This window comes from Myxine glutinosa, chromosome 1, assembly GCF_964187855.1.
Source record: "Myxine glutinosa chromosome 1, kmMyxGlut1.1, whole genome shotgun sequence".
NCBI classification, from domain to species: domain Eukaryota; kingdom Metazoa; phylum Chordata; class Myxini; order Myxiniformes; family Myxinidae; genus Myxine; species Myxine glutinosa.
The window spans coordinates 168,906,347-169,149,812 of record NC_136261.1 but is presented as its reverse complement, the minus strand read 5'-3'; the positions used below and the strand labels follow the sequence as shown (position 1 = coordinate 169,149,812).

General features: G+C 45.3%; 2 protein-coding genes across 9 annotated transcripts in view; one reads left to right on the top strand and one right to left on the bottom strand.

The window, feature by feature from the left end:
• Positions 1 to 3,145: 3,145 nt before the first annotated feature.
• Positions 3,146 to 183,281, top strand: LOC137430964 (trafficking kinesin-binding protein 1). Of its 7 annotated transcripts, none has more exons than XM_068121815.2 (18): positions 3,146 to 3,331; positions 10,671 to 10,747; positions 12,751 to 13,362; positions 19,471 to 19,665; positions 83,277 to 83,353; positions 96,951 to 97,067; positions 99,334 to 99,434; positions 108,453 to 108,561; positions 109,164 to 109,242; positions 132,833 to 132,963; positions 138,048 to 138,122; positions 152,134 to 152,268; positions 166,124 to 166,200; positions 170,143 to 170,304; positions 173,257 to 173,501; positions 173,667 to 173,999; positions 180,590 to 180,692; positions 180,836 to 183,281. In XM_068121815.2, the coding sequence occupies exons 3-18, from the start codon at positions 13,293 to 13,295 to the stop codon at positions 180,984 to 180,986; spliced, it is 2,160 nt and encodes a 719-aa protein (XP_067977916.1). In that variant the 5' UTR covers positions 3,146 to 3,331; positions 10,671 to 10,747; positions 12,751 to 13,292; the 3' UTR covers positions 180,987 to 183,281. The 7 variants fall into 7 exon arrangements, with proteins under 7 accessions (XP_067977916.1, XP_067977885.1, XP_067977867.1 ...); XM_068121784.2 differs by having other exon boundaries at positions 3,152 to 3,331; positions 96,954 to 97,067; positions 180,832 to 183,281; XM_068121766.2 differs by having other exon boundaries at positions 3,153 to 3,331; positions 180,832 to 183,281.
• A 12,180-nt stretch (positions 183,282 to 195,461) lies between these two features.
• Positions 195,462 to 243,466, bottom strand: part of HIBCH (3-hydroxyisobutyryl-CoA hydrolase) — a 150,668-nt gene continuing 102,663 nt past the window's right edge. For both annotated transcript variants that reach the window (XM_068121836.2, XM_078779670.1), the window contains 9 exons: positions 214,699 to 214,751; positions 214,100 to 214,178; positions 212,499 to 212,644; positions 211,118 to 211,204; positions 210,952 to 211,010; positions 209,702 to 209,783; positions 209,392 to 209,511; positions 206,070 to 206,103; positions 195,462 to 196,143 (listed from right to left, as the gene is read on the bottom strand). In XM_068121836.2, the coding sequence (XP_067977937.2) occupies positions 196,028 to 196,143; positions 206,070 to 206,103; positions 209,392 to 209,511; positions 209,702 to 209,783; positions 210,952 to 211,010; positions 211,118 to 211,204; positions 212,499 to 212,644; positions 214,100 to 214,178; positions 214,699 to 214,751 (776 nt within the window). In that variant the 3' untranslated portion in view covers positions 195,462 to 196,027. The remainder of the gene's footprint in view (positions 196,144 to 206,069; positions 206,104 to 209,391; positions 209,512 to 209,701; positions 209,784 to 210,951; positions 211,011 to 211,117; positions 211,205 to 212,498; positions 212,645 to 214,099; positions 214,179 to 214,698; positions 214,752 to 243,466) is intronic.

Below are 243,466 nucleotides of genomic sequence, written 5' to 3'. Positions count from 1 at the left end.
AGGCACACTTGCCTCCATGATGGGCAGTGTGGTCCAGAGGTAGGCACGAGATGTCGTCTCCATGATGGGCAGTGTGGTACAGAGGTAGGCATATTTTCCTCCATGATGGGCAGTGTGGTACAGAGGTAGGCACACTCCCCTCCATGATGGGCAATGTGGTACAGAGGTAGGCACACTCGCCTCCATGATGGGCAGTGTGGTCCAGAGGTAGGCACACTCACCTCCATGATGGGTAGTGTGGTACAGAGGTTGGCACACTCGCCTCCATGATGGGCAGTGTGGTCTAGAGGTAGGCACACTCGCCTCCATGATGGGTAGTGTGGTACAGAGGTAGGCACACTCGCCTCCACGATGGGCAGTGTGGTCCAGAGGTAGGCACACTCGCCTCCATGATGGGAAGTGTGGTACAGAGGTAGGCACACTCGCCTCCATGATGGGCAGTGTGGTCCAGAGGTAGGCACACTCGCCTCCATGATGGTTAGTGTGGTACAGAGGTAGGCACACTCGCCTTCATGATGCACAGTGCGGTACAGAGATAGGCACACTCGCCTCCACGATGGGCAGTGTGGTCCAGAGGTAGGCACACTCGCCTCCATGATGGGCAGTGTGGTCCAGAGGTAGGCACACTCGCCTCCATGATGGGCAGTGTGGTCCAGAGGTAGGCACACTCGCCTCCATGATGGGCAGTGTGGTCCAGAGGTAGGCACACTCGCCTCCACGATGGGCAGTGTGGTCCAGAGGTAGGCACACTCGCCTCCATGATGGGCAGTGTGGTCCAGAGGTAGGCACACTCGCCTCCACGATGGGCAGTGTGGTCCAGAGGTAGGCACACTCGACTCCATGATGGGAAGTGTGGTACAGAGGTAGGCACACTCGCCTCCATGATGGGCAGTGTGGTCCAGAGGTAGGCACACTCGCCTCCATGATGGGAAGTGTGGTACAGAGGTAGGCACACTCGCCTTCATGATGCGCAGTGCGGTACAGAGATAGGCACACTCGCCTCCACGATGGGCAGTGTGGTCCAGAGGTAGGCACACTCGCCTCCATGATGGGCAGTGTGGTCCAGAGGTAGGCACACTCGCCTCCATGATGGGTAGTGTGGTACAGAGGTAGGCACACTCGCCTCCACGATGGGCAGTGTGGTCCAGAGGTAGGCACACTCGCCTCCATGATGGGAAGTGTGGTACAGAGGTAGGCACACTCGCCTCCATGATGGGCAGTGTGGTCCAGAGGTAGGCACACTCGCCTCCATGATGGGAAGTGTGGTACAGAGGTAGGCACACTCGCCTTCATGATGCGCAGTGCGGTACAGAGATAGGCACACTCGCCTCCACGATGGGCAGTGTGGTCCAGAGGTAGGCACACTCGCCTCCATGATGGGCAGTGTGGTCCAGAGGTAGGCACACTCGCCTCCATGATGGGCAGTGTGGTCCAGAGGTAGGCACACTCGCCTCCATGATGGGCAGTGTGGTCCAGAGGTAGGCACACTCGCCTCCACGATGGGCAGTGTGGTCCAGAGGTAGGCACACTCGCCTCCATGATGGGCAGTGTGGTCCAGAGGTAGGCACACTCGCCTCCATGATGGGCAGTGTGGTCCAGAGGTAGGCACACTCGACTCCATGATGGGCAGTGTGGTCCAGAGGTTGGCACACTCGCCACCATGATGGGCAGTGTGGTCCAGAGGTAGGCACACTCGCCTCCATGATGGGCAGTGTGGTCCAGAGGTAGGCACACTCGCCTCCATGATGGGCAGTGTGGTCCAGAGGTAGGCACACTCGCCTCCATGATGTGTAGCCTGGGTTCGAATCCCGACCCAGCTATAAAATCTCATCTCGGTGTTTCACGGGTAGGATGATTCATCAATGTGTGTGCCGTCCCTCAGATGGACGCTAAGCTGGCCATCCCATCTGCCTGCATTAGTTGGTGGATGTTAAAGACCCGACGGTGTCCTTCGAGAACAGTAGGCGAGTTATCGCCGGCACCCTGAGGCTGAATAAAGTACAAATTCCTGCTCTGACTTCCTGAGTCGGAATGACGACCCGTCGAGGATTGTAACCTTGGTAATTGCTTCGGCAGCACCGATGCTCTGCATAGAGATTGGTACATGATGATGATGAAATGATGATGATGATATCCTACCTAGTGACGACAGAAATGGTTCACTCCTATTTTGATGGTTTAACTCCAGCAATACAAACTACAATCCCGCATCTCGTATGTACCACAGCCAATCTACCATGATATTGATACCATCCCCCTGCTTCCACTTTTTACATGACAACAGCGTTTCTTCCTCTTCCTCCTACTCTTACTCATTCTCATATCCTCTCTCTCCCATATCCTTATCCTCGTTTCTCCTCTCCTCCTCCTCTTCTTCTCCCTCGTTTCTCCTCCTCTTCCTCATCGTTTATCCTCTGCCTCCTCGTTTATCCTCTTCCTCCTCGTTTATGCTCCTCCCTCACCTTGTTTATCCTCTTCCTCCTCGTTTATCCTCCTCCCCTACCTTGTTTATCCTCCCCCCACCTCGTTTCTCCACCTCGTTTCTCCTCCTCTTGCTCATTCTCCCAATCCTCTCTTCTCCTCCTCTCCCTCCTCGTTTCACCTCCCCCCCCACCTCGTTTCTCCTCCTCCTCTTACTCATTCTCCAATCCTCGCTTCCTCTCCTCCTCCTGGTTCTTCTTATTCCTCCTCCTCCTCGTTCTCATTCCCTCTCCTCCTCGTTTCTCCTACTCCTCGTTCTTCTTATCCCCCCTCCTCCTCGTTCTCCTTATTCCCTCTCCTCCTCGTTTCCCCTCCTCCTCGTTCTCCTTATTCCCCCTGCTCCTCGTTTCTCCTCCTCCTCGTTCTCCTTATCCCCCGTTCCTCCTCGTTTCTCCTCCTCCTCGTTCTCCTTATTCCTCCTCCTCGTTTCTCCTCCGCCTCGTCCTCCTCTTCCTCATTTGTCCTCCTCCTTCTTCTTCCCCTCCCCCACCTCTTTTCTCATCGTCCCCTCCCCCACCTCTTTTCTCATCGTCCACCTCCTTCTCCTTTTTCTCCTCACCCTCCTCTCCTTCTTTCTCTTCTTCCGCAATCTACCCCCTGGTACATTTACTTCATGTGCCATTCCTTTCTACCCATCCACAAAACCTCCTTTGAAGTTCAGTCGACTCCACCTCCTTTCCCGTCAAGCCCTACCCTCCTCACAGACCACGCCGCTCGATACCGGGCACGGTTTCAAAGCGCGGGAGGTCAGTTATCTCTCGGCTGTGCGTCTTCCCATTAAATATCGAGCTCAGTCGTACATTCGCCATGTACAACGGAGAAGCTCGACTACGACGACGACGACAATGAGGTTTTTATTTATTATATTTTATTAAACGTGTTTGTCGACCCTTTAATATAATAATGACCCGTCAGTGCGGGTACAGTTCCCCAGTGATACGTACAGTAGTGGACGTGAGAAGGCCTTTAAAGTGCCCTCGTTATGATTATCCTAATAATAATAGGAATATCTATCTATCTGCGATTGTTACACCTATCCTGATGTTTTGGACTGTTATTCGGTCCATGGCGGATAATAAACGGCAGCCTCGGGCGATAACGGTATTCCGCTTTCAATATCATATTCACATCATGTATTTTTTAAATGTTTTATACAAATATGGGATGACTGTCCAGCCCTGTGTTGGTGATAGATATGGGGTTATCCGTTAATACGTTATGTCATGGCTCGTAGTTGTGATTGTAGTGTCGTGGTGTGTCTGGAGCAGCGAGATGTGTTGTGAATTCGGGAAGGATCTCACCGAGACGATCGTCTTGCAGTTCAGTAGTTGTGGTTGCAGTGAAAGTCACGTGATGTTTAGTGCTCTTTCCACCTTGTCATGACTGGTTGGTGGGGAATGTGGATAATGCAAAATGGCGTTTAAAATGTTCTCGGAAAGAAACTGTACAAGAAACGACAAGTTAATTTTAATTATTTTAATAAAGTGTATTTCTTGCTAATTATAACGACGTACTTAAAAAAAAAAAAAAAAAAAAAAAAAAAATTTTTTTATAGAAATATATATAGAAATATATATAGAAATATCTCTATATATTCAGCAAAAGTTGCTTCAACTTAATCCAAGCTATGGGAATTTTTTTTTTCCCAATCAGACCAAATATTCAACATAGGAGGTGTATAGGGCAACGGACTGCTGCTTGATCACTCCTAAATATTTTACATTTGCTGCTAAGAAATATGCTGCAATATTGATGATTTTGGAATTTCACAATACTCTATACAGTATATTTAATAGGCTAATTCTGTCTGTTTGTCTCACCCACCCGCCACCTCACGAAACATGGAAATGCTCCTCGGAGACAATAAATAACATAACAGTTGCTTCAAATTAATCCAAAACCTACAGGAAAATTACAATACTGACTCTCAATTTATCTCTTTCAACCAGCACAAGAATAAAAGGCTTCCTTTTATTTTAATTTTTTTTTCGTGGTATTTTTGACAAATAAAATTTTAAACTATTGTACCTCTCTCCTCTTCTTTGTTTCACCTCTCTCCTCTTGCCGTCCATTGTGGATGGCAAGTCTCGTGCTCTTTTCAGGATAATTTAACCTCCTACAAGGCCTTCACCCACAGCTTGATGGAGTACTGCTCTCCCCTCTGGGGTGGTGCTCCTGCCTCACATCTTGCTCAGCTTGATGCCTTGGAAACCAAGGCCTTCAGAATTATTGGAATCTCCCACAATGAAGCTGAGGCTATGGGTCTATCACTTCACCATCACAGACATCTTGGTAGTCTCTCTGTCTTCTACCGCGTCCTTTCTGATCTTTCACAACCTCCCCTTTCCGTGCCTGCCTGCCCCTCTGCCCCCGTATTTCTACGGGCACGCACAGTCCGCCAGTAACCCACTTCTGGTCAAACTACCTAAATCCAGAACCATTCCACTCAATCATTCCTCTTTTTCCCACCTGTAAAACCAACTTTCTCAGTCTCTTCAATCTCATTCTTCCCTCCAGGGCTTCAAGACAGCTGTTCATCACCATCTCAGATTGTCCCCCATTCAAAACCATGATCTTTTGTACTCCCATTAACCCTCCCCCAGACCACCTCTTTCCAGGTTTCCAATTTTCCTTCCAAGAGTTTGTTTCCGTATCCATCTTTTGTTCACGCCGTGTCCTCCCCCAGCTCTCATTCTTCCACACATCCCTTATTCCTCCAGGTCTCTCTGTTTTGTTCCTCTTCCCTGCTGTTGATGTGTCCCCCCTCTCTTGCTATTGTTCCCCTTTTCTGTTATATCTTGATCTGTTCAATGTTCCAGCTTCTTCATGAGCCTCCACATTGTATACAAAACAAAAAATCTTGTCCAGACGGATCCTAAAAGATTGAGTCAAAATTTCCCCACAAGATGGTGGGATTCATTTGGGCCATAAAATAGTAGTAGTAGTAGTAGTAGCAGTAATAATAAAAAGTACCTTGACATTTCTTGGACTACTGTATCTCTTTCTGAGACCGTTTGAAACACCCCATGTAATTGGATCTGTCATGGTGTTGGTGGTGGTGGTGGCGGTTGTGTTGCTTTGATGTCATTCTATGTACTGTTTGTGAGATCTGGATCTTTGCATGCCGATGTGAGGTGGTTGGACACAGCAGGTGGAGTCAAATATCCTTTCAGTTCTGAGTGCATCTGTCCATGCAATAAGTGCTTGAGTAAAACGACTGCGCTGGTTGCAGTTAAATAGGCTGAGGTGGATAAGATAATGGACAAACTTGTATGAATGGCCTTGACATTGGCCTTTTAATTTTGCCAGGTTGGAAGGACGCATATTGATCTGGATGATCTACAACAACAACAACACTACATGCATTTTAAGGCCATTTTCCCTGCTAGAGCGGGGGTTAGCCTTGCAGTCCCCATGACAATCTTCTCCATTTTGCCCTATTTTCTGCATCTCTCCTTGTTAACCCCCTTGCCCGCATTTCTTCTTCGACCATCTTTAGCCAAGTCTTTCTCGGTCTTCCCCGTCCTCTACTTCCTTCTACATTCATTTCCATCACTCTTTTCAACCAGTCACTTTCATCCTTCCTCAACACATGACCAAACCATCTCAACCTGTTCCTCTTCACAGCATCAATCACAGGCAATATTCCCATCATCTTTCGCAATTCATCATTTGTCTTCCTCTCTCTCAACGATACTCCGCACATCCATCGAACCATTCGCATTTCCACCCTTTCCAGCCTTCGTTGGTGCTCTACGTTCATTACCCATGTCTCGCTCCCATAAATCATAACACTTCTCACACATGCAGCATACACCTTTCCCTTCAGCTTCAGCTTCAGCGACACTCCCCTCCTCATCAGCACGCCACTCAGTTCCCGAAACTTCTTCCGTGCACATCTCACTCGAGCAACCGTTGCCGAGTCTGATCCACCTTCTCCATTCAGCATGTCTCCGATCCACCATCTGGATGATCTACAAGCCAAATCAAAATGGTAAAAATACCATAAAAACTCGAGGCTTTATGATTGCTAATGTGCAGTGAACATGGTATTACGTGTCTTGCAAAATCGAAGATTTTTCAAGTATATTGGTCGGTTGCGTTTGTGGTTCTGTCTGTCTGTCTGTCTGATGTTTGTTTGTCACCGGCCTATGGGTCACAATTCCAAACCGATCGTCACAAAACTTCACCAAGTTGTATAGGTCGTCCCAATTGAGAAGCCTATTTTGGGGGTCAAAAGGTCAACATAGGCCAAAGGTCACCAACTTTGCCAAATTTCTAAAATGCTCAATTTTCATCCGATTGACTTGAAATTTGAAGAGGACTTGCATATCTGGTCACTGAATTCAACCTCCAAGTATATTTGAGGTCAATATAGGCCAAAAGGTCAACATAGGCCAAATTTCTAAAATCCTCAATTTTCATCAGATTGACTTGAAATTTGAAGAGGACTTGCATATCTGGTCAATGAATTTAACCACCCAGTACATTTGAGGTCAATATAGGCCAAAAGGTCAACATTGGCCGAATTTCTAAAATCACCAATTTTCATTTGATTGACTTGAAAATTGAACAGCATTTGCACATTGAGTCACTAAATAGGGAAACTAACTATTTTTGAGGTCAAAAGGTCAAAGGTCAACTCAAGGTCAACCTTACAAAATCATCATTTTTCATCTGATAAATCGTCACTTTTCTTCCTGTTGACCCGAGCTTTGATCAAGATTGTCAATTTTAATCTTGATGAAATGGACAATTTGCTGTATCAATGGAGTTTTTTTCTTGCCTGGTGTTACCCTGGTGTTGGGCTAGCGGCTAGGGTGCCGGCTTAGGATCCTAGGATCCTGGAGTTCGAATCCCGGTCGATCGCTGAATTAACGCCAGGGGGGTTGACTCAGCCTGTCATCCTTCCGAGGTCGGCTAATTGAGTACCAGTTCACTGATAATTCCCTGTTTGTCGTTAAAGGCGGCAAAAAGGGTTGGCGTCAGGAAGGGCATCCGGCGTAAAACATTGCTTCAAAAAGGGGACCGAAAAACAACAACAACCACGGTTCCCGAAAAAGGCCAACCCCCGCTTTGCGGGGAAAAATGGCCTCTAAAGGTGGTTATTATATATTATATATATATAATGGAGTTTTTTTCTTGAGGGTGGGGGCGGATTTTGCAAGTATCGTGCTCCGCATGACGTCTTCTTGTATTTATTTATAATGCATAATTAACTGTTAATACTGTAATGGGTAGGATTGGGTTAGTCGCAAATACCTTGCAATGATGTTCTCGACCAGTGGCGTGCAACCTGCAGCCCAAGGGCTGCGTGCAGCACGTCAGGCTTCTGAGTGTGCCCCACGAGACATTTTGTTGACCGTTGCCAACACGTGATGAAACAACCTTGCCGAAGTCAGCAGGTGTCTGTACTTAGGCAGGTGAAGTCAGCAGGGCCCGTTTCATCAGTTGTCTGGACTTAGCAATGGGGAAATCTTCCTTTTTGGCGCTCAATATATCATTTACAACATGGGGTCATGGTTTTTGTTGCACATGCCCAATTTCAATTGTGCGGCCCATTCATGAGCCTAGGTTGCCCATCACTGTCCGAGACTCATTTCTTCCCCATCCTTTCCAAAGGCAATAAATGTGGAAATGATATATTGCATCATTCTGCTTGGTTTGTGCTCTCGGCTCCTTTTCCCAACTTGTTGTAATGTACCCAAAACTTTGTTCCACTGTTGTTTGGCAACTGCTGGCTCTGTTTACATAAACAATGTATTTCAAACAAAGACAGACAAAACATTGGGATACAACAGATTAGGAGAGGATGGAAACGAGGAAGTGTTTGTGGAGAAGCAAACTGGGGATGGTGGTTGGTGGGGATGTTGGTGTTATTTTTTGGTTGTTTCGGCACAAATTATTACTATATTTAGAAAGCATTCTCTGTGGTCTTTGGCCTGTGAACTCTGGACAGTTCCCATTGGCGGACCTCAAAAGGAAGACTATTTTAAGAATTTTTTTTTGTTATTTCTAGGAGTGTAGATGTCGATGGGAATGTGTGCTAAGGTTGATTTGAATGTTGTCTGAAAATAGATTTACAAAGGTTATTGAGGAAATGCTGACATTGATGGATAATGTGCGTCTTTATTGAATCTGTTTTTAATGATTTATACGTAATATTGCTCCTTTACTCCAGAAATCTGTCCATGGTTTGAATAATCATAGTGTGATCCGTCAAATGAACGCTTCACTATATAGCAAAGTGTGCTGGCGATGTTTTTACTCGGCTGGATATCGAGCAGACTGTATGCCGCATTGACTGTAATAGCTTAGTGAGAGGTTACAAGAGTTCTTGCCAACTTAAAGAAAAGGTAAAAGTTGTAGAAACTTCGAAATCCATAAAGGGTGGCCAACATTGTCATTATTACCCTGCGCTCGCGAAGCGGAAAGTGGGGCTAAGCAATCGCTTGAGTATGTACGTACGTATGTCTTGCGTGCATGTCTGCATTTGATAAATTAATTTTCTTGGCAACCGTTTGTCCGATTCACATGGAATTTTCATCATAGTGTGCGTCTACTCATGTAGATTTTTTTTTTAGTGATGATCATGACGTCATAAGTTACGTGGAATGGGTGTCACTCATCTTGTTTTTTATTTTAAATCCATTTAATCAGCCCCCCCCCCCACCCCTTTCCTCTTCCGTTTCCCTTCCCCATTTGTTTCCCTTCCCCATCCAGTTCCCTTCCCCATCTGTTTCCACTCCCCATCTGTTCCCCTTCCCCATCCACTCCCATCCCTATCCACTCCCATCCCTATCGACTCCCATCCCTATCCACTCCCATCCCTATCCACTCCCATCCCTATCCACTCCCATCCCTATCCACTCCCATCCCTATCCATCCCATCCCTATCCACTCCCATCCCTATCCACTCCCATCCCTATCCACTCCCATCCCTATCCATTCCCATCCCTATCCATTCCCATCCCTATCCACTCCCATCCCTATCCACTCCCATCCCTATCCACTCCTCCTCCCTATCCACTCCTTATCCACTCCTCCTCCATATCCACTCCACTCCCTATCCACTCCACTCCCTATCCACTCCACTCCCTATCCACTCCCATCCCTATCCACTCATCCTCCCTATCCACTCCTCCTTATCCACTCCGCCTCCATATCCAATCCACTCCTCCTCCCTATCCACTCCTCCTCCCTATCCACTCCTCCTCCCTATCCACTCCTCCTCCATATCCACTCCACTCCCATCCCTATCCACTCCTCCTCCCTATCCACTCCTCTTCCCTATCCACTCCTTCTCCCTATCCACTCCTCCTCCCTATCCACTCCTCCTCCCTATCCACTCCTCCTCCCTATCCACTCCTAATACTTTCGAATAGTTTGTACTTTATTGACATACTCACATTGTAATCGTACATACGTTTTTGAGGTACTCGGTTGGAAAAGACGTGGAATAGTGTCTATCACCAGGTGACGTTTGTGGCCTACTGACCTACGTTGGTACATTATGTGCAAACAAACAAACAGACAGACAGACAAACTAACAAACTGACCCAAATGCAATACAATACTCTCAGGCGAGGGTAAAAATGGTTAAAGCGAAAATAAGCAATTGTGTTTTTTGTCTCATTTAAAATTTTTTTTGATGCTGTACCTTTGAATACTATCCTCTCAAAAATATTACCAGCAACATATTAATATTTGCACCTCATAAAGCTGTCCTTTTTACCTGTGTACATGATGAAAGACATGAATGTATGTGCCATTGTTTGTGTACTTGTCTGGCATTCCATAAAAAATGGGTTTAAATCCATCCATCCATTATCGGTTTTTTGTTACCACGATAACCTGTGAACCATTGAAGTGATTTCAACCAATCTTGACACAGGTTTGGACTGAACCAATCCATTGGCACATCAGGACTGAACAGGTCTTGCACCCTTGAACATCATTTTGTGGACCATAACTTGAGTTAGAAGCATCTGATGTTACAAGTCTCTCTTCCAATAAATCTCTTTTCTCTCTCATGTTCTCTTTCATGTGACCTTTGATTTAGATCAAAGATGACTATGGGATAACTATGGTTTGCTGGCTGAGGTGTATCCAGCGACGATGCATTCACATCTGCAAATTGTATTTTCTAATTTTATTTTGAACTTAACTGGTTCTTCAATGTCTTTCAGGGAGCAAAATCAATCACGCCGACTTGGTTTAGCCTGTACGTGACACCAGAACTAGTTCATGTGGTTTCTTCGGAAGAGTAAGTTGAGCAGGGTGTTTTTCGTCTGATTTATGGATTGCTAAATATGGATATTTATGGATACTAGCAGGTACCCGTTGAAATTCTGTGGAAATTTCTGTGGAAATGTAAAATATTACTTCAACAATATCATGCAAATAATAGTTAAATATCATACCATTAAATATTCGGGCATTATGCTTACTTACAATAGGCACTCTAGAGTCTATATGGCATCAACTATGCACCGGCAGAGAAGAGGGCACCTTCAGACCTGCAGTCAAACCGACCACTACTTTGCACTACCCAGCAACCTCTGGGCAGCCCAACTCTCGCCACGTGAAGGCTGTGGTCTTAGGCTTTGTCTCTGTCCCAATTCACAGTCACTAGTTTGTCAGAAATAGCATCCAAAACAGGTTACAAGTCATACACTAGTCAGTCGATCAAATGGTAAAGAGACCTAGAGAGTCCTTACATGAATGGTACTATGTGATATATGGCACTGGTTATCAAAATGTACTTCATTTTGTTGAGGTCTTATATCAATGTGATGTTGCATCTCTGCATACTCAATGGATGAGAATCAGGGACATGGGATCCTCCAGAATGCTCAACATCAGGCATAAAATATTTGTACAAATCATACAATTTGCTGAAACCTCGGAGACATGCTGAATGGAGAAGGTGGATTAGACTCGGCAACGGTTGCTAGAGTGAGATGTGCATGGAAGAAGTTTCGGGAACTGAGTGGCGTGCTGATGAGGAGGGGAGTGTCGTTGAAGCTGAAGGGAAAGGTGTATGCTGCATGTGTGAGAAGTGTTATGATTTATGGGAGCGAGACATGGGTAATGAATGTAGAGCAGCAACGAAGGCTGGAAAGGGTGGAAATGCGAATGGTTCGATGGATGTGCGGAGTATCGTTGAGAGAGAGGAAGACAAATGATGAATTGCGTAAGATGATGGGAATAGAGCCTGTGATTGCTGTGAAGAGGAACAGGTTGAGATGGTTTGGTCATGTGTTGAGGAAGGATGAAAGTGACTGGTTGAGAAGAGTGATGGAAATGAATGTAGAAGGAAGGAGAGGACGGGGAAGACCGAGAAAGACTTGGCTGAGGATGGTGGAAGAAGAAATGCGGGCAAGGGGGTTAACAAGGAGAGATGCAGAAAATAGGGCAAAATGGAGAAGATTGTCATGGGGCCCGCAAGGCTAACCCCCGCTCTAGCAGGGAAAATGGCCTTAAAATGCATGTTGTTGTTGTTGTATACAATTTGCTGAAAAGTGGTTTATTTAACTATATTGGTAAAAAAAAATTCTGAACGATCCCATATAACCACCCCACACCCAAGTACTCAACCCCAAATCTAAACCTATGTCCTCACCCCTCTTCCCCCACCCACCCTCAAGTCCTCAAACCCCACCCACCTCAAGTCCTCCTTATCCACTCTGAAGTCCTAAACCCCCCTCCACCCACCCTAAAGTTTACAAACTCCCTCCTCCCCCACGAACCCCCAAGTCCTCAATCCTCCGCATCCAACCCGCAAGTTATTAACCCCTTCCCCCACCCAACCCAAAGTTCTCAACCCCCAAAGTTTTAACCCCCCTGGCCCATCCCCAAGTTTTCAACCCCTTCCTCCCCACCCCTTAGTTCTTAACCAATCCATCCACCACCAAGTTCTCAAAGTCCTCAAACACAAGTCCTCAACCTCTCCACATCCACCTCCAAGTCCTCAACTCTCCTCCCAACCGCTCCCCCCCCCCCCCCCCCGCATTCCCCCTGCCCCGCCCACTCCCAGGGTGTGATGGATCTAACCTAACATACTTTCCTGTCTAAGTTTCCCACCATCTCATTAAAATTTAATGTGGACTTGACACGGATTTGACTTGAGAAATTTGATGATCCAATTTGCTGCTTTTCTTGAAGGGATTGCTATCATCTGTTTGTGATGCTTTAAGAGCTTTAAGAGAAGAATGTACTTTTGTCTGTGATGGTAATTCTTCACTTTTTTCTGTTGTACCTTTCTAGGATGTTTTGCTGCTTTGACTACTATTGGAACCCTCTGAGCTGAAGATCCAAGTTGCATGAACGTCCTACTTCATATTTTCTTCTAGAAAGTCGGTGTTTTTTGGTTACACACACTTGGAAGTGCTTTCTTCTCCAGAACATATAAGCATATACTGTACTACCCTGCCAGTGAATAAGAAAACAGGAAAGGATACTGATCTGCAACACTGCCTCGGGTGGTTTCTGTGTTATCTACCAATCACCCGGCTCCATCGAGACGTAGTAACGGCGAGTTTCAGGCATTGCGGCCCGTGGGCCTCTCAACAGGCATTCTGGCATCGGAGCCCAGAGGAGATGCCTTGGATGAATCTCTATTATCACCGAGAACCCTTCTGACATCACAACTCGATGCTGGTGTCATCAATACAATTTCTTCATCTTCTGCGTTTGTAACAAAGACACAAAGCCCAGCCTCTAGCCCACCTGCAATAAGTTGCGTCTCTTCAGCTGTTTTACGCCTGCCGGTGTTCACGTGTACACAAGACACCGTGGAATTCTGCTACATGCGTGATGGGCCAAGTCCCAAAGAAGTGGATGCTTCACGGGTGTACACTGATACTGGTACCATTACAGGTATACACTTCACACATGCTGTGGAGAGAGGATATTTTGAAAAATTCTTAAAGTTAACCGATAGACCCGTTTCTCCATTGTACCAAATTGTCATTGGTCTTCATGGCCTTGCAGCATACCTGCATGCTGTACTGCTTTAGCATTCGTTTGCCTTTCATGCTACTATTATTATTGTTGTGACTATTATTAGTGTCAATTAATACTTTATCGTAGAAGTTAAATTTATAGTAGAAGTTAAAGAGAATGTAGTTACTTCCTGGAAATTCAAAGTGTTCTTTAATTGTCATGTTACTCTTGCTTCTTAAATTTTAAAGTGCAGATGACATGGATTCTAGTTTTTAAATAATGTGCATTTGTATTATGTACTGCTCAACTACCCATGCATGCATAAGGATGCACTTTCCAGGGTTTGCACTGATTAATCAGTCACTTGGCAGATAATACACTGTGTTATTGTTTCTCGCAGTAGTCAGGGCAGGGTACAGGCACACTTACCTACTCTTTTTTTCTCTTCTTGTTCTTCTTCTTTTTCAAAAGTTATTGTGGGATTTTTGAAGTCCACCAGCGAATGCCAGCAAATGGTACATTTGGCTTAACATACATACCCCCCAAAGAATGGCATTCTTCTTTAATGGCACTCTGTCTACAAAGTACCAGGGTGACAGCTTATAGTTCAGTTGGGAATGAAACCGAGGTTAGACAGCTTAAAGGTACGCATACTATCTCTCAATTATCCAGCCAGCCTTCTGTATAAGTTCACCCAATAATGTTTGTGGTAGACAAACTTTTCATTGTTTTCATGAACAAAGAGTAATTCCTCATAAAAAAACCTGTTTCTTCTCCATACAGTCTGTCCAGGGGCATCACAAGCCATGATTTCACTTTAAAGAGAAGCAGGCTGGCATTTACCCAGGAAAGGAAGCATGCCAAACCAATGTGAAGTTTAGCATAGTAGAACAACACCATTCCTATTATAACACTCCCAGGGCATGGGACCATCACATTGTGCACGGGGTGACGAGGGAGGCCAACAATAAGCATAAATCTATACTATATGAGAGCCGTTTGCCTGTGTCTCTGTCTGTGTGTTGCCATTTTTCTCAGAGATGGCTGAACGGATCTTCGTCAAACTTTCAGGGGGTTGTCAGTGAGTGAGTGCCAGGGAGTGTTTTAGACAAATTTTTTATTATTATTTTTAATATGTGTTAAATTTGGGGGATTAAAAAAAATCGCTCTATAGTGCCTAAACCTTTTTGATTAATGACATCAAATAAATCAGATTCAATCAAACAATTCCGGAAGTGGTCGAAGTTAGTTGTAAGTTGTCTTTTTGTCCCCCGTCGCACAGCGGAGCGAAAGGGGGACTATGGTTTTCCCCTCCGTCCGTCCGTCCGTGCGTGCGTGCGGGCGTGCGTGTTTGCGTGCGTGCGTGCGTGCATAAGTGAAGAACCGCATTCGAATTTGGTGTGAGGGTGCAACCCACGTCAAAATCCAAGATGGCCGCCGCCATGTATGTCTGATGCCATGTATGTCTGAACCTTGTGAGATGAATATCTTGAAAAATAAGCGAAGTACCAACTTCTAATTTGGTGTGGCGGTGTACCTCGGCATAAGGAAGAACGCTATTGAAAATTGGGGCGCCACGTCAAAATCCAAGATGGCCGCCACCATATATATGTCTGAACCTTGTGAGCGAAATATCTTGAAAAATAAGCGAAGTACCAACTTCTAATCTGGTGTGTGGGTGCATATAGGCACAAGCAAGAACGCTGTTTAAAATTGGGTCGCCACGTCCAAATCCAAGATGGCCGCCGCCATGTATGTCACAAGGTTCAAGGTCTGAACCTTGTGAGATGAATATCTTGAAAAATAAGCGAAGTACCAACTTTTAATTTGGTGTGTGGGTGTATCTCGGCATCAGGAAGACCGCTGTTTAAAATTGGGTCGCCACGTCAAAATCCAAGATGGCCGCCACCATATATATGTCTGAACCTTGTGAGCGAAATATCTTGAAAAATAAGCAAAGTACCAACTTCTAATCTGGTGTGTGGGTGTATCTAGGCACAAGCAAGAACGCTGTTTAAAATTGGGTCGCCACGTAAAAATCCAAGATGGCCGCCGCCATGTATGTCTGAACCTTGTGAGCGAAATATCATATCATAGCATGTTTTCTGCGTCTTCCACTTTGTCAACTCACATCACTTCACCGACGGGGGACCTAGGCGTAACGCTTGTTCTTCCTGAATGTCATCAAACTTAACTCAGGAATGTGATCAATGGCACATTCACCAGCACATGTTCAATGAAAAGGTAAAATGATGATTTGACATTTGTGATGGATTCTGATTTGGATGCAAATTGCTTTCCATTATATTTGCCCTCATTTCAAATATGTTAATGTTTTTTTTTTGCTTGAGCAACGCCGGGTACTCCAGCTATAAACACTTCTGTGATTTACTCGGGATACAAATACAACGTTATGTGGGGGTGGGGAAGGGGGTGGGGGGTAACATAGGCTATGTGGCCACGGTCTCATGCGGGGGTATGGGGGACCAGGAGAGGGGCGAAATTCTCTATGTAAATGTAGCGCCACCTGGTGGTGGTGGCAAACGGTATTACAATTTCCTTTTTTACCTGGGCAACACTGAGGTTAAAGCCCTCTTCACATGGGGTAAATTTTTCCTCCTTCCCTTCCCTCCATCCCCAAAAACGGAGGGGCCTGTAAAAGCCCCCCAAAATATATATATGTCATATATCTTTCCCCTCCTTCTCCCCTCACCTCACCTCCCCCTCCCCTCCCTCTTCCACTCCACCCACTCCCTTCCTCACCCCTCCCCCTCCTGCCTCCCACCCCGGCAATGCCGGATACTTCGGCTAGTGTACAATATACACCACAAATTAATAGTAAAGGTTGTTGTATAGAGAAGCAGTGAAGTGGGAAATTATGAGAATTAATGATGTGCAAGCTCCAATATCTGAAATATAACCATTGAAAGAAGTGTAATATTATACACCAGGGCTGTATTTGATTCGTTTTATCAGGATGGAGGTGAGTGAGCAGTGTGAGAGAGTGAAACTTTCAAACACAATTTTAAGGAATGCATTTACCATCTACTGGTGAAGGAGGTTAGCTTTTTGCAACTTTTGTGGGTAAAAATAAATCAGTCAGAATGTTGCTCTTTCAGTGCTATTGATTATTATAACCATTTTTTTACTCTGCCAATTTAAATTTATTGAGGTATTTTAATTACAAGGTTTTGAAAACCCAGGAGGTTAATCGAGAGGGGAAGGTACCCCCCCCCCCCCCCAATTGTCCCTCTGTTCAAACACCGATGTATATTATTGTTATGACGTGGTGAGCTTCATGTATTATTTGTCACCGTCCCCAGTGATGGGAAAACCTAAGTCAATCCATCAGTTTCCATTATTTAAAGGTTAATTGTGTTGCTGACTTAGAGTTGCTTGTTGTTGCTTGTGTTGCTGTTTCTGAATTTAAAAGGTTAATTGTGTTGCACTCTTTGTTTCACTCGGCGCCAAATCTCTGAGGTGCTTATTCCACCCACTGTGGAATGGTGAGCGATAGGGCAAAAGACAAAATATAGCACGATATTTCAAGAAAAGTTGTGGACGCGTATTGAAAAAACTATGTGGATACAAGTTGGGTAGGTGACAAGAACAAGTCGATTCGATTTTGGTTCAGGTTCGGATCCAGATCTGCCCTGTCAGTGGAATACAACACAACAACATGCATTTTAAGGCCATTTTCCCTGCTAGAGCGGGGGTTAGCCTTGCGGGCCCCATGACAATCTTCTCCATTTTGCCCTATTTTCTGCATCTCCCCTTGTTAAGCCCCTTGCCCGCATTTCTTCTTCCACCACCTTCAGCCAAGTCTTTCTCGGTCTTCCCCATCCTCTACTTTCTTCTACATTCATTTCCATCACTCTTCTCAACCAGTCACTTTCATCCTTCCTCAACACATGACCAAACCATCTCAACCTGTTCCTCTTCACAGCATCAATCACAGGCTCTATTCCCATCATCTTTCGCAATTCATCATTTGTCTTCCTCTCTCTCAACGATACTCCGCACATCCATCGAACCATTCGCATTTCCACCCTTTCCAGCCTTCGTTGCTGCTCTACATTCATTACCCATGTCTCGCTCCCATAAATCATAACACTTCTCACACATGCAGCATACACCTCTCCCTTCAGCTTCAACGACACTCCCCTTCTCATCAGCACGCCACTCAATTCCCGAAACTTCTTCCATGCACATCTCACTCTAGCAACCGTTGCCGAGGCTGATACACCTTCTCCATTCAGCATGTCTCCTAGGTAGCAAAATGTTTTCACAATATAAAACGTAAACTAAGTGGAATACAAAACGTAAACTGTTCAACCTAGTGGAGGTATGCTCTCCACCGAGTGTCGTTATAGTGTGCTTGTGGGTTTGTTCATTTGACTTATATTCACTCCTGAATTGCTGGACAGAATGAGTTGAAAGCTGGCAGTTGTACTGAGGGGTGGGGGAGTATGAAAATGTTTTGGTCAGTAAAAAGAAAATTCATAGCCTCTTGGTTGTAAGGTTGGGGGTTTGGGAGTGTAACTTCCCTATATAAGTGTATAATATGGGGGGATGTTTCATTGTTACTTGAGACGTTTTGATAAGTCACATGGTTTGGCCGCAATAAATAAAATGGAAGGAAAATCCAAAAAAGCTTTTAACTCTTGAACCACTGCATTGATCGACTAGAATTTTTAATGCGTTCTACACCTCATCAAGCCGAACAAGTGTGCAAAATTTCAAGATGATTGGATGTACGGTCTGGAAGCTCGAAGTTGTTATTGCATGAAGAAGAAGAACCGCAACACTTTTTCTCACCAGGCCATGTGACATAACCACCTCTTCGGATTTGACAGTCGCTAGAGGGTGTTAACATTTGAATCAACAAATCTGGGAAATTCTGATGAATTTTCCTAAAACTACGCTATATTGTCATTTACATTGGAAAATAACATTGTAAAACTCTCCGCCGCCTCGGCTTTATTCTAGCTCTGAAGTTCATTCTGTCTTCACTTTTAGAGAGAAAGAGAGGTATCTGCAAGCAATGGTAACCTTTATTTGGTGGAAATCCAATGAAAAATGACGGAAGTTATTCGAAATCTAACATTTTAAATTGATCGCATTTTCAAAGTGAATTCTTACTGATGTAAAATATCCATGTGTGCAGGCACGTGTGTGTGTGTGTGTGTGTGTGTGTGTGTTTATGGGGATGTGTGTGTGTGGGGATGTGTGTGTGTGGGGATGTGTGTGTGTGGGGATGTGTGTGTGTGGGTATGGGGGTTTGTGTGTGTGGGGGTGTGTGGGGGTGTGTGTGTTTGGAGGTGTGTGTGTGGGGGTGTGTGTGTGTGGGGGTGTGTGTGTGGGGGTGTGCATGGGTGTGTGTGTGTGGGTGTGTGTGTGGGGGTGTGTGTGTGGGGGTGTGTGTGTGTGCGGGTGTGTGTGTGTGGGGGGTGTGTGTGGGGGTGTGTGTGTGGGGGTGTGTGTGTGGGGGTGTGTGTGTGGGGGTGTGTGTGTGGGGGTGTGTGTGTGGGGTGCGTGTGTGGGGGTGCGTGTGTGGGGGTGCGTGTGTGGGGGTGCGTGTGTGGGGGTGCGTGTGTGGGGGTGCGTGTGTGGGGGTGCGTGTGTGTGGGGGTGCGTGTGTGGGGGTGTGTGTGTGTGGGGGTGTGTGTGTGTGTGTGGGGGGGTGTGTGTGTGTGGGTGTGTGTGTGTGTGGGGGTGTGTGTGTATCGGGGTTGTATCGAAGGGGGGTTGTATCAAAGCATGTCCGATGAAAGTGGGCTTGTATCAAAAGTGGGTGCGAGTAAACCGTTCAACACTGCCCGCAGTTTTAATTATTATTTTCTCTGACATCCTGGAACAATTTTCAAATTCCTGCTTTAACCTACAGGGGGCATTGCGTCAGTGGCACAGCTGCTCCCCCAGGAATGATGCAAATCAGTGGCCACATGCTGTGTACGAAATGATGATTGTGACCTGGATGAACTCCCCTTACCCACCACTCAAGGATTAATGTTGGATCTTCCTCTGCTGTCCTGCGTTCAGATGTGTGCAGCGCAGCAGACCTTCCCGAGGTAGAAATTTTGAGCTTGATTGAGGAGCGCCTCCCTCAATATACGCTGCGGGCTGACTCGGTGTACAGCTACAGACACACAGACTGGCTGCAGACTCCAGCTCTCTCTTCAGACTCTGGTTCAGATCTCTCACCTGAGCAGGCTGAAGAGACACTCAAGTACATGAGTGAGTCATCACGGCTGCTTTCTTGGTCTTTCTTTAACCTATTGCTCTGCTTCTCAAATGTGATGATAAAATAACATGATGAGTTGTTTTAAATGACTATATTTAAAATATCTTTGCTCATTTTCTTGTTCGCAGGTGTGTATGTGATTTAATATTTATGTGTACAGTATAATCCCACTGGATGGTTTATATATATATATATATATATATATATATATATATATATATATATATATTAATACTTGGGCTAAGGCTCGTAATAGAGCTGACACACACACACACACAAACATACCTGACGAGACAAACAATTAACACAGCCACTGTGCTTAGGGGAAGTGCTGTCGCTACCGTCACTTCCCGGGATACTCTGTGTACCAGCGACACTGACGCTTTTCAATGGTGACACTTTTCTCATCGTAATGAGTGGGTCATTTCCTCATCCCCATGGATATCAACCGATGGGGATTGTCCGTGCTCTATCCTTTTCAAACAAGGAAGCAACACGTACCATTTTAAAGTCTTTGGTATGACTTGAACCGGTCCAAACTGGATGGGTGTTTTTCAGGAGACACCATCTCCTTACCGGATGGCCATTGGCTCCCGAAGGGAGCTCATCCGCCCTTTGCCAGGTGCTGTTTTTGGTCCTGGCAGGGTGGCACAGTCGCCCTCAACACTAGCAAAGCCAGTGAGGGATGTTTTAATCACCGACAAGCCGACCATGCGGCAGGTAGCACTGGGTTACATGTTACCAGTGGCAGTCCCAAAAAACTGACCTGACCAAATGGCCGGCAACCTGAACAAAATCAATATTTCTGCCTGAGATGGCTCCAGTCAAACATCAAGCCTGGCAAACCGTTTTATTAAAGACTTCTGCCAAAATCTTTCCCCAGCTGACCGCACAAAGGAGGTGGGAGTAATTGGGGCTATTAAAGAAAAACTAGAACGATGCTCTTCGATGTTACGACGTTGACCGATTTTCCTCCGCCCACATCATTACATCATTACTTGTACCAAGTACTTGTACCAAGTTGGCTTTAAATCCATACAGCTGTTCTCAAGTTATCACATTTTTACCTGAAATGACCACTGACCTTTGACCTCTGGACTCCAAAATCGAATCGGTTAATCTTTACATCATTATACATATCTGTACCAAGTTTTAATTGGATCACTTCAGCCGTTCTCAAGTTATAGACCCATTACAGACTTTGAACTTTGACCTTTGACCTCCTGACTCCAAATTCTAATCAGTTAACCTTTACATCATTATACATACCTGTACCAAGTTTGTATTAGATCACTTCAGCAGTTCTCAAGTTATAGACCTATTACAGACTTTGAACTTTGACGTTTGACCTCCTGACTCCAAATTCTAATCAGTATACCTGTACCAAGTACCAAGACCTATTATGGACTTTGACCTTTGACCTTAGCCCCCAAAATCTAATCGGTTAATCTTTACATCATTATACATACCTGTACCAAGTTTTAATTAGATCACTTCAGCTGTTCTCAAGTTTTGGACATATTACAGACTTTGGCCTTTGACCTCGTGAACCCAAAATCTAATCAGTTGATCTTTACTTCATTATACATACCTGCACCAAGTTTGACTAAGATCTCTTCAGCCATTCTCAAGTTATTGCGGTAACGAAAACCTATGACGGACGGACAGCTGGACGGACAACCTGAAAACATAATGCCTCCGGCGACTTCGTCAACGGAGGCATAATAAGAAATACTAGTAGTAGTATTCGTTGTATCATTGTGGCTGTGTAAGAAGATGAAGAAGAGGGTGTAGTGGTAGTAGTAGAATATATATTACAAGCTGAAGTACCCAGCGTTGCTGGGGAAATATGTATTGAAATATCAAGTCAGAATCGAAAATATCTTGGTTGCCCAGAAGTAAATCACTTACAAGCAAAGTTCATTTATATGACATGGGAATGCAAAATAAAGTAAAATAAATAAAAACAGAGTAATTAACATCAGTGGTTGAGCCTGTGTAATTTCCATGCAACAGACAGAGAAGATTGACTACTATAATTCAACTCGTCTTTTAATTGTGAAATGGGCCCAGCCCGGCCTCGCTACCGAGCCTATAACCTTCCCGGGACTCGGCCTGACATTTTTGGTTCTTTTTGAATGAATTTACTACTATAATTCAGCTTTTGGAAGTGGAAAAGCGGGAGGGCCGCCGGGAGTTGTGGGAGATATGTTGAAGGCAGCAGGAAGTTGGGGTGTGAAGAGAATGACAGAGATCTGTAATCTGGTGGTGAAAGAAGGCCGCATTCCAGTGGATTGGGAACTGAGTACCCTCGTCCCTCTATACAAGGGGAAAGGTGACCCTCTGGAGTGTGGCTCGTACTGAGCGATAAAGTTATTGGAGCATGGAATGAAGGTATTGGAAAGGGTGTTGGAAAGGAGGATAAGGAAGAAAGTGAAGATCGACGAAATGCAGTTTGGATTCATGCCAGGAAGAGGAACAACAGACGTGCTTTTCATTGTGAGGCAGTTGCAGGAGAAGTACATGGATAAGAGGAAGAAGTTGTTTTTTGGGTTTGTTGATCTGGAGAAAGCATTCGATAGGGTTCCACGCAAAGTATTGACATGGGCATTGAGGAAGTTAGGAGTGGAGGAATGGTTGATCATAGTAGTGATGGCAATGTACAAAAGAGCGCGCACAGCTGTAAGGACGAAGGATGGGAACAGTGGTGAGTTTGAGGTGAAGGTGGGAGTGCATCAGGGGTCGGTACTAAGTCCACTACTATTTGTAGCTGTGATGGAGGTGCTGGCTCAGAACGTAAAGGAGGGTTTACCGTGGGAGTTGTTGTATGCAGATGATCTGGTGTTGATTGTGGAAAGTATGGATGGACTGAAGGAAAAGATGAACACGTGGAAGTAATGTATGGAGACAAAAGGTCTGAAGGTGAATATCGGAAAGACAAAGGTGATGGCAAGTGGTAAAGCATGTGGTGAGGTGGAAAGAACTGGGAAGTGGCCATGTGCTGTGTGCAGGAAGGGTGTCGGAGTGAACTCCATTCAGTGTACAATGTGCGCTGAGTGGGTTCATCAAAAATGTAGTGGTCTGAGAGGGTCATTAACCAGTGTGGCAGCTACATTCAAATGTAAGGTGTGCGCAGAGGGAGCTGCAGATGGAGGAAATGTTGAGTTGGATCTTGGAGATGGCGTGAAGCTGGAAGGTGTGAAAACATTTTGCTACCTCGGAGACATGCTGAATGGAGAAGGTGGATCAGACTCGGCAACGGTTGCTCGAGTGAGATGTGCATGGAAGAAGTTTCGGGAACTGAGTGGCGTGCTGATGTGGAGGGGATTGTCGTTGAAGGTGAAAGGAAAGGTGTCTGCTGCATGTGTGAGAAGTGTTAGGATTTATGGGAGCGAGACATGGGTAATGAACGTAGAGCAGCAACGAAGGCTGGAAAGGGTGGAAATGCGAATGGTTCGATGGATGTGCGGAGTATCGTTGAGAGAGAGGAGGACAAATGATGAATTGCGAAAGATGATGGGAATATTGCCTGTGATTGATGCTGTGAAGAGGAACAGGTTGAGATGGTTTGGTCATGTGTTGAGGAAGGATGAAAGTGACTGGTTGAGAAGAGTGATGGAAATGAATGTAGAAGGAAGTAGAGGACGGGGAAGACCGAGAAAGCCTTGGCTAAAGATGGTGGAAGAAGAAATGCGGGCAAGGGGGTAACAAGGAGAGATGCAGAAAATAGGGCAAAATGGAGAAGATTGTCATGGGGACCGCAAGGCTAACCCCCGCTCTAGCAGGGAAAATGGCCTTTAAAATGCATGTTGTTGTTTCACCACCAGATTACAGATCTCTGTCATTCTCTTAACACCCCAACTTCCTGCTGCCTTCAACATTTGTCCCACAACTCCCGTCGGCCCTCCCGCTTTTCTACCCTTCATTGCTTTTATCGCTTCCTCAACTTCCTTCTCAGTTATCCTCTCTGCCGGTCCTAAAACTGGGTTACTCTCTATGTTGCCATCCCATTCATTCTCTGTATTCAACAGCATTTCCATATATCTTTTCCATCTTCCTTTAATTCCATCTGGGTCGACAACGATTTGTCCCACTTCATCCTTCAAGCAACTCACCCCCATCACATCACACCTCTCTTTCGCTATCTGCTTTGCAATCCTGAATACTGCTTTCTGACCCTCTTCTGAATCCAAGCGTTCTCCGAACATTTTCCTACATGCCTCCTGCGCCTTTGCTACCTCTTTCTTTGCAGCCTTCCTGGCTGCCTTATAACTTTCATGCTCTGCTGTTTCTGCTCCCGTACCCTTCGCCTTCTGCCACTCCTTGAACTTCTTCCTCTTCTCGTCAGTCCTCTTTCCAACTTCATCATCCCACCACCATGTTTCCAAGTGCCTCGGTGGTCCTTTTGTCCATCCACATACCTCACCAACGGCTCCCAACAGACTAGCTTTCATTGACATCCAACCACTTTCAAGCTCAACCACATCATCCTCGACCCTACTCAGCCTCTCTTTTAATGCCTCCCTTACTGTCACCTCTTTCAACCTCCACACCTTCATTCTCGGTTGGTATTTCACCCGCCGAGCTCTCCTCGCACCTTTCACCCTTACGTCGCAGACAACCAAGTGGTGCTGTGAAACAGCCTCCTCCCCCGGGATCACCTTTGTGTCCCGGAGGTGCCCCCTATCTCGCCTACGCACCATCAGGTAGTCAACGGTTGTCGTCGACCCACCTGACGTGTATGTAACAAGCTTATTATCCTCTTTCTGGAACTGAGTATTACAAATCAACAAATCAGCTCCATCAGCAAACTCCAAAATCCTTTCACCTTCTCCAATTCTCACACCATATGCGTAACCCCCATGAACTCCGTCAAAACCATCCATACTCCTTCCCACATGTCCATTTAGGTCTCCTCCGACCACAACAACGTCCTCATCTTTCACGTTTTCCATCAGCTTCTCTATCGCACACCAGAACTTGTCCTTCTCTTCATCGCTTCGACCAACCTGCGGAGCATATCCCGAGATGACGTTCATCAAGAGCTTTCCAATCATCATTTTCACCATCATCAACCTATCACTCACTCTAGTCACACTCACCACACTGTCTACAAACTCCTCAGAAAACAGGACACCAACACCATTCACGCCCTCCAGGCACCCTTGCCACACAAACTTGTATTTCTGTCCCTGCCTACCCTTCACCATTCTCACACCACTTCCCTTCCATCTCGTCTCTTGCACACAACATATGTCCACTCTTCTTCTGACCAATACTTCCACCACTTCTCCTGATCTCCCTGTCATTGTCCCTACATTCCATGTCCCAAACCTCAGAAACCGATCTCCACTTCGGGCTGTACCCTGCCCACATGTAGTTGTAATTGTCATGGTTCTCTTTTTGAGGCAATGTTTTTATGGCCGGATGCCCTTCCTGACGCCAACCCTCTTAGTCGCCTCTTACGACACGCAGTGATATGGCGTACCTATTCTTATCCAGGGTACACACTGGGAAACGTTTAAAACATGGAAATTCTGGGGGGTGGGGGGGGGGGGGGCGGCGTCAGCATCAGCATCACGGCTGCGGTTTAAACATATTTAAATAAATATTTAAACAAAACCATGAAAAACAATCTGGGAAAAGTCTCTAAGTGAGAACGTAGATTTGAGAAAGCAGGAGCAGAGGTGAAAGAAAAACGAGATATAGGGGGCGGGGCACAAGTCGAGACGAGGAGGCCGCACAAGACACCAGGCCGCACGAGGCGCACGAGGCGCGAACAAAGAAACGACTAATTACACACAAATTTGCAACAACTACAAAACCAAAAGCAAATAGAAACACACAATAACACATACACAACAAAATACGCAGCGGAAATTTGACAAAGAAACGAATGGGAAAACACTCAAACTTTGATGCCGTGGAGAGATCGAAGCAAGCCCCGTCGCTCGAGGGACCGGAATTCCAATAAAGGTGTGATAAAGGGACGCAAATTTCCAGATGTACATCTCACGGTCTTACCTGCATTATGTGCTGATATTTTGTTAGGACATGATTTTATTAAGCGACATGGACGTTTGGAAATGGAATTTGGTGGTACTGATATGCTTGCTGTGTGTGCACTCGCAGGGATGGAAATTGAGCCTCTGTCACTGTTCCCCAATATGACAACGGACTGCACACCTGTAGCGGTAAAATAACGGCGCTACTCACGAGCTGACGCGCAATTCATTGCGGAGGAAACGGCCCAGCTCTTAAAGGAAGGTATCATAGAACCTAGCCGGTCGCCGTGGCGGGCCCAGGTCTTCGTGGTACGAAGTGAAGCGCATCGCAAACGCATGGTAATCGACTATTCGCAGACGATTAATCGATTTACACAGCTGGACGCCTACCCTCTACCGGGGATGGACGTACTGGTTCGACAGGTGGCTCAGTACTCGGTCTATAGCACTCTCGATCTGCGTAGTGCGTATCATCAGATCCCCATCTCCAGGGCCGATCGCATCTATACCGCCTTTGAATCGGGTCAAAGGTTATACCAGTTCACCCGACTACATTTTGGGGTGACGAACGGGGTTCCTTGTTTTCAGAGGGCTATGGACGACCTTATCGCTAAGGAGAACTTGACAGATGTCTTTGTATATCTGGACAATCTTACGGTTTGCGGGCATGACCAGGGGCATCATGATGCTAATCTGAAGCACTTCCTCGAGGTCGCGCAGAGGTATCGCATAACCATGAATGAGGCTAAGTGTCGTTACTCCATGCGCACGATAGATCTTCTGGGGTACACCGTGACCCATGGCTCTGTTGCTCCAGATAAGGAGCGTCTGCGACCCTTGCTCGATATGGCCCCGCCCTGCGATCGAGCTTCGCTGAAGCGTGCTCTCGGGCTGTTCGCCCATTATTCTAAGTGGGTGCAAAATTTCTCCGCGAAACTCCGCCCACTTGTGGCCTGCGAAGCGTTCCCCATGAGCCCTGCCGCCATGGCTGCTTTTCGGGGCCTTAAGTCTGACATCGCTGGCGCCGCTGTGGCAATGATCGACGAGCGCAAATCTTTCGTCTTGGAAAGTGATGCCTCGGATCATGCGATAGCGGCGACTCTCTCCCAGGGGGGGCGCCCTGTGGCTTTCTTTTCGCGGACTCTCACCTCCGCTGAGCGGAGGCATTCGTCTGTCGAAAAGGAAGCGTACGCGATCGTCGAGTCGATTCGGCGTTGGCGTCCGTACTTGCTCAGACGATGCTTCCAAATCATCACGGACCAACAGAGCGTTGCGTTTATGTATGACACCTTACATGCTCAACGCATTAAGAATGAGAAAATCACTCGCTGGCATATCAAACTCGCCGACTTCTGCTACACCATCAAATATCGCCCGGGGAGGGATAACCTGGTCGCCGACGCCTTATCGAGGCCGGCTACGTGTGCGGGTCTCATATCTTTGGAGGGTCTGCGCGCTTTGCACGACACTATGTGTCATCCTGGGGTGACGCGTTTCGCTCATTTTGTGCGTCGTGGCAACCTGCCGTACTCGGTTGAGGACGTCCGCCGGGTCTGTCGCGACTGCGCTGTATGTGCGGAACTCAAACCGCGTTTTTACAACCCTCCCATGGGGACGCTGGTCAGGGCTACTAGACCGTGGGAGAGATTGGCGATGGATTTCAAAGGGCCGCTGCCGGTGTCGAGTAACTCCCGTTATCTGCTCAGTATCGTTGATGAGTACTCGCGATTCCCTTTTGCTTTCACATGCGCAGATATGACGGCCGCCACAGTCATACGGTGCCTGCAGAACTTGTTTTCTATGTTTGGGTATCCGGCCTACGAGTACGTGCATACAGATCGGGGTGCGGTGTTCCTGTCCCAGGAAGTGAGGAGCTTCTTGCTCCAGAATAATGTCGCTTCTAGCTATACCACCCCGTACAGACCACAGGCGAATGGGCAGGTCGAATGCTTCAATGGGATTATATGGAGGGCCGTGACGCTAAGCCTCAGGACCCTCAGCCGAGGCCTAGATAAATGGGCTTGGTCACTACCTGCGGCGCTGAACTCGATCAGGACTCTACTATGTACGGCCACCAACCAGACTCCTCACGAACGGCTGTTCCACCACCCAAGAAGCTCGGGTAGTATCCGATCTTTACCTAGTTGGTTCGCTGAGCCGGGGCCGGCCTACCTCAAACGTGCGGTTCGCACGAGCAAGTACGATCCCTTAGTGGATAAGGTGCAGGTACTCCAGGCTAATCCCGAGCATGCTCGCGTGATGATGGCAGATGGACGTGAGTCCACTGTCTCCGTGCGCCATCTCGCCCCTTGTGGGGTCGTCGACCCTTACGGGGACATCGACGAACCAATTTACGAGTCTATGGACTCTCCCGATGCTCCACCTATGGAGCATCTGCCGTCCCTCCCATCACCAGATACACCCCTGCCTGAAGGCACCGTGGTGCCCCCTCCGACGCCTGCCTCCAGCAGCTACTCCGATGCAGGGGACTCCGGGCTTGGGGATGTCGTACCCGGTAGTTTCCGGACCCGTGCTGGCAGGGCAATTCGCCGACCTGACCGCTACGGATGGACCGACTGACATGGACTGACATCACTAATCAATTAATGCTGTCGCATGCTTGATTCCTGCCTGGCGGCAGTGTAGTTCTAACGGCAGGGAGAATGTAGTGAAAATTTATCAAAGTTGAACCCAGGTGTGATGCTCACTTAAACCACTGAGAGGCGTCTATAAGACCTCAGACGTCAAGGGGGTTAACAAGGAGAGATGCAGAAAATAGGGCAAAATGGAGAAGATTGTCATGGGGACCGCAAGGCTAACCCCCGCTCTAGCAGGGAAAATTGCCTTTAAAATGCATGTTGTTGTGTTGTATCACAAGCTTCAATCGACATTCCCCTTTTGTGCTGAGCCTAAGCCCTTGGGAGGCCATACAGATCCGACGTCCTGTCCCAAGGATCGGCCATCCATCTTTTTGCACCAGTCGATGATCGACATAACTATCTGTGGACCCTGTGTCGATTAAAGCCCGAGCAAAAATGCCTTCGATCATAAGTGGGATAATGGCCTGAGCCAGGCCGGGTGGACCGACAGGTATCGAGCCATCCGAGCAAGACGATCGCGCCTTGCGTGTAGATCCAACGCCAGCTACAGTTCTCCAGTCGTTCGAGCAGCCTCCGGATGGCGCTCGTGTCAAGCGCGTAGTTTCAAAACCGACTGCAGTTTGCCGTGCCAAAGCAGGAGCTTGTAGTTCGTACGAGCAGCCAGCGGATGGCGCTCGTGTCACGCGAGAAGGGTCGAAGCCAACTGCAGTTTCCCGTGCCGAAGCAGGAGCTTGTAGGTCGTACGAGCAGCCTTCGGATGGCGCTAGAGTCACGCGTGGAGTCTCAAAGCCATCATGAGACGTTCGGATACCAGCCAAGGACAGTCGCTCCGCGTTCGGTCGTGTTTGCGCCATTTGTTTTGGCGGCCCGATGAATCTCACCAAGGTCGAGCGCGCAGCCAGGGGCCCACGAGGAGGTGCGCAGCTCATCAAAGTCGGGTGAGGCGCCCCGCTCTGTGCTCAGCCCTTTTGCTCGGCGATAAGCCCATTCAATGTCGTGCGAGTTCGTTTGCCCCGCGCAGCTTTTCGGCAAACTTTTGCAAAGTGCCCTTTTGTCGAACACAAATGACATATCGCTTCCCGAGCCGGACACACCGACCTGGGATGTTGTCGATTCCCGCAGAAATAGCACGTAGCGTTTCGTCCAGGCTTTGGTCCTGCAGCTGCGGCTGCCGCCAAGCCGGAATCTGGGTCCTCCTCGGGAGAGGCCAGGGGTTCCGGCAGTGAAGTCGGGTCCGCTCCTGCGTCCTCGGCGGTAGCTCTCTCCGGTCGGGCTAGTCGAGAAGTCCCCGCAGTGACACGTGTGTGGTCATAGGCGTCAGATTGTTCCCGAGCCTCAGTGTATACGTGCGCCAGCCGTAAAGCTTCCGTGAACGTCAAGTCCGCAGTTTCCAAAAGTCTTTGTCTGATGGTTGAAGAGCTGATCCCTGAGACAAAAGAATCGCGTACAAGATCCTCTTGTACTTGCTCATGTGTGCGTACCTCCGGAGCACTATCTGCAAGCAGACGTCGCAGCTCTTGTGCGAAATGGTCCAGCGTCTCAGTAGGCTGTTGACTCCGCATTGCGAGCAGATGCCTGGAATAAACCACACTTCGTTTCTTAATGTAAATTCGTTTTAGCTCTGTCACAGCTGCATTGAATGTAGTACACTGTTCGATTCCCCTGTAGACGCTATGGTGTACTTTAGTCTGAAGTACTTCTAGTTTCGTTTCGAGCCTCGATTCAGTATACAAAAAAAAAAAAAAATCAATAAAAAAAATCAGTGACAGCGGCGTCCTGGGCTTTGAACTGATTGTCCAGAGTCTTGAGCCAATGCGTCAGCTCCGAGCCAGAATCCGCTGCTTGTGGGTCGGCGGCAAATTGCGGCACCTGGATCATCCTGTGTCCCGCCATGTCGTTCGCCTCTCGTTCTCACGTGGACGGCGAGACTGATTGTTATTAAGTGTTGTAGAAATCAATCAAGTCCACAACTTTGTCCCATAGGTAGGTTTAATAACAATCAGATCTCTGGCATCATCCTGTGGAATACAATCATGCAATATATATCAGGATCTTGGCATCATATAGAAAGGATCGATAATATTAGTCAATGCAAGCAAGCCTAGAATATCTGCATGTACGTACCATCCGAGTCTACATGTCATAGAGTAAATGTCGCAGGAGTGGCCCGGAGTCGCGGACGTCCGAGGTCTTATAGACGCCTCTCAGTGGTTTAAGTGAGCATCACACCTGGTTCAACTTTGATACATTTTCACTACAGACATCATCACATCTACCTTCACCAAGGCCTTTGTCCACACTGGATCACACGTTTTTGTGTTTCATCAACCATCACTATAATCACTATGTCACTATGAATCGCGACAGCCATTTTGAATCGGTTCAATTTCTCGAGCTGACTCGACTCCAGGGTACCGAACGCATGCAAACCACCACTTACCATCCAGCAGCAAATGGTATGGTGGAGCATTTTCACGGCCAACTCAAGTCTTCCCTGAAAGCGCATGACAAATCCACGCACTGGACGGACCTCATACCAATGGTCCTGTTTGGTACGTGAACTGCTCTAAAAGACGACCTTGGATGCTCCACTGCAGAGCTAGTGTACGTTGCAACACTTCCTCTCCCAAGAGAATTATTCTCTGCGTCAGATGACACCATGCCCGATGCCAGCAACTATGCCAACCAACTTCACCCGGCCATGTAGGGCCTCCGGGTGACACCAACATGTACGCTTTCATCATGCCCAGTTTTTATTCCCCAGGAATGTTCTACATGCACTAGCGTATTCGGGCGGCATGCATCTATCCGGAAACCCTTGCAGCAACCATAGAACGGACCTTACAAAGTTCTACAACGCTCTGAGAAGACTTTTATACTTAGTCATGTCATCAGTGACTTTTATTTTTACATGGACAGTCAACATCTATTCTACAACATTATGCATTATGTACCTTCCGTTCGATGAACGCACTCTGAGGGGGAGTACTTACTATAGCAGCATAATTTTGTCTTTCATGTTATAATATGTAAATATGCTTGAGCTTGGGTTGATTGAGGGTTTTCTGGGACTAAGTGCAACCAGAAGTGAGACCAGTGGGTTTGGTTGGTAGCAGTGGGAATACAGGATTGACTTGGAGTCCGAACATCTAGGACATCTTTTTTCACCCAGCAGGGAGGGAGAGCCTCCTTCTCTCTCCCTCTCACGCAAATGTCGAATGGTCCGGCGTTCATGTTCCTAGTACTTGGCGTGTTTGAGAAGCGCTTTCCTGTGGGATGAATGTAAGATGCAGGGAAGGAAGAATGTGGGAAGGACGGACGGATAAATGAACAGACGGCTGAATGTGAGTGATTCAAAAATAAGGGATCCAAATGGTGGAAGAATAATTGAGTGAGGTGTATGGATTTACGGATGGACAGAAGGACAATAATACACCGATCGCTGGGTTGAAGGAAAGACTGATCGGGTGAAGGATGGGTATTCGGTAGAATTGAGGTTTGGTGAAGCAGATTATTGGTGGATTGAGGAAATGAAAAGCAGCAAATGGGGAAACATCACACCGGGAATACACAGACTAACATCACAACGTAACCTCCCCTACCCCCAATCCCCTGGGTAATGGGCAATGGTCTACCTACCACATAAACTATAGATATAACTGTCTGGGGATTCTTACTTATACATGAATGGTCTCCCCCAGGTTACATTTCCAAAACCTTAACAATACATAACAGCAGGTGCATAATTATGAGCTGTGGGCTTAGATACAAAAGCCAAACAGGCAAACAAAATATTTTTTTGCCTTTGCCGACAAAGTCCCCGGAGGCATTATGTTTTCAGGTTGTCCGTCCGTCCATCCGACTGTCTGTCCATCCGTTTGTCAGTGCGTGCGTCTGTCTGTCCGTCCATGATAGGTTTTCATTACCACAGTAACTTCAGAACGGCTGAAGAGATCGAAGTCAAGCTTGGTACAAGTATGTAGAATGATGTAAAGATGAACTGATTAGAGTTTGGGGTCAAGAGGTCAAAGGTCAGAGGTCCCGTTAAGTAAAAATTCTGTTACTGCACTAACTTGTGAACCAATGATATAATTTTCACCAAACTTCCAATATGTATACATTATGATGCACAAATGAACTGATTATATTTTGGGGTCAAGAGGTCAAAGGTCAGAGTCTGTAATAGGTTTTAATTACTATGATAACTTAATAACGGCTGAAGGGAACCAAGTAAAACTTGATCCAAGTATATATAATGATGTAAAGATAAACGGATAAAATTATGGTGTCGAGAGGTCAAAGGTCAGAGGTCCCATTAGGTAACAATTCTGTTACTGCATTAACTTGTGAACCAGTGATGGGAGTTTGACCAAACTTGCTATAAATCTATCTATAATTCCAGTAATCTCTGTACGTTTGTACGTCTGTACGTTTGTACGTCTGTTTGTCTGTGACCGCTGTTTCTCGACAACCACGGGTCCGATATACTTTTAACTTGCCAGGTATATTGCTGGGGACCCGAGGATGTGCCTTTTCAAGGTTTCATATTAATCGGACAATTACTTACCGAGCTATGTCCAAAAAACGATTCAACCAATCAGAGAGCAGCGAACGATCGCGTGTGCCGAACGTGGAGGACACACTCTGCCTCGGATGGCACATTTGAGAGCGTATTCATTTATTTCACGTTTGCAAACTATGTTGGCGTTAAACTATGTTTTAAAACTAATAAAACCGAATTTGCGATTCATTCGCTTTCCTGCGCGTTTGTGCACGCGATGGCGATTTCTTTACCAAACTCCGGAAGCCGTTCGCTTTGGACCAAACCATTGCATGTAAATAGAGGGGGGGGATTGTCACCGTACTCGCAAGCCGTTCGCTTTGGACCAAACCATTTCATGTAAATAGAGGGGGGGGATATAATTTTAGATATAGATATAGTACGGGCAATGCCCTAGTATATATAATGATGCAAAGATGAACTGATTAGATTTTGGCGTCAAAGGTCAGAAGTCATGTCAGGTAAAAATGTGATACTTGAGAACAGCTGAATGGATTTAAATCAAACTTTGTACAAGTATGTATAATGATGTAATAATGTGGGAAGGGGCATTTCAGTCGACGTCGTGACATTGAAGAGTGTCGTTGTAGTTGTATATATCATGTCATAGTTTGATTAAATTTCCTTTGAAGTCACTAATACCAATACTAATACCAAGGTGGGTGGAGGTTTTCTTTTCACCCTTGTCTATTTGTCTGTGTTGTTGTTTTTTTTTCTTTTCTGTAAACAGGATATCTCAAAAAGTTGTGGATGGATTCGGACGAAATTTTATGGACAGGTTGGGTGTGTGTGTCAAGGATGAAATGATTAGATTTTAGTGAAGATCTGGATCCGGATACTATAATTTTTCAAGTGACTTCACAATTAAGTGATAGGGTTAAAAACGATATATAACACAATGTCTCAAAAGGTTATGGACTGATTCCGACGAAACTTGGTGGACAGGATTGGGTATATGACAAGTACAATTCGATTCAAATGTGGAGAAAATTCGGATCCGGATATGTATCCAATAATTTTTAAGTGAATCTTCACTTGAGAGAGAGAGAATAATAAACGATATACAGTATAGCATGATTCGGATGAAACTTGGTGAATAAGTTGGTTAGCTGATAAGAACAAGCTGTTAGATTTTGGAGGTCTGGGTCCAGATCCAGCATTTCAGTGGGTCACACAAAACGTAAACTGTTCAGCCTGCCGGGGGTATGCACTCTTCCAAGTGCCATTCTAGTATTTCTCTTGCACTTTTCCTCCATGTTTTCGACTTTATTTTTGTCCTTGTACTCTCCACTTCATTCGCCCCCTCTGGATTGTTCATGCAGTTCTTACCCTCTTTCTTTGCAGGGACATTCAGATAATAATTCCACAAACACGCCACAGCTGTGCTCCCCTACTCTTTCTGCAGGCAGCTAAATGATTATAGCTTGTTATTGGTATCATGTCATGGCAAAACATCACCACCTGGCACATTCCGATAATTTAACCCCTGGATAAGAGCTATACTGTGGTTAAAATTCTTATCCAAAGGTTAACTAATTGAATGATTAACTGCGGTTGTTCAAAGGGTGGATAAGGGTAGGATAGCTATCCATCAGATAAGGGCTGGATAATGTGTGGATAAATATTTGATACGTACATTGTATCCCGCAATTGCACTGTTGCTCTGTCATACATTGCACTGTCGTCTGCCGGCAAAACAATTGTGGGTGCAGAAGACAATCAACCTAGAAAGAGGCAGTCAAACTTTACACCAAGCGAACAGGATATGCTGTGTCGGGCGACAAGAAGATGTAAAGGTCATCAGCAGTACATCTTCCAACACGAATGAATGATGAGAAGAGGAAGGCATCGTTGGTGATTGCAAACATGCCTTTCATGCCTTTTGAACCACGCCTTTTGAATTAGACAAACCACATGTGCCTTAGCAACCATGGATAAGGCGTTATCTGGACCAATGAGATTCGGATAATCATATCATACTTTATACAATATATATATATACACACACACACACACACTACATGACCAAAAGTATGTGGACACCTGAACATCGAACATCTCATTCCAATATCATGGACATTAATATGGAGTTGGTCCCCCCCTTTGCTGCTATAATCTTCTGGGAAGGTTTTCCACAAGATGTTGGAACATTGCTGTGGGGATTTGCTTCCATTCAGCCATAAGAGCATTAGTGAGGTCGGGCACTGATGTTGGGCGATAAGGCGTGGCTCACAGACGGCATTCCAATTCATCCCAAAGTTTGATGGCGTTGAGGTCAAGTCTCTGTGCAGGCCAGTCAAGTTCTTCCACACCGATCTCAACAAACCATTTCTGTATGGACCTTGCTTTGTCACGGGGGCATTGTCATGCTGAAACAGGAAAGGATCTTCCCCAAACTGTTGCCACAACGTGGGAAGCATACAATTGTCTAGAATGTCATTGTGTGCTGTAGCGTTAAGATTTCCCTTCACTGGAACTAAGGGGCCTAACCCGAACCATGAAAAACAGCCCCAGACCATTATTCCTCCTCCACCAAACTTTACAGTTGTCACTATGCATTTGGGCATTTACTGTTCTCCTGGCATCCGCCAAACCCAGATTCGTCCGTCGGACTGCCAGATGGTGAAGCGTGATTCATCACTCCTGAGAACGCGTTTCCACTGCTCCACAGTCCAATGGCAGCAAGCTTTACACCACTCCAGCCGATGCTTGGCATTGCGCATGGTTGTCTTAGGCTTCTGTGCAGCTGCTCTGCCATGAAAACCCATTTCATGAAGCTCCCGACGAACAGTTGTTGTGCTGACGTTGCTTCCAGAGGTAGTTTGGAACTAGGTAGTGAGTGTTGCAACCGAGGACAGCCAATTTGTATGCGCTATACGCTTCAGCACTCAGCGGTCCCGTTTTGTGAGCTTGTGTGGCCTACCACCTCGCGGCTGAGCTGTCGTTGCTCCTAAACGTTTCCACTTCACAATAACAGCACTTATAATTGACCGGGGCAGAAATTTGACGAACTGACTTGTTGGAAAGGTTGCATACTATGACTGTGCCACGTTGAAAGTCACTGAGCTCTTCAGTACAGGCCATTCTACTGCCAATGTTTGTCTATGGAGATTGCATGGCTGTGTGCTTGATTATATATACCTGTCAGCAATGAGTATGGCTGAAACAGCCGAATCCACTAATTAGAAGGGGTGTCCGCATACTTTTGGTCATGTAGTGTGTATGTATATATATATATATATATATATATATATATATATATATATATATATATATATATATATATATATATATATATATATATATATATATGTATTATACTGTGTATATACTGTATATACACTAGTATTCTGATGTACCATACTCTGTTACAGAACGACGGTGCTGCCGAATATGTTTCTTGGCAGTGGTTATACTGGGTGGTTTGCCATTGCCTTCCCAGCAGTAATTATGGCACAAATTTGTCATTTATTGAGGGTTCCTGTGATAGCTCGCCTACTATTTGCGAAGGACACCATGCGAAGGACTCCGTGGGATCTTTAAGGTCCACCAACTAATGTCGGCAGTTAACGTTTCGAGGCACACACATTGATGAATCACCCTGCCGGTGAAACCCCGGGATGACAGTTTATTGCTGTGTCGGGATTCAAACCCAGGCTATGCAGCTTACAAACGAGCATGCGTACCTCTCGGTAATCCTGCCAGCACATGCTGCTTCTGCTTTCTCAACAATGGATGGAGGTCCTCAATGCCAAACAGGAAATTAGAGCTGTCTCCCTTGACATATCACGTGCTTTCGATACGGTCTGGCACCCCGCTCTGCTCACCAAACTCTCCTCTTTTGGTATCCATGGAAATCTCCACGCATGGCTGGTGGACTTCCTCTCTAGTCGTAGTCAACGTGTGGCCCTGAATGGGTTTCTCTCATCTCCTCTTCCTGTTCAGGCTGGAGTTCCCCAAGGCAGTGTTCTGGGCCCTGTGCTTTTTCTGGTCTTCATCAATGATCTCTCTGACTCTCTTGAAAATCCTCTCTATCTCTTTGCTGATGACTCGACTCTCTGTCGCTCCATTCTTCATCCCTCAGATCGGCAGTCTGCAGCCTCCTCACTCTCTGCAGACCTGGACAAAATCACAGACTGGGCAAACAAGTGGAACATGTCTTTCAAACCTGACAAATCTCACACTCTTACGATGTCTCTCCGAAAAGACCGACTGGACAACCCTCCCATCCACTTTCTGAATAATCCTCTCCAAGAAGTTCTGTCACTCAAGCTTTTGGGTCTCACTATCTGCCATGATCTTTCCTGGGAAAACCACATTTCAAATCTGGCCTCCAAAGCCAGTTGCTGACTGGGCATCCTCCGTCGTGCGAAGTCCTTCCTTGGCACACCTGAGCTCCTCACCACATACGAGGCTTTCATCCGCAGCTCAATGGAATACTGCTCTCCCCTCTGGGCTGGTGCTCCTGCCTCACACCGAGCTCGTCTTCACGCTGTTGAAACCAAAGCGTTCAGAATCATTGGAATCTCCCGCGATGAAGCTAACTCCAAGGGCCTCTCACTCACTCACCACAGGCAGGTTGGTGGTCTTTCCGTCTTCTACCGACTCCTCTCTGGCCTTTCCCCCCCAGCTCTCTCTGGGCTCTGTCCCCCAAATATTCCTACAGGTCGCACAAGATCTGCCTGCAACCCTCTTATGGTTAAACTGCCAAAATCAAGACTCTCTGCTCACCTTCACTCCTTCATTCCTCTTTTCTCCCGCCTCTGGAACAAACTCCCTCACTCTCTTCAATCCCACTCCACCCTCCAGGTCTTTAAAACAGCTGTTCACTACCATCTCTTATCTTCCCCCATCCAAAACCTTGATCTTTTCTACCCCCGCTAATTTCACCCCAATTCCACTTTTTTGAAATACCAACTTCTGTCCTGGAAGTCCTTGGTGTCCTTGTGTTTTATACTTCTCCCACCCCCCCCCCCCCCCGCCCCTTCCCACGCCTCCTTCCCCCAAGCCCTCTCCCTCACACATCTCCCTGCTCTCAAATGTTGTGTTTGTGTGCTTCCCCTTCTCTCCCCATCTTGTCTTACGCTCCCTCTTTTTATATATTTTGTTTGTCTGGTTGATTTGTTTGTGAAGTAAATGTTAGCTCTTTCACGAGCCTCGATTCAGTATACAAAAAAAAAAGAAAAAGAAGAAGCCTGGACAAAGGTTGAGGACTTCAAGAAGAAAGGTGGAGTGGAGGATAGAGAGTTGGAGCGGGGCAGAGAAGGGACAGAGTTGGGAGGGGGGGGAGTTGTGGCTTTGGCTGGGAGGCGGTGAGAACTTAAAGATGAAAGGGGAAAGAGAGTTGGGGTGGGGGCCGACAGAGAGGTTAGAGAGGGGATTTGAGGACTTGAGGCTGGTTGTGGGAGAGGGGAGGGGGTTTGAGGGGAGAAGAAAGGGGTTGAGGACTTGCAGTCATATCTTTATTACGTGGAGTTTCCACGGGTCCCTGCTGTTATGCTGTCAAACGACATTTCCAATAAACTCCATAAATATTCCATACTCTATTGGGAACAAATTCCCTTGCAACAGCCCAGTGGAACTGGGTTATCTGCAAGTTTGTTTATAAAATCAGGTTATGCTGTGTTTGTCAAACACTTGCCATGCCTGTGTTGCTTGTTTTTGAACGTTGACTGCAAGATAATATTGGCACTGCCAGATAACCAAAGATACAAATTGACTTGTGATGGAGGAGTAGCCTTAAAAATTTTCATCAAATGAAGAGTCCAAGTTTACCCTCGTCTCAAGCCAACGTTTTGTACATTGTAGCATGTCACTTTGAATCAAACTATGGTTACTCCCACATTTATCAATACATAGGTGATCCATTAAGAACACACAGTGGAATTCAGTCATTTGCATTGTACAACATACAGTACGGGGAGGAAAGTGTAAACATTAATCTCACGCCTACTAGGAAAGTGCAGGAACTTTTACCCTGAGGACGGATGTCCAAGTAGCCTTAACTCTCTGCACAATCCACCAAGTTCAGACAGACTATCGACACTGCTGTCACAGATGGGCAAAAGCTGATGTAGCATCTGAAGAAATTTTGCAACAGAAGGGATGCTTAATACGGTAATACCTAAATATTATTGCTGAGAAAATGATTGCTGTTTATATTATTGCTCTAACATCTGTACACGAAGGCTAAGTGTGGAGAAATTCAAAGAGGAGAGCATTTCTGCCAGGTGGGAAACTATTACCTCTTGGTAAAAATGCCCTTCGTGTTTGAAGGGTTGGCATCATCGATTTGATTTGATTTTTTTTTTTGGTAGAAACATTATAAATACTGTAACAGTTTTCATTCCCTCTTGTCTTTTTATTTTGTTTTAAATCTAATTGATTCGTGTTCTTCAGTTTTCAAGCCTAGTTTGAAACTTCAAGGCTCACTGTTGAAAATTATTAGATACATGGTACATAATGGTGTCTTTGTCTTTTACTCACACTGTCTTTTTGTACAGGTATCAACAATGTAACAATTTTGTTCGCTTTTTGCCAACAATTTAACCTGTTTGTACTTTTTGTAGAACAATCACTGACCTGACGGTTATTACCCCACAGTTTCTCAGAAGATTAAAAAATATATTATCTGAATTTGAGGTGAAACCTTTTTGGCCTATTTTAGGGGGTGGATCTGGTTGGGGAGCACAATCCATGAGACCTTAATGTTCTGATGTATCGTACCAAATTTGGTCCATATCAGTAATGTAGTTTATGAGGAAAATATGTTTTCGTGAATATGGGGGATTAGGGGAGGGAGCCTGTGGCCCTCTTTCCATGGGATATACGGCCATGGGGAGCTCAACTTAAAGTTAGGGGACCAGTTTGATCTGGATCCGATTGTCGGTTTCTGAGAACAGGTGTCATGCGCACGGCTGGTGGGAGATGTTTTTTATTTAGGCTCGTGAAAAAACACGAATATGCGAAGCACAGGGCCGCGAATGTAGAAGCAGGTCATATTTTATTAACCGTGAATGTTGGGACCACGAATGTCGAGGTCCGACAGTATTGACTTTGGTATTAAACGCATTGAAATGATCTCATTTGACACTGTACGATACCGAAAGGAACAAAATATTGTTATGTCTGGGGGTCGAGCAAAATCTACAGCCAGGTAGATCTGTATAGGTAGGTATTCGACTGTCGCGATAGGGAATTTACCTGTAATATGTTCTGTGTTTTATTCCGGTTTGTCAGGTTAAGATGTATACCTGTGAACACACCAGGATGTTCGAGTGTTAGATAGTTAGGGATTAAAGATAAACCCCTGTGCGTCACGCCTGGTAATCAAACCTTTGTCCCTTATAGCAATGCATACTCATATAGACACTTAGACAGGCCCTTGGTACAACATTAAATAATTCCCTTCCCTGACAAGGACTTCGGAAGAGAACAGGCAAGAGGCCAGTTCGGGGCACCGCCGCATGGGCCGCAGCCAGCTACACCTCCGGCAGGCCTAGCCACATCGAGTAGCACGAGCTATGACCACGCCACAGGGGAACGTGTGATTCGGTGGAGGCCACTGATTGGGTGGCGCGCCAAGGCTGACGTCACCGCTGCAAGGTTATATCAGGGCGCGCCAAATGACATTTGCGCTCTCGCACATCCAGCACATCTCTCTTGCGCAGCACGTCCCTCTGGCCCTCTTGCACGTCCAGCTCGAACCCTTGTGCTTTCTGGCTGTCTTGGTGTGTTTGAAGCTCTTGCGGTCCTTCTTGGTCTTGAGAGGTCCTGGTGGCCGTTGGCTCGCCATCTGCGTGGTGCTTGGAGCGGTGCTCGGTGCTTCTGGAGCCCAGAGTGGTGCACGGACCTCGTGGGCGGTCGATGAGGGGCCTGGGGTGGACGTTGGCTCGGGTCTTCGCGGTGCTGTGGTGCTGGAGCGAGGGACCTTGTGGTGTGCAGCGGAGCTTGGAGACGCAAGACGACAGGACAGATAAGGACGCACCACATTCACAATTACATAACGAACGTTTTTCTTTTGGTAATTCCTTCCTGTGTCTCATTTCTGAAGTGAGGAGTGTGGGATCCCAATTTAAGCCCTTTATTTGATTACCGTCGCGTTTCATTGTTTCGGGTTCCGTGAAATAAACGTGTTTATTTTTGTACATTCAATCTTGTGGTTGTTCGGTTCATTAATTTCCCTGCAGCTGCCGTCGGTTCGCTGAAGATGAGCACTTTTACCGCAGCTGCCACTTTCCTTCCTCCCGCATTTTATAGCCGAATCCGTGTTTGGTCGTCGCCTCACGTAAATCCGTTCTGGTCCATCCACGAGCCCTGGTATTAACCGAAGGGTTCCGCGCGACAATATTGTTTGGCCATTTCATGGGAAACATTTTCTAAAGTCTATTTTGAATTTTATTACATTGATATGCAACATTTTAATTATTCGTATATAAATAATTACAATATTATATAGTTCCAATAACTTGATCTTCTGTTATTGTTTGTAGGGCAACCAGATGCACAATAAAAATCTTGAATTTACTTCCTCTTTTAAAAGACAGTCCCTTCGGTAGAATGTAATTACCCATCTGTTTAGAATGAACACCTCAAAAATTGAGCATCAATAATATTTTACCTCTGCCATTGAAGGTGGATGGAGGTTATGTTTTCACCCCATCTGTCTGTCTTTGTTACTTGCCGGAAAAGATTCCGGCAAGTATGTTGATCAGTTGGTTTGTTTGTTTGTCTGTCTGTTTGTCTGTTCGCAGTACTACGTCTACACCGTTGCACGTAGAATCGCCAAACTTTACACACACATTTGCCTTGCCCTGTAATAGACTGGGCCCAATTTTTAACTCTCTCGGCCCAAGGCCTCCATTATAATATATAAAATAACCACCTTTAGAGGCCATTTTTCCCCGCAAGGCGGGGGTTGGCCTTTTTCGGGTACCGTGGTTGTTGTTGTTTTTCGGTCCCCTTTTTGAAGCAATGTTTTACGGCCGGATGCCCTTCCTAACGCCAACCCTTTTTGCCGCCTTTAACGACAAACAGGGAATTACCAGTGAACTGGTACTGTGTTTGCCTTCCTGACGCCAACCCTTTTTGCCGCCTTTAACGACAAACAGGGAATTACCAGTGAACTGGTACTGTGTTTGCCCTTCCTGATGCCAACCCTTTTTGCCGCCTTTAACGACAAACAGGGAATTACCAGTGAACTGGTACTGTGTTTGCCCTTCCTGATGCCAACCCTTTTTGCCGCCTTTAACGACAAACAGGGAATTACCAGTGAACTGGTACTGTGTTTGTCCCCCCTCCCCCTCCCCTCCATTATGACGTCATAATTTGATAATTCGACAAGTACAAAACTTCATCCAATCAAGATGCAATTTCTTGAGCGACATAACGGCATAAACTGGTAGAGAAAAAAAAAAAAGATGACGTCATCGGTCACGTGGTTCGGCCGCCATCTTGGAAAAACCGAAAATGTTTGCACCTCTATATCTTCGAAAGTGCTGAATAGGAAAAATTTAGACATGACTCATTGTAAAGAACTCTCCATGGGGAATAAAATATGTTAATGATGACATCATCGGTCATGTGGTTCGGCCGCTATCTTGGAAAAACCGAAAAACTTTGCACCTCGATATCTCCGAAAGTGCTGAATAGAAAAAATTGAGACATGGCTCATTGTAAAGAACTCTCCATGGGGAATAATGTTAATGATGATGTCATCGGTCACGTGGTTCGGCCGCCATCTTGGAAAAACCGAAAAACTTTGCACCTCTATATCTCCGAAAGTGCTGAATAGAAAATATTGAGACATGGCTCATTGTAAAGAACTCTCCATGGGGAATAAAATATGTTATTAATTATGATGTCATAGGTGCCTCCATTATGATGTCATAATTCGACAAGTACAAAACTTCATCCGATCAAGATGAAATTTCTTGAGAATCATCAAAGAATAAATTAGTTTAGAAAACAAATAATGATGACATCATCGGTCACGTGGTTCGGCCACCATATTTGTCCAAAATGGCCGATAAAAAGTACATTCCGGCATGTCCTCGGTCTCTGACCGATTTTTCATCTGTCTGTTTATCTGTTTGCAGCACTACGTCTACACCGTTGCACGTAGAATCGCCAAACTTTGCAAACATATTTGTCTTGCCCTGGAATAGACTGTGCCCAATTGATGATGTCATCAGTGCGCTCTGACCGATTTTTCATTTGTTTGTCTGTCTGTCTGTCTGTGAACAAGATATCTCAAAAAGTTGTGGACATATTTGGACGAAATTAGGTGGACAGGTTGGGAGTGTGACAAGGACAAAAGGATTAGATTTTGGTGAAGATTCGGATCCGGCTGGTATAATCTTTCAAGTGATTCTTCACGATTGGGAGATAGAGTCAAAAAGTATTGTATATACAGCAGGATATCTCAAAAAATTGTGGACGGATTCGGACAAAATTTGATGGAGAGGTTGCGTATTTGACAAGGACGACTTTATTAAACTTTGATGAAGATTCGAATCTGCATCCGGATCAGATAATTTTATTAAGTGATTCTTCACAATTGAATGGTCGGGCTAAAACCGACATATAACACGATATCTCAAAAAGTTATTGATGGATTTAGATGAAACTTGGTGGACAGGTTGCGTCGATTTTGGTGAAGATCCGGATATGGATTCGGATACGCTAGTTATTTAATTTTTAAGTGATTCTTGACCATTGAGAGATTGGGCGAAAAGCGATATATAACATGATATTTTATAATGTTGTGGACGAGTTATGACTAAACTTGGTGGACGAGTTGGTTAGGTGACGAGAACAAGTCGATTAGATTTTGGTTCAGGTCCGAATCTAGATCTGGCCTATCAGTGAGATACAAAACATAAACTGTTCAGCCTGGCAAAGCGTATGCGCTCTACCGAGTGCTGTTCTAGTTAGGCTTGTATTGTTTGCATGGTACTTTCAAGCATGCTAATATTCTGGTTGAAGTGGATTAGCACATTTCTCTGTACGCTCCATTTAAACAAATGTTATGTCAGTGGAAGCCAAATTGAAGTTGTTATCCAAAATTGATACGGCTGTCTGAAATGAGTGTGCAAATTTGCAACAACGCCAGTCAATAAATGGTCCAACAGAATGATGCAGATATAGAGCACTTACCTCTGCACTGTCTAGTCTAGCTTCATTTCTCTGCACAGCTATATACTGCTAAATTGGTGCTTTGCAGGCAGGGGATTGCCTCACAAATTTACCATCCCGAGGCTGGACCGTGAGCTGGGGACCCATCTGCTCGCATTAGTTAGTGGATGTTAAAGATTTAGTGGAAAGTTATTTTTTGAAGAGTAGGCAGCCCGCCCAAATTCGAAATTCCCACCAAGTCACCTCCAGTTGAATGTCAGGCCTGGTCAGCCTGTTTGTGAAAGACTTGGGGAAAAATTCACCCCGCTCCCCCCTTGAAAAAGTCCGATAAATTGGGACCATTAAAAAAATAGCAGTAATAGTAGATGCCAGTCTACAAATGATCATGGACATACTTACGTAGATAGAAATGGCTTTAATAATGTATTGACGTGTGACTGCTCTCAGTTAACACCGGGAGAATCAAGGAAGGCAATCGAGCGTTACTCCGAGGCGTTCAGTTCAAATGCGGACTTTATACACGCGGGGGAAGAAAGGGAAAGGAAACGTTGAAGGGTCTTACCTGTGGTCCGCCGGCAGTTCCCAAACCTGCAGAAAATAAACTCAAACAAAAACCGGATTTAAAATGTACAAAAAGAAACAGGTTTATTAAAACGGATGCCGATACCAAGAAAATGCGACAGTAAACTAAATTTCTAAACGGGACGTCCCCCACACCAGACTTAAACACAGACAAAGGGATAAAAGAACGTTGGAAAGGAATAGTGTGATTATTTATTGCACTTATCTGTGAGTGGCTTGAGCCTCGTCAGGAATCGTCAAGGCTCCGTGTGCGCAGTCTGGACCCGGCGGCGTTCTTGGCGGGAAGAAGGTCGCAGTCCACTCATTCGTGCTCTGCTAGGCCTCGCCGGGCGTCTCGCTCACCCCAGCCTCGTCACGCTGCAGCGGCAAGCCGCGCCGTCCATGCATCGTCCGCACGGAGAACTGCAGTTCCCGGCCCACGGTTCTTCCTGTTGCCTCTGCACATCTCCCGATGGTGTCTTGGATACGGTCGGTCCAAGCACAATTGTTCCCGAGGTCCAGAACGAGAAAGCCAAAAGGGAGAAGAGAGACAGGAGGGCAAGAGCGACAATGGAACCAGAGGGAAAATGGAGCCAGAGCGTTTTTACGTCCTCCCCTCTCACGTCATTGGCACTTCTTTTCCAATCAGCGTAGGCCAACACCACAGGCTCAGCTCTCCACCACTCATACTGAGTCTTGGCTCTGACATCGTCGGTCGTACTTTGCCAATCAGCATGTCCCTTCTTACCCCGGCCTTCCTGTTGGCTCACTCTCGCCCAATCACTGTCCTGGGCGTGTCTTTGGCCTGCTCGGCCTTTGTGGTGATGTAGATGGTGGTGTCCCATCGGCAATGCTCAGAACTGGCTTCTGGTTGGATTCCATTGTTATTTAGTGCAGTTAATGGGCATTTCCTGCGCTACTGTCTATGGTGCTGTGCCAAAAGAGATAAAGGATAAATCACATAGGGAACAACATACAAGGGATAATTTATCCTTATTCCCTAAGCTAAATAACATGCCCCACCCCATCGTGACGGGGACAAAAATACAACTTCATCCGACATTTGGGCTAAACAGGGCCTCTACTTATTACATAGTGGCGGTTCTTCTTCTTCTTCACGACAGTCGGAGCATGCTTCCTACACAAATCTACCTGGTCTAAAGTATCCCTACCCCCACAAACGTAACAGTATCTTCTCATTGAAAAATTCAGAGGTTCCAGCTCTCGTTGTGGCATATGTTATGCCAGGCTCACCAGAACCATTTCCAGTTGATCAAGAGATTGGAGTTCACCTTGATGACCTCACATGTTCAATTGGATTCAAGTCCAGAGGTTGTGTGGTCCTGAAGTGTAACCGGATGTTGTCATCCATAAAGATGAATTTGGGACCTTACTCTGCGACGAGAGGGGGGACTGCAGGTGTAATGATTTCATCCTTCTATGACCTCACCAAACTGATCATGCTGCCTAATGACACGATTAGTAAATCTTTCCACAGTTCATCTTCAGACTCTAGCTCGTTTATCATCGAAGCTTAGACAGATTCTAGATCTGTTGATGAAGAAAATATGGTGCCAACAATTTACCTGTAGTTGTGATGTTAGGCTAACCCCTGCTCCAGCGGGGAAAATGGCCTTAAAACGATCATTCATTCATTCATTCATTCATTGTGATGTATGGCTCAACACATGCAGGGCAGTAGTGGCCTTTTCGACCTCTTGTCAATGGGATTAAGCCTGTTCCTAATTAGCCATTTTGAAATTTAACAATTGATTGTTTTATTTCCTGATCATGCTGGAGAGATTATGCTGTTGAAAATCGATTCCTTCTGGCAAGGTTATCAAGACAACGATCTTCCCATGTGATTGTGTAATGCTTGCACAACCCGAACTCAGTCTCTACAAACTGTCCAGTCTAACTATACCTTGATAGTGTCCCAGGAAAAAAAAAATACACTCGCTAAACATCGTACTGGGAAGCAACTGCAGTCTGAATCATCACTTATTGGACCAAACAGATAACATGAGCCAACTTATTTAATGTTAAATGACACCAAGCCATTCCTTAACCGACTTAAAGAATGGCTTGGGTGTTCAATCTATAGGATTCCTTCAGTCATTTACTCATGAGTGTTCAATATATGGAGTTCCTTCAGTCATTTACTCATGGGTGTTCAATCCATAGAGTTCCTTCAGTCATTTACTCATGGGTGTTCAATATATGGAGTTCCTTCATTCATTTACTCATGAGTGTTCAATATATGGAGTTCCTTCAGTCATTTACTCATGAGTGTTCAATATATGGAGTTCCTTCAGTCATTTACTCATGGGTGTTCAATCTATGGAGTTCCTTCAGTCATTTACTCATGAGTGTTCAATATATGGAGTTCCTTCAGTCATTTACTCATGGGTGTTCAATCTATGGAGTTCCTTCAGTCATTTACTCATGAGTGTCCAATATATGGAGTTCCTTCAGTCATTTACTCATGAGTGTCCAATATATGGAGTTCCTTCATTCATTTACTCATGGGTGTTCAATCTATGGAGTTCCTTCATTCATTTACTCATGAGTGTTCAATATATGGAGTTCCTTCATTCATTTACTCATGAGTGTTCAATATATGGAGTTCCTTCATTCATTTACTCATGGGTGTTCAATCTATGGAGTTCCTTCATTCATTTACTCATGAGTGTTCAATATATGGAGTTCCTTCATTCATTTACTCATGGGTGTTCAATATATGGAGTTCCTTCATTCATTTACTCATGGGTGTTCAATCTATGGAGTTCCTTCATTCATTTACTCATGAGTGTTCAATATATGGAGTTCCTTCATTCATTTACTCATGAGTGTTCAATATATGGAGTTCCTTCATTCATTTACTCATGGGTGTTCAATCTATGGAGTTCCTTCATTCATTTACTCATGAGTGTTCAATATATGGAGTTCCTTCATTCATTTACTCATGAGTGTTCAATATATGGAGCTCCTTCATTCATTTACTCATGGGTGTTCAATATATGGAGTTCCTTCATTCATTTACTCATGGGTTTTTTTTTTTTTTTTTTTTTTTTTTTTTTTTTTTGTATACTGAATCGAGGCTCGTGAAAGAGCTAACATTTACTTCACAAACAAATCAACCAGACAAACAAAATATATAAAAGCGGGAGCGGAAAACAAGAAGGGGAGAGAAGGTGAAGCACACAAACACAACATTTGAGAGCAGGGAGATGTGTGGAAGGGAGAGGGCTTGGGGGGAGGAGGCATGGGAAGGGGGGGGGGGGGGGGTGGAGGGAGAAGTATAAAACACAAGGACACCAATGACTTCCAGGACAGAAGTTGGTATTTCAAAAAAGTGGAATTGGGGTGAAATTAGCGGGGGTAGAAAAGATCAAGGTTTTGGATGGGGGAAGATAAGAGATGGTGGTGAACAGCTGTTTTAAAGACCTGGAGGGTGGAGTGGGATTGAAGAGAGTGAGGGAGTTTGTTCCAGAGGCGGGAGAAAAGAGGAATGAAGGAGTGAAGGTGAGCAGAGAGTCTTGATTTTGGCAGTTTGACCATAAGAGGGTTGCAGGCAGATCTTGTGCGACCTGTAGGAATATTTGCGGGACAGAGCCCAGAGAGAGCTGGGGGGGCAAGGCCAGAGAGGAGTCGGTAGAAGATGGAAAGACCACCAACCTGCCTGCGGTGAGTGAGTGAGAGGCCCTTGGAGTTAGCTTCATCGCGGGAGATTCCAATGATTCTGAAATATATGGTGTTCAATAATTCTATGTTAATAGATCTATGTTAATGATTCTATGTTAATGATTCTATGTTAGGGATTCTATGTATTTCAGAATATATTTCAGAATATATTTCACCATATTTTCATATCATTAACATAGAATCCCTTTCTATGTTCAATATATGGAGTTCCTTCATTCATTTACTCATGGGTGTTCAATCTATGGAGTTCCTTCATTCATTTACTCATGAGTGTTCAATATATGGAGTTCCTTCATTCATTTACTCATGGGTGTTCAATCCATAGTGTTCCTTCAGTCATTTACTCATGGGTGTTCAATCTATAGAGGTTTTTGATATAAGTGCTATGCAGACATGTGCAGGATCACTTAATTCAGGTGAGGATAATTGCATAATTACACGTTGCACTTTCAATTCCCTGATTGTGTTTCTTTCAATAGTCATTGATTGCAATCACGTGATTAAGACATTTCTGCACTATGAATCCAGAGTTTACCTGGCACTTAAAGTTATTGCTTAATTCATTGAAGAACATAGTAACTTTTTGCTGTTTTAAAAAGTCTTGCGTCATGCATTCTTGTTAGAAAATTTGCTATTTTTAAACTTTAGGTGAAACTCACTTAGTGAAAATTTTTCATTGACATATCAATAAAGATACCATTTCAGATCATCCCCATCCTAAACCACAATAGGTCTGGTGTTGGCTTAGCGGTTAGGGTGCCGGTTTGGGATCCTAGGATCCTGGGTTCGAATCCCGGTCGATTGCTGAATCAACACCAGGGGGGTTTGACTCAGCCTGTCATCCTTCCGAGGTCGGCAAATTGAGTACCAGGTCACTGGTAATTCCTTGTGTGTCGCAAGAGGCGACTAACAGGGTGGTTGGCAGGAAGGGCATCCGGCCATAAAACATTGCTTCAAAAAGGGGACCACGGTGCCCGAAGAAAAGGACCAACCCTTGCTCTGTGGGGAAAATGGTCTCTAAAGGTGGTTCCTTTGGTTGTTTCCCATCCTAAACCACAATGTCCTCAACCCCTATAAACCTCCCCTACCGCCAACTTCCTTCCAAATTTCCAGTTTTTCCTTTCTGAGAGTTTGCACTGCACCTGTATCCATTTGGTCCACCCCCTTTCATCCTTCCCTACCACTCATTTTTCCCCACAATCATTATTTCACCAAGTCTCCCTCTGTTCTCCTTCAACCTTGCTGTCGGTGTTTCCACCCTCTCTTTCTACTTTTCTTGTTGTTCTGTTGGGTCCTGTTCCAATCTATATTCGAGCTCTTCCATGAGCCTCGACTTTGTATACAACAAAAAACAATACACAATTAAAGTTTGAGAGGAGTAGCCTTTTTTAGTGGGTTTAAATAACACTAGGACGTGCCCGTACGTGGGTGCCCGTTCCTTGCAAAAAAAAAAAAACTGCAAAAAAAAAAAAAACTGCAAAAAAAAACAATGGTTTGGTCCATTCGCAACGACCACAGAACGCCCCCCCCTCTATTTACATGAATGGTTTGGTCCATTCGCAAAGCCAAAGCGAACGACCACAGAACCCCCCCCTCTATTTACATGAATGGTTTGGTCCATTCGCAAAGCCAAAGCGAACGACCACAGAACCCCCCCCCCTCTATTTACATGAATGGTTTGGTCCATTCGCAACGGCAAAGCGAACGGCGAACGGCTAAATCGCCATAGCTCGGTAAGTACTTGTCCGATTAATTTCAAACCTTGAAAAGGCACATCCTCGGGTCCCCAGCAATATACCTGGCAAGTTTCAAGTATATCGGACCGGTAGTTGTCGAGAAACAGCGGTCACAGACAAACGTACAGACGTACAGACGTACAGACGTACAAACGTACAAACGTACAGAGATTACTGGAATTATAGATAGATAACCTGTTGCAGCAAATGAAGTGTTTTTGTGTTTTCCCTTAGGCTTGTGATCTATTAACAGACTATATTGTGGCATTAAGAATCATACTATGGTCAGTACCACACTTATTAACACATCAGTGATCCATTAAAAACAGTGGAATTTCGCTATTTGCATTGTCACAACATCCAGACAGGAAAGTGGGAACTTTAATGTCATGCCTACCAGGAAACTGTACAGAACTTTTACCCTGAGAACGGATGGTATTTAACTCCCCCTGCAATACACCGCGACTGTCAACACTGCTAAAGCAGGTGGGAAAAACACATTGTAAAATCTGAAGAACATTTTACATTAGAAGGCATGTTTATTACCTTCACCACCGAAGTTGGATGGAGGTTATGTTTCCACCCATCTGTTTTGTTTGTCTGTGAACATGATGTATCAAAAGGTTGTTGAGGGATTTGAATGAAACTTAGTGGATAAGTTGGGTGTGTGACAAAGAAGAAGTGATTCAATTTCGGTGATCAGAATCTGGATACGAGATTTTTTTTTAAGTTTGAAAGGGATTCTTCACCATTGAGTGATGGGGCCAAAAACGTTATATAACATGATATTTAAAAAAGTTGTGGATGGATGATGAGAAAACTGGGTGAATGAGTTGGTTAGGCGACGAGAACAAGCCGATTTGGCTTTGGTTCAGGTCTGGATCCAGATATGCTCTACCAGTGGGATACAAAACATGAACTGTTCAGCCTGGTGGAGGTTTGCATGCTCTACCGAGTGCCGTTCTAGTTGCTCATATAATTGTGCTGAGAGAATGGTTGCTGTTCGTAATATTGCTGCAATGTCTGCACATAAAGGCTAAGTGTGGAAAATATATAAAGAATAAAACATTGCTCAAAATCGTTTGATTCAAAGAAGCTGCCGGCTCCAAAGAAATTTGTGCATGTGTGGTTATGTGTAGAGCGAAGGTGCACCCTCATATTCTACAGTCTCCAAGTTGCTTGCGTGAGTCCTTTGAAGATGACCACAGGTCCGCATTTTGTTGGCAGATGCAACTGATCCACAAACTTGCCCAAGTTGAGGCATTAATCATGGAGGATTGCCCCGCTTAGGTTGCCAAAATAGCCACAGAACTTGGAATTTCACAAGGCAATGTTTTCGCGATTATCCATGAACACTTCCAGGGTACATCCAAGATTTTAACAATGTTAAACCTCAAAGACCGCAGTACTTTTGCTTGACTACAATGTTAATTAATCCTCTAAGGAGGTCCTAAATGCAGATTTTATCCTCTGAAAATTACCTCCAGATTTGAACAACTCGTTTGAAGGCATTAGGACCAGGCCCGGATCTAAAGCTGTGCTCCACATAAGCACGGGATCCCGCAAAATGGGCAGTTGTGGGGTCTGCCTCCTGATCCACTATTTTCACTTGAAACATATTCTGCATAACTACGAGCCAGAATTTAAGCAAATTTGACAGGATTCATCAGGGCGGCAGGGTCTTACAGAATTGTACTTCTCATGTGGATCTGCTAGCCCCCACGATGCCAAATTCAGTTACAGCATTCGAAACTGCACTTTGGCAAAATCATATCAGGACCCCATTAACCAAAGTCGTTTCTGTTCACAGTCCCTAACAGATGCCACTTAATCAGTCCCGTCTCTGGTCACTCCACCTGTTGGGTAAATAACCATCAGTCCCCCACTGTGCTATTTTTAAATACTGAGCTAGGCAAACCATGTCCCCACAAGGTCTCTTTGTAAAGGTGATCATTATCCATTTTGGTAAATTTTATCCATCATTAATCGTTATGTTTGTGCTGCTGGGTTCATGGTTTGCATGTGCGTGACTGACTTTGGCTAATATAATTAATATGCTTATTTAAAATGAGCTTTTGGGTGAATTTGCAATAAAAAAACTTTACCACATTGAAATTTTATTCTTAAGCCTGAAACCTTGAGTATATCCTAAGCATGAGACTTGAAAAAATATTTCGAGAAACCGAGACGAAGCAAAAGTCTTAATAATGACAAATACAGTATGACCACCTCAAGAGGCCATTTTCCCCACAGAGCAGGGGTTGTATGTATATATATATATTGTTATGTGCTCCTCCCCAAACCCCGGTCACGGTGTACCTCCGAGCCCCAAAAGGAGTCACGGCAGAAAGATGTGTTATTCTGTGTGTCAATGACCAATGGTGAAACCACACCAATTGTTACCAATAAAAACAAGAATTGCATTAAGGTCACACAAGAATAACAGCACAACAACAACAACAACATGCATTTTAAAAGGCCATTTTCCCTGCTAGAGCGGGGGTTAGCCTTGCGGTCCCCATGACAATCTTCTCTATTTTGCCCTATTTTCTGCATCTCTCCTTGTTAACCCCCTTGCCCGCATTTCTTCTTCCACCATCTTTAGCCAAGTCTTTCTCGGTCTTCCCCGTCTTCTACTTCCTTCTACATTCATTTCCATCACTCTTCTCAACCAGTCACTTTCATCCTTCCTCAACACATGACCAAACCATCTCAACCTGTTCCTCTTCAGAGCATCAATCACAGGCTCTATTCCCATCATCTTTCGCAATTCATCATTTGTCTTCCTCTCTCTCAACGATACTGCGCACATCCGTCGAACCATTCGCATTTCCACCCTTTCCAACCTTCGTTGCTGCTCTACGTTCATTACCCATGTCTCGCTCCCATAAATCATAACACTTCTCACACATGCAGCATACAGCTTTCCCTTCAGCTTCAACGACACTCCCCTCATCATCAGCACGCCACTCAATTCCCGAAACTTCTTCTATGCACATCTCACTCGAGCAACCGTTGCCGAGTCTGATCCACCTTCTCCATTCAGCATGTCTCCGAGGTAGCAAAATGTTTTCACACCTTCCAGCTTCACGCCGTCTCCAAGATCCAACTCAACATTTCCTCCATCTGCAGCTCCCTCTGTGCACACCTTACATTTTAATGTAGCTGCCACTGGTTAATGACCCTTTCAGACCACTACATTTTTGATGAACCCACTCAGCACACATTGTACACTGAATGGAGTTCACTCCGACACCCTTCCTACACACAGCACAGGGCCACCTCCCAGTTCTTTCCACCTCACCACATGCTTTACCACTTGCCATCACCTTCGTCTTTCCGATATTCACCTTCAGACCTTTTGTCTCCATACATTCCTTCCACGTGTTCATCTTTTCCTTCAGTCCATCCATACTTTCCGCAATCAACACCAGATCATCTGCATACAACAACTCCCACGGTAAACCCTCCTTTACGTTCTGAGCCAGCACCTCCATCACAGCTACAAATAGTAGTGGACTTAGTACCGACCCCTGATGCACTCCCAACTTCACCTCAAACTCACCACTGTTCCCGTCCTTCGTCCTTACAGCTGTGCGCGCTCTTTTGTACATTGCCATCACTACTCTGATCAACCTTTCCTCCACTCCTAACTTCCTCAATGCCCATGTCAATACTTTGTGTGGAACACGATCGAATGCTTTCTCCAGATCAACAAACCCAAGAAACAACCTCTTCCTCTTCTCCATGTACTTCTCCTGCAACTGCCTCACAATGAAAAGCGCGTCTGTAGTTCCTCTTCCTGGCATGAATCCAAACTGCATTTCGTCGATCTTCACTTTCTTCCTTATCCTCCTCTCCAACACCCTTTCCAATACCTTCATTCCATGCTCCAATAACTTTATCACTCGGTACGAGCCACACTCCAGAGGGTCACCTTTCCCCTTGTATAGAGGGACGAGGGTACTCAGTTCCCAATCCACTGGAATGCGGCCTTCTTTCACCACCAGATTACAGATCTCTGTCATTCTCTTCACACCCCAACTTCCTGCTGCCTTCAACATATCTCCCACAACTCCCGTCGGCCCTCCCGCTTTTCTACCCTTCATTGCTTTTATCGCTTCCTCAACTTCCTTCTCAGTTATCTTCTCTGCCGGTCCTAAAACTGGGTTACTCTCTATGTTGCCATCCCATTCATTCTCTGTATTCAACAGCATTTCCATATATCTTTTCCATCTTCCTTTAATTCCATCTGGGTCGACAACGATTTGTCCCACTTCATCCTTCAAGCAACTCACCCCCATCACATCACACCTCTCTTTCGCTATCTGCTTTGCAATCCTGAATACTGCTTTCTGACCCTCTTCCGAATCCAAGCGTTCTCCGAACATTTTCCTACATGCCTCCTGCGCCTTTGCTACCTCTTTCTTTGCAGCCTTCGTGGCTGCCTTATAACTTTCATGCTCTGCTGTTTCTGCTCCCGTACCCTTCGCCTTCTGACACTCCTTGAAATTCTTCCTCTTCTCGTCAATCCTCTTTCCAACTTCATCATCCCACCACCATGTTTCCGAGTGCCTCGGTGGTCCTTTTGTCCATCCACATACCTCACCAACGGCTCCCAACAGACTAGCTTTCATTGACATCCAACCACATCCAACCACTCCAACCAACCATCCAAGAATAACAGCACAAGAACAATATTAATCAATTGTACAACAAATATTATATCATTCCTATGATGGTGCCATCAGTTTCTCTCAATATAACTCACTGTGCTCCAAGTGAGCGAAAAGAACATTCCCAAAGTCTCTGTCCCGGCACCAAGCCAAAGTCGATCCACGCTCCGGTGATCACAAGAAAAATGTCGTATCGAGACCAGAAGCCAGTTCGGCTGACAGTCACGCTGCCAAAGAGGCGCAAAGGTGCCCTCAAAAGGCGACTGGGAAATCACACCTTCGGGTATGAACGTTCAACGGCTCCCAAACGGAGAACCACAAATTCCCAATCGAAATCCACGTTACACACGCAAACCCAGCTAACGGCTGGGTGCGGTGAAATGGCTGGAGCGAGGTGAAAAGGCTGGAGCGATGCGAAATGGCGGGAGCGAGGCAAAATGGCCGACGGGCCCCGTACTGGAGGCGTACCTGCACTCCAACAACGATTCTCTTCGGAATCAACCGCAAAACCTGTCACGCAGGTTTATCTGTCACAGCGATCACAAGTCTGTCGCAGGAATCCCTTTCCCAGGAAACCCAAAGTTCGCTCGTGACCCCCGTTCGCCAGCGTCTCGTCGAGACATCAAATCAGCTCGGCTTTTCTTCCCGACCTCGCTTGCTCTGCCTTTTTATTGCTCTTCTTCTTCCTCCGGTTCCGCCCGATCCGGTTTCCGGTTTCTTTTAAAACACTAATTTTTTTACCTTTTGAAAACAGTTATCTCCATTTCACTGAAACGATAACAATAATAGTACATGGAACCAAAAATGTTTGCAGTGGATGAAAACCACAACGACGGAAGTGACAAATCCGTAACAATATATATATATATATATATATATATATATATATATATATATATATATATATATATATATAATATATATATATATATATATATATATATATGTATATATATATGTATATATATATATATATATATATATATATATATATATATATATATATATATATATACGTATATATATATATACATATATATATATATATGTATATATATATATATATATATATATATATATATATATATATATATATATATATATATATATATATATATATATATATATATATATACGTATATATATATATACATATATATATATATATGTATATATATATATATATATATATATATATATATATATGTATATATATATATATATATTATATATATATATATATATATATATATATATATATATATATATATATATATATATATATATATATATATATATATATATATATATATACAGACTTGGCATTTAATATGGAATATATTTTTTTTTCTTGACTTGGGTTTACTTTCTTAACCCAGTATATCAATCTGATGAGTTTCTTTTACACTTTGGTGATTTATTTGTTAAAAGAACCATGTCACTGATTGTCTGTCGCAGCAAGAGGTCAACAACAGGATTATATCACAGGTGGCATGGCAAAATGTACGGACAGGTGCATTTGATGATTGGCTTCACAGTCGGGTATACAAGGGTTGTTGCGTTCTGTATTAGTGGAAAACAACTGCTGCACGTCTTCAAAAGTTATTGCCGCTTCCTCTGGAGATGGTCCGTCAACTCGACAATGCTGTTTGTCATGGAGTGGTGGCTTATACGAAATTACGGCATGAAACAGCGTGCTATTGCTCGGCAGTATGGCATCACTCAAGGTCAGGTGTCAAAGATCCTGAAACGAAATGCTCAGAGGGGTGTCCCTACTCCAATACCGAGGCCAGGACGTCCCCGCAGAAACACAAGGAGGGATGATCGCCAGCTGCACCGGTTAGTCCGCAATGGCCGTACCAAGTCAGCTAATCGGCTTCGGGCTGAGTAGCAGCAACTGACAAATGTGCCTGTATCCAGAAGGCTAGTCAACCAACGACTGGTTCAAGCAGGCTATCGTGCCAGGCGTCCCCTGAGAAAGCCACGCCTGACCAGACAATACCGCCAGCGCCGATTGCAGTGGGCCAGAGAGCACCGTCTATGGCAGCCAGGACACTGGAATCACGTGATTTTCAGTGACGAGTCTAGATTTCTGGTCTATCGTCAAGATGGCCGCGTCCGAGTGCGCAGACAAGTGCATGAAGCCTACAACAAAGATTGTATAGTGCCAAGAGTCCAAGCTTGAGGTGGTGGGGTGACCGTTTGGGCTGCTTTTCATGCAGGGGGCAAAACTGACCTAGTTGTTCTGAATGGAAACCTGAACCAGTTCAAGTACGGGGCCATTCTGGAAGAAACATTGCTTCCATTTGCTCGTGCAGCCTGTCGAGGAAACTTTGTCTTCCAAGATGACAATGCACGGCCTCATCGTGCTCGCATGATCCAACACTTTCTTGCTGACCGTGGTGTAGAGCATATGGAGTGGCCTGCCATGTCTCCGGATATGAATCCGATAGAGAACTTGTGGGCAGAATTAACGCATCAAATCGACCACTTGGACCAGCAGCCGACCTCTGTGCGTGAATTGCAGCAGGCTATTGTCACTGCATGGCAAGCGATTCCTGTCCAAACCTTGGAAAATCTCGTGAAGAGCATGCCTCAACGTGTACGTGCTCTCCTGAATGCTCATGGGGGTTACACGAAGTACTGAACTGTAATTTTACTGTCCGTAATCCCAGTCGTAATTTAACTTTTGTTTTTGTTAAAAAAAAATTTGGCTAATGTGCAAAATAAAGAGATACTTCTGGAAAACGTACAGAAGTTTAACACAGTACTGTCCATGAATTGAGTTCGATATCAGTTTACATCACTTTCAAGGATCAATTTATTTGTTTTGAAATGTCAAATGTGGTTTTTGTTTCTTTTAAAGGTCACATTAACAAAATCTAGAATAATTTCAACATAATTCCAATGAACTTTTGGTTCTAAGACATCTTGAAAGGTAAGTTCACCCCCACAAAAAAAAAATTCCATATTAAATGCCAAGTCTGTATATATATATATATATATATATATATATATATATATATATATACTATATATATATATATACATATATATATATATATATATATATATACATAGGAGAAGTTTCCAAAAGGAATCGTTATTAAAGTGAACAAGAAAGGGTGGATGAATGAAACGCTAATGAAGACGTGGCTCACTGAGTGCTACGGCAAGCGACCGGGAGGGTTCTTCCACCGAAACAAGGCCATGTTGGTTTTGGACAGCATGAGGGCCCACATTACTGATACCGTAAAAGAAGCAATCAGATCGACTAACTCCATCCCAGCAGTGATCCCAGGCGGCACGACCAAATATCTTCAACCTCTTGATATCAGTGTTAATCGTGCTTTCAAAGTAGCACTGCATGTCGAATGGGAAACATGGATGACCAGTGGCGAAAAATCTTTCACCAAAACTGGACGTATGCGACGAGCAAGCTTCGCGGAGGTCTGTCAATGGATTTTGACAGCGTGGGGAAAAGTAAAAAATCTACGATCGTCAACAGCTTTCGCAAAGCTGAACTCTTGTATGTAGCAGACGACAGAGCCACCAGCTCCAGCCAGCAAGACTCGGATTAATCCGACAGCGAAAAAGAGGCCGGGGTCAGCGATGCAGCGATAGCAGAAGAAGCTGTGCCTCTGTTGTTCAACTCCGACACTGAAGACGAAGCTTTCAGTGGCTTCAGTGGAAATGATGACGACGACGAATAAATGTGACTACCGGTATTTTTTGATTGTGTGTATTATTGTGTATCTTTGGTGTAGCTGTATTTTTATTTTTGTATTGCTTTGTCACTGAATTTGTGATTGAATTTGTGCTTTGCGTGCGTCTGACAAGTTTCTGTGGCTGTCGAGTTTCTCACTTTTTGTGGTTAATAAACGGTTGCGGCTTATAAACCAGTGCGGCTTGTGTGTGTTTAAATTCCCAGATTTTTTTTAAAATTTAGGGGATGCGGCTTATATAACGATGCGCTCAATGGTCCGAAATTTACGATATATATACTGTATATATATATCTATATATATATATATATATATATATATATATATATATATATATATATATATCTATATATATATATATATATATATATATATATATATATATATATATATATATATATATATATATATATAATTATATATATAATTATATATATATATATATATAATTATATATATATATATATATAATTATATATATATATATATATACGTACAGTATATATATATACGTATATATATACGTATATATATATATATATATATATATATATATATACACACAGTCACGTGATAAAGTAAGTACCCCCCATGTAAAGTTTTGCCTTTTTCAACATATTTCAACATACAGCTATTTGATCTTCATTTCAACAATATTGATAGATAAAGGTGATATAATATAACAAAAATAATGAAACATTTACATTTTGTAGTCCATTGTATAATTTAAATAAACATAAATGCAAATTTCGCATGTGGAAAAAGTAAGTACACCCTTGGCTCCAATCGGTGGTATTGCCCCCTTTGGCAGAAACAACCTCAAGTAGGCGTTTCTTATAACACCCTCATCGGGGGCACCTCCGGGACACAAAGGTGATCCCGGGGGAGGAGGCTGTTTCACAGCACCACTTGGTTGTCTGCGACATAAGGTTGAAAGGTGCGAGGAGAGCTCGGCGGGTGAAGTACCAACCGAGAATGAAGGTGTGGAGGTTGAAAGAGGTGACAGTGAGGGAGGCATAAAAAGAGAGGCTGAGTATGGTAGAGGATGATGTGGTTGAGCTTGAAAGTGGTTGGATGTCAATGAAAGAAAGTCTGTTGGGAGCCGTTGGTGAGGTATGTGGATGGACAAAAGGACCACCGAGGCACCGGGAAACATGGTGGTGGGATGATGAAGTTGGAAAGAAGATTGACGAGAAGAGGAAGAAGTTCAAGGAGTGGCAGAAGGCGAAGGGTACGGGGGCAGAAAAGGAAGAGCATGAAAGTTATAAGGCAGCCAAGAAGGCTGCAAAGAAAGAGGTAGCAAAGGCGCAGGAGGCATGTCGGAAAATGTTCGGAGAACGCTTGGATTTGGAAGAGGGTCAGAGAGCGGTATTCAGGATGGCAAAGCAGATAGCGAAAGAGAGGTGTGATGTGATGGGGGTGAGTTGCTTGAAGGATGAAGTGGGACAAATCGTTGTGGACCCAGATGGAATTAAAGGAAGATGGAAGAGATATATGGAAATACTGTTGAATGCAGAGAATGAATGGGATGGCAACATAGAGAGTAACCCAGTTTTAGGACCGGCAGAGAAGACAACCGAGAAGGAAGTTGAGGAAGCGATTAAAGCAATGAAGAGTAGAAAAGCGGGAGGGCCGACGGGAGTTGTGGGAGATATGTTGAAGGCAGCGGGAAATTGGGGTGTGAAGAGAATGACAGAGATCTGCAATCTGGTGGGGAAAGAAGGCCGCATTCCAGTGGATTGGGAACTGAGTACCCTCGTCCCTCTATACAAGGGGAAAGGTGACCCTCTGGACTGTGGCTCGTATCGAGCGATAAAGTTATTGGAGCATGGAATGAAGGTATTGGAAAGGGTGTTGGAGAGGAGGATAAGGAAGAAAGTGAAGATTGACGAAATGCAGTTTGGATTTATGCCAGGAAGAGGAACGACAGACGCGCTTTTTATTGTGAGGCAGTTGCAGGAGAAGTACATGGAGAAGAGGAAGAAGTTGTTTCTTGGGTCTGTTGATCTGGAGAAAGCATTCGATAGGGTTCCACGTGAAGTAGTGACATGGGCATTGAGGAAGTTTAGGAGTGGAGGAATGGTTGATCAGAGTAGTGATAGCAATGTACAAAAGAGCGCGCACAGCTGTAAGGACGAAGGGCGGGAACAGTGGTGAGTTTGAGGTGAAGGTGGGAGTGCATCAGGGGTCGGTACTAAGTCCACTACTATTTGTAGCTGTGATGGAGGTGCTGGCTCGGAACGTAAAGGAGGGTTTACCGTGGGAGTTGTTGTATGCAGATGATCTGGTGTTGATTGCAGAAAGTATGGATGGATTGAAGGAGAAGATGAACAAGTGGAAGGAATGTATGGAGATGAAAGGTCTGAAGGTGAATATCGGAAAAACAAAGGTGATGGCAAGTGGTAAAGCATGTGGTGAGGTGGAAAGAACTGGGAAGTGGCCATGTGCTATGTGCAGGAAGGGTGTCGGAGTGAACTCAATTCAATGTACAATGTGCGCTGAGTGGGTTCATCAAAAATGTAGTGGTTTGAGAGGGTCATTAACCAGTGTGGCAGCTACATTCAAGTGTAAGGTGTGCACAGAGGGAGCGGCAGATGGAGGAAATGTTGAGTTGGATCTTGGAGACGGCGTGAAGCTGCAAGGTGTGAAAACATTTTGTTACCTAGGAGACATGCTGAATGGAGAAGGTGGATCAGACTCGGCAACGGTTGCTGGAGTGAGATGTGCATGGAAGAAGTTTCGGGAACTGAGTGGCGTGCTGACGAGGAGGGGAGTGTCGTTGAAGCTGAAGGGAAAGGTGTATGCTGCATGTGTGAGAAGTGTTATGATTTATGGGAGCGAGACATGGGTAATGAACGTAGAGCAACAACGAAGGCTGGAAAGGGTGGAAATGCGAATGGTTCGGTGGATGTGTGGAGTATCGTTGAGAGAGAGGAAGCCAAATGATGAATTGCGAAAGATGATGGGAATAGAGCCAGTGATGGATGCTGTGAAGAGAAACGGTTTGAGATGGTTTGGTCATGTGTTGAGGAAGGATGAAAGTGACTGGTTGAGAAGAGTGATGGAAATGAATGTGGAAGGAAGTAGAGGACGGGGAAGACCGAGAAAGACTTGGCTAAAGATGGTCGAAGAAGAAATGCGGGCCAGGGGGTTAACAAGGGGAGATGCAGAAAATAGGGCAAAATGGAGAACATTGTCATGGGGACCGCAAGGCTAACCCCGCTCTTGCAGGGAAAATGGCCTTTTAAAATGCCTGTTGTTGTTGTTGTTGTTGTTGTTGTTGTTGTTGTTGTTGTAGTCTCTGACATCGACTGGGAGAATTTTTTGCCCACTCCTCCATGCAGAATCCTTTCAGCTGTGCGATGTTTGAGGGGTTTCTTGCATGCACAGCTCGTTTCAAATCCCCCCACAACATCTCGATGGGATTTAGGTCCGGGCTTTGACTTGGCCATTCCAGAACCCCCCATTTCTTTCTTTTCAGCCATTCCTTGGTGGATTTACTGGTATGTTTAGGGTCATTGTCATGTTGCAAGGTCCACCTGCGGTTGAGCTTCATCTTTCTGACAGATGGCCTCACATTATCCTCAAGCACCCTCTGGTACAATGAAGAATTCATAGTGGATTATATGATGGTGAGCTGCCGAGGCACTGATGCAGAAAAGCTGCCCCAAACCATAATATTTCCACCACCATGCTTTACAGTTGGTATCAAATTCTTATGGTCAAATGCTGTCTTTGGTTTTCGCCAAACATGTCTTCTGGTACTGTGGCCAAATAGCTCTACCTTTGACTCATCTGTCCAGAGCACATTGTTCCAGAAGTGCTGGTCGTTGCCTAGGTGTTCATTGGCAAACTTTAGTCTTGCCCTGATGTTCTTTCTGGACAGCAAAGGTTTCCTCCTGGCACACCTCCCATGTAGATCAAATTTATGCAGCCTCTTTCTAATGGTATACTCGTGCACTTTGACATCAACAGTGGCAAGAGCTACCTGTAGGTCCCGTGATGACATTCTGGGGTTCTTAGAGACTTCTTTCAGCATCTTGCGGTCTGCTCTCGGGCTGAACTTGCTGGGGCGGCCTGGCCTGAACAAGTTGGCAGTTGTTTGGAATCTTCTCCACTTGTAGATGATCTTCCGGACAGTCGAATGATTGATTTGAAATTGTTTGGAGATCTTTTTAAATCCATTCCCAGACTCGTTGGCATCTATAACCTTCTTTCTGAAGGCCTCAGAGAGCTCTTTTGATCTAGGCATGGTGACGCCACACACTTCAACAACAAAGAGCAAACCAAACGAAATGTCTGAGGTTTAAATAAGACAGGTTCCTCCAAGATCCTCTCTAACGATGTTCTAATGATTTGCACCTGAGCTGGTGCACCTGATTCTAATTTTAGGTATTTGAAGTCGTGATAAATGTAGGGGTGTACTTACTTTTTCCGCATGCGAAATTTGCATTTATGTTTATTTAAGTTATACAATGGACTACAAAATGTAAATGTTTCATGATATTTGTTATATTATATCACCATTATCTATCAATATTGTTGAAATGAAGATCAAATAGCTGTTTGTTGAAATATGTTGAAAAAGTCAAAACTTTACATGGGGTGTACTTACTTTTTCACGTGACTATATATATACACAAAGAATTAAGTTAAGCACCCCTACACAACGAATTAAGGTAAGCACCCCCTAATATATATTCTTTGTGTATATGTATACATTGGCATATATTCTAAGGTATGTGAGATCAAATAATGATTGGTATGACATTAGCAATTATCCATTGATGAAATTGAGTGATCAAAGTGAAAAAATGTGATTGGTTGAGTCAGTGATCCGATCACGTGGGTCCTACACACGTTATTGACGCAAAGATCGCTAGAGGTCTTCTCAGAACAATGACTGTACGTTAGAAAACATAAACGTCATCCACACTGTCCGTGATGGACCTATAGCTCCATACTTAAATTGAGGTGAAAATATGCCTAAAATTCCCAAAAATTTTCACCTTAAATTATTCAGAATAAAATATTGAAAACGGCATGATTGTTATGTTTTTATGTGACCATAATATCACTTCTCCAGAAAATATAGCAATATCATGGGTATATTACACTGTTTTGACGACAACAAACTTGTAATGTGCGAGGTTGTAAAAAAACGGGGGGGGTGCTTAACTTAATTCTTTGTGTATATATATACCGTATGTATATATATATATATATATATATATATATATATATATATATATATATATATATATATATATATATATATATATACGTATATATATATATATATATATATATATATATATATATATATTGTTACGGATTCATCACTTCCGTTGTGGTGGTTTGCATCCACTGTAAATATTTCTGATTCCATGTACTATTATTGTGTTCAACAGGTTTATTGTTCATGAACTGTTTTCAAAAGGTAAAAAAGTTAATGTTAAAAGAAACAGGAAACTGGATCGGGAACCGGACAACGAAGAGGAAGAATAGAAAAAAAAAGGCGGAGCGAATGAGTCGGACAAGAAAGCCGAGTTGTTCCGGGTTCTGAAGCGAACGTTGGGGAGCCAGAGTCACTAGCGAACTTTCGGGTTTCCGGGAAAGGGATTCCTACGACAGAGTTGTCATCGCTGTGACCGGTCAACCTGCATGTCAGGTTTTGCGATCGATTCAGGAGAGAATCATCGCCGTGCCGTGCGCCACGAGACTGGGTCGTCGGCCATTTTGACTCGTGCAGGACTTGTGCTTCGCTCGCGGTTTCGTCTCTTTTCGACCATCTCCACCGCATTCAGACGTCGATCTGGGGCATGTGTGTGACGTGGCTTTTTGAAGGTTAATTCGTCCATACCCGAGGGTGTGATCTCTCAGTCGCCTGCAGGGCGCCTTTGGATTTCCCAGGCGCCTTGAGGGTGCCTTTGTGCAGCTTCGGCTGTGTGACTGTATTTGCCATCCGCACGGGATTCTGGTCTCGATTGGACCTCGTTCTGGCGATCGCTGGAGCGAATCAATTTCGTCTCGAAGCCGGGAATAAGAGATTGGGGAATGTTCGTGTTTCACTCACTTGGAGCACAGTGAGTTAAATATTACCAAACTGATGGTCCCATCATGGGACATATGTTATCTTAATACGATATTTGTTTGTGAGTAACAATTGGGGTGGCTTCTCCCTTGATCTTTGACATACAGAATAACACATTTTTTCTGCCGTGACTCCTCTCGGGGCTCGGAGGTACACCGTGACCAGGGGGTCGGGGAGGAGCACGTAACAGAAATTGGGGGCTCGTCCAATTGACTCGGGGGCTCGAAATTGGGATCCTCTTCCGGGATTAAATTCCTTAATAACATTCGTCTGGGATAGAATTTCCTAACATTCCCCAAATTCCCAAATTTGGATTTTTTTTTTCTCACATTCCCAAAGTTTTCAAAAAATTTGGAAATTCTTGTGTAAACGTTAACAGGTGCTGACTGATAGTTACCATAGTGTTTGACGCAGAACAGTTTGCGGCGTCCCCTAATGAGGCACAGTTCCAAGCGTTAAAAAAATCAGAACTCTTGATATTGGCCAGACATTTTAACTTGGAGGTCCGAGTTAATATGAAGAAAGCAGAGATGCAGACATTGGTGGTAGAATCTCTGGTGGGACAAGGAACATGGACAGAGGTAGGCTTGGATTGGGTACCCGAGGAAAAAGAAAATGTGGAGCCCTGGAAAATGGAGATGCAACTGCAGAGCCAGGAAAGGGTAAAAACAGAGGAAAGGAAAGCAGAGGAGAGAAGAGCAGAGGAAAGGAGAGCTGAAGAAGAAAGAAGAGCAGGGGAAAGAGCAGAGGAAAGGAGAGCTGAAAGGGAGTTAAAGGAACGGGACATGGATTATCAGAGGGAACTTAAACTCAAGGAGTTGGAATTAATGGGAGAACGGGGAGAGGTAGCATCCATGCTGGCTGGTTCGACAACTAGTCAGAACACCTGGGATGTTGGTAGACATGTGAGGCTGGTTCCACCCTTCAATGAAAAGGAGGTAGCCAAGTTTTTTTTTTACACTTTGAGAAAGTGGCTCAAATGCTAAAATGGCCTGTGTGGTCCTGGACTATGTTAGTGCAAAGTGTTCTGGTGGGTAAAGCTCAAGATATATTTTCGGCTTTACCAATTGACAAATGTACAGATTAATTATGAGGAAGTGAAGAAAGCCATTCTCAAAGCCTATGAATTGGTCCCTGAAGCTTACCGGCAAAAATTCCGGAATGCCAGGAAGAGGGAGAGTGAGACCCATGTGGAGTTTGCCAGAATGAAGGAAACCATGTTTGATCGGTGGTGTGATTCGAAAGGGGTTGGTAAAGACTTCAAACTGTTGCGACAATTGATCTTGGTGGAGGAATTCCAACAGTGTGTCCACGAGGACATTAAAGTACATCTGGAGGAAAAGAAGGTACCAGAGTTGTATGAGGCAGCAACCGTGGCAGATGACTATGCCTTGACACATAGGATGGCATTCCACAAACCTAACTTCCTGCCTAGAGTTCGCCAGGGGAGTTATGGTACATCCAGTGCGGAGAACGAATATTCATGGGGGCGGCCTGGAGATGACTATGAGGACAACTCTGATACCGCGACTTTTAGGGATCAGAAGACTACAGTTCCAAGACAGACTTATCTTCCGGGGGGCTCGAGGCAGACCACGAGTTTTCCCGCCGGGCCTACTTGCGCTTTTTGCGAGAAACCTGGACATTTGATGTCCCAATGTTATGCCCTGGAAAGGAAAAATCAGGAGCGGAGTCAGATTAGTACAACTCCGAATGCATTGGGAAATGCGAGAAATCGTCCTTGGAGGACAGTGCCTTGTGAAGGTTCCCATGCCAAAGTTACGGCAGCACAGAATGACCTTGCTCAAGAGGGTTACAAACCTTTTATTTCAGAGGGGTTTGTGTCACGGGGTGGAGACTTGAATAACCAGAGACCTGTTAGGGTATTGAGGGACACAGGAGCACATCAATCTTTAATGATGGCAGGCATTTTGCCATTGTCAGAGAAGATGGCAACTGGTGTTAGTGTTCTTTTACAGGGGGTTGGTGGCTGTGTTAAAGCTCCACTTCATGTCATCCATTTAAAGTCTGATTTGGTGTCAGGACCGGTCACCGTAGGGTTACAAGCCACTCTACCTGTAGAGGGAATATCTTTTGTTATCGGGAATGATTTGGCCGGTGGTCAAGTTTCTGGTAACCCGATGTTTGTTGAAAAGCCTAGTATGGAAAATAACACTGCACAGTTAGAGCCGGAGATTCCGGGTATCTTTCCATCCTGTGCCACGACTCGTGCTATGGGTAGGAAGCGCTCTGAAGAGAAGAGGAAGGTACTGACGTCACGCTTTGCACAGGCACGTCTTGTCAGGTACCGAAAAACTAAGTGTCAGCACACACAAGTCAGGGATGGAGGCAATGTTGGCAAGCTCTTTGTAGGTGGACTGAACTTCAAAACAAGGGAAGATGTTCTGGACTCTGTCTTTGGCAAATATGGACCGCTCTTGGAAGTGCGGCTGATAAAGGACAGGGAGACGCAAAAGTCAAGAGGGTTTGGCTTTGTCACGTTTGAAAACACAAAGGATGCCAAAGATGCAGAAAAGGATTTGAAGGGCAAGGATTTGGATGGTCGGACCATAACAGTAGAGAAGGCAGGCCATGGGCGTCGAAGGGGCTACAGAGGAGGAAAACGTGGCAGTAGTTTCGGGGTGGCTATGGCTCCCGGGTGGGAGTAGTAGTTTTGGTGGTGGTCGCAGTCGAGATTACTATGGAGGCTCCCAGAGTTACGGCAGCTCCCGAAGGGACAATTATCAGGGTAGTGGCCGAGAAGGAGACCGCTATTCACGTGACTACAGCGACAAGAGCTCCAACCGTGATTATTATGAAAGTTAGGAAGAGTTTGAAGCACTGAATGCTGCAGAGCAGCCGAGCCAAGATTCCAACACGGATTAACCGTGAACTCCACGCTCCTAAAGGCGTCCATGTAGTGAATACTTCCAGGCCTCACCACCCAACCACCATGAAACCTGGCTCTCAGCTCGTTCTCCCTAAAAAAGTGCTATCGATTTGCTTTGTTTTGGATTTTTGATCACAACCCCTTAACCTTCATTCAAAAAATGTTTTTGCCTGCAAAGAAAGTTTTCACTATGTTCAAACTTTCTTTCTTGAGGGGGGGAAGTGTTACGGATTCGTCACTTCCGTTGTGGTGGTTTACATCCACTGTAAATATTTCTGATTCCATGTACTATTATTGTGTTCAACAGGTTTATTGTTCATGAACTGTTTTCAAAAGGTAAAAAAGTTAATGTTAAAAGAAACAGGAAACCGGATCGGGAATCGGACAACGAAGAGGAAGAAGAGGAAGAAAAAGGCGGAGCGAATGAGTCGGACAAGAAAGCCGAGTTGCTCCGGTTTCTGAAGCGAACGTTGGCGAGCCAGAGTCACTAGCGAACTTTTGGGTTTCCGGGAAAGGGATTCCTACGACAGAGTTGTCATTGCTGTGACTGGTCAACCTGCGTGTCAGGTTTTGCGATCGATTCAGGAGAGAATCATCGCCGTGCCGTGCGCCACGAGACCGGGTCGTCGGCCATTTTGACTCGTGCAGGACTTGTGCTTCGCTCGCGGTTTCGTCTCTTTTCGACCATCTCCACCGCATTCAGACGTCAATCTGGGGCGTGTGTGTGACGTGGCTTTTTGAAGGTTAATTTGTCCATACCTGAGGGTGTGATCTCTCAGTCGCCTGTAGGGCGCCTTTGGATTTCCCAGGCACCTTGAGGGCGCCTTTGTGCAGCTTCAACTGTGTGACTGTATTTGCCATCCGCACGGGATTCTGGTCTCGATTGGACCTCGTTCTGGCGATCGCTGGAGCGAATCAATTTCGTCTCGAAGCCGGGAATAAGAGACATTGGGGAATGTTCGTGTTTCACTTAATTGGAGCACAGTGAGTTAAATATTACAAAACTTATGGTACCATCATAGGACATGTTGATTGTACTTGTGAATACTATTATTGTTGTACCGTTATTCTTGTGTGATCTTAATACAATATTTGTTTGTGAGTAACAATTGGGGTGGCTTCTCCCTTGATCTTTGACATATAGAATAACACTTTTTTTTTCTGCCGTGACTCCTCTCGGGGCTCGGAGGTACACCATGACCAGGGGGTCGGGGAGGAGCACGTAACAATATATGTATATATATTGTTACGGATCTCGGATGTCGGCTCTCCCCTTATCAAGGAGGGGTTAATCCCCTTGTCCTTTTATCTGGCCGACTCCGAGTCCTGGGAGTTATACCGTCCTTCCCGGCGCGGCGTTAGGTAGGGTTTGTTAGGGCTAGGGGTTCACTACTACCTAATTACTAACGCCGACCGGAAACGAGGGAATAACTCCCGCTCGAACCACGGATATGATGGAAAATGCCGAGCGGATAGCAATTCGCGATCCGAGCTGTTAACAAATGACTAAACCCGATTATGGCGGTTCCGTTCGTGCCATGTTTACCCAATTGAGAAAAGACTAATGCGATCGGATGGAGAGGAAACCAAGAAGATAGTAAGAACAAATGGGTTTATTAATTATGTACAAAGAAAAGAGGAAACGAAAGAAGTATACAGGATAGGAAGAGGAAGAAGCAGTTACACAGGGCAGCCTTAGACAGTCTTATTCTTAATACCCCAGACAAACGGGCCCTTCTCAGACACTCACACGGGGACTGTAGATGGTGGATGGTCACCGGCGCGTCCAGGCTCCAGTCGGCTCCAGTCCAGGCCCCGGTTCGGCGGACGAAACCCGGCAGGCAGCTCCGCATGTAGTTGGAATGCGAGCGGACAATTATATAACGGGGGGAAGGCTGGTGTGCTGCGTATGTAATATGCATACTATTCGCGCCAAATGCCCCCTCTCCAATATCCTCTTAATCAGCGCGCTTCCTTGCAGTCCTCACAGCCCTGTATGCGCCGTCTTGGACAGTTCTCTCATCAGGCGCGCCATATATCTCTCCTGTCACAATCAGCGCCAGCGAGTAAGTCCTCCTTTAATAAGGTCCTCCTTTAATAAGCGCCACTGCATCAGTCTTCACAAAGGTGCGCTCTCCTGATAAGTCCCCAAATGTGCGCTCTCTCAATAGTCCTGTAATGTGCGCTCTCTCAATAGTCCTGTGTAAGGGCTTTCTCAATGCGCTCTCTCCCATAAGTCCTCCTTTAATAAGGTCCTCCTTTAATAAGCGCCACTGCATCAGTCTTCACAAAGGTGCGCTCTCTCAATAGTCCTGTGAAAGGGCTTTTCGTTCGCGCTTATATAAGTCAAGCAGCGATCGCTAGGCGAGCCCAAAAGCCACGCCTATCAGGCGATCCTACCTCAGCCCTGGTTGGCTGGGCATCGCTTACCGGCCACGCCCCGATGGTGGGTTGACGTGGCCACACCTTCTTCCTGGCGTTCCGCCCCCTTTCTCGGGCCTCACCTCGTGGCTTATGGCGGCGTTTGGGCGGAATCCCAGCGAGGCTGCGAACGCTGCTGGCAAGGCGCGTAACAATTTGGGAGGGGCCATGGGCAGACTGGTGGGCACGTAATGGCGTCACTTGGAGAGGGTGGCTTGCGAAATGAACGGAATGGGCCTACTTCTTATTTGATTGACACAACGCAGATTCAACTATTGGAAACACGGCCTTATCTAAACACATACTAATGAAATAACTGAAGTCCTATGGTGGCCTATGTGTTGCTTGTGGCCTAACTATGGGGTGCAACCTTTAACCCTTTAATAATGTCATATTTACAAGAATGATATCATATTTACAAGTGTGGGTTCTCAAAACCGCAACACTGCACCCCCCCTTTTTCCAGGCTCGGCCCGAGCCGAAACAATAGGACTATTTTTTTAAATTAGTGTGACACTTAGGTGTGGTTACCCCCTACTTTTAACCTACTACCCTGAGTGCGACAGTTTTATCACTAGATATGTCCCCCCTGCTGCGTTACGTCCTATCTAACTGAATCACGCCCACAATTAACCGAATTACGGAATTATTTTCAAACTAAACATTTAAGCTGGTGGGGAGCATTATTTACAAGACTACTACCATTTAATTATTTACAAAACTAGAACCCAGGACCTGTCTTTTGTGGGAAAAAGCAGAAAGATTTTGAAAAGAGGAAATGCCATTGCAATGCACTGCACCCATACACCATACCCATATGCACCAAAATGCACCAATAAAAAAAAATAAGCACAAAAAGCACCAGCATGAAAATGCACCAAAACATTCCAAAATAATTAATGAATGATGTCTTCTTCTTCTCTGCTGGGCCGATGTATCTTGGCTTGTCTTCTTGCTTGATGTTTCTTTAATAAAAAGGGCACACACTCCGTCCGCTTTTTTATTTATGGCCAGCAGGGCCAACTTAGGTGGTCCACCTGCATGGCATCGATGCCACTTTAAAACACAGTGGTCCACAAGCCAGATACGGCTGGCAGCAAAGGTCTGTCCCAGCAGAGATGCCAGGCCACAGAACATGTGGTCCATAAGTGCCAGGCCACAGAACGTGTGGTCCATAAGTGCCAGGCCACAGAACGTGTGGTCCATATGTGCCAGGCCACAGAACGTGTGGTCCATAAGGTGTACCGGTGCAGGCAGGCATGCAGGCAGCAAGAGTGCGGGCGCACAATTCAGGGCACCTGCACACTCCCCTCGGACACAAAAGACCATGGTCCATGAGTGGGGAAGGAAGACAAAGCAGAGTCAGCGGGGGCAAGGGCGCAAGGGTACACATCAAAACAAGGCAATGCGACATGAAGGGCGTGGGAGAGCGAGCCGAGAAAGCTCGTCCCTACTCGTACGTCACCCCCCATGTCACCTACTCTACCCTTGCCCTTCCCCGTATTTACACCATTTACAACTTTACTAATACGTCTCTACCCGTCTTGTCCCCCATATCTCCCCGAAACCAAATTAGTCACCAATCCCCCCCAAGAAGGAAGGGATGGAATCACAAACAATGTCTCACCCACGTCAGGATGCGTCTTACATTCCAAATACTTGCAAAAACCTGGTGTGGAGTCCTATCACCTTGGTGAGGATGCGGATGGTGTGAAGAGATTTTCTCCTAACTATCTTCTAATTGACATTAACACAGTTACACTACCCGGGGTCTCGCCCTGCCAATCCATTGGCCACTTTACACTATGCGGTTCTAAAAACCAATTCCCATTGACCATCCCTGTGGTGCTCTACCAATTTTGGGTCTCACTCCCCCGATTTTTCTCTACTGTGCCCTCGCACAATTTCGGGGCTGGGTCGTGTGGCTCTCCTAGCATGTCCTACTTACCTGCGCACCTCCGCCACTGAACGTCGCCACCCGAGCTTGCCTAGCTCCTTCACACTACCCTAACCTGGGGAAGGCCCTCCTGGCGCTCTCACCCCGCCACTGCCCTCCATGGCACTGGCCTACCCGAGTCCTTCCTCTTGATCCTCGGGCCCCACTGAACTCTAACCTGGCTCCCAGAGCCTACCTGCGGCCTCACCTGGCCGACAGACTACCAGTGGCGGAGTGCTCCAATAACCACACGTACTAACAGGCTCACACGCCCAGCCATTCCCTACACGTATGCACCCATCCAAGCAGTACTCTGCTACTATCCGCACCACAGATGTCAATATCCAACCAAATTTACCTACTCCCTCTACCTAACTTTAAACTACCCTCCCCGGGTATTCGTGAAGGGGTCCATCCTTCCCCCATTCACTCCTTCGCACCTTGCACTCCACACTACTCATTCCACACTCCACTCACTCCACACCATTTATTCCACACAACCATTCTCCACTTGCCCACCATGCAAGTCAATCACTCAACACAATGACACACATCCTCAATACTCCATTCATACACTTTTACACACACACATCGTTCTCGAGCATTGCCTCATTCGATCAGATTTTCCCACGCTCCAATTCCTCATTTCATCCTAAACTTCAAGCTCATACACACAGCATCATTTAATCTAACTATTTCCCCTAATACTGGTGCTTCCCCTGTCATCCCTTATACTATGCACATCCCTCGTCGTTATCATCAATCTACTCTACTCTACATCCCCACTACTTGTACAATGTCACTACTTAACTCTCAAGTCACCTATGGTCATCTCTCTAGACCTCTATCAATATCCTAGCCCTCCCTGGCTAGTTTACACAGCCAAACCCCATAAGACTATAGCTCCTTCGCCCCAAAGAAAATGATGTGAGGGATGGTAGATCTACCATCCCTCTACACCGGATACCATTTGCCATCCTATCACCATTAGTCCACTGTACCTGAGCCTCTCAGGGGTGGAACTACATTCTCGCAGCTCGGTCTCGCAAAGCCGAGCAATGTATACGGGTGGTTGGTCTACTGTTGGTTGGGTCCGTCCTGCATTTTCGATTCTGGGGAAGAGGCACACTCGGGCCGAGGTTCCAAGGTCCATCCCGGCGCAGACCCTTTCCGTCTCCGGCCCGATGACCCAACCTCCCCCGGTCGGAACACCGCGCCCGCCAGGGGGCGGAGGTACGACCTGGCCTACCTCCCCCGGAATTGTGCCGGTCGCCGCTACGACGCGGCACCGACCATACAGGGCGGGACCCGGCCCGAATCGTGCACGGCGCTCCTTGCGAGAGCGCCGCGGCAACGATCCCCGCCGGCCCGTGCAGCACACAAAACGCACCACGCCCCGAGAGCTCGCGCCGGCTATCCGTCAGCCTAATCGCTGCCCCAGTCAGCGTCGATGCTCGAATCGCATGCTCACACCACGCGTTCCTTTTCTCACTCACAAAACCTGGCGCTCCAACGCCTCCCCTACATCCCACACATTCTTCTACTGCACTCTCTCTCCGTGCATACCACCCAGGCGCACTCACGCACTCCGTTACACACCTCTCTCGCGCACACCCTGGCGCACTCTCCTCCGTTAAGTACTCCGTAACACTCGTGGGTGTGCACTCTTGCATCCACCCACTCAGCGCACACCTACCCACGGGTGGGCAATCTCTCATCGCACACCCAATCACGTGCTCTAATGTGCATCCCCGCACACGCTCCTCATCCATCCCAGGTGTGCATTCTCGCACACTCTCTCCATCCATCTCACACTCTGTGTCGCCCTCACTCTCACTATCACACTCGGTTTCACACTCACACCTCTCCACGGTGCACATTGTTTTCTCACACGCGCGCCATTCTCTTTCATACACCTCTCCATGGACCTTCCACAAGCGCCCGGGTGACGTCTGGATCCCAAGCGTGCGAAAAATCCTTTCGCACCAAACACTTTCGCACCATATACAGCCTGGCTTACCTTTTGGGATCCTCTTCTCCACACGCATCTGCAAATCTTTATCGGGATTAGCAAGTACGGCATCATGATGCGAACACGGACTTTGCACACATTCCAACTTTTCCTGCCGCGATTGCTCTTCTAAGTCCGCCGTCTCTTCAAACCCAATTTCCACTATTTCTTTGATTGCAATTTCTTTTTCCTTGTTAAGCTCGACGACCGCTGGTACTAATAAAATAAAATTTTCTAATTCTGCGGTCATCGGCTTTCCCATACCCCGGGTCACGATTTCTATCCCGGTCCACCCGGCTGTGCTTTGCTCACCCTCGCTTAACCCGCGCTCCTCTAGTCGCGCTACCTCGTCGCGTACCCCCGCAACCTTTCCGCCTGACCTGCGGTCTCTGTCTTTCCCCATCTGTTTTATCTCATACTTGGCTTTCTCCCTCGCTAACCCCTCATTTATTTCCCGAGCTTGGCCACCCACGTCCTTCAGTTTGCCCCCTAATTTGTTTTCTAATCCTCCCAATTTGCTTTCTAGCCCCCCAATTTGACTTCCCATATCATTTCTCAATCCCCCAATTTGGTTTTCCATATTACTTAATCCGTCTTTCAATCCCCCAATTTGGTTTCCCAATTCATTTCTCATTCCCTCAATTTGGTTTCCCAACCCCATTTGCATGGCTGCCTGCAGCTGCGCAATGAGGACCTGCATGTCCATCCCTCCCACTTGCGCAGCGGGCGCGGCCCTCGTCGCCATTTGCGAGGCGCCGCCATTTTGTGCGTCTGCAACTCCCACTGCCTCACCTTCATTACTTTCCTCCTCCATCTCTCCCAATTGTTCCTCCCTGGGGTCCTGGGTTAATTCTAATTCCTCCTCATCTACCCCCACCGGCATCCGATCGCCTTGGCTATCCATGGCACGATTTAATTTAGATGTTGCAATAAAATTTCGGCCGCTCGAAATTTTGACCAAATTTTTTCACAGATAAGAAAATTTGGTTCGGGTCCAAATCCCACTCCTGACACCAATTGTTACGGATCTCGGACGTCGGCTCTCCCCTTATCAAGGGGGGGGGGGTTAATCCCCTTGTCCTTTTATCTGGCTGACGCCGAGTCCTGGGAGTTATACCGTCCTTCCCGGCACGGCGTTAGGTAGGGGTTGTTAGGCCTAGGGGTTCACTACTACCTAATTACTAACGCCGATCGGAAACGAGGGAATAACTCCCGCTCGAACCATGGATATGATGGAAAATGCCGAGCTGATAGCAATCCGCGATCCGAGCCGTTAACAAATGACTAAACCCGATTATGGCGGTTCCGTTCGTGCCACGTTTACCCAATTGAGAAAAGACCAATGCGATCGGATGGAGAGGAAACCAAGAAGATAGGAAGAACAAATGGGTTTATTAATTATGTACAAAGAAAAGAGGAAACGAAAGAAATATACAGGATAGGAAGAGGAAGAAGCAGTTACACAGGGCAGCCTTAGACAGTCTTATTCTTAATTTCCCAGACAAACGGGCCCGTCTCAGACACTCACACGGGGATTGTAGATGGTGGATGGTCACCGGCGCGTCTAGGCTCGAGTCGGCTCCAGTCCAGGCCCCAGTCCGGCGGACGAAACCCGGCAGGCAGCTCCGCGTGTAGTTGGAACGCGAGCGGACAATTATATAATGGGGGGAAGGCTGGTGTGCTGCGTATGTAATATGCATACTATTCGTGCCAAACGCCCCCTCTCCAATGTCCTCTTAATCAGCGCGCTTCCTTGCAGTCCTCACAGCCCTGTATGCGCCGTCTTGGACAGTTCTCTCATCAGGCGCGCCATATATCTCTCCTGTCACAATCAGCGCCAGCGAGTAAGTCCTCCTTTAATAAGGTCCTCCTTTAATAAGCGCCACTGCATCAGTCTTCACAAAGGTGCGCTCTCCCGATAAGTCCCCAAATGTGCGCTCTCTCAATAGTCCTGCAATGTGCGCTCTCTCAATAGTCCTGTGTAAGGGCTTTCTCAATGCGCTCTCTCCCATAAGTCCTCCTTTAATAAGGTCCTCCTTTAATAAGTGCCACTGCATCAGTCTTCACAAAGGTGCGCTCTCTCAATAGTCCTGTGAAAGGGCTTTTCGTTCGCGCTTATATCAGTCAAGCAGCGATCGCTACACGAGCCCAAAAGCCACGCCTATCAGGCGATCCTACCTCAGCCCTGGTTGGCTGGGCATCGCTTACCGGCCACGCCCTGATGGTGGGTTGACGTGGCCACACCTTCTTCCTGGCGTTCCGCCCCCATTCTCAGGCCTCACCTCGTGGCTTATGGCGGCGTTTGGGCGGAAGCCCAGCGAGGCTGCGAACGCTGCTGGCAAGGCGCGTAACAATTTGGGTGGGCCGATGGGGTATAGACTGGGGAGCGCTTAATGGCGTCGCTTGGAGGGCGGCTGCCAAAATGAACGGATGGGGACCTACTCTTATTTGTTTGACACAACGCAGATGCAAATCCTGGGAATGGCCTTACCTAAACACATACTAAGAAATAACTGACGTCCTATGGTGACCTACGTGTTGCTTGTGGCCTATCTATGGGGTGCTACCTTTAACCTTTAATGATGTGATATTTACAACAAGTGTGGGTTCTCAAAACCACAACAATATATATATATATATATATATATATATATATATATATATATATATATATACTATATATACATATATATATATATATATATATATATATATATATATATATATATATATATATATATATATATATATGTATATATATATATATATATATATATATGTATATATATATATATATATATATATATATATATATATATATATATATATATATAGTATATATATATACACACACACATATATGTATATACAGTCACGTGAAAAAGTAAGTACACCCCATGTAAAGTTTTGACTTTTTCAACATATTTCAACATACAGCAATTTGATCTTCATTTCAACAATATTGATAGATAAAGGTGATATAACATAACAAATATCATGAAACATTTACATTTTGTAGTCCATTGTATAATTTAAATAAACATAAATGCAAATTTCGCATGTGGAAAAAGTAAGTACACCCCTACATTTATCACTACTTCAAATACCTAAAATTAGAATCAGGTGCACCAGCTCAGGTGCAAATGATTAGAACATCGTTAGAGAGGATCTTGGAGGAACCTGTCTTATTTAAACCTCAAGACATTTAGTTTGGTTTGCTCTTTGTTGTTGAAGTGTGCGGCGTCACCATGCCTCGATCAAAAGAGCTCTCTGAGGCCTTCAGGAAGAAGGTTATAGATGCCTACAAATCTGGGAAGGGATTTAAAAAGATCTCCAAACAATTTGAAATCAATCATTCGACTGTCCGGAAGATCATCTAAAAGTTGAGAAGATTCCAAACAACTGCCAACTCGTTCAGGCCAGGCCGCCCCAGCAAGTTCAACCCGAGAGCAGACCACAAGATGCTGAAAGAAGTCTCTAAGAACCCCAGAATGTCATCACGGGACCTACAGGTAGCTCTTGCCACTGTTGATGTCAAAGTGCACGAGTCTACCATTAGAAAGAGGCTGCGCAAATTTGATCGACATGGGAGGTGTGCCAGGAGGAAACCTTTGCTGTCCAGAAAGAACATCAGGGCAAGACTAAAGTTTGCCAATGAACACCTAGGCAAAGACCAGCACTTCTGGAACAATGTGCTCTGGACAGATGAGTCAAAGGTAGAGCTATTTGGCCACAGTACCAGAAGACATGTTTGGCGAAAACCAAAGACAGCATTTGACCACAAGAACCTGATACCAACTGTAAAGCATGGTGGTGGAAATATTATGGTTTGGGGCATCTTTGCTGCATCAGGGCCTGGGCAGCTCACCATCATAGAATCCACTATGACTTCTTCATTGTGCCTGAGGGTGCTTGAGGATAATGTCAGGCCATCTGTTGGAAAGTTGAAGCTCAACCGAAGGTGGACCTGGCAACATGACAATGACCCTAAACATACCAGTAAATCCACCAAGAAATGGGTGAAAAGAAAGAAATGGAGGGTTCTGGAATGGCCAAGTCAAAGCCGGGTCTAAATCCCATCGAGATGTTGTGGGGGGATTTGAAACGAGCTGTGCATGCAAGAAACCCCTCAAACATCGCACAGCTGTAAGGATTCTGCATGGAGGAGTAGGCAAAAATTTCTCCCAGTCGATGTCAGAGACTGGTAGACAGTTATAAGAAACGCCTACTTGAGGTTGTTTCTGCCAAAGGGGGCAATACCACCTATTAGAGCCAAGGGTGTACTTACTTTTTCCACATGCGAAATTTGCATTTATGTTTATTTAAATTATACAATGGACTACAAAATGTAAATGTTTCATGATATTTGTTATATTATATCACCTTTATCTGTCAATATTGTTGAAATGAAGATCAAATAGCTGTATGTTGAAATATGTTGAAAAAGTCAAAACTCTACATGGGGTGTACTTACTTTTTCATGTGACTGTATATATGTATATATATATATATATGTATGTATGTACAGTCATGTCCCTGTATATATGTACAGGGACACCACACTCCACCAGACCCCCCGTGGGGCCCAGGTCGTACCTCGACACCCCAGGCTGGACCCCACGTCCAAATCTCGCCAGCACAGCCCCCCAGCTGGCTGGCATCACCAAATTTACAATGGGGCAACTTTTGCCCGAGGCCATCACCAATGACCTCCCCATTACATGTCCAAATTCCGCAGCCCGGGGACCAACTCCAACCACGGCTGCTCCAAATCACATTCCCATTTAAATGTAATTTTCTTTTTTCTTTTAAAATTTCTCACCACCTGTGCCAAACCACAGCTGCAGATAACAACTTCTACCACCGGTTGTTCTGCCCCTCCCTGCAGCTGGTCCACATTTCCTACGGGGACCAACTCTTCGGATGCTCTATCTCCCGATCCTCCAAGATCCAAATTCAGCCCGGAGCCAACACACTCCCCCAACTGGTTGTCCAATTTTGGAGCCTCCGTTGCCAAATCGTTGTGTATGGTGAGAGTCCCCTTGGTCATTCGAACCACCTCCTCGGACCAACTCACCTCCTCCCCCAAACTCCTTTGGGCCTGAACAAACTCTACCTCCTTGGGACTGTCCCAGGTCCCCAGCCGCTGGATCAAATCATCCTCATCATCATCATCATCATAACAAATCATTTCTGGCCCCGCCAGGCTTTCATCAATATCCCCAATAAATACCCAGTCCGGCTCCATTGCACGGACCCCCTCTTGCTCCGCACCACCGCCCTGGTGCTGCAAGGATTCCAATTCGTCCCCCGGTTGGGGTATTGTGACATCTACCCGGTCCCGACAAACAACCAGGCCAGAATGTGGGAAACATTCCCCATTACAATTCTCACATTCCAAATTTCCTTCCCCATTCACCTGTGGGCACTCCCCACTCACCTGTGTACACTCCACGTTTACTTGCAGGCATTCCCCATCTACCTGTTCACATTCCCCATCCAACTGTGGGCATTCCCCATCCACCTGTACACATTCCCCATCCACCTGTGCACCTGCAGTCTCCCCATTTACTTCAATTGCCATTCCCGGTGCAATTCCCAATTTTGTCATTCCCGGTTCCTGAGCCCCATGCATATCTGCATGGGCCGTACTCTCTCCCATTCCCAATTTAGCTTCCCCCCGTTCAGATTCAATTTTTGCCACCTTTGGCTTCTCCTGTGCCCTGACGGCACCATTCGTTCGTCCTTCCTTCAATTCATTCGTCCGTTTGTCAATTATATTTCCCACTCCTCCAATTTTTCCCTCCAATCGATCACTCATTCCCTTCATTCCTTCCCGACATTCATTCCCCTGGGACTCAATTTCGTTTTTCATTTCTCCCATCTCTTTACTCATTTTGTTTTCCAATCGCTCACCCTGTGCGTTCATGTCTCCCTTTAATTCATTTTTCATGTCTTCCATCTGCCTTCCAAATCACTCCATAATTTGCATTAAGGCCTGGGTGTCTATGGGGGCCGTCCCTGCGGCGGGGGAAGTTCCAACGCTATCCTCCATTTCCCCCATTTCCGGCTCACTCCCTACACTGACGGAGGCCTCGCTGCGTACCTCCATCTCGTCAATCTCCGACATCCGCTTTCCGGAAGATCGTTTCCCGCGCGCGTATTTATTTTAATTCCAAAAAAACACAATTTAAATTTGTCGAAGACGCGATATCGCGCTCCGTATGTCCAATCGACTATTCAAATTTCTCCGCCTCGACTATAAAACTTTTGCGTTCGAACGTCGGGCGCGATGTACGCCCGACCGTGTCGATGTCTCGCCGCGGACAATAAGATTTGTCCAGCGGGTTCGAATCCCACACTCCTGACACCAAATGTCGCGCAACCGCCAAAATTAATATCTGGCGATCGCGGATGCCGATCACGAAGGCTTTAACTCCGAGGCGGAAGCTCAATAGTGGATTCCAAAATCTAAAACCCCTAAGCGCGTGGAATGGAGGGAAGCAGCCCAAGTCCCCGCAGCCTTATCTATCAAATCAATCACCCGGTAAACTGCGTTCAGGTATTATATACAAAAAGTAATGCAAGGGTTTATTGGGAAAAGCAAAGACAGTGAAAAGCACACGCCAATAATAAAATAAGGTAGCTAAATTGGGATCCCACACACAACAGATATCAAATACAAAACGAGGGAATATGAATTAACAAAAAGAACATGCCACGTCATGTACAGTGTACGCGTAGCTCGGGCTTATCTGTCTCGTCGTCTTGTCCGTCCAACGCGGCTCCAAACTCCGGCCCCGATGTACCCACGAGGCCTCGCTCCAAGCTCCGATCCTCTCGCCGCCAACGAGGTCCGTGCACCAAGCTCCAAAAGCACCAGCACCGCTCCACTCGGGCTACACCTCAGCCCAACTCGGGTCGGGATCTCTGCACGACTCAACCGGGCTGCTGAAGGCAACTCCTCGTATCGACTCGACTGCCCAATGGCGTTCGGCAACTGGCGTTCAGCAACTCCCTATGGCTCAACTGCCAACTCTGCGAACTGCGAACTGCCAACGCAACTCGGGCCCTCTCTCTGCACTGCCAGGAATCCAACTGCTCTGGATCAGATCTTCTCAACTGCGCAATGGCCACTGTGCACACAAACTCTGGACTCAGATCTCACGCCTCACTCTGGTCTCCTCAGGTCGGGGCTCTGATCTCATCTCCCCGAAATGGCGTCCGGCCCTCGTTAATATCTCTGGCCGGTGACGTCAGCATTGGCGCACTGCTCTGCCAATCAGAGCCTCCACCGACTCACCCCAGTGCACGCCCACTGCGTCACTCCAACTCTCGTCCCCTACTCCGTGGTCCTTGTGTTATAGCACGTGCTATGCGAGGTGGGTAGGCCTCTCGGAGGTGTAAATGGTGGTGGCCAATTGTGGCGGTGCTCTAGCCTGATTTCTTCCTAAGTCATGTCAGGGGGGAAGGCGTCATTTAGTGTTGTACTAAAGGTCCTAACTAATGTTTAAGTGGTGTGCAGTGCCAAAATGGACAAAGGTTTGGCTACCAGGTGAGACATACAAGGGCTCTACTCATTATTCCCTACACTAACTAACACACGAATCTCCTGGTAGATTCACAATCGTACATCTTAACCCGACAAATGCCTACACATGACTTATTACAGGTAGATTCCCTATCGCGACATCTCGAAGCATGTTACCTACTCAGATATACTCTGCTCTACATATTGCTCTACCAAATTCGTAACAATCTATATATATAAAGCAGTAAAGTATGTTTGTTTGTCCTCTTATAACTCGAGAACTACTCATCGCAGAGAAAAACCAAAGGCATATTCAGAATCAGTACGTCTCAGAGCAACTACAGCACACCTTAAATTTTAAAAAACTTAGGGTTTTAAAATTAGCGTATTAGCGCAGAAACGCTAGCAGAAGAGGGAGGGAATCGAAGGGAGGGAGCGCAGCGCTCCCTCTAGCGCTTCGCAGCGCCAGCGCTTCTGTTAGCGTAATTAGCGTATTTCGGAACGTTAATTTTTCAACTTCATTATTCGGAATCAGTACGTCCCAGAGAAACTTCGTAATGTTAATTTTTCAACTTCATCCGATTGACATGGGACCAACGGCATGTGACAGAGAGTGAAACATACATGCTACATTTATTTGACGACAATGAGTTCCGACTTCCGGGTTCGTGCCGCCAACCCTGTTAGGCGCCTCTTGCGGCACACAGGGAATTACCAGTGAAGTGGTACTCAATTTGCCGACCTCGGCAGGATGACAGGCTGAGTCAACCCCCCTGGTGTTAAAGGGGAGGAGGAGGGGAGGGGGAAGAGGAGGGGAGGGGAACGGGGGGGGAGGGGGGATGGGGGGGGGGGGGGTAGGGGGAGGGGGAGGTGAAGGGGGGAGGGGTAGGGGAGGGGGGGAGGGGCCCTTCTTCCCCCGGGCACCCCCACACCCTCCCCCTCCCCCCTTCCCCTCCCCCTCCCCCTCCCCCCTGTTCCCCTCCCCCTCCTCTTCCCCCTCCCCTCCTCCTCCCCCCCATTCCCCCCTCCCCCTCCCCCCCTTCCCCCTCCCCCCTCCCCCTCCCGTTCGCCTCCCCACCTCGTCCCCCTCCCCTCCTCCTCCCCCGCCCGGCAATGCCGGGTACTTTTGCTAGTACATATATATAGTGCATATCAAAAAAAAGGTAATCTGAATTCAAGGGGTTAATATGCAAAGGGTGAGCCCGAAATATGGTTATTTTTAACACTCGTGTAAAGGTAATAAAAGGTTGTATTTCAAAACAAATTTTTACAAGAAAGTGAAATACATAACATGCCATTTATTTGTGGAAAAGAACAGCTAGGAGATGCACACCATTTATATATACATACATACATACATATATATCGCAAAGATATATTGTAAGGACAAAATATCTTTGAGATATTTTCTTCTTTCTTGCGAAACAATAAATATTTTACGTTTTAGTATTTATCTTTTCAAAATTAGTCTTGAGAAGAGTCTACATTAGTGGCTACTTCCATTTTTAAATAAAATTACCTTTTGAGAATATTTTTTTAAATTGGTGTTTTTCCATTGAATGCAAGGTGTAATGATTGAATTGAACTGTCAATTCAGACAATCGACACAATCTGGCGTTCTGCTTTGCTTGCACTTGTTCTTAAATATTATCAGAAATAATAAATTTGACATGGCATGTAATATTTTCATTGTTTTGGGGATTTTCTTCTTTCAAATTGGCTTTCACACTTTTAACCCGTAGTGTATGTCAGACAGCATAAAAATCAGCACAGATCGATGGACATGTCCATATCAAGAAAATGAATGAATTTTGGACAGTTAAAATGAGAATATTTAATTGTCAGTTTCCTTATTTCATTTATTGCACTGTTTCATGAAAGGTTTAAACTGGAGTTCATGATTTTTCAGCTGTCATTGTGCCTTCCTTAAAGTGTTCCCATTTCAAGGATGTTACTCTTTCTTTGGGGATTAATGTGTTGTTTAGTTTCTGATTACTGTGCTTTATTGCCATGCAGTTCTTTGTGCTGAGCGTGCTGGCCAGATGAACAGAACCTACAATGATATTGAAGCAGTATATCACCTTCTGGAAGAGGTAAAGCTGAAAACTAGTCTTGTTAACCAAATTAGGCGATATCGGTTGAAGTAAATTGCCTTATCAATCAAGGTGTTATTTGTAATCTGCTGGAATTTTATTGTGATGTTATAAATATCAGTTTTTGTTTATTGGGTGTATGTTTCAGGTAAAGCTGAATTTTTCCTTGAATTCGTGAAAAAAATGGAGCAAGTAAGACGATCCGGCCTTAGGGCCCATATACATACTGCAATATACAAAAAGAGCAAAATTTGTGAATCGAAATCCACCCTCTTGCCCCTGCTCCATCCTCTTGGAGCTAGGAAGCCATCTTGCATTTGTCATATTTATATTGTCGCTTATCTCCTTAAGCAAGTTCATGAGAACAGTTAGTTGGACACCGCTCCCTCACTATTCGATCTCCAGGCATTGTATGACGCCAGGGCCCGGCGATGACATGTTCTCAAAGGGAGTACTCAGTTTTCACTCAGTTTGTTGTTTTCTTGTTTGATATCTCAGATATACTCAGGCTGATATCTCAGCCATCCTTTGAGCTAGGAAGCTGAAATTTTGGCATAATAGTGAGACAATTTGGGCACTTGCTTTGGCAAAAATGTTGTTTTTTATTTTTTGATTAATCAATTTATTTATTAATTATTTAATTATTATCGATTTATTAATCACTTATTTATTTTCTTTCTCATCTGGGCAATATCTCAGGCACCTTTTGAGCTAGGAGGCTGGTATTTGGACATGACAGTGACCAAGTGATTTGAGTATTTTTGATTTATTGATTAATCAATTAATTATTTAATTTTTTTGATTAACAAATTAATAAATTTTCAAAAAGTTACAGATTTGGCTGAAACAATGGTGGTTTAGGTATGCCATTAGCCAATTGATGAAGAAATTTATTATTTTCTGATTATTATTTATTTATTTAATTTATTAATTACTTATTTATTTTCTTTCTCAAGTGGGCAATATTTCAGGCACCTTTTGAGCAACAACAACAACAACATGCATTTTAAGGCCATTTTCCCTGCTAGAGCAGGGGTTAGCCTTGCGGTCCCAATGACAATCTTCTCCATTTTGCCCTATTTTCTGCATCTCTCCTTGTTAACCCCCTTGCCCGCATTTCTTCTTCCACCATCTTTAGCCAAGTCTTTCTCGGTCTTCCCTGTCCTCTACTTCCTTCTACATTCATTTCCATCACTCTTCTCAACCAGTCAGTTTCGTCCTTCCTCAACACATGACCAAACCATCTCAACCTGTTCCTCTTCACAGCATCAATCACAGGCTCTATTCCCATCATCTTTCGCAAATCATCATTTGTCTTCCTCTCTCTCAACGATACTCCACACATCCACCGAACCATTCGCATTTCCACCCTTTCCAGCCTTCGTTGCTGCTCTACATTCATGACCCATGTCTCGCTCCCATAAATCATAACACTTCTCACACATGCAGCATACCCCTTTCCCTTCAGCTTCAACGACACTCCCCTCCTCATCAGCACGCCACTCAGTTCCCGAAACTTCTTCCATGCACATCTCACTCTAGCAACCGTTGCCGAGTCTGATCCACCTTCTCCATTCAGCATGTCTCCGAGGTAGCAAAATGTTTTCACACCTTCCAGCTTCACGCCGTCTCCAAGATCCAACTCATCATTTCCTCCATCTGCAGTTCCCTCTGTGCACACCTTACATTTGAATGTAGCTGCCACACTGGTTAGTGGTTAATGACCCTCTCAGACCACTACATTTTTGATGAACCCACTCAGCGCACATTGTACATTGAATGGAGTTCACTCCGACACCCTTCCTGCACACAGCACATGGCCACTTACCAGTTCTTTCCACCTCACCACATGCTTTACCACTTGCCATCACCTTCGTCTTTCCTATATTCACCTTCAGACCTTTTGTCTCCATACATTCCTTCCACTTGTTCATCTTTTCCTTCAGTCCATCCATACTTTCTGCAATCAACACCAGATCATCTGTGTTGTGGAAAACCATTCAGGTCCGCACAACTTTTAGTCCAACGGTTTGGTTTAATTGCATTTAGATCATCACATCATTCCTGTAAGTAGAAATACACAATAAGCATACGATGCGACATCTCATAAAGCCATTCATATCAGTCAATGCAAGCAAGCTAGATATTCTATAAAGGCGTACCATTAACGAGGCTACCGATGTAACATGTCACAAGGGAGAAGTCTCGGAGCACTGACACGGCAACGGGTCTTATAGTCACGCCCCTAGTGGGGACAACAATGACAGCGAGCAGCGAGCATCCCCACCCGGGTTCAGTACGGATACGATTTCACTACATTCACCCCCCCGTCAGAATTATACGGCCGCGTGGCTAAAAGCGAGTGAGCGTCAGCATGGGCGCGGAGTATTAGTCGGCCCAACCGTAGCGGGCCGGGCGGCGAATTTCTCTGCCAGCACGCGTTCGAAATTCCCCGGGTACGGCGTCTCGTAACCCTGTATCCCCGGTGTCAGAGGCGTCAACAGGGTCGGGTGATGAAGGGGGTAACGCCAAGTCGTCGGACCCGGGCAGTCTCGACGGGGGGAGGGTCGGTGGACTGTCGGCGATGGGAGCGTCGGGAGAGGTCATAGTCTCATAGACGGGTTCGACTGGTTCGTCCGATTCCCTACTAAGGTCGTCGACCCCGCAAGGGGCAAGATGACGAACGGAGACAGTAGTCTCACGACCATCAGACGTCATCACACGAGCATGCTCAGGATTAGCCTGGAGAATCTGCACTTTGTCCACAAGGGGGTCGTACTTGCTCGCGCGAACTGCCCGTTTAAGGTAGGCCGGCCCGGGCCCAGCGAGCCAACTGGGCAAAGACCGTATACACCCCGAGCTCCTGGGGTGGTGGAAAAGACGCTCGTGGGGAGTTTGGTTAGTTGCCGTACTCAGGAGTGCCCGGATTGAGTTCAACGCCGCAGGTAGCGACCAAGCCCATTTATCGAGGCCCCGGCCGTGGGTCCGGAGATGGAGCATGACGGCCCTCCAGATAATCCCGTTGAAGCGTTCGATCTGCCCATTAGCCTGGGGTCTATACGGCGTGGTGTAACTAGACGCAACGTTGTTTTGGAGCAGATAGCCGCGCACCTCCTGAGACAAGAAGACTGCACCCCGGTCGGTATGGACATAGGCCGGGTAACCGAACATTGAGAACAAGTTCTGTAAGCAACGCATCACCGTGGCAGCAGTCATGTCCGCGCACATATAAGCAAAGGGGAATCGTGAGTACTCATCAACGATAGTGAGCAGATAGCGAGAGCCGCTCGACACCGGCAAAGGGCCCTTGAAATCCATCGCCAAGCGTTCCCACGGGCGTGTAGCCTTCACCAGAGTCCCCATAGGGGGGTTATAGAAACGCGGTTTGATTTCCGCGCAGATAGCGCAGTCGCGACAGATACGGCGGATATCGTCAATCGAGTAAGGGAGATTCCCACTCCGCACGAAATGAGCGAAACGCGTTACGCCGGGATGGCCCGCAGTAGCATGCAGCACCCGTAGGCCCTCCAACGAGGTGATACCAGCACATGTAGTGGGGCGCGATAAGGCATCGGCGGCCTGGTTATCCTTCCCTGGGCGATATTTGATGGTGTAACAGAAGTCGGCGAGTTCGATACGCCAGCGAGTGATTTTCTCGTTCTTAATGCGCTGGGCGTGTAAGGTGTCGTACATGAACGCAACGCTTTGCTGGTCCGTGATGATTTGGAAGCTCCGCCCGAGTAGGTACGGGCGCCATCGCCGAATAGACTCGACGATCGCATACGCTTCCTTTTCAACGGACGAGTGCCGCCGCTCAGCGGAGGTAAGAGTCCGTGAAAAGAAAGCCACGGGACGTCCCCCTTGGGAGAGGGTCGCCGCGATGGCCTGATCCGAGGCGTCACTTTCGAGGACGAACGAGCCGCTCTCGTCAATGGTTGCTACGGCGGCTCGGGCGATGTCGGTCTTAAGTCCTTCAAAGGCCGTCAATGCGGCCGAACTCAGGGGAAAGGTGTCGCAGGCCACAAGGGGGCGAAGTTTCGCGGAGAAATTTTGCACCCATTTGGAGTAATGGGCGAACAGCCCAAGGGCGCGTTTCAGGGAAGCCCGATCGCAGGGAGGGGCCATGTCGAGCAAAGGTCGCAGACGTTCCTTATCCGGAGAGACAGAGCCATGGGTCACGGTGTACCCCAGAAGATCTATGGTGCGTAGGGAGTATCGGCACTTATCCTCGTTCATAGTTAAGTGATACCGTTGCGCGACCTCAAGGAAGCGCTTCAGATTAGCGTCATGGTGCCCTTGGTCATATCCACAAACCGTAAGGTTATCGAGGTAGACGAAAACATCGGTTAAGTGCTCCCGCGCAACGAGGTCATCCATGGCCCTCTGGAAACAAGCGACCCCGTTCGTCACCCCAAAGGGCAATCGTGTAAATTGGTACAACCGCTGCCCCGACTCGAAAGCGGTATAGATACGATCCGCCCTAGAGATAGGGATCTGGTGGTACGCACTACGGAGATCGAGAGTACTATAGACCGAATACTGGGACACCTGTTGCACTAGCGCGTCCATCCCCGGAAGGGGGTAGGCATCCAGCTGTGTAAAGCGGTTAATCGTTTGGGAATAGTCGATTACCATGCGTTTGCGGTGGGCCTCACTGCGCACCACTAAGACCTGAGCACGCCACGGTGACCTACTAGGTTCTATGATGCCGTCTTTCAAGAGCTGTGTCGTTTCGTCCGCAATGAATTGCATGTCCGCGCGGGAGTAGCGTCTCGATTTTACCGCGACAGGGGTACAGTCGGAGGTTAGATTGGGGAACAGCGAAAGCGGACGGACGTCCATTTGCGCTAGGGCGCACACCGTTAGCGCGTCGTCCGCCCCCACAACAAGAGTGTCAGGCCCACCGAACTCCATTACCAGACGTCCATGCAGCTTAAGAAAATCGTGTCCTAGCAGAATATCAGCACATAATGCGGGTAAAACCATAAGGTGTACATCAGGGAAAACCCGTCCCTTTAGCACTAGTTTCAATCGGCATTCCCCTTTTGTGCTAAGCCGGAGTCCCTGGGATGCCATGAAGATCCGTCGTGTAGACCGCCCGATCCGCCATCCATGCCTGAGCACAAGTCGCTGGTCGATAAAACTATCCGTAGATCCGGTGTCCACCAAGGCCTGAACACAATGGCCCTCAACCATAAGGGGAATAAGGGCTTGAGCCAGGCCAGACGAGGCAGCTGGGAGCGGGACTGAGCCCCCCGAATGGGTCGGACCAGCCTCGCGGGTGGATCCTACACCAGCTGCAGTTTTGCGATCGTGGCCGGAGTCTGCGTTGACCATGGGAAATCCATTATCGTCATCAGAGGACTTTCCCCAGCATTCCGGTGTTTCGCGATTCAAAATCCGATGAGAAAAGGCCTCAGTAGTATTTGACATCGCCTTTTGACACTCCTGGCAGATAAAGGCTTCCGTTGTAGCCGAAATCGCCTTTTTCGTTTGGTCGCTTTGACAAAAGGCTTCCGTAGTATTCGAAATCGCCTTTTTCGTTTGGTCGCGTTGACAAAAGGCGTCCGTAGTAGTATTCGAAATCGCCTTTTTCGTTTGGTCGCTTTGACAAGAGGCTTCCGTAGTATTCGAAAGCTGTTTCTTCCCTTGCGTGGCTCGAGGTTTGGCCAAGGACGCGGCCTTTGTCCCCGATGGAGAATGAGACGGTGGTGGCTTTCCGGTGGCGCCAGTCAAGGTTGTCTGAGCGCCCAGCGGGCCGCAGCGAGGGGCCCTCCCCTTCGAAGACGGGTAAGGCGCTGGGCTCGTGGGTTCTGCTACAAGCCCGTTCAAGGTTGCCGCGCCTGCGCGACCGCGGCTGCGCGTGTCGAAGGGCCGCGAGCCGCGTGCCGATTTCTTGCAAACTTTCGCGTAATGTCCCTTTAGCGAGCACAAATGGCAAATAGCGTCACGTGCCGGACACACGACTCGGGCATGACGAGGCCCTCCACAAAAAAAACATGCGGCCCCGCGCAAGGCCTTGGGTCTGCTGGTCGTAACGGCAGCTGTCAGGGTAGGGTCATCCTCCGGAGCATCCCGGAGTTCAGCAGGCGGATCCACGTCCTCGTCAGTGGTCCTCTCCGGCCGGGCGTGTAGTGAGGTGCCCGCCAAAAGGCGCGTGCGATCATAGGCGTTCGATTGCATCCGCGCTTCAGTATACACCGTCGCTTGCTCAACCGCCGTAGCGAAGGTCAGGTCGGTCTTCTCCAAGAGTTTGAGACGTAGTTCCTGAGAGGAGACCCCTGCTATGAAGGCATCTAAAAGTCGATCATCTTTAGCCTGCTCGGGAGTCCGTGGCTGGGCGCTGTCCAGCATGAGCTGCCGGAGCTCCTGGGCGTAATGATCCATAGGCTCGTTGGGTTGCTGCCGTCGCGTCTGCAGCAAATAACGCGCATACACAGGGCTTTTTTCTTTTATATAAAGCCGCTTGAGCTCCGCGACGGTAAGATCATACGTCGTGCATTGAGCGACCGAGTGGTAGACCCGGTAGTCGATTTTTGAGTGTAATATTGCTAGCTTCGCGGCAGGCGTCGGAGCGGTATCAGGCTCATTAAAGAGATGCTCCAGCTGCTTGAGCCAGTGCTTGAGTTGCAAGCCTCCGTCCGTGGCTTGTGGGTCGGCGCTGAAAATGGACACCGTCAACGTCTTGTTGCCAGCCATGTCAGCAGATCATAAATGCAATTAAGTGTTGTGGAAAACCATTCAGGTCCGCACAACTTTTAGTCCAACGGTTTGGTTTAATTGCATTTAGATCATCACATCATTCCTGTAAGTAGAAATACACAATAAGCATACGATGCGACATCTCATAAAGCCATTCATATCAGTCAATGCAAGCAAGCTAGATATTCTATAAAGGCGTACCATTAACGAGGCTACCGATGTAACATGTCACAAGGGAGAAGTCTCGGAGCACTGACACGGCAACGGGTCTTATAGTCACGCCCCTAGTGGGGACAACAATGACAGCGAGCAGCGAGCATCCCCACCCGGGTTCAGTACGGATACGATTTCACTACAATCTGCATACAATAACTCCCACGGTAAACCCTCCTTTACGTTCTGAGCCAGCACCTCCATCACAGCTACAAATAGTAGTGGACTTAGTACCGACCCCTGATGCACTCCCACCTTCACTTCAAACTCACCACTGTTCCCGTACTTCGTCCTTACAGCTGTGTGCGCTCTTTTGTACATTGCCATCACTACTCTGATCAACCATTCCTCTACTTCTAACTTCCTCAATGCCCATGTCAATACTTCGCGTGGAACCCTATCGAATGCTTTCTCCAGATCAACAAACCCAAGAAACAACTTCCTCTTCTCCATGTACTTCTCCTGCAACTGCCTCACAATAAAGAGCGCGTCTGTCATTCCTCTTCCTGGCATAAATCCAAACTGCATTTCGTCGTTCTTCACCTTCTTCCTTATCCTCCTCTCCAACACCCTTTCCAATACCTTCATTCCATGCTCCAATAACTTTATCGCTCAGTACGAGCCACATTCCAGAGGGTCACCTTTCCCCTTGTATAGAGGGACGAGGGTACTCAGTTCCCAATCCACTGGAATGCGGCCTTCTTTCACCACCAGATTACAGATCTCTGTCATTCTCTTCACACCCCAATTTCCTGCTGCCTTCAACATATCTCCCACAACTCCCGTCGGCCCTCCCGCTTTTCTACTCTTCATTGCTTTTATCGCTTCCTCAACTTCCTTCTCAGTTATCTTCTCTGCCGGTCCTAAAACTGGGTTACTCTCTATGTTGCCATCCCATTCATTGTCTGTATTCAACAGCATTTCCATATATCTTTTCCATCTTCCTTTAATTCCATCTGGGTCCACAACGATTTGTCCCACTTCATCCTTCAAGCAACTCACCCCCATCACATCACACCTCTCTTTCGCTATCTGCTTTGCAATCCTGAATACCGCTCTCTGACCCTCTTCCAAATCCAAGCGTTCTCTGAACATTTTCCTACATGCCTCCTGCGCCTTTGCCAACTCTTTCTTTGCAGCCTTCTTGGCTGCCTTATAACTTTCATGCTCTGCTTTTTCTGCTCCCGTACCCTTCGCCTTCTGCCACCCCTTGAACTTCTTCCTCTTCTCGTCAATCCTCTTTCCAACTTCATCATCCCACCATCATGTTTCCGAGTGCCTCGGTGGTCCTTTTGCCATCCACATACCTCACCAACGGCTCCCAACAGACTATCTTTCATTGACATCCAACCAAGTTCAAGCTCAACCACATCCCTACCCTACTCAGCCTCTCTTTTAATGCCTCCCTTACTGTCACCTCTTTCAACCTCCACACCTTCATTCTCAGTTGGTACTTCACCCGCCGAGCTCTCCTCGCACCTTTCACCCTTATGTTGCAGACAACCAAGTGGTGCTGTGAAACAGCCTCCTCCCCCGGGATCACCTTTGTGTCCCGGAGGTGCCCCCTATCTCGCCTACGCACCATCAGGTAGTCAACGGTTGTCGTCGACCCACCTGACGTGTATGTAACAAGCTTATTATCCCCTTTCTGGAACTGAGTATTACAAATCAAAAAATCAGCTCCATCAGCAAACTCCAAAATCCTTTCACCTTCTCCATTTCTCACACCATATCCATAACCCCCATGAACTCCCTCAAAACCGTCCACACTCCTTCCCACATGTCCATTTAGGTCTCCTCCTACCACAACAACTTCCTCATCTTTCATGTTTTCCATCAGCTTCTCTATCGCACACCAGAACTTGTCCTTCTCTTCATCGCTCCGACCAACCTGCGGAGCATATCCCGAGATGACGTTCACCAAGAGCTTTCCAATCATCATTTTCACCATCATCAACCTATCACTCACTCTAGTCACACTCACCACACTGTCAACAAACTCCTCAGAAAACAGGACACCAACACCATTCACGCCCTCCGGGCAGCCTCGCCACACAAACTTGTATTTCTGTCCCTGCCTACCCTTCACCATTATTCTCACACCACTTCCCTTCCATCTCGTCTCTTGCACACAACATATGTCCACTCTTCATCTGACCAATACTTCCACCACTTCTCCTCATCTCCCTGTCATTGTCCCTACATTCCATGTCCCAAACCTCAGAAACCGATCTCCACTTCGGTCTGTACTCTGCCCATATGTAGTTGTAATTGTCATGGTTCTCTTTTTGAGGCAATGTTTTTATGGCCGGATGCCCTTCCTGATGCCAACCCTCTTTGTCGCCTCTTACGACACGCAGGGATACGGTGTACCTATTCTAACAAGGGTACACACCGGGGTACATACCTATTCTAACCAGGGTACGCACACCTTTTGAGCAAGGAAGCTGATATATGGACAAGACAGTGACCAAGTGATTTGGGTCTAAAGGTTATTTTTGATTTATTGATTAATCAATTAATTATTTAATTTTTCGATTAATTAGTTCATTTTCAAAAAGTTACAGATTCATATGAAACACTGGTGGTTTAGGTATGCGATAAACCAATTGATTAAGAAATTAATTATTTTACGATTATCATTTATTTATTTTAATTACACAATTAATCAATCAATTAATTATTGTACACTGCTCCCCCCAATTCTGTCTCAATGTGCTGCAAGGTGGAATCGCCGGGGTGTCATTTTATTTTCTTAGTTTTTTTATTTAAAAATAAAAATAACGGATATGGTATTTATTTATTTGGCATGGGGGGCGATGTACTTTGAATGTTGCTCAACTTGTTACAGGTTCTCCCAAGAAAGATAACCCAAGCTCTAAAATTGTTTCTGCAATTGGGGAAAAACAATAAAAGCACAATGTTCAGCATTGCAAAACATAGTTGGGGTTATGAGCAAATCAAAGAAATGACTTGATTGTTTGTTTTTACATGAAAATAAATTGCATTTTTACATCCTGAGGCCATGTTGAATTGAATCGCGAGAGGTAAAAACAAAGACATTAGTTAAGCAAAAATGCTGCTCCTCTTTCAGGAAAGCCTGGAGGCCCTGGAATGAAGAGGTCAAACATCGTCTCCTTGGACATTATCAGACAATCGACAAAATCTGGCATTCTGCTTTGCTTGCTAAGCTCTCTGCTTGTGGCATAGAAGCTCACCTTCATTCCTGGATTTCTGACTTCCTCAACTCACGGAGTCATTGTGTTGCCATAAATGCAACCCTCTTCTTCCCTCTCCTATTGGAAGCTGGAGCTCCCCAAGGCAGTGTTGAGCTCAGTCTTGTTCTTCATCTATGTTGATAACCTATTCGATGCTCTGGAAAGCTCTCTTCCTTTTGCAGATGACTTCACATTGTGTCATCCAGTACCCCATCCCACTTCCAGTCAGATAGCAGCTGCACCACTCTCTGCTAATCTGGAATTGATGAGATACTAGTCTGTTAAATGGGATATGTCCTTCAATGCTGGAAATTCTCACTGTCTCACTGTCACTCCAAAAGGATTGTCAAACTAACCCACCTGTCTATTTTCATGGTCATCCACTTGAAGATGTTCAATATCTTTAACTTCTCTGCCTCACCATCAGCCAGACCTTTCCTGGGCCATGGGCCAACCACATAGCAATTCTGGTGTCCAAAGCCAGCCACAGCTATGGCATCCTCCGTCCATCTGCAGTGGCCTGCAAAAGTATTCATCTCCTACCAATAATGCCACATTTATATGAATTATGTAGAAACAATTTTTCCAAATTAACTTTTAAATTCATAATTGAAGAAATCAAACTAAACACTGTTATAGTTGAAGGAGGTTACATGTCAGGAATACCTGCAGAAAACATGTACATTCAAAAAACATGTACAAAAAACATTTACTTTCTTCTTATTCAGCCACTCCAGTGTGGATTTAGCTTTGTGCTTCGAATCATTGTCCTGCTGAAATGTGAATCTTTTGTTCTGCTACCCAGTTTCACATTCATTACTGACACAAGCAGGTTTTCATCAAGGATCACACAAGCTTATTTTGTAACCTTTCAAAAAAAATATTTGTTCCTGAAGTGATGTCCAGTTATTTAGGAAAAATGTTGAATAATTATTCAACTGAGAATCATCTGATTTTCTCTGTTACTCTAACTTATTCACATTTTATCTGCATTTTCACCACTGGAGGAGGTTGCGAAGACTCTATATCTTGCATCTAATTTGAAAGCATCATGAAATAAGCTCAGATGCCATCGAAATGTGAAAACTTTGGAGGGGTGTGAAATTTTTTGCAGGCCACTAACTTTCTTCAGATAATCAGAGTTACTCACAGTAAAAAAAAAACAACCTGGTGTTGGCTTTGCGGTTAAGGTGCCGGCTTGGGATCCTAGGATCCTGGGTTCGAATCCCGATCGATCGCTAAATTAACACCAGGGGGGTTGACTCAGCCTGTCATCCTTCCGAGGTCGGCAAATTGAGTACCAGCTTGCTGGGATGAATGATCCCGGTGTGTACCCCGGTTTAGAATAGGTACACCGTATCCCTGCACATCGTAAGAGGCGACTAAGGGTTGGCGCCAGGAAGGGCATCCGGCTATAAAAACATTGCCTCAAACAGGGAACCATGATTGTCATGAGGCCCGCAAGGCTACCCCCTGCTCTAGCGGGGAAAATGGCCTTAAAACGATCATTCATTCATTCGTTCACTCACAGTCGAAAATAACTTTGTCCATAGCTCAATTGAGTACTGTTCCCCTCTATGGACGAGTGACCCATGTCTCCTGGATCCTGTGGAATCTAAAGCTCTCAATAGTATTGGAATCCCCAATGACGAAGCTGAAGTACAAGATCTGTTGCTTTCACATCGCAGACAGGTCGGTGGTCTCTTTGTATTCTACTGCCTCTTCTCCAATATTGTTCCCTCTGCTCTCTCAGTCCTCATACGCTCCCCAGAAACTCCAGGATTTACATGTTCCTCCAGTAACCCTTTTCTGGTTAAACTTGAAAACTCCAGATTGAACTGCACATTTCAACTCTTTTGTTCCTCACTTCTCACATTTATGGAACCACCTTCCAGAGGTAGTTCTTTCCCACTCTTCCATCTTGGGCTTCAAATATGTGGTGCACAGCCACCTCATGTTATTCCCATCCTGACCCAGGATCTTTATAAGCCCATTAACCCCTCCTAACCCAACCCCCTTGCTTGCTGTTTTCAGTGTTTGTTTGTCTGTGACCAGGATATCTCAAAAAGTTGTCATCTACAATTTTTTGAGATATCCTGCTTAGCAGTGCTTACAGGCAAACAAACTGCCAAATGCACAAACAAATATATAAACAAGAAAGAGCAATCAGAGATTGCAGACCTTCGCCAGGATGTGATTTCAGTGGTTTTTAAGGCTTTTGTGTTAAAACAAATATGGCGGCCGAATCACGTGACCGATGACGTCATCATTATTATTTTTCTCCACCAATGTTTGCCTACATGACGCTCAAATTTCATCTTGATCGGATGAGGTTTTGTACTTGTCGAATTATGATGTCATAATGGAGGCACCTATTACATCATTAACATATTTTATTCCCCATGGAGAGTTCTTTACAATGAGCCATGTCTCAATTTTTTCTATTCAGTGCTTTTGGAGATAGAGGTGCAAAATTTTTCGTTTTTTCCAAGATGGCGGTCGCACCACGTGACCGGTGAAGTCATAATTATCATTACAAATTATACAGGTGGAGATGCATCCATGGTGAAACTTTCCTATCAATTGGACCAACGGTTGGAGAGAAAATCATATTTATTCTGTGCGGACAAACAAAAAGACAGACAAACAAACAAACGGACTCAAATGCAATACCCTCTCCTCAGGTGAGGGTAATTATCAGATCCGGATCCGGATCTTCACCCAAATCTAATCAGTTAGTCCCTGTCACACACCTAACCTGTCCAGCAAGTTTTGTCCGAACCAGTCGATAACTGTTTGAGATATCCTGTGATATATCGTTTTTGTCCTTATCTCTCATTAGATGATGGATGTTAAAAACCCCACCTTCTTTTGCTCTTCCTTTCCTGTTTGTTATTCCCTTGCTCATCGTGCCCAGTTGTTGTCCTGCTATCTCACTGTCAATTTCACTTTACTTTTCCATTAGCCTTGCTCTTGTGGAGAGGGAAAAAGCAGCAAATGTTAAAAAATTGTTGAAGGCTAATTTTGTGTTGTCGGTTGAAATATTTTCCAATTCTTCACTATAAGTCACTTTTTCCCTTCCCGTTCCTCTTCGTTGATGTGGGGAATGCAACATCGAGAGATTTACTGCTTCTTGTTGCACCAGATTTAATCACATCGCAAGCATACAAATCAGGCTCGCTAAACATCACCGCCTTACTTTTAAGTGTATCGGGCCTGATATATTACAACACTTTGGGATAAACCTTGACATTTGAAACAAGAAAACCATAACTTATGTTTCTTGGAAATTTTTTGCAAAACTAATTTTGCATTATATTGCTTGGCTAAATTGTTATTTGTCACATGTGAGTTTCTAACATTCAGGGCATTACAAAATATCTCACATTTGGTGCAACCTTCTTTGACTGAATGATGAGGCTTGATCACATGCTCTAAAGTCCCCCAAACCATGTGCCTGGCAGAAGGAGCGGGACCTGGAGTTGGCTGCCCGGATTGGGCAGACTCTGCTTGATAAAAACCGCAGATTAGAGGAGCGTGTGGAAAACCAGGATGAAGAATTGGAGCATTCTGTTGAGCAGGTAATCTAAAATATGGCGTCAAGCACAATATTGAGTGATCCGATAAATCAGCATCACCCTTTGCCTTCAGCGAATCGGCGCCTAATTTATCACTTGATATCCGAGCAAGAAGGACCTTCCATTGACTTTAAAAAAATAGGAACTGGCTTTCTGATGAATGTTAAACTGGGTGTCTCATCTGCCGACATTAGTTGGTGGATGTTAAACATCCCACAGTGTCCTTCGTGAAGAGTAGGCGAGCTATCGCCGCCCCCATGAACAATTCCAATTCCTGCACACTCACTCGAATATCCTGCGTCGGTGTGGCAACACGTCCAGGATTGTAACATTCGTCAAGAAACTGTGTCAGCAGAACAGACACTGTTTGGAGAATGGTACATTGGTACATGATGATCATGATGACTGGCTCTCTGGATGTAGTTCTTCATTTTTACTGAAGTCGGGGTAAAAGCCGGGGTATGCTTTTAAAAGTCGGGGTAAAACCAAGGGGAGATGTTGCCCAGCCAGTGTTGGACTGCTGATAACTTCCATTCTGTCCCTATTTCACGATTTTTTTTATTGTGGTTACACCATTATTAAAATATCATGAAAGTTAATTGCCTCTTTTCTTGGTTACTCTTCTCAGTCACCAAAATGATTTCTCACACTTGTACTGTTTACCTGGTTTTTGAGCTTTGCCTTACGTGACGTCCGGCTCAGGCAGAAGCTCATACACAAAAATCACAAGATAAAGATATTGACTAGGTCACTGGGTGTGGGGGGAGACTGGGGATGGGAGGGGGGGGGGGGGGGGGTAGAAATGTACAGCTTCAAAGTGATCAACTAATTCTGAATAAAACCCTCACAATCGATCTTGCATTTCTATCACCACAAAAACATTTTACACACACCTGAAAGACTATTTTGTGTAATCCCCTTCTGGTTAATGAAATACTAGTTACCTCTGCCACCAAAGGTGGATGGAGGTTATCTTTTCACCCCTGTCTGTCTGTTTGTCTGTGAACAAGATATCTCAAAAAGTTGTGGACGGATTCGGACGGAATTTGGCAGAGATGTAGTGTATGTGACAAGGACGAAATGATTAGATTTTGGTGAGGATTCGGATCCGGCTAGCAGAATTTTAAAAGTGATTATTCACTATTGGGAGATAGGGCCAAAAACGATACATAGCAGGATATCTCAAGAAGTTACAGACGGATTTGGACAAAACTTGGTGGGGAGGTTGGTGTGTGACAAGGACAAATCGATTCGATTTTGGTGAAGATCTGAATATGGATTTGGATACGAGAATTATTTAATTCTTAAGTTATTTTTCACCATTGAGAAATGGGGCGAAAATCAATATATAACATGATATTTAAAAAGGTTATGGACAAGTTTTGACTAAATTTGCTGGACGAGTTGGTTAGGTGACAAGAACAAGCCGATTAGAGTTTTGGTTCAGGTCCGAATCCAGATCCGGCCTGTCGGTGAGATACAAAACATAAACTGTTCAGCCTGGTGAAGGTATGGTATGTGCTCTACCGAGTGCGGTTCTACTTAAACAGTGTTATCAGCATTATGGTGTGCATACATGTTCATTCCTTGCACCATGTTCCTCAAAATATGCACCTGAAACATTGCTGTAAGGGCCCAAGTATTTCAACTTCTCCAAAAGTTTCCTTTATAGTCCTTGGTTGGATAGATCTTTCCCAGTGTGACTCTCTACTCCAGCTCTGGTTCATTGTCGGCTTGCAACGAGCCACACTATCTTTGCCTCTGCCTGGCTCTGTTTTCCTCATAGAATGTGGTTCATTGGAGGTCACTGTCTTACCGCTGGATGAACGGATCTCAAATTTACGTTGTGGAACAGTTGAACGTCCTGGAATTTATACCACCAACTGGCAGATCTTCAGTTTCCTACTGCCAGGTAGCTGCCAGGTACCTAATCTGCAGGTTCTTCACAACAGACTAGTTCATTGTCACTTCCCTGCCCAGTTGTCAAATTGTGAGGCAAAGTGTACGAATAATAAAGCAGAGCTATTTACATTTGAGCCTGCATCCTTGTATTCTCCACATTGTCCCCTGCTCCACTCAGACTCTCAAAGAGCTGGTCCTATTTGGTTTGCCGCTTATATCAGTTTTTCCTCCTTACTTAAACGTCAGTTTTAAAATGCACTCCTTATTCCTGAAAGAGCAGAGCTGGCTAGAGTGCTTTGATACATGTATTTTGAGCTCTGAAGTGTGCACTCAATGCAGCGTTTTCCCTTTTCTTCTCCTCAACCAGGTGAACCAGCTAAAACACGAACTGTCCATGAAGGATGACCTTCTGCAGTTCTATACCAGCACAGTGGATGACAGTGAGACTGACTCCAACTCCTCAACTCCGTATGAGCTTTTCATTCTTTGCATATTTTTCTATCGATGTCTTGTTATGTTTGTTTCATTTTCATGTACAAGTTCAGTCCAGAATATATTTTAAATGGCTAAAGCCGGACACACACTGCGGCGACTTGTCTGTGCAAAGCCCGGGCAATTTGCTTCATTGTCAATGCTGTGTCACACAAAAACCTTCGGGTATGCCTCACGGTCGAGCACATGTTGCATGGGATTTATCAACAAATAACGTTTGCCAAAGATTCACATGTGACCGGTGCCAGATAGGACATGGTCTTCTCTTTTAATGAACCGTTGGTAATTTAGCAAAGCCAGTGGTGCCAGATCTGGGTTTCTCACAATATCCACACAGGATTTCCACACGTTTGAGTGCCTATCAAGTCAGGATGAGTTGAATGGTTTGATAGTTATATATTAAGCCTGGTGTTGGCTTAACATTTACAATTGCTGGCTTAAAATATTAGGGTCTTGAGTTTGAGTCCCTGCCGATCTGTTGAAATAACACCAGGTGGGTTGTTTTTTTTGTATGCAAGATCGAGGCTCGTGAAAGAGCTCACATTAATCACACAAAAAGTCAAACCGACACACAAAACACAAAAAATAAGGGGAGCGGCAGACAAGATGGGGAGAGAGGGGGAAGGACACAAACACAACATTTGAGAGCAGGGACATCGGGAGAAATGTGGGAGGGGGAGGGCTTTGGGGGAGGTGGGAGAGGTATAAAACATATGAACTTCCAAGGACTTCCAAGGAAGGAAACAAGGACTTCCAGGAAAGAAGTTGGAATTTCAAAAAAAAGTGTATCTGGGGTGAATTAGTGGGGGTAGAAAATATCAAGGTTTTGGATGGGGGAAGATAAGAGATGGTGGTGAACAGCTGTTTTAAAGACCTGGAGGGAGGGGTGGGATTGAAGGGAGTTGGGGGGAGTTTGTTCCAGAGGCGGGAGAAAAGGGGAATGAAAGAGTGAAGGTGAGCAGAGAGCCTAGATTTTGGCAGTTTAACCATAAGAGGGTTGCAGGCAGATCTTGTGCAACCTGAAGGAATATTGGGGGGACAGAGCACAGAGAGAGCTGGGGGAGCAAGGGCGGAGAGGAGTCTGTAGAAGACAGAAAGACCACCAACCTGCCTGCGGTGAGTGAGTGAAAGGCCCTCGGAGTTAACTTCAATCGCAGGAGATTCCAATAATTCTGAAAGCTTTGGTTTCAACAGCGTGAAGCCGAGCTAGGTGTGAGGCAGGAGCACCAGCCCAGAGGGGGGAACATTATTCCATTGAGCTGTGGATGAAAGCCTTGTATGTGGTGAGGAGCTCAGGTGTGCCAAGGAAGGACTTCGCACGACGGAGGATGCCCAGTCGGCGACTGGCTTTGGAGGCCAGCTTGGAAATGTGGTTTTCCCAAGAAAGATCATGGCAGATAGTGAGACCCAAAAGCTTGAGCGACAGAACTTCTTGGAGAGGATTGTTGAGAAAGTAGATGGGAGGGTTTTCCAGTCGGTCCTTTTGGAGAGTCATTGTAAGAGTGTGAGATTTGTCAGGATTGAAAGACATGTTCCACTTGTTTGACCAGTCTGTGATTTTTTCCAGGTCTGCAGAGAGTGAGGAGGCTGCAGACTGCCGATCTGAGGGATGAGGAATGGAGCGACAGAGAGTAGAGTCGTCAGCAAAGAGATAGAGAGGATTTTCCAGAGAGTCGGAGAGATCATTGATGAAGACCAGAAATAGCACAGGGCCCAGAACACTACCTTGGGGAACTCCAGCCAGAACAGGAAGGGGAGATGAGAGAAATCCATTCAGGGCCACACGTTGCCTTCGACCAGAGAGGAAGTCCGCAAGCCATGAGTGGAGATTTCCATGGATACCATAGGAGGAGAGTTTGGTGAGCAGAGCTGGGTGCCAGACCGTATTGAAGGCACGTGATATGTCAAGTGAGACAGCTCTGTTTTCCTGTTTGGCATTGAGGACCTCCATCCATTGTTGAGACAGCAGAAGCAACATGTCCAGAGTAGAATGACCTGGTCTGAATCCAAATTGATGATCAGAGATCAAGCCATTGGAGAAGAGGAAGGATTTTATATCCGAAGCAATGACGGATTCCATGACTTTGCTGATTATTGGAAGCAGGCTGATTGGTCTGTAGTTGCAAGGATCTGTTTTTGCACCTTTTTTGTGTAAAGCGGTAATGTTTGCTGATTTCCAAGAAGCTGGCAGATGACCTTGAGCAAAAGAGAGAGTGAAAAGAACAGAGAGAGGGTGAGATAGAGCGGCAGAGCAGGATTTTAGGCCCCGTGGGCTGATACCGTCTGGTCCAGTTGCAGAATCAGAGTCGAGGTTTGACAAAAACTTCTCCACCTTGTCAGGAGAGAAGGACACAGAGTCCAGGAGCAGTTGGGTTCGACTGGGAAAAGTGGGAACAGAGAGAGATGGGTTTGGGACACAAGATTTTGAGGCAAACACAGAGTTGAGGCATTCGGCTTTGTCACGTGCGGTGTCAACTGTGTAGCCATTTGAGGTAAGGGAGGGGATGGAGGGAGAACAAACACCAGAAACGGATTTGACCAGACGCCACCAGGATTTGGAGGAAGGAGACAGGTTTGAGAGTTCATATTTGAGTGTGGAGAGATAGTGCTTCCTGGCACTCCTGAGGGTAGACACACACTTGTTCCGAGCTTGGTGGAAGGAAATGAGATTGCCTTCAGTTGGATTTGCCTTCCAAGAGGCAAAGGCAAGTTGTTTCAGGGCAACTGCCTCACCACAAGATTCAGTGTACCATGGACGGGAGGAAGGGTAAGACAACTGAAGACGAGATGGGATAAATCTTTGCATGAGAGAGAGCAGTTTGCTTTGGAAGAATTCCCAGGAAGAATTTATGTCAGAGGCAGTAGAGATGGGAGACCAGTCCAGATGATTGATGGCTGCTTGCAGACCGTGCCAGTCAGCCTGAGTGAAATGCCAGACTCGTCGGCGCTGAGGAGGCTCTCTGAGAATGGCCAGAGAGATGTCCACTTTAACAAGCACGTGATCAGAAGAACCGATTGGAGCAGAAGAAGAGCAGCACGCATTTGCAGGGAAGTTAGTCATAACCAAGTCCAGAAGAGAAGATACTCCATTGACTGAGATCCGGGTCGGGAAATTGACAGATTGTGTCAGTCCCAATGAGTCGCAGAAGTCCTTTGCTGAGGTGCCATGGCTGGTGAGAGAGGAACCCACACCCAGCCAGCTGGCATGATGACAGTTGAAGTCGCCACATATGAGGAAGAGAGAGTTTGGATGAGTTGATAGAAGTTGGTCCATGTTGTCCGACACCGAAATGTAAATGGAGTCGTCACTGTTTGCAGGACGGTACAGAACACATATGAACAAAAGGTGGGAGCGGAGAGGAAGCCGTAGCCAGAGGTACTCCTGGTTGACCCAGCTTGTCAACCTTCCGAGGTCTGCAAAATGAGTACCGGCTTAATATTAATAGTAACAGGGCCACTGCATCAGCAGCACAGCCGCGCTTCCAGAAAATGATGCAATCAGCAACCACAGGCTGCATACAGAACAACAACAACAGCAGCAAGTTATATATTCAAAACAGAGTGGGTTTCATCCTATTATATTTAATCATATAAATGCAGGAAATGTCAATGATTTTGAAATGTCTGGAAAACACTTCACACCAGTGTATATTGTGTCCCTGCCAAACATCACACAAATGTGCTAACTGCTCTTGAACAATTACCTGGAATTTGCATGCACAAATCACCCACAGTGTGTGGTCAGCTATAGGACCATAGAGGAACTTTACATAAACGGTAGTACATATAGGACAGATACCCCCGCAGACAACAGAGAAATTAACAGTATATGGGTGTGGTGAAAATGAAGAAGAAGAGCCTTCGCAGGTGAGGGGCATATTGTATGCCTATTTCGGGGCAAGTGCTCGGTGAGCAAGGGGGTCAGGATGTTGTCTGCTGAATGCATTATGCAGAGATGAGCACTAGATCTTCTTGGTAAGAAGTGACTGGGATTGATGACTAATGTGTAGAATGCTTGACTTTGCTTTATAATGCTTTATTAGCTTTGTATGACTTCATTAGCATTACACGCCACCAGGTCTCTCCTATGTATCGCGACTAACGCAACTCCTCATGAGCGACTGTTCAATTACCAACGTCGCAGCTCCAGCGGGCAGCCTCTACCCTCGTGGCTAGCTGAGCCGGGTCCGGCTTTCCTGAAGCGAGCGGTCCGTCAGAGGAAATACGAACCACTCGTGGACCGGACCGGGTGGAAATATTGGAAGGAAATCCGGAATACGTGCATGCCCGTTTGGCCAACGGTAGAGAGACAACCGTGTCGGTCCGGCATCTCGCGTCTTGTGGAGAGGTTAACGGGCAGCCTGTCCTGAGTGTACCGGCCGAGGCCGACGCGACTACCCCCGCCCGGTTGGATTAGTTCCCGGACGATGCTGAGACCGGTGCCGCCCCTTCGGACCCCAGGAGCTTGTCACCTGTGTCGCCTGCACCAGGAAGCATTCCGAGCCGTTTGAGTAAATCGCCGATACCTAGCGTTGGGGGCCCGGGCGTTGACGGCGTTTATCGCTCTCAAATTGGTCGGCTTTGTCAGCCTCCGACACGTTTTGGCTGGTAGCTTATTCATTCTGATTTATTCCTTTACACCTGTTGCTTTAGCCTTTACACCTGTTAGCCGTTTTCTTAAGGGAGGGTAATTGTGATGAAAATAAAGTAGAAGAAGAAGAAGAGCCTTCGTAGGCATGAGGCATATTTGATGCCTATTTATGGGCGAGCGCTCGGTGAGCGAGGGGGGTCAGGATCTTGTCTGCTCAATGAGTTATGCAGAGATGAGCACTGGATCCTCTTGGTAAGAAGTGACTGGGATTGATGACTTATGTTTAGAATGCTTGACTTTACTTAATAATGCTTTATTAGCTTTGTAGGACTGATTAAATTATTGCCTGTTGTGTAGGATGCCAAAGATCGATTTGAATAAAGCCTCGGATCTTGAAGTGAGGTCTGGAAGCTTTTTCAATGCAATAGTCAGGTTCGCTATGTTTTTTCGTTCAAAATCATGGTAGATTAGCAAACCTATACATTTTTGGAAACATTATTACATGGAAAATCTGAAAATCAATGTTTACATTTGCCAATTCCGACCAATTCGATTCGACCAATTCGACCAATCGACCAATTCCATTCGACCAATTCTACCATTCGACCATTCGACCAATCGCTTCGATCGACCATTCGACCAATTCGACCGATTCGATTTGCCAATCAATTTGACCGACCTTTGCTTGTGTGGAACGGACTGTGAAAACGATGCGGACTATATTGTCGGATACGACACACAGGACAGTGATGACGAACTCTAAATGGCATATTCTGTAATCGTGTATGTTTGATGCCATTGACTGCCTGTGTAGATGTGAAGTTATACTGACTGCATGTGTATATATGATTTTGCTGACTGCCTGTGTATGTTTGGTGATATGAATTATTGTGACACATTTTGATGTTATTAACTGCCTGTACAAAATGATAACATGTATTTGATTATGCAACTTATTGCGAATATAAAGACAGTATTTTGCAATTCAAAACCTTTGATTCGTGTCTTACCATTCCCCATAGCACTAATTTGATACTTTCATTGGATTCCTTGTCCCTGAAAATATAGGTTTAGTATATTTAAAAAAGTTTTTAGGGTAATTAGAGGCAGAAATAGAACAAAATATGTATTTTACAATGGCCATTTTGAAAATCCAAAATGGCCGCCATACAGGTATCTCTGCAAATGTAAACATTGATTTTTAGTTTCCTTATGCTATAACCTTTCCAAAAATGTATAGGTTTGCTAATCTACCATGATTTTGAACGAAATATAATTTATTGACATAGTGAACCTGACTACAATGGGATTCAACCCAGAATCACATCACACAAAATGAGTTATATGTTAGTTATATGCAAAATGAGTCACACAAAATGAGTTATATGTTAGTTATATGCAAAATGAGTCACACAAAATGAGTTATATGTTATATGCAAAATGAGTTATATGTAAAAAAAGTTCACAAAGAATCATGAGTTATATGCTCAGTTATATAATAATTGGTCCAAGTGCTGCAACGTAACTATTTTTGAAATCATATATACACACACACTAGCTGAAGTAGCTACCTGGCGTTGGCCTGGGGAAATTCAATGCAATAGGTACTGAACTATTAAGTCAGAATGGAAAATATCTTTGTAGCCCAGAGGCAGATCACTTGCACGCAGAGTTCATTTTCATGATTTAGGGAATGCAAAGTAAAATAAATAAAGACCAAGTAATTAACATCAGTAGTTGAGCCCGTGTAATTTCTGTGAGAGGATTACAGGTGTGGGAGCATTAACACTGTGGTGTTGTAATAAATCTGGAGGCCAATGCGCCCTAAATGGTTCTTTCCAGAGCTATCTCTATTAGCATGAGTGAAGCCACCGGAAGTGCGACTGCGGGCATATTACCATGCCGATATTCGTGACGTGGAAGATTATAGTTAAAAAAGCAACAGGCGGATCATACCGTGCCTTTTTGTGACGTGGTAGATCAACCCTCTGGAGTCTACCAGCCGATTCTATCGGCTTCACGCATGCGCCAAAATGTCTATAAGCCGAATTTATCGGCTCCAACCACGTTCAAATTTACCGCGCAATTACCGCCTATAGTAGACTCCAGAGGGTTAAAGTTAAAAATCAACAGAAGGATCATACCGAGACAGGGAGGATTAAAGGTAGGGGAGAAACGTACCAGGGGAATACACAGTTTCCGTTTTTAGCTTGCATATATATAACCCATTTGTGGCAGTGTGTAAACAACATACTCACTCGAGGCCTGAATACGGAAGTTTGATAATACACTTGTGTAAAGCAGTATTTTAAACAAGCATTCTGAGTATTGCGCTGCAATACATGTCCCCTACCGGCAGTCTGTCGTCCGGAAAACTGTTGGGGAAATTACCAAAGTTCAAAGTGCCATAACTTTGTCAAATATGATCGAAACGTCGTGAAGTTCGAACTTGATCTGTAACTTATCATTAAGTCCTGCTTAGGAGGACATCATTAGGGAACCATGTACCAAGTTTGAAATCATTGGCATTAAGAGTTTCGAAAAAAAGTCCGGAAAACTGTTCTTTGCGTGACGGACTGACAGATGGACAGACGGACATACTGACAGACGGAGGGACGCAGTGCAAACCTATAGTCCCCTCCGGTGTACACCGGTAGGGGACTAATAACAGATGCATGTGTAAACATAGTACTAATTAAATTTGTGTTGTTGACAACAAATCACAAAATACAACCTCAACAAAACATATTGCTCGACCGCTCCCAGGAAAAAGAGGCAGCCAGTGTATAAGCACAAGACCTAATCGAGGCCTGAATGTCAATTATCCGATTTTCATTTTTTTTCCTGATTTTTCAATTTCTTTCTATTCAAACATAGCCCTTGATCTTCATCTGGATGAATGAGGAGGCCTTGCAAAGCCACCCTTCCCTCCCCAGCTCTCTCCCTTCCACAGATCTACCAATGTCCCTGTTCCCTACTGTTGTTGTGCTTGTGTACTTCCCTCTCTCTCCCCCTCTTGTCTCCCGCTCCCTTTGTTATATGTTTTATGTGTCCATTTATCTTATTTTTGTGTTTAATGTGTTGGCTCTTACACGAGCTTCGATTTTTATATACAAAAAAAAAAAAATGTTTGGTTGCATTGGTTCCTGCAGGGTCCGAATGCATAAACGAACACACCCAAACAAACAAACCTCTTTATATCCAAACAAACAAACTTCTTTATATCCAAACAAACAAACTTCTTTATATATACAGTATATCTATATATCTATATATATCTATATATGTATCTATATCTATATATATATATATATATATATATATATATATATATATATATATATATATATATACACACACACACATGTCACAATTAGGCCGTAAGGGTGTTAGGGGAAATATTGCATGTCACACATGAACCCATGGCCAGGAGAAATGACGTATGAGGTCCCAAGATATACGTTATAAACAATCTATGTACACGTACAGTCCACAAATCTTATGGCTAGAAAAATTGTACAGGCAATGGGATACATCATTCATCCCTAAAGACTCATTTGAGCACTTTACCAAGAAGCCTAGTAAGTTGAGACGGCTCGGATCCGTTTGTCTGTGGGGAACACCCTGGTTTGCTCCAAATTTCTTTCCGTAGCTACTGTTTAAAAAAACTAACAGTAGTGACTGTTTCAAAAGGTAATCATATGTTGGAAAGAATTGACAACACCATAGTTTGTGATTATAAAAAATTTTTTCTCTCCCACGAAACGCTATGCTGAGCTATTTATATACCTTAACACATGGAGTTCGTTCAAGGTGGAATTCCCCCTTGGGGAGGGGGCCAAGTTAAGTGACAATGACCTCCGTCGTGAAACCCATAGTCCCCTTGGCAGATTTAGTTGAGATTGGATAAATAACGACCGAATGTATCACAGTCAGACAGACAGACAGACAGACAGACAGACACCAAATTGCATATTTTAATATGGTTGGTCATCACATTCATTATTAGGAGTATTCCTATTTATGTAAATTTGTTTGTGCTCATTTGTAGACTTATGTCGTTGCTAATTTGCATGCTCATTTCAGACTTTTTTATTTCATATTTTTGCATAATTTAACTTTGACTTGCATTGGCATCATGTTTCTTTTTTATGTGTACAGATGAATGTGCTGCTCTACTGTAACCAGAATATAGACATGTTTAAATATGCCATAAAAACACTACAAGCATAAAAACTTTTGTTGCTTTAATTTTTGAGAGCATTATATATATGCCCTGGTGGATGAGATTGCCCATGCTAAGTCAATGGAATATCAAATCAAAAGACCTTGCAGCCTTGACATTGAGCTCCTGGTTGGTAATTGTGCGCATCCTGAGTGTTTTCTTCTACTTCACCTGCTAGACTCGAAAGGAGTGGAGCCATTCCTGTTAACCTGCACCAGGTGAACCTGGATAACATATACAGACGGATAAAGGACCTTGAAGAGGAAAACGTCAACCTTCAATCCACGGTTGGATTTAAATATGGAATTATTATTTTTTGTTCTGTCATCATATCACGAGTAATCTGGTCTCACATGATAGCTCAAAACAAGTACTACATCGTGAAGCTGTCTTGTCAAGGTTCAAACTCCAGCCTGAATGCAAACTCCTCCTGGTGCTTCGCAAGCAGGGCATTGCATCATTGAGCATGCCAACCTTTGGAGGGGACATTAAATATGCTCATTCTTGGCTGGTGGACATTAAAGATCACACTATTTTTGGAAAAGAGCAGGACATTGTTTGCTGATACCCTGGCCAAATTCTAAATTCCGGCCCTAATTTACATGGTCACTTCATTACCTGCAGAGCCACATCTCAGTGATGATGGAACCAACAGATGGAATAAATTTTTTTGTATCTGTCACATATGCATTCACATGGTAGAGAGATTGATGTTGATTTTATTTTGTCTCATGTACAGATTGATATATCCAACCGTTGCAGTAAATGATTTATGAAACAATGTTGCAAAAGAGATTTGAGTCGTACAATTTGTGGATTTTTTTAATTTTCATTTCATTATGTTTATTTGATGAGCTGAGCTATCTTTTTCTCATGTTTTATTACATAGGCATGTCTTCTGAAAACTGAAACAATTGACTTTGAGGAGAAGGAGCATCAACTTGTGAGCAACTGTGTCTCTGAACTAAGTACGATCTGTCGCATGATTTTTTCACGAGATCATCTGCCACATTTGTTATATTGCTTCAAATATGATCAACAGGCTTAATGCCAGAATAGTAGTACAAAAATGCTGATTTTCATGCATAACAGGCAGCCAATTTGTGTCGTAGCAATGGGGGAATTCCATTTGCCATCAGGTTAAACAGTGACTGATTAAATGGGATGATACCTATGAATGAGAGAGAGGAATTTTTTTTGTGAAAGCACTTCCAAGCAGTGTCGGTTCCGGATGTAGAGGAGATTGAAGACCAAGGGAAGATTGTAGTTTCTGACAGTCGGCCTGTGTGAGTTGTGGGCGATGGATTTGGGGGAGAAAGAAGGGTGGAGGGGTGTCTGTTTGACTTGAATACACTCATAAACTGCTGGATAGAAGGAGTTGAAAACTGATGGTTGTACTCGTTGTGAACATGGTAAGGCTTAAGACGGTAAAAAAAAGATCGCACTCCTGGAAGTGGGAACATTACGAGAACTGAACCGCTGGAACATTCATGAGTTGAAATCTGGTGAAAATAGAATGAGTCACAGGGTGCATGGGAAGGTTTTATGGGGTAAAAAAAACAATAGTTTATGGGTTCAGGAATGGGGGGAGGACCCCAATTGTCTCTATGTAATTTATATGTATTGTATACACCACCTGGTGGATGCCGGTATTATAAGGCACAATAAAATATGCCATAGGCATCATAGTAGTGGGGGAATGAACTTGTCCATGAGGATGGGTTATTTGCTAGTTATATTGTAATTTCAAGAAGTGTCTGTTTCTGAGTTTGTTTGTTTGTGTGCTTGTTAGCCTGTCCGCCCACACAGTGGGAGAAGGGGGTTTTGTAATCCCTTTGGTGTCTGCTCATCTGTTGAGAGCATTCATAACCTTTTTAGTTTTTACTATTCGAGGTTTTGTCTTCAAATTTTCAACAAACCCTTATGACGAGAAAGTAGAGAAGACGAATGAATATTTGTGTCAAAATGTGAAGTCACATGTGAATGGGTGAAGTCAGAGAGAGTAGAAATAGGCTTTTCAGTCCGTCTGCCCACCGCGCAGTGTGAGACCACTGAGTTTTTTGATCGCTTCCATGTTTATTTATTAAATGTATTTACCATTGAGCTTCAGTGTGTCTGTCCATGCCATAATTTTTTTTTACCATTTGAGCTTTTGTCATCAAATGTTCAACAAACCTTTATTACAAGAAAAACAATTTATAAAATTTACAATTTTTTTAGCTGTTGTTTTCATCAAGTTTAGTTTGAATACAAAGCAGACACAGATGGGCTTTGCATTTTGAGATGCTTTCCAGCTTGTTTGACTTCTGTGTACTTCTAAGCTACTAGATGGAATGAGATGAAAACTGGAGATTGTACTCGAGGTGTGCATGTGTACGTTTTAGGCGGTTAAACAATAGTTAGAGCTCCTGAGGTTCAGGGTGCGGGGAGGACCCCAATCCTCTTTAGGTAAATGTGTATGGCACAGCGCTACTCCTGGTGGAAGCGGATATTATAAATCAGCGCGTATTATATATAACTCGCAATAAAATATGTCAATTCTGTGGTGATTAACCCATCTGAATTGTGTGAATTATCCCATCCGAAAGGACAGGTTCTTCGCAAGTGTAATAAAAGTCAACCTCATTTCAAGTTTGATAAACTTATATGTCACAGCCAACTGTAATCTGCACATCTTGCACCATTATAACTGCAATGAATATTACAATGAAATACCCCTACAAATTTCCTGACATGATAGGAAACATCTGTCAGCTCATTTAAATGATAAGAACTGCTTTATTGTTGTTTTTTAAAAATTTGAATTCAACTCAGGCTCATGGGAAGAACTTGTATGTGTCTATATCTATCTATATACAGACTTGGCATTTAATATGGAATATTTTTTTTGTGGGGGTGAACTTACTTTTCAAGATGATGTAGAACCAAAAGTTCATTGGAATTATGTTGAAATTATTCTAGATTTTGTTAATGTGACCTTTAAAAGAAACAAAAACCACATTTGACATTTCGAAGCAAATAAATTGATCCTTGAAAGTGATGTAAACTGATATCGAACTCAATTCACGGACAGTACTGTGTTAAACTTCTGTACATTTTCCAGAAGTATCTCTTTATTTTGCACATTAGCCAAAAATTTTTTCAACAAAAACAAAAGCTAAATTATGACTGGGATTATGGACAGTAAAATTACAGTTCAGTACTTCGTGTAATCCCCACGAGCATTCAGGAGAGCACGTACACGTCGAGGCATGCTGTTCACGAGATTTGCCAAGGTTTGGACAGGAATCGCTTGCCATGCAGTGACAATAGCCTGCTGTAATTCACGCACAGAGGTGGGCTGCTGGTCCAAGTTGTCGATTTGATGCATTAATTCTGCCCACAAGTTGTCTATCGGATTCATATCCGGGGACATGGCAGGCCACTCCATATGCTCTACACCACGGTCAGCAAGAAAGTGTTGGATCATGCGAGCACGATGAGGCCATGCATTGTCATCTTGGAAGACAAAGTTTCCTCGAAAGGCTGCACGAGCAAATGGAAGCAATGTTTCTTCCAGAATGATCCTGTACTTGAACTGGTTCAGGTTTCCATTCAGAACAACCACGTCAGTTTTGCCCCCTGCATGAAAAGCAGCCCAAACGGTCACCCCACCACCTCCAGCTTGGACTCTTGGCACTATACAATCTTCGTTGTGGGCTTCATGCACTTGTCTGCGCACTCGGACGCGGCCATCTTGACGATAGACCAGAAATCTAGACTAGTCACTGAAGGTCACGTGATTCCAGTTTCCTGGCTGCCGTTGACGGTGCTCTCTGGACCACTGCAATCGGCGCTGGCTGTGTTGTCTGGTCAGGCATGGCTTTCTCAGGGGACGCCTGGCACGATAGCCTGCTTGAACCAGTCGTTGGTTGACTAGCCTTCTGGATACAGGCACATTTGTCAGTTGCTGCCACTCAGCCCTAAGCCGATTAGCTGACTTGGTACAGCCATTGCAGACTAACCGGTGCAGCTGGCGATCATCTCTCCTTGTGGTTCTGCATGGACGTCCTGGCCTCGGTATTGGAGTAGGGACACCCCTCTGAGCATTTCGTTTCAGGATCTTGACACCTGACCTTGAGTGATGCCATACTGCCGAGCAATAGCACGCTGTTTCATGCCAGAATTTCGTAAAGCCACCACTCCATGACAAACAGCATTGTCAAGTTGACGGACCATCTCCAGAGGAAGCGGCAATAACTTTTGTAGACGTGCAGCAGTTGTTTTCCACTAATACAGAACGCAACAACCCTTATATACCCGATTGTGAAACCAATCGTGAAATGTACCTGTCCTTACATTTTGTCACGCCACCTGTGATATAATCCTGTTATTGACTTCTTGCTGCGAAAGACAATCAGTGACATGGTTCTTTCAACAAAGACATCACCGAAACATAAAATAAACTCACCAGATTGATATACTGAGTTCAGAAAGTAAACCCAAGTCAAGAAAAAAAAAAAATTCCATATTAAATGCCAAGTCTGTATATCTATCTATATATATATATATGTCGGGCAGGGGCATAGGGGGCATGGGGGGCACCACGTGACCCAGGGCACCTGAGAAATACATATATAATTGTCTTTCCTTTGCTTGCTTCAAAAAAGCTAGATTCAATGCAAAACATGTTGTTCCACGGCTCGGTCAGATCCAGCCTTGGAGACGTTTTTCAACATCTTCCAAAGGGAGAAAGTTATGGGAATAGTTGCCATTTAATTCTTGTTTTGCCTTCAGTTAACCTCGAGCAGAGTATGATGTAATATGTATCCTTTGATTTGTATGTGCCTGGCTCAATATGTTTTACTGCCAAATGTAACACAAGGGATCTTGTTTATGAGAACGCATCGCTGGGCCTTGTAAGCCAGCTTGTTTGGAATAAGAGCTTGAGAAATATCTTACTTTCACACACATCTGTGCCTTCAAACTCAGCCCTCTCTTGTCTGAGGTCATTTCTTCAGCGGAGAGTTTTTTAGACTGTTCGATTAGATAAGGAATCTTGTTTCAGAGTATTTTCAGTGCGGCTCGGACTTCCACTGCCTTGTGTGGCAAGGCTCTGGGGGTCCGAGACGGGCTCCATAATTGTGTTTTGTTCGTTTCATTAAACCGCTCTTGCTGCTTCAAACGTGCCTCTTCTTGAGTTCGAGAGGTAGCCCGACATATATATATATGTATATATATATATATATATATATATATATATATATATATATATATATATATATATATATATATATGTATATCTATCTATAATTCCAGTAATCTCTGTGTGTGTGTGTGTGTGTGTGTGTGTGTGTGTGTATGTGTGTATGTCTGTGTGTTTGTCTGTGACCGCTGTTTCTCGACAACCACGGGTCCGATATACTTGAAACTTGCCAGGTATATTGCTGGGGACCTGAGGATGTGCCTTTTCAAGGTTTCATATTAATCGGACAAGTAGTTACCGAGCTATGGCGATTTCTTTACCAAACTCCGCAAGCCGTTCGCTTTGGACCAAACCATTTCATGTATATAGAGGGGGGGGATTGTCACCGTACTCGCAAGCCGTTCGCTTTGGACCAAACCATTTCATGTAAATAGAGGGGGGGGATTGTCACCGTACTCGCAAGCCGTTCGCTTTGGACCAAACCATTTCATGTAAATAGAGGGGGGGGGGGGGGGGGGGATTGTCACCGTACTCGCAAGCCGTTCGCTTTGGACCAAACCATTTCATGTAAATAGAGGGGGGGGATATAATTTTAGATATATATATAGTACGGGCATGCCCTAGTATATATAACTGTAAGAAATAGTAGAAACTCCAAAGTACGAGCAGGGCGTCTCATTTGTATTGAATAAATAATCGTTAGATTAAATAAGACGCGGACGTAGCTTCAGGACGTCGATCTTTAATTGTCGACAAGCTTTCGACCAACAAAGATCTTCTTCTGAGTCGGCCCCAAGTTCAACGTATATATATTGTTGCGGATATGGGATTTGGATCCATCCATATCCGCTTGTAAATATTCCCCTATTTCCCCAATACTTCCCAACTATCCCCAATCCCCCATTCCCTAGTCCCATTGTCTGTAAACAACATTCTGTAGCCCCGATCTTCCCCTATTTCCCCCATTAAATGTCGCATCCAGGTTCACCGCATCTCACGTAGACAACTATAGGACATCTTGCTAGTTATTCCTAGTCTATGTCAGTTAAGGACTCGTTTCCATTAATTCTGACTCTTCGTTGCACCAGAATGTGATTGTATGGCACCGTTAGAAAGTTTAGGACCTCCCAATACCTCCCCGCAGCTCTTCCTCATGGTACAACAACAACTACAACAACAGCGGCGGCGGCGCGGGGAGTGTGCGTCCTCACTCCGGCTTGGTTAGCCGCCATTGAACATGTGCTCCGACGGGGTTACCACGCAGGGGCTCGCTGTCAGCTCCTCGTCAAGGGCGGAGCCCGGTAACTCCCCCGCACCCAATAGAAGCGGCGGACCGATTCCATCTGGGGCGGAGCTAACGAGCCGAGGGCGTGTCACTCCCCGCTGAACATGCGCAGAAAGAGGGAGGTGACGTCAGATGCGCCTGAGCTTGAAGGAAGAGAGACGCCACCAACCAAGCGCTGAATACCTCCCCGCATCTCTGGACTGGACCGAGCTGTATCCTGTCCCTGAGCCAAGGTGCACTTTGAGCTATCGACTGCCTGCCCTTCCTTGCCATCAATCCCTGTGTAAGTCAGTCTTGTCCCGTTTGTCTGTGGTCTGTCGGGGATAAGATAAGACTGTGTCTAAGTGCCCATCTTTTCTGTGCTTTACCTCTTACCGTGTAATCTACCCGTTTCTGCATCACCAATATTATATCCTCCTCCGGAGGTCTTGAGAACTGTACCCCTTGTGTCGTTGCATTTATCCCAGCCGTTGTGTCCTTTCCTTCATTGATTTAGCATAGCGCGACTTGGTCAAAGTCGAGTGTAATCGGGTAAACTGTGCGAACACGGCGGCCATTCCGCTCGGTCAAGCAACATCTAAGTCGTGTCCGCAACAATTGGTGTCGGGGAGTGAGATCGGACCCGAAGCACGTTTCACGCGCTCGAAATTATTTACGGCGAAATTTGATTGTGTTTTACAAAAATAAAAACCCGAATTTTGAAAGTCGCGCTATGGCAGATCAAGACGGCTGGGTTCCGGTAGAGGAGAGTGAGGCAGGTTCGATCCAGGACCAAATTGAGGGACAAGAGGAGAGCGAAGCAGTGAGGGTGGCAGGTTCGCAAAATAGCGTCGTCGCGCACGAGGTTACGGGCGCGCAAAATGGCGCCTCGCACATGGCCATGGCGACCGCGCCCGCGACCGTAGTAGCGCCACCGGTGGATTTGAACCTTTTTTTTATACAAATGAAGGCCCTTATGGACAAGAATAGCGAAGAAATGGAAAGCAGAATGATGGGGGTAATGGGGAATCGGATGGATGCTCAGAGTGAGCAAATGAGGGCTCAGAGTGAGCAATTGGGGGTAATGAGGGACGAAGCGAGGGGTACCGGTGAGGGGTTAGAACAAAGGATGGGGGCCCAGATCGGAGGGTTAGGGAGTAGAATAGAGGGATTAGACAATAGATTAGGGGAAATACAGGAGGGGTTAATGGGGGTAGAAAACAGAATGGCCGCTCAAGAGAATCAAATGGAAGGGGTTAGAGGGGTTAGAAAACAGTATGGAAGGCAAATTGAGGGACATGAGGGACCAAGCGGAAAGGGAAGTTTAAAAAATGGGGCAGCAGATAGAGGGGGTCAGAATGGGGGTAGAAACTAAATTGGATGCTCACAGGGAGGAAATGGAGCAGATGAGGGTGGCATCTGGGCAGGAGATGCAAGTGATGGGAGAAGAGATCAGAAGAGGTGTGAGTGAGGAGGTCGGAGGAGTGCGCGAGGAGGTGAGGCACTGTAAGGAGCGCATGGAGAAGGAGGTGAGAAAGGGGACTGTAAAATTGCAAGGTGGTATAGAGGAGTTGACGCTGGGAGTAGAACAACTGACAGTGGGACAAAAGGAGTTGGGGGCCAGGTAAAGAAGAACACAGCGGTAATAGAGGGTTTAAAATCGACACAGAAGGAGATGAAAAAGGACGTAGGGGTAATTAAAAAAGAGTGTCAGACGGTACATGAGGACCTGACGAGGAAAATGGACAAGGTGGTAGAGGTGATGGAGGTTAAAGAGCGGGAGGTGCGGGAGCACATAGAAAAAAATAAAGTGGAGTTAGAGGAAGAACTTAAAGGGGCGCACGAGGAGATGAAGGAGGTGAAGCAGAAATTAGAAGAAGTGGAAGAAGGGGTGAGCGAAATTAAGAAGCGACGGAGAGAGGATAAGAAAGAGATAAAGGAGGAAGTAAAAGAATTGGTCCAAAGTCTGTGTTCGGATCGTGATGATGTGCTCATTAACCGGATGAGGGATTCGCAGGTGATGGAGGAGAAGCGAAGAGAAAGAGGACCCGGTGTAAGTGGTGACCAATATGGTCGTGCGTATGATGCGCCAGGTGATTTAATAAGCTTGGGGGTCGAGATAGACCCGGATGTTCGTGAGAGGCCAAGAGTGAGGTGTATGGCTGGTCCGGAGGGTATGGAACGAGAGGTGCGAGGTGTGGGTGAGCAAGGTTGTGGTGGTATGGAATGGGTAGCGGGTTGCGGAAGTGTGACCCATGCATCGACACCAACAGGGGTAGTTGTTAGAGGGACAGGGGAGGCACGAGAGCCCCTTGGGGGTAATGTACTGTGGGGGCCCGGCCGGTTCGGCCCCGCGCTGACCCCGCAAGGGGCGACGCACGGGGTCCGGCAGGCGGGCAACGACTCGCATACGAGGTGGTCCCACAAGGTCCCACTCGCGCCGTATGACGGCAAGAGTGATCTACGCGCGTACCTGGCGCAGTTTGACTGTGTGTGTAAGGGCAACGGTTGGGGTGAGGACGAAGGTGGAGTACACCTGGTGGCCGCATTGCGCGGCGCGGCAGCGGAGGTGCTGACGGCATTACCAGCGGGTGCTCTCACCCTGCCAGCCCTCCGCGACGCCCTAATTAATCGATTTGGCATTGAACAGCAGAGCGAGCTTGTTAAAGCTCAGCTCGCGCTGCGAAAACGCAAGCCCCAGGAAGCCATCGGGGAACTTGCCCACGACATTCGCTGCGCAGTGGGGATCACACATGCTAGCATGGCAGCGGATTCCCGGGAAAGCCTGGCGCTGGACCATTTTATCCAGGCCCTCCCGGATATTGAGCTCCGGTAACAGCTCGCCATGTGGCGCCCGCAGACTCTGAGCCAGGCGGCTGACGCTGCGGCCCGTTGGGAAGCAGCGAGGCCCCTGGCCCGGGGGAGCGAGCGTCACGCAATGGCGGTCCGCCAGGTGGGACCTCCGATGGAGGGAGGACCCCTTAGGGGGCCCGCCCCCGACGTGAGTCCTGACCTGGCGGGCATGGTCCGGAGGCTGGTGGACCAGCGCCTGGCGGGACCTGGACCATGGCAGGCGGCCCCGGAGGTGGCCCGCGGTGGACCACGAGCGGGTAATCCAATTCGGACCTTCAGGGGGGGAAATTTGGAATTCCGGAGACAAGCACCTTATCAGGTGAGGTGCTATACTTGCAACCGTCTGGGTCACCTGGCGGGGCACTGTCGAGCCACGCGCCGGGATGATCCCCGGCGGTTGAGGTCCTCAACTCCGCCCAGGGGGGAGCGGGTTAGCCGACCCCAGACACCCCCCCGCCAGACCCCGGGAAATTAGAAGGTGTCGGGCACGTAGGGCGGTGTTCGGCAGAAGAGGATGGAGGAGAGCCCTCATTGACGCGACAGGTCATTTATTGTGGCCAAATTGGAACCGGTAGCCTGACAATCAGATGCAAAATTGCCGGCGTGGGGGTAGACGCCGTAGTGGACACAGGAGCTAGCGCCACGATCATCAGCCCTGTGGTCCTTGATTCGAGCGCAGGTGGCTGGGATAAGATCCAGCGCCTGCAAAATTATAGTTTGCAACTTGCTACCGGGGTAACGGCCCCGATCATAGGGCGTGGTTCTGTGACCCTCAAGTTAGGGTCGGTAAGGAGGGAGATAGATGTTTGGGTGGCGGAGGTGTGCGACCCATGTTTAATAGGGTTGGATTTGTTGACTGCCAGCGGTTGAAAATCGACTTGTGCCGGGGGATCCTGCAGGTGGGAGTAGAAGAGCTGCCGTTAGGGGGAGTGAGCACGGCCGAGAGAGCGGAGCTGGAGGCTTCCGAGGCTGTGACCATTCCCCCAAGGGCCGAGGCGATAGTGCCGGCCCGGTGGGCAGCTCGCCCAACATGGCAGGAGTCCTGCGGCCTGGTCGAACCGGTGGCAGCGCAGTCCATACCGGGTTTAATCGTGGGCCGCACCCTTGTAAAAACGGACGGACCGGTAGTGGCCGTCCGAGTAATAAATATAAGTACAGAACCACGCACTATAGTAAGGGGCACGAGGGTAGCTGGCTGCACCCCAGTTGAGGAAGTCGCGACAGTGAGGGGCGAGAACGTCCAGCCGAGCCGGCCCCGGGGGGAGCCTTCAATAAGAAGTAGGAATTGGCCCGATCCCATTTGCGAGATGGTAAATCGTAGTAGCGTAGAGTTGGGAGGTACCCAGAGGGAGGCCTTACACAAACTGGTTGGGTCCCATTTGGACCTCTTCTCCCTGTCCACCGAGGATATTGGACGTACGGGCCTGGTGAAACATCAGATCCACACCGGTGAGGCCCGGCCTATTCGTCAGGCCGCCCGACGGCTCCCTTGGAGCAAGAGGGCGGAAGCTGACGAGCAGGTTGAAAAAATGCTCGACGCAGGCGTGTTCGAGCCCTCGGGAAGGCCTTGGATGTCACCTGTTGTGCTGGTCAAAAAGAAGGATGGGACCACGCGGTTCTGCGTGGACTATCGCCAGCTAAACAACGTGACACTCAAGGACTCATATCCCCTGCTAAGGATTGATGACACCCTCAATGCCGTTGCGGGCTCAAATTGGTTCTCAACTTTGGACCTCAAGAGTGGGTATTGGCAGGTGGAGATGGATAGGGCAGGGAAGGAGAAAACGGCATTCTCCACAGGTAAGGGACTGTATCAGTTTACTGTGATGCCGTTTGGTTTGTGTAACGCCCCCGCCACCTTTGAAAGATTGATGGAACATGTACTAGGCGGCATGCCATGGCAATCATGCCTGGTGTACCTGGATGACGTCCTAGTACATGCCAAAACGTTCCCCCAGGCAGTAGCTAATTTGGACCAGGTGTTCGGGTGCCTCAGACAGGCAGGGTTGAAGCTGAACCCGAGTAAGTGCACCTTGTTTGCCAAGGAGGTGGCCTATTTAGGCCACGTCATCGGTTGCGAGGGGGTAAAAACGGACCCAGACAAAATTAAAGCGGTAGAGGAGTGGCCCGCACCACGTACCATCAAAGAGGTGCGGCGATTTTTGGGACTCTGCTCCTACTACCGGCGCTTTGTGGCGAAATTTGCGGAGTTGGCCCGTCCCCTCCACCGGCTTACGGAGAAGGGGACGCGATTTAATTGGACACGGGAGTGCCACGAGGCCTTCCAAAAATTGAAGGGGTGTCTAACATCCGCATCCCTTCTAGCTTACCCCACTAGCAACGGGGCATTTACCCTGGACACGGATGCGAGCCAGGAAGGATTGGGCGCAGTTTTGTCTCAGACACAGGAGGGCGTGGAGAGAGTGATTGGTTACTATAGTCGGGCCTTAAGTAGGCCCGAGCGAAATTATTGCGTCACTCGCAAAGAGTTATTGGCTATGCTGGCTGCCATGAACCATTTCCACCCGTACTTGTACGGGCGGAAATTTTTGGTTAGAACTGACCATTCCTCCTTGCAATGGCTCCTTCGGTTCAAGGAACCAGAGGGCCAAATTGCAAGGTGGTTGGAAAAGTTGCAGCAGTACGATTTTGATGTGGCCCATAGGGCCGGGAAGGCCCATGGTAATGCGGACGCACTCTCTCGGCGTCCTTGTCTGGGAGAAAACTGCAAATTTTGTGCGAGACACGAGGAGAGGGAACAATTGGGCGATTCGGACCCGACCCTCGTTGTCCGGGCAACCCGGGTGAGAGGGCCCATTTTGCCACTAACCGCAGATGAGGAATTCAGAACTTTGGCATGGAGCACGGCCCAGCAGGAGGATCCTGTCCTGGGGCCAGTGTTCAATTGGGTCAAATTGGGGCAAAGACCAAAGGGGGAAGAGGTCACCCCCCTCGGGGCGCAGACCAAGGCATATTGGGCTCAGTGGAAAACCCTGGAATTGAAGGATAACATCTTGTATCGCAAGTGGGTGGAGGTTCCCTCTGATAAAACTTCCTGGCTGGTGGTAGTCCCAAATAAATTTAAGACCGATATATTGCAACAGGTGCATGGTACCCGCCCCGGCGGCCATTTGGGCAGGACAAAGACGACATCGCAGGTACGCCGGAGGTTTTATTGGGTGAATATGGGGCGCGACATACAGGACTGGTGTCGGAGATGCGACGCCTGTACTGCCAAAAAGGGACCAGCACGGAGGATGAGGGCCCCCCTTCAATTACACCAGGTGGGGGCCCCCCTAGAGCGGGTGGCCATGGATATCCTAGGCCCACTACCCCGCACCCGCCTAGGTAATAAGTACATCCTCGTTGTGATGGACTACTTCACCAAGTGGCCGGAGGCCTACGCCCTCCCCAACCAAGAAGCAGGGGTGGTAGCGCAGGCCTTCGTGGAAGGATTTGTGTGCTGGCATGGGATTCCACAGGAGTTGCACACCGACCAGGGACGAAATTTTGAGAGCAAATTGCTAAAAGATGTGTGCAGTCTCCTGTCAATTCGGAAAACCAGAACAACGCCTTTAAGACCTCAATCTGACGGGATGGTGGAAAGATTCAACCGAACTTTAATCCAACAACTGGCACTGTTCACCGCCACCCGTCAGGATGACTGGGACGAACATCTCCCTTATTTGCTCATGGCCTACCGAACCAGCCAGCACGGGGCCACCGCATGCAGTCCAGCGTTGCTTATGTATGGGCGGGAGTTACGGGCTCCCGCCGACTTGCTATGCGGTCCCGTGCCAGACACAGTGGTTAACCCGCCGAGGGAGGGGTACGCACGTCACCTAGAGGAAGGCATGGAGCTAGTCCATGCCTTCGCCCGCCGCCAACTCCATCTGGCGGGGGAAAAGATGAAGCGCAGGTACGACCACCGGAGCCAGGGGAGTCGGTACACTCCGGGGATGAAGATTTGGTTCTTCAATCCCCGGAGGAGGAAGGGTAGGTGCCCGAAACTCACCTCTCCCTGGCAAGGCCCGGGGGTCGTCCTGTCGCAAGTCTGTGACGTGGTAGTAAAAATCAAAATGGGGCCACGAGCCCTCCCTCGGATCGTCCACGCCGACCGGATACGGCCTTACACCGGCGAGCAGGCGCCCCCGTGGATTGCCTCGGCTTTAGATGCCGAGGCGGGACCCAGTACCTCTGAATAAGGGGGGCTTATTAGTGCCAGAGGACTGGGGGATTGATGAGCGATGGGCCCGGTGGGTAAGGGTGGCATCCCTGCCACCCTTCCCATGGGGGGGCAAAGGAGCTATAGATTATGGGGTGATGGCAGTGAAAACTAGCCCGGGTGGGTTAGGATATATCGTGTGTAGGGATCTAGCGAAGATGACATTAGGTAACGTTAAGGTTTAGTTAGTGACTGATACCTGTAGTGGGGACGCAGGTAGTTTAGTGTGGATGATAATGACAAGGGAGCGCAATAGTTTAAAGGGACGACTGGGAAGCGCAAGTTTCAGAGGGGAGTAGTTAGATGAGATGATGCTGTGTGAGAACTGGACAGGTGTGTGGAGCAGTGAGGGAGTAGTGAGTGTTGTGGATCAGCGCGAATGCGCTTGGGGAGAGAAGGGTGCAGGTGGCACCAGGTGTGAGAGCACAGGTGTGCAAGTACAGGTGTGTGGAATACATGGAGTATTGGAATGAGTGGTGTGGAGAGAGTTGGAGTAAGTGGTACGGAGTGGTGTGCATGGTGCGAAGGTGTGGATGGGGGAAGAGTGGACCCCCATCACGAATACCCGGGGCGGGTAGTGTAAGTGTTAGGTAGAGGGTATAGGTAAATTGTGGTTGGATATTGGCATTTGTGGTGCGGTTGCAGAATGGTATTGTGGATGGGTGCATTAGTGTTGTGGAAATGGCTGGGCGTGTAGCCTGTTAGTGTGTGTAGTTGGTTTGGGCACTCCACCACTGTGAGGATGTCGGCCAGGTGAGGCCGCAGGTGGGCTCTGGGAGCCGATAGTGTCAGTGGGTGCCTGAGGATCCCGGGTGTGGATCGGGCAGCCCGTGCCAGAGAGGGCACTGAGGGGGTGAGAGTGCGAGAGGGCCTTCCCCAGTTAGTTAGGTTAGGGTGAGGAGCAGGTAAGCTCGGGTGGCAACTACAGTGGTGGAGGTGTGCAGGTGGGTAGATGAATCGGGGGAGTGAGACCCCAAATTGAGAAGCACCACAGTTTGGTCAATGGGAATTGGTTTTTAGAACCCATAGTGTAAGTTGGCCAATGGATTGGCAGGGAAAGACCCCGGGTAATGTAAAGTTGTTAAAGTCATTTAGGAAATAGTTAGGATTGATGAACCTGTCGCACCATACGCAGCCACTTACCTGAGGTGATGATGACTCCACACCTGTGTTTCCTTGTTTTGAGTTGCAGGAAATGAGAATTGCTGGTTGGATTGGTGAGACGCATCACGACGTGGATGAGACATTGGGGTGATTCCATCTCTCCCTCCTTAGGAGGGACTGATGATGAATTGGTGATGGCAAATTTTGATGTTGAGTTGGAGATGGCAAATTTTGATGAGTTGGAAATGGCAAATTTGATTGGTTAGGAGGGAGAGAAGACGAATTTGGTTTATGGGAGGAACGGGGAAGACAGTAGGGACGTTGTTGATGTGTAAAGTAGATGTTTATGGGTAGTGTTGTGTTTTGTGGATACAGTAAGGGGTAAGGGAGGGGCAATGTAGGTTACCTGGTGGGGGGGGGGGGGGGGGGGCGTACGGTAGGAACGTACCTGTCTCACCTGGTTCCCATATGCCCCTAGTGTGCATTACCTAATATTGCGTGCACTTTTGCGCCCTTACCACCTTACTCACTTGTCTTCTTTATTTGTCTCCCACCTCCGAGGATCTGGCTTTGGGGCAGAGAGAGAGGAGAGAGAGGTGCTGGCTCCGCAGTTGTGGGCCTGTACTTTCGCTGCTTGCTGCCTGGATCGATACACCATATGGACCGCAATTGTTGTGGCCGCCCACCATTGACCGCAGTTCTTTTGCGGGCAAGCACCACCCGTTGATGGACCTCTGGGTCAACATGGCACCTATGCCATAGAGGTGAACCACTATAGTTGGCCCCCTGACGGCCACAATTTAGAAATGGACGTGGTTGGCGCCTTTCTTTATTTCTAGGGAAGCCAGAACACCAAGTGGGCTCCAAGGCAAGACCAGCGGCAGAACATCGGCCGGCTGCGACACCACCGGTGATCATTGAACACTTTATTGGTGCACCGGATGGTGCTGACTGTACATGATGGGGTGGTGCTTTTGGTGCTTGGATGGGGTGCTCTGCACATTATTAAAGGCCGTAGGGCCACAGAGCACTCGTGGGTTGGTGTATCGATGCTGGCATGCGTGCTCTCTCTATGCATAACATCTGCATGTGTTCCTCCAAAAACAGGTCCTGGATCTTAGTGTAAATATCAGTGTAGTCTTGTGTAAATAATGCTCCCTACCGGCTGTATGTTTAGTTTGAGGATTCTTTCCGCGATTCGGTTATCCTGTGGGTGTGTTTCTGTGAGGAGAAGGGTGCAACGTCGCAGGGGGACATATTTACTCATTTGTGAACATCTGTAAAACTGTCGCACTCAGGGTTGAGTTAATAGTAGAGGGAACTACATCTGAGTGCCACACTAAAGTAGGTAAAAATTTATCGGGTCGGGACGCCCCGAGGTAGAGAAGGGTGCAATGTTGCGGATATGGGATTTGGATCCATCCATATCCGCTTGTAAATATTCCCCTATTTCCCCAATACTTCCCAACTATCCCCAATCCCCCATTCCCTATTCCCATTGTCTGTAAACAACATTCTGTAGCCCCGATCTTCCCCTATTTCCCCCATTAAATGTCGCATCCAGGTTCACCGCATCTCACGTAGACAACTATAGGACAGCTTGCTAGTTATTCCTCGTCTATGTCAGTTAAGGACTCGTTTCCATTAATTCTGACTCTTCGTTGCACCAGAATGTGATTGTATGGCACCGTTAGAAAGTTTAGGACCTCCCAATACCTCCCCGCAGCTCTTCCTCATGGTACAACAACAACTACAACAACAGCGGCGGCGGCGCGGGGAGTGTGCGTCCTCACTCCGGCTTGGTTAGCCGCCATTGAACATGTGCTCCGACGGGGTTACCACGCAGGGGCTCGCTGTCAGCTCCTCGTCAAGGGCGGAGCCCGGTAACCCCCCCGCACCCAATAGAAGCGGCGGACCGATTCCATCTGGGGCGGAGCTAACGAGCCGAAGGCGTGTCACTCCCCGCTGAACATGCGCAGAAAGAGGGAGGTGACGTCAGATGCGCCTGAGCTTGAAGGAAGAGAGACGCCACCAACCAAGCGCTGAATACCTCCCCGCATCTCTGGACTGGACCGAGCTGTATCCTGTCCCTGAGCCAAGGTGCACCTTGAGCTATCGACTGCCTGCCCTTCCTTGCCATCAATCCCTGTGTAAGTCGGTCTTGTCCCGTTTGTCTGTGGTCTGTCGGGGATAAGATAAGACTGTGTCTAAGTGCCCATCTTTTCTGTGCTTTACCTCTTACCGTGTAATCTACCCGTTTCTGCATCACCAATATTATATCCTCCTCCGGAGGTCTTGAGAACTGTACCCCTTGTGTCGTTGCATTTATCCCAGCCGTTGTGTCCTTTCCTTCATTGATTTAGCATAGCGCGACTTGGTCAAAGTCGAGTGTAATCGGGTAAACTGTGCGAACACGGCGGCCATTCCGCTCGGTCAAGCAACATCTAAGTCGTGTACCAATATATATATATATATACATACATACATACATACATACATACATACATACATACATACATACATACATATATATATATATATATGTATATATATATATATACATACATACATATATATATATATATATATATATATATATATATATATATATATATATATATATATATATTGTCGCGTGACTACCCTTGGTGAAAATACCTTAGGGTAGCACGGATGACCAAACAAGCTGTTACTCCGAGGCGGTCAGTTCAAATGGCGGAGAATACGCATGGGAAAACAAGAGGGAGAGGGAGAAACCGGAGCGCTTACCTTCACGGATCCCACCGGCAGTCCTCAAACCTGCAATAAATCAACTCAAACCGAGATGAGTTTAAAATGTACAAGTAAATGCCGGCTTTATTAAGAAATGCCGGAAACAAAATAAAACACGATCAAATAATAATAAATTCCTAAATTGGAGCGCTCCCAAACAGACCCGAACACAGACAAAGGATAAAATAACTGCAAATAAATAGCGCCTGTGTGCACTTAACTCTGATTGCTGGTGGGGTCTCGTCAGTAATCGTCGAAATCGTCCGGGGCCTTGGCGGGAACCGCACGCTCGTCGGTGGGAACCGCTCGTTCGTTGGCGGGAACCGCTCGTTTGTTGGCGGGAACCCAGGCCTTGCTGTGTGTCGCACTGCAGTGAGCCAGCAGTGCTCACCCGCCCATCGCTCTTGCTTGGCATATTGGCATACAAGATGTGCTCGGCTCTTCCATGTGCTCTTCCTCCTCACGACTACCAGCAAGATCTCCAAATAAGGCCGTTCACGATCGCTCCCTTGAGCCCGAGAAAAAATGCCACTACACGTACGAGGTCCAGGTGAGAAAAAGCGCAAGAGGGAATTTGGTCAGAGTGAGGAGCCAAGGAGAAGAGAACAAAATGTCCGCAAGAGCGAAAATCCAAGAAGAAGAACCAGAAATGTCCACTAGCATGTTCTTTTATCACCCAGCCTCTGACGTCATCTGGGGTGCTTCGCCAATCAGCGAGTCTCTTCCTACCAGCCCTTCCCTGCTCCTATCAGCAAGTCCCATCTTACCCCGGTCTGATGCCGATCAAAATCATGACCAATCATCGTCCTTCTGGGCGTGGCCCTCGGCCCGCCTGTCCTGTGCGCCTCCCAACTTGGGGTTGTCAGCGGTAGGGCTCGATGCATGACTTCCGGTTAGCTTTTTAATTAGGGTGTTTAAATGCGCGATTTCTGCTCATGTCTATGGTGTGGTGCCAAAAGGGACATAAGAAATAAATTACAGAGGTAACGACATACAAGGGATAAATTACCCATAATCCCTGAGCTAATTCACATACCCCACTCCTCTTAATGGGAACGAAGATACACCTTACACAACATCCAGGCTAATACAAATTACCTACTTATTACATGGTGGTTCTTCTTCTTCATAGTGACATACGTAGCATTCTAATTTATGCACTTTACCTGATCTATGGTATTCCTACCCCCTACAAACGTAACAAAACAATATATATATAACCTAACCCTAACCCTAACACTCACACCCCCTCCCCCCCACCCCCCGCCCCCCTTTGCCGCAATAACAGCCTCCACTCTTCTGGAAAGGCTTTCCACTAGATGTTGGAACATTGCTGCTGGGATTTTGCAGGCCAGTCTAGTTCTCCCACACCGATCTCGACAAACCATTTCTATATGGACCTCTCTTTGTGCACGGGGCCATTTTCATGCTGAAGCAGGAAAGGGCCTTCCCCAAACTGTTGCCACCAAGTTGAAAGCACACAATCGTCTAGAATGCCATTTTATGTTGCAGCGTTAAGATTTCCCTTCACTGAAACTAAGTGGCCTAGCCCGAACCATGAAAAACAACCCAGACCATAATTCCTCCTCCACCAAACTTTACAGTTGGCACTATGCATTTGGGCAGGTAGCGTTCTCCTGGCATCAGCCAAACCCAGATTCGTCCGTCGGACTACCAGATGATGAAGCGTGATTCATCACTCCAGAGAACGCGTTTCCACTGCTCCAGAGTCCAATGGCCACAAGCTTTACACCACTCCAGCCAATGCTTGGCATTGCTCATGGTGATCTTAGGCTTGTGTGCGGCTGTTCAGCCATGGAAACCCATTTCATGAAGCTCCAGACGAACAGTTGTTGTGCTGACGTTGCTTCCAGAGGCAGTTTGGAACTCGGTAGTGAGTGTTGCAACCGAGGACAGACAGTTTTTGTGAGCTTCAGCACTTGGTGGTCCCGTTCTGTGAGCTTGTGTGGCCTAACACTTCGCTGCTGAGCTGTTGTTGCTCCTAGACGTTTCCACTTCACAATAACAGCACTTACAGTTGACTGGGGCAGATCTAGCAGGGCAGAAATTTGACGAACTAACTTGTTAGAAAGGTGGCATCCCATGACGGTGCCACGTTGAAAGTCACTGAGCTCTTCAGTATGGCCCATTCTACTTCCAATGTTTGTCTATGGAGATTGCATGGCTGTGTGCTTGATTATATATATCTGTCAGCAATGGGTGTGGCTGAAACAGCCGAATCCACTAATTAGAAGGGGTGACCGTATCTAATATAATATATATATATTATATGGAATATATTTTTTTTCTTGACTTGGGTTTACTTTCTTAACTCAGTATATCAATCTGGTGAGTTTCTTTTACACTTTGGTGATTTATTTGTTAAAAGAACCATGTCACTGATTGTCTGTCGCAGCAAGAAGTCAACAACAGGATTATATCACAGGTGGCGTGGCAAAATGTACGGACAGCTGCATTTGATGATTGGCTTCACAGTCGGGTATACAAGGGTTGTTGCGTTCTGTATTAGTGGAAAACAACTGCTGCACGTCTCCAAAAGTTATTGCTGCTTCCTCTGGAGATGGTCCGTCAACTCGACAATGCTGTTTGTCATGGAGTGGTGGCTTTATGAAATTACGGCATGAAACAGCGTGCTATTGCTCGGCAGTATGGCATCACTCAAGGTCAGGTGTCAAAGATCTTGAAACGAAATGCTCAGAGGGGTGTCCCTACTCCAATACCGAGGCCAGGACGTCCCCGCAGAACCACAAGGAGGGATGATCGCCAGCTGCACTGGTTAGTCCGCAATGGCCGTACCAAGTCAGCTAATCGGCTTAGGGCTGAGTGGCAGCAACTGACAAATGTGCCTGAATCCAGAAGGGTAGTCAACCAATGACTGGTTCAAGCAGGCTATCGTGCCAGGCGTCCCCTGAGAAAGCCATGCCTGACCAGACAACACCGCCAGCGCCGATTGTAGTGGGCCAGAGAGCACCGTCAATGGCAGCCAGGACACTGGAATCACGTGACCTTCAGTGACCAGTCTAGATTTCTGGTCTATCGTCAAGATGGCCGCGTCCCAGTGCGCAGACAAGTGCATGAAGCCGACAACAAAGATTGTATAGTGCCAAGAGTCCAAGCTGGAGGTGGTAGGGTGACCGTTTGGGCTGCTTTTCATGCAGGGGGCAAAACTGACCTGGTTGTTCTGAATGGAAACCTGAACCAGTTCAAGTACAGGGCCATTCTGGAAGAAACATTGCTTCCATTTGCTCGTGCAGCCTTTCGAGGAAACTTTGTCTTCCAAGATGACAATGCACGGCCTCATCGTGCTCGCATGATCCAACACTTTCTTGCTGACCGTGGTGTAAAGCATATGGAGTGGCCTGCCATGTCCCCGGATATGAATCCGATAGAGAACTTGTGGGCAGAATTAACGCGTCAAATCGACCACTTGGACCAGCAGCCGACCTCTCTGTGCGTGAATTGCAGCAGGCTATTGTCACTGCATGGCAAGCGATTCCTGTCCAAACCTTGTCAAATCTCGTGAACAGCATGCCTCAACATGTACGTGCTCTCCTGAATGCTCGTGGGGGTTACACGAAGTACTGAACTGTAATTTTACTGTCCGTAATCCCAGTCGTAATTTAACTTTTGTTTTGTTAAAAAAAAATTTGGCTAAGGTGCAAAATAAAGAGAACTTCTGGAAAACGTACAGAAGTTTAACACAGCACTGTCCATGAATTGAGTTCGATATCAGTTTACATCACTTTCAAGGATCAATTTATTTGTTTTGAAATGTCAAATGTGGTTTTTGTTTCTTTTAAAGGTCACATGAACAAAATCTAGAATAATTTAAACATAATTCCAATGAACTTTTGGTAATAAGACATCTTGAAAAGTAAGTTCACCCCCACAAAAAAAATATTCCATATTAAATGCCAAGTCTGTATGTATATATATATATATATATATATATATATATATATATATATATATATATATATATATATATATATATATATATATATATATATATATATATATATATATATATGACGGGATCCGTTGACTTGGGACTCAAGACTCATGACAGACAGAAAGGAACAACTGATACATATTTATTTGATTCGTCAAACACACAAGCTTGTGGAAAGCAAAATGCTTAAAACGGAGGCCCACAAGGACCAGAATTCCAACAAGATGCTCTGAAATAATTCGGCCAAGCTTTCATTTTATAAAGGGAATATTGGGGTGTGGTTTTAGCTCTCGAGACAAAGGAAAGACAGAGTAGTCTCCAAGGTCATTCAAGGGTCAAACAACATGTTGACTACTTTCTAGAAACCTGATTTTTGGGGAAAAGTTCAGCAAGTCGTAAATATGTCAAACATGAAAGTGATCTAACAGTTTTCAACGGGGACTGGAAAAGATAGGTTGGTCTTCACAGAGTGAGGGATTATATCATCAGGGCCTGGATTTACAAAACATATAACTTCTTATAACAAGCTTCCAAAGGAATATTTTGACAGTAAGAGAACATGCCATCACAGTAACTTAACTCTTTAACAGGAAATATAATGGATAAAGTTTGCAAAGCAACACATACAAATTAGTTATTTTTTGGTAATTGGGCAGGCAATAATAGAACACAACGGGGGGGGGGGGTCTGAACCCCCACATATATATATTATATATATATATATATATATATATATATATATATATATATATATACATATATACATATATATATACATATATATATATATATATATATATATATATATATATATATATATATATACTGTATATATATATATATATATATATATATATATATATATATATATATATATATATATATATCTATATATATATATACACACACACACACGTGAAAAAGTAAGTACACCCCATGTAAAGTTTTGACTTTTTCAACATAGTTCAACATACAGCTATTTGATCTTCATTTCAACAATATTGACAGATAAAGGTGATATAATATAACAAATATCATGAAACATTTACATTTTGTAGTCCATTGTATAATTTAAATAAACATAAATGCAAATTTCGCATGTGGAAAAAGTAAGTACACCCCGACATTTATCACTACTTCAAATACCTAAAATTTGAATCAGGTGCACCAGCTCAGGTGCAAATGATTAGAACATCGTTCGAGAGGATCTTGGAGGAAACTGTGTTATTTAAACCTCAGACATTTCGTTTGGTTTGCTCTTTGTTGTTGAAGTGTGCGGCGTCACCATGCCAAGATAAAAAGAGCTCTCTGAGGTCTTCAGAAAGGTTATAGATGCCTACGCGTCTGGGAAGGGATTTAAAAAGATCTCCAAACAATTTGAAGTCAATCATTCGACTGTCCAGAGGATCATCTACAAGTGGAGAAGATTCCAAACAACTACCAACTTGTTCAGGCCAGGCCGCCCCAGCAGGTTCAGCCCGAGAGCAGACCGCAAGATGCTGAAATAAGTCTCTAAGAACCCCAGAATGTCATCACTGGACCTACAGGTAGCTCTTGCCACTGTTGATGTCAAAGTGCACGGGTTTACCATTAGAAAGAGGCTGCACAAATTTGATCTACATGGGAGGTGTGCCAGGAGGAAACCTTTGCTGTCCAGAAAGAACATCAGAGCAAGACTAAAGTTTGCCAATGAACACCTAGGCAAAGACCAGCACTTCTGGAACAATGTGCTCTGGACAGATGAGTCAAAGGTAGAGCTATTTGGCCACAGTACCACAAGACATGTTTGGCGAAAACCAAAGACAGCATTTGACCACAAGAACGTGATACCAACTGTAAAGCATGGTGGTGGAAATATTATGGTTTGGGGCAGCTTTGCTGCATCAGGGCCTGGGCAGCTCACCATCATAGAATCCACTATTAATTATTCATTGTACCAGTGGGTGCTTGAGGATAATGTGAGGCCACCTGTCGGAAAGTTGAAGCTCAACCGAAGGTGGAGCTTGCAACATGACAATGACCCTAAACATACCAGTAAATCCACCAAGGAATGGATGAAAATAAAGAAATGGCGGGTTCTGGAATGGCCAAGTCAAAGCCCGGATCTAAATCCCATCGAGATGTTGTGGGGGGATTTGAAACGTGCTGTGCATGCAAGAAACCCCTCAAACATTGCACAGCTGAAAGAATTCTGCATGGAGGAGTGGGCAAAAATTTCTCCCAGTCGATGTCAGAGACTGGTAGACAGTTATAAGAAACGCCTACTTGAGGTTGTTTCTGCCGAAGGGGGCAATACCACCTATTAGAGCCAAGGGTGTACTTACTTTTTCCACATGCGAAATTTGCATTTATGTTTATTTAAATTACACAATGGACTACAAAATGTAAATGTTTCATGTTATATGTTGTATTATATTTTAGCGGTTGCCGAAGACGATAAGAAGAGGCCATTTCGTTGGGTACAAAAGGTTGTTTATTGTACAGAAATCTCCAGCAACTGCTAGCGAACGGAAGTCGTAACGGCTTATATAAAACCAAGCACCCTCTTCGGAGGGCGTGGCTCCAACAGCAGCGCGTGCGTCACGACGACACAACCAAACGCCCGTGTGCGTGGGTTAGAACAAACCCATCGTAATGGTAACCGTCACATGGGGATAAGTTAACCGCGACAAGTGAATAAGGTAACCGCGACATGTGAATAAGGTAATCACTACATGCGCCCCCCCAGAAGGCACGCTACGGGCGTGTACGTAGTTCGCGGGTGGAACAGAGCCGGGCCGCGGGTGGAACAGAGCCGGGCCGCGGGTGGAACAGAGCCGGGCCGCGGGTGGAACAGAGCCGGGCCGCGGGTGGAACAGAGCCCGGCCACGGGTGCTGAGCAGCGGTAGCAGTTGTAGTTGAATAAGGTAACCACTACAATATCACCTTTATCTATCAATATTGTTGAAATATGTTGAAAAAGTCAAAACTTTACATGGGGTGTACTTACTTTTTCACGTGACTGTATATATATATACCTGCCAACCTCTGTTGCATGTCGAAGCTTGTCTTATTTAATTTAGTTAATTGTTAAAGAAAAGCCTGCATATTTATTCATCAGTGTTTTTTGACACATGGTTGGAACAGCACTTGATTAAAAGGAAAGTTTGAAGGCGTGGGTAAGGGTATGTTATTGCCTGCAGGAGAAACCAACCAGCAGTTGGTTCAGCTTGCTGAAGAGTTGAGCCACCGCACAGAAGACAATGCACGGCAGCAAGAGGAAATCACACAACTCTTGTCCAGGATTGTGGATTTACAACGTCGAAACAAGACTGTAAGTTTATATGCTACACCCACTTTCTGCATAGTCGGTGTATTGAAGCTCTAAATTTCCTGGTCAAGTGATTGTGAAGCCAGGTGCGGCCATCTTCGAGCCCACAAAAAAAATTATGCTGCTCCAGTGGGTGATACACACTGATGTCTGTGTAATACGATCTGAATGATCTGTATATGTATGTTTTGCATTTTTTAATAACTATTTTATACATTCCCCATAAAAAACAACAGAACCAACAAAAAAACATTTTAAAAATGTAAAAATATAAAGGGATTAAATTTCAAAAGAACAACCAAACAAGGTAGGAATGACACCACAATACGACACCACAATCTTCATGGATTACCATCACGACATTTTTGACGTTGTTCCATCACAATCCCACAATAAAAGTAAAACGTAAAAAGTTGTCGTGATGGTAATCCATAAGTGGTTTGTGTTGTTGTATTGTGGTGTAATTCCTACCTTGTTTGTTTTTGTTTTTTTTAGATTTAATCCCTCTGTTTTGACATTTTTTAATGTTCTTTTTTCTTGTTTTGATTGAAAATATCAAGAAAAACATATAATGTTTGGGTTTGCACGAAACTGATGCAATGGTTAGATCCGTATGGAGCAATGCCATTGTTGACGAATGTCCTGAAAAAGGGGGAAATTGTCATGAAACGGTGGTTGTCGTCTTCGTCCCATGACTTTTGGCATGCCTCATGCACAAATATTATTGCATACATATGCCGAATATAAGGGAAATAGGTCCAGTCATTTTTGAGTGTAGGTTCCAGATGGATGGATGGATGGATGGCAGGACCCAATATATAAGACGTCAGCTGGGCAGACGCCCCGTTTGGGGATAAAAAAAAACTGCATGACTGTATTTGCATATGTAGGAAAAATACTTGTCTTATAAAGATATTATTACGAGAATGATTGCTTCTATATTTATTTAATTCTGATCTTTTTATTTTATTGAATGGAATTATTGTTGTTATACAACTTGGAATCTACTACATGCATGATTATTATTGTTTTATCACAGTAAAATCTACTACAGAGCCGTTTCGTGTTTGCAATGTTCAGAAAGTAAAGAGTAGAGGAATGTTGGTGCTGTAATCATAGTAAAAACAGCACAGCATTTCACTAGAAATTAACCTTGTGACAGAAGCAGTCATCATTTGTGGGCAATAGCACTACTGAGTGGCAGGGCAAGTGGAATCATGTCCAAGTAGGATGGGCCCTTGGAACTTTGGGCAGCTTTGTGATTGGCCCTTGACGGGTGTGCTTGATTCGCTTGTTGAGCTCGTGTGGTTCTGCAAGCCTTGTGCACTTCTACCAAGCTATTCATCACTGTGGGATTCCACAGAGTGAAGTGTGAGCATTCCCCATGATGACACATGATGTCAACAATATAAAGCAGTACGCTTTGACCGATAGCCACAGGAATGAGAGGACATCGACATATATACGACACAACTTGGTGTACTTCTGCTGCTTCTGCTGCTTTATCCTCTTCTTAACAATTACCTTCATTATAAGTGGCTTACTGTGTCTACTGCTCACTACACCATCATGTCTATATCACATGCTCAATACAGCATCTCAACATGCTCACATACTGTTGCTGCTCTGGCTTCAGAAATCAATAAATTGTGCAAACACTATTTGGTGAACTGTTATTTCTGTGTATTTGCTTCGTTTATGTCAGGGTTAAGATAATTTGGGTAAAGTATGTAAGTGATGAATAGTTAGTTCGTTTTCTATTACCAACATTGTGGCATGCGTCCTATTTCTTTAGTATTTGGTTAAACAGCCAGTTTTGTCCAACCCGTCAGAATCTGGGCCATAACTGGCTCCATGTTTCAGGCTGTTGCTGCTTTCTTATGCATAGACTTCTGAGTGCTCCTTGTGGGTAGTCATGAGTCGTGACCTCAAAGCACCTGACTGTATGATATCTGAAAAAGGGTCAAATTCCATTCAATATGAAACGGGACACAATCAGGAATACCTTGGCCCTCATTTCTGTGCAAGGTGTAAAATGGGGACAAGTTTGTTGTTCATTTCAAACAAATATGCCAGCAATGATTAGCAAGGTGTGCTGTTTTATAATTTTATTAAAGAAGAAAGGGAAGAACTAAACATTACTGTGTTTACACAAAAGGGGGACAAAGTTAATCATTGAATATTATTTTCCTTTTGGACCATAAGCATGCAATGTACTTCTACATTTCAGTCTATTATAAAGCATTCATAATTACTTTAAGCATTTAACCTAATTTTATTAAAGTGCGAGCTAGTAGTATCTAGGGTCTCCTACTAAATTGGCTATTTCTTCTGTACTTGCAAGCAGCAGGTTGCTTTGGATAGCATTCTTTTCAATGCTGCATCTCTTAAGGTAACATTCCAATACCAATATCTTAGTATACATCAAGTGATGTTTCTCTTCTTTAATGGAACATCCATTGCATTATTTTGCAGATGATAATCCTGTCCAGGACTGTTGTTGCTCTCCTCAATTCTTGACCCAACACACCTCCGTTCTTTAGCCCGCCTCTTCTCTCACTTGTGGATCTCTTTGTGGGTCTATATTTTTACGGCATAGCTCATAGGGCAAAGCAGTCAAGAACAGTGTTTATCCATCCATATGTATGTATGTATGTATGTAATCTCAAACGTATACCAATCAGAGCTGAGGATCTGGTCACATGACAGGGTGATGTGATTACGTCTGATGTCATTACAGCATACACCGGCTGACTCCACACTCCGCCATTTTGATTCCAATTTCATTCAGGCCGAACATATCGTCGAACTTGTCATATATCACAATTGCCATGCTCTACCTTTACGTTTTTCATTTAGTGTAAAACACAAACAAACTGATTGTTAAAATGATCATCAAATATCGAAAGCATAGACGATACGGGTATTCCAACGACACAGTACTTATAGGCCTCAAGCTTCATGCCTTCATGGCTCACTTTCAGGCTGCTTCAGACAAATTAGCCCACGTCTCTTAATACAGTAGTGTTGTTTTAGTAAAAATGATAATAGCGTTAATACTAATAATGTAGTAAATATAATCGTAACACTGCAATCCTTTCGTCATTATTGCAAAGTTTGTAGATTGAAGCGATGTATGGTTCATGAATCGATGATAAGCGGTGTACGGTACAAATAACGCGGAAGTAAGGAATTAGCCACAGTTTTTTTCCGCAATATCATTTTCAGAATAATGATAATATAATGTTAATATTATAGTAAATCTAATCGTAACACTAATCCCTTCGTAGTGAATGCAAAGTTACTGGAAGTTAAAATATATCATCTTCTATATATTAAAGTAGTGGCAGTTTTGTGTCTGGCCGTCATGCTACTTCATTATGTCTAGATGTCATTATGATGGCTGACTCCACTTGCCGCCATTTTAATTTACTCGTTCACCCACTCACTATAGGAGTGGCACGAAGGGTCATTCCTCTTTGGGGTATATAGATTACAGTCTCTCTATAATCAGGTCTCAAGAACATTGGGTGTGTTCATTTACCAAGTTTCTTGTGGAGAGATCGCCAAGTGGTTGAAGCATTCGAGCAAGCACTTCATTGAAAACCGTCAAGGAACGGCTAGCTTGGCAAGCGCTGGCTCGCTTCTTGGTAAATGAGCACACCCCGGTCTTCCTCGCTTTCAGTTTCGTGTTAAACAGCAGGAAAATTGGGTTTCATTGGTGGTTTTCAAAATAAAACCTTAATTGGTGGGTTTCAAAAGGCCGCTACGAAATACGCCACTTTTTTGTGGCAGGAAGGGTCATGTTATTTACCCAACCCTTGTGGGGTATATAGATTACAGTAGATCGTCGCTCAGTTCTGTAAGTAAAACTTACCTCATGGACGTCGGGATTCCTCCAAATTTCTTTGTTTAATGTCATAAGCAGCATTAACGACTGTTTAAAAAGCTAATCATATATGTTTGTGGTTTATAATATTTTACAAGCCCGGCTATATCGCTGTTAGACTTCCGGTCTTGTTTTTCATGCACTCTTTCCTTGAGGCCTTTAGTTCTGGGGCTCACTTCCACCTCTTGATGTTTTATATCTACCTTTGGGCTTTTTTACACTAACACCACATCCCCTTTTCACTGGCAACTCCTCTTCTTGTGCTGCAGTGCATTCTTGTCCAGCCGTCTCTCCTTTACCCAATTTGTGACCCTTTTTTTCTGGAATTTTCTCTTCAATTCCCCTGAGCACTGGTATAAAAAAAGCTGTCTTTTGTGCATTGATATATTCCATGTACCAGTGTGAAAAGAGGACTTGCATGCCATCTTGATTTGAAAAAAAATAATTCTCATCATCATGCATTATTGTACTTCCTAATAGCAATGCAATGACACTTCTTCAAAACGCTGTCCACCAAGCCTCTTCTTTAAAATCTATCTAGGTTTGAATTTCCAAGGTCTAAACACAGTCCACCTAGAGTAGACGTTGTTCAGGAGTCTTTAGTTTTGAGGTTCATGTTTTTGTCAAAAATGGGTTCTCTTAATGCATGTCTTCAGTTTGGTTATAAATGGCTGTACACCTGGGACCTGAAGCCCACAAATATGGCAATCTGTTGCTAATTAAGCTGTCTTCATCATGACTTTGCCAGCTGAATGTTGTTTACTCTCCTCCTAGCAATCCATTATTTACAATTCCACTCCTTCAATTGCACATCATCTTAGGGTTAATCAATCACATGTAACAATGTGAGATTACGATCACTGAAGGAGATCGGTGCATACTGTAATGTATTTCAGGTTTCTTCACTGCCATGCATCACAATTTGGTGAAAATAGCAGGAGAGTGATTGAATATTTGACTGTACTTGTACCTCACAACATTTTCTTTCAACAATTGAAGGCATTTATTTTGGTGCATCACCTTTTAGGTAAGGCTGAAATGAAGGATACGTCAACAGCAACGTAATATTTTTAACATTCAGTGTGGCCTTGTCTATATTGTTCTTTCTCTATTTTTTCTGTTTTTCATGTCCCAAAGCTGTTAAAACGTTATATTGTGCTGATGAAACTTTATTCATGTTCTGCCTTTCCCACCATAGTTTGCATTAGAGAACGAGGAGCTCACACAGCACTTGGGTGCAGCCAAAGAGGCACAACGCAGTCTTACAACTGAGGTGAGACTGACCAATAAAGCATTGATATATGGAAAAAATAGTTGGCTGGGTTGCCTTTGGCTATGACGGCCACGTCAGCCTTGTATGTTCTAATTTCTGGTAACAACTTTGCTAACAATGCTGCCAGGTTACATCGCCTGGAACCACCACACGCATCGTTGCCTGCGGATTCCCGGCTTTAGGTGACTTAAAGTAAAAAAATTTGACCAAAGTACTTGTACGTTACAGTCAATAATTATTTTCAAAAGGCATCCTCGGTGTCTACAACCCAACACCTGCAATAGCTCCAACTTCCAATCTATATAGCCTGATGTTGCACGCGATCTGAAAAGTACTGAGATATATTGGTGCTGAGCACCTTTACTCCATCTCAGAGACCACAGCTGCAACTGGATTACCACAATGATGGTTGGAATAGCCAAGCGGCATTTATGTATGGTTTCAAATAGATCATGATGAAGTTGATGTAAAAAAAAAAAATTCTCTACCACCTGCAAAATTTGAACAAACTCACAATGAGATGACAAGGAAGTTGGATGCAGGAGGAAACCATTTGGCCCATTAAGGCTCCATTACATCTACACCATGTTACTTCAATCTAATAGTTTAGCAACTCAATTTAAATCTTCTTCTTCTTTCATATGCAGCACAAGGTTGTGGGGTAGCATCATTGACCCAGGGTGCTCCTGCGCCCCTGATGCAATACCCTTTGGAGGTTCGGGCAGGAATTTTGTTATTTGGCCATGATGCTCCATGGTCATGATAGTTCCGCTTTCATAATCTTCATGAAACACCGTGGATTCACGAAGGACATCTAACGTCCACCAACTAACTAATGCCGGCAGATTTTTAATAATGCTTTCATGTTGAATCTCAAAAATTGCCGTGTTTACCGTCCATCCGAGGAACAGCATACACAGCCAGCCTGTGAAACATCAGGATGACAGTTTATATCTGGGCCGAGATTTAAACCCAGGAAGGGCAGCTCAAAGACTAGTGTGTGTACCTCGAAGCCATCCTGCCAGTCCATTAAATTAAATGAGGGAGGGAGGGAGTGTGTGGGTGTGGGGAGAGGGGTTAGAGGGGTGGAGGAGTGGGGATGAGAAAAATGTGGCAAGTACAGATACCACTAGGGTGTTATATACACCCATATAAGATGACTAAAAAGTAAAATCTCAAATAAAATCTCTTTTTCTCTTTATTTTTGTATACAGTGTATATAATTGTTTGTCATTTGGGTTTGTGAGGGGGTGGAGGGAGAGAGGGGGTGCAGGCGCAAACACAGTTGTAGGGTGAGGAAAGAACAAACACAGATAGTATATACACCTTTTTACGAGACCCTCTCAGAGACCGCAATCATAATACAGGTAGGTATCCAATCACTGATCCATACCTCAGCTACCTGCCATTCCTGCCAATATCCATGAACCGTATTTATCCCAGATGTTTGTAGGTATACAACAACAACAGGCATTTTAAGGCCATTTTCCCTGCAAGAGCGGGGGTTAGCCTTGCAGTCCCCATGACAATCTTCTCCATTTTGCCCTATTTTCTGCATCTCCCCTTGGTAACCCCATTGCCCGCATTTCTTCTTCGACCATCTTTAGCCAAGTCTTTCTCGGTCTTCCCCGTCCTCTACTTCCTTCTACATTCATTTCCATCACTCTTCTCAACCAGTCACTTTCATCCTTCCTCAACACATGACCAAACCATCTCAACCTGTTCCTCTTCACAGCATCAATGACAGGCTCTATTCCCATCATCTTTCGCAATTCATCATTTGTCTTCCTCTCTCTCAACGATACTCCACACATCCACCGAACCATTCGCATTTCCACCCTTTCCAGCCTTCGTTGCTGCTCTACGTTCATTACCCATGTCTCGCTCCCATAAATCATAACACTTCTCACACATGCAGCATACACCTTTCCCTTCAGCTTCAACGACACTCCCCTCCTCGTCAGCACGCCACTCAGTTCCCGAAACTTCTTCCATGCACATCTCACTCTAGCAACCGTTGCCGAGTCTGATCCACCTTCTCCATTCAGCATGTCTCCTAGGTAACAAAATGTTTTCACACCTTCCAGCTTTACGCCGTCTCCAAGATCCAACTCAACATTTTCTCCATCTGCAGCTCCCTCTTTGCATACCTTACACTTGAATGTAGCTGCCACACTGGTTAATGACCCTCTCAAACCACTACATTTTTGATGAACCCACTCAGCGCACATTGTACATTGAATGGAATTCACTCCGACACCCTTCCTGCACACAGCACACGGCCACTTCCCAGTTCTTTCCACCTCACCACATGCTTTACCACTTGCCATCACCTTCGTTTTTCCGATATTCACCTTCAGACCATATGTCTCCATACATTCCTTCCACTTGTTCATCTTCTCCTTCAGTCCATCCATACTTTCTGCAATCAACACAAGATCATCTGCATACAACAACTCCCACGGTAAACCCTCCTTTACGTTCCAAGCCAGCACCTCCATCACAGCTACAAATAGTAGTGGACTTAGTACCGACCCCTGATGCACTCCCACCTTCACCTCAAACTCGCCACTGTTCCCATCCTTCGTCCTTACAGCTGTGCGCGCTCTTTTGTACATTGCCATCACTACTCTGATCAACCATTCCTCCACTCCTAACTTCCTCAATGCCCATGTCACTACTTCACGTGGAACCCTATCAAATGCTTTCTCCAGATCAACAAACCCAAGAAACAACTTCTTCCTCTTCTCCATGTACTTCTCCTGCAACTGCCTCACAATAAAAAGTGCGTCTGCCGTTCCTCTGCCTGGCATAAATCCAAACTGCATTTCGTCAATCTTCACTTTCTTCCTTATCCTCATCTCCAACACCCTTTCCAATACCTTCATTCCATGCTCCAATAACTTTATCGCTCGATACGAGCCACAGTCCAGAGGGTCACCTTTCCCCTTGTATAGAGGGACGAGGGTATTCAGTTCCCAATCCACTGGAATGCGGCCTTCTTTCACCACCAGATTGCAGATCTCTGTCATTCTCTTCACACCCAAATTTCCCGCTGCCTTCAACATATCTCCCACAACTCCCGTCGGCCCTCCCGCTTTTCTACTCTTCATTGCTTTAATTAATGTACTTCGAGTACATTAATTTCCCTGCAGCTGCCGTCGGTTCGCTGAAGATAAGCACTTTTGCCACAGCTTCCACTTTCCTTCTTCCTCCCACGTTTTATAGCCGAATCCGAGTTGGTCGTCGCCTCCGTTAAATCCGTTCTGGTCTATCCGCGGTCCCTGGTCTTAACCGGAAGGGTCCCCACGACAACTATTGTAGGTATGCAACTCAAATTTAAACCCAATTACTGTTTCTGATGCCACTACCTTATCAGGGAGAATATTACATGCATCCACCACTCTCTGAGTGAAATACCCCTGCCGTACTACTGTCCTCTTCTTTACTTTTAAACTGTGACCCCTTGTCCTGTCAGTGTCCACTGATAGGCGGGATCTGCATCTGGACATCAACCAAAATCGAATCAGTTTGTTCTTGTAACCTACCCAACTCATCCACCATGTTTTGTCATAACCCATCCACAACTTTTTGAAATATCATGCTATAAATTGTTTTGGCCCTTTCTCTCAAAGGTGAAGAATCACTTTAAAAATGAAAACATTTGCGTATCCGGATCTTCACAAAAAAATCTAATCAGCTTGTTCTTGTTACTGACCCAACTCATCCACCAAGTTTCGTCCAAATCAGTCCATAATCTTTTGAGACATCGTGCTATATATTGTTTTTGGCCCTATATCTCAAAGGTGAAGAATCACTGAAAAATTTGTAGTTTCTGGATCTGGATCTTCACCAAAATCCAATTTGTCCTTGTTGCACACACAACCTGTCTACCAAGTTTTGGCCAAATCCGACCATAACTTTTTGAGATATCCTGCTCACAGTTAGACAGACCACCAACTCGTGGTGAAAACAACCTCTGTCCAACATTATTTTTTGTGGTAATGCAAACAACTATTCTTTGTGGTAGTAATGATTAATAATGTCGTGTTGCCGGTGATTAAGATCACGGGCAGCAGATAGCCGAAACGAGCTTTAACTCCGAGGCGTATTTCGAAACTTGGCGGGATTATCTGTTCGCACGCGCGGGAAAGGCCCGAAGCCTTATCTAATCGGACGGCCGCCACGGGGTTATTACTCGACCCACAAACACAAATACGAGACAGTAAAATTCACAATTCAAGAAATTGCAATGCCAAAAATAAAGGATTTAATGAAAATGAATGCAAGGATAATAAAAACGAAAGGTAAAGTAAAACTAGTTCCTATATTGAGACGTCTCCCTCAGACTTGTATACAAACAAGGGAATAATGAAAGAAAATAAATGTTGTAAGTGGGCTGGTACTCAGCTTTGCGTCTCAATGAGGACTTTGAGGAGCTCTGTGGTTGTCGAACCCGAGTCACCGTGTGTCGAAACGCCTGAACAATGGCGCCGGTCAAGCGCGCCCGCACACCGAGCCGGCAGCAGGCAGCCAAACGTCTCCCCGTTCGATCCCAGAGCCGGCACAAGAGAGAGAGCGAGTCTGCTTCTTCCTCCTCCTCTCCACGATCGCACACAAGCTAGGAACAGCCAAGCCAGGGACAAAGAACAAAAGCAACTGCCCGATCCGATTGCCAGAACCAAGGAGAGTCAAAATAAAAGTGCAACCGTTCACCACGCACACCAGGACCAGAGAGAGAGAGATATCACGTATTCTTCCTCTTCTTGAACCTTCCAGCTCACTGACGTCATACGACCAATCCTGACATCCCATCGACTCATCCCATCTCCATGACCATTTGTCGTCTTTGGGGCGGGGCCTCACGGCCTTGCTTGACACCCAATGACGAAGGTCGAGGCTGGCCTCTCCGTCACGAGTCGTCGGGGGAGCGGAGTCTAATCCCTGCTCGGGAATGTTCGGATGACGTTGGGGTTTACTTGCCGATTGGCAAATGTGCTGGGTTTCTGTCGGGCTTGTCGGTGTGGTTGTGGCAATGTGCCGATTGCATGGCTGGCCGAGTGAATTTTATAAGAACAAAGGGAAAATTACAGGGGCTTATTACACACTGGGGAATTAATCTTTAAGCCCTCTAATTAATTAGCACAAAGCCATGCCCCTTATGGTGACATGCAAACGCTCTTCCCAGACAGACGGCCTACTTACTCCATCAAGGTTCTTTGCGGTACTCAGAGCATGCTAATTTATACGATTCTGACCCTCCTAAGGTATTTCATTGTTTACCCCCACAAACATAACAATACATAGCACAGGAAACTTTCGTGTTTGAAACAAAAACGAAAAAGAAAACAACTAAAGTGTCCAATAATGAAAGCCAGCAGAAATGGCATGCACACACACACCAATCTCAATTAAACTCTCCTCTTAAAGGCAACATTTGTCCACTTGAACAGGGACAATACAAGAAGCACTTTGGCATGGAAGCGTACTGTGCACGAGGCTGCAGTGAAACAAAGTCACAGCGGGGCTCGTGTGGCCACGTGTGCTCAGGATCCAAAAACACCTCATTCCATTCGATACCTGAACAGGAAGTACTTCGGGTTCAGTGTAGATTCCCGAGCATCTGTATACCAAAGTGGTACTCTGGCCTAACCACCCAGGAAGGCAAATTGATGTGGAAACGGCACCACAATCTGGGGATTATTAACCATAAGCCCTATATAACTAGCACAAAACCACCCTCCTTATGGCGACAGGCAAACGCTCTTACCCGCACAGTTGGCCTACTTAATACAGAGAATCTTCTTCTTTGCGGCATACGGTCCATTCTAAACTACTAGCAACGGTACCCGCCCTACGGGCGGGGCTTCAATTGGGAAGCCGAAATGAAAAGGAAAAATATCAGAAATTGAAGGCAGAATTTTTTTATTTTAAACGATTCATATAAACATCCGTCAAATCATATCACACGTAAATCATCAAAATCAAAACAGTATCTTTAGAATTTCAATAAAAGCCACATCACTGTTCATATCAGTAAATATTATTCCATCGTGTTTCAAATCGTGATATCAACCGTACGCTTTTCTTTTTGGAAAAGAATTGAATGATTTTGCACCTCTTCTTCAGCTTAGAACTTCAGGATATACGACATTGCTGATAAAAGTTCCTTTTCTCGAATTGCACGAATATGTGAATTGTGATTGTGTTTCATTGTGATGTTTGTGCGGCGACGGGCGGTGTGTACAAAGGGCAGGGACTTAATCAATGCGAGCTGATGACTCGCGCTTACTGGGAATTCCTCGTTCTTGGGACACTGTCTCAAGCCCCAGTCCCCATCACGGATGGGGCTCAGCGGTTTACCCGAGCCTGACAGCTAAGGGCAAGGTACACACTGGCCCGTCCAGTGTAGCGCGCGTGCGGCCCCGGACATCGAAGGGCATTAAACGTTCATTAAACATTAAACGTTCATTAAAGGATTATGAAACGAAAAACTTGACGAAATTACGGATTGCACGTATATGTGAATTGTGATTGTGTTTCATTGTGTTGTTTGTGCTGTGACGGGCGGTGTGTACGAAGGGCAGGACTTAATCAAGGCGAGCTGATGACTCGCGCTTACTGGGAATTCCTCGTTCGTGGGACACTGTCTCAAGCCCCAATCTCCATCACGGATGGGGCTCAGCGGTTTACCCGAGCATGACAGCAAAGGGCAAGGTACATGCTGGCCCGTCCAGTGTAGCACGCGTGTGGCCCCGGACATCGAAGGGCATTAAACGTTCATTTTTTTTTTTTCTTCTTTTTTTTTGTATACAAGAACGAGGCTCGTGAAAGAGCTAACATTAATCACACAAAAAGACAAACCGACACACAAAACACAAAAAACAAGGGGAGCGGCAGACAAGATGGGGAGAGAGGGGGAAGGACACAAACACAACATTTGAGAGCAGGGACATCGGGAGGACTTGGGGGGAGGTGGGAGAGGAATAAAACATATGAACACTGCAAGGACTCTGGGGTGAATTACCGGGGGTAGAAAAGATCAAGGTTTTCGATGGGGGAAGATAAGAGATGGTGGTGAACAGCTGTTTTAAAGACCTGGAGGGAGGAGTGGGATTGAAGGGAGTGGGGGAGTTTGTTCCAGAGGCGGGAGAAAAGGGGAATGAAAGAGTGAAGGTGAGCAGAGAGCCTAGACTTTGGCAGTTTAACCATAAGAGGGTTGCAGGCAGATCTTGTGCGACCTGAAGGAATATTGGGGGGACAGAGCACAGAGAGAGCTGGGGGAGCAAGGCCGGAGAGGAGTCGGTAGAAGACAGAAAGACCACCAACCTGCCTGCGGTGAGTGAGTGAAAGGCCCTCGGAGTTGACTACATCGCAGGAGATTCCAATGATTCTGAAAGCTTTGGCCTCAACAGCGTGAAGCCGAGCAAGGTGTGAGGCAGGAGCACCAGCCCAGAGGGGGGAACAGTATTCCATTGAGCTGCGGATGAAAGCCTTGTATGTGGTGAAGAGCTCAGGTGTGCCAAGGAAGGACTTCGCACGACGGAGGATGCCCAGTCGGCGACTGGCTTTGGAGGCCAGCTTGGAAATGTGGTTTTCCCAAGAAAGATCATGGCAGATAGTGAGACCCAAAAGCTTGAGCGACAGAACTTCTTGGAGAGGATTGTTGAGAAAGTAGATGGGAGGGTTGTCCAGTCGGTCCTTTCGGAGAGACATTGTAAGAGTGTGAGATTTGTCAGGATTGAAAGACATGTTCCACTTGTTTGACCAGTCTGTGATTTTGTCCAGGTCTGCAGAGAGTGAGGAGGCTGCAGACTGCCGATCTGAGGGATGAGGAATGGAGCGGCAGATAGTGGAGTCATCAGCAAAGAGATAGAGAGGATTTTCCAGAGAGTCGGAGAGATCATTGATGAAGACCAGAAATAGCACAGGGCCCAGAACACTACCTTGGGGAACTCCAGCCAGAACAGGAAGGGAAGATGAGAGAAATCCATTCAGGGCCACACGTTGCCTACGACCAGAGAGGAAATCCGCAAGCCATGAGTGGAGATTTCCCTGAATACCATAGGAGGTGAGTTTGGTGAGCAGAGCTGGGTGCCAGACCGTATCGAAGGCACGTGATATGTCAAGTGAGACAGCTCTGATTTCCTGTTTGGCATTGAGGACCTCCATCCATTGTTGAGACAGCAGAAGCAACATGTCCAGAGTAGAATGAGCTGGTCTGAATCCAAATTGATGATCAGAGATCAAGCCATTGGAGAAGAGGAAGGATTTGATATCTGAAGCAATGATGGATTCCATGACTTTGCTGATAATTGGGAGCAGGCTGATTGGTCTGTAGTTGCAAGGATCTGTTTTTGCACCTTTTTTGTGTAAAGCGGTAATGTTTGCTGATTTCCAAGATGCTGGCAGATGACCTTGAGCAAAAGAGAAGGTGAAAAGAACAGAGAGAGGGTGAGATAGAGCGGCAGAGCAGGATTTTAGGACCCGAGGGCTGATGCCATCTGGTCCAGTTGCAGAATCAGAGTCGAGGTTTGATAAAAACTTCTCCACCTTGTCAGGAGAGAAGGACACAGAGTCCAGGAGCAGTTGGGTTCGACTGGGAAAGGTGGGAACAGAGAGAGATGGGTTTGGGACACAAGATTTTGAGGCAAACACAGAGTTGAGGCATTCGGCTTTGTCACGTGCGGTGTCAACTGTGTAGCCATTTGAGGTAAGGGAGGGGATGGAGGGGGAACAAACACCGGAAACGGATTTGACCAGACGCCACCAGGATTTGGAGGAAGGAGACAGGTTTGAGAGTTCAATCTTGAGTGTGGAGAGATAGTGCTTCCTGGCACTCCTAAGGGTAGAAACACACTTGTTTCGAGCTTGGTGGAAGGAACTGAGATTGCCTTCAGTTGGATTTGCCTTCCAAGATGCAAAGGCAAGTTGTTTCAGGGCAACTGCCTCACCACAAGATTCAGTGTACCATGGACGGGAGGAAGGGTAAGACAACTGAAGACGAGATGGGATAAATCTGTGCATGAGAGAGAGCAGTTTGCTTTGGAAGAATTCCCAGGAAGAATTGATGTCAGAGGCATTAGAGATGGGAGACCAGTCCAGTTGATTGATGGCTGCTTGCAGACCGTGCCAGTCGGCCTGAGTGAAATGCCAGACTCGTCGACGCTGAGGAGGCTCTCTGAGAATGGCCAGAGAGATGTCCACTTTAACAAGCACATGATCAGAAGAACCGATTGGAGCAGAAGACGAGCAGCAGACATTTGCAGGGAAGTTAGTCATAATCAAGTCCAGAAGAGAAGATACTCCATTGACTGAGATCCGGGTCGGGAAATTGACAGATTGTGTCAGTCCCAATGAGTCGCAGAAGTCCTTTGCTGAGGTGCCATGGCTGGTGAGAGATGAACCCACACCCAGCCAGCTGGCATGATGACAGTTGAAGTCACCACAAATGAGGAAGAGAGAGTTTGGATGAGTTGATAGAAGTTGGTCCATGTTGTCCGACAGAGAAATGTAAATGGAGTCATCACTGTTTGGAGGACGGTACAGAACACATATGAACAAAAGGTGGGAGCGGAGAGGAGGCCGTAGCCAGAGGTACTCCTGTGGGTGGGGTGGAGAGGGGGCAGTGCAGGGAGAGTGAGGAAGAGAGTTTTTGATAAAGATAGCCACCCCACCACCAGGACGAGGCTCAGGTCTATCGTACCGGAGGTGGGAGTAACCAGGAAGAGATATTAAGGAATCAGAGACATCTTGAAGGAGGAAAGTTTCTGTTAAGCAGATCAAGTCTGGATTTTCAGAAGCAACCTGAATGGAGAGATCAATCAGGTTTGAGCGAAGGCCCCGGATGTTTGAGGTCCATACCGTTAGTGAGGAGAGAGGGGGAGCATCGGGTGCAGGACAGGGGTTGAGGGGTAAGGTCAGATGAAGGGTGAGAGGGGGATGTAGGAAGAGCAGTTGATAGTGTGTCAGAGATTACAGAAGAGTTACAAGAAAGGGAAGGATGAGGAGGACGAAAGGTTTGATGGTGATGGAATGAGGCACAGTGAGAGTTTGTTTGAGGGGGGGCAGAGGAAAGTAGAAGGTTGGGGGAGGTGGAGGTATGACATAGGAGGGAGAGGAAGTGGGGAGGAGGCAGCTTTGAGAAGGAGGTGGGAGGAGGGAGAATTTGGGAGGGATGGTTGGGGGGGAGATTTGAAGGGGAGGGGCAAGGGGGGAGTTTAGAAAGTGGATGATTAATGAAAGATGAACATATATAACAAATTGGGTTTGTTGTGATTTTCAAGTTAGCGATTCGTTTAAGAACGATGGAGGAGGGATGGAATGAATGAGAATTTAGAGCATGGAGTGATTTGGAATCATAAGAGATTGAATGTTTTTTTGAAATGGAATGAGTTGAAGAGGAAATTGAAAGGAGCCTTTTAAATAAGAAGAAAAACAGCGTGTTGTAATAAACCACTGAATAAAACACTGAAGGGGATAGTTGAAACATATTTAAACAGAACTGTGAAGAACAATCTTATATTCACAAAAATACCAATGGGGAGAGGAAGGCTAGAGCGACGACCACGAGTCACTTGAACAGGGCAAAAGGTGGAAGGCAAGGGTAAAATGGGGGCGGGGCGAGACAGCGCACGTGGGCAGAGGCAAAAGCACACGAGGAGAAAGGGAAATAAAAGTTTTTTTTGTTGTTTTTTTGTTTGTTTTTGGGGGGGGGGGGGGGTGGGGTTTACAACGTTAGACAAATAGTAGATGTTTGGTGAAGCTTGGTGGAGAAGGGGAAATCAAAAAAGCTAGCAAAACAGCGAAGGAAGGAACAACCTTCGACGGGGGAAGCCTTAGGCTGCAAGGCCTTGCTCGCGACGCGGCAAACAAACGATTAATATATGAAAGATAAACACCGAGAAACTTCCAAGGGGGACGGTATAAGTTCACACACCGAACGATAAATACAGTTTCGACAAAATACAATTGTGAACAGACTTAACTTTGAAAAACGTGGAGACCGTGTGGACCGTCGAAAACCCCTGCCACCGTCTTCAAGATCTCGCGAGATCTCCGATTAAACATTAAACGTTCATTAAAGGATTACGAAACGAAAACCATTACGAAATTACGTTCACAGCGTCACGTCAAACACTACCGTGAACACATACACCGTCACAACATCGTCACAATGAGAACATCGTCACCATGAACGTTATGCAAACGCGAATGTTATGCGGGAGTCCAAACCTGAGAATGCTGGAGATCAAAGCTGAAATTGGGAAAACTAAATAACCCATTTTACTCCCAGGGGTCCCAGGATTACCTACCCAAAATATCTTTGCGATCGGTTCAGCAGTTTTTACGGTACCTTCGAACAGACAGACAGACAGACGGACATTTGGTGAATTATAGTAAGATACATTCCTGCCTTCACTTAGGTATTTCCTCTCCTACCCCCCACAAACGTAACAATAATTACCCTCGCCAGAGGAGAGGGTATTGCATTTGAGTCTGTTTGTTTGTCTGTTTGTCTCTCTCTCTTTGTCTGTTTGTCCACACAGAATGTCTGTTTGTCCTCCATTATGATGTCATAATTTGACAAGTACAAAACTTCATTCAATCAAGATGATTTTTTTTTTCTTTGCTACCGTTGGTCCGAATGACAGGAAATTCTCACCATAGGTGTGCCTCCTCCTGTAGAATTTTCTATTGGTAATTATGACATAGGTCACGTGGTACGGCCGCCATCTTGGAAAAACCAAAAAGGTTTGCGCCTCTATACCTCTGAAAGGGCTGCATAGAAAAAATTGAGAGATGGCTCATTGTAAAGAACTCTGCATGGGGAATAACATATGTTAATGATGATTTCATAGGTGCCTCAAGCCTGGTGTTGCTTTCGCGGTTAGGGTGCCGGCTTGGGATCCAAGGATCCTGGGTTTGAATCCTGGTCGATCGCTGAATGAACGCCAGGGGGGTTGACTCAGCCTGTCATCCTTCCGAGGTTGGCAAATTGAGTACCAGTTCACTGATAATTCCCTGTGTGTCACAAGAGGCGATTAACAGGGTTGGCAGCAGGAAGGGCATCTGGCTGTAAAACATTGCTTCAAAAAGGGGACCACGGTGCCCAAAAAAGGCCAACCCCTGCTCTGCGGGGAAAAATGGTCTCGAAAGGCGGTTCTTAGAGGTGCCTACATTATGATGTCATAATTCGACAAGTACAAAACTTCATCTGATCAGGATGAAATTTCTTGAGCGTCATCTATGGATAAATTGGTGGAGAAAAAAAATGATGACGTCATCGGTCACGTGGTTTGGCCGCCATATTTATTTTAACACAAAGGCCTTAAAAACCACTAAAAACATGTCCTGGTGAGGGTCTGCAATCTGTGATTGCCCTTTCTTGTTTTAATCTTGTATTGTGCATATAGCATTTGAGAAAATCTCTCAATGTGCTTTACTTTCAATCAAATAAAAAAATACAAGATAAAAAAGGAGTTGATGGCATACAAAAACTCAAATACATAATCTACATAGTAATGAAAAATAGAAAAGGCATATAACACATCTGTTCAGAAGCATGCATTTAAATTTGCAAGAATCAAGCAAAAAAGTGAAGCTATGTGAAAATGATATTCTGCAAAGTCATGGGGACCGATGAAGAGGTTGCACTGGTACCCAGCCAACTGTCGAGTAGCCACGATCAGCTGGCTCTCCATGTTGTGCAGACATTGATCTCTCACCTCTGAATTGCTCCTCTCTCTTTCTTGAAATGGTCCTGTCCTGTCTGCTTACCCCCTGTATCTATTACCATCCCCAGATCCTTCTCTTGTGTGACATGCTTGAAGAATGCTCCTTGCATTATGTAATCCCCATTTTCATTATTCTTACACAACCCCAGCACGTTTACTTTCTTTATGATAAACTGCATCTGCCAATCTGTTGCTCAATCTCTGAAAGTATCGAGACTTTCCTGAATCTGATCATATCCTCTATGCTGTCTACCTTACCCCCAAGCTTTGTGTCATCTGCAAATTTAGAAAGCAGAGTCTTATCCCCACTATCCAAATAATTGATGTAATTTATGAATAATTATGGTCCCTATACTGATCGTTGAGGTACCCCACAACTTACATCCTCACACTCTTTGCTTCGTATCACGAACCCAGTTTCCAATCTAGAAACTACCTATCAGTCACACCGCAAGAGCTCACCTTAGCTAACAGCCTTCTATGTGGTACCTTAATAATATTATATGTTCCCTTCCAAGGAACTTCAATGCAAGAGGAGGCCATTAGGCCCATCAAGTCTGTGAAATCATTGCCTATCTATGGTTCTTTGTCTGGGCTTGATCCCTTTTACGAGTAAATGGTATGACTCGGCCTGGGTTTGAACCTCAGACGCTCTAACCATTGCACCACTGAACGCCTTCCTGAACCATGATTGTAAACAAAAAATAATAATTATAAAATAAAGTTTAAACTGCAAAAATGTAGCCTCAAATAAAGTGACTGCTTGGGTGAATCACTATCACCTGGATTTCTGATTGGAGAAAACCCAGGACATGATGCACTACGTCTTGGATTTCTGATTGGAGGAAAACCATCAATTACTCTGCCAGGAATATTTTCTGATGGTAATAAGTTATGGATTATGTCCTCTCCCTAAAGTTGATTGGTTGATTTAAATTAACCACATTTGCATTTGATTGAAGAAAAACAAGCAGATAACAAAATGTTTGTTTTTATTTTATTTTAACAGTTTAATGCTCATTCGAAGCTTGTACATAATATGAAAGTCATTGACATCCAGGCACATTAATGCCTATTACACAACTGATAAGAATGTTATGACAAAAGTATTAATCTTAAGATTGAAATCTCAGTTAAGCATCATGAGAAGTACTCATACTGTGATGCAAGCCAGACTGCCTGAGTTATTTTTTATATTTGCTTTTGAGAACATTGAAATATACGGTATTTTTGCTAAGTCTTCCTGTCTCGAAGCCTTACCATGCCTATCTCAGCTCCAGGACCTTGAAGAACGCTACACGGAATGCTTGGAGATGATGCGCGAAGCACAAGAGGAAATGAAGCAGCTTCGTGGAAAGACTGTGTGCACCACACCACGTCGCTTTTACTCTTCTGGAATATTTCCAATGGTAAGAGAATTTTAGCGAGAATGCAGTAGGCGTGATTTGGAGCCACTCACAAATTTTGTGTGCAAAAATGGTAAAATGTTACCAAGAACAACTCTCACCATTCCGGATGTCCCACAATATGGCCAGTACTTCCTCTTCCCTTTCCTCCTCTTTCAACCCTCCCCCTTTCCTCCAAATCTGCTTTTCCTTTTGTGCCCACCGATCATTCGTTTTCTCCTTATCATCTTTCCTTCCTTGCCCTTTGTCAAATTTCTTAATGAATCCCCCAAATATCCTCCAACACCCCTTCCCCTAAAACCACTGCTACTTTCTTTCCCCTGTGTTAAAATATATAGATGTCCCCTTGAATTGCTTGCTGGCAATGGGGGAGACATCGAGTGTTTTGAAATGAGAGGAAAACGTTCTTGGCAATAAAGATGTAACAAAGAGGGGAATGTTCCTTAATCTAATAATAATAAATGTGTGTGTGTGTCTCCTCCATAACTCCAAAACCATGATACGTAGCAGCCGAATCTTTGCATGCATACTAAAGGAACTCCAAGGGAGTGCATGAATGATAACTGGGTATTTTGGTAAAGTTAAACACACCTTTTGAAGACAATTAATGGGCTTATTAAATTAAAACCAAAAACAGGCTTACCCTTGAACAGCTCGCATTCACCTCACAGGTATCTTAATCCACCATTTTGTTTACTTCACAGGTATCTTAATCCACCTACTCAAGAAGCCTTGGCGATTTTCCATGATGACATCTCACGGACTAATCTATATTAAGATTGATTGAGATTGACGAAGAACTCGGTCTGTGAGGCGGTGAAGCTGTCGGTGAAGTGATCGGTGAAGCCATCCATGCAGCCGTGTAACTAGTTACGTACTGTTTGAATGTCAGTTACATCCTGACTACATGTATGTCTATTAATTACGCACTATTGGAATGTACCTTTCGACCCTTTAGACTGCCGAGACCCCTTAGATCTTTGAAGACCTTTTAAGACCCCCAAAACTCCTAAGGACCTCTGTGACCCCTAAGTACCTCTAAGACGCTTAATTTCAGCAACACAAAAATACGCAAAAGACCCAGAGGACCCCAAAAAACCCTGAATACCCTTAAATAACCCATAGACCCTGAAGACCCAAAATACCCCAATGATCCTTAAAGACATCTAAAGACCCAAAACACCCCAAAGACGCAAAAAACCCAAAGGCCCCAAAGGACCCAAAAGACCCAGCCAGAGGTCCCAAAAGCCCCCAAATACCCCCAAAGACCCTTGAACACCCAAAAGACCATTGATGACCCCAAAGACCCTTGAAGACCCCAAAAAACCTGAAGACAGTAAGATGCTGAAGAACCTCAAAGACTCCAAAGACCCCAAAAGATGTGTAAGACTCTAAAGACCTTAAGACCCTTCAAACCATAAAGACCCAAAAGATCTTTAAGATCCTGAAGACCCCTAAGATCCCAAAGACTCTTAAAACCTCAAAGACACTGGAGGCCCTTTTAACTCCGAAGACCCTTTAGACCCCAAAAACCCTCAAGACCTCAAAAACCCTTAAGACCCCTAAGATCCTGAAGATTTTAAGATTTATAAGACCCTTTAGACCCCAAGATCCTTTTGACCCCAAGACCCTTAAGACCCCGTTTACCTTTAAGACCCTTTCAATAATAATAATAATAAATCTTTATTGTCCCATATTCAGGGAAATTATTCTTTGGTGACACCGTAAATTAACCATCATTAAAACATAAAACACCAAGGGAATAAGAAAACGAAATAAAAAGATATAAAATATAAAAGAATATAAAATAAATATAAAATATGGGAGATGGACTAAACAGCAAAATGACTAGGAATTTGAATTGAGCATTTGAATTGCACATGGTACAAATTACTTTTTGAAAATGGTCTTTTTCATCCTCCGTACACGAAAGCCTCTCCCTGATGGCAGTTTTTCAAAAGGTCCGTTCAAGAAATGACTTTCATTGGTGCACACCTGCACCGCCTTCCTTTTCAATGTTCGCAAGTATAGAGAGTCCAGACTGGTTGAAGGCCCACCCACTTTAAATGCCAGTGTAATGACCTTTTTCAATCATGACTTATTCCACGCATTAAGATAACTGCACCAGGAAATCAAATTAAATGACAAAACACTGATCAGTAAGGAATTTGTCAACATCCGCATCACATGTGAGCTAACACCAAATGAATTCAATTTCCTGAGAAGATACAATCTTTGCATTGATTTATTGGACACAGCATTAGTATTTCCATCAAAAGGTAACTTGTTATCAATAATGGTGCCCAGGTATTTACATTTGCTAACAATTTCCACCTTATCACCATTTATGGTTACAGGTTCATGATTGTGACCTTTCTGAAAGTCCAAAATCATCTCTTTTGTTTTACACACATTCAGAGTAAGACAAAAGTACCCACACCACTTATTCAATGTGTGAATCTCATCGAGGTACGATACAAAAGATGATTGATCGAAAGACAGCCAACAATGGCGATATCGTCTGCATACTTAATAAAGTTACAAACTTATTTAAGAGCCACACATCCATTGGTGTACAAACTGAACAGTAGAGGTCACAATACACTACCTTGTGGAGCACCAGTATTCACGATTGATGACTTTGATAAACTACCATTCACCCTCACCTGCTGAGGACGGTCTCGTAAAAAACTTTCCACCCAAAGTATGATATGGGGGTTCAGGCACAGGTCACGCAACACTTTCAGAAGGGTAAATGGTTGCATAGTGTTAAAGGCTGACGAGAAATCAATAAATAACACATGGACATAGGTTCCATTCTGGTCAAGGTGACTTGTGATTAGATGAAGTAAACTGAGCCAGACATCTTCAACACCTCATCTTGCTTTGTATGCAAATTGTAAAGGATCCAGTTTAGGAGTTACATCTGATGCTATAAACTTCACCATCAATTTCTCCATACATTTACACAAGATGGAGGTGAGGGCAACAGGTCTATAATCATTGAGCTGCCTTGGGTGAACCTTTTTTGGCATGGGAATAATGATGGACTTTTTCCAGCAAATAGGAACAGTATGAGTAGCCAAAAGTAACTGAAACAATCGAGTAAAAACATTACTAAGTTCGAAACAGAACTTTATCATAATACAAGACTTGATGCCATCTGGACCACAAGCCTTCCTTTTACTCAACGCCCTGAAACACCTCACGACATCAGGTTCACAAATTACTGGCATGGGACACGCTCGAGTATCTAGATCCTCACAGAGAGCTTCACATTTTACTCAGTTTCCTGGAACATCAAATCTCGCGTAAAAGTCACTCAATTCAACCACAAATTTGGAATCTGGAACATTTCTGTGTTTCTGTGTGTGAAACATTTCTGTATGGACTCTGTTTGCCTCAAAATCTTGTGTCCCTAACCCATCTCGCTCTGTACCCACCTTTCCCAGTCGAACCCAGCTGCTCCTGGACTCTGTGTCTTTCTCTCCTGACAAGGTGGAGAGGTTTTTGTCAAACCTCGACTGATTCTGCAACTGGACCAGACGGCATCAGCCCACGGGTCCTAAAATCCTGCTCTGCCGCTTTATCTCACCCCCTCTATGTTCTCTTCACCCTCTCTTTTGCTCAAGGTCATCTGCCATGTGCTTGGAAATCAGTCAACATTACAGCTTTACACAAAAAAGGTGTAAAAACAGATCCTTGCAACTACAGACCAATCATCCTGCTCCCAATAATCAGCAAGGTCATGGAATCAATCATCGCTTCTGACATCAAATCCTTCCTCTTCTCCAATGGCTTGATCTCGGAGCATCAATTTGGATTCAGACCATGTCATTCTACTCTGGAAATGCTGCTTCTGCTTTCTCAACAATGGATGGAGGTCCTTAATGCCAAACAGGAAATCAGAGCTGTCTCCCTCGACATATCACGTGCCTTCGATACCGTCTGGCACCCCGCTCTGCTCACCAAACTCTCCTCCTATGGTATCCATGGAAATCTCCATGCATGGCTTGCGGACGTCATCTCTGGTCGTAGTCAACATGTGGCCCTGAATGGTTTTCTCTCATCTCCCCTTCCTATTCAGGCTGGAGTTCCCCAAGGTAGTGTTCTGCGCCCTGTGCTTTTTCTGGTCTTCAACAATGATCTCTCCGACTCCCTGGAAAATCCTCTCTATTTCTTTGCTGATGACTCCACTCTCTGCCGCTCCATAACTCATCCCTCAGATCGGCAGTCTGCAGCTTCCTCACTCTCTGCAGACCTGGACAAAATCACAGACTGGTCAAACAAGTGGAACATGTATTTCAATCCTGACAAATCTCACACTCTTACAATGTCTCTCCGAAAGGACCGACTGGAAAACCCTCCCATCTACTTTCTCAACCATCCTCTCCAAGAAGTTCTGTCACTCAAGCTTTTGGGTCTCACTATCTGCCATGATCTTTCCTGGGAAAACCACATTTCCAAGCTGGCCTCCAAAGCCAGTCGCCGACTGGGCATCCTCCGTCGTGCGAAGTCCTTCCTTGGCACACCTAAGCTCCTCAACACATACAAGGCTTTCATCCGCAGCTCAATGGAATACTGTTCTCTTCTCTGGGCCAGTGCTCCTGCCTCACACCTTGCACGGCTTCACGCTGTTGAAACCAAAGCTTTCAGAATCATTGGAATCTCCCACGATGAAGCTAACTCCGAGGGCCTTTCACTCACTCAGCGCAGGCAGGTTGGTGGTCTTTCTGTCTTCTACCGACTCCTCTCTGGCCTTGCTCCCCCAGCTCTCTTTGTGCTCTGTCCCCCAAATATTCCTACAGGTCGCACAAGATCTGCCAGCAACCCTCTTATGGTTAAACTGCCAAAATCAAGACTTTCTGCTCACCTTCACTCCTTCATTCCTCTTTTCTCCCGCCTCTGGAACAAACTCCCTCACTCTCTTCAATCCCACTCCACCCTCCAGGTCTTTAAAACAGCTGTTCACCACCATCTCTTATCCTCCCCCATCCAAAACCTTGATCTTTTCTACCCCCGCTAATTTCGGTCCCCTTGTGTTTTATACCTCTCCCCCCCCCCCCTCCTCTTCCCACGCCTCCTGCCCCCAAGCCCTCTCCCTCCCACACTTCTCCCTGCTCTCAAATGTTGTGGTTGTGTGCTTCCCCTTCTCTCCCCATCTTCCACTCCCTCTTTTTGTATATTTTGTTTGTCTGGTTGATTTGTTTGTGAAATAAATGTTAGCTCTTTCACGAGCCTCGATTCAGTATCCAAAAAAGAAAAAAAAAAAAAAAAAGTGATTCTTCACCATTGGGAGAAAAGGCCAAAAATATACATAGCAGGATATCTAAAAAAGTTATGGATGGATTTGGACGAAACTTGTTGGACAGGTTGTGTGTGTGATAAGGAAGAATCGATTTAATTTTGGTGAAGATCCGGATCCAGCCAGTATAAATTTTAAAATGATTCTTCATCATTGGGTGATATGGCTAACCAGGCGGAGGTATGCTCTCCACTGAGTGCCATTCGAGTTCACTATGTGTTTCACTATTTTTCTCAGTTCACTATTCAATATTCATCACTACATTACATTATCTAAACTATTTATTTACTATGTAGTTTGCCTTTTCTTTTTCTTTCAGTGATTTATTGGGTTCTGGAAAACCTATTGTTGAAGTAAAATATAACTATTTTCAAATATAACAATAGTTTTCCATGTGGGATTTAAGAATTCCACAAAATTCTATTTAGCTTCATAACTAAGGTACAAGGCAGCATCTTGTGCTGACAGCTCACACTTGCTCTATATTTATATTTTCCCCTAATTGTAGACTTCATCATATTGTGACAGACGTCACCTCTGGATAACTCCCAGAGGATGGTACATGTTTAAAAACCACAATAGCCAGTTGCCCCAGAACTTCCCGCAGGATCCCACACCCAATGTCGTGTTACCATACAATGAAGACCAGGAAAAAAGTGAGTACTGTGCAGCAATCGTGCAACAGATCTTAATTAGTTGGCTGAGCGGGACCAATTATTGCGTAATTACTTCTTACGATCTGCAAGCTCAAATATTGGTTCACCAACCCTTAGCTGCCTTATGTCACCATCAAAGTAGAGAGAATAAGTCAAGACACAAAATGGGTTCAAGCATGTATTACAACAAGACACGTATTTACAATTCAGGTTTCACAGTCATATATGTACAGAAAGATTCACAAGAAAATAGTCACAAGTGCACACACATTCCCCGTATCCTCTAATTGACATCACCACCCTCAGATCCCTATCGGTCACTTATCAACTCGACATTAACCTGGCGCCATACATGCATCTGCGGCAAAAGAGAGATGGGGGAGGGGCAAGATAAGGTGTGAGATAAGAAAATGAAGAAGATGGGGTCATGTGTCATGCGTCATGCCCTGCACACCTTGTACTAAATCGGTTGATCTAGCGGCTGCCCTCGTTCTGGCAGATGGTCTTACATTTGGACCCCTCACGCTCTGCTCTTGGTCCCTCCTCCACACCACCAATGCGCCAACCTTTCCATGTGCGCAGTGACGCATTGTTCCTCAGGCCAGTAGAAGCTCGTTGGGGAATGGGTGAAACATCGCCTGAGACCGGGTCTGCTCTTGCTTGTTCATTACTTAAGTTAGCAGAGTAGAACTAGTTACCTTTTGTTTGGATGAACCTTTTTCATTTCTTAATAATAATAATAAATAAACAAAAAATATATATATATATCGACATATATAAAAGAAAGTTTTTGTTTGATTGTTTGTCTGCACGCGCTAATCTCCTGAACGGTGAAAGATAGGAGGAAACCTCTGAAACAAAAATGCCGGGACGGGCCCCGGGAAGGTTATAGGCTAGGTGGTGAGGCCGCCTCGGCCGGGCTGGGCCCATTTCGCAATAAATCTTCTTCTTCTTTCAAAATTCTCTTGAAGTACAACTTATGCACTTAAGAGCCTATCTCATTGGCCTGGAGACTCGGTGGCGACCTGGTGGCGACTCGAGTCTCCGCTGGTTGCGGAGACGTCTCCGCGACGTCTCCTGGAGACTAGCCGGGTCTCCGGGAAGTTGCGGGAAATTCAAACATGTTCGATTTTTCGGCGACGTCGCGGAGACTAACTTTGTCCGCGACTGGGGAGACGTCTCCGCGACGTCTCCGCGACGTCTCCGCGACCTGCTGGAGACCAAGGAGACTGAGGAGACGATGCGGCGATGTTTCCGCGACGCTGCTTGACGCTGCTTGACCCACTTTAGAGACCACGTGACTGAGCGCGTGCTGGCATCATCGAGACGCCTTCACTCCTGGTCCAAGTCAGGTACAGGATCCGGTCAAGGTCTTCATCATTTGGTACTTGTTCCTGCTACTGCTGCTGCTCCTTGTACTGCCTTGGAAGAGGCCCCACCATCCTGTCTTGCCAGGGGACAGCTCCAACTCCAGAGTAGTACTGTCCTTCCACCATGCCACCCAAGGGCAGTGGGGGCCGGAAGGGCAAGAAGAAGGAGGATGAAGCAGTTGTAGCAGCTTCAGCACAGTTTGTGGATGCTGAGGCAGCAGTTGATGCTAGAGAAGATGAGGAACATGGTTCCAGCGGCGATCCGACTAGAAAACAATATGATTGGAAAGAGGGGCATCAAGAGGCAATGGCTGACTTCTGGGAGGATCATCCGGAATTTTACGATAAATCGTATGCAAGATACAAAGATAACCAATACAAGAAAGCAGCGGTTGAAACCTTCCTTGTTGATATGCAGAACATCTTCGAGGAGATCAAGAAGCCCCTACCTACATGTGAGTGTATATTTAAATTGCATTGAATTTATATTTAATTGCATTAAAATAAATACATGCAAAAATATGTAAAAAATGTAGCGAAAGGAGTAGTGATGAATATCATCGCCCTGGCGTAGACGTCGCCCTGGCGTCACCTTGGTGAGAGCATTTTTTGGTCTCCCAAGTCGCCCGAGTTGCTGCGACTGATCAGTCGCGGCAGTCGTGGCGACGTCTCCGCCAATGAGATAGGCCCTTTAATAGGAATATCTGACTGATTGCAACACATGCTTTCAAAATTCTCTCTCACGGGGCCCGACATAAGAAAGAACAAGGAATCGTTGAGCGCTAACTGATACTGGGCTCGCGTCAGACCTATGTATAGAAGATTAAATTCATTCAAAAAGAACCCAGGCAACGCTGGGTGCATTTAGCTAGTCTATATATACAGACTTGGCATTTAATATGAAATATTTTTTTTGTGGGGGTGAACTTACTTTTCAAGATGACTTAGAACCAAAAGTTCATTGGAATTATGTTGAAATTATTCTAGATTTTGTTAATGTGACCTTTAAAAGAAACAAAAACCACATTTGACATTTCAAAGCAAATAAATTGATCCTTGAAAGTGATGTAAACTGATATCGAACTCAATTCACGGACAGTACTGTGCTAAACTTCTGTGCCTTTTCCAGCAGTATCTCTTTATTTTGCACATTAGCCAAAAAAATTTTCAACAAAAACAAAAGCTAAATTATGACTGGGATTACGGACAGTAAAATTACAGTTCAGTCCTTTGTGTAACCCCCACGAGCATTCAGGAGAGCACGTACATGTTGAGGCATGCTGTTCACGAGATTTGCCAAGGTTTGGACAGGAATCGCTTGCCATGCAGTGACAATAGTCTGATGCATTTCACGCACAGAGGTGGGCTGCTGGTCCAAGTTGTCGATTTGACGCGTTAATTCTGTCCACAAGTTCTCTATCGGATTCATATCCGGGGTCATGGCAGGCCACTCCATATGCTCTACACCACGGTCAGCAAGAAAGTGTTGGATCATGCGAGCACGATGAGGCCGTGCATTGTCATCTTGGAAGACAAAGTTTCCTCGAAAGGCTGCACGAGCAAATGGAAGCAATGTTTCTTCCAGAATGACCCTGTACTTGAACTGGTTCAGGTTTCCATTCAGAACAACCACGTCAGTTTTGCCCCCTGCATGAAAAGCAGCCCAAACGGTCACCCCACCACCTCCAGCTTGGACTCTTGGCACTATACAATCTTCGTTGTGGGCTTCATGCACTTGTCTGCGCACTCGGATGTGGCCATCTTGACGATAGACCAGAAATCTAGACTCGTCACTGAAGGTCACGTGATTCCAGTGTCCTGGCTGCCATTGACGGTGCTCTCTGGCCCACTGCAATCGGCGCTGGCTGTGTTGTCTGGTCAGGCGTGGCTTTCTCAGGGGACGCCTGGCACGATAGCCTGCTTGAACCAGTCGTTGGTTGACTAGCCTTCTGGATGCAGGCACATTTGTCAGTTGCTGCCACTCATCCCTAAGCCGATTAGCTGACTTGGTTCGGCCATTGCAGACTAACCGGTGCAGCTGGCGATCATCTCTCCTTGTGGTTCTGCGTGGACGTCTTGGCCTCGGTATTGGAGTAGGGACACCCCTCTGAGCATTTCGTTTCAGGATCTTTGACACCTGACCTTGAGTGATGCCATACTGCCAAGCAATAGCACTCTGTTTCATGCCAGAATTTCGTAAAGCCACCACTCCATGACAAACAGCATTGTCAAGTTGACGGACCATCTCCGGAGGAAGCGGCAATAACTTTTGTAGATGTGCAGCAGTTGTTTTCCACTAATACAGAACGCAACAACCCTTATCTACCCGATTGTGAAGCCAATCGTCAAATGTACGTGTCCTTACATTTTGTCACGCCACCTGTGATATAATCCTGTTATTGACTTCTTGCTGCGAAAGACAATCAGTGACATGGTTCTTTCAACAAAGACATCACCGAAGGGTAAAACAAACTCACCAGATTGATATACTGAGTTCAGAAAGTAAACCCAAGTCAAGAAAAAAAAAAAATTCCATATTAAATGCCAAGTCTGTATAATAGAAAGTTATTGTTTGTTTGTTTGTTTGTTTGTCTGCACGCGCTAATCTCCTGAACGATGAAAGATAGGAGGAAACCTCTAATACAAAAAATGTCGGGACGGGCCCCGGGAAGATTATAGGCTAGGTGGCGAGCCCGGTCGAGGCCCACCTCGGCCGGGCTGGGACAATTTTGCAATTAAATGCTGAGCTGAATTATAGTAGTCAATCTTCTACGGCCGCGAGTAAAAGCTGCATTATAGTAGTAAATTCATTCAAAAAGAACCCGGGCAACGCCGGGTGCTTTCGGCTAATATATATATATTTATATATATATATATATATATATATATATATATATATATATATATATATATATATATATACACAAAGAATTAAGTTAAGCACCCCTACACAACGAATTAAGGTAAGCACCCCCTAATATATATTCTTTGTGTATATGTATACATTGGCATATATTCTAAGGTATGTGAGATCAAATAATGATTGGTATGACATTAGCAATTATCCATTGATGAAATTGAGTGATCAAAGTGAAAAAAAGTGATTGGTTGAGTCAGTGATCCGATCACGTGGGTCCTACACACGTTATTGACGCAAAGATCGCTAGAGGTCTTCTCAGAACAATGACTGTACGTTAGAAAACATAAACGTCATCCACACTGTCCGTGATGGACCTATAGCTCCATACTTAAATTGAGGTGAAAATATGCCTAAAATTCCCAAAAAATTTCACCTTAAATTATTCAGAATAAAATATTGAAAACGGCATGATTGTTATGTTTTTATGTGACCATAATATCACTTCTCCAGAAAATATAGCAATATCATGGGTATATTACACTGTTTTGACGACAACAAACTTGTAATGTGCGAGGTTGTAAAAAAACGGGGGGGGGGGGGGGTGCTTAACTTAATTCTTTGTGTATACATATATATATACATATATATGTATATATATATATATATATATATATATATATATATTGTTGCGGATATGAGGATTGTGTTTTTTTTATTGTGTGCTTTATTATGATTATTGTTTATTCTGCGCCTCCTGCCTCCGGAGTTGTGTAAAGATAAAAAGGGCGTCTCGGTAATTAGTCCATAAAGCATCCACGTCAGCCAATCATAGAAAACCCTTGTTCAGTAGCTTATATCTTATTATGTGTTTTAGAGTAAGGCCTTGTCTTCCATTAGAATAATACTCCATTGCACCGAGTGAAAAAAGAGATAGATTCCCTTCATTCCCATTCCCAAAAAAACCTCCATTCCCCCTTTCGTCGATTGGCAATTACATCCCCTCCAATTGCCGCCATTGACCACGAGGCAGGGTCGGAGAAGAAAGGCGTGTCTCCACCTCGTCATAGAGGGGAGGAGTGAGCCAGCCCCACTCGACCAACCATGAACAAGGGGTTTGGCTAGAGAGGGCGGAGGAAGACCGTTTGGGGGAGGTTCGCAAAGGTTGAGGGGCGGGGCCTATATAACCTGTGGCGGGGCGTTCCCCGAGATGAGATGAGCTTTGACAGAGTTGAGACAAGGAGGGAGGAGACAAGAGCTGGGGCGTCAGAGCTGAGCTGCGTGCTTGAGCCACCGAAACTGCATCTACAGCAGCTTGAGCCACCGAAACTGCATCTACAGCAGCTCGAGCCACCGAAACTGCAGCCACAGCAGCGTGGGGCCTGGACGGCAGTTTGGAGCAGGGCCACGAAGGAACGGCGGCTGCCCAACGAGCCGATCGTGCTGCAGGACCAGTTGGACCTCCCTATCCCGCCAGCCATCCACCTGCCATCCCTATCATCATTCCCCATGTAAGTGTGTTCGTAGTCTGTCTTTTGTCTTGTCCCTGGGTAGTAAGTAAGCCTGTTAGATAAGCTAGTATTTTCACTGTGTCACCTGCGTCTCATGTCCCCTGTAAATAAACGTGACTGCTTTCTTTTTGCTTATGTGTGTAGATAATAATAAACCCAGTTACTCTTCTGTACGTCTTCTTCCTCTTTGCATTCGGTCGCTTTAGAGTTTTCCAGATTGAGCAGCTGCAGCGCGATACGGCCAACATTTGGGTTGAATCGGGTTTTAGTCGGGGAATAACTGTTCGGTCGCGGAGCCTCCGCTCGGCAAACATACCATCTTTAACCGCATACCGTAACAATATATATATATATATATATATATATATATATATATATATATATATATATATATATATCTATAATTCCAGTAATCTCTGTGTGTATGTTTGTATGTTTGTATGTATGTATGTATGTATGTTTGTCTGTGACCGCTGTTTCTCGACAACTACCGGTCCGATATACTTGAAACTTGCCAGGTATATTGCTGGGGACCCGAGGATGTGCCTTTTCAAGGTTTCATATTAATCGGACAAGTAGTTACCGAGCTATGTCCAAAAAACGATTCAACCAATCAGAGAGCAGCGAGCTATCACGTGTGCCGAACGTGGCGAACAGACTCTGCCTCGGACGGCACATTTGAGAGCGTATTCATTTATTTCACGTTGGAAAACTATGTTGCCGTTAAACTATGTTTTAAAACTAATTAAAACTAATTTGCGATTCATCGTAACTGCGATTTGCGACCTTCCGGACAGTGAAGACTTCACTTCCGGCAGCCAATCACAGAACGCTTTGTTGCGTAGGCGTGGCCGATGTGAGAGCGAGCCGAGCCCAGCGCGTGCGCCATTACGGTTCGTAATTCGATTTCTTCCGGAGAAAATAATAATTTCTCGATTTCTTATGCGCATTATTTCTCCCAATTCAGTCAGAGCGAAGGGCGGAAGCGAAGAGCATTGTTTTTTTTGTTTACGGGCGTACGGGCGGGGTAGAGCATACGGGTAGCGTTTTTTTTTTTTTTTGGCAAGGAACGGGCACCCACGTACGGGCATGCCCTAGTATATATATATATATATATATATTGTGTTGATCCTTTTTAATACATACCAGTAGAGCATGATTGTACACTGCAAGCAACTACTCAGGTGCATCCCATGTGCATGCATAATAAATACAAGCTTTATATATTTGATGAAGTGGGTTGTGGTTGCGTTCTGCAAGAACCAAATATACGAGGTCTGACAAAGTTCCAGGACTAATATTTTTTTCTTGACAGGTGGAAGCACTGGCTTGGGTTTCATAATTGGACTTGCATCGTAATCTTCCTGTCAGTACTGTGTTAGCCTTTGTATCAATCAGTTGTGTTTTGTAGCCGTACTTGAGTTTTGTTTAAATTATAAGTGTTACGATCATGTTCTGAAGATATATTTTAAAAAAATAACCACCTTTAGAGGCCATTTTTCCCCGCAAAGCGGGGGTTGGCCTTTTTCGGGAACCGTGGTTGTTGTTGTTTTTTTTGTTCTGAAGTTGTTGTTCTGAAGATGAACAACAAATTTATGGAACAGAGAATCATCATCAAGTTTTTGGTAAAACTAAATGAAAGTGGGATGGAAATTCTTGACAAATTGAAGCGGGTCTACAGGGAAGACGCAATGTCAAGATCACGTGTGTTTGAGTGGGCCAAGAGGTTTGTGGAATGGAGAATGGACGTAAATGATGTGGCGTATTCAGGACACCCATCGATTGTCGAAAATGTTGGTCTGATCTGACCGACGTCTGAAATGCCAATGAAAGGAACTCATTTTGCCTCAATAGAAGAAATTCAGATAGACTACGACTTCCAAGGGAGCTTTGAAGCATGGTAGTGACGTTGGCAAGCGTGTGTAGACTCCAGGGAAATTACTTTGAAGGCGACCCCTAAACACAATTGGTACTTTTACAATAAAAATGTATATTGCTTTAATCCTGGACTTTATTGTCAGACTTCATATGTTGTATATCACGATGTAAATTTAGAATTTCATTCCAATTTTTTGGAATTTCATTCCAATTGTTTTGAAGTGAGCCTTCAGAAATAGTATGTGATTGCAAATGCTTTAAAACACTGTTTCTGTGTTAAGGACTCACTGGCAGCAGAAATTGAAGGCAGTATGCGGAGGGAGATGAATATAGACGAGGATGATTTTTCTGAACACAGGTAGGTCATGAGTGGGGGGTGGGGGAGGGTGGAACATTAACATTATTCTCGTGAGGGTGGGGGGCGGGGGAGGAATGTGGGAACTTTAACATTATTTCTCAAGCGCTGCATGACGTCATTGCCAGGCACCGAAGGGTGCCCGGCAATGACGCGCACTGAAAGGGAGTACTCAGTTTTCACTGTAGTTTCTTTCTTGTTTGTTTGTCCGGGCGATATCTCAGCCATCCTTTGAGCTAGGAAGCTGAAATTTGGGCACAATAGCAAGCAAGTGCTTTGGCAAAAACAATATTTTTTGTTTCTTGATTAATCTTTAAAAAAAAAAAAAAATACAACATCGAGGCTCGTGTAAGAGCTAACATTAATGACAACAAACAAAAAGCAAACGGACACATAAGACGAAATAAAGGGAGCGGGAGACAAGATGGGGAGAGAGGGGGAAGCACACAAGTACAACATTTGAGAGCAGGGACATCGGGCATACGTTATGGGACATCAGGACAGGGACAGGGACATCGTTATAATTGATTAGTTACTTAATTATTATCGATTAATTAAGTACTACTTATTTATTTCCTTTCTCTTCTGGGCAATATCTCAGGCACCTTTTGACCTAGGAAGCTGATATTTGGACATGACAATGACCAAGTGATTTGGCTGTCAAGGCTATTTTTGATTTATTGACTAATCAATGAATTGATTAATTATTTAATTATTCACTTAATGACGGAATTATTTAATTTTTTCAAAGCTACAGATTTGGATGAAACGGTGGTGGTTTAGGTATTCTATTAGCCAGTTGATTAATTATTTAATTATCTTATGATTATTATTTATTTATTTTCATTATTAATCTTTTATTTATTTTCTTTCTCATCTGGGCAATATCGCAGGCACCTTTTGAGCTAGGAAGCTGATATTTGGACATGACAATGACCAAGTGATGTGGCTATAAAGGATATTTTTGATTTATTGATTAATCAATGAATCGATAAATTTTCTATTGATTAATCAATTAAATTTTTTTTTTTAAATTAATGACTTATTTAATTACTTTTCAAAAAGTTACAGCTTCGGATGAAGCACTGGTAGTTTAGGTATGCTATTAGCCAATTGATTAAGAAAATATTTTATGATCATTATTTATTGATTTTAATTATGCAATTAATGAATCAATTATTGTACACCTCTCCCTCCCAATACAGTCTCTATGAGCTGCATGGCGGTATCGCCAGGTGCCCCGGCAATGCCGTGCTGGAGGATATTTAATGCTGCTGACAGTATACGCATAATTGGTGAAATGTGTCCATCTTAACCGTTCCCAGCTGTACTCAGTTACAGATGCAAGCTCTGATGAGGGTTATCATCCTGCCAGCAAATCATAGCCTGATAGTGTGCTCGCTGTATAACTGGAATGAGAGCAGCCTTTGTTGCTGGCATTTTTTCAGCTTGCCACTGCTTCTTTCGAAAGAGTAGCCTCTTCCGTTTTCCAACATTAGTTGCTGCAGACCTAGGATGATACAGCTGAAAAACATCGTGCTCGAACAATAAAATGAATTTAACTGATGACCTCATAACTGTCATCCGAAATGTTGGCAGTAGAGCTAAGGCCTGTAAGGGCAGCAGGGACACCTGAATCGGATTTCATAGATGTTTTCAAACATGACTGCTTTTCTTTTCCTGCAAATGAACCAGTAATGTCAGCACCAGAGAAGGAGTGAAACTCAGGTAAGGGAGCTGTTTTCTCTGGTGCGAGAGCCTCACCAATTTCCGTGACGGGGATCAAACGTTTGTGCTTACTATTCCCGATCACAAAGGAAGAAGCTATTGGGTGATAACATGGGATATCTTCTTTGCAGCAACACAAAAACGTTGGTATCTGGTGAAAATACAGTATAGTATATCGATGTGGGAGGAACCTCATCTGGTAGGTTCAATTGCATGCAAAATTATTTTTGTATCTGCCTCTTTGTGAGAGCCAGTCAGGAAACTCAGGTCATCAGGCGTGCAGTCAATTCGGTGTTGCCATGCCACCACAATATGCCTCATTTTTTTTTCCCAAAATGCCTGCTTCAGGATTGTAAGGCAACAGCAGGCAGGCATTTAAATGTCGAAATAAAAAAACCTTTTTTTTTTAGAACTGCAAGAAAAATTATACTCAGGTCAATTATTTCTGATCCCCACCAGAAAACTACAAAATGTTGTTGCAAGGCAGTGTTGGTCGCTGTTCTGTCATCGCCAGGTCCGTGCAGCACAAAACTGAAAATGGTGTTATCGACTGATGCACTCATGGTCCATCCCTGGTTATAGGGCTTTTCAATGCATTAAAACGATTAGGTGGTAGTTTAAAATTGAGGACATCTTGCACATCTTCCCGATGCTGTTCAACTTAATGTGCAGGGTATGTAAGGAAACTAATGAAGATTCATCGCAATAATTACTTTCATTCCATTAGAATTTCCTGCAGAAACTCCTTGAAAGCTTGTAGCTCAGTATTATTTGAACCTCTGAAATGAAAACGTGATCACTGAAATTAATGCATGTATATATGTATATATGTATGTGTGTGTGTGTGTGTATATATATATATATATAATTTGAAAACACCTGATCACAAGTGTGCCTCATTGACCGGGTCCTCAGTTGAGGTCCTCAGCATCATCCCGTTTCGGCCCTTCAACCTCGATACGGTCAGCTAAGGTGGGCCAGCAGGGGGCGCATACGCCTCCACATGCAGCAGCGACACCCGGATGCGTATACATACCCCCACTCCCAGCCAGTGAGAACACAGACGACAACAAAACTGCCTCCACTCCCAGAATCAACAGCCCCTCATACACTCACTCAAACACACAAAAAAACAACAAAAAACAACAACTGACCACCACCCTTACAACATGCACCACTCAAACAAAAACACATTCATGCAAAACCACACCCACTCCTGCAACACACACACCCACTCCTGCAACACACACATACACACACACACACACCATTCACACACACACATACACACATCATTCACACATCTCCATTTTTCTTCCGCGCTCAGTCACTACCCCTTAGACTGAAATGAACCACCACCCACAACCTCAACCTACACCATTTGTGTAGAGCCTGGTTACAAGTGTGTGTATATATGTATATATATATGTGTGTGTGTGTGTGTGTGTATTTATTTGTATATTTGGAGGTGTATATTTGGTAAAGTTAGCTAAGGTGGTAACCTTTTTTCTACAAACTATTTTTTCAACCTTGAGAGTTATGTCCTGAAATAAGCAGTAAAGGTACCTTTAAATCGATGTATAGGTGGTATTTGTACTATTTTCGGTTTTTGAATGATTAGTGCATTTGAAAGGTCACGTGGCTCCTTCGCCAATCATGGTAATGTCTTACTTAACAGTTATTTTTCACATTTGATGACGTGATGATCGGAGCTCATCATCTCGCCAATTATATTGGTATCCACGTTTAAATCTGGGGAAAAAAAAAATTGCGCTTTTTAGGAAGCATTGTATCTACCCTTGGAGATCATAGGTGGCTCGGTTGTTTATAGGTTATGAATTGTGAGAAAATAACTTTTAAAACCCCTATTTAGATGCATTGTGGTAAAAAATATTATCCTATAAAGTTTTGTGGTGATTAACCTTGGGAGCTCAGAGTAGGTTCACAAACAAACAAAAAATAAACAAACACTTCACATATATATATATATATATATATATCTTACTATATATATTTAACCTACATTATTGTATGCTTCCATTAAGTTTTGATGCATGCAAATGGGGTATTTTCTGGCAATCTCCTTTGGGTTGATTTTAAATGCACAAATCACAATTTAAGTGTTTTGTTGTGTACATATTGTTGGTTTCTGAATACATACAATGTTTTATTTTCTCGAAATATGGATTTAATTTGAACCTTTTTAATGTTTTTTAGATGCCAGCAGAAGCGTGTCTTTGATACAGTGAAATGTGCAAAGGAGGTGTCAAGGAACAGAAGCCAATCACTTTTTCTTCCGAGGATCTCTGGGCATTCACTTCCTGGATCAAATATTCAGGAAGATTCTTCCATCCCACCAAAGAAGCAGGACAACTCAGGGTAAGGTTCATGACAATCCAGGACTGTTTGTGTGAAGTCATGCCGTGCGTGCGTGTGCACACGGTTATGAAGCTGGGGGGTGTTGTGTGATGGCATTCTTGGCAGACTGGACTGATCTTGATCCCCAATTCTGATGAATGAAGACAGATATCACGGTGAGGGAGAAATGAAGTGTTATTGAAAACACGGAGGAATGGCGTGTTGTAAGTTTGGTGGGACGGTTGATGGATCGGGCGTTTGCGTGATTGACAGATTTGGAAAATAAATAGTGAAGAAGAAGAGGAGGAAAAGGAGATGAGGAAGAAGATGTGTGGAGTTCGTGACAGACTAGTTCAGAAATTGAAACATTTTAATATGTCATCAAAACCTTTTAAAGTAAGAAGCAAATTAGTTCTAGTAGGTAGTATTGACAATGAAATATATAAATAATAATGAGTGATGAAAGCAAATGACAGGCAGAATGAGTTGGTGGTTTTTCGTATTGAATAAGGTTTATTTATTTATTTCAAAGAGGAGGAAATTAAATAGAAATCAGATACCCATGATACATGATGAGGTCTTTTTCAGTCTTTAGACAATGAGACACACTTCCTAGTTAAGGCAGTGGCCGTTAGGCTAGATACAGGAAGTTCGATTTGACAAAACACAACAAAAAGGTACGGATAAAACACGGGTGCTGTAGGGATAAAACACTCGTTTGAATGGGTTCAAAACACAATTAATAATGCAGGGATGAAACCATAAAAATATGACAGATCCAGTGCAGAACTCTTAGCTTTGAAGAACTTCAATTTTTTTTTTTTGGTATACTGAATCGAGGCTCGTGAAAGAGCTGACATTTACTTCACAAACAAATCAACCAGACAAACAAAATATATAAAAAGAGGGAGCGGAAGACAAGAGAAGGGGAAGCACACAAACACTTGAGGGCACACAACATTTAAGAGCAGGGAGATGTGTGGGAGGGAGAGGGCTTGGGGGGAGGGGGTGGCAGAGGTATCAAACACAAGGACACCAAGGACTTCCAGGACAGAAGTTGGTATTTCAAAAAAAGTGGAATTGGGGTGAAATTAGCGGGGGTAGAAAAGATCAATGTTTTGGATGGGGGAACATAAGAGATGGTGGCGAACAGCTGTTTTAAAGACCTGGAGGGAGGAGTGGGATTGAAGAGAGTGAGGGAGTTTGTTCCAGAGGCGGGAGAAAAGAGGAATGAAGGAGTGAAGGTGAGCAGAGAGTCTTGATTTTGGCAGTTTAACCATAAGAGGGTTGCAGGCAGATCTTGTGCGACCTGTAGGAATATTTGGGGGACAGAGACCAGAGAGAGCTGGGGGGGCAAGGCCAGAGAGGAGTCGGTAGAAGACGGAAAGACCACCAACCTGCCTGCGGTGAGTGAGTGAGAGGCCCTTGGAGTTAGCTTCATCGCAGGAGATTCCAATGATTCTGAATGCTTTGGTTTCAACAGCGTGAGGACGAGCTAGGTGTGAGGCAGGTGCACCAGCCCAGAGGGGAGAGCAGTATTCCATTGAGCTGCGGATGAAAGCCTTGTATGTGATGAGGAGCTCAGGTGTGCCAAGGAAGGACTTCGCACGATGGAGGATGCCCAGTCGGCGACTGGCTTTGGAGGCCAGATTTCAAATGTGGTTTTCCCAGGAAAGATCATGGCAGATAGTGAGACCCAAAAGCTTGAGTGACAGAACTTCTTGGAGAGAATTATTCAGAAAGTGGATGGGAGGGTTGTCCAGTCGGTCTTTTCGGAGAGACATCGTAAGAGTGTGAGATTTGTCAGGATTGAAAGACATGTTCCACTTGTATGCCCAGTCTGTGATTTTGTCCAGGTCTGCAGAGAGTGAGGAGGCTGCAGACTGCCGATCTGAGGGATGAAGAATGGAGCGACAGAGAGTAGAGTCATCAGCAAAGAGATAGAGAGGATTTTCAAGAGAGTCAGAGAGATCATTGATGAAGACCAGAAAAAGCACAGGGCCCAGAACACTGCCTTGGGGAACTCCAGCCTGAACAGGAAGAGGAGATGAGAGAAACCCATTCAGGGCCACACGTTGACTACGACTAGAGAGGAAGTCCGCCAGCCATGCGTGGAGATTTCCATGGATACCAAAAGAGGAGAGTTTGGTGAGCAGAGCGGGGTGCCAGACCGTATCGAAGGCACGTGATATGTCAAGGGAGACAGCTGTAATTTCCTGTTTGGCATCGAGGACCAATGAAGGAGGTAAAACCCAATGTTTTCATTAATATCAGATCTGGAACCGGAAGCCAAAGACATTTCCATTAACCTAAGAATCTAGCAAGTGTTGAAGATTCCAAAAGTGGGGGAGGGGGGGGGGCGGGTGGGGGGGGGGGGGGAGGGGAGGTGGAAGAGGAAGAGGAGTGAGTGGAGGTCCAGAATCACTGCTCACCTCCACTCAATCATTCCTCTTTTTGCCACCTGTGGAATCAACTTCTACATTCTCGTCAATCTTGTTCTTCCCTCCAGGTCTTCAGGACAGTTATTCACCACCATCTCAGATCATCCCCCATCCAAAACCATAATCCGATCTTTTCTACCCCCGTATCTCCCACCCATCCCCACCTCTTTCCAAATTCCCATTGTCTCCTTCCTGAGTGTTTGCTTCTGTATCCATCTCTATGCACCTCATGCATCGTACCCCTACCCCTCATTAGTCCTACACTTTATATTTGTCCAAGTCGCTCTCTCTTTTGTCCCTCAATGCTGCTGAAGGTGTTTACCCCCACTTTTTACTATCCCTTTTGTTCTGTTGCATCCTGATCCATTCTGTGTTCTAGCTCTTCCATGAGAGAGTTTTCTTCCACTGTTTACTGACAGCAGCACTACTGGAGTAAATATAATGTTAAATCGATTCGTGCATAAGAAATATAATTGCTAATAAGTGGCTTGTGCTTCTTTGCAACGAGATGTTCTGCTTCTTTGCTGTCCAGGTCACGGGACCTTGCATTGACACTGCATAAGCTGCTTCTACGTCGCCAAGCTGTTCTCAGCGAGCGCCTCTACCTTGAGACAGAGCGTGACCGCCGCCTCTCAAAACTTGCCGTTGACGACAAAGCCTGCGGTGATGGAACGAGCACACCAACTGAGAGCATAATGTCAGTGGGAACTACAGTGACAAACGTGTCGTTTCGTTCTTTCCTGCCAGATAAGCTCCAGATCGTCAAGCCTCTGGAAGGTGTGGTGGGTTGATCTGGGGATGTGATACTTCACATACCGTGACTGATGGAGCGATTTCATATGAAAGCTGATCAGAGAATAAAACTGAAATTTTTTTTTTGAACATTATTTCCCTTTTTGAAATCCTTTATCTTCCATCACCGATTACACCCAATCCCGTCAGGCTCACAGACCCTGCTACAGTGGCAGCAGCTTGCACAGCCGCATCTGGGTGGCATTCTGCACCCACGCCCTGGAGTAGTTACAAGGGAAGATCCAGTCCCGGATGAGCTAAACCCTCTGCCGTATACCTTGTTGGATATAGAGGAGGATGACACTCCGGCACTGTCACCACTGATTCAGGAATCATGCTCCTATTCCCCAAATGATTCTGTCTTATCTCCTCCTGCATTTTCTTCAACTCCCCCATCCTACTGTATGACGCCACTTCCTTCGAGCACACCACAGATGCACCTCAGCCATCTTCCTCCTTTATTTACCCAGGATTATATCCCAGGTAGCCAACCTTATTTTATTCTCCTTTTCTGTTCATCTTGTGGGACTTGTGGGACATATGTTGTGTGCAAGAGACGAGATGGAAGGGAAGTGGTGTGAGAATGGTGAAGGGTAGGCAGGGACAGAAATACAAGTTTGTGTGGCAAGGGTGCCTGGAGGGCGTGAATGGTGTTAGTGTCCTGTTTTCTGAGGAGTTTGTAGACAGTGTGGTGAGTGTGACTAGAGTGAGTGATAGGTTGATGATGGTGAAAATGATGATTGGAAAGCTCTTGGTGAACGTCATCTCGGGATATGCTCCGCAGGTTGGTCGAAGCGATGAAGAGAAGGACAAGTTCTGGTGTGCGATAGAGAAGCTGATGGAAAACGTGAAAGATGAGGAAGTTGTTGTGGTAGGAGGAGACCTAAATGGACATGTGGGAAGGAGTATGGATGGTTTTGACGGAGTTCATGGGGGTTACGGATATGGTGTGAGAAATGGAGAAGGTGAAAGGATTTTGGAGTTTGCTGATGGAGCTGATTTGTTGATTTGTAATACTCAGTTCCAGAAAGAGGATAATAAGCTTGTTACATACACGTCAGGTGGGTCGACGACAACCGTTGACTACCTGATGTTGCGTAGGCGAGATAGGGGGCACCTCCGGGACACAAAGGTGATCCCGGGGGAGGAGGCTGTTTCACAGCACCACTTGGTTGTCTGCGACATAAGGGTGAAAGCTGCGAGGAGAGCTCGGCGGGTGAAGTACCAACCGAGAATGAAGGTGTGGAGGTTGAAAGAGATGACAGTAAGGGAGGCATTAAAAGAGAGGCTGAGTAGGGTCGAGGATGATGTGGTTGAGCTTGAAAGTGGTTGGATGTCAATGAAAGCTAGTCTGTTGGGAGCCGTTGGTGAGGTATGTGGATGGACAAAAGGACCACCGAGGCACTCGGAAACATGGTGGTGGGATGATGAAGTTGGAAAGAGGATTGACGAGAAGAGGAAGAAGTTCAAGGAGTGGCAGAAGGCGAAGGGTACGGGAGCAGAAACAGCAGAGCATGAAAGTTATAAGGCAGCCAGGAAGGCTGCAAAGAAAGAGGTAGCAAAGGCGCAGGAGGCATGGAGGAAAATGTTCGGAGAACGCTTGGATTCGGAAGAGGGTCAGAAAGCAGTATTCAGGATTGCAAAGCAGATATCGAAAGAGAGGTGTGATGTGATGGGGGTGAGTTGCTTGAAGGATGAAGTGGGACAAATCGTTGTGGACCCAGATGGAATTAAAGGAAGATGGAAAAGATATATGGAAATGCTGTTGAATACAGACAATGAATGGGATGGCAACATAGAGAGTAACCCAGTTTTAGGACCGGCAGAGAAGATAACTGAGAAGGAAGTTGAGGAAGCGATAAAAGCAATGAAGAGTAGAAAAGCGGGAGGGCCGACGGGAGTTGTGGGAGATATGTTGAAGGCAGCAGGAAGTTGGGGTGTGAAGAGAATGACAGAGACCTGTAATCTGGTGGTGAAAGAAGGCCGCATTCCAGTGGATTGGGAACTGAGTACCCTCGTCCCTCTATACAAGGGGAAAGGTGACCCTCTGGAGTGTGGCTCGTACCAAGCGATAAAGTTATTGGAGCATGAAATGAAGGTATTGGAAAGGGTGTTGGAGAGGAGGATAAGGAAGAAAGTGAAGATCGACGAAATGCAGTTTGGATTTATGCCAGGAAGAGGAACTGATGGCAATGTACAAAAGAGCGCGAACAGCTGTAAGGACGAAGGACGGGAACAGTGGTGAGTTTGAGGTGAAGGTGGGAGTGCATCAGGGGTTGGTACTAAGTCCATTACTATTTGTAGCTGTGATGGAGGTGCTGGCTCAGAACGTAAAGGAGGGTTTACCGTGGGAGTTGTTGTATGCAGATGATCTGGTGTTGATTGCGGAAAGTATGGATGGACTGAAGGAAAAGATGAACAAGTGGAAGGAATGTATGGAGACAAAAGGTCTGAAGGTGAATATCGAAAAGACGAAGGTGATGGCAAGTGGTAAAGCATGTGGTGAGGTGGAAAGAACTGGGAAGTGGCCGTGTGCTGTGTGCAGGAAGGGTGTCGGAGTGAACTCCATTCAATGTACAATGTGCGCTGAGTGGGTTCATCAAAAATGTAGTGGTCTGAGAGGGTCATTAACCAGTGTGGCAGCTACATTCAAATGTAAGGTGTGCACAGAGGGAGCTGCAGATGGAGGAAATGTTGAGTTGGATCTTGGAGACGGCGTGAAGCTGGAAGGTGTGAAAACATTTTGCTACCTCGGAGACATGCTGAATGGAGAAGGTGGATCAGACTCGGCAACGGTTGCGAGAGTGAGATGTGCATGGAAGAAGTTTCGGGAACTGAGTGGCGTGCTGATGATGAGGGGAGTGTCGTTGAAGCTGAAGGGAAAGGTGTATGCTGCATGTGTGAGAAGTGTTATGATTTATGGGAGTGAGACATGGGTAATGAACGTAGAGCAGCAACGAAGGTTGGAAAGGGTGGAAATGCGAATGGTTCGACGGATGTGCGGAGTATCGTTGAGAGAGAGGAAGACAAATGATGAATTGCGAAAGATGATGGGAATAGAGCCTGTGATTGATGCTGTGAAGAGGAACAGGTTGAGATGGTTTGGTCATGTGTTGAGGAAGGATGAAAGTGACTGGTTGAGAAGAGTGATGGAAATGAATGTAGAAGGAACTAGAGGATGGGGAAGACCGAGAAAGACTTGGCTAAAGATGGTGGAAGAAGAAATGCGGGCAAGGGGGTTAACAAGGAGAGATGCAGAAAATAGGGCAAAATGGAGAAGATTGTCATGGGGACCGCAAGGCTCACCCCCGCTCTAGCAGGGAAAATGGCCTTTAAAATGCATGTTGTTGTTGTTGTTGTTGTGGACTAGTTTTCTTTATTTGAATCTTTTGCATGCTTTAAAACATGACATGCTGATGATTCGATTTTATTTTTGAAGGTGAGACATGCATAATTCAGGGTTTTGATAAATTTTTATTTTCTATCTGGAGGATGTGGTGAGAGGGGTGGGAGAGGTTCGGGGGTGGTTGTTTCCCCTTTGGATACATGCTGATAATGAGCCTCCTCTATCTGTTGCAATGATTTCCGATCTGATGTTGTGCGGATCCCATTGAATAGTCCAGAGGGGGCACACTGACCTTTAAGCTGTCTTGTATGGGTTTGATTTGTCAACCCAATTATAAACTGTCTGATTGGTATTTTGCAGACAGGGCATGGCATCACAAAGGGTGCAGTACCTCAGATGGACGATGGATCGGAAACCTATCTGTTAGCGCTAGTTGGTAGATGTAGAGCCGACGGTATCTTTTTGTAGAGCAAGCGAGTTATCAGCAGCATCCTGAACAAATGACAAATGACGAAGAAATCCCTGCCCCACTCATCCACAATATGTGAGGAAGTATGTCGGGCCAAGCCTATCTGTTTGTGAAAGAACTTGGCCAAAACTTTTCTCCCCAACTCCATAAGAAGGTGTAAATAATTGGAGCTCGTAAAAGTAGTAGTATGGCATGGTATCCATGGTAATAACAATGAAAGATAAAACTATGAGCTGCATCTACTTTTGTTTGTCACTGTTTCTTGTAGAATGTAGTTAATATCACAAGTATTAATATTCTAGTAAGACTTTACAGCCTGTGGAAAGATCACAATTGTTCTGGGCAGTTCTGGCAGCTTTCATAAATGGAACGATCTTGTGGTATCACAAGATCAAGTTGTTTCTTGCTCGGTCTGGTCATATAACTGTTTCTTATTTACAAGTGGTTTCTCGAGGGAGGAGGTTTCAGTAATGTTTGTGAGTTGCGGATATAAGTGCAAGAGCAGTGCCAGGATGGAGCAAGCGCAGAGAAGAGCCAGACACCACTTTTTGCACTTTTTTGTATGCAAAGTCGAGGCTGTGGAAGAGGTGTAACACAGAATGGACCACAGTGGAAATAACATAGTAAAATGTTTGTGAAACACACCAACGGTGGGTAGGGAGACACTTGGAAGAATAATGGACATGGCGAGGAATGACAGCTCGGGGAGGGGGAAGAGGACTCTTTGGGTGACTAAGTGGCATTCAGGCTCAACCACAGCAAGAAGAGGAAGACACGACCGGGGATGGAACAATAAAAACTACTGTTTTACTGTTCCTGTTGTTCTGTTGTGCCCTGACCTTGTTATTGTTCAAGTTCCTTCATGAGCCTTGACTTTGTATACAAAAACACCCGAAAAGAAGGGAGAAAACAACTCAATTATGTGGAAAAGGTTGGGCTTGAGGAGGGTTAATGAGGGTAGAAAATGTCACGAGTATGGATGGGAGAAACCTCAGGATGATCAGCCATCTTGAAGGCCTGTAGGGAAGAATGAGACTGAACAGACTTTGTCTTCGTTCGTATGCAGCACAGGCTGAGGAGTACATCATTGGATGAGGCCATGGCTGTTCCACTGAAACAATCGCCTCTGCTGGTTCGGGTAGAAATATTGAATTTGGTCGTGGTGCCGGTGATAGCTTGCCTACTTTTCGCAAAGGACACCATGGGATCTTTATTGTCCATCAACTAATGCTCATGAAATTTTGTAGTTATATTTTTGTTTTTAACTAATGCCGGAAGATGGAACGCACAGTTTAACGTCCATCAGAGGTACGCCACACACACTCATGAAACACCCTGCCTGTGAAACACCAGGACGACAGTTTATAGCTGGGTCGGGATTCAAACCAAGCCTAGACAGCTGAGAGTTTGCGTACCTCGAGGCCATTCTGTCAGCCACTGACCAGACCAATGAAGTTGGTTCCACAGTTGGGAGAAATGAGTAACAAATGAGTACAGTGTGCCCTGGAATTTGGGAGTTTTAGCAGAAGTGGGTTCCTGATATGTGTGTGCTCTGCAGAAACCTGGGGTGGGGGACCAAGCAAGGGTAAGGCAGAGGGTGCAACACCAGCAAGGAATTGTTCAACGACAGAGAGGGGCCACCAACTTGTCTGCGGTGTGATTCGGCTTCATTGCAGCTTGCAGAGGAGATTCCAATGATTATGAGGGCCTTGGTTTCCATGGCATTTACTTGTGAAGGATGTGAAGCAGGGGCACCAGCCCAAAGAGGGAGCAGTACTGCATCAAGCTACAGATACAGAATTTGTAAGTTCATACAAGTTCAGATTTGCCAAAGATGGGATGACGGAGAATGTCCAGTTGGTGGTTGGCTTTGGAGGCAAACTTGGATACATGATTTGCCTAAGAGGGATAATGGCTGATGGTAAGGCCCAAAAGTTTGAGTGACTGAACTTATTGAAAAATGGGACACTATTCTGGTGCATTGACAGTATGAGGAGGGTGCATTGGAGACACCATATTTCAGGACATTAAGCTGGCTGTCCAGAGCTGCAGTTGGTCGATTGGTAAATTTGGATGAAATATAAGAGTTAGGATCCAGTAACATACCTTGGAAGAGTGGGATATGGAGTCTTATGAATTGCAAAACTGTAATTGTGGACAATGAGACAAATGTTTTCAAAAGCTAATTTAAGACTTTTGGTGTAAAGTAATGGTTGTACAGGTGTAAATCTTGGATTGATTCTATATTATTATTATATTATACTATATATTATAATATTGTATAATATACCACATTATAGTGTGGTTTTTCCACACTAATACAAGTGCAAAAGTGGTTTCCTGCACCAACACAAGTGCGAAAAGTGGTTTTTCAACACTATTATTGTTGTACCAAATAATGCATGGAAGTAGCATGCATGCATGGAAGGAAATGCATCTCGTCACTGATTATTATATATATTGATTATATTATATTCATTATATTATTATTATTATATTATTATAATTATTATTAATAATAATTTATAATTATTATTAATATTATATTAAATATATATATATATATATATATATATATATATATATATATTAATATATATTTATAATTTAATAATATATTATTATTATTATGATATTGATTATATTATTGATTATATCATATTGATTATTATATTATACTATATTATTGATTGATTCTTGGATTGATTGATATATGAATGAATGAATGATCGTTTTAAGGCCATTTTCCCCGCTAGAGCGGGGGTTAGCCTTGCGGGCCCCATGACAATCTTGGTTCCCTGTTTGAGGCAATGTTTTTATGGCCGGATGCCCTTCCTGACACCAACCCTTAGTCGCCTCTTCGATGCACAGGCACAGGGATGCACAGGGTACCTATTCTAAACCCCTATTCTAAACCGGGATTATTCATCCCAGCAAGCTGGTACTCATTTTGCCGACCTCGGAAGGATGACAGGCTGAGTCAACCCCCCTGGCGTTAATTCAGCGATCGCCCAGGATTCGAACCCAGGACCCTAGGATCCCAAGCCGGCACCCTAACCGCTAAGCCAACACCAGGCATTGGATTGATTGATATATTGGATTGATTCTTGGATTGATTGATATCTTGGATTGATTGGACTATTGATTATAAAACATTTTACTTTTGTTGTCAGTGTTTTGAAATTATTCTTTCATATTTCCTTTCTTTAAATCCATAAGCAAAGTAAAGTCCCGTGTGCGTGTTTTACGTTATCACAGCGCACAACCCCGGGAAATGCCTGTCTCAGACAAGTTCGACGTTTACCATCACCACATGTCATATCCTGCACCCCACGGATGGCCTCACAGCCCTGACGCCCAGGTACGCACACTACGCATTGCGCCTTTGCTCAGCATATTCGGGCATCTCGCATTGCCAGACAAGCTTAAATATGTAGGCCTTTCCTGCAGAATGTACGCCATTAATCTAATACTTATCGACACGCATTTATCATCCTCAGCAAGATGTCCACTCCAGTGCCCACATGCAGTTTTTTCTCCGAGCAATCACATGTCCAACGGGATTCCCAAGCGACGTGGCGTTCCACCAACCTGGCCGAATCCTCTACAAGGCAACGAGACTCGACGACGATGCTCAGCTCCAGTCTGGGTCTAGCAAGACTGCTGAAAGAGCGTGGCATTTCGGCTGCTGTTTATGCGCCACCTAGATTGCCATCAAGACAGCACTGCCACCCCACCTTATCGGTGACACCACCAAATTCCCCACAGCATTCTCCATGCTCCTCACCTCCTCCCTTTCATCGACCTCACAGACCCTCTGGGCTTCCTCTCAATACTTTTCTTGCCTCCAAGCCGGCGCAATCGATCTTACGCGAGGTCAGGGCAAACCAGCAGCAAAACAGCACATCGAGCACAAGCTGCCAAACTGACTTGAGCAGCTCGCTGGGACTCGTGGAAAGACTGCGGCGACTCGGGCTGATCGGAGAGGTGAGGCTCCCAAGCAGGGCCTCTCGGTCAAGCGAGGCCTGCGGTGGTGACAATTCCAACTTCCAGAGCTCAGCTATGTCGCTACATGACGACCACAGCCAACCTGCCATGCTCAAAAGAACATGGCCTGCCGCTACAGATACTCAACCACAAGTGACGGAAGACAGTGTTGGGAACACAAATCCAGTTGTTTAAGCATCTTGTTGTAGTCCGTTTATATCATAACCATCCAACGGTAACCTAACCCTGGGTTCACACTTCCCTGATCCAGCAGAATCCTATCAGAAAAATGTTTAGGTTTATCTCTTTTTTTATTATTATTATCTCACAATTATCCTCAGCGTCTCGCCAGGTTGTTTGGAACCGATATCAAATGTTGTCATATGCAGTTAATGGTCTTCTTCTTCTCTGGGTTGTTGTCTGTGTGTTGGAAATTTGCTTCTGAAAGTTCCGTGAAAGTCTCGGACAACACAAAAATTAAATTTAAAAAAATGAATCCATTCACTGACACGGATGCCTTAAACCATCAACCCATCCATCAACGAGCAACGCAACCCTCCTTCCGGCACAAAAAAGCAACAATGGGAGAAATGTACTTGGTTGTGCTTTTATCAGGAGGTTTCAAACACACTTGGCGTTCATTCTTGCTATTTTATTCTTCCTATTTTGGTTTGTTTTAATTCTTTCATTGCACTTTAACCAACACCTTCCTAGTTCTTACCGTCCGATTGGCTGACATTGAGTTATCCATGAAGTTTGCATCCATAGTACACGTGCACACGAGTTGTGCATTGGAAGTGTTTGAGCTTGCCTTTCAGGAATATCGGTCGGAGGCTTCAAGCGATAAAGATTCACCTTACGACAAAGGTGCACCCCCAACGCTGTCACAGCGGGAAGGCAAAATGGCGTCATCTTCTTCGGTAGTATTGTAAAACGGTGGTGTAAATGTAGTTGTTGTGCAGCATTTTGTTGTTGATGTCCTTGCAGTCAAGAGATCTACGAGGATTGCACTTTCACCTCACCTTGTACCCTCTCAATAATCATCAGGTGACCTCCTTTTTGTCGTTTTAGACATGTCCAGGAGCTTGCTTCTGGGCAACCTCTGTCGAAGATTTTAATGCAAAACTATAAATCTCGAATGTGTGTGGATCTTGTACATATGAATACTTGTTCAGTTTTGTTCACTGTTTTGAAGTGTGAGGGAAATTTGGAAGTTGAGGTGTATTCGTGTGAAGCCTCTTTTTGTTTGAACCTGCATTTAAAATGGCAACTTAAGGTTGAAGATTGGAACAAGTGGAAGATTCTATTCATGAGAATGTGCTGGTGGTCTTGATTGATGGAAGGTGGTGGAGCGGAGTTTGGCGAGGGGTGTTACCATTCTTTAACAGACTGTATTCTTCTTCCATATGATTTGCCCAATTTTCATAATTTGTTTTCTTTACATATATGGTACAATTTTTTTTATAAATAGGGACTCAAATACCATACATATATATATATATATATAAATAACTTATTGAACCATCATTGGCTCTGTATGGCCTGGTATAACAAATTTGGGGTATTTTAACATCACATACAGTGAATTGTCAGCTTTAGTGATTGGCAGAGCGAGTTTGTAACCACCAAAAGGTTCACAAAGTCAGCAAGTGTATGCCATACAAAGAGTTGTGCTCTTTAACAGACATTTACCATGTTTATTGTTTCTAAGGCAGGACTATGTTCTGTACAACCTCCCATGTGTCTGAGACTGGAAGGCAGGCTTGCAGATTTTTGTACGTGCCATAAATATCATCGTCGATGTGAGAAAGAGTGAACGACTGCCCTGTATTTATAAGCACAAAGTGATTTAATAGCTTTGTTATTATATTGCACTGAATTGCTCGTCATGTTTTGCACTCCTTGTACAAAAACTGCTTTTGACCTTTATTGTAACGAATAAAAAAAAAATAACGAAATACAACTAACTGGTTTGGGAATTTTGTTGAGTGAATGTTTATTAACTAAATATATTAAAACAAATGATATGTACAGTACCAGCTACTTACAGACAGGTTCATTCCTCACTTGCACCACACAAACAGGGGGACTCGATTTAATTTTTTGGAAAGTGTATCTTCATGATGTTCTTCATGCTCAACATCTCTGCTTTGTTTTGTGTTATCCTATCTTACTATAATTCACCAAATGTCCGTCTGTCTGTCCGTTCGAAGGTACCGTAAAAACTGCTGAACCGATCGCAAAGATATTTTGGGTGGGTAATCCTGGGACCCCCGGGAGTAAAATAGGCTATTTAGTTTTCCCAATTTCAGCTTTGGTCTCCAGCATTCTCAGGTTTGGACTGCCGCATAACATTCGCGTTCGCATAACGTTCATTGTGACGATGTTCTCATTGTGACGATGTTGTGACGATGTATGTGTTCACGGTAGTGTTTGACGTGACGGTGTGAACGTAATTTCGTTTTGTTTTTCGTTTCGTAATCCTTTAATGAACGTTTAATGTTTAATGAACGTTTAATGCCCTTCGATGTCCGGGGCCGCACGCGCGATACACTGTACGGGCCAGCGTATACCTCGCCCTTCGCTGTCAGGCTCGGGTAAACCGCTGATCCCCATCCGTGATGGGGACTGGGGCTTGAGACAGTGTCCCAAGAACGAGGAATTCCCAGTAAGCGCGAGTCATCAGCTCGCGTTGATCAAGTCCCTGCCCTTTGTACACACCGCCCGTCGCTACCACCGATCGGACGGTTTGATGAGATCCTCGGATCAGCCCCTGCACGGGTCGTTCTCGGCTCGTGCCGGTGCACCGAAAAGATGAGCGAACTTGACTGTCTGGAGGAAGTAAAAGTCGTAACAAGGTTTCTGTAGGTGAACCTGCGGAAGGATCATTATCGGGACAACATGAGAGCGAGTGAGACGCGAGACGTACGTGGTACGTGATCGTCCATGTACTGTTTAGCCATGTACTGTTTAGATTTTGATGATTTGCGTGTGATATGATTCAACGGATGTTTATATGAATCGTTTAAAATAAAAAAGCCTTCAATTTCTGATATTTTACCTTTTCATTTGGGCTTCCCAATTGAAGCCCTGCCCTTAGGGCAGATACTGTTGCTAGTAACATATAATTTATTGGTTTATATTTACAAATTTAATGGAGTTCTACGAAGTAGTTTCTGGTCGAGTGGATGAGGGAAATGCAGTGGAAGTAGTGCTTTTACACTTTAAGAAGGCATTTTGATAAGGTATCACATAGGAGGTTGGTGGCTAAGGTGAGGGCTTGTTGGATGGCTGGTAGAGTAGCTAAATGGATTGGAAACTGGCTTAGTGATAGGAAGTAAAGAGTGGCTGTGAGTGGTAGGATGTCTGGCTAGGAAGATGGAAGTAGTGGGATAACTCAGTATTGGTGCTGGGACCACTATTATTCATAATTTACATCAATGATTTGATAGTGGGTTTAAGAGTTTAAAAATTACGCAAAACTTGGAGATAATGGAGATAGCAGAGAGGGTGGTTATCAAAATCAGGAAAGTATTGATACTTTAAGAGATTAGCAAATGCAGTTTAAAATAAATAAATGTAAGGATAAGAATCTGCATCAAGTGTAACAAATGTGAGGGTGTTAGGGATGGGTAAGAATCATGAAAATTGAGATTAAATAATGCAAGGGCCATTCTTAGAGTATGTGACACAGGATAAATATCTGGGGGTGGTAAATAGACGCGGGGAGATCCACTCGCACCAGGTGGGCTGTATGATGCACATCTATCTATCTATCTTCTAATTATCTATTCGAATAGATAATTATCTATTCTAATTTTTTTCCCTGTTTATTAATTTTTTTTTTATCCCTATTTGTGAATGTCTGTTCGGTTGTGCCTCATGGACAGCCTAAGGAAGAGACTTAGAGAGGGAAGATGGGCTCCATTGGGGGGGGGGGGGGGGTAACTTTCCACGAATGAATGCAAATCCTTTGCTCATGATAAACCAAAACCCAGGATATACAACCAAGCAACAGATAAACAATAGGAAAATCCCACAGATATGCGGTGGTACAGAATACATCTATAATAATAAAAGGCAGTGTCTGTCTGTCCATCTGCCATCTCCTCCATAACTCCAAAACCATGAAACCTAGCGGCCCCAACTTTGCATGCATACAGGTGTTTGGACCTCCAACCGATTGCAATGATGAAAACTGGGCGTTTGGGTGTGTTATAGCCGGCGAAGCCGGTGTTGTCAATAAACGAGTACGTATTATGTTGAAAACCTGATTATGCCTTGGCTCGAGAATTCCGAACGCAGTGGACGCAGCCATCTTGCGGATGCGGAAGTATGCATAACAAATTTAAAACGTTCATTAGGAGTTTCTTTCACCCGTCATCGTTTGATTCACAATCTTATGCACCTCCAATGTATTAATAAAATAATTTAAGACCAACATCGGCCCGCACGGGCCTGGTTATCTTCAACAAAACGCATCACCAAACACCGGACCCAATGAGAGTCGAGCATTTGCAAAAATATTTCTAAAATGAAATCACTCAATGGTGGCCGCCATCGACCGGATGCGGAAGTTTGCATAAAACAATTGCGAAAAAGTTCAATAGGAGTTTGTTTCACCCGTCGTTCTTTGATTCACAATCTAATGAAACCTCTAATTAGCAATTAAAATACGTTAAGACCAACCTCGTTATCTTCAACGAAAATCGTCATCAAACACCAGAACCAATGAGATTCGAGCATTTGAAAAAATATTATTACGCGTTTCGGAGGGTGAAAACGGCGTCAAATATTCTAACATTGACGAAGAATTATTTTTTAGAAATCTCGCGGCCGTATGGGATAGTTTTTCACGGCCAGAAATATGGTATAAGCGGTTTACATATTTAGTTTAGAAATACGGATAGTTTTTCATGGCCGGAAATATCCGAAGTTGAGACGGAATTCACCGAATTAATCACTGCAAGCTAACGTCTTCTGGTGGAGGAAGCCGCAGTGCCCGGAGAGTCAGAGAACCAGCCCTGGCGCCTGACAGCGACTGAAGTTAGAAGACGACACACATACTGTGAAAACATATGTTAAGCCCAGATAAAATTTCTTAAAATAGGCCCTAAGCTAGCACATCGTATAGTTACTTCCTTAAGCTTCTTGTGACATTTATTGTATGCAGGTATTGCCATTGGGGAGGACTGTCTGCTCTTCTCTTTTACCAAGTCTTACCAGGTACGGTACCTACTACACCTACCTACTACCAACTACCTAACCTACTCATGCCATAGTGATGGGTAAAATAGTGGCAAGGGGCTTTGGCTTCGCCGGCCCATTGCGGCTTTGCAGTCGGTACTAGTCACACGCTTTTTGAAGATGATTAACAAGGTGCTCATAAGAAAAAAAACCAATGTGCTGGCTTACCAATATGGCGGCCCATCATCTTGGTCAGCCCACATCCACTCACTGGGTTCTTAAGCCGCCATTTTGTTTCGGCCTATTCAAACGTGCCTTGCCTTGGAAACACGATCGATTTATCATTACATAATTGAAGCATATCATCGACATCTGGATTCGGATATGAGGATGGGATCCTGACTAAATAAATGTCCAAATCTGGAGTGAAATGTGACAAAATTTACCATATCTCGCGAGTTTTATAACTAAGTGTATATATTCATTTATTTAAGTAAGGCTGTCATTCTCCTTCTGGGGTTCGTTTTTGTTTTTTTTAACAATCATTTTTAACTTTATTCATACTTCCATGGGATAGGGTGCCACTCCACTGTACCTACGATCTGTTTTTAAAATACCTGGGCCATTTCAACCAGAAGCAATCAGCTGGATATCGCTTGCCAAGCCAGCCGTTCCTTATCACCCATTTTGTGGGAGTGCTTGCTGGAGTGTTTAAGCCGCTTGGCGAGGGCTCTACAAATGGTCAGAAATACCTGTGTACTTAAATTAATTCGTTACAAGGCGGGGGCGTTTGGATATGTTATAAAACCATTTTTGAATATGATTAACTACCACTTGGTGAACTCTATTCAGGCTGCTTTTGCAAGCCATGGCGTTACAGTAGACAGAGCTCCCTTTTTGTTTTTGTTTACCCATTTCCTCCCTCCCCTCGCCCTCCACTCCCTTCCCCTCCTCCTCCCCGTTTCCCCTCCACTCCCCCTTTCCCCTCTCTCTCCCACCTACTCTTGCTCTACCCCCTTCCACCTTCCCCTTCTCCTCCCCTCTCCCCCTTCCCTCCATCCCCTTTCTTCCCTTCCCCTCCATCTTCTCCTCCCCTCTTCTCCCTCCTCTTTTCATATTCCCGTCAGGAAGCGACTCTGTTACCTGGCAATGCTGGGTACTTTTGCTAGTAATGAAATAAAGACAGACAGGTGCCAAGACAATTAAACGCCCTACCAGATATCCCTATCTAATCCCAAGGGGGTGGGGGGGGGGGGGGGGGGGGAAGCAAAATAACAAAGGAATATTTGCCAGGGTATAAAGAGAAAGAGGGTAAATACCCCTGGGCCCTCACCTGATAGAATAAAGCAGTATACTAAACTGATTAAAGGTATTTTAAACTATCACGGTATTTTGAACCAATTTCAATGGTTGCTAGAAGACAGGGCAGCACGAACAATCATAAGACTTTAATCAAACAAACATAAAATACTTATTTTAAGGAACAAACCCCCTCGTAGACTCCCTGAGACCCCACCTTTTCTAATGCCGTGAATAAACTTTGGTGCAACACGGGTGATGAAGGTTGTGGTCAAGTTTCATCAGAACTGTGTAGTTTCTGAGATAAGCGTTACGCCGAGGTCCCCCGTCGGTGAAGTGATGTGAGTTGACAACGTGGAAGACGCAAGGCGGCCATCTTGGATTTTGACGTGGCGACCCAATTTTCAATAGCGTTCTCCCTTATGCGTAGATACACCCACACACCAGATTAGAAGTTAGTTTATTTTTCAAGATATTTCACTCACAAGGTTCAGACATATATATGGTGGCGGCCATCTTGGATTTTGACGTGGCGACCCAATTTTCAATGGCGTTCTTCCTTATGCGTAGATACACCCACACACCAGATTAGAAGTTGGTACTTCGCTTATTTTTCAAGATATTCCACTCACAAGGTTCAGACATATATATGGTGGCGGCCATCTTGGATTTTGACGTGGCGACCCAATTTTCAATAGCATTCTTCCTTATGCGTAGATACACCCACACACCAGATTAGAAGTTAGTAGTTCGTTTATTTTTCAAGATATTTCGCTCACAAGGTTCAGACATATATATGGTGGCGGCCATCTTGGATTTTGACGTGGCGACCCAATTTTCAATAGCGTTCTTCCTTATGCCGAGATACACCTACACACCAGATTAGAACTTGGTACTTCGCTTATTTTTCAAGATATTCCGCTCACAAGGTTCAGACATAAGGCGGCGGCCATCTTGGATTTTGACGTGGCGACCCCAATTTTCAATGGGGGTCTTCCATATGCTTCGTTGCACCCACACACCAAATTAGAATTCGGTCCTTCGCTTACGCACGCACGTACGGACGGACACACGGACGGAGGGGAAAACCATAGTCCCCCTTTCGCTCCGCGGTGCGACTGGGGACGAAAACTATTTTCTAGCAAATTCCTATTTTGGAGGGGTGGGGGGTGGGGGGGGGGGGGACCTGGATTTAAATTTGAATTTAAATCCTGAACCTGGATTTAAATTTGAATTTAAATCCAGAACCTGGATTTAAATTTGACCCCCGGGCCCCTTTAGATCCCGATTTTCCTTAGTGCTGTGAACAAACTTGAGTTGCAACATAGCAAATATAATTTCTGCCAAGTTTGGTTACAATCCCATAAGCGGTTTTAAATAAGTTTAAAGTGTTTACGGACTGACGGCATCGCATAAGCTCCCCGGAACTATGTTCCAGGTGAGCTAAAAATTAAGATCGAAGAGTGCAAGGAATTTCAAACTCATTTTAGATTTTAATCTTATGTATCACATACAGGGTGGTCCAAAAGTCCTGTCCCATAGGTTAATGTTTGGAAATGCTGCAGGTATGATTAATTCCTGATTTTCTGTTTGGTTTTAGGCTGTGACTACACAGGAGTCCTACATGCATATGCATTACATGTTACAAATGGCGGAACCACAACATGGACGAGTGTACACTCCCCAACAAAAAGTGGAATTGGTTCTCCTACATGTTCAAGGCCTCAAGCAGGAGGCACAAGGAGGCAGCAGCAACATTTCTGATTGCAAGGAGAAATGCAACAAGTCCAGTTTGAAAATCTCCTTCAATTAAACATTGTCAATTGTCTATTAAATTCATATGTTATTACCTCCGCCACCGACGGTGGATGGAGGTTATGTTTTCACCCCGGATTATTATTTTTTGTATAAGTGACTGTCCCTATTCACCCGTAAAACGGGGTGAATAGGGACAGCCATAAAAATCCTATTTATTCCTATTTAACCCATATATGGGGTTAATAGGGACTATAAGTTGCTTTTTAAAAAAACAAGAGAACACTTTCAACCCAAATATCAACAAATCAGTATGGTTATCAATTTTCAGCGAAAAAAGTTTCCGAACTTTTTTTCAGTTTGTGTCCCTGTTCACCTTGCTGTCCCTATTCACCCCATTTTACGGTACAGACTTAGCAAAGTGTGACGAATTTTATGCGACGATCAGCAAGGGAAGCAATACTGAAAGCATATAAAAGGTGATCATAAGGAAGATGGCTTGGGAAGGTGATTTTTCACAAAGCTCTTTCGGACTTGTGGGATATCGTGAGACCTGAACTCCATACAGGTGCTCCAAATCACAAGATAAGTGCAAATAGGTCCATGAGTTAACTAGAACGGCACTCAGTAGAGAGCATACCTCTGCCAGGTGAACAGTTTACGTTTTCTATCCTCGAGTAGACCAGAAAATCACAATACAGAATCACATTTAATCAAAATTATCCGTCCATAACTTTTTGAGATATCCTGCTGTGTATAGTTTTTGGCCATATCTCCCAATGGTGAAGAATCACTTTTAAAATTCTACTAGCGGATCCGAATCCGGATCTTCACCAAAATCTGATTATTACGTCCTTGTCACATCCGCTACATCTCTGCCAAATTTCGTCCGACTCCGTCCACAACTTTTTGAGATATCTTGTTCACAAACAAACGGACAAACAGACAGACAGGGGGTGAAAACATAACCTCCATCCACCTTTGGTGGCGGAGGTAAAAAGAAATCCGTTTGTTGGAAAAGGTATTTCTATCGGTCTGTCTCTCCTAGTAAAACTATCTTACAGACGATGAAATACTGATGTGGTGTATCATATTGTGATCCAATTGTAAGGTTTGTGTGTTTGTCCATCTATGCCATTGGTCCAGACCTGACGGACATCATGATGATCCAAAGTGCTCGGATGCAGCAGATCTACATGCAACCCGTTCCGGCCATGCTGCAAAGCCATGGTAAGTAGCGTGCATCACCCAGCAAACACTAACAAAAAACATCACTGACAGAATGGTTGGGAGAACCTAGAAAACCAGACCACTGTTAAAGTTCCTGTTAGTGTGCACAAGGGAGGAATGGAAGCTGATGAAACCCATCGTTATATATCATTTCGCTGTCCAGTGTACTTGCATGTTAAATCCCTCATGGAAATCAAATGGGTAGGGAAATTTTTCTTCTGAACTGGCTAAATGAAATATTAGAATTACGCAAGCTAGCAACAGATGAAGTAGCTGATAATGATGTACAAGGAAACTTAGACAAAGAAAGGTATTTTCCCCCATCCTGCCTGGCATCCTCACATCCCCTTTTACGGAGTGTCTACCTCTATCACTCAATTTAAAAATCCCTTTGTACAAAAGCTAAGGCTCATGGACGAACTTGTACATAATTCGCATGAAGGACAAAAACGCGAGGTGACATAATTGTACATTATTAGGAAATTAGTAAACAATGGCCAAATTAAAAGTGTAAGCCTTAGAGGATTTTAAACTGGGTTCCCAGTATCAGCAAGCATAGTCTGACCAAGTGGTAGGGTAGGTATCTGGCCAAAGGCATTATGAAAGATGTCATGGAATATTAGGCCCACACGGTTTATTGTGGTAAGGCGCTTCGTGCTAGCACCCACAACAAACAGCTGAGTTCATGGCATTCCAGCCCCAGGATCAAACGCAAAACCAGACGAGGTGAAAACACTACCACCGAGATGCTGTGTGGCCGCAACACATAAAATAGGATGGCATGAAATTTCCTTCATGTGTGTGAACTGCTGTGCTCAGGTTTTTGTTGGGGTAAGGGTGTCGGGGGAGGAAGTCTGGGGTGAGACCAGTGTAATGGAGTCTGTTGTAAACCTTGGAATGTATTCTTGTAAAGCAATACTGGGTTATTTTGGGCGTTCATTTATCTAGCACAAATGGACATCTGTAAAACCAGCAATCATTTATATGGCAAGTGGACAAACTGTGGAAACGTATTTCTAATAATGATCTTGTTATCAACGGTTCAAAAAGGAGCGCTGAGGTTGCTCTGACATACAAATACTTTTCAACCGACCGCTGTCCCATTCAAATTCAAAGGTCATATTTTGAGTGGAGGATTAATCTGTCAAACCAGGCTTGGATCATTTGATTTAATGGCTTTCTCTGCAGCCTGCCTCAAAGAGAACGTTTCTTCATACATCACCCATCATCATTACAATTGCCAGCCGCAGACTCACTGTCACTTCTGGCCGAGCTGTGCTCTGGGATCCAAAACCATTCCATGGCCACACTTGTATACAGCTGAAGGTCAGAACCCTAGAACTCATCGACCAATCATGAGGCACTTCATTGCACCAGTGGAGCAGCGCAAATGACAGGGGGCTTATCAAGCCAGATCATCTTTGTAAGGTGAATTTACACATTGTGTATTTATTTTGCTTTGTTGTGTATAAATACATTTGTTGTGTATTTGTGTTTTAAGTCATGCGAGACCAAGTTGGTCAGTGTACTGTATGCCATCTTCCACATTGTGTACCATGTAAGATTGGACATGTTAATCTGTACCTTTGGCCAATGGGTAAATACCATAAACTCCACTGGCCAATCGATAAAGGTATGGGGGTTGGTGCTCAGCTGGACCAGTTTCGAGAGTTAAGAAGTGCCAGTGTATGCAGGTCGTCTCGTATATAATACAACATGTATAAAGTTGAACACAACCTGAAGAGACATACCTGCATACATGTTGGCCAATGTATGACCACCTTTAACCTGGGTACCGACTCCCTTTGCATCCACTGATACTAGCTGTAGATTTGAATTTGAGAATTGGTCCGGGTTAGCTAACCATTCATACCTAAACTGTCTAACAGTTGTTATTACAATCTATAAACAACAAAGAGCAATCAGATTGCAGACCCTCGCCAAGACGTGTTTGTATTTTGTGTGGTGTTTATTAGCTGCTGTGTTTGGGGAGTTTATTGGCTGTGTAGATTTATGTTCAATCCAATATGGCTGCCGAACCACGTGAACGATGACGTCATCAATTTAATTTTCACATTCGATTGTTGTGTAGATCATGCTCAAGAAATTTCAAACTGATCTGATCAAGAATTCTATACTCGTCTAATTATGACGTCATATTGAAGGCACCGATGACATAATCATGAATATATGTTGTTCCCAATCTGGAGTACTCGACAATGAGACGTTTCAATTTTTTCCATGGAGCGGTTTAGGAGATATGGAGGTGCAAAGTTTTTCGGTTTTTCCAAGATGGTGCCCGTGTCACGTGACTTGTCACGTCATAATTATAAAAAATAATTATATAGGGGAAGGCGCTCCTATGGTGAAAATTTCGGGTCAATCGGACCAACGCTTGCAGAGAAAAGCATACACATTCTGTGCAGACAAACAGACAGACAAACAGACAAGAAGACGTCATGCAGACCACGATACTTGCAAAATACACCTCTCACCCCCAAAAAGGTTGTCATGGATACATCACATTGTCCATTTCATTAAGATTAAAATTGACGATCTAAATCAAAGCTCGGGTCAATCTGATTGAAATTGATGATTTTTCAGATGAAAATTGATATTACAAGTTTGACCTTGAGTTGACCTTTAACCTTTTGACTTTAAAATAGTTGGTTTCCCAATTCGGTGAGGTAATGTGCAAATGCTATTTAATTTTCAAGTCAATCGGATGAAGATTGACGTTTTTTTTCAGATGAAAATTGATTTTGTAAGTTTGACCTCGAGTTGACCTTTAACCTTTTGACCTCAAAATAATTGGTTTCCCAATTTAGTGATTCAATATACAAATGCTGTTCAATTTTCAAGGCAATCGGATGAAAAATGGCGACTTTAGAAATTTGACCTCCAGATGACCTTTGACATCAAAATGAATAGGCTTCTCAATTGTGACGACCTCTACAACTTGGTGAAGTTTTATACCGATCGGTTTAGAATTGTGACCTGTAGGCGAGTCAGACAAACAGACAGACAGAATAACAAATGCAACTGACCAATATACGGACGGACCCAAATGCAATACCCTCTCCTCTGGCGAGGGTAACCAGGGTTATAGATTCACACCCTTCCTAGTGAAAATAAGTAGTTAAAGAATAAAATAATTAATGTGGTGTTGCCAGTGTGCAGGCATGGGCCAAATGCCCTCCTTATGTAACCTTGTCTGTCCTGAAATTAAAAGTACTAGGGCATGCCCGTACTATATATATATCTAAAATTATATCCCCCCCCTCTATTTACATGAAATGGTTTGGTCCATTCGCAAAGCCAAAGCGGACGGCTTGCGAGTATGGTGACAACCCCCCCCCTCTATTTACATGAAATGGTTTGGTCCAAAGCGAACGGCTTGCGAGTACGGTGACAATCCCCCCCCCTCTATTTACATGGAATGGTTTGGTCCAAAGCGAACGGCTTGCGAGTACGGTGACAATCCCCCCCCTCTATTTACATGAAATGGTTTGGTCCAAAGCGAACGGCTTGCGGAGTTTGGTAAAGAAATCGCCATAGCTCGGTAACTACTTGTCCGATTAATTTAAAACCTTGAAAAGGCACATCCTCGGGTCCCCAGCAATATACCTGGCAAGTTTCAAGTATATCGGACCGGTAGTTGTCGAGAAACAGCGGTCGCATACACACACACAGACACACACACACACAGAGATTACTGGAATTATCGATAGACTAGGGCATGCCCGTACTATATCTATATCTAAAATTATATCCCCCCCCTCTATTTACATGAAATGGTTTGGTCCAAAGCGAACGGCTTGCGAGTACGGTGACAATCCCCCCCCTCTATTTACATGAAATGGTTTGGTCCAAAGCGAACGGCTTGCGAGTACGGTGACAATCCCCCCCTCTATTTACATGAAATGGTTTGGTCCAAAGCGAACGGCTTGCGAGTACGGTGACAATCCCCCCCCTCTATTTACATGCAATGGTTTGGTCCAAAGCGAACGGCTTGCGGAGTTTGGTAAAGAAATCGCCATAGCGTGCCCAAACGCGCAGGAAAGCGAAAGAATCGCAAATTAGTTTTTATTAGTTTTAAAACATAGTTTAACGCCAACATAGCGCCAACATAGTTGTGAAATAAATGAATACGCTCTCAAATGTGCCGTCCGAGGCAGAGTCTGTTCGGCACGTTCGGCACACGTGATAGCTCGCTGCTCTCTGATTGGTTGAATCGTTTTTTGGACATAGCTCGGTAACTACTTGTCCGATTAATTTCAAACCTTGAAAAGGCACATCCTCGGGTCCCCAGCAATATACCTGGCAAGTTTAAAGTATATCGGACCCGTGGTTGTCGAGAAACAGCGGTCACAGACAAACAAACAAACACACACACACACACACACACACACACACACACACAGAGATTAGTGGAATTATAGATAGATAACTCAAAAGTTAAGAAGTCCAATGCTATACAAGCTCCAGAGTTTATGATGACAATTAAAAGTGAATATGGTGATTATCAAATCAGTTGGATTCAATCTGTGATAAACGTTTCAACTTGATTAACGTGCAAATTAATCCATCATTGTGTCTTACACCAGCTGTTCCTTACATCTTCCCATAGACTGTAACCAACATCCAATAAAAATACAGCATTTGCTGTTGCTACACTTGTACTCCAATTTTATTGTCCACAAGACAAATACACACATCATCGTTTGTTACTAACCTAATATTGCCAATAAGCAGAGGTTTGCTTTGACATTCACCGTTTTACGACAAGTGTTCCACAATTAAATACACTTTGACAGGCTTATTGAGGTTCATAAGAATTCACACCATACCTCTCCATTCATGCCAGTTTCCTCGAAGGTATTCTTCACGAAACAAGGTGCATTGGCGTGTTCGAGACACTTTCACAATAACTTCTTTTTTTGTTGACATCTCATATCCTGGTCTGGAAATCGCTTGTCTACTCTGTAAATACGTTCCTCAAATAGACTTGCAAGTAATAAACACCGAATGGGACTGTGGTCAGACTATTCCACCCAGGAAGCCCCAATGATGGAGTGGATCATGGGAATAAGGAAAACAAGGGTTTCGGAGGATAATATGTTGTGGGACGAAACTGACGATCGATTTGTATCAGATTGAAAAAAAAATAAAAAATGACTCGCATCATCCACTGCCAGACAACTCTCCAGATAAAGCGTCCAACATGTATCTGTAGGCTCACAATCGCAACTCCAAGTCCCCAAGAGGCTCAAAGTGAGAGTCCACAATGTCAGGAGTCACCTCCTCCAACTTTTCTGGCTTCCATCGTGGAGAAGAATCGCGATCCACCAAAACTGCACGAAATGGTCGGGAAGACTTCAAGGTTATACCAAAAGGGCGGAACATGCATGAGTGTTAGGAACAAAACAATTAGTATTCATCAAGGGTATTATGTCTATGGGAAGGGGGCTTGAGTACAATATTACAAACTAAAAGTTTTTCTGAACCATTTAAGACAAGGTTCTGGTACCTGCACTAAATAGAGAATAGCATTACAAAGTCTGGGAGGTTGGGGGTTCGATTCCGACCCTGGCTGAGTCATATACCAATGACAAAAAAACCGTTTTTTTCAGGCTGCTTCCTAACTTGCGGCTCCGCATTTAGAAGACAGACCATGGATGGATTTGCAAACAGGTGTTTGTGTCATGTGACACCAAGTTGGTCAGTGTATGCCATCTTCCACATTGTGTGTCATGGAAAGATCGGACATGTTAATCTTTACCTTTGGCAAATGGGTAAATACGATAAACCCAATGGTTGGCATTTCATGTGAAGGGTTGGGGAGAGCAGATTTTTGACTGTGGAGAGCAAAAGAGACGTCACTTCCTTCCCCCCAAGGTTAGTGGCTGTTTTTTCCAGAGTTAAGTCCAGTGTTGTCTCACGTGTTTGTCTTGTGTTGTAGCCCATGCACGAGCCTTATACCCGATTAAAAAGTGACAAAAACCAAACCACCTTTTAGAGGCCATTTTTCCCCACAGAGCAGGGGTTGGCCTTTTTCGGGCACCGTGGTCCCCTTTTTGAAGCAATGTTTTATGACCGGATGCCCTTCCTGCCGCCAACCTTGTTGGTCGCCTTTTGCGACACACAGGGAATTACCAGTGAACTGGTACTCAATTTGCCGACCTCGGAAGGATGGCAGGCTGAGTCAACCCCCCTGGCATTAATTCAGCGATCGACCGGGATTCGAACCCAGGATCCTAGGATCCCAAGCCGGCACCCGAACCGCTAAGCCAACACCAGGATTAAAAAGTGACAATTAGAGGCAAATATGTAACTTGCAATGTTTGCAAGAAATCTGGATTTATAATCTCTTTAATGTTAACTCGTATCATTGATGCAAAGCTAATTAAAACATTATTTTTAAAAACAATTAATATGGCGAGGACAGCTTGTGATAACAAGCGTTACGCCTAGGTCCCCCGTCGGTGAAGTGATGCGAGTTGACACAGTGGAAGACGCAAGGCGGCCATCTTGGATTTTGACATGGCGACCCAATTTTCAATAGCGTTCTGCCTTATGCGTACATACACCCACACACCAGATTAGAAGTTAGTAGTTCGTTTATTTTTCAAGATATTTCGCTCACAAGGTTCAGATATATACAGACTTGGCATTTAATATGGAATATATATTTTTTCTTGACTTATAATAATAATAATAATTCATTTATTTTGTATAGCGCTTTTCCAGAAGCCCAAAGGCGCTTTGACAGAGTGGAAAACATAATGCATAACAATACATGAAAACAACAATTGCAAAAAGACAAGAATCAAGAAAACAAACAGCAGCGATATACGGCATATATATAAGACAAGAATCAAAAAGACAAGACAAGAATCAATAGGGAAATATTTAAAGCAAAAGGAGGGAGAAGGAGAAGAGATAGTCAGGGGTTAAATGCTGTGGGTTGAATGTTGAATGCAGCGTTGAACAGGTGGGTCTTTAGTGATGTTTTGAATGTGGTGAGTGAGGAGGAGTCTCTGATGGTGTGAGGTAGTGAGTTCCAGAGGGTGGGAGCAGCGATGGAGAAGGCCCTGTCCCCCCAGGATCTGAATTTGGTCCGGATGGAGGGGGTCAGGAGGTTGGTACCAGCAGAGCGGAGGTTGCGGGTGGGAGTGTGTCTGGAGAGGAGGTCAGCCAGGTAGGATGGGGCCAGGTTATGGAGGGCTTTGTATGTCAAGAGGAGGATTTTGTACTGGATTCTCTGGGGGATGGGGAGCCAGTGAAGCTTGTAAAGGACGGGGGTGATGTGGTCACGGGTCCGGGAATGAGTGAGTAGACGGGCAGCGGAGTTCTGAATGTATTGGAGTTTATTGGTGATTTTTGAGGGTGAACCATAGAGGAGGCTATTGCAGTAGTCCAGACGGGAGGTGATGAAGGCGTGGATGAGGGTTTCTGCAGCCGTGGAGGAGAGGGATGAGCGGAGACGGGCAATGTTTTTCAGGTGAAAGAAGGCTGACTTTGTGATCTGTTTAGTGTATTTGTCGAAGGAAAGGGTTTGGTCAAAGATGACGCCAAGATTCCGGATGTGAGGGGAGGTGGATACTGGGATACCGTCGATGTTGAGGGCAAAGTTATGGGTGGATTTTGTGAGCGTTTTTGGGCCAATGATGATTATTTCAGATTTATCACAGTTAAGCTTGAGGAAGTTGATTTGAAGCCAGGATTTTATTTCAGTGATGCAGTTTGTCAGGATAGAGTGGGTGTCGGTGGAGACGGACTTGGTGGAGATGAAAAGCTGGATGTCATCGGCGAAGCAGTGGAATTGGAGACCATGACGGCGGATTAAGTGACCGAGCGGGGACAGGTAAAGGATGAAGAGGAGGGGGCCAAGAACTGAACCTTGGGGGACACCTTGGGGGAGGGGAGCAGTGGGGGATTTGCAGTTATTGATGGAGATGAACTGGCATCTGTCAGAGAGGTATGATTTAATCCAAGAGAGGGCAGTGCCGGTGACGTTAAAGGTGGATTCAAGTCGGGTGAGGAGGATAGTGTGATCGATGGTGTCAAAGGCAGCGCTGAGGTCGAGGAGGACGAGAATGTTGAGGTTGCCAGCGTCAGAGGAGAGGAGAAGGTCGTTGGTGATTTTGAGGAGAGCAGTTTCAGTACTGTGGTTGGAGCGGAATCCGGATTGGAATGTTTCATACAAGTTATTGGCAGAGAGATGATGTTTGAGTTGAGTGGCTACAGCGCGTTCCAAAACTTTTGACAGAAAGGGTAGGTTGGAGATGGGTCTGAAGTTGTTTAGGGTGTCAGGGTTTAGACCAGGTTTTTTTAGAATGGGGGTAACAGCAGCAATTTTGAGGGAAGGTGGGACGATGCCTGTAGACAGGGAGGAGTTTATTGTTGCAATGATAAGTGGAGAGAGAGCAGGGAGGGAGGCTTTGACAAAGCTGGAGGGGATGGGGTCAAGAGTGCAGGTGGCAGTTTTCATTCCTATGAGGAGTTCAGAGAGGTCAGTAGGAGAGATTGGGGAGAACCGAGACAGGGGATGGCAGGACAAGGGGGGGCAGGTGGTTGGAGGGGGAGCGGGTGCGGCGGTGGTCAAGCTGTTGTAGATGTTGTCAATTTTGCGTTGGAAGAAAGAGAGGAAGGAGATGCAGTTGTCTACTGTGAATGACTGGGTGGTGGTGTTCAGGGGGCGGAGGAGTTTGTTTATTGTCGAGAAGAGTGCTTTTGGGTTTCCGGAGCCAGAGTGGATAATTTGAGAGTAGTAGGCAGAGCGGGCGCGGGAGAGGGCATCTTTGTAGTGTTGTATGTGGTCCTTGTAGGCTTGGGAGTGAACTGTGAGACCCGTTTTATTGCGGAGTCTTTCAAGTTGGCGAGCACGAGTTTTCATCAGGTGGAGTTCAGGGGTAAACCAGGGAGCAGAATGGGTGAAAGAAACTGTTTTGGTTTTTACAGGCGCAAGCTGGTCAAGGCAGGAGGAGAGAGTGTGGTTGTAGTAGTCAGTGAGGTCGGAAGGGGTGTGGAGGTCAATGAAGGGAGAAGTGGACATTTTTTCAGAGAGGGTGGATGAGAATGAGGTGGGTGAAAGAGCGTTTAGCTTACGGAAGTTGATTGTGCGATAATGCCTTGGTGTTGGGGCGGGGATGTTGATGGTCAGAGTGATGGCTAAGTGGTCAGAGAGGGTGAGGTCGGAGCCATAGAGATGGTGCAAATTTAATCCAGTGGAGCAGACAAGGTCCAAAATGTGACCACGGATATGGGTAGGAAAGTCGACATGTTGAGTGAGGTTAAAGCAGGTGAGTAAATCAGTGAAGTCAGTGGTTATTGTGGAGTCAGTGGAGTCCATGTGGATATTGAAATCACCAAGGAGGAGGATTGAGGGGGAGAGGGAACATAGCTGGGTCAGAAAGTAGGAGAAGTCAGACAGGAATGATGGGTGTGGTTTGGGAGGGCGGTAGACGACAGCCATGACTGACTGCGTGTGACCAGAGAGTTTTAAAGCCAGGTGTTCAAATGATGGAGCAGATGAGATGGAGATGAGGTTGGTCTTGATGTCTTGACAGTGGATAACGGCAATTCCACCACCTCGGCCCTCCGAGCGTGGTTTATTGACGTAGGAATATCCATTGGGTGTGGTGAGGTTGAGTGTGTAGTAGTCCAGAGGTTGTTGCCAGGTTTCGGTGAGACAGAGAAAGTCCAGTTTGTTATCCAGGATGTATTCGTTCAGGATGAGGCATTTATTGTTGAGGGACCGGGTGTTGAACAGGGTGAGCTTGATGTTGTTTTGAACAGCAGGGATGAATTCAGGTGATTTAGCCAGGGTTCGTAGGCAAGAGGTGCGATCGTGTGGGTTGCTGTGACCAGGTGCGCTGGGACGAAGAGTGAGAGTGCGCTGAGCCGACCAGAGGACGGGGATGGAGTGACCTGATTGCAAATAAACAAACTTGCGACCGGAGCCACGGTGAATGTACCTGGGTCGTCGGAGGAGTCCATTTGATTTGATGGCAGAGATGCATGATGGGGTGGAGCGGGTATTGAGCAGAAGAAGCCTTGCGGCGGAGTACTTCAGAGCCATGCCAGGCAGGAGCGAAGGGACGAGTACGAGGCCAAGGTCGAGGAGGCAAAGCGGCAAACGCAGCGGCAAACGCAGCGGCAAACGACTGCAGCCGCTAATCAAGACCACAGCGGCAAACAAGGCCACAAGGCCACCGGCAAACAAGGCCACGGCCACAATCAACGGGAGCGGGCCTTTCGAATTCCGTATTCCGTACCATCAAAAGCAGATTCCGTTATCCAGCCGGAGAACACGCGGCACGTGCGGGTGTGAAAAGGCAGGACAGGTGTGAGATGTCAGGTCAGAAAGGTAGAAGCAGACCCTGTACATCCATCCAGTCGGAGAAGCGGCGAATATGCAACGCCAGCGTCCTCTCGCAACCGAACCCGGAAGTCTTGGGTTTACTTTCTTAACTCAGTATATCAATCTGGTGAGTTTCTTTTACACTTTGGTGATTTATTTGTAAAAAGAACCATGTCACTGATTGTCTGTCGCAGCAAGAAGTCAACAACAGGATTACATCACAGGTGGCGTGGCAAAATGTACGGACAGGTGCATTTGATGATTGGCTTCACAGTCGGGTATACAAGGGTTGTTGCGTTCTGTATTAGTGGAAAACACTCTGCTGCACGTCTCCAAAAGTTATTGCCGCTTCCTCTGGAGATGGTCCGTCAACTCGACAATGCTGTTTGTCATGGAGTGGTGGCTTTACGAAATTACGGCATGAAACAGCGTGCTATTGCTCGGCAGTATGGCATCACTCAAGGTCAGGTGTCAAAGATCCTGAAACGGAATGCTCAGAAGGGTGTTCCAATATAGAGGGTGGACTCCAATACAGAGGCCAGGACGTCCCCGCAGAACCACAAGGAGGGATGATCGCCAGCTGCACCGGTTAGTCCGCAATGGCCGTACCAAGTCAGCTAATCGGCTTAGGGATGAGTAGCAGCAACTGACAAATGTGCCTCTATCCAGAAGGCTAGTCAACCAACGACTGGTTCAAGCAGGCTATCGTGCCAGGCGTCCCCTGAGAAAGCCACGCCTGACCAGACAACACCGCCAGCGCCGATTGCAGTGGGCCAGAGAGCACCGCCAATGGCAGCCAGGACACTGGAATCACGTGATCTTCAGTGACGAGTCTAGATTTCTGGTCTATCGTCAAGATGGCCGCATCCGAGTATGCAGACAAGTGCATGAAGCCTACAACAAAGATTGTATAGTGCCAAGAGTCCAAGGTGGAGATGGTGGGGTGACCATTTAGGCTGCTTTTCATACAGGGGGCAAAACTGACCTGGTTGTTCTGAATGGAAATCTGAACCAGTTCAAGCAAGCCATTCTGGAAGAAACATTGCTTCCATTTGCTCGTGCAGCCTTTCGAGGAAACTTTGTCTTCCAAGATGACAATGCACGGCCTCATCGTGCTCGCATGATCCAACACTTTCTTGCTGACCGTGGTGTAGAGCATATGGAGTGGCCTGCCATGTCCCCGGATATGAATCCGATAGAGAACTTGTTGGCAGAATTAACGCATCAACTCGACCACTTGGACCAGCAGCCGACCTCTGTGCGTGAATTGCAGCAGGCTATTGTCACTGCATGGCAAGCGATTCCTGTCCAAACCTTGGCAAATCTCGTGAACAACATGCCTCAACGTGTACGTGCTCTCCTGAATGCTCGTGGGGGTTACACGAAGTACTGAACTGTAATTTTACTGTCCGTAATCCCAGTCGTAATTTAACTTTTGTTTTTGTTATAAAAAAAATTTGGCTAATGTGCAAAATAAAGAGATACTTCTGGAAAACGTACAGAAGTTTAACACAGTACTGTCCATGAATTGAGTTCGATATCAGTTTACATCACTTTCAAGGATCAATTTATTTGTTTCGAAATGTCAAATGTGGTTTTTGTTTCTTTTAAAGGTCACATTAACAAAATCTAGAATAATTTCAACATAATTCCAATGAACTTTTGGTTCTAAGACATCTTGAAAAGTAAGTTCACCCCCACAAAAAAAATATTCCATATTAAATGCCAAGTCTGTATATGGTGGTGGCCACCCAATTTTCAATAGCCTTCTTCCTTATGCCTAGATACACCCACACACCAGATTAGAAGTTGGTACTTCGCTTATTTTCAAGATATTCCGCTCACAATGTTCAGACATATATATGGTGGCGGCCATCTTGGATTTTGACGTAGCGACCCAATTTTCAATAGCGTTCTTCCTTATGCGTAGATACACTCACACACCAGATTAGAAGTTAGTAGTTCGTTTATTTTTCAAGATATTTCGCTCACAAGGTTCAGATATATATATGGTGGTGGCCACCCAATTTTCAATAGCCTTCTTCCTTATGCATAGATACACCCACACATCAGATTAGAAGTTGGTACTTCGCTTATTTTTCAAGATATTCCGCTTACAAGGTTCAGGCATATATATGGTGGCGGCCATCTTGGATTTCGACTTGGCGACCCAATTTTCAATAGCGTTCTTCCTTATGCCTAGATACACCCACACACCAGATTAGAAGTTGGTACTTCACTTATTTTTCAAGATATTCCGCTCACAAGGTTCAGACATACATGGCGGCGGCCATCTTGGATTTTGATGTGGGACCCAATTTTCAACAGCGTTCTTCCTTGTGCCTAGATACACCCAAACACCAGATTAGAAGTTGGTACTTCGCTTATTTTTCAAGATATTTCATTCACAAGGTTCAGACATATATGGTGGCAGCCATCTTGGATTTTGACGTGGCGACCGAATTTTCAATAGCGTTCTTCCTTGTGCCTAGATACACCCACACACCAGATTAGAAGTTGGTACTTCGCTTATTTTTCAAGATATTCCACTCACAAGGTTCAGACATACACGGCATCAGACATACATGGTGGCGGCCATCTTGAATTTTGAAGTGGGCTGCACTCACACACCAAATTCGAATGCGGTCCTTCGCTTACGCACGCACGTCTGCATGCACGTCCGCACGCACGCACGCCCACACAGATGGACGGACACACGGACAGAGGGGAAAACCATAGTCCCCCTTTCGCTCCGCGGTGTGACGGGGGACAAAAACCTTAAATATACAGCAGTCATCAGTACAGAGTATCGATGTATTAGTGAAGGACCTTGCCCCATGTTTGCATTTGACTAGGCAATGGGATAGGTTTTTGGTATTGCTGTGCAGGCCTACAATGGTCTTGCCAAAGCCTATCTAGGGCTGAAGCATAGTTTTTCATTTGGTCTGGGATACCATTGTGTTTGTACCGACGTCGTGTGTAATTTGTCGTTCACCTGTTAAAATGCCTGTTGTAATACAGCTCTGCAACAGCTCATTCAAGCTTAAAAAGCGAGGCCTTAGTTATGCGGTTTAATCATGCTATGCGTGCTCATTGTAAAGCGATTGTAAGTATATGAACAATAGTCAAATTAATTGCTTTTGTCAAAGCGCTGGCTTTGACCTCATTTCTGTGTGCGTCCATGGTAAACGGTTGAAGTTGCAGAAAGTAAATGTCAGGTTGCTATTGCAAATGCTTAACGCTTAATATTGTGATTACATCAGGGCAATAAGGTGTTTTGAAAGGTCAGGGCTATGGCACATCATTCCTTCGGGATAGTCAATTGGACCACTTTGACCGACCGTGTCGACACCCTGCTTGCTAATCCATAAGGAAAGTTTTCTGACTAGAGACCAAATGAATAAGATGTTCTCAGAGCGTAGTATTGTATTTATAATTCCATTGCTGGAGGCAAAATGCACCCTGAGAGAGATCTTGAGAGAACACCAATACCCCAAACCAATATATAAATGTTAGGAAGGATTTAAAGACGTTCAATGACAGAATTGTACTTGCTGGATTTGGTTTTAGCCATGGCAAACTCGCCAACCTCGCTGCCTGTGTCGTACAAGGCCGACTTCATACCGAGATTTCTAACCACCTCCACTCGTGCAAGCACCACATTGCTATCAATGGAACCCTGGCCACCTCCACTTTCGTTCCTCCTTTCCCCCTTATCTGAAACCACTGATCTCTTCCACTTCCCACTCTTTCTTCCAGGTCCAGGGGCTTCCATTCAACTCTCACTTCAATCCCATTTGAAGCCCTGTGGTTGTTCAAGCCTACTCATCTTTCCAGGGCTTCAAGTTGGGGGGTACACCACAACACCATGTCATCCATCCCGACCAATGATCCTTTCTATCTCGATTTACTCCTCTCCCCTCTGAATCTCAATCCTCTTATTTTCCAGTATATTGTTGTATTGTATTGTTTCCCTTTCTATCCTTTTGTTTTTGTTCATTCTCTTGCTTGCCGTGTGCCTGTTGACTGCTCATCTGTCAGTATTTTTTTCCTTTTTGTCCTCAGTCACCTTGCTCTTCCATGAGCCCAGATTGTATACTTAAACTAGAACAATGTGACTGTGTCGCCAATATGCCTCCGCATAGTCCCACAATGGATAGATGCCATCACTCTGCATGTGTATGGGTAGTGGATCACGTTTATGAAGTTTCGTGTTGATCGGATAAGGTTCGTTTTTCTATACAAGATGGCTGCCAAACCACGTGACCTTTGACATCATTTTCAAACTATATGCAACAGTGCTCTTAGATGATATTTGTAAAATTCCGCATCGATAGGGTGAGCGGTTTCAGAGATATAATTATTTAATATTTTCCTTCAATCCAATATGCCTGCCAAACCATGTGACCTATGATTTCGTAAATTTAATATTTCAATACAAATGGGTCATAGATCATGTGCATACAATTTCAGATTTTTAGGATAAGGAATTCAATTAAAACATTTTTGGCCGGTATACCACATCACCGATGATGTCATCATTATCGTGCTTTTGTTCCCCATTGGGAGTACTTGACAATGTGCCAAGTTTCAAAATTTTCCATTCAGCGGTTTCCGAGAAATATTTTTTAATTATTTGCTTTTAATCCAAGATGGCTTCCATACCATGTGACCTATGATGTCATAATTATCATAAAACCATTCTGCATGGGTGTCACTCCTACCCTGAAAGTTTCGTCTCAATCGGACATATGGTTGCTGAGAAAAACGAGGTTTGGCCCGTACAAACGGACGGAAGGACGGACAACCCGAAAACATAATGCCTCCAGCAACTTTATCGGCGGCGACATAGAAAGAAGAAACATGTTACGAATCAACAATATTTTGCGATTCAATCCACTTAAAATTACTGACCTGCTCTCACTCCCTCGAAGAAATCATGTCCTCTCTAAGGAAAAAAGAATAAAAAAGTCATTTGCTCACCGTTTAGTCAAATATTCAAAATGGACAAATTCATGATAGTCATTGCTTGTTTGGACAAGGAGAACTTTTGACCACTTCAAGTGTCCCTCTTACCTTGTGCTTTTGCACGAGGCGCAAGCCAAATACAACTAAACTAGATTGGGCTTATGGAGGCCTGATATCAGTCCAACAACACCTTAAGCAATATTAACATTCTGCAGGCAACCACATAGCGAAATGTTTTAGGCAACGAAGCTCAGATGGCACATAACTCAATAATTAGCCTCGACGAGAGTCAGCTCATAAACCTGTCATTTCAAGCAATGTTGTTGCTCGTCCCTTATAAGCAATGCTGTAAAAGCCCGTATCCCTGTGGAAGCATCAGTGTGCTCATGAACGGAAGTGAGCATCCCTGTAGCTGAGGATTAGCCGAAACAATTCTTCATTTCAGGGGGATGCTGAAGCAGCCTCCAACCAAGGGAGGAATTAAAAACTTGGGTAGGATGCAGCACACAATGGACTACTCTTTTCAAAATTCAACATCGTATATTTAACATCCACAAGCAAACATAAGTAGACAAAACTAATATAAATACCTTAACATTCCCGACACACGAGGGTACTTAATCAAAAGGGAAATGGAACCTGCTTGAGGGCAGCCTTAGGTTGCTCCATAAGGCTCGGCAAGCCAGAAAAAGATCGTCTTGCAAATCTCAAGGCTGAACTCACCTTCCTCAAAGTTTGTCACGTCCGTCTTTGGCATATTCTCTCCCTCACCTCAAATGGCACCTCTTTAGACTGCCCGATACAAGGCAGAATATCTTATCTCTTTGTTTGTCTCTAAACTCGTGTACTCAAAACATTCAGTTCTGGCCACATCTTACGCCCACACACCCATTGTATTAATCACACCAAAAGACGTTCCCTCAAACCCAAAAATGTGCGAAATGGGACTGGACTTTGTGTGTTCTTCCCACATGAAAAGGTAGAGAATGTTCTGTCCAGCCTTGACCTTGCTTCTTCAACAAGCTCAGATGGCATCAGTGCCCATGTTCTCAAATCCTGCGCTGTTGTTATTGCTTCTCATTTTTCTCTTTCTTTCTTTCTCTTTCTCTCTTTCTTTCTTTCTTTCTTTCTCTTTCTCTTTCTCTTTCTCTTTCTCTTTCTCTTTCTCTTCAGACCAGTGAACTTCCGATTTTAAGCAAAGTCATGGAATCCATCATTATTGCTAATATAAAGTCTTTCCTGTTTTTACACAATTTAATCTGACCATTGGTTTTCATTCCATCATGGTCATTCAACTCTTGATATGCTGCTGCTTCCTCTCTCTCTTCCTTCCTTTTTCTTTCTCTCTTTTTTTTCTCTTTCTTTCTCTTTTTTTCTCTTTCTCTCTTCTCTCTCTTCTCTCTTCTCTCTTCTCTCTTCTCTCTTCTCTCTTCTCTCTCTCTCTCTCTCTCTCTCTCTCTCTCTCTCTCTCTCTCTCTCTCTCTCTCTCTCTCTAAAATGGCTATATGCCCCAAATCTAAGACAAGATGTCAGGACTGCCTCTCTGGACATATATCGGACATTTGACTCTGGCATCCTGCTTTGCTTTCCAGATACAAGGCAACCATCATTCCTGGATTTCTGACTTTCTCCACTCACGTGCTGTGAACCACTCTCTCAATGGTGAAGAATCACTTTAAAAACTATAGTATCTGTATCTTCACCAAAATCGAATCGATTCATCCTTGGCACACACTCAACCTGTCAACCAAGCTTTGTCCAAATCCATCCATAACTTGTTGAGATATTCTGCTCACAGACATACAGACAACAACAACAACATGCATTTTAAGGCCATTTTCCCTGCAAGAGCGGGGGTTAGCCTTGCGGTCCCCATGACGATCTTCTCCATTTTGCCCTATTTTCTACATCTCCCCTTGTTAACCCCCTTGCCCGCATTTCTTCTTCCACCATCTTTAGCCAAGTCTTTCTCGGTCTTCCCCGTCCTCTACTCCCTTCTACATTCATTTCCATCACTCTTCTCAACCAGTCACTTTCATCCTTCCTCAACACATGACCAAACCATCTCAACCTGTTTCTCTTCACAGCATCCATCACAGGCTCTATTCCCATCATCTTTCGCAATTCATCATTTGTCTTCCTCTCTCTCAACGATACTCCGCACATCCACCGAACCATTCGCATTTCCACCCTTTCCAGCCTTCGTTGCTGCTCTACGTTCATTACCCATGTCTCGCTCCCATAAATCATAACACTTCTCACACATGCAGCATACACCTTCAACGACACCGAAACAGCACGCCACAAACATACAGACAAATGGGTGAAAATAAAACCTCCATCCACCTTTGGTGCTGGAGGCAGAAATGGTATGCGCAGCTTCTTTGTTTGACACGAAACATTTAAAAAGGATAGCGCATGGACAAAGAACCATAGGTAACAAGGTTAGCGACCATTGCACAGGCTTGAATTCCCTTGTAAGGGAGCTCGTATTACAATGGAACCCTCTCCTCTCCTCGCTGCTCTCAGTGGAGCCTGAAGTGCCCAAGCAAGTGCATTGGGCCCAATCCTCTTCTTCATATCCATAAATGACATCCGATGCTCTGGAGAACCGAACCTTCTTATCTTTCTTTTACAGATGATTCCACATTGTGTCACACAGTACCCAATCCCACCAATAGTCAGACAGCAGCTGTGTCAGTCTGTAGATCTGGAAATGATTAGATGCCGTCTGATAAATGGAACATGTATTTCAATCTTGGACAATCTCACAGTGTCACTCTGGAAAGATTGTTAAATTAACCTATCTATCAATTTCCATGGTCCACTGGAAGAGGGCCTTTTTTGTTCCTTGCTTCTCCCATTTGCTGAACAGCCTTCCTCAAGCTGTTCCACCACAATAATAATTTATAGCCCCATTAACCCTTCCTAATGCAACCCTTTTGCTTGCAGGTTTCAATGAATCTTTCCCTCTCTACTCTTTTATTTTCCCGTTTGTTCATTCCCTTGCAGCGTCCAACTGTTGCCCCACTACCCCAAAACTCCACCCAAAACCTCGGTCACCTTGCCCTTTCATGAGCCTCGACACTGTAAAGAAAGAAAATGAAATGCCCTGCCTGTGAAACAACAGAATGACAGTTTATAATCGAGTTTGGTATTGAACCTAAACCTCGACAGCTCCGACGCAAGCATTGTACCTCTGATCCATCTAGTCAGCCCCAAATCACCAATACAATAAGCTAAAGATAAGGTGGTGAAAAATGCTCACCATGCAAGCCTGGCTCATGCGGTACTCCATTACAAATGAGGCAGCAATTTCCCTGGAAGCTCCATCTTGAAGCTGCCGCAAGGTTATCTTGAGTGATGTTGGAGACATCTTACGAAGTGTCTTTGACAAGAGAAGAATTGTAGAAGGGAGGTGGGAGAAAGGAAGTTGGCAGGTGTTGCAAAAGACAATGTGTAAGACAACTTAGTAAGAGTGTACATCAGAACCTACGTAATGCAGTGACCCTTTTTTCCCCCCAAAACTACATTATGCTTTCAACCCCCCAGCCATTCTACCGTCATACCCATCTGACCTGCAGCTGTTTTTGCGACCATGCACTACCGTCCTTCTCCAGGTTCGACATAATCTCTTCCATGGTGGAGGCAGAAAAAAGGCTGGAAAAAAAGACAATTTTTTACATTCTTGTTTAACAAAATAAAGTATAAAGCCACAGATTTTTAACTGCACAACAAATCATTCAAGCAAAAGTCCAGAGAAGAAATTCGTTTTCAAATAATAACAACAATGAAGAGCTTTTTATAAGAAATGTGCCAAAACATATTCTGATCATTACACTCACTAGGGCATGCCCGTACTATATATATATCTAAAAGTATATCCCCCCCCCCTCTATTTACATGCAATGGTTTGGTCCAAAGCTAACGGCTTGCGAGTACGGTGACAATCCCCCCCCTCTATTTACATGAAATGGTTTGGTCCAAAGCTAACGGCTAGCGGAGTTTGGTAAAGAAATCGCCATAGCGTGCACAAATGCGCAGGAAAGCGACAGAATCGCAAATTAGTTTTAATTAGTTTTAAAACATAGTTTAACGCCAACATAGCGGCAACATAGTTTGCCAACGTGAAATAAATGAATACGCTCTCAAATGTGCCAAAAAAAAAAAAAAACGCTACCCGTACGCTCTACCCCGCCCGTACGCCCGTAAACAAAAAAAACAACGCTCTTCGCTTCCGCCCTTCGCTCTGACTGAATTGGGAGAAATAATGCGCATAAGAAATTGAGAAATTATTATTTTCTCCGGAAGAAATCGAATTACGTACCGTAATGGCGCACGCGCTGGGCTCAGCATCAGCTCGCTCTCACATCGGTCACGCCTACGCAATAACGCGTTCTGTGATTGGATGCCGGAAGTGCAGTCCTCACTGTCCGGAAGGTCGCAAATCGCAGTTACGATGAATCGCAAATTAGTTTTAATTAGTTTTAAAACATAGTTTAACGGCAACATAGTTTGCCGACGGGAAATAAATGAATACGCTCTCAAATGTGCCATCCGAGGCAGAGTGTGTTCGCCACGTTCGGCACACGCGATAGCTCGCTGCTCTCTGATTGGTTGAATCGTTTTTTGGACATAGCTCGGTAAGTAATTGTCCGATTAATATGAAACCTTGAAAAGGCACATCCTCGGGTCCCCAGCAATATACCTGGCAAGTTTCAAGTATATCGGACCGGTAGTTGTCGAGAAACAGCGGTCACAGACAAACAAACAAACAAACAAACATACACACAGAGATTAGTGGAATTATAGATAGATAGCACTTTACCAGTTAATTTTTTCCATTTGTTCTGCAAGAACGAAGGAATTGGTTCTTCCGGTTTTGCTCTGCAAGGCAATCCGAAAGGTATCAGAGAATAAGAGCCAAATTTCAGCCTTCGCAATAGAACCGTGTGTGCCAACTGTAACATCACTGAATAGGGAAGGAGGCAAACCATGGAATGGTAGGAGTCGATGAGATCTGCCACATCTTGGAAAGATGGTGAGGATAGAGAAATGAGGTCCTTCTCCAGGGAAGGAAGCTGAAGAAGAGACACAAGCAGCAATGCAAGTAAAATACACATATAAATATTGCCCATCAGCCTGGCCAGTGGGGGTTGGGAGGGGAGGAAGGAGGAGAAGGGGTGGAGAAGAGGACAAAAATTTAGGACTACAATGCAAACATGCAAAGAAAATCAAAGATGTATTTACAGCGTTTTGGATTTTTAGTCAATGTTTTTCTTATAGTCCATCCACATGCAAGGGGACTGACACGGGATGGCCTGGAGGTATTCACACTCGCCTCTGAGCTATCTAGCCTGGGTTTTTTTTAAATCTCGGCCTAGCTATAAACTGTTGGCCTGGTTTTTCGCATGCAGGGTGATTCATCGACATGTGTGCCATCCCTCGGATGGGTGTTAAACTGGGCATCCCATCTGCAAGCATTAGTTGGTGGAGGTTAAAGATCCCACTGTGTCCTTTGCGAAGAGTAGGTGGAGCTGTCGTTGGCACCCTGGACAAATTCCAAGTTTCAGCACACCCAGTCGAGTGTCCTGCGTCGGAGTGGCGACCCATCCAATATTGTAATCCTCCCCACCCCATGCCAATGCACTGCTTCGGCATCACTGACGCACAATTTCGAGCATGGTACAAGATGATTATGTTGACTATGATCCATGCACAAAGGGTACTAGAAAAGAGGCACAAGTGAGATGCTTGCAATTGTGCATGACACGCCAAGGTTCTTTCGAATAAGTACAAGTACATACAATTAGCAATAGCAAAGCAAACAAAATTAGCAAAGAAAAACATATAAATGTACTATTTATTTATATACACCTCATTATAGGGCACCCTTTGGTGCTTCTTGGACTATTGTAAACATCTCGTTCATACAACTTTATGAACGCCCCAAGTAAAACCACCCCAAAGCAACCCTGATTGTTATTTTCAGTATACGAGAGGAAATATAAATCTGACTATTCGACTCCAACATTAAGCAGCTTAAGTGCCACAAAACCCAGAAATGCCTTCATTGGAAGGAGTATGGCACATCTTGCGGGTACAAGCATGACCAAACAAGAGGGCATGTTGACTTCCAAAGCAGCCAGAAAGTTAGATACAGTACAACAAGCATGATATTAGACAAGGAAGATCAATCTTGGGTTTTTCAACCCAAACATGCTATCTATCATCCTAACATCTCAACTTCCATCATCTTTTGCTGTACTCACCTCACTGAGGTCAATGTCCTTCTGCAAGGTTTATCCAAAATAGCAATAAAGCGAATATAATCAAGGCAAATAATGATAATAACAACAACAAAAGGCCATTTACTTGTGCTGATTCCACAAAGTGTGTGGCCACACCAGCGTGTTGCACATCCTTCCCTTTCAGCTGGAATCCGGTAAGTGCAAGGTACAAGCCAAGTTTTCCTTGGAGCCGTGGCAAGAAATATCCACCCCCAACATCTGGGAATAGGCCTAGAATGAGGTTGGGGTGGGGTTAGGAGTTTGGGGAGAGGGCATTGGGATACAGGATGGGAGTGGAAGTTGAACATCGGCTTAAAGTAGATTTAAGGAAAAACATTGCTCATATGCCAGTTTAGGTACGAGGGGTATGTAAACCAGCATAACAAACCAACCATTCAACAGCGGAACACAAAAAGAAAATCGAAATAGATGAAATTACAATACTTTTTTTTCATCGACATAATCACCAGAAACAGCCAAACTTATTTATTTCTATTTTTTTTAAATCCCTCTTGGTTATCAATCCATTGTCCAAATGCTGCAAAATAATGTGACGAGGTTCAACTTTCATTCACACAATTCTTATTCCATCAGAGGAAAGATATGTTAATAAAAAGATTAACTCAGGTAATCAAGTGTGTGGTCATGAACTAGATAACTAACAATAACTATATGGTATTCATAGAATACTTAACCCACACAGTCTTACAAATTTGTACTTCTGAGGTAAAAGTGTACAAATTACACTTTGAAAAGTCTGCTATAGAGTACATTCATAATCCTTTACCAAGTTGCTTTATTCTTGTTGGAGTGTTTTCACAACTACCAAGGCTGATAAAGACGCCAGAATAGATTGCTAAAGTATAAATCGGGAGATCGTTAAAATGCCAAATTATACTCCTTCTACTTCACTCTTTTTCACCAACCGAGCAAGGCTGAAGTGATTACAATAATTCTAATTTCGCACGGGTTTTGATGTATGCTCAATATCCGCTAAATCAAATGGTCATATAACATGTGGTACAGTTTCAATTTCCTCTGTTGAACGGTTTTTGATGTACACTCAATATGCGCTATAATCAAATGGTCATGTAACATGTGGTAGAGTTTAAATTTCCTCTGTTGAACGGTTTTCGATGTACGCTCTTAACAAAATGAAATGCGACCGATTGCTTAACCCTGCATTTCGTGAGCAAGTGGCAACAATCACAAACATAGACTAGATAACTCAAAAGTGGTCCAATGAACACACGACATGATGCAGAAGTCTTACAACGTGATAGCACCGAATACTGCTGTTGGGGGCATCAGGAGTTTGGAGAAACCCTGATATTGAGTTTGTTTTGCTCTGTACAAACATGAAGATGATGCACTTAAGATCTGTAATTGAATCCCTTGGAAAATCATTGTTTCACTCTGTTGATTTATTGATATGAAAGGTCGAAGGTCAGGGGTGGTGGTAGTGGTGGAGGAGGCGATGCTGGATGTCACGGGATTGTGACACTCCTTTGATCGATCGATCCACAATGATAGACGAGAGTTTCCCCAAACGTGGGTTCACATCATGTTTGTCTACTACCTTTTCCACAAGCTTCAAGTTCACCATACAATATCAAATCGTCTATCAGTTAAACACGTCAAACTACACCTATTTCACCACAACCTTAGACAGATTCGTATCCTCACCGATGGCAGTTTCTGGCATAGCAAAGAGGGTTCGTTCAGTGGCAACTCGAAACGAGCCGTGGACAGACAGGCCAACACCCTGCAAGGCACGTACAGTGGCAATAATCCTTGGGAATAAACACTTTTCTGAAATATATTTCACATTCTGCACCAAATTGAAATATGCCAGGATGTGTGTTTCTGCTTGACTCAGGTTAATCTGGAGTTGCTTTTCTCTTGTGAAATAATCTCACCATTTAAAAACATATTTTCTCCATATTGTTTCTTAACCAAAAACGCATTGTTCATAAGGATTGACCTTTTTTAGTAAAAGCGAATCCTTTTTTCTTTCAAACATCAAAGAATAGCAACATTCAGCTTGCATAAAAAACACAAATACTTCCACTAGGACCAAAATTACAGCCTGCTCCCTTCAAATTTCATTGGGTACCCTGATCCTAAAATTGTCTGATCAGATGCCTGAGACCCGACCTGAGAAATTAATCATGGGGAAACTTGGCTACCATGGGCCTGAGCTGATGCAGGTATGAGTTTCTCATGTGAAAGAGGGGTAAAATGTTAATGTGAAATTGAAGAAGAAGAAGAAAAAAAAAACTCACCCCTCCCATGGTGATCCCATCAATGAGTGCAATGTAAGGAATCTTGCAGGTTGCTGCAAACACATTGGTAAAGATGTCTGAAATACACCCTCCAATCAAAATTCCTCATTTTTGGTCATCACATGTGCATATAATATGACATGACTGTTACTAAAGGTCAAAAGTTTTGCATATTTTCACTCTGACTGACTTACAGATTGTACGTTATATATTATACTGGATGTAACTAGAACAGCCATCGGTAGAGCACAAACCTCCGCCAGGCTGAAAAGTTTAAGTTTTGTATCCACTGAAAGACCGGATCTGGATTCGGACCTGAACCAACATCCAATTGGCTTGTTCTCGTCACCGAACCAACTCTTCCACCAAGTTTCGTCCGAATCTGTCCATAACCTTTTGAGATATCGTGCTATATATAGTTTTGGACCAATTTCTCAATGGTGAAGAATCACAATGAGCACAAACCTCTGCCAGGCTGAAAAGTTTAAGTTTTGTATCCACTGAAAGACCGGATCCGGATCCGGATTTACACCAAAATCGAATCAGTTCGTCCTTGTCGCATCCCTAACATCTCCACCAAATTTCGTCCGAATCCGCCCACAACTTTTTAAGATGTCCTGTTCAAAAACAGACAAACAAACAGATGGGGTAAAAACATAAGAAGGTGGACGGAGGTAATGAAAAGAAGTACAGTACACTGCTTTCTAAGCCTTCAGGTAGTTGGGACTAATTACTTGATGAAGTTGAAGGTGATTTTGACAAGCGGTGATAAAGCGACGCGTTCTTCTTTACAGACCCTTATGGCCCATCAATGTTTGTCATCATAATGTTGTCAAAATTGTATCAAAATGATCAGGAAGGATAAAATTACGTTTTCTTGAAGATTTAGGAAGTTGTATAGCTCTTTTCCACAGCACATTGTGCGTGGTAGGTACAGGTGGCTTAATCAGCAATGCAGATAAATGAAAGCAGCACAACCATACATTCTCCATATCATCTATGGGGTTTTTTAACAGTAATTAAGGCTAGAAGCCGAGCTGCCACACACACATATGGACACACAGACAAATACACGAGACACAACACAGGACTGTTAGACAAGACAAACACAGCCACTGGAGCTTGGGGGAAGTGACGTCACTTCCCAGGGTACTCCGATAACCAGCGACATCACAACAATGACGCACCCTTTCTCACCATGCTCAGCAGGGTATTTCCTCTTCTCCATGGATGCCAACTTATTGGGATTGTCCTTGCACTTGTCCTTTTAAATGCTGAATGTCAAGCAAGGAAGCAGCATGTACCATTTTTTAAGTCTTTGCCATGATTTGGCCAGGGTTTGAACCGCCAACCTCGTAGACTTGGAGCGGAGGCAAACGAGACCACCACCGAGTCTGAGGTTTTTTTTGGCCTACCATTATTAGCCTGTCCCCTACACAGCGGGAGATAGCGTTTTACAATCACGTACGTGTGTGCTTGTGTGTTTGTGTGCATCAATGTGTGTGTGTGTGTGTCTCTGTGTTTGTGTACATCAATGTGTGTGTGTGTGTGTGTGATTGTGTACACCAATGTGTGTGTGTGTGTGTGTGTTATGCACATCAATGTGTGTGTGTGTGTGTGTGTGTGTGTGTGTGTGTGTCAATGTGTGTCAGTGAGTGTGTTTGTGTATCGTTGGTTGTTATCTCCATATGCGGGTTTCAGAAGGTGGAAAGGAGCCCCCCCAGGTCTTAAAGTATCACGTGTGCACTGTGCATGTATGTATAAGTACATATATATATATATATATATATATATACATGCACACACACACACACACACACATCTGTGTGTGTGTGTGTGTGTGTGTGTGTGTGTGTGTGTGTGTGTGCGTGCATGAAACATGTCACGCACAAGACATGCACAAAACACGCTACCGCACAAGTCACACACAATGTGTGTAAGCAATACAACATGTGCACAATATGTATGTATATATGTATGTATGTATGTATGTATGTATGTATGTATGTGTGTGTGTATATATATACAGTGAAACCTTGACTTACGAGTTTAATTCGTTCTGTGACCGAGCTCGTAACTCAATTTGCTCGTTTCTCAAATCAAATTTCCCCATTAAAATGCATTGAAATGCTATTAATCCGTTCCAGCCCGCCAAAAACCACACCAATTTTTTTTTAAATATACAGTATATATAAAAATATCTCGCGCTTTATATTTCACCTGTATGCAGCATACAAGTTGGCAGGATGGCCTGGACTGGAGGTACGCACACTTGACTCTAAACTGTCCAGCCTGGGTTTGAATCCCGACCCAGCTATAACCTGTCATGTCGGTGTTTCACAGGCAGGGTGATTCATCAATGTGTGTACCGCTAAACTGGGCGCCCCGTTTGCGTCCCATTAGTTGTTGGATGTTAAGGATCTGTGTAGTGTTCTGGGCCCTGTGCTATTTCTGGTCTTCATCAATGACCTCATCGAAATGAGGATCTGTGTAGTGTTCTGGTAGTGTTCTGGGCCCTGTGCTATTTTTGGTCTTCATCAATGACCTCATCGAAATGACCTCATCAATGACCCATCGAAAACCTTGATATTTTCTACCCCCGGTAATTCACCCCAGAGTCCTTGCAGTGTTCATATGTTTTATTCCTCTCCCACCTCCCCCCAAGTCCTCCCGATGTCCCTGCTCTCAAATGTTGTGTTTGTGTCCTTCCCCCTCTCTCCCCATATTGTCTGCCGCTCCCCTTGTTTTTTGTGTTTTGTGTGTCGGTTTGTCTTTTTGTGTGATTAATGTTAGCTCTTTCACGAGCCTCGATCTTGTATACAAAAAAAAAATAAAAAAAATAAAAAAATCACCGTGTCTTCCACAAAGAGAAGGCGAGCTATCGCCGGCACTCTGAACAAGTTGTGGCCTGGCATGCTCTTCTCCTCTGCCGTTATATACGTCCTCCTCGGCATCTTTTTCCAGAAGAGCCCTGTCTCGTCACAGTTGAAGATTTGCTGGGGGATGTATCCTTCAGCTTCTATCAGTTTGGCAAAAGTTATAATAAAATCTTCAGCTGCCTTCACATCCGAGCTTGCTGCCTCACCATGCCTGACGACGGAGTGAATGCCGGTCCTCTTCTTAAAATTATCAAACCATCCCCGACTGGCTTTGAATGACTTCCGATGCCTTGTCCGTTGATGTTCCCGCCGTCTGCTGCACCAAATCCCCGTAAATGTCTCGGGCCTTCTCACACATGATGCTCTCGGTCACGGTATCTCCTGCGAGCTGCTTCTCCGTCAACCACACAAACAACAACTTCTCCATCTCTTCATGGACAGAGGTCCAGAGCTTTGAAATAATCGTAACGCCCTTGGCTGGCGTTATAGCCTTTATTGACTGCTTCTGCTTCAAAATCGTACATATCGTAGAAGTACTACGATCGTACTGCCTCGCCAAGTCGACAACACGCACACCTCGCTCATGTTGTTCGATGATTGCGTGTTTTATATCCAAGCACATCATCCTCTTCTTCTTCTCAGTACTGCCCTTGGCACTCAATTTCTTAGGACCCATGGTTAAAACTAAGAAATTTTCCAAAATAACCAAAATGCGAAAACAAAGCAGCAGCGATATACGGCAGAGCTGCTTGCACGGCAAGATAACCACGTGACCGGAACCCACCTGGTGGCGGGTGGCGTAAGCTCCAAAATAACCAAAATGCGAAAACAAAGCAGCAGCGATATACGGCAGAGATGCTTGCACGGCAAGATAACCACGTGACCGGAACCCACCTGGTGGCGGGTGGCGTAAGCTCGTAACTCAGATCTCGGCTCGCATCTCAAAGCAAAAAACCGCCCGAGCGACGGCTCGTATCTCGGAAAACTCGTAAGTTGGTGCACTCGTCAGTCAAGGTTTCACTGTATGTATGTATATATATATATATATATATATATATATATATATATATATATATATATATATATATATATATATATATATATATATATATATATATATATCTATAGCTATATATCTATATATCTATATATAATTATAAAATTGAAATCTTGCGTGTTTGTGTGTAACATTCGATCGGTCCGGGGGCGTGGCTTACCCCTTTGAGAGAGTAGTAATATCCACCATTTTATTAACTCGCATAGCTTTGAGGCCTGTTTTGTAGGCCCGTGGTGTCTTGCTCTCTCTCTCAGTTTTATTTCAAATCAAATTCGATATATCATTTCATTTTTCACAGTCGCTAACATAGTTTTAGACTCGGTTGAAAAAAAACGGGAAGAAAATCCGATGAAAGTTTCCGTTTATAGAACGAAATGAATTCTGAAAGGCTTGTATCTTCAAGGCCATTGAGTCTGTCTCACGCCTTTATCTTCAATCTAACTCGCCATCTGATTTCATTTTTATCGATGGTTTTAGACTCGGTAAAAGAAATAATTGAGAACATTCACGCACACACGGGAAATTGCAGAGATATATTTAAAAAATCGCGCCACGTTGATATACGAAAATACACCGCCTAAAATAACAGGCATACAGTATATATCTTCGTTATTTCATTCAACATTATTACCCGGAAGTAAAATATGTTTCAGAAAATTACCGAGAGATATTTCTTCGATTTTTTTTATTATTTATATGCGCATACACTTTAAATAGGTTTATTTGAAATCTTTAATTTTCACAATGTAATTTATTTGTCATTTGATGATCGGCAAAACGATAGCACAAACACAATACTATTTGCAGGAAGAATGTCGTATCAACCCTCTGACGGCGCTACGGACGCGGACAACGAATCACACCTCACGTCTATGGACGCGAATAGCAACATCCGCACGAATCAGTCATCAATGATTTTCATTGACGCGCCTGGAGGCACAGGGAAGACGTTTCTTATTAACCTGATTCTCTCTAAAGTGAGAGCGAGTGGAGAAGTTGCCCTTGCGGTGGCCTCATCTGGTATAGCTGCTACCCTCATGCCTGGTGGAAGAACAGCGCACTCAAGTTTCCAAATCCCTCTGACACCGAGGGAAGATGGCGTATGCAACATCGATAAAAATTCCACTATCGCAGACCTCTTTCGAAGTACAAAACTCATCGTGTGGGATGAGTGTCCTATGATCAGGAGAGAGAGTTTCGAGGCTGTGGATCGCACGTTGCGTGATGTATGTGACAAAGACGAGCCTTTTGGAGGGATCTTGACGATATGCTGTGGTGATTTCCGTCAACTTCTGCCCGTGGTGAAAAGAGGGTGTGATGCTGATGTTGAGAATGCGTGCATAAAGAAGTCCTACTTATGGCAGAGCTTTGGAATGTTTCACTTGAGAACTAATATGCGACTGACCGACGGAAGTGGGCAGTTTTCAAGATTTTTGCTCGACATCGGCGAGGATAGAATCGAGAAAAATGCGGATGATGAGATAGATTTGCCAGAGGATATACTGCTGACAGCGAGTGGGCTCGATGAGTGCATCGATACCATATATCCATCATTCGCCAATCCGATGGAGGTTTTTTCAGCAAGGTCTATATTAGTGCCCCTCAACGATATGATGCGAAACATCAATTCAAGATGCATCACAAGGTTCCCTGGTGCTAGCAAGGAGTATGCTGCGTTCAACAGTGTGACTGAGGGTACTGATGCGACGCACTTCCCAACGGAATTCCTAGATTCCGTTGAAGTCTCGGGATTTCCGCCGCACAACCTCAAACTCAAAAAAGGATCCCCTATCAATTTGATGCGGAACTTGGACCCTCCGAAACTTTGCAACGGGACGCGCATGATTGTTGAGGACATGCTTCGAAATATTATAGTTGCGAGGATCATAAGTTCAACGTTTGAAGGCGAAACTGTAATGCTCCCTCGGATCCGACTAAATCTGTCGGAAGCTGAGGATATCCCTTTGCAGCGCTGCCAGTTCCCCATACAATCCTGCTTCGCAATGACGATCCATAAGGCGCAAGGGCAAACTATGGAGAATGTGCTGGTCTACCTGGAGAAACCGGTCTTCCAGCATGGTCAGCTGTATGTGGCGCTCAGTCGAGGGAAGAGGAAAGAGAACGTGCGAGTTTATGTAAATGGAGGATCGTCGACAAAGACCATCGTCATCAGAAGTGTCCTCTGACAACAAAATCGTGGTAGTCCACGGGTCGCGTGTTTTTTCTAAAAAAACAACAAAAAAAAAACGTGATCGGAGATAAGGGCCGAAATCACGTGTCACAGGTAAGTGATTTAGAACGCTGGAGAGGTGAGCCTTATGGCTTGCTGGCCCAAATAATCTCCCTGATGATGTCCAGCGTTCGCTTTAGTTCTATTCTCATATCTATTCAAACTGACATTGACCCAATGGGTCATGGGTCGTCTAGTATATATATTGTTGCGGATATGAGGACTGTATTTTTTTTATTGTGTGCTTTATTATTATTACTAGCGGGGTCACCCGTGGGAATCCCACGGGCATGGATGTGTGTGACATTTCGACATATTGAGTTATATGCTGCACATTCATTTTTACAAAATGGTTACTGGCAAGTCATCAGATCCAGAAATGGTGTGAATTTAGTTATTTCACATAATATGTGACCCCTCACTCCTCTCCACCTGACACTCTCCTGTCTCCACCTGACACTCTCCTGTCTCCACCTGACACTCTTCTCTCTCCACCTAGCACTCCTCTCCTCTCCAAACCCTCACATCCCTCTCCTTTCCAATCCCTCACCTCTCCAATCCCTCACACTCCTCTCCTCTCCAATCCTTCACACGCCTCTCCAATCGCGCCTCACACTCCTCTCCAATCGCGCCTCACACTCCTCTCCAATCGCGCCTCACACTCCTCTCCAATCGTGCCTCACACTCCTCTCCAATCGTGCCTCACACTCCCCTCCAATCACTCCTCTCCAATCGTGCCTCACACTCCTCTCCAATCGTGCCTCACACTCCTCTCCAATCACGCCTCACACTCCTCTCCAATCGTGCCTCACACTCCTCTCCAATCGCGCCTCACACTCCTCTCCAATCGCGCCTCACTCGCCTCTCCAATCGGCTTTCCCCGTCTCGTTTCTCTCCTTTTTCTCCCGTCTCGTTCTTTTTCTTGCTCCAAATCGGCCCGTCGGAATCGGAAATCGGCCCGTCTCGCCCGTCGGCCCGTCGGAATCGGAAATCGGCCCGTCTTGCTTTTGTGCTTGTGCGTAAATAAATTGTGTTCATGACACCATTTCTGGTGTTGGGCTAGCGGCTAGGGTGCCGGCTTAGGATCCTGGGTTCGAAACTCGGTCGATCGCCGAATTAATGCCAGGGGGGTTGACTCAGCCTGTCATCCTTCCGAGGTCGGCTAATTGAGTACCAGTTCACTGGTAATTCCCTGTTTGTCGTTGAAGGCGGCAAAAAGGGTTGGCGTCAGGAAGGGCATCCGGCCGTAAAACATTGCTTCAAAAAGGGGACAAAAAAACAACAACTACCACGGTCCCCGAAAAGGCCAACCCCCGCTTTGCGGGGAAAAATGGCCTCTAAACGGTGGTTTTTACACCATTTCTGGATCTGATGACTTGCCAGTAACCATTTTGTAAAAATGAATGTGCAGCATCTAACTCAATATGTCGAAATGTCACACACATCCATGCCCGTGGGATTCCCACGGGTGACCCCGCAAGTTTGCATTGACGTTCGTCGATGGACTCGTTCGCCCGTCTCATTCGTTTTCTTGCTGCATCCTGTTCAAGTCTGCGTTCTTCATCGATCGTCTCATTCATTTTGGAAATAGAAGTTTCCACGCAGCGCATGAATTGTCACGATCCTCAAGAGGAATTTGTCTCGTAATCATCAAATGATAAATGGCAAGTAAATTATATTGTGGAAAATTAAAGATTTCAAATAAACCTATTTAAAGTGTATTCGCACATAACTAATTTTAAAAAACGAAGAAATATCTCTCGGTAATTTCCTGAAACATATTTTACTTCCGGCTAATAATGTTGAATTAAATAAAAACGAAGAAATATATGTCGGCATCATTGTTGACGTTTTTGTGACGACTGTCATCAAACGAAAAAGTAATATATCTTAACGGAAAAGCAAAAGCGAATTTTTAATATATATCGACACGTTGCCGTCGGTGTCATGTTGGGCGGTGTATGATACACCATGACGCGATTTTTAAAAATATATCTCTGCATTTTCCCGCGTGTGTGGAATGTTCTCAATTATTGCTGACACCGAGTCCAAAACCATCGATAAAAATGAAATCATATGGTGAGTTAGATTGGAGATAAAGGCGTGAGAGAGACTCAATGGCCTTGAAGTTGAAGTTACAGGCGTTTGAGAATTCATTTCGTTCTATAAACGGCAACTTTCATTGGATTTCCTTCCCGTTTTTTTTCAACCGAGTCGAAAACTATGTTAGCGACTGTGAAAAATGAAATGATATATCGAATTTTTAATATGTATCGACACGTTGCCGTCGGTGTCATGTTAGGCGGTGTATGATACACCATGACGCGATTTAAAAAAATATATCTGCATTTTCCCGCGTGTGTGGAATGTTCTCAATTATTGCTGACACCGACTCTAAAACCATCGATAAAAATGAAATCATATGGTGAGTTAGATTGGAGATAAAGGCGTGAGAGAGACTCAATGGCCTTGAAGTTACAGGCATTTGAGAATTCATTTCGTTCTATAAACGGCAACTTTCATCGGATTTTCTTCTCGTTTTTTTTCAACCGAGTCTAAAACTATGTTAGCGACTGTGAAAAATGAAATGATATATCGAATTTAAAATAGATATCGACACATTGCCGTCGGTGTCATGTTGGGCGGTGTATGATACACCATGACGCGATTTTAAAAAATATATCTCTGCATTTTCCCGCGTGTGTGGAATGTTTGTGGAAAATTAAAGATTTCAAATAAACCTATTTAAAGTGTATGCGCACATAACTAATAAAAAAAACGAAGAAATATCTCTCGGTAATTTCCTGAAACATATTTTACTTCCGGCTAATATGTTGAATGAAATAAAAACGAAGAAATATATGTCGGCATCATTGTTGACGTTTTTGTGACGACTATCATCAAACGAAATAGTAATATATCATAACGGAAAAGCAAAAGCGAATTTTTAATATATATCGACACATTGCCGGCGGTGTCATGTTGGGCGGTGTATGATACACCATGACGCGATTTTAAAAAATATATCTCTGCATTTTCCCGCGTGTGTGGATTGTTCTCAATTATTGCTGACACCGAGTCTAAAAGTAAAACCATCGATAAAAATGAAATCATATGGTGAGTTAGATTGGAGATAAAGGCGTGAGAGAGACTCAATGGCCTTGAAGTTACAGGCCTTTGAGAATTCATTTCGTTCTATAAACGGCAACTTTCATCGGATTTTCTTCCCGTTTTTTTTCAACCGAGTCTAAAACTATGTTAGCGACTGTGAAAAATGAAATGATTTATCGAATTTGATTTGAAATAAAACTGGGGGAGAGCAAGACACCACGGGCCTACAAAACAGGACTCAAAGCTATGCGAGTTAATAAAATGGTGGATATTTGTTTATAGCCACTCCCAGAATGGGTGGAGCTATGGGTGGAGCTACTCTGCAAACCGAGTAAGCCACACCCCGGACAGACACCCAACAGATAGACAGACAGACAGACAGAATCATCTACGGCTATTATAATATAGATTGTTTATTCTGCGCCTCCTGCCTCCGGAGTTGTGTAAAGATAAAAAGGGCGTCTCGGTAGTTATTCCATAAACACCACATTGCAGGACCCGATAAAACCCTTGTTCAGTAGCTTATATCTTATTATGTGTCTTAGGGTAAGGCTGTGTCTCCCATTAATTGAAATACTCCATTGCACCGAGTGAAATAAGAATAGGTCCCCTTTCATTTCATTTCGATGGCCAACTGCATTTTGGGCGGTTTTCTTCAACCACCATTGGCCACGAGGCAGGGTTGGGGAAGAAAGGCGTGTCTCCACCTCGTCATAGAGGGGAGGAGTGAGCCAGCCCCACTCGACCAACCATGAACAAGGGGTTTGGCTTGAGAGGGCGGAGGAAGAGCGATCGGGGAGGTTCGCAAAGGTTGAGGGGCGGGGCCTATATAACCCGCCGGCGGGGCGTTCCCCAAGCAGTTGAGACAAGGAGGGAGGAGACAAGAGCTGGGTCGTCAGAGAGTTGCGCTTTAACTGAGTCCAAAGAAAGAGCTGGGTCGTCAGAAAGTTGCGCTTTTACTGAGTCCAAAGAAAGAGCTGGGTCGTCAGAGAGTTGCGCTTTTACTGAGTCCAAAGAAAGAGCTGGGTCGTCAGAGAGTTGCGCTTTTACTGAGTCCAAAGAAAGAGCTGGGTCGCCAGAGCAGATGCGCTTTTACTGAGACAAGCAGCTCCGACCCGTGACTCCACGCACACGACAGGCTCGGTGGCATCAGCGGCCGTCGAGGTCCAGCCCGACGTCCCGTGCGGGATCAAGCTCCAGCCAGCTCCGTGCCGTCCTCCCCCCTCCAGCCACACACCTCCTTCCAGCAATCCACTCTGCAATTCCCCGCGTGAGTCAGTGTCTTTGTTTGTTCTGTCCTGGGTAGTAAGTAAGCCTGTTAGATAAGCTAGTATTTTCCCTGTGTCTCTAAAAGCTTCTGTATATTATTTTATTATCTTTCCTTCTCCTTGGTTATTTTGAGCCTGTAAATAGTAAATAAATTTAGTAGTATTTTCAACCCTTTTCTCGTCTTATTCCTTTTCCTCTTTGCATTTGTCGTCTTAGTCTTTTCCCGATTGAATAGCGGTGGCGCGATACGGCCAACGTTTGGGTTGAATCGGGTTTTAGTCGGGGAATAACTGTTCGGCCGCGGTTACACCACCGCTCGGTCAAAATAACATCTAATCCGCGGTCAGTAACAATATATATATATATATACACACACACACACACACACACACACACACACACACACACACACACACACACACACACACACACACACACACACACACACACACACACACACACACACACACTTGGCATTTAATATGGAATTTTTTTTTTCTTGAATTGGGTTAAATTTCTGAACTCAGTATATCAATCTGGTGAGTCTCTTTTATGCTTCGGTGATGTCTTCGTTGAAAGAACCATGTCGCTGATTGTCTTTCGCAGCAAGAAGTCAATAACAGGATTATATCACAGGTGGCGTGACAAAATGTAAGGACAGGTACATTTGACGATTGGCTTCACAATCGGGTATATAAGGGTTGTTGCGTTCTGTATTAGTGGAAAACAACTGCTGCACGTATACAAAAGTTATTGCCGCTTCCTCTGGAGATGGTCCGTCAACTTGACAATGCTGTTTGTCATGGAGTGGTGGCTTTACGAAATTCTGGCATGAAAAAGCGTGCTATTGCTCGGCAGTATGGCATCACTCAAGGTCAGGTGTCAAAGATCCTGAAACGAAATGCTCAGAGGGGTGTCCCTACTCCAATACAGAGGCCAGGACGTCCACGCAGAACCACAAGGAGAGATGATCGCCAGCTGCACCGGTTAGTCTGCAATGGCCATACCAAGTCAGCTAATCGGCTTAGGGCTGAGTGGCAGCAACTGACAAATGTGCCTGTATCCAGAAGGCTAGTCAACCAACGACTGGTTCAAGCAGGCTATTGTGCCAGGCGTCCCCTGAGAAAGCCACGCCTGACCAGACAACACAGCCAGCGCCGATTGCAGTGGGCCAGAGAGCACCGTCAATGGCAGCCAGGAAACTGGAATCACGTGACCTTCAGTGACGAGTCTAGATTTCTGGTCTATCGTCAAGATGGCTGCGTCCGAGTGCGCAGACAAGTGCATGAAGCCCACAACGAAGATTGTATAGTGCCAAGAGTCCAAGCTGGAGGTGGTGGGGTGACCGTTTGGGCTGCTTTTCATGCAGGGGGCAAAACTGACCTGGTTGTTCTGAATGGAAACCTGAACCAGTTCAAGTACAGGGTCATTCTGGAAGAAACATTGCTTCCATTTGCTCGTGCAGCCTTTCGAGGAAACTTTGTCTTCCAAGATGGCAATGCACGGCCTCATCGTGCTCGCATGATCCAACACTTTCTTGCTGACCGTGGTGTCGAGCATATGGAGTGGCCTGCCATGTCCCCGGATATGAATCTGATAGAGAACTTGTGGGCAGAATTAATGCATCAAATCGACAACTTGGACCAGCAGCCTCCCTCTGTGCGTGAATTGCAGCAGACTATTGTCACTGCATGGCAAGCAATTCCTGTCCAAACCTTGGCAAATCTCGTGAACAGCATGCCTCGACGTGTACGTGCTCTCCTGAATGCTCGAGGGAGTTACACGAAGTACTGAACTGTAATTTTACTGTCCGTAATCCCAGTCATAATTTAGCTTTTGTTTTTGTTGAAATTTTTTTTGGCTAATGTGTAAAATAAAGAGATACTTCTGGAAAACGTACAGAAGTTTAACACAGTACTGTCCATGAATTGAGTTCGATATCAGTTTACATCACTTTCAAGGATCAATTTATTTGCTTCGAAATGTCAAATCTGGTTTTTGTTTCTTTTAAAGGTCACATTAACAAAATCTAGAATAATTTCAACATAATTCCAATGAACTTTTGGTTCTAAGTCATCTTGAAAAGTAAGTTCACCCCCACAAAAAAAATATTCCATATTAAATGCCAAGACTGTATATTGTTACGGACGCGGTTAAAGATGTTATATTTGCCGAGCGGAGGCTCCGCGACCGAACAGTGCTTCCCTGACTAAAACCCGATTTACCCCAAACTTTGGCCGTATCGCACCGCAGCTGCCCAATATGGAAAACTCTAAAGCGACCGAATGCAAAGAGGAAGAAGACGTACAGAAGAGTAACAGGGTTTATTATTATTTACACACAAGCAAAAAGGGGCAGTCACGTTTATTTACAGGGACATGAGACGCAGGTGACACAGTGAAATCTTTAGCTTATACAAGCTTAATTACCTACCCAGGACAGAACAAACAAAGACGACTCACACGGGGAATGATGACAGGAATTGGCTGGAAGGAGAGGAAAGTCCACTGGGTCCGGCAGCACGATCCGCACGTTGGGCAGCCGCCGTTCCTTCGCGGCCCTGCTCCGAACTTCCGTCCAGGCCCCTAAGCGGCTGGCGAGCGTTGTTGCTGCTGCTGCTGTAGACGCTGCCGCTCGCGAGCAAGGTGACGAATAGCAGGCTTGGTGCTTCCTTGGATGATCTCTGCTTGTTGGACCTCACAACTCAGCTCTTTCTTGGACCCTCTCTCTTCTCAGCTCATCTGCCTTGGACCTTTTTTGTGACTCTCTTAAAAGCTCCTCTCCTTTCTCAGCCCATCTCATGTCTCTCCCTCCTTGTCTCAACTGCTTGGACTCCCTCTCGTCTGCTCTTGGGAACGCCCCGCCGGCGGGTTATATAGGCCCCGCCCCTCAACCTTTGCGAACCTCCCCGATCGCTCTTCCTCCGCCCTCTCTAGCCAAACCCCTGGCTCATGGTTGGTCGAGTGGGGCTGGCTCACTCCTCCCCTCTATGACGAGGTGGAGACACGCCTTTCTTCCCCAACCCTGCCTCGTGGCCAATGGTGGCAATTGGAGGGGATGTAATTGGCAATGGCACTCGAGGCCTGGCAATGACGAAAGGGGAAATGAAAGTTTTGGGAATGGGAATGAAGGGAATCTATCTCTTTCACTGGTGCAATGGAGTATTTCAATTAATGGGAGACACAGCCTTACCCTAAAACACATAATAAGATATAACTATCGAACAGGGGTATTCTATGATTGGCTGACGTGTATGCTTTTGGACTAATTATGGGACGCCCTTTGACCTTTACACAACTCCGGAGGCAGGAGGCGCAGAATAAACAATAATAATAATAAAGCACACAATAAAAAAAATACAGTCCTCATATCCGCAACACTGCACCCTCCTCCTCTTAGGCACGTCCCAGGCCTACAACTTTAGTTTAGTGTGACACGTAGGTGTAGTTCCCTCTACTTTTAACCTGACCCTGAGTGCGACAGTTTTAAAACATAAATAAATGTGTCCCGCTGCTCCATTGCACCCTGCCTAACAGACTTACACCCACAGTTAACCGAATTGCGGAATGGTCTTCAAACTACACACTGACGGTGGGGAGCATTATTTACAATTGACACTACTTTTATTTACAAGACTAACCCAGGACCTGTAATTGTTCTTTCTGGGGGGAGACAGTCTGCTCTGCATCGACGCACCATGAAAGCACCCAAAAACGCACCAATACACCCCCAAGCACCAATCGGTGCAGTCATCACTGTTCATCAATGTTCAATAATAAAAATAACCAAACAACCCCTAACCCTGCAGGTGATCTCTTGCTCTTCGGCTCCCTCTGCTGGCTATTACTATTTCTTCCAGTTGTTGTCTTTCTTTCATTTTCTTACTGGCGGCCTATTTGCAATAAAGCTTGCCCAAACGTGTCCATTTTATTTTCTTTATTTATGGCCCACAGGGCCGACTACGTGTGGTTCACCTGTGGGGCATCGGTGCCCTGTGGCCAAGGTCCGCCAGCAAGATTTCGGGCCCTCATGGCCGGTTCCAGCAGAGGGGCCACGCCCCAACCCATGGGGTCCATAAGTGGTGCTCGGCCACAGACATGTGGTCCATAATGTGGTGCATCGATGCAGACAGCTGGTTCTGAGGGTTCCGGGCGCACAATGGCCGACTCACGCACGCTCCCCTCAGCGCCCAATGGCGCACAGGTCATGTGGGAGACAAAAGGGGGAAGACAAATGAGCGAGGGGTAAGGTCACAAGGGTACACATCAATAAGGCAATGCAAGGCAAAAGGCGTACGGAGAGCGAAATGAGAAAGCTCGTCCCTACCGTACGTCACCCCCCCTGTCACCTACACTACCCTTGCCCTTACCCCATATTTACAAAATCTACACATTTACAAATTCGTCACTACTGTCACGTCTTCCCCTTATTTCCCTTACACCAAATTCATCTCCACAATCCCTCTAGCCAAAATTTGCCATCACCCAATTCGTCATCAATCCTCATAAGGAGGAAGAGATGGAACAACAAAGCACAATGTCACACCCACGTCATGATGCGTCTCACAATCCAAACATTTGCATCATAAAAAATAATCAAAACATGGCATGGTGTGGAGTACCTGTCACCTCAGGTGAGTGGATGCAGATGGTGCGAGGAGACTCCAATCCTAACTATCCTCTAAATGACATTAACACACTTTACACTACCCGGGGTCTTTCCCTGCCAATCCATTGGCCACTTACACTATGGGTTCTAATAACCAATTCCCATTGACCAAACTGTGGTGCTGCTCAATTTGGGGTCTCACTCCCCCGATTCATCTCCCGGTGCCCTTGCACAATTTCTGGGCTGTGACGTGTAGCTCTCCCAGCAGGTCTACCCACCTGCACACCTCCACCACTGTAGTTGCCACCCGAGCTTACCTAGCTCCTCACCCTAACCTAACTAACTGGGGAAGGCCCCTCCTGGCTCTGTCACCCCTTGGTGCCCTCTGGCACTGGGCTACCCGGGTCCGTCCTCCGGATCCTCGGGCCCCATCCACAACTACCGGCTCCCAGAGCCCACCTGCGGCCTCACCTGGCTGACATCCTCACAGTGGTGGAGTGCCCAAACCAACTACACACACTAACAGGCTACACGCCCAGCCATTTCCACAACACTAATGCACCCATCCAAACATCATTCTTCCACCCGCACCACAGATGCCAATATCCAACCACAATTTACCTATACCCTCTACCTAACACTTACACTACCCGCCCCGGGTATTCGTGATGGGGGTCTATCCTTCCCCCATTCACACCTTCGCACCATCCACTCCACTCCATTGTTTCCATCATACTCACTCCACGACCATCCATTCCAATACTCCATATACTCCACACTCCATGTATTTCACACTCCATGTATTTCACACAACCATTCTCCATACACCTGTTGTTGCACACCTGTGCAATCACACCTGGTGCCACCTGCACCCTCCTCCTCTTCCTGGACCATTTGGTCAGCACAATACACAATCACCTTCACTCACTCATACACTGCTCCATACACCTGTTCAGTTGCACACCTGTGCAATCCTCAAACACACGGCATCATCTCATCTAACTACTCCCCTCTGAAACTTGCGCTTCCCAGTCGCCCCTTTAAACTATTGCGCTCCCACGTCATTATCATCCACACTAATCTACCTGCGTCCCCACTACAGGTATCCTTGTCACTAACTAATCTTAACGTTACCTAATGTCATCTTCGCTAGATCCCTACACACGATATATCCTAACCCACCCGGGCTAGTTTTCACTGCCATCAACCCCATAATCTATTGCTCCTTTGCCCCCCCCTTTCTGTGAGGGATGACAGAGTTGCCATCCCACCACATCGGGGAGGTCCCACTATCAATTTTGCTCGTCCAAATTCCAACCAATCAAAAATTTTCTATTTACTGCCAATTCTATTCTAATCATCAAATTTTGCCTTTTTCTAATTTTGGGTCCAAAACACTAACCTCATCACCCGTCTACTTATTAGATCCTCTCGGTGCGCCAATTCACGTCTACAGCCCGGCTTCGTAAAGCCGAGCAATGAATGCAGGTTGTTTGGTGCCGGCGGCTGGATGCGTCCGGCACTCGGTGCAGGGAAGGACGCTTACCCGGGCCAAGATCCCACGCACCACCTCGGCGTGGAGCCATCCAATGTCCCGATCTCGACCTGCCGGCACGTCTCAATAAAAAGTGGTCGCCATGACGACCCTCCCTATCGGGCTGCCCGCTCCGCCTAGTGGAGCCCGGACGCGGCCGTTCCAAGCGAGGCACAGCGTGAATCGCGTACGGCGGTTCTTTCGAAACCGCCGTGGTTCGGATCCCCGCTGGTCCTCGCGGCACGCGAAGCTGCCCGACGCGCACCGAGGGCCCGATTCGGCTATAAGTCGTTCTAACCTCTAACCCGGTTACCGTCGATGCTTCACCTGCATGCTTACATGCATACGCTACCCCTTTCTTGCTCATACCTCCAGCTGTTCCCATGCTCCTCGTACCTTTCCTTACACACCTCGGTACACTCATTCCGCTCACCGACTTGGTCACACACCTGACCACCGAACACCTTGGCACACATTCGTCGCTCGCACACCTCACCAACACACCTCTTCACGCCCCCTCCTCTGTCACCTCCTCTGTGACAACCACAGGTGTGCTCTCACCCGCACACCCAACCACGTGCCTCACGACCAACTCAAGTGTGCATTCCCACACACGCTCTACCATTCCAGGTGTGCATCCTTCCATTCCAGGTGTACATCCTCGCTCACCTGTCACAACCAACTCACGCTCCGTGTCACTCTCACTACTCTCACCTCCATTCTTGACAGCGCACTCACCCTTACTCTCGACAGCACACTCTTTCCTCATGCACCCGTCCGTTACACACCTTTCTCGCGCACACTCTCCCGTTACATCCTCTGTAACACTCACCACAGGCGTGCATTCTCCTTCACTCTTGACAGCGCACTCTTTCCCCATGCACCTGTCCGTTACACACCTTTCTCGCGCATCCTCTTGCGCACACTCTTTCGTTACTTCCTCTGTAACACTTACCACACCGCGCTTCCATGTACCCCCTCGCACACGCGCTACGACCGACTCACTCTCGACGGCACACTCACTCCTCGGCGTGCACTTTTTCCTCACACACCCCATGGTCGGACATTCTCGCACACCTCGTTTTTCGCACACCAGACCTGTCGCACACTTCACCAACGGCCTCTCACGAACACCCGGATCCATAGCAACCCCCAAGCCGACTGAAGCTTTCCTCACATCATATACATTGCCACTCACCTCCGTACCTCGTCGTCGCACCTCTTTTGCCACCTGCAAACTCTTTATTTGGTTAGTGAGCATCACATTATGAGTTGAGCACCGACCTTGCACATATTCCATCACCTCCTCCTGGATTTCTCTTTTAGTTTCTGTCCGTCTCTTCTTAATTTCACTCACCTCTTCTTCCACTTCCTCTAATTTTTGCTTCACCTCTTTTATTTCCCGGTGCGTCTCCTCAAGTTCGTCCTCTAAGGCTACCGTGACCGTCTCTATGTGCATCCTCACCTCTCGGTCCTTCGTCTCCATTATCTCTGTCACCTCGTCCACCCTCATTGTCAGTTCCTCACGTACCATCTGACATTGCCTCTGTGTCGCTATTAATTCGTTTTTAATTTCTTTTTGTGTCGCCTTTAACCCTCCTAGTACCGCAGTGTTCTTTTGAACCTGCTCCACTAGTTCTTTTTGTCCCTCCGTCAGCTGTTCCACCTCCTCCGTCAGATCTTCTATTCCCCCTTGTAACTTTGCCGTATTATTTCTCACCTCTTTCTCCATACGCTTCTCACCTCGCTTTACCTCCTCGCGTAGCCCCGAGACCTCCTCACTCACACCTCGTCGTATCTCCTCTTTCATTTCCTCCATTCGATTCTCTTGAGCGGCCATTCTGTTTTCTACCCCCGTTAACCCATTCTTTACCTCTTTTATCCCATTGTCTAACGCCTTACCGGTACCCCTCACTTCGTCCCTCATTACCCACAATTGCTCACCCTGAGCATCCATCCGGTTCCCCATTACCCCCATTTGGCCCTCCAATCGCTCACCCTGAGCATCCATCCGGTTCCCCATTACCCCCATTTGGCCCCCCATCCTATCCATTTTTGCATTCAGTTGGGTCAAGAATAATCTGAGGTCAAACCCGGTTTGCCCAGCGTCCCCAGCCGCCACCGCGGGCTCGCCCTCCACTGCGCCGCTATTTTGGGACTCTTCAACCACGTGCGCGAGCACGCCATTTTGTGCACCTGATACCCCCTCAACCGCCTCCTCCTTGCTCCCCTCCATTTGATCCTGGGTTACTCCTAACACCTCTATCTCTCCCACCGGCATCCCGTCGCCTTGACCAGCCATGGCGTGATTTCAAAATTGGGGTTTTGTAAAACAAAAGCAAATTTCACCGCTCCAAATTTTGACCAATTTTTTTCTAGATGTTTTAAAAATTTGGTTCGGGCCCCGAATCTCACTCCCAGACACCAATTGTTACTGATCGCGGTTTAGATGTTACGATGGGCCGAGCGGATGGTCCAACCGCGACCGTTACAGGATCCCCGACTCACCCGATTCACCCAGAACTTTGGCCGGATCGCACCGCAGCTGCCCAATCTGGGAAAAGACTCAAACGACGAAATGCAAAGAGGAAAAGGAATAAAACGAGAAGACGTACAGACGAGTAATGGGATTTATTATTTACACAAGCAAAAAGGAGCAATCAAGGTCTATTTACAACACATAAGACGCAGGTGACACAGTGCAAATACTAGCTTACCTACAGACTTAATTAAATACCCAGGGACAGAACAAACAAAACAAACTCACGTACACAAGAAGGGTGGAAAGGCAGGAGGTGGATGGCTGGAGGGAGAGGAAAGTCCAAGGGGGTCCTGCAGCACAACCGGCGCGTTTAGCAGCCGCCGTTCCTTTTCGGCCCTGCTCCAAACCGCCGTTCAGGCCCCCAAGCTGCTGTTGTGGCTGCTGTGGACGTCGCGTGCTTTGCCAGGCCTTGTCCGACTCGTCTGGTCCAAACCCTCAACTCTTTCTTGTGCGTTCGTTCACTCTTTACCACCGACTCTTCACCGCAACCAACGCAACCAACTGACCACCGACTCCACTGACTGACTCCTCCACTGACGACCAACTCACGACTCTCTCTCGTGCGCGCCTTTATAACGCCTCCGGCGATTAAGCCGCCGGCCTTCAGGACACGCCCATCGGGGTGCTCACCTCGGCCCTGGTTGGTCACGCGACCCTCTCGCTCCGCCCTTGATGACGACGGGCGGGCACGCCTTTCTTCCCCGACTCGAGCACATGTTCAATGGCGATTATTGGAGGGGATGTAATTGGCAATGGCACTCGAGGCCTGGCAATGACGAAAGGGGAAATGAAAGGAAAGGAGATTTTGGGGATGGGAATGAAGGGAATCTATCTCTTTCACTGGTGCAATGGAGTATTTCAATTAATGGGAGACACAGCCTTACCCTAAAACACATAATAAGATATAACTATCGAACAGGGGTATTCTATGATTGGCTGACGTGTATGCTTTTGGACTAATTATGGGATGCCCTTCGACCTTTACACAACTCCGGAGGCAGGAGGCGCAGAATAAACAATAATAATAATAAAGCACACAATAAAAAAAAATACAGTCCTCATATCCGCAATAATATATATATATTGTTGCGGATATGGGATTTGGCCTCCATCCATATCCGCTTGTAAATATTCCCCTATTTCCCCAATACTCCCCAACTATCCCCAATCCCCCATTCCCTAGTCCCATTGTCTGTAAACAACACTCTGTAGCCCCGACCTTCCCCTTTTTCCCCCATTAAATGTCGTGCCCAGGTTCACCGCATCTCACGTAGACAACTATAGGACATCTTGCTAGTTATTCTTAGTCTATGTCAGTTAAGGACTCGTTTCCATTAATTCTGACTCTTCGTTGCACCAGAATGTGATTGTATGGCACCAGTAGTGAGTTTAGGACCTCCCAATACCTCCCCACAACCTCATCTCTGCATCCTCCCATCATCTCATGGAACTACAACAACAACAACTACAACCACAGCGGGGGCAGCGCGGGGAGTGGGCGTCCTCACTCCGGCTTGGTTAGTCGCCATTGAGCATGTGCTCCGACGGGGTTACCACACAGGGGCTGACTGTCAGCTCCTCGTCAAGGGCGGAGCCCGGTAACCCCCCGCACCCAATAAGAAGCGGCGGGCCGATTCCATCTGGGGCGGAGCTAACGAGCCGAGGGCGTGTCACTCCCCGCTGGATATACGCAGCCACTTACCGGAGGTGACGTCAGATGCGCCCCCAGCTTGGAGAAAGAACGTCACCTCCTAGCGCTGAGAGAGACCTCCCGCATCTCTGGATCGGACCGGGTCGATTCTGCCCCTGAGCCAAGGTGCACCTTGAGCCATCGACTACCTGCCCCTCCTTGCCATCAATCCCTGTGTGAGTCAGCCTTGTCCCGTTTATCTGTGGTCTGTCGGGGCTAAGATAAGACCGTGTTTAAGTGCCCACCTTCCTATGCTGTACCTCTTGTCAGTGTAATCTAAACGTTCTGCAAACCAATATTATAACCTCCTCCGGAGGTCTTGAGAACTGTACCCCTGGTGTCGTGTCATTTAACCCAGCCGTTGTGTCCTTTCCTTAATTGATTTAGCATAGCGCGATTTGGCCAACGTTCAAGTGGAATCGGGTAAACTGTGCAGACGCGGTCATACCAAACCGCTCGGTAAACTAACATCCAAAACCGCGTCTGTAACATTTGGTGTCGAGGAGTGAGATCGGTCCCGGAGCGCGTTTCACGCGCTCGAAATTATAACGGCGAAATTTGATTGTGTTTAAAAAAAAAAAAAAAAACCCGAATTTTGAAAGTCGCGCTATGGCGGATCAAGACGGCTGGGTTCCGGTAGAGGAGAGTGGGGTAGAATCGACCCAGGACCCCAGGGAAGAAGTGGGGAAAATGGTGGAGGAGAGTAAAGAAGGTGTGGTTGAGGAGGTATCAGGTGCACAAAATGGCGCTCTCGCGCACGTGGTTACAGCGGCACCAAATTTTGCCGCGCCCTTTGTACCAACGGTGGAAGACATGCAATTATTTATGGCTGAAATGGAAGCCCTTTTGAACCGGAACAGTGAGCGATTGGGAAACCAAATTGAAGAAATAACGAACGGAATGAAGGCCGATAGAGAGGCAAGGGAGCAGAGGGACAGAGACCGCAAGTTGGGCGAAAGGGTCCCAGGGGTGCACGAGGAGGTAAAGCGGGTCGAAAAGCGCTGGTTGAGCGAAGCGGAGGAAAGCACGGGTACAATGACGGGGGTAGAAATCGCGACACGGGGTTTGGAAAAGCCGGCGACCGATGAGGTAGAGGGTGTTTTATTAAAGCCAACGGTCGTCGAGGTGAACAAAGAAATTATGGGTATAGTTGAAATTGGAGAGACCGGGGACTTAAAGTTAAAAGAGCAACAATCGGAGGAAGGAATGGAAATTGCTCAAAGTCTAAATGCACATCCTGATGATGTACTCGCTAATCCAAATGGAAGTTTGCAGGTTTTGGTGCAGGGAGGAAGAAGAACCCCGAAGGTGAGACGTGCTGTTGTGTATTGTGCGGGGAGATTTTGTAAGAGGATGTTTGGGGACAAAATAATTTTCACGCGCTTGGGATCGAGGAAGCATCCGGGCGTTGGTGAGGGGTCCCGTGTGAGTGGAAATGGCACGCGTGGGAGGAAAAAGTGTGCGTCGGCGAGTGGGTGTGTTATAAAGTGTAGGAGTGAAACCGAGTGCGAGCGAGAATGCACGTCGGTGTGTACGGGGTGTGACACAGGGAGTGAGAGCAATACGGAGTGCACGCCCATGGTGAGTGTTACGGAGGACGTAACGGAGGAGAGGTGTGGACCGAAGTGTGCGCGAGAGGTGTGGTGTGTAACAGAGAGAGCGTTGGTGGAATGTACGGACGGCGTTGGAACGCCAGGTTTTGTGAGGGTGAAAGGGGTAGCGTATGCTTGTGAGCATGCAAGTAAAGCATCGACGGTAACCAGGTTAGCGGTTAGGGCGACGGATAGCCGATGCGAGCGCTCGGTGCGAGGGGTGCTTTGTTGGGTGCGAGGCCCGGCGCGGGTCGATGCTGCGTCGCTTCTCTTCGAAGCGTCGTTGCCGATTCGGGCTTGGCCCCGCCCCGCACGGTCGAGTCCGGGCTTTGTCGGGCGAGGCGACCGGTCCAGTTCGAGGGCGAGTGGGAGGAGGCGGAACGGTGCCCCCTCGTGGGGACGGGGTTCCGACCGGGGGAGATTGAGCCATCGGGCCCGGGACCGCAAGGTGCCGCGCCGAGATGGTGCGTGGAGCCTCGGTCCAACCAAACCACCTCCCTTGAACCGAAAGCCGGACGGACTCAACCTGCAGGCGACCAAACCACCCGAATTCATTGCTCGGCTTTACGAACCGAGTTTAATGATGTCACGGCGCACCGAGAGGATCTAATAAGTAGACGGGTGATGAGGATAGTGTTTTGGCCCCAAAATTAGAAAAAAACAAAATTTTATGATTGGCAAAGGATTGGCAGTAATGATTGGCAGATGATGGGTAGTGATTGGCAAATTTTTGATTTGTTGAAATTTGATGTGCAAAATTGGTAGTGGGAGATGCCCGATGTGGTGGGATGGCAACTCTGTCATCCCTCACAAAGGTGGGGCAAAGGAGCTATAGTTTATGGGGTGTATGGCAGTGAAAACTAGCCCGGGTGGGTTAGGATATTGATAGGGCCCTAGAAGATGACAGTAGGTAACGTTAAGGTTTAGTTAGTGACTGATACCTGTAGTGGGGACGCAGGTAGATTAGTATGGATGATAATGACGAGGGAGCGCAATAGTTTAAAGGGGCGACTGGGAAGCGCAAGTTTCAGAGGGGAGTAGTTAGATGAGATGATGCTGTTTGAGAATTGAACAGGTGTGATTGCAAAGGTGTGCAGCTGGACAGGTGTGTGGGGCAGTGTATGAGTAGTGAGTGTTGTGGATCAGCGTGAATGCGCTTGGGGAGAGAAGGGTGCAGGTGGCACCAGGTGTGAGAGCACAGGTGTGCAAGTACAGGTGTGTGGAATATATGGAGCAGAGAATGAGTGGTGTGGAGAGAGTTGGAGTAAGTGGTACGGAGTGGTGTGCATGGTGCGAAGGTGTGGATGGGGGAAGAGTGGACCCCTTTCACGAGTACCCGGGGTGGGTAGTGTAAGTGTTAGGTAGAGGGTATAGGTAAATTGTGGTTGGATATTGGCATTTGTGGTGCGGTTGCAGAATGGTATTGTGGATGGGTGCATTAGTGTTGTGTAAATGGCTGGGCGTGTAGCCTGTTAGTGTGTGTAGTTGGTTGGGCACTCCACCACTGTGAGGATGTCGGCCAGGTGAGGCCGCAGGTGGGCTCTGGGAGCCGTTAGTGTCAGTGGGGCCCGAGGATCCGGAGGACGGACCCGGGTAGCCCAGTGCCAGAGAGGGCACCGAGTGGGGAGAGCGCCAGAGGGCCTTCCCCAGGTAGATAGGTTAGGGTAAGGAGCAGGTAAGCTCGGAGGCAACTGCAGTGGTGGAGGTGTGCAGGTGGGTAGACCTGCTGGGAGAGCTACACGTCGCAGCCCAGAAATTGTGCGAGGGCACCGGGAGATGAATCGGGGGAGTGAGACCCCAAATTGAAAAGCACCACAGTTTGGTCAATGGGAATTGGTTTTTAGAACCCATAGAGTAAGTTGGCCAATGGATTGGCAGGGAAAGACCCCGGGTAGTGTAAAGTGTGTTAATGTCATTTAGAGGATAGTTAGGATTGAAGTCTCCTCGCACCATCTACATGCACTCACCTGAGATGACGTACCTCCACACCATGCCATGTTTTGTTATTTTATTGTGCAGATGTTTGGAATGTGAGACGCATCATGACGTGGGTGTGACATTGTGTTTTGTTGTTCCATCTCTTCCTCCTTATGAGGATTGATGATGAATTTGGTGATGGCAAATTTTGGATAGAGGGATTGTGGAGACGAATTTGGTATAGGGGAAATATGGGGAAGACGTGACAGTAGTGACGAATTTGTAAATGTGTAGATTTTTGTACATATGGGGTAAGGGCAAGGGTAGGGTAGGTGACAGGGGGGTGACGTACGGTAGGGACGAGCTTTCTCACTTCGCCCTCCGTACGCATTTCGCCTTGCATTGCCTTATTGATGTGTACCCTTGTGACCTTACCCCTCGCTCATTGTCTTTCCCCTTTTGTCTCCCACATGACCTGTGCGCCATTGGGTGCCGAGGGGAGCGTGCGTGAGTCGGCCATTGTGCGCCCGGCACTCTCAGAACCAGCTGTCTGCATCGATGCACCACATTATGGACCACATGCCTGTGGCCGAGCACCACTTATGGACCCCAGGGGTTGGGGCATGGCCCCTCTGCTGGAACCGGCCATGAGGGCCCGAAATCTTGCTGGCGGACCTTGGCCACAGGGCACCGATGCCCCACAGGTGAACCACACGTAGTCGGCCCTGTGGGCCATAAATAAACGGAAATAAAAAGGACACATTGGGCACACTTTATTGCAAATAGGCCGCCAGTAAGCAAAGCAAAAGAATGACAACATCTGGAAGACCAATAATAATAACCAGCAGAGGGAGCCGAAGAGCAAGAGACACCTGCAGGGTTAGGGGTTGTTGTTTTTATTTTCATGAACAATGGTGACTGCACCGATTGGTGCTTGAGGGTGCTTTGGTGCGTTTTTGGGTGCTTTAATGGTGCATTGATGCAGAGCAGACTGTCTCCCCCCCAGAAAGAACAATCACAGGTCCTGGGTTAGTCTTGTAAATAAAGTAGCGTCAATTGTAAATAATGCTCCCTACCGGCTGTATGTTTAGTTTGAGGATTCTTTCCGCGATTCGGTTATCCTGTGGGTGTGTTTCTGTGAGGAGAAGGGTGCAACGTCGCAGGGGGACATATTTACTCATTTGTGAACATCTGTAAAACTGTCGCACTCAGGGTAGAGTTAATAGTAGAGGGAACTACATCTGAGTGCCACACTAACGTAGGTAAAGATTTATCGGGTCGGGACGCCCCGAGGTAGAGAAGGGTGCAATGTTGCGGATATGGGATTTGGCCTCCATCCATATCCGCTTGTAAATATTCCCCTATTTCCCCAATACTCCCCAACTATCCCCAATCCCCCATTCCCTAGTCCCATTGTCTGTAAACAACACTCTGTAGCCCCGACCTTCCCCTTTTTCCCCCATTAAATGTCGTGCCCAGGTTCACCGCATCTCACGTAGACAACTATAGGACATCTTGCTAGTTATTCTTAGTCTATGTCAGTTAAGGACTCGTTTCCATTAATTCTGACTCTTCGTTGCACCAGAATGTGATTGTATGGCACCAGTAGTGAGTTTAGGACCTCCCAATACCTCCCCACAACCTCATCTCCGCATCCTCCCATCATCTCATGGAACTACAACAACAACAACAACTACAACCACAGCGGGGGCGGCGCGGCGGCGGCGCGGGGAGTGGGCGTCCTCACTCCGGCTTGGTTAGCCGCCATTGAGCATGTGCTCCGACGGGGTTACCACGCAGGGGCTGACTGTCAGCTCCTCGTCAAGGACGGAGCCCGGTAACCCCCCGCACCCAATAAGAAGCGGCGGGCCGATTCCATCTGGGGCGGAGCTAACGAGCCGAGGGCGTGTCACTCCCCGCTGGATATACGCAGCCACTTACCGGAGGTGACGTCAGATGCGCCCCCAGCTTGGAGAAAGAACGTCACCTCCTAGCGCTGAGAGAGACCTCCCGCATCTCTGGACCGGACCGGGTCGATTCTGCCCCTGAGCCAAGGTGCACCTTGAGCCATCGACTACCTGCCCCTCCTTGCCATCAATCCCTGTGTGAGTCAGCCTTGTCCCGTTTATCTGTGGTCTGTCAGGGCTAAGATAAGACCGTGTTTAAGTGCCCACCTTCCTATGCTGTACCTCTTGTCAGTGTAATCTAAACGTTCTGCAAACCAATATTATAACCTCCTCCGGAGGTCTTGAGAACTGTACCCCTGGTGTCGTGTCATTTAACCCAGCCGTTGTGTCCTTTCCTTAATTGATTTAGCATAGCGCGATTTGGCCAACGTTCGAGTGGAATCGGGTAAACTGTGCAGACGCGGTCATACCAAACCGCTCGGTAAACTAACATCCAAAACCGCGTCTGTAACAATATATATATATATATATATACACACAACACATAAAAATAATATGGGTGCATACAATACACAGCATATGATGTCACGTAAAACAAAACAAAACACGTCAAAGCAAAACCAACAGCAAAACCAAAAGCAAAAGCAATGCCAAACGTGTATAAACCATAATCGTGCATGTGTACGTACAACTCGCAACTCATGCACGTGTATGTGCATGTCCTCATTTTTCTCAGCCCCCCCCCCCTTCCACTCAGGACCGTCAAATCACAGCCCCCCCCCCCCTTCCACTCGGGTGCGCCAAATCTCAGAGCTCCCTCCCATCCGGCAACACAGGGTGTCAGTGTGTGTGTCCAGGCCATGTTTGGCGAGATCTCCCAACTTTCCATCCTTTTCCTTCACTCCATTCTATAGATTTCGACCTGGCATTCTTTATTTCGCAGTAAAAGGTAAGCTGTTTTGTGCTTCCTTGCTATTATGGTTTTCCTCTGTTCAATTATGGACATGTGGTTTACATTTGCACCAAACATGTTTGTCTTGCTGGTGATAATGCGGCGTCTGAAATGGTAAGGGTTTTTTTTTAAAAGTCAATATGACCACAGCCCACTGTCCATTTTGTGTGGTGGCTCCTTGGTAATGCCATTGCCATGTTAATACGTTTCTCCTATTTTAATTGTCATCTTTAATCTACCTGTTTTTGATGCTAATTATTACTTTGCCAGTAATAATTTTCATACAGTAGGAAGACAGAAAAGGATTGAAAAATGTACAATGCAAACTTTATTACCTCCGCCACCAAAGGTGTACGTAGATTATGTTTTCGCTCCTATTGTCTTTGTTTTTCTGTATATTTGTCTGTGAGCAGGATATTTTAAAAAGTTATGGATGGATTCAGACAAAATTTGGTTGACAGGTTGGGTGTGTGACACGGTCAAAATTATTAGATTTTGGTAAAGATCTGGATCCAGAAACTAGAATTTAAAAAAATGATTCTTCACCACTGAGAGATCAGGCCAAACCCGATATATAGCACGATATCTCAAAAGGTTATGGACAGATTATGACGAAACTAGGTGGATGAATTTGGTTGGTGATAAGAACAAGCTGATCAGATTTTGGTTCAGGTCTGAATCCAGATCCGGCCGATCAGTGTGATCCAACATGTAAACTGTTCAACCAAGCACATTAGGTATGCGCTCAACCAAGTGCCGTTCCAGTTCCAGTTCCTTGTGTGACAACTTCCAAAATGTTTCTTGAAACTAGTACAAGTGTGTTATACAAGAAGTTTTGAATCATTTCAGATGATTCACAATGTGAATCACGGATGCTTTTCCTTCAGATAATACGCTCATAAAATCCCAGGTGACAAATGGTGTCGCCACTCATGATGTTGTCATGTTCCACCCACATCATTTCATTTTTCTATCCATGTGTTAATTTTTCTAGTTTTTTTATCCATGTGTTAATTTTTCTATCCATGTCTATCCATGTTTCTATCCATTTTTCTATCCATTTCTATCCATTTTCTATTTTTCTATCCACTCATGATGTTGTCATGTTCCACCCACATCATTTCATTTTTCTATCCATGTGTTAATTTTTCCAGTTTTTCTATCCATGTGTTAATTTTTCTATCCATGTCTATCCATGTTTCTATCCATTTTTCTATCCATGTTCTATCCATGTTATTTCTATCCTGTTAAGAATGAGCGGATGATCAAAATGCAAGTGTCACAAACCTATTTGGCTTTATCCAAAAGGAAAATAATATAATCTTTTTTTACGAACTCCATTACTGGCCATTGAAACTCACAAACGTTTCAAAGTTGGTTTTTCATCAATTAAAATTTGTTTTTATTTACATTTTAGATCTTCTGGCTTACATGAAATGTAAATCGCTCAAGATTTTCAAACAACAAAGTTCAACACCCT

Coding starts and splice junctions, on each gene's coding strand:
- LOC137430964 (XM_068121766.2), top strand. CDS start 13,293: ATGCGTGATGGGCCAAGTCCCAAAGAAGTGGATGCTTCACGGGTGTAC. Junction 108,562..109,163: donor ACGTCAACCTTCAATCCACG/GTTGGATTTAAA, acceptor TTTATTACATAG/GCATGTCTTCTGAAAACTGA. Junction 152,269..166,123: donor CTTCTGGAATATTTCCAATG/GTAAGAGAATTT, acceptor TTCTGTGTTAAG/GACTCACTGGCAGCAGAAAT.